Source organism: Sarcophilus harrisii, chromosome 6 (genome assembly GCF_902635505.1).
Source record: "Sarcophilus harrisii chromosome 6, mSarHar1.11, whole genome shotgun sequence".
NCBI classification, from domain to species: Eukaryota; Metazoa; Chordata; class Mammalia; order Dasyuromorphia; family Dasyuridae; genus Sarcophilus; species Sarcophilus harrisii.
This window is the reverse complement of record NC_045431.1, coordinates 75,890,294-76,175,000: the sequence shown is the minus strand read 5'-3', so window position 1 is coordinate 76,175,000 and position 284,707 is coordinate 75,890,294. Positions and strand designations below refer to the sequence as shown.

At 36.1% G+C, this 284,707-nt stretch overlaps 2 protein-coding genes, 1 long non-coding RNA gene, 3 other non-coding genes and 1 pseudogene across 8 annotated transcripts in view; 3 read left to right on the top strand and 4 right to left on the bottom strand.

Moving 5' to 3' along the window:
- Positions 1-50,043: 50,043 nt before the first annotated feature.
- On the top strand, positions 50,044-254,658 carry SH3D19 (SH3 domain containing 19). 3 transcript variants are annotated; one of them, XM_031941646.1, is made up of 22 exons: positions 50,044-50,190; positions 50,895-51,026; positions 130,630-130,669; positions 177,291-177,331; positions 183,595-183,637; positions 185,917-186,052; positions 186,508-186,709; positions 187,707-188,702; positions 206,347-206,454; positions 211,964-212,076; positions 215,551-215,609; positions 217,267-217,531; positions 223,315-223,383; positions 223,558-223,698; positions 228,751-228,823; positions 232,144-232,274; positions 238,775-238,833; positions 241,159-241,370; positions 243,076-243,128; positions 246,119-246,305; positions 246,808-246,914; positions 249,199-254,658. In XM_031941646.1, exons 2-22 carry the CDS (start codon positions 50,915-50,917, stop codon positions 249,313-249,315), a joined length of 3,264 nt encoding a protein of 1,087 aa, XP_031797506.1. In that variant the 5' UTR covers positions 50,044-50,190; positions 50,895-50,914; the 3' UTR covers positions 249,316-254,658. The 3 variants fall into 3 exon arrangements, with proteins under 3 accessions (XP_031797506.1, XP_031797505.1, XP_023361711.1); XM_023505943.2 differs by lacking the exons at positions 50,044-50,190; positions 50,895-51,026 and adding exons at positions 128,088-128,140; positions 182,271-182,311; XM_031941645.1 differs by lacking the exon at positions 50,044-50,190 and having other exon boundaries at positions 50,337-51,026.
- Positions 150,804-153,702, top strand: LOC116419749 (annotated as a pseudogene).
- Positions 254,659-254,667: 9 nt separating the features above from the next.
- On the bottom strand, positions 254,668-259,639 carry RPS3A (ribosomal protein S3A). The gene is made up of 6 exons (XM_031941647.1): positions 259,377-259,639; positions 258,206-258,309; positions 257,582-257,769; positions 255,659-255,867; positions 255,015-255,124; positions 254,668-254,829 (listed from the first exon to the last, which is right to left on the bottom strand). The coding sequence occupies exons 1-6, from the start codon at positions 259,436-259,438 to the stop codon at positions 254,708-254,710; spliced, it is 795 nt and encodes a 264-aa protein (XP_031797507.1). The 5' UTR covers positions 259,439-259,639; the 3' UTR covers positions 254,668-254,707.
- LOC111721342 lies at positions 254,915-254,979 on the bottom strand. Its single transcript, XR_002770596.1, has one exon. It is a non-coding gene; the product is annotated as a small nucleolar RNA SNORD73 (small nucleolar RNA).
- Positions 255,202-255,265, bottom strand: LOC111721341. The gene has a single exon (XR_002770595.1). It is a non-coding gene; the product is annotated as a small nucleolar RNA SNORD73 (small nucleolar RNA).
- LOC111721340 lies at positions 256,779-256,847 on the bottom strand. The gene has a single exon (XR_002770594.1). It is a non-coding gene; the product is annotated as a small nucleolar RNA SNORD73 (small nucleolar RNA).
- Positions 259,640-281,801: 22,162 nt separating the features above from the next.
- Positions 281,802-284,707, top strand: part of LOC116419798 — a 41,831-nt gene continuing 38,925 nt past the window's right edge. The window contains exon 1 of the long non-coding RNA XR_004230101.1: positions 281,802-282,010. This is a non-coding gene — a long non-coding RNA (uncharacterized LOC116419798). The remainder of the gene's footprint in view (positions 282,011-284,707) is intronic.

Sequence of the window (284,707 nt, the reverse complement as noted above, 5' to 3'; positions counted from 1 at the left end):
AAAAAATCCAAACAACAATAACAATAAAAAGATGAAAACACTAAGCTTCAATCCACATTCAGTGTTCATAGTTCTCACTCTAGACGCAGAGGACATTTTTCATCCCAAGTCCATTAGAGCTGCCTTGAATCACCTCATCATTGAAAAGAGCCAAGTTGATCAAAATTGATCATCCTATAATCTTGTTGTTATTATGTACAACGTTCTGCTCCCTTCACTCAGCATCATTTCATGAAAGCCTTTCCAGACTTTTCAGAAATCATCTTGCTCATCATTTCCTACTTTCATACACCATGGCTTATTCAGCAGTTCCCCAACTGAGGGGCATCCACTCAATATCCAGTTCCTTGTCATTACAAAAAAGATTGCTACAAGCATTTTTGCTTGTAATCCTTTCCCTTCTTTTAGGATTTCTTTGGGATACAGAGTTTTATATCCCTTTAGGCATAGTTCCAGATTGCTCTCCAGAATGGTTGGAGCATTTCACAACACTATCAACAATGCATCAGTGTCCCAGTTTTCCCACATCTTCTTAAACATTTATCATTATCTTTTCCTGTCATTTAAGCCAATATGAGAGGTGTATAATGGTACTTCTGAGTTGTCTTAATTTGCATTTCTCTAATCAATAGTGATTTAGAGCATTTTTTCATATGAGTAGAAATGGCTATAATTTCTTCATCTAAAAAGTGTCTGTTCATATCCTTTGACTACCCTTACTAGTTCTAATCTATGAATTTTGAATCTATGAATTGTCTCTCCCACCTGTCATACTGGATTATGGTATCAATAAATACTGTTTACTATGACAAAGATTGGGGACAATGGGAAAGGACAGATATTTGGGTCCATCAGAGTTTTTTTATTGTTATGGAAAAGCAGAATAAAGTTATTTTATTTATATATTGGCAAGAATTATACCCACAGATTGTAATAGAATCTGGCAATATGTAGGTCTGAACAGTCTATGGCAAATCATAAAGAAGGACCGACTAGGATAAGGCATGGTAAAAATAAATTCTAAAGTAAAAGACTAGAGCCTTACATTATAGCTCACATTTACTGGTCCTTTCAGAATCCTGAGATGTGGTTTAATCTAGTTCTGATAAATTGAATCCTCAGTTTTTACCACAAGAAATCAATTTAGGTTTAGAAAATCTTTCCAATCAGTAGAGCAATCTAAAAATGGAATTTGAAATAGTGGCCCCCCCCCATCATTTCATGAAAGAAAATTCTGTATTCTGCTTTAGACACATGCCTGCTTGAAATAATTGATATTTATTTAGATTAAGCTAATTCTATACATCTACTTAAAGAGAGAGATCCAAAAATGTGCAATTTCCCTCATGGTCATTTTGGAGTTACAATTCATAATATTTTCAAATAATAGAATTCCACAGTTGGGATTGAGTGAAGGTTTACAGTTTAGGTAACAGTTCATCATCATGTTTGCTTCATCGAACAGAATAATAGTCACTTAACTTTCAGCACATTTTAGAGAATTCTTTCCCTAAAACTATTCAATCTTCCTTTGACCACTCTAAGCATTCTCCTTTCTAATGGTCAAAAGTAAATTCAAGAAATAGCTCCATTAAGTGAATTAATTGAGGATTTAGTGAATACTTTAGGGACTCATAAAGAAGGAAGGGACTTATTATTATTCAGTTGTTTTCATTTTTCAGTCTTTTCTGACTGTTTGTCACTCAATTTGAGGTTTTCTTGGCAAAGATGCTGGAATGGTTTACCATTCCCTTTTCTAACTCATTTTACAGATGAGGAAACTGAGCCAAACAGGGTTAAGTGACTTCCCAAGGGTCACACAGCTAGTAAGTGTCAGAGGTCAGATTTGAACTCAGGAAGATGAGTCAGCCAGAGTCCAGGTCTACTAGTCCATATACTGTGCAACTAGCTGTTCTTGAGAAAGAGCCTGGGGGTAGGTTAGAAAGTGGATAGGCTTTTGATAAGAAGAATGTAAAAAGATTTCAGGTAAGATTTCAGTAAGACATTTTTTCTTGAATTGCTAGGTAAGAAAAAACCAAAAAAGGTTTTTTTTCCATTCAGATTAATTCAGAGACCTTGAATGAGGGTACTGAGAAACATGTTTTTTTAAAACACTTCTAAAAGAAAGACCAGGGATCCTTAGCTTGCTTCTGCCACTAGAGAGCTTAGGATAAAGTCTGCATGCCCCCTTGTATGGTCCTGTAATCCTATGTGTGGCAAAGGGTCTTGGTCAGGTATGGGTTGGATTAGGTGACTGCAGATGTCTGACTTTGAGGTCCTATGATTCTCTACAAGGTCAGAATACATGTTTAGAGACAGTGAGTAAGCTAGCTTGATTAGCTGAAATGTTTTATTTTTTTAGGAGAAGGAGGTATTAACTCCTTAAAATGAGCCAGAATAGGCAGAGCCTTGAATACTAAGCTAAGAAGGTTATATTCTATTCCAGACAATAAGGACTGCTTAGCTATTGGCAGAAATGGGAAAGCTGTACTTTAGAAAACTCAATTTGGTATTTTTGTGAAGAAAGAAGACAAAAGAGACAGACTACAAACAGAGGAACCAGTTAGAAAACCATCACGTTATCTATACATGATTTTAAAGGGCTTGAAATAATGTAATGAGAATGAGAATGGAAAAATAAGGGCAACTGAAGCATTATTAAGGAAGAATAAACAAAATTGATTTATTTGAGTCAAAGAAAATCAGTGTAGTCAAAGATGAAACTGGACTATGATCTCTCATGTGTCTCATGGTCTCTCACCTGTTTCTTTGAACTCCAACCCACTTTCTCCATAAAGTTTCTCCTGATTCTCTCTGTTGGTAATAATATTATTCTAGGCCCTCACATAGGACTACATTTTGTACCTGTCTATTGCATTTATCTTGTATTGTTTGGACATTATATTTACCTGAATTTGTGTCCTAAACCCCTCTCCATTCCACGAGGACAGGGAATAGATCTTAGTTTCACTTTATTTCCCACATGGATCTGTCAGTAGAAGAAACTCCTTTGTGTAGGGAGTCCCACATGTCTGTGACTTAGTAAAGAAGCCCTTTGTTGCCTGAGATACAGAGAGTTTAAATGATTCATCCAAAGACAAGTTAAGTGACATAGCCTGTGACTGTCAAAGGCAGAATTTGCATCCAGTTTTTTTAAATCCAAGTCAAGAGCATGGTTTCTGGTCCCTAGTAGACCAAGCTTCCTCAAAAGTATATGGGCCAGGTGAAACATTGAATATTTGGCCCATAAATAAATAGAATCCCTATCTTATAGCCTAATTTTAGTGTGGGATAGATAAAAAATGGAGAAGCCCAATGGATTAGGAAAGGAAAAAGGACCCACTCCATTCTTGTTAGGAGTATCTGTGATTTGCAAATTCTTGCCCTGTGACCTTTTATTCTGAGCGAATGCATTTATTTGGATTTAAATAAGCCTTTGCTTCTGAGAGTACAATTTAGAGAGTGCCAGACTCCATTCCATCCTAATTGCAAGCATCCATTTCCCCATTCTGAGGTGTCAGGCTCATGGGCTGCATTAGCTACTTGTTTTCTACTAACAACTTCAAGACATTATACCTCATTTATAAAATGCTCACAGGATGCTGGGAAAGCACCTCTGTCCAATATTCTGGTCAACCTTCACAGCAGTGCTGCACTCCATAACAATTTACAGGTCTCACGGTTTTTCTTGGAAGAGCAAGATCTTTCTCTTCTGAAGAAATCCTGTTAAAATAATTCCTGTGATCAAATTAGGTGAAATTTATCTAAGGCTTTTACCTTTACAAAGTGCTTTACATAGCATTTTGCTTTGCAGAATTACCTGAGAAAGATAATACTCAGATTATTATCATCATTATAGAGATGTAGGAACTGAGGGCTGGGGAAGCTAAGTGACATCCCATGGTTACACAAGGTAAGTAAAAGGCAAAGGCAAGATGGCAGCTTAATGTTATCCCTGTGAGGATAGTAAAGGAGCTGGGGATGTTCGGCTTGTAGAAAAGACTTAGAGGAGATATGATATCCACCTTTAAGTATTTGAAAGATTATTATAGGGTGGAATCTTATGTTGAGTTGGGTTTAGCCTCCCAGAACAGAACTGAGTAAAAGTTGCAAAGAGGCAGGTGTAAGCTTGATGCAAGGAAAAACTATAACAATTAGAACTTTTTAAAGTTGAAATGATCTATGTTGGGAGGTAGATCTCAAGCAAGCCTGGATGATCTCTTGTTGGATATGCCGTAGAGGCGTGGATTGGACCAGATCATTGTCAATATCCTTTTAAATTCGAAAATGTAATTTTTGTGATTCTTGTTGTCTGATTCTTTGACTTCTTAGAAATAGCTGGATTAGAGAGGGATTAGACTTAGCTAGTTGTGTGTGTATAATGGCAATGCAGATTGACTAGAACAAAATACTAGATTGTTTGATATAGAGTAAACTTGTCTAGGGAGACATATGTAGAGACTACATATGTGAACATTTATTAAGCTAATGGATGGGTCTAGGATTTTATTGGTATTAGAAACTCACAGGTGATAAAATGTCCTCTACCAATATGATCTTAGAGAGCTGCCCAGAGCACTAAAAGATCACCAAGCCAGTGTGTATCATCTATGGGACTCAAACCCAAGTAAAGAGGAAGAAAAAAAAATTGGAACTCAAAATCTTATTTAAAAAAATAAATTCTAAAAATTGTCTTGATGTGTAATTAGGAAAAAATAAAATGCTATTTAAAAAACTTTTTAAAAGGATGAGCAATTAATAATCACTGATAATTAATTATTTGTTACATGACATTAAAGTTTTATATTAATGTTGATTTGCTACCTATCCCTCCTTTTAAATATTTCTGGAGAAATTTTATTTTATAATCTGTTTTCTTCATAATTTTTAGAAAGCCCAATAATTTTTCAAACTTTACTCCTTGTTGTGCCCCACATATATCCTGTGTGTATGTGTGCACATATCTCTTCAAGAATATGTCATCTTTTTTAGAAGTCCTAAGAAGGATCTGGACCTGCATAGAATTTGGGATATTTGAGGGGGTTTTTCCATCTCCTGAGACAAGGAATTATGGTGTGGTGTGTTACTAGAATTGGACTAAAAGAAAGCTGTGAAAGGGGGGAAAGAATACAAGGAGCTGTTAAAGATGGTGACCTTTCTAGTTCACACATGGAGCCTTAGAATGACCACAAAGTCCTGGTCTCTCCCTTCTCCCATGCTTTCTCGTGCTTTCTTTTATATTCCCACCCTGTCCCAAACTATGTGACAGTCAGTTCTCCTATAAACTTGTTTTGAAAACTCCCATTTGTTTCAACCCAATTGAATTATTAGGGAATGATTTAAGCATAAAGGGAATTTTGTGTTTTTCTATTTACTTATTCAAAAAGGATAGGAAACAAACCAGAATAAAACGTAAGTGGAAAATATTTAACAAAATAAATAAAAATATGATTAAAGTTAACATTACATTTTAAAACTAAGTCAATATGCAGTCACAGAGATCCTTATGTATATGGATTAGTAGACTCCCATTTCTATATGAGTTTGGTGCCAAATTGCTTCTCATAGAAAACTGTTCCACTTCATGATAACTCACAAGCTACAACCCTTCTAATGTCCATTTCCACAAGCAAACTTCAGTTTTTCTTCAGATAAAGCACTATATTTATGGTATATATTCTGGTGCAGTGGGAGCTGAGGACTGAGGAGGACTGATTCCCCATTTATTCTTTACCCCTTCTCTTTTCTCTTTTCCCTTATCTCCCTTTTTTTTCTTTCCTCTTTTCCTATCTCTCTTCTTCCCCTCTTCTCCTTTCCAATTTCCCCTCTTTCCCACTCTCTGACCTTACACCTCTCTCCATTCTTCTACCATATTGAGGACCCAGAATTGCCTCCCACAGAGGCAAGCCTCTAGCCCACATCAGCTTTACTTTACCTACCCCTGTACCCTGAGGGACTGTGACACAGGCTGAGCAGTAAATAACCTGAGGCTGCAGACATAACCACTATGTATTGTACTATTTATGAAGAGAAGTTCTTAATATGTCAAATGTATAAAACTGTGTTTGTTTTTTATTAGAATCTTATCTTTTTAAAAAAATGTTTCACTGATGAAGTTTTTGAGTGCTGTCCACCAACTTCATTTCCTCCATTTTTCTTTTATGTTTTTATTGTGGGATTTTAAATAGGATAGTGATTTTTAGGGACATAGATATCAAGTTACAGCAGAACTGACTGTAGTTTCCTTAAAAAACTTCCAAATCCCAGAAGTCTATGCAGATCCAGACAATCCTTTTCCCATCCTACCTCCTACAGTGGAGGGGTTATACATAGATAAATTTAAATCTCTTTCTTGCTTCATAGGACTCCACCTCTGTTGATATCTTTCCTCTTTGCCCTGCTTCTTTTCTTAAAGACCACACCACACAATTTAGTACTTCATCTCCTGATTTCATATCTATCTTATATTCTCAACTAAATTGTAAACTCCTAGAACTGCTTAGTGGATAAGGCAACAAGCCTGGAATCATGAAGACTCATTTTCCTCATGACCTCAGACACTTAGTAGTTATGTGAACCTGCCCAAGTACCTTCATTTTGTTTACCTCAGTTTCCTTATCTGTAAAATAAGCTGGAGAAGGAAATGACAAATCATTCCAGTACCTCTGTCAAGAATATTCCAAACGGGGTCATGAAGACTGAAAGAATTCGACAATAGGAACATATCCTAAGCCCTCAGGGAATACTATTTTATTGATTGATTCATACATTGATAGATACAGTATAATTCAGTTTTTCCTTTAGGCTCATGATTCTTTCACATCGTGAGAACATAGATCTGTTGAATATCAGAACTGAGAATCTCATGCTCAGTTGAACAATTCATCATTCCTTCTTACATTGTTAAAGCTATTGACACTTTGTGGCAGATCATATTGGCTGCTGGAACTCCATAATTCTTTGCAGTAACAAAGACTAGTAAATCCTCACCATCAGCCTTTTCCAGGGCTCATTTCATCTAGCTCAGCTTAGGCATCTAGATAGATAGCAGCATCCCTGGAATCAGAGATCCACCTTTAATCTGATATCATATTTATTTGCTGGGTAATCTTGGTCAAGTCATCTATCCTCAGTTTTCCTACTGCAAAATAGTGGTGAAATGCCATTGGTCTTAGAGAACAAAGGAGAAAATGAACAAAAACATCAGCAACAAAATGGTGGTACTAATGGTACGGCTTCAGGCAAGAAACTGGAAATTGAAGGGATGCCCATCAGTTGGATAATGGCTGAATACGTTGTGGAATATAAATGTGATGGGATATTATTGTTCTGTAAGAAATGACCAGCAGGATGATTTCAGAGAGTCTGAATCTGAAATCTGAAAAACAAGGCTATTCAAGGATCAATATTGTTAAATTATCCATGCATATGTTTTGAAAATAAAAAGCATTAAAAAAAAAATAATAGTACTACTTCTCAGGACTGTTGTGAGGATCAAATAAAATGACATTTGTAAAGCACCTGGAACATAGTAAGTGTTTAATAAATGCTTGTCTCCTCTCTTAGGAGACTCCTAAGCCCAGGGTTCCAATGCAGCTGAACCTTCACTTGTTGAAACTGTGTCTGGTCCATTGGGTACCGAGACCACAGATTTAGAGTTGAAATGAACCTTGAAGTTCACCTTTTCCAACACCTTCATTTACATATGAATAAACAAAGAGCAGAGAGAGATACCTGATACGTCCTCGGACACAAGTCACATGCTTTGTCCATCACCTCATACTACCTTATGAACAGTAACTCAAGGGATGCTCCCTTTTCACAAAGAGTACAATCATGTTGGGGGGCAGTCCTCTTCTGCAGAGAGTCCTGCCCCAGCTGCTTTGAAGGCTGGAGGGAAAGCAATTCCTGTGAGAGAGGCCGCTCAGGGACTGGGCCCCCCTCATTTCCAGAGGACCAAAGCAGGAAGGAAGAACCAAGTCTCATCCATTATTAAGCATCATTAAGTAGCCTAGGATAAACCCCATCTGCCCCATGCTACTTGTGGCTACACCCAGCAGGGGGAGTGCCAGGCTAACAATTTTCCACTGGCTGACCGCTATGGGCCAAGCCATCTGATTGATAATGTGCTTTTCTTACAGGGGCAGAAGTCATTCCTTACCCAGTCACAGGCTGCACCAAAAGACATGTGAAAACTCTGACAGTTACTAGATCTATTTTGTTAATCTATTTTTTAACCACAAAGTAATTAGATTAGAGGAGAGAATCAAGTGCAAAATATATGTTTTAAAACTATATATATTGAATAAAAAGCATTAATAATATTCATTCACCATAGCATATTCTGGTCAAGTTCACAAAAGATTTAAAGAACAGATTGAAGGACTAGAATTTAAAGGAGTCTCGTTTTCCCTTTTCTCTTCTTAATCTATTAAATGAGGGTTATTTAGGGGTCCTGTAATTTGTAGCTTGTTTTCTTTTCTCCCTTTTCCTGTCCTTTTCTTTTTTTTCTCCTTACATCAAAAATGGACCAAAAGATCATTTAGCATGGAAGAGTTAAGGTCTCTTCTCAGCACCTCCCTTAATAGCAGAGACCACACAGACTGGGGAGAATCCAGCTCATTGTACTATGTCAGGAAGGGAATCTTATAAATAGAGTCTTTGGGGCTGTATAATCTTGCATGTGTTTGAATAATTAAAACTTATAGCCTCATCCCCCAAGGAGTCCTTTCTTCCTGACACACTGCACAGTTCTGATGATGTGAAGCTAAAGTCCATTCACATACTTTGGGAAACAACCGCCCTGACTGTGAACCTGCCAGCTCCTAACAAGAATGCCAGTGTGCAAAGCTCATCACTCTCGGCTTGGTTCCATAAAGTAATAGGAACACTTTTGTCCCAGGAGACAAGGCTCGCAGATGGGTCACTCTGAGGATGCGAAATTGGGCTATGTTATTGGCGGATGAATTGGAAAATTGGCTTCCTCATTATGAAACCTGAAGCATCCTGATCATCTTCAGGCATTTCAGATCGTATTCTCTTCTGGGACATTGCATATCCCAAATACACTCACATACAGGTAATATTTGTTTAAACAAGCAAACGAATCATTAAGACTTTTTGGGGAGGCCCTTCCTTTTCCTTTTCTCCCCATATAATCCCATTCACACCTCTTACTTTCTTTTTTATATCATCACATCAGACTCCATTTATTATACCCATACCCACTATGTATACATCTTCTAACTGCCCTAATAGAGTTACAGTTCTCAAGAGAAACAAGTATTATCTTCCTATGTGGGGATGTAAACAGTTTAATATTATTGAATAATGTATAGTGTGGTTTTTTTTTTTCTTTCCTTTTCCTGTTTAACTTTTAATCCCTTTGACTCTTGTATTTAAAGATCAAATTTTCTTTTCAGTTCTGGTCATTGAGACTTCTAAAACACTTTTCAACTCTTCAGCTTTCCAAAGTCTTTTTCTGAAATGTACTTTATATTCATATTTCATATACATATATTAGTATTGTTGAGAATGAGGCATTGGACTTAAGTTCTTGATTGGTTGGTTCTAGGTACCAGTTCAATAAAACAAGTACTGTTACTTTCTAGCTGGGAAACTGGACAAGTCCCTTAACCCCGTATGCCTCAGTTGTCTCATCTGTAAAATGAGCTGGGAAAAGGCCCACTCTAGTATATTTGTCAAAGAAACCCCAAATGGGCTCATAAAGAATCAGACACTACTAAAATAAGTGAACAACTACCATCACAACCATTACTTTAAAATGTCAGTTCAGCAAAGACATTTTTAGTGCTTGCTGTATTTGAGAAAGAAGGTGATCTCTGCCCTTGAGAAGCTATATTCTACTGTGGGAAATAGCATTGCATGGAGAAAGAAATATAAAGAAGATAATTAAGAGAAAGAGCAAGAAACAACAGTTAGAAGTTTAAAGAAAAGCTTCCCAGAGACAGTCCCCTAGCGGATCAGGCCTTAAGGAAGCTAAGAATTTTCAGAAACAAAGGTGACAATGGGAAACAGTATATGCAAAGGCACAGAAATGAAGTTATGCTAAGTCTAGATTGGGTAGGTTGCAGTAACAAAGTTAGATTGAGTGGGATGTCGAGTGACTGAAGGAAACAGTATAAATGTTTGTTTAAAAGCTATATTGTAGCCGTCTTTTAGAGCTAGATTGTGATAGGTGCAAATAATAATTTGTGCTTTCTCCTCGAAGCAATTGGGAGCCATTGAAACTTTCTGAGAAGGAGCAACGATTAGACCCGTTTCCTAGGTTAATTGCAAGTAGATTGGCAAAAGGTTAGACTAGAAGCAGAGGGAACATTTATGAGACTATCATAATAGTCCAGATGGCTGGTGATGAAAATATCAACTGAGAGTATGTTGATGGGAATGAAAAGAAAGGGATGGATATGAGAAATGTTGTAGAAATGGCATTAATAAAACTCAATAACTGACCAGAGATATGGATGAGATAAGTGAAAAGGTTTGGATTCTAACGTTCTGAATCTATGTGACTTGTAGTATTCTCAATAGAAATGGAATTTTTTGGAGAAGTAGCTATGGGAGTGCAAGGGGGGGGAATGGTTTCTATTTTGGATGTTTTCATTTTGAGAGGTTAATCAAGAATACATTTCTACTCTATAACTGTTCATGATCTACTTTTTTAAATGAATAAAATGACACAATTACCATAAAAAAGTTAATTTCTAAACAAATTCTAGAAATTAATTGTAATGAGGTTTGATCTTTATGTTTTAAGACTTCAAGACTTCTAAGTCAAATTGACAGGGTAGATAGTTAGGAAATCTCCTAACCCCAAATAAAAACACTCCTCTGTTACAAGTATAATCAAGCAAAACAAATTCTTATAATAGCCGTGTCTGAAAAAGTATGGCTCATCCCATACCTCTAGTCCATCATCTCTGCCAGGAAGCAGGGCCCATCTGGAGTCTTGGTCTTCTAGAGTCATAATTTGTCATTCAATTCTCTTATCTTTTAATTCATAAAGAATATAGTTTTATTCACCAGCAATTGGGCTTTTGCACTGAGATTAAAAAACAAATGTCTCAGAAAAAAAAAAAACAACAACAACAACCAACAATAGTTATTATTGGTGAAAGTATACACTTTTTAAACCAAACAATTTAATGGTTTTAGACCAGGAATAATTATACCATAATTACAGGCTCATTTTAAGCAGGAACAAGAGACAACTCATGCTCAGCAGAGTAGAACCCAATAACAAACCATAAATCAGAAAATGTTCAGAGTTTTAGGCAAGTCAAAATCAGTTGTGCATTTGCATGAAAATTTTTACCTTGGTTTCTGTTCCAGGATTTTGCAAAAACCAATTTTTCTTTTCCACACTTCAATGCAAAAGATCTCCATGGAATTTTTTAAATAGCTTTTTAGGCAGACTCTGTTTTTGGATATGTGCCCTAATGTTTGAGGGAATAGAAACAATTATCCAAGTCTACAGAGATACTATCAAACCCAACTATCTGGAATGGCTAGAGTTTTGCTGATCAAAGCTACCCTAGCAAGTATGACACTTTCAGTATAGACCAAAGACTCTTTCAAAGCCGTAAGAAGATCTGACAAAGAAATTAACAGGTCTTTTTTCTCTTCTAAAATTACTGTCCTAATGTTTTATTTGTAATTTCCCCCTCCCCAACATGAATTATGTCAGTCTTCAGCTCAAACTTTTTCAATGGTTTCTCAATTTGTTTTTTTGTTTTTGTTTTTTTTAATTTAATAGCCTTTTATTTACAGGATATATACATGGGTAATTTTACAGATTAACAATTGCCAAACCTCTTGTTCCAATTTTTCACCTCTTACCCCCACCCCCACCCCTTCCCCTAGATGGCAGGATGACCAGTAGATGTTAAATATATTAAAATATAAATTAGATACACAATAAGTATACCCGACCAAAACGTTATTTTGCTGTAGAAAAAGAATCAGACTCTGAAATATTATACAATTAGCTTGTGAAGGAAATCAAAAATGCAGGTGTGCATAAATATAGGGATTGGGAATTCAATGTAATGGTTTTTAGTCATCTCCCAGAGTTCTTTTTCTGGGCATCTGCTGGTCATTTCTTACAGAACAATAATATTCCATAACATCCATAGACCTTAACTTGGTCAGCTGTTCTTCAATTGATGGGCATCTACTCAGTCTCCAATTTCTTGCCACTACAAAAAGGGCTGCTACAAACATTTTTGCACATGAGGCTCCCTTTCTCTTTTTTAGGATCTCTTTAGGATATAAGCCCAATAAAAACACTGCTGGATCAAAGGGTAGGAACAGTTTGACAACTTTTTGAGCATAGTTCCAAACTGTTCTCCAGAATGGTTGGATCCATTCAACTCCACCAACTCCATCAACAATCAGTGTCCCAACTTTCCCATATGCCCTCCATTTATCCTTGTCTTTTCCTGTCATCTTAGCCAATCTGAAAGATGTGTAGTGGTATCTCAGAGTTATCTTAATTTGCATTTCTCTGATTAATAGTGATTTGGAACGCCTTATCATATGACTACAAATAGTTTCAATTTCTTCATCTGAAAATTGTCTGTTCATAACCTTTAACCATTTATCAATTGGAGAATGGCTTGATAAGAAAAGCAAATTTTGAGCAGAGGCACTCTTTAATTTCTTTATTGTGGCTGTTGAAGTATTGTCTCTGCTGCTCCGACCACTGATCTCCCTTTGAGTCCCAACTAAAATCCCACCTTTTTCAGGAAGTTTTCTCCACCCCTTCTTTATTCTAGTGCCTTCTATCTATTAATAATTTCATATTTAACCTGAAATGATTCTTTGTGTGTATTTATTTGCATATTAATTGTAAGATATTTGAAATCAAGATTGTCTTTTATCTCTTTTTGTATCTCCAGTGTTTTGCAGAAAGCCTGACCAATGTAAGCTCTTAATAAATATTTTATTGATTGAATTATGGGAATGTTATCCCATAATTCAGATTTAATAAACATTTAGAAAATCAGATCTGTCAGTGGATAGAGTAAATAGATCTACATTAAAATCTGATTTCACACACTGACTAACTCTGTGACCCTGGAAAGTCACTTAATCACTGTCTATTTTAGTGTCCTCATCTATAAAGTAGGGGAGAATGAGGATGAAATATCTATAAACCACTTTGAAAACCTTAAGATGCTGTAAAAATGCTAACCATTGATAATATAGAATTATTCATTTAGAAAGCATTAATGATAAATGGACAGAAAATTCTAACTACATTTCCTACTTCTAATAGGCCTTTGTGAAGCTCCAAATTAAATCACCAACATTTGTAATTTTTTTCCTATTTCACCATAGATTCTGATCAAAAGTTTAAAATCTTTTCAGGAAAAAGACCAAGTTTCAGTATCAAGAAAAGTAAATCTATAGAAATAGATATTTCAAGCCCCAAAATGTATCAACATATGTTGTCTCCATTGGCCTGGGTGACTCTCTCCTGTTCTACAAGATGGTGCAAGAGTTCCAACTTGCTATCAAATCTGCCTGGTTTTTCTGCTCCATATGTACGGTTCACCTTCCCAAAAACAGAACAGTAGATTAAGTTTTCAGTTTATTGTCAATAATATACTCTCATTTGCATAAACAAAACTGACTTTTGTTACTCTTTAAAATTGCTTTATATTGTTCCTCTCCTTGGTGGGGTGGTTAAATGCCCCTTGAAGGAACGCTTTCATCTTTATCAAGCTGCTTTTTTTTGACAGATCCTATCTTTGTTTGATTACTGAAATTTTTATTCCATTACCTTCACTTGCTATTATCCATGTTCAAAACTCCAACCCTTTTTAGGAAGAAAAACAACAAATGAGTTAATAGCAGTCAAAAGCAACAGTATTATTTGAAAAGACAAACAAATAGCAAACACACTCACAGACCCCTGTAACTTCTAATTACCACCCTTCCTCACTCGTCCTTCCCTACAGGTTAATAATTAAATATAAAGATCTACTAAGAAACTGAAGTATTCATAAATTTGGAAGGAGTAGTTTCAGTTGTGATGAGTTTGAAAGCCAAAGTATTGAGGTATGAGAGAAGGAAGTAGAGAAAACAACAGGAGATAGCTTTCACCCCAAAACCTACATATTAGATAGGAAAGGAAAGAGATAATCAGGATTGTGTTTTGTCTCTGTTTGTATCTCCAGTGCTTTGCAGAAAATCTGATCTATTGTAAGCTGTTAGTAAATATTTTATTGATTGGATGATTGATTATTATCCCGTAGTTAGGGTTTAATTAACATTTATTGAACATTTAATATTTCAGGTCAATGGAAGTCTTTTTTTTAAAGAATGATGGAGGCTTAGATCTGTTTGTAGGCAGTAGGGAATGAAGCAGCAAATAAGAAGAGGTTGAAGATGGGAAGTACAGTTGAGGAGATGATCTGCCTAAGATATGATAGAACAAAAGCAGGTGTCCTTGGCAAGATGAAGAGTCTCCTCTTTATCAGAGACTGAGGGAAAGAAGAAGACAGTAGAGGATAATATCAAGTGGTTTTGAGATAAAGAGAATGGCTCCAATTGATAAATAGTCAAAAGATATGAACAGACAATTTTCAGATGAAGAAATTGAAACTATTTCTACTCATATGAAAAGGTGCTCTAAATCACTATTGATCAGAGAAATGCAAATTAAGACAACTCTGAGATACCACTACACACCTGTCAGATTAGCTAAGATGACAGGGAAAGACAATGCTGAATGTTGGAGGGGATGTGGGAAAACTGGGACACTGATGCATTGTTGGTCGAATTGTGAAAGGATCCAACCATTCTGGAGAGCAATTTGGAACTATGCTCAAAAAGTTATCAAACTGTGCATACCCTTTGATCCAGCAGTGTTACTACTGGGCTTATATCCCAAAGAGATCTTAAAGAAGGGAAAGGGACCCACATGTGCAAAAATGTTTGTGGCAGCCATCTTTGTAGTGGCTAGAAACTGGAAATTGAATGGATGCCCATCACTTGGAGAATGTTGGGTAAATTGAATAAATTGTGGTATATGAGGTAAAGAGAATGGGAAGAAGTAGGAGCTCATATGGAATAAGTAAACTATTAAGTATCTCAAGAAGAATTTGAATTCGGGTCTTCCTGATTTTTAGTCCATCACTATATAATATCCTATAATGCCTCAGTCCCTCTCATTTAAAGATTCTGAAGAACCTCTACATTTGCTTATATTTCAATATCTTTTCCACACCCCAGATTACTTATGGAACTCCAAACTCTGGGTGACTCCCTCATTTACTCACTTACATGTCAATGGAAATGATGTCAAAGAAGAGACTTTGCTGGTGCACTCAAAGTGACCATGGAACTTTTCCATGACTTTTAGATGAAACCTTCCATATGCCATGTCTCTCCCATTAGAATGCCAACTTCTTGAGAGCAGGGACTGTTTATTCTTCTATTTGTATCTCCAATGCTTTGCACATAGTGACGGCTTCATAAATATTTTATCATTCATTTATTTCCATATAATCTCCCCACTTTGGTTTTTATGATTTCTCTCATCTAATTCTTTTCCCAACTGTCTGATCTCTCCTCAGTTTCTTTTGTTGGATCACCTATATCTGGTCTGCTAATTGTACATATTCCTCCATGGTTCATCCTGGACTCTCTTCTCTTTTGGTGATTTCATCAGCTCCCATGGCTTTAATGATCATCTCTGTGCAGATAATTTGTCTTATCTAAGCATTCAGACCCAGTTTCTTCTATTGAACTTCAGTTAGTCCCCCATCACCAAATCCCTATGATTGACTAGCTGTCAAAGACAGCACCATTCAGTTTGCCAGGTTTATAACTTCAGCATTATCCTCAAAAACTCTATCTGCTTCTATCTCTCCCATATCTCTAACACTTATCCCTTCTCTCCACTTGATTCAGACCTTCACCACCTCTCACATGGATTGTTACAATTGGTTCCCCCCCATTCAAGTTTCTCCTCATTCCTTCCTTCCTACACATATCTGCTAAAGTTATTTTCTATTAGCATAGTTCTGACTATGACATTCCCCTATTCAATAAATTTCAGTAGCTCCCAATATCTCTAAGATAAAATATATAACTCCTCTATTTGGATTTTAAAACCTTTCACAAACCTATCCCCAGTTAAAAAGGCCCTCCTTTTTAACTTTACTATATATTTATTACTCCTCTTCTCATAGTCTTTGGTCTAACCAAACTGGTCTTCTCTTTGTCCTTTGTATAAGACACTATCTCTCATATCTGTGCTCTGGTGCTGGCTTCTCCCCATGACTAGGATCTATCTCTTTCTCACATAGAATAAAATACCTTTCTTGGCTAATGTTTTATTTAAATTTTTTTGTATCAATATTCATTCAGAAAATTGGTCTATAATTTTTTTTCTCTGTTTTGGCTCTTACTGATTTAAAATCATCAGCATATTTGTGTCATAAAAGGAATTTGGTAGGACTCTTTCACCTATTTTTCCAAATGGTTTGAGATTTATTATTTTTTAAAAGTTTGATAGAATTCATTTGTAAATTCATCTGACCTGGAGATTTTTTTTTTTGTAGGGAGTTCTTTGATCAATTGTTCAATCTATTTTTTTTTCTGAAATGAGGTTAAGTATTGTTTTTCACTTCTGTTAATCTGAATAATTCATATTTTTATAAATATTCATCAATTTCAATTAGGTTGTCAGACATAATGACATACAGTTGGGTAAAATAGCTCCTAATTGTTGTTTTAATTTCATCTTTGTTGGTGGTGAATTCACCCTCTTCATTTTTGAAGCTAGTACTTTCTTTTTTCTAATCAAATTAATTAAAGGCTTGTTTATTTTATTAGTTTCTCTCCCATAAAACCAGTTTTGTCCAGTAACAAATCATAGAAACAATAATTTCATCAAAAAGAATGGCAATTATGAGACAACATACCAAAATTTATGTGACGTGGTCGAAAAGCTTCTTAGAGGAAATTTTATATCTCTAAATGCTTACATGAAGAAGACAGAGAAAGAAGAAATTGATAAATTGGTCATGTAACTAAAAAAGCTAAAAAAAAAAAAAAAAAGAACAAATTTAAAATCTCCAATTAAATACTACATTAGAAACTCAGAATATCAAAGGAGAGATTAATCAAATTGAAAGTAAGAACACATTTCTTCCTTTAAATGAAAGCACCATCTTTTATATAACACCTTTCTTGAAATCTCCTCCACAGCTAGTGCCCTCCCTCCTTATCTTGTAATTATTTTGTGTTTATTCTACTTTTATTTATACATGTGCATATTATTTCCCATGGTAGGATGCAAGTCCCTTAAGAAAAGGATTTAGTTCTTTCATTATGTCATTAAATTGGTAGAAATGTTATTAAGGAATAGTCATTACCATCTGCTTTCCAAATTATTTATTGCTAAAGCCTTCCATATGTTTGTCTCCCCATTAGAATGTGAGCTCCTTGAGAGCTTTTTCTCTATGTTTTCTGTGTGTTATTTTTTCTTAGTGTATTGCCAGTTCTTTGTATGGAATAGGCACTTAATGCTTCATCCATTCATTTATTCTTTGTTGCCTAATAAATGCTTGCAGATTGATTGATTAACTAAAACTTGGACAAATTACTAAATCTCTCTGAGCCTCAGTTTCCTTAAAATATCTACATGATAATATTTTCCTCACAAAGTTGTTGGGAGGAGGCAAATATTGGTATATTAAAGGACTAAAAGTGCTTCATAAACCTCAAGGAATTATATTAACGTCAAATAATATCATTGTTACAGCACATGGAATTCTGGGTCCCCACGCCCTCTTATGCAGTAATACAAATTTGAGAGTGATTATAAGAATATATGTATATCTGGTAAATTAATGAAATCTCTATATGGGCAAAATAATTATAGGTAGCAAAATAATTGTTTAAGATTTATAAAGTGCTTTTATATGTTATCTGATCCTCACAAAACTCTTGTGAGGTAGGTATTACTATCATCACTGTTTTATGGATGAGGAAACTAAGGACCAGACAGATTAAATGACCTGTTCCTTATAACTCAGCAAGAAATCTGAGGTAAGATTTGAATTAAGGTCTTCTTTTGATTCCCAATTCAACACTAGCTGTCTAAATAAAAGAGAATGGTTTGGGGGGACAGGTTGATTCAGAGTTTGAATTGGGAATGAGACTGTTGGGACTATCAGAGGATCACAGATTTGGAGCTGAAAGGGACTTTAGAGGTCATTGAATTAAACCATTCCTTGACTTTTACAAACTATAAATTTGAGAAAGAGATAGGAAGTAATTTGTTCACGGTCACATGATAGTAAATATCTGAGGTATGATCTGACTCCATTGAAGATCTCTGTACATATTATACTTGCCAGAGAGTGTTGACCTACAGATCTCTAACACAGAATAAAGGACTAGTGTAGCTAGCTCAGAATAGTACCGTATTTTTAAGAGCCAGGGAATCTAATTAACACAGTGCTTATAGCACAGGACCCAAAATTAGGAAGACTTGAGTTGAAAGTCTCTCTCAACTGTGTGACCCTGAGCTAATCAAGTAATATCAGTTTTCTCATCTATATTATAGTTATAATAATAAGACTTACAAAGTTTTTATGAGGATCAAAAGAATTAATAAATAAAGTCCTTTGTAAACCTTAAAGAACGATATAGTTATTCCTTTCACATCATGACTTTCCCCATTATGGTTTTGATATATCACAAATTGGTAGAAGAAATTAAATGGGAATTTTGATGGAGTTTTGCCGAAGCTGCAAAGAACACAGAGTCCATGACCAAATACTTAATCCAAAATTTACAATAAAGTATAATAAACAACCTAAAAGAAAAAGAAGAAATTCAGACTTCTTTTCTGGTACAAAGGGCTAAAAATTATTATGAAGATTTTCCAGTTATAGGAGGCACTATGTTCTTGATCCCTGTGAAGTAGAAGAGATAACTGTAAAAGATAGCTATTATTATTTTCTGGGGAAGCTAGATGGAACAGTACATAAGACTGCTGGGATTAGAGTCAAGAAGAGTCATCTTTCTCAGTTCAAATCTGGCCTTAGATACTTATTAACTGTGCGACCATGGGCAAGTCACTTAAACCTGCTTGCCTCAGTTTCCTCCTCTGTAAAATGAGTTGGAGAAGAAAATGGCAAACCATTTCAATAACTCTACCAAGAAAACCCCCACTTGGGATCATGAAGAGTTGAAAATAACTGCACAACAACATTATTATTACTATTATCATCATTTTTATCCTAACCCCTTTTACTAGGCACCTTTGTTATTTTCCTCCTAGGATACCTTCCAACTAAGCCATCTTTGTCCAACCCAGGACTCTACCCAGAATTGGGCTATGCAGGGGTTCAATATAATCCTCTGAGAACAGACCATATACAAGAACTTTTCTAACATCAGAGGCAATTTAATTTTCTTGAGATAATGTCCAGTGCCTTCAGTTTCTCTTATTAAAAACAAAAAATTGGTATATGCCAACAGAAGGCCTCAGAATGATCTGTACGTTTTGGACTCTTTCAACTTGGCCAAAATTCTATTTTCTAGAATATTTTTCATCTTTTCTCCTGTACCTAACTTCATAGCAAGTCACCAAATGTGTCATGGTTCAAAGGAAAGAGTTGTTAGATTTGGAATCAGAAAACGTGGGTTCAAAATTTTGGTTCTGCCACTTACTTCCCTGGGTGATTTTATCTAAGTTTTCCAGAAAGGAAAAGTAGCCTCTCTGTAACTTAGTTTCTCAATTCTAGAATTAGAGGTTGGACTAGATGACTTCTAAAGTCTTTCAGAATTACATCTGATCCTACATTGACTTGGTTGGAGGATCAAGCCAAGTTCTTTGTAGAATTTGTTCACATCATGCCCTTGTCAGGCACATAGACTGAAATCATCTTCAAAATAATTTTTTTTTTTTGTTCTCCTGCTAAAGTCACCAGCTGCTAAAAGTCACCAAACAAAAGAAGTCCAATTCCTCCTCAGCACCTCCTTCACCTCTCTCCTTCCCAATGAGTTGAGAGACAAAGACAGAGAAAGAGAGACAGACACAGAGAGACAGAAACAGAGAGAATTGAAGAAAGCAAGGAAGGAAGGAGGAAAGAAAGATGAAGGAAGGAAGAAAGGAAGGAAGGAAAGACAGGAAGGAGAGAGGAAAGGAGGGAGGGAGGAAGTGTTGCAGCCATCTTGATTGAAAGCTCAAAGTATATGAGCCTTTTGATCTCAGAGGTGAGATGAATGAGGCAGGAGATTCATGGAGTGTGAAAAGAGCTCCAGTTTATTATGCCTTACAGTCTTATTGATATACTTTTTTGGCAAGCTTGATCAGCAGTGAACAGCAGGCAATGCCCAATCACCATTCAGAGAAGCAGCTCATGGGCTTTGCCTATGCATGGTATCTGCCAATGGGAGGAGAGCCAGTCCAGCAATTTAGCAACTCGGTCACAGGCAAGAGGCCTTGTTAAGGCATCCATGCTTAGGATGCAACTACACTGTGACCCTCAGACCCAATCCATTCCCATGGTCACACATCATTGCTTCTTGCTCAACAAGAGCATTTTTGCAATGTAGTAGGAAAGTTATTGTGCACAAAGATCGAGGTGGCCTCGGTACTCCCTCTCAGCAGAATCCCATACCCTAGCAGGGAAGGAAGGAAGGAAGGAAGGAAGGAAGGAAGGAAGGAAGGAAGGAAGGAAGGAAGGAAGGAAGGAAGGAAGGAAGGAAGGAAGGAAAGAAAAGCAATTTAACAAAACCAAACAACACATCAAATAAATCTGATAATATATAAACTTTCCACACACATAATGTCCCTACTTTGCAGAAGATTTTCTTGTCTCTATAATGATGGCTTGATCATTATAATTAAAATTTTCCATTTCATTTACAATTTTACTTTTAAATAAGTGTTTTATTCATGCCAGAATTTTAAAAAATATCACTTTCACTTTCTAATGACTTTTCTTCCTAACTTAAAAAAGGAAGCTCAGCCAAGGAAAACTAATCAACACATTCACCATGTCTGACAATGTGTGCCTCATTATGCATCCATAGTCTGCCTCATTCAACATTAGAGTGGGGAAACAGGCTTCGATAACAGGTCACTGAAGTCAGCTGCTACAGAGACTGGTATTGATGTCTGATATATTTCAGAGTTGTTTTCCTTGGCAGTATTGTGAACACTGACAGCTGCCCTTGAAGACTAGCTAGAGAGGAACTTGGGCACACATCTGTAGAGAGAATCCACACTAATGAAATTACAGATCTTCAAGGTTTGGTGTATTTGAGAAGTTATGGATTGCTAGGAGAGTCAATTTATTACTTAGGGGGCCATGAAAAACTAAAGTTCCTCAAAATGTAGGGTTTTTAAACTCCCCTATCTCTAACATCCAACCAGTCACCAACTAGGCAAACTCCAGAATGTGCTGGTCTTGCTAGAACTTCAGTACTTCTTTAGGATTCAGAACATCCCTCACCTGAGAATTAAATGATCTTTGTCACAATCTAGAGCAAGGGTAAGGAAACAGACAATTAAATTTGTAGCCTTGAGGAACTCTTGCTGATCCCACAGAAGCTGGGGCACTGTATAACTCCAGTCTCTATTTAGTGTGTTCTCTGCTCTGGACCCAGGGATGTAGTTAGGATGGGTTTCAATTCTGGTCAAAAAACCCTGCCAAACAACACTTACAATTCAGATATATCTTTTTAAAAACTAGAGGTATCTGGGCTCTGTTTTGTAATGGTAATGGTTTCTTTATAGAATGTTCAGATTAGATAAAATGGGTGATGGTTTCCTTGTCAAAGAAATATTTTAAGGCAATTAGAGGTTTATGTTCCTCACTCAGTTAGTGAAAAAATTAGCACTGGAACCCAGATTCCCAGATTTCCAGACTCCTAACTCAGTGAATTTTTTCCCCCACCATTGAACTCCACTTTTGGCTAGGAAAATGCAACCATGAAAAACAGAGGTCAGGGGCTTGAGAGAATGCATAAATTTTATCTTTGACTCATTAAACTCCCACCTTAGGGTCCAGAGAAAAATTTCCGTGTAGCTTAAGTTATGGGCTTATTTAGGGTTTTTCCAAAAGGACAGATTGAAAAGGTACACAATATAATGCACAATATAAATCAGGTAGGTTTGGGACAAATATTTATTTTCTCCCTACAATAATAAAAATAACAATGTTGAGGGGTGAAGATACCCTAACAGTGATGGGTCACTGTTTTGTGATCCCAAGCCGGCGTCACAGGTTTTGTTTAGCAGCCCTAATTTCCAAGAGAGGTCTTTGGCAGAAATGGGTTTATTACACTGAGAAGGCCCTCAGTGGGCTAGTTCCTGATTAGGAATTAGCAAAGGGTTGAGTACAGGGCTTTGATTTTTATTTAGTCGTCTATGACCTGGGGCTAGGGAGTGATCTCCAGATGAATTGAGGTCCTAATCAATAATAGGTGGTAATTATGCCCCAGGCCAAGATCTCCAAATGCACTGTAGGTGAGGATTATTGTGGGAGTTTCCCCTGGGAATCAAGTGGGAGGGTGGGGATGCTCCAGGAAAATTTAAAGGTTTTTCCAACCCAGGTCTACCCACCCCCCAAAGATCAGGAGGACACAATTATAGCACCCTTAGGTTTATGAAGTTACCTCATTTAATCTTCAAATAACCCTATGAGGCAGATGTTATTATTATTTCCCATTTAACAGAAGAGGAAACTGAGTCACTTAACAGAGGGTAAGTGACTTTCATGTCTGATTTGAAGTGAGATTGAACTCAGGGCTCTGACTCCAACATTCTATTCATTGAATCACTTGACTCATTAGATCATTTGCTCTTCACTGGGCTTGTGCACTGTCCAAACAACTCCTAGTGCTGGGGAATGGTTAGAAGAGACATTATAAGGGCACAACTGGAAACATTGTGGTATATCTGAGGATTACAGTGAAACAATAAAGCAAACACTGATTTGGATTGCAACCTAAGAGAGAGAAAGAGGATCTGGACCTGTGATTTCAGGTGAGGAAGCTCCCTCTACCCATGCAGGTGGGGAACTAGAATTTCCTAGAGCAGCTAGAAGTTAAATGGCTTGCCAAGGGTCACGCAGCCATGTGTGGACTCCCAGCAAACTCCCAATACATCATGCTACTTTTCCTCTCAAGAGAGAAACTGGTTCTTGAAGCAACGGGGTGATTCAGTTCAGATGGCAGATGCAGAGCTTCAGTAGAAGGGTTGATTAACATCAGCACCCTCTCAGTTCAGGTTCAGCACTAGTACAAAATGAGGCACTCATAACTCATTGAACAGTTAACAAAAGGAGGTTTACTTAGCCTTGGAACAGAGATGATGTTCAGTAAAGATACAGTCGCACAGTGACCACATAGAGAACCACATCTAGTTAGCAGAGCTGAATCTGGTACCTTGTGGTCTTGGGATATCTACCAATTCTAAAGATCCTATGTGAGTGGGTCTTTTCATACCCCTGGGGCACCAGGAAGCCATGACTATATAGCCAGAGGCTTCCAGGAAGTTGTTTCAATAAAAAGAGGTGTGGATTTGCTCTGGGATTATCCTGTCCAGGCTTTGTTGTCTCTGGGAAAATTAGCCTCACCCACTTAGGGGAAGGGCAGGAAGCCTGCTAGATCTTCCTCCTATTTCAAATCACAAATAGCCAGAGGCTCTTGCAAATAACTTCTGGCCTCCAACCAAAAGAAAGTCACACGCAAAGAGTGTGGAATGGGTTCTTAGTCATGCAATGACATTTTCAGCAATCATTTTCACCCACAAATGGCACAATTTTTAAATGCCATCTCTGAATACCGAGACCCATAAATATGTCAGATTTAGAGCTGGGAGGAATTTTTGAGGCCATTTAGCTTAATTTGCTGGTTTTACAGATGTTCCAAAGCCAGAAAGTTCCCTTCTAATGCCTTCTCTGCCTATGCTAATTATATGGAGCTCATCTTTGCAATCTCATGTGCACGTGTGAGATTTCTGATTCCTAGAGTACATATGATATAAATTGTGTCCCCTTTAACCTTTGTGGGGGGTCTGGATATAAACTGTGTCCCCTTTGGGGGGATTCTCTAACCCTGGGAAAAACACACCTTTCCCAGACAACACCCTTTAATTAAGTGGTAGCATTCAATTGGAGATCTTGGCCAGGGGCATAATCACCACTCTCTATTGAATTGGAGATTAATCCCTTGAATGGCTCCCAGTTCATGGGCCTGAGAAATCCCCCCAAAGCCTCAGAAGGCTAAATAAAGAATGATTCTAAACCCCAAATTTTTGCAGAAGTCTTAATAGGATCTTGCCCACTGCTGAAGATATTTTCTTCACAGCATTAACCCACTTTTATCAAATTCCTAATCAAGAGTTTTGCCCGCTAAGAAAACTGTCTTCTTAGCGTACTGTTTTCTTAACCCACCTTTGCTATATTCCTAACAGAATCTTGCCCACTAAGAAAGCTGTCTTCCTAGCAAACTGTCTTCTCAGTGTAAATAAATCCCATTCTTTGCCACAAATCTCAGGCCTGTATTCTTTGGGGTTTGCGAATTCTTTTGTAAAGCCTATGATCAGTCAAGGGGATTCCATTGCTGTTAGGGAATCTCTTATCTTCAATTCTCACACCTCATCACATGGATTCCTCATGATGGTAAAAGGTAACGCTATGATGAACAAAAACAGCCTGAGAACTGCCACATTAGCAAAATCACTGATCCCCTTCCATTTGTCTCTAAGTCTGGCCTCCTAAAGTCCTAATTCGATGCCTGATTATTATGCGAAGATGACCCTAAAAATCTATACCAGCATGCCAAAGAATTAGAAATCAAAAGGGTATCTATCAATTAAGGAATGGCTGAATAAGTTAATGACATATGAATGTGATAGAATACTATTGCATTGTAAGAAATAAAGATGATGATTTCAGATATATCTGGAAAAAACTTGTATGAACTGATGCAGAGTAAAGTCAACAGAATCAGTAAAATAATTTATCCACTACAATATTGTAAAAACAGTTAACCTTGAGAGACTTGGTAATTCTGATCAACACAATGATCAGCCATGATTCCAAAGGACTCTTTTTACAAAATAAATTTTAGTTAGCTTATTTAATATTTTATTTTCTCCAGTTACATATAAAAACAATTTGTTTTTAACATTTGTTTTTAAAACTGCAGAAGAACTCTTGATGAAACAAGTTGCCCATCTCCTCATAGACAGGTAATGGACAAATGCAGATCAAAACGTGTATACGTGGGTGTGTGTTTGGACCTCATCAATGCAGAATTTTTTTTTGACTATCCATATTTATAACACACATCTTATTTTTCTTGCTGTCTCAATAAAGGGGAAGTGAAGAGAGAGAGAAGGTAGATCTTCATTTGAAAAGCAATTTTTGAATTAATACCAGCAAAATGTATACTCTAGAAGTCCTCTCAAGCTAGGAATGCTTCAGGCTTTATATCTGTTGATCACAGTCCAGATAAGCTAAGTTTAGAGGGGCCCACCAGTACTCATTTGACTGATGAGTGATAAATTATTTTTCTGCCCAAAGGAATCCATGAAGACTTTGTGTGAAGATTTGAAGTAGTGACATATGGAAGATCCAGCAAGGGAATATTCCTGCCCCTGAAAGTATTAAAATTTTTACAGCAAAGGTTCTAAAAGTATTACAATTTTTAGGAAACTTTAAGAGCTGTAAGAACTGTAACAATGGAACATTTTCTTTGGAATGCACAAATGAGACATGCCTGTATGAGTTATTTCATTGTCTCACAAAGGTCAATGTGGGGGATTTTTTTGCTGAGGGAATTTCTAATGACTGCTATGAATGTCACACTTAAGGAAAGAAGGAATTAAAAATTCATATATTTAGTTTGGACAAATCAATCGCTTCCCAATAAATATCATGTTCCATGCCCCTTCCCCACAAAGTACTTTCCTGGAGAAAAAGAATTTTAAAAAACTTATTGGCAACACATGTAACTTTCCATTTTTGTCAAAGAGGAATTTTTATCAGCCATTGTTTCTTTTTTAATGGTAAAATCAGAAGAAAAGCATTAGTTCAAAATCCTGCGATCACCTTTGCACCTTGATATTTCAAGAGAATACTTTAGGAAATACAGTTTATTTATTTATCTATTTGCTTACTTTTTTATTTTAAAAATATTCTATTGATGCCTCTTGTCCACACCCCACACCCCCAGGCCATGGGGTTAAGTGATTCCCCCAAGGTCACACAGCCAGGAAGTGTTAAGTGTTTGAGGTCAAAATTGAACTCGGGTCCTCCTGATTTCAGGGCTGGTGCTCTATCCACTGTACTACCTAGCAGTCTCTAATGCCTTTTTTTTCTTAAATATCAATACCATTTCTGGACATAATACCTCTCCTCTTATTCTAGCCTCAGAATGAAACTTATTTTTTAAAACAAAAGCAAAAGTAAAACAACAGAAAAGCAAAAATAACTGACACTGTTGCCACATCCAATGGTGATTGTGACTGGCAATGTTCTCTCCATAGTCCCTCACCTTCTGACAGACCAACAGTGAGATGTGTTTCTGTTCTCTCAGACCAAGATTAGCTATAATTACTCAGAGTTTGACTTCCTTTCAGGAATTTTTTCATTATATTATTATAGTCATTGTGCACTTTGTTCTTCTGGTTCTATATATCAGATGAACAACCTGCTCAGCCATTTCCCAACTGATGGGCACCCACTTTGTTTCTAGCTCTTTGCTACCATACAGAGAACAATGCAACTCAATTTTCCTACAGCCATGTGTTCATTGCTGAGTCTGCTTGTCCTCTTTTCTCACATCCTTTGGTCTGAGAGTGTCTCTTAGGAGGGTGCATTTCCTTTTATCATCCTCATGATTTTTTTTTCTCTAATTTTTAGAGTTTGGAAATTAAAATGAAAGAGATGTCTTTTATCTCTGTCCCATTCTCCCAGAGCACCATATGCTGTGAACAGGCCAAATTAGAGACTGCTAGGAATTTGTCTCTGTTGAGAAAGAGAAAAGAAATGTTAACTCTCTCCGCAGTCAATTTTTAAACAACTTATACTTTGGTGTTCGTTTACTAGGACTCTGAGTACCTTAAGACCCAGTTACTTTAAGTTCAGGATTTAGAAAAATATTACTAAGACTAAAAAAAACAAACAAACAAAAAAACAAACCTAACAAGAAAACCTTACTCCAAAACTCATCTTTTTTTGCTTCATAAAAGGAAAAAAGAAATGCTCAAGTATGGAAGAAATCCAAAATTTTAGGCACTTAAGTCAATAACTGGAAGCCACAAATAAGGAAGCTGGTCCTAGGAAAAAAAGAGATTTTCTATTACTACCAACTTCTTAAAGAAAAAAGAAAACTTTATAAAACCCTGTCACATTTTTCTTAGAACTCAATCAGCAGGGTGGCTTGAGCCACTGGCATTCATCATTTATGAAACTGCTTTTGATTCTTCAGAAATTTCCAGGATGTAGTAAGTCTTCAAAACTCTAGGTTAAAGAGAAGCCTGCTTTGGAAATTGGAAGACATTCCTTTTCTTCTCAGTTCTCCAATGGGAAAAAAATTAAAATAGAAAAAAGAAAATGCTTTCTTTCACAAAATTGTTGATACTAACAGCCAACAGAACAAATTGTTTTTCCAGTGTAAAGATCCACCAATCCAGGCTTGCTAAGATTCCATCTCCTAATAAGGGACCTGGCTATGGGCTCAACGTACAAAGTAGATCAGGTAGAGGACAGCTATTTATTTTTCTCCAATACAAAAAATATACTTAAAACACAATTCAATGTTTATAAACAGAATGACGAAGACTTAAAACATTAAATAATAATTTTTGTTTACCTATTACTCCTAGTATACTTTTCCAGGAGTTTGATATCTAATGCATTAAAATATGAAACAGTTTTGGGGACTGTTAAAAAATAAGTTCACTTTTACCTTTGTTTTATATTATCTAAGCAGCTTCTTTAAGAACTATATCTTCTATTAACACAGAGCATTACTTGAACTCATTTTCCTATCAAAACTTATCTTTTTTTTCTAAGAAGAGTTGTAATAGTTGCAGGGATCATCTCTTGCTGATAGTCACCCAAACTTCCTTCTCTCTAGGCCCCAGCAACCCCCTCCTCTTATTGGTAAGTCACTTCTACAACTTTTTAAAAGTTTGAGAGACTAAGTTTCTGGGTAATTAATCATTTTATTAATCACGCTAAACAGATCAGTGATATACTTGAATGCCTAAGACATTGGAACCCCCTCAATGGTTATATGCCCTTGGAAGAAGAATGTTCCTGAGAGTGGCAATCAACTCTAATCGGTTAACTAGCAATGAGAGAATGAACATTAAAATAACAGGCAGTCCTATTCTAATGAGAGGTAGGAGAATGTAATTATGACATTTTCTTTCAAATCACCTCCAGCTTTGAGTAATCTAGACAAAGTACCTATCCCCACCCAAACCTAAGTAGAATAATGGGCTTCCTCACTTGGGTGGGATCTGAACAAGATTGAGGAAAAAATTAATCTAACCTCATTATCAGCAAGTCCTTCAGATGCTGGTTTAGCCTAATAAAGAATGAGGAAGGGAAAAAAACCTGAATGTAACAATCATTTTTCTCATTCCCAGAACCTTCCTTTTGAGGAAGGACCAGACCAATCTTTCATTCTTTGGACTTCGCTACCATGTCCCCTTTATGTCCCACTCCCCACATCAAAACTCCCTTTAACATGCTAATTTCCCCTACAAGGAACAACTCTAAGGTTCTGGGGATACACATTTTTCATCACGGGACCCACTTAAAAGGGCCAGGACAAATGCATTATTAGAAGGCATCTAGTTCCAAGTATACTCCACAGAACCAGAACAGATCAGGGGCTGCTCATTGATTGTTGCAATTATTGTGAAAGATAATGTTTTGTTCTATTTATACTCCTTTCCAATTCTCCAGACAAACAAATGTGCATATTTGAAACTTGTTCTACAAATCTATAGTATACAAAGTCAAACTAAAACTGTCTCTTCCTTCAAAGAGTTTACATTCTAACAGGAGGTGATACAATATGACTTGTATTGTTGTTCAGTTGAGGGTGAGTCTTTATTTGGGGTTTTCTTGACAAAGATACTAGAGTGGTTTCTTTCTCCAACGTATTTTACAGATGAGATAACTAAGGCAAACAGGGTGAAGTGACTTGCCCAGATTCACAATGGCTGGGGTCAGTTTTGAACTCGGAAAGATGTATCTTTCTGATTCCAGGTCCAGCACTCTATCCACTGAGCCCCCCAGCTGTCTTGAAATGAGTTCAAAACATGTACAAAGGAAATGCAAAGTAATTTGCAGGGAGAGAAACCAACAAATAATTGCAGAGTGAATTAAGACAGACCTCTTACAGCAAGAGGTATCTGACCTTGAAAGCTATAGATTCCTAAAGATGGAAGTGAGGAGAGAGTGCATTTCAGGCTATACAAAGACATGTTAGGAGATGGATTACTGTGTGTGGGGAATAAGAAATATGACAGTTTGGCTAAAGCATAGAGTTCATGAGAGAGAATGATGGAAAAATAGTTTAGAAAGAAAGGTTGGAGCCAGATTGTAAAAGGTTTTAAATGCCAAAATTCTGGGGTCACAGATGGATTTAAGGAAGTTGCCTCTAACTTTGGCAATAAGAGATACAAATGGTTTTATACAAGGAGGGAGCGAATGGCACGGCCTCCTTAATACTTTGCTCTGATATGGAAACTGAACAGCCCCAAACTCCAAACAAGACCAGTCTTTTACCCTCATTTTTTGAAATGTGTAAAATGGGGATAATAATTCTTATTCCTTCTTAGTTCCATAGAAAGGGGAGTGAGGAGAAATGTGATAGCATGAAGAAAAATGGCCATATTAAGAAATGCTTTTCTTAAAAGGGAATGAAAACAAATTATATACTTAATAAAGGGGGAGAAAGATGGATTATGTTCATGATTCACATTTATAGGGTACTTTCAGCTTTACAAAGAGCACATACATTTAATAGAAAAAAATATTCTAGGAAATGAAAAGATATTTATTAACCCAAAATATAGAGGAAGAGAGGGAAGAAGACAATGATGATGGGATATGTGATAAGTTATTTAAGATATATATATACACAAATAAATACATGTATACAAATATATGAAGATATATGCATGTATATATTATATATGTATTAGCTTTTACAAGGGACGAGTTACTTCAAACACACAAAAAGAAAAAGCCTTCCACAGAAGGGGGGAATCACCTGCCAGGGAAGGAGGGAGGATTCTGGCCCCTGACATTCTTGAAACAATCATTCCATTATACTCCTTTAAGTTGCTTTGCCTGAGCCTGCCTCCAAAAGAGTGTTCCACTTCCTGCTTACAGCTTTCTTTCCAGATGAGTTCAAACCCTCTTAGGGATGATTATGACCTTCCTTTAATGATAATACATACCCTCTCCATCCCAGTGGTTCTGAATCCCCAGCCTGTCACTATTCAAATCTGTTTTCTATCCCTTATTTGCCATTGCTTTATTCCCATCAATCCCCCTCAACCTAATCCCCAGCATCCCAAAGGTCCTGCTCTAAAGCTTTCTATACTTTCTACTGTTTTCTTTGGAATGTCTTCTCCACAGGGAACAAACTTGCTTTCATCTTAAAACTTTTTCCTCTCTCATTCCATCTTCTTGCACTTTCTGAGACCTGGCCCCCTCCTAATGGCCAGCCTTTTAATCCTTTCCACCACCGGTTGCACTTTCACTCATAAACACTGTACTCCCAATTCACTGGTTGAAGTGTAAGAGTTGAAATACTCCTTGCTCCCCAATTCTACTTTCAGTCTCTACTACCATCATTTCCTCCTTTGAAGTTCATTTATTCCATATTTGCCAAATGAAATTTTGATGACTTTTTTTCAATAAGTTTTAGGACACTTTCCTTTTTTCCTCAATGAGTTCAGTGTCTAACTCATAATCTTTTTTTCCCTTCCTAACTCTTGCTCTCATATCAGGGGACTTCAACACATATATAAATTACTCTTTTAAACACCTTAATTATCCATTTCCTCAACTTTATTGATTTCCCACAATGTACTCCTCCAACACACCTCAGCTATAGACATAGTTATATCCTTGATTATGACATCACCCACAAATCATTTATTTCCATGTCCTTGGATTGTGAAATTCTCTCAATTGATCACAGCTGTTGCTCTTTCACCTCTTTTTCAGACTTGCACCCTTAATCCTGGTCTTCATCTTCCCTGCATCCTCAGTACTTCCAATTCTTGCATTGTCTATCTTTCCTTTCCTCATCTTGATCTTTTCATAAACTAGTTCAATCTTATATCATCTTTTCTCCAGTCCTTTGTCCTTTTATATTTTCACTGATCTTGCCATGCTAAGCCTTAGCCTTCTCACATGCTACTGAATGAACCCAGAGAAAAATCATGAAACCATATTGATTGGGTCCACTAAAAAAAAAAAAGCAATCTCAACTGATTGCTTACCGTGGCAAGATCTTCAATTCACTCTTGTACACACCTCACAATTTTTCCAAAGCTCTTTTTCTTTCCTCAAATCTCTATTAGATTGTGAACCCCAAAGTGAAGTGACTTTTACTTTTCTTTGTATCCCCAAGCACTTAGCACAGTGCCTGGCACAGAATAAAGTCTTAAATGTTGACTTGACTTTATTAGCAAGTTCAGAAGTTGCAAATATTTTACCTTTAGACTTGGAGATAGACTTATATCACCTTTTTTCCCTGGGAAAAGAATGGGCTCAATTGTAATTTCTACATAGAATTCTTCCTAAATGAGGCAGACGATTGTCTTTGGCTTCTGGCAAATTCAGGGAATTGACTCCAACCCTCAAACTTTTTGCTCTTCTGACCTTTAAAAGTTCTCAAGGTTGGAGTCATTGCTAATCTCATTTACCTAAAATAGGGAAATAAATGCAAAGAAGCAAAGAACAGAGAACTGTATCTATGGGCCATATGTCAATCTCTGATGAGAAAAAATCAAAGGCCTCCCTTCATTCAAAGGCTTATATAGCACTGCTCTCTCTCTCTTCAAGTACTACTGGGGAGGAAAATAACCATAGTCATTTTGCAAAAATGGGCAATTTTACAAAAAATGTGACTTATAAGGACTAAGGGAAAAAGGTAATTTTTACCATATTCTCTGCCATAATGAAGTCTTACCTTGTGAAGGAATGTCTTACTGAGCATTTATAACTTGACAGAAGAGGATAATTTCAGAATGTGAGAAGAATGAGTACAGAAAATGATGAAATTGTTGGTGAGCAAATCCTAGATATTCTGGTTAAAAGAATCAAGATAGTTTATTTCAGAGACTGTGGGGGGAGCCTTGCTGGAATTGTTACTAGGTGCTGACCCAATAGAATATGATCTTATGTCATATTCTCAATCCTTTTGAACTCCTCAGAAGAAAGGCATTTCATAAGTTGAAGAAGGGGTCAGAAATGGGCAGGACAGAGCTTAATAACCATGCTGACAGGATATAAGGGATGAAGAAAACAGGTGACTCAAAGGTGGCTCCAAATTTTCGAGCTAGGGTGGTGCCCTACACATTTATTACAGGATTATTTTAGTGATATTATTATTGTAACAATACAGTAAGGGTTAATAAATTCAATAATAAAATATGGAAATTTTCACCTTGGTTTGAAAAAAAACAAAAATGTCCAAGGATTTTCAGACATTGGATTGCCATTTTCCCTTTGACCATATATATCTCTTTGATACTTTGGTAAATCTCATCAATATATTTACTCTTTCCATTGGTGAAGATTTGAACCTTTCTGTGACTTTTCAGTGTATCTAACTCTTTCCATGTTTTTCCATAAATCTCCTGTAGACTGTCTACCAGTGACCTAAAGTCCTTCTACATTTTTTAGATGGACAAAGGGAAGGGAACAAACAAACATTTATTAAGCACCTATTTTCTGCTAAAACTTGTGTTAAGTGCTTTATAAATATTTCCTCATCATAACTTTGGGATGAGGAAACTGAAGCAAATAGGGGTTAAGTGATTTACTTAAGGTCACACAACTACTAAGTGTCTGAGGCTGTATTTGATCTAAGGTCTTCCTGACTGCACTCAATGCTCAATGCAGTATGGTGCCACTTAACTTGCCTAATTATCTCATGGGTATAATGAAGCACTTAGGCAGTCCATCAATTCTCACATTCTTATTACAGGAAAAAACCACTTCTCCAGTTACACTTGAGTTTGGCAAGGTCAAAGTCATAGTTGATAAAAATAATGCTGTGTTCACCATGCTACTTTTCACTACTCTTGGAATTGTTCAAATTTTAATTTTCCTGAGACTGTGGTATATGCATCACTAGGATAATATTGCAGTTAAAGAGATGCGTGCCTTTGGGGAATTAAGCTATGTGTTCTTAAATCTGAGAAAATAGTATAATTTAGTGGAAAGAGGGAACAAACATTTATTAAGTACCTACTGTGTGCCAGGGACTGTGCTAAATGCTTTATAAATATTTCATTTGGTCCTCACAACAATCCTGGGAGGTAGATGCTACTTTGGTCTCTTCTTTATGGTTGAGAAAAGTGAGGCTGAAAGAAATTAAATACCTTGTCAATGGTCACACAATTAGTCAGTTTCTAAGGATGGATTTGAATTCTGGTCTCCCCTGAGTCCAGATTCATCATTCTATGCAACCTAGCTGCCCTGGATTTGGAGTCAGAGGTCTTGGATTCATATTCTATATCTATTATTTGCTATCTGTGTGACATTTAGTAAGTAACTTGATCTCTAGTCTAGGTCATTTTGTGAAATAAAATGTTTCTGTCTCCAAAACTGTGAACCTATGATCTCTATTCCAGATAAACAGATAATATACAAATGCATTTCTATATTATGTATTATTTTGTGTATATGTTATAGATATACAAACATAAAATTTTATATAAATTTACAAATACATTTGTACTATATATATATATATGTATGTATTTCTCACCTTTTCTGATGCCATGTGGGTACCAGTAGAGTCCTCTGGGCACTCACCTGTCATCCCTTGCCCTCACAATGTGATCAGTCTGTTCTTTCATTCTCATATGCAATTTCCAAATGACACAGAATATAAGTAAATACTTATATTGATGTTAAATATAGAATAGCATATTAAATGTTGGGCTGAAAATAAGAAACACTTGGATTCAAATCCTGTTTCTAACACACATTAATTATTGCTACGAATCAGTCACTTATTTATGCCTAAAGGCCTTATGACACAGTGGATATAGCTCAGAAACACCTGAGTTCAACTTTGGGCTCATATATTGGCTATGTGAACCTGTGCAAGTCTTTTAATTTCAGTCTGCCTTAAGTTTCTTCAACAGTAAAATGGAGATAATAATAGTACCTATCTCTCGGAGCTATTATAAGGATTAAATGAGATTATATTTATAAAGCACTTAGTGCCTGAAACATAGTAGGCACTTAATAAACGCTCATTTCTTTCCTTCCTTCCCAGTGCTATCAACAGGACAACTCTCTAATACTACAACTCATGGATGAGCAGCTCTATGGAAGAGTTTTCCTTTAGTTCCTTGTGATTAAAATCATAGATCTCCATCCTTTTCCCTAAAAAATTATATAGAGAGCATAGTGCATGTTCATAAAAAGAAAGCAAAGAATAACAGAAGGTTAGGATTAGGATCAGAAAGACTCCAAGTGCTTCAGACAGCTACTCAGGAGTTCTCTACATTGTCGAGATTACTATACTTTGTATATGTCAGTATAATCTACTACAGAAATTATTGCATCAAAATACAGCCATTTGGCCAGAACAATTCTTTCTTCATTGAATCATGACTGCTGGCCCCTCCAGATTTATGATCTGGTGGTGTTAGTCCTCAGATTCCAAAATATATTGTAAGTTTTCTCAGGGTTTTTAACTGCCAGAGCTTGGAAACTTACACGAATCCTATTTTGTTCAGTGCTCCTGGTCAACAGAAGCAATTTTTTTTCCTATTCCCATACGTCAAAATTCTCAGAAAATGTAAATCAAGTTTTTCTTACTGAAAAGATATAACTTAATTTACATTTTATTCTTGTTTTATGTTTTATTATTTATATTTTGTAAAAGTATTTTATTTACATTTTATAATATCATTTTATTCTTATCAAGTTTTCCAAAGATATGGGCAGCTTGGTGGTGCAGTGGACAAGATGCCAGTCTTGAAGACAGGAAGACTCATCTTCCTGAATTTAAGTCCAACCTCAGACACTTACTAACTATATGTTCCTGGGTAAGTCACTTAACACAGTTTACTTCATCTGCAAAATGAGCTATACAAGGAATTACTATAGTACCTTTGCTAAGAAAACTCCAAATAGGGTCAAATGAGTTGGACATGACTGAACGGCAATCCTAATCCAAAAATATACAAGAGGGGGAAAAAGAGAGTATGAAGAATCTCTGGCACACTTGAAGAGCAACAATGTAACCACTGCTATATCAAATTCTTTCAGTCTTTTAAAAACGAAATTAATTAGCTATTTGATCTTAGAATCAGAGTTAAAAACTAACAAAAAATCTGGCATCGTCTTGAAAGTCTATATATATAGGTCTTCCACCTATCTAAAAATTATTCTACATTTGTCTGATCTCTGATAATAACTATATCTGTCACTAGTATAACATGTTATGAAAACTTTCATATTTATTGTCTCATTTAATCTTCACCTAACTCTTTTAGGTAAACAGACCAAGTATTATTGTTATCCTCATTTTTTTACAGATGAGAAAACTAAGCAGATATCATGTGTGGTAGGTGGGATGGACCAGACTGATGCGGGAAAGATTCCAATCTTTGATTCCCAACCCCCCTAGCTAATGTAAATTACCCTTTGACTCACAAATCCTGGTCCCTTTGAATTCCAATAGAAGGTCTGGACCTATCCCAGCCCCACCCGGATCTGAGCCAACTTTGGGGCTACACCCCAAAGCCCCTCGAGCTAAGTCTCCGACTTAAAAGGACCACACTGGGAACCCCTCTTGGCAGAGATTCCAAACATGGTCGCCATGTGAGGACCCTCTGTCCACTGGACCCTCTGTCCAGTGCCCTCCTTATCTCTACCTTCACCTATCTCCTATTTCTAAACTCAATAATAAACCTCTTTTATTAATCTAGCTCTCTGGGCTAATAAATGCTTTTATTGGGAATCTGCGCCGCTTCTAGACCTCATATACCGCCGTATCCTTGCGCCGAATCTAAGGGGGTTGCAGGGGAACTCTGTTTGACTCCCTGTACCTCAAACCTGCCACTAGACCTAACTAAACCCCAATTTCATTTAGGTATCCCAAATGTAGACCTCAACACATGTGGTCTACACCTCAACATTCGGTTCCTAACCTCAACAAGACCAGCCCCCTGCTTTTCTGATTTCTAGTCCAACATTATTTTCCATTTATAGTGATCTATCCTTTCATGAATTCAATTAATTCATTCATCCTATAAATTTTTTTGAAATTACTGAAACACAATTGTAACAAACTATAAATAGGTACAATTATGGAAATGAAAACAATACTAAAACAGATTAATTGTCAAGATTTGTCTTGTACCCTAAGAAGAGATCATGAAATATATTTCTTACCTCTTCACAGAGCAAAGTTCCCTAACAATTTTTGTGTCATGAATCCTTCCTTTGGCAGACTTGGAAAGCCTATATGTATGTCTCCACAAAATAATATATTTAATGCATAAAACAAAAGACCTAGCATTATGGAAGAAACCAATTATATTGAAATGAAGATATAAATTTTTCAACATTGAAATTCACAAATTCCCTGAAATTTACCCACAAACCCCCAAAGGTTCATCTGTGAATCTCAGCTTAAGAACTTCTGCTAAAAAGGCAAGAGACAACCAGGCAGAGAAATGTACTTCAGCCATAATCATTTTGCTTGTTGGCTTGGCTTGGCTCAACTGTTTTCTGTAACAAAGGAAGGGAGGAGGTTGTATCTCAGGAAATAACTGGCATAAAAAGCAAAAGGCATCAATTAAAAAAAAATGTGCATAGAGCACTTTGCTGGATGCACAAGATACAACTTGAAACCATGGCAAAAGGACTTGCAAGTTTACCCAAAATCTCATCCACGAGACTATAAATGTGAGGCCAAGCTTTATATATGAGCAAATTTAGACAGCCATTTCATAGAAGATATAGAAACACTGACTTCTGATGATTTAGGTTCTACCTTGATTTGTGACAGATTTAAATATCAAAATTTATTTAGTGTTACTAAGCTAAATGGAGGAAGGAAGAATAACAACAGAGCAATGAAGGAGAAGGAAGAAGAAGAAAGAGGAGAAGGAAGAAGAAGAAAGAGGAAATGGAAGGAGAAGGAGGGAAAAAAGAGGAAGAGGAGAAGGAATAAAGAAAAGAGAATGGAAAGAAGAGAGGAAAGGAGAAAGGGAGAAAGGAAGGAAGGAAGGAAGGGAGGGAGAGAGGAAGAGAGGAAGAGAAGAATAGAGGGAAGAAGGAAGGGAGAGAAGGAAGGGAGAGAAAGATAAAGGAAGGAGGGAGAAAAGGGAGGGAGGGAGGTTAGAGAAAGGGAGAGAAGAAATAAAGAAAAATTAAGAGGAATAAAGTAGCAGAGGTCCAAGACCACACAAGTAGCAAGAAAATTGCAGGGCTAAGATCCCTTCTCCATTTAAAAAGCTGACGTCCTGTATATTAAGGGAGGAAATCATGAAACACAATGCTAGGTCTACTATATATTTGTGCTTTTTAACTTCAAGTGAACCTTCACAGCAATCCATTTACTTAGTTCTTAGACCAAACTTCTAATGTAATTGGAAAAGGGCAGTTTAAATCCTGTTTCTTTCTACTATTTACTATTTGTTTGATCTTGAGCAAATCACTTAAATTTCTGGCATGAGCCTTTTTATCTGCAATGATTATGATGACTGACACCTCTTCTCTCTTTGCAAGACAACTTATTTTTCAGATATGACTGAAGCCACCTGATATTAGTTCACCAATTTCTCTTTTTTCATACCTCTAAATCACTGACCTTTAATATCTGTGAGAACTGTGACTGACCATTTTTACTTTTTCCCAGGTTCATGGTGGCTATTTTAAGTAACCATATCTACTAATCATATCCAGCGGTTCTATATAGTACAACACTCTATTAATCCAATGTAAAACATAAAAGTAGCACAAATAATAAGAAATCAAGTGGTAGAATTGTTTTGTCCCTAACTCCCATAGACAAAGGAGTGTGACCCCTTATAAGAGGATAGAAGTCTTCCAAGGGAAAACTTATTTTGGATTGAGAAGTCTGTTCATCATCACATAAAGCAGGAGAGGGAAGGTATTGGGAGTAACAATATGTCATTCATTCTTCCATCTTCTTTCTTCCCTTTATGTTCTCAGGGTAGACAATAATCTGTTAGTAATCTGTTTTTTCTGAATTCTTCTAGTACCTTTGGGTCAAGGATATCATGATAGTGTGGTTCTAACTACAGCCTGAAATTTGCCTGTATGTTAACTGCAACTTAGAAACACACCCAAGATTACCTGGATATTAAACAGTTTTCTATCTATGCTGTTTCCCACCTCATTTTTTTTTTTTTCATATAATGAATACTAATTCCCCTGGCTTCCTACTGTGGACACCTTAATAAAATGCAAAGAAGGACTATACCAAAAGTAACTACTCCTAGTGTATATGTATATATATATAGCCATATACATATATATGAGTAATATTTTATTTTTTTCCAATTACATGTGAAAATAATTTTGAACTTTTTTTTTTAAATTTTGAGCTCCAAATACTCTTCCCCCTCCCTGATATAGAAAGCAAAGTGACATAGTTTATACATGTATATACAAACATATTTTCAAATTAGTCATGTTGTCAAAGACACAGACAACAAAACACACAAAAAAATAAAGAAAATGACAGAGGTATGCTTTGATCAAACTCCATCAGTTCTTTCTCTGGAAGTGAATAATATCTTTAAAGATTCCTTTGGAATTGTCTCAGATCATTCTATTGCTGAAGATACTTATCATTCACAATTGATAATTGCATAATATTGCTGTTACTGTAAACAATGATCTCTTGGTTCTGTTCATTTCATTTTGCATCAGTTTACGAGAGTATCCCACTCATTATTTCTTATAGTATAATAGTATTTCATTACAATCACATACCACAACTTCTTCAGCCATTCTCCCATTGATGAGACCTCCCTTCAATTTCTAATTATTTGCCACCACAAAAAGAGTTGCTATAAATATCTTTGTATCCTCCCTTTAAAAAAAATTTCTTTGGAAAACAAACTTAGATCCAACTATTCTGGAGAGTAATAGTTTGGAACTATACTCAAAAAGTTATCAAACTGTGCATACCCTTTGATCCAGCAGTGTTTCTAGAAGACCTCTATCCCAAAGAGATTTTAAAGGAGGGAAAGGGGCCCACGTGTGCAAAAATGTTTATGGCAGCTCTTTTTGTAGTGGTTAGGAACTGGAAACTGAATGGATGCCCATCAATTGGAGAATGATTGATTAAATTATATGAATGTTATGGAATATTATCATTCTGTAAGAAACAACCAGCAGGATGATTTCAAAGAGGACTGGAGAGACTTACATGAACTGATGCTAAGTAAAATGAGCAGAACCAGGAGATCATTGTACACAGCAACAAGATTATACTATGATCAAGTCTGACAGACTTGGTTCTCTTCAACAATGAAATTGGAAACAAGTTCCAATTGTTTAGTGATGAAGAGAGACATCTGCACCCAAAGAGAGAACTGTGGGAATGGAGTGTGGTTCAAAACATAGCATTTTTTACTCTTTCTGTTGTTGTTTGCTTGCATTTTACTTCCCTTCTCTTTTTTTTTCTGATTACATGTGATTTTTCTTGTGCAGCAAGATAATTGTATAAATATGTAGGCATATACTGTATTTAACATATATTTATACTATGTTTAACATATATTGGACTACTTGCCATCTAGGGGAGGGCATGGGGAGAGGGCATGCATGGAATTGCAAAGGCTAATGTTGAAGAATTGTCCACACATATGTTTTGAAAAATAAAAAGCTTTAATAAAGGGGAAAAAAAGAAAACAAACCTAGTAATGAAGTCGCTGATTTTACAGCCTTTTGGGCATTCCTATTGCATTTTAAACTGTCTTCAGTCATCATTTTCCTTTCCCCAGGTCTCAGACTATGAGATGGACATTTTCCTTCCCAATGCTAACCACTTGCCCGTTTGCCATTGGTCTCATCCATTCTCCTTCATTCATCTTTAATCTCTTCTTCTCTATTGCTTTTTTCTCTCTGACTACAAATGTGTGCAGATTTCGGCCATCTTTCATAAACACACACTCACACAACACATCCTTTGCCTGACGCTGATTTGCTGCATTTTACAACTACAATATTTAGTTTATTCTTGTTTTTTCCTCTTTTAACAAACCACTCCTAGTCCATTTTAAGTTTTTTTCCATCTAAAAGATACAACTTTATTAAGTTTTATTTTCCTGTTTGCAAAAGTAACTTTATTAAAACAACAACAAAAACAAGCAAACCCTTAATCATGCACATATGACCAGATCATTTTGAACGTATTCCTCTTAGTAGAAATACTGTTTTTTACTCTTGGTATGGTCCAAATTTATGGTCACAACTAATTTAAAACTTCTTTTGAGTTCTTATGGCTATGATGGTTTTTTGCTTTTTTTTTTTTTTTTTGACAAAAATTCCTTTTTTTTTTTTTTTAACAGATGAAGAATCAAGGCAAACAGGGGTGGGTGACTTGCCCACGGTTACATAACTAGAAAATGCCTGAGGTCACATTTGAACTCAGGTCTTCCTGACTTCAAGCTCAGCTCTTTATCTATTGTGCTCACATAGTTGTCCAATTCAATATACATTACAGGTTTATATTATCCAATATCACCTAGGTATTCATTTCAATTTATTCCTAATCGCCTCCATAGACTCAATTGTAAATCTTTTCTTTTCTCAAGTCCCTCATACTTCTTACTTCCTCTTTCTCATTTGAAGAACATGCTTCTCTAATGAAATAAAACTCTTAGTCCCAAAGCCCATTGGTAGGGGACTGTTTCCTAACTGGTAAAGAAGAATGTCCTACTCTAGATGAGCAGTGGGGCAGGGTTGGCAAGAACAAGAGAGTTTCCAGCTTCTTCAGTCCCTTTAAGGACCCTTCAAACTCTGCCTCCTCTTTGGGTACCCTTCAAACTTCAAGGTTTTTTTGAACATTGAGTCACTTAGGGCATTTCTGGCTTTCAGTTTTGAGTGGGAAGGTAGGAAGAGGCCAATTTCATTTCAAGTTGCTGAAGAAAAAAACTTGGGACATGGAAGGAACCAGCAGTCTCTACCATGTCCCTATTCCCTACTAGGTACTTTAGAGATTGGGGAGTTTCCCCTTGAGTGAGATCAAGGACTCTCTTGGTTGAACTAATTTATCTAGCTCCCAACAGGAGACCTTCCTCAGTCTATAGTGTCTGGTAAATATTCTCCTATTTATACTTTCTCTGGCTTCTGTTTTTCTATGATTTGTATAAATGTTTATCTTTGCTATTTGCTATGTATATTCATCATGTAATTGATATTTGATGGGATTTGGGTCCTTCTTGCCCCAATTAAAGTGACAAAGTGATTAGAAGTTAGATTGAATCAAAGCACTAAGACTAATAATATTTAAAGTAGCAGACAGATGTAATTTTAGACCTATAGACCATTTCCCTTAGGAGAGTAAAATGGCCTCTGTCCCCAACATCCTGGAAGGAATGAAAGTTCCCCTTGGAGAAAGTTGTTGGGGAAAGAGGCTAGGGATGTCTATTCTACCTCCCTTTGGGTCACACAATAAAAGTCCTCTCTACGGCTTGACCTCTCACACCAGGAGTCCTTTCCCTACAGAAAAAAACAAAAACAAAAAAACAGGATCATTCCTGATCGGTAAAATTAGAGGGTTGGACTATTTCCGTAAAATGAGATGGTCCTTAAAGTGTCTTCTAGAAATCCTCCTCCCATTCTCTTCATCTCAAAATTTCCTGTTCTTCTTCCTGAGTCTTCAACAAAGAAGTAGTATCTCTCTGTGCCAAAACTAATCCCATCTATACATGCACTGGATCCCATCCCTTCCTGTCTTCTCCAGCATATCATCCTCAGCTATCCCCACCTCTCTGAAATCTTCAACTTCTAAGAATCGATTCCTTCCTATATGCTTCCAATATGTCCAAGTTTCCCCAATAAGTAAAAAACCTTCACTAGATGCTACCATTCCCTCAAATTATAATTCCCTCTCTCCTCTTTCTCGATCTACATCCTTGAAAAAGTTTGCCTACACTTTCTCTCCTCAATCTTGTGCAATATGGTTTGTGATCTCATCATTAAAGTAAACTTGCTGCTCTCTAAAGTTCCTAATAATCCTTTAATTTCCAAATATGGTGATCTTTCATTAGTTCTAATCATTTTTGACCTTTCGGCTGTGACACTGTTGACCACCCTTTTCTCCTGGATATTCTCTCCTCTAGCATTTTATGACAATATACTTTCTTGTTTCATGTCCTCAGTCTTCTTTGTTGATTCATCATCCAAGGCTATATTTCCTGAACCCTCTTCTTTTCTTCTTCTATATTCTCTCTTGCTAATTTTATCAGATCACATCAGTTTAAATATCATTTGCATGTAGGTGACTTCCAGATATATATCCAGCCCTAGGCACTCTCCCAAACTTCAGCCCCAGATCACCAACTGCCTATTAGACATTTCAAATATTAGACATTTCAGAACTAACTCATTATCTGTCCTCACTAAATCCTTTTCTTCCCTGAACTTAATTATTTCTTTCAAAAGCATCATCAGCCTTCCAAATTCTCATTTTTATTATGTTAACAATGTCCTGAACTCCTTACTTTTTTTCTCACCCTGCAAATCCAATCAGTAGCCAAATCTACTTCAAAATACATTTCATATCCAACCTTTTCATACCATTTACTTTGCTACCACCCTAATTCAGGTTCTTGTCACTTCTCACCTAGATTTTTGCAATAATCTTTCAAATTGGTCATCTTGTCTCAAGTCTCTCTCCACTCTAATGCATGCTATACATTGCTTCCAAAAGTAATTTTCCTTAAGTGTGAGTTTGAGTATATGACCATCCTAATCAATCAATTCCAGTGGCTTCCTGTTGCATTTAGGATAAAAGATAAATTCTTGTTTAGTTTTTTCTTTTACTTAAAAAAAATTATATCTAAACAAAAATTAAGTTTTTAAAAAATATTAAGTTTTAAATTCTCTTCCTCTCTTAGCTGTACCAGATCTAAAATTATATTATAGAGCAGCAGTTACCAAAACTATTTGGTATTGGCTAAGGAATAGATTAGTTGATCAGTGGAATAGATTAGGTTCAAGGGATAAAATAGTCAACAAATATAGCAACCTAGTCTTTGACAAACCCAAAGATCCCAGCTTTTGGGATAAGAACTTATTGTTTGATAAAAATTGCTGGGAAAATTGGAAACTAATATGGCAGAAACTAGGCATTGATCCATACTTAACGCCGTACACCAAGATAAGGTCAAAATGGGTTCATGACCTAGGCATAAAGAATGAAATTATTAATAAATTAGAGGAACATAGGATAGTTTACCTCTCAGACCTGTGGAAGGGGAAGGTCTTTATGACCAAAGCAGAACTAGAGATCATTACTGATCACAAAATAGAAAATTTCGATTATACCAAACTGAAAAGTTTTTGTACAAACAAAACTAATGCAGACAAGATTAGAAGGGAAGCAATAAACTGGGAAAATATTTTTACAGTCAAAGGTTCTGATAAAGGCCTCATTTCCAAAATATATAGAGAATTAACTCTAATTTATAAAAAATCAAGCCATTCTCCAATTGAAAAATGGTCAAAGGATATGAACAGACAATTCTCAGATGAAGAAATTGAAACTATTTCTAGTCATATGAAAAGATGCTCCAAGTCATTATTAATCAGAGAAATGCAAATTAAGACAACTCTAAGATACCACTACACACCTGTCAGATTGGCTAAGATGACAGGAAAAAATAATGATGATTGTTGGAGGGGATGCGGGAAAACTGGGACATTGATGCATTGTTGGTGGAGTTGTGAACGAATCCAACCATTTTGGAGAGTAGTTTGGAACTATGCTCAAAAAGTTATCAAACTGTGCATACCCTTTGATCCAGCAGTGTTACTACTGGGATTATATCCCAAAGAGATTATAAAGAAGGGAAAGGGACCTGTATGTGCACGAATGTTTGTGGCAGCCCTTTTTGTAGTGGCTAGAAACTGGAAACTGAATGTATGTTCATCAGTTGGAGAATGGCTGAATAAATTGTGGTATATGAAAATTATGGAATATTACTGTTCTGTAAGAAATGACCAACAGGATGATTTCAGAAAGGCCTGGAGAGACTTACACGAACTGATGCTGAGTGAAATGAGCAGGACCAGGAGATCATTATATACTTCAACAACAATACTAGATGATGACCAGTTCTGATGGATCAGGCCATCCTCAGCAACAAGATCAACCAAATCATTTCTAATGGAGCAGTATTGAACTGAACTAGCTATGCCCAGAAAAAGAACTCTGGGAGATGACTAAAAACCATTACATTGAATTCCCAATCCCTATATTTATGCACACATGCATTTTTGATTTCCTTCACAAGTTAATTGTACAATAATTCAGAGTCTGATTCTTTTTGTACAGCAAAATAATGTTTTGGTCATGTATACTTATTGTGTATCTAAGTTATATTTTAATATATTTAACATCTACTGGTCATCCTGCCATCTAGGGGAGGGGGTGGGGGGGGTAAGAGGTGAAAAATTGGAACAAGAGGTTTGGCAATTGTTAATCCTGTAAAGTTACCCATGTATATATCCTGTAAATAAAAGGCTATTAAATAAAAAAAAAATAAAATTCTCTTCCTCTTTCCCTGATATAGATCATAAGTATGCAGTCATGCAAAATATTTCCATATTAGCCATGTTGCAAAAGAAAACACAGATCCAAAAGCAAAATAAAATTTTAAAAAAGAATTTAAAAAGTAAAAAAGTATGCTTCAATCCATATTCAGGCTTCATCAGTTCTTTCTCTGGAAGTGGAAAGCATTTTTTTTTATCGTAAGTCCTTAAGTATTGTCTTGGATGGAAGTATTGCTGAGAATACAAATTAAAGATTTTAAGAGGTGGAAATTTGTTCTATAACTGGAGGACAGACTGTCCTCCTATTATAAAAGCAAGCAGGATAGAGATGGAATAAAGAGGGAGGGAAAGAGAGACACAGAGAGAGAAAAAGGGAGAGAGAAATTTGATCACATCTTCTTCCACAAGGAAAATTAGGCATATCAATTTAGAAAAAAAGATGGAGAGGATAAGGAAAAATCAAATTCCATAGACCCCAAGAATCAATACGACACATAAATGTGAGTTATTAGAATAAATTGCCTTCTCATTCCTTTTCAGAGATAAATGATATACTCAGTTCACATATATCTTTAAATGAGTTGGAGACTGAAGATAGTTTTAATTTTTGCTTTTTTACACCAAAAAAGATGAAAGGAAATTGACTCTTTAGAATCACAGGTTTAGAATTGTAGCTCCGTCTGAGAAAACAGAGTCTTTTGGACAAATAAATAAGAAAGAACTAAGAGACAGATTGACTATAGGACCTCTGACGTCAAATCCTAATGTTCTTTCTATTGCACCATGTAATTTCACAAGTCCTTCAAGTATTACTTTTCTCCATAGCTTGTAAATTTTATTAGTAGCTTTAAAACTATGGAGAAGAGTGGGGCTCTGTTACTAGCATCAGGTAGGTTTTCAAGTTTGTTTGTTTTTACCTTTTCCTTCCTAAGGGTTGACACTTGCTATATCATTAGGGTGGGTAGATAGGGTGTGAATACTGTGTTTGTTTAACTTTGAATTTACCACACCTTGAGTTTTTCATCATAAGATTAAAACTAAACTGCTCTTGCTCACAATCCCTACCAGGTTTTCCTCCTTTATTAGGGTGACTTCATAATGTAATTATATCTCAGTCTGGGGGTAATTTAGGTGAGTTTAAACAGGTAAGGGAAAAGAGAACATAGGCGCTTAACCCTCTGATTACTGAGAGATCCCAGGGAATCACACTCAGACTAAGGCAAAGGAAGATTCAGAAGAGCAAATTGCAACTGGGTGAATGAGGCTGCATAGTTGCCAGAACATTCAACCTTAAATCTCTGACTAAGCTGCTTTGTTGAGGGTGAGATCCACCCTTTGACTGGAATTTATACACTATATCTGAAAGTTGTATATGGAAGATAAATTTTGCTAAGGAATTGGAATCCAACTTTGCCTTTCTCCATCAATTCCATCCCTTTTTTTTCTTGCTAGATTAATTCAAACTTCCCTCATAGCTTTGTTGAATGGTATGGGCTATAATAAGGTTTTAATTTTTGGACATGCCTTCAGTTCTACCAACTCAGAAGAAACTGGGTAAATATGTTCCATGTGGGAGCTCTTCCTTATCTGCTCAAAAGCTCAAAGAGGATTTGCTGTCCTTTTTGAGGGCAGCAATTATCAGAAAGGCCAAGTTTCAAGGATTTAGCAATTTAGGCAATTGAGTTTTTACTGACCCATTTCTCTGTCCAATTCTTTTTTTATCCGACTGAACTTCTCCTGGGTCCTAGAGATGAAGCTCTGCTCACTTTGTCAAGTGCCTCATAAGAATTCCCTCTTCTCAAAGGATAATAGAAATTCTCTCTCCTAGAGGTAGTTAACTTTTTTTTTTTTTTGCATCGTGGACCCCTTGATGAAGCCTAAGAACTTCTACTCAGAATGTTTTTAACTGTAAAAAATAGAATGTATAAATTTACAAAGGAAACCAATATTTGAAAAAAACAATTTTTTTAAAACAATTTCAGGTCAGAAAACCCAGGTTAAGAATACCTGATAGTAGGGGCAGCTAGACAGAGCATCAGTCTGAAGTCGAGTTCAAATTTGGCTTCAGACATTTAACACTTCCTAGCTGTGTGACCCTGGGCAAGTCATTTAACCCCAATTGCCTCAGGGGGGGAAAAAAGGAAAAGAATACTTGATAGTACAATCTCCTTTCCTATTCCGGTTTACCATTGAGGAAACTGAATCCTAATTCAATTTAACTTCAACAATCATTTATCAAATATCTATTATATGTGGGGTACTATGTTAGCCTCTAGGATTAAGATGAAAATGAAAACAGTCCCTGCACTCAAAGACCTTTTGCATTATTGGAATACTCTCCCCCTCCCCCAACAAAACAAAACATTTCCCCAAGTGTCTGAACTAAATTTCAAATGCAAAGCTTCTAATATCAAGTCCCATATTCTTTCCACTATATAGCATAATACAGTAGAATGAGTACTCAGAGTCAGAATACCTGAGTTATTTAAAACCCCAGTTCTGCTCTGACCTGCCTAGATGACTTTAGACAACTCACTGTATCTCTCCAGAGGCTTGTCTGTAAAAATGAGAGGAATTTGGATTAGACAGACCAAAGATTTCTAGAACTAGGTAGTTCGAAGATTTTAAGATGTCTTTCAGCTCTAGGATGATTTGAGGAAAATCAGGAAAGACTCACATGAATTGATACAGAATGAAATGAGCAGAACAGGAGAATGTTGTACATAGTAACAGCAATATTGTTCATGAACAACTGTGACAGACAGCTCAACAATACAATGATCCAAAAGGATTCCAAAGGCCTTAGGAGGAAAAATGTGTTTGAATACAGACTGGAGCATGCTATTTTTCCACTTTCTTCCTTTTTCTTTTTGGTTAGAGATTTCTCCTACAAAATGACTAATATGGTAATTCTTTACATGATAGAACATGTAAACTATATCAGATTGCTTTCTGTCTCAGAGAGGGGTAAGAGGATTTCAAACTTAAAAAACAAAAACAAAAACAAATGTGAAAAATTGTTTTTACATATAATAGGAGCAGTGAGAAGATTTTAAAAGGATTTCTTCTAGCTTTAAATTGATGATCCTTCAGCATCCAATGTCCTTTAATGCTGTTTGTTTTCTTATGGGCTGTAGGAGTCTGTACATATGGAAGAAAGAAAAAAAATAGGTATTAAGCACCCAATATATGCTAGATTCTGTGCTAAGCACTTTACAAATATTACCTCATTTGACTCTAACAGCCATCCTACAAAGTGGGTGTTATTATTATCTATTTTAGAGTAGAGGAAACTGAGGCAAACAGAAATTAGATGACTTTCCCAGTCACATAGCTTGTTAAGTATACCAGGCCAAATTTGAACTCAACTCTTTGGCTATAGGCCCACAGGTCCACCCACTGCACAAATGAACTGCCTTGGCTTTCAAAGGACATGAGCTTTCACTGATGTAAGTGTTAGGTCCATCTTCTACTGTCGAGAAAGAGAAAAAAAATCCATTATCCTGTGGTCCATTATTTCTGAACTTAAGTGGGTCATCTGAGGACAGAGACTCAGTCACCAGCATCTATGTCATAGCATTTCCAAGTTGATAAAATCTGACAGAATTTGGGCTCTCCCTTTTGGAGCTTAGGGACATCTCCACAACAGGAGACCTTAAGTGGATATACATATAATCTATATTTGTATAATTAATATATTTTTATCTTTGTATTCTGAGCATGTAGCATAGTGTAAGGCACATAGTAGTTGTTGAAAATATAATAAATATATAGAATATTTTTCTAGGGTTGGGGGAAGGCAGGGGCAGAGTGGTTCCAGACCTATGATTTAATTGGCAGAAAGAACTCTCAGTAAGACAGTTTACCTATGCAGCTCTGCCCATAGTTCAGCAACTTACTTTTTTTTTTCCTTATTAAAGCTTTTTTTCTTTTTTTGCTGAGACAATTGGGGATAAGTGACTTGCCTAGGGTCACACAGCCAGGAGGTGTTAAGTATTTGAGACCAGATTTGAACTCAGGTCCTCCTGACTTCAGGCCTGGTGCTCTATCCACTACACCAACTAGCTGTCCCCTAAAACTTTTTATTTTCAAATCATATGTATGGCTAATTTTTCAATATTCAACATTGACCCTTGCAAACAAAACCTTGTCTTCCAAATTTTTACCCCTTTCTTCCTCTAGATAGCAAGTAATACAATATGTATTAAACATGTACATTTCTTTTTATACATAATTATCGTGCTGCACAAGAAAAATCATATCAAAAAAGGAAAAAAATGAGAGAAAAAAAAGCAAGCAAACAGCAAAAAGAGTGAAAATGCCGTTGTGATCCACACTCAGTTTCCACAGTCCTCTCTCTGGGTGTAGATGGCTCTTTTCATCACAAGATCATTGCAAGCGACCTCAATTATCTCATTGAGCAACTTACTATCTTAAAAAACTGGCTGAGGTAATTAAGTGGCTAGCCTAAGTGCACACACCTAGTTTGAGTCAAAGGCTGATCCAGAACTAGGGCCTGTAGTGATTCTGAAGTCAATCTTACATTCACTAGGTTATCCCTTCTCATAAACCCGTATGTAGACATTCATTCAACAGGCACTTATTAAGCACCTTCTGTGTGCCAGACACGGGGGATACAATTAAAGGCAAAAAGACTATGGCTGCTCTGAAGGAAGTCATTCTAATGAGAACAAGATATAGACCAGACAGATTGGAGATAATTTTCAAAAGGAAGATCCAAGCATGAAAACACACTTCTTGAGAATGAATTATGCGCTGTGCTTCTCCCCCCCCCTTCCAGCCCCCACCCCTCTACGCCACCCCAAGATAGAGAGCTCTTGATATGCAGCTTTTGTACGAAACTTTGGGCCTGCCGAGGTCCTAAGCCAGCTCAGCCCCCCCCAGCCCGTCCCCAGTCTCCCTCCGTCACTCTCAGTCGGTCTCTCCCTCCCTCCAGGAGTGACCGAGCAGTGATAAGACAAACGAGAAAGATAAGGACGAGAAAAAGGCCCAATAAAAGTTGAGATAAGTTTCCCCGGAAGTTGGGCGGGCTGCTCGAATCCCTCTCATCTTTCGGGCTGGCCCAAGATCTCCCCTCCGCAGCCGCACCCCCGAGCCCGGCTCAGGCTGGCAGGTACTTCTTCTTCTTCCTCCTCCTTCTTTTCCTTTTGTTTGAGTGTCTTGAGTGCGGGTTTCCTGTTGACCCCGGAAAGTTGGGAAAAGGCAGAAAAAGCCAAGGCCAACCCCCTCGTCCTCTGCGCCCCTCCCCCAGCCCCCCGCTCCTCATTTTTGGTTTTGTTTGTCTGTCCCGGCCGGCCGGCGCTCGGCTTCTCCGGGGCTGGTGGCCTTGGGTCCCAAAGCTGGCAGGCGGGGGCAGGCTGGCAGCTGCTAGTCCCTCCCAGAGGAGGGCGAGGCCGGGCGAGACCCGCCTCAGCCGGGGCTCCCAGTTTGGAAAGCGAGGAAGAAGGAAGGGGCTTAGCTAAGGAGTGAGGAGCTAGAAAGGAAAAGGAGCGGAGGTTGTGGCTTTGCGGGGGAGGGCGGAGGAAAGTCGCGGCTCGGCTGCCCTTTTCTGGCCGCTTGGCGCTGCCCCCGCCTCCAGCTCTCTCCCCCACCCCCTGCCCCCCGCTCCGTCCGGGCAGGTGGAGTCTGGCGGAGAAGTTGCGGTTTCTGTTCCGTCTGCTCCGGGCACTGAATTCCCTCGGGCCCGGCCGAGTCGGACACTTGGGAACGAAGCGGGGAAGGGCCGGGCTGGCGGGCGGGGAGACTATTGCTCGTCCGATGGGGGCTCCCGGCTGCTAGAGTTCCCTGGCCCTCTCACTCCCTTCCTCCTGCTCCCAGTGTGTGCCCCAGCTTAGCCGATGGCTGAAGCCCGACGGCTGGAAGAAGAAGAGGAAGAGCTGCGGGAGCGCAGAGAGCTCGGAGCCTCCAGGAGAGTCCGGGGCCGAGCTCACTCTACTCACTCTGCTGCAGGTAAGGGCCGGGAGTGGGCTGGGAGCCGAGACTGGAAGGGAAGGAGGAGGGGGCGGGCAGGCAGCCTCAGCTCGGCCGGGACTCCGGTACCGGTGCGTGCGCGCGCGCTGCCCCGGCTCCGCAGCCCCTCTCTCTCTCCTCCAGCTGGCGAGCGCTCTTGGGCACCCACGCCGGTGCGCCCGGGCTGGGCACTTTGAATTGCCCTCAGAGGGGCTGGAGGTGAGCTAGGGAAGAAGAGACTATCGCCTCCCCATTCTCATTTCAAACATCAACACTTAATGTTTTTTGTTTTTTAATCCATGTTTAGAAGAAATCAGCCACCGTTTTCAGAGACATCAGCATTTAATAAGAAGTGATGATTCTGGAATTGGAAATCTCCAATCCCATTTGCCTCTAACATAGCCAGATTTTTGCTTCGTCTTTTCCCTCACTATTCTCCTGCCCTATTTCTCTTGTCTCTACAGATGGTTATTATCTGTTCTGCTTAATTTTCCTGACCAGATCTGTAAAATGTTGTTACTTTTTCCATGAGTATCAAAAACTTATAAATGGTTTGCCCATTAAAAAAATGGATGAATATACACAGAAAAAGGGCCCAAGTGGTTCAGTGGAAAAACAGCACAAAGTTTGGGGTCAGACGACTTGGCTTTCACTCTGATGTTTACTGTATAAATGAACTTTGGTCATGTCATTTATTACATCTCCGAACTTGAGGACCGTCTACCCTTCCAGGAACTATACGGTGAATTTTCTTGCTTGAGATAAAACTAAATCTATAAATATAGATTTAGACCTGGAATTTGGACCTTTGCGATCCTTTGTTCTAACATCTTCGATTTACTTCTGAGGAAACCAAGGCCCAAAGATTATGTGACTTGTCCAAAATTGAGTATCTCAGTTTTCTCCTGAATAAAAAGTTTGGGATTTGATCTAGAATTCAGTGATGTCCAATTCAAATAAAAGGAGATCCCTGCAGGCCACGTGTTAATTAGAAAAATACAAATTAACATCGATATTGTATTGCATTTTTATTAAACATTTCCCAATTACATTTGAATATTGTTGAAGCTGCACTCTGCAGTTTTGAAGGCCAAACCCAGTTTTGACACCTCTGGCTCTCCATGACCTGAAAGGTCTCTTCCATTTTTAAATCCCACGTGGCAGAGGTAGAATTCAAAGCCTTGTCCTGCTTCTCCAACATCACCATATTGCTACTGTTTTCTTCATCTACAAAATGAGGGATTTTCTCCGAGGAGATTTCTAGTTCTGAGTCATGTGTATTTTATGGACTGAGAATTTTATAAAGTTCAACTTTCAGGTCACATATTTGGAGTACTGCACCAATCAAATACTTAAGCTTATAAGTGGATGAGTGAATAAGTTTAAATTCCCCACTCCTTCCCCCTACTCATAGGACTTTTCTTAATGATGTATAACAGGAAATTCACCAGCTAGTGAATTTCACCAGGTAAGCTGAATTTATATAAAAACCAACCATGACCAACAAAACAAAACAGTCAGGGGAATGTAAGGGAACAAAAAAGGGATAAGGAAGAGGAACCAATTCAATACTACATCAAAGACTCATGTTGTAAGTGAGAAAGCAGAATGTAGTAAACCTTCCATAACCCAGGGAACCAGCTTGGAGTCTTTTCATTCCTTTGGTTGCAGAAAAAAAGGGTTGTGGACCTTTTGTAAGTGCTCAGAAAGTTATAATATGGGTGGGGAGAATTAGGAGGGAAGAATGGGTATAGAAAAATAATGTGGCAAATGAAAGGGAAGATCTTGAAATCAGAGTATGTTCTTCATCTATATAGCTGGATTCTGTTTCCTCTTAGAACTAAAACCTTGTCAAATCTGATCTTTTTAAGAGTTTTACTTATACAGAATTCTACTATATCACACACTTTTCTAACTGCAGTGACTAACTATAGTCGATTATTCACAAGAGTATCTTAATTTAAAAAAAATATTTGGTAGTTTAAGCTTATGTACAGTAAGCAAATGTGTGTAGAGAAGCAAGCAAATAGTTGTTTGCGTGTGTGGGGGGAAATATTTCAGGGAACAATAATACAATAAAAATGCTTGAGACTTCAAGAAAATGTTTCTCATATACATTATAGATCAAAACCATGGCTAATTGAATTTTTACGACTTTCTGTAAAGTGCTTTGTTTCTTTTTCAGAAACTATATGGTGAATATCCTTGTTTAGAATAAAACTAAAAGTGCTTTTACACATATATCTATATATCTAAACACACACAAACATTCACATATATACATATGTGCATATATATATATGTTTTATATGTGCGTGCATACACACAGAGTACATACTCTTGTGTCTCTCTTTTACTAGTTACTAGCAACATGTGTAACTGTTTCAAGGCTGCGGGTAGTGATATTTTTTATCTTATTTCTTCTAACTCCTTTAATTTCTGAAGGTTACTGGATGTTTATCTTGGTTTAGTGAGGTTTTTTTTTTTTTTTGTGGTGGTGGTGGTTTTTTAGAGATATGTTACAATACGTATTCATTATGAATTCAGAAATCTTGCTTTATAAAGTTTAAAAATCTTAATCGTGTTGCACATTATGAAGAAAAGAGGATCTCGACATTGCAGGATAAAAAGAGAAACAAATTGGACATCTTTGATTTTTATTCCCTTTTGAATCACTAATTTTATATTAATTTCGTCTCATTTGTCCTCCCAACAAAAGGTCTTTATCCTCCTTTATGCCATTAATGGCTAATGTGTTGCACAGACATTTTCACATTCCTTATTGAGTTTGGACATTTGTTGGATATGGCTGAATCAGAGTCCATATTCTCACAGAGATAGTGCAAAGGATGTGGTTTGTGCTAAAGTCTTTGCAAGTTAAATTTTGAGCATTCTCACCATTTCTCTCTGTACTCTCCCCAACTATACCAGTTTATACCTTATTTTTTGAGGTTCAGAATATGCATGATTTAGCATTTTATTAGTATAAATTACTCTAATTTTTCTCCAGTAAGATAGGCTTGAAAGGCAGGCTTTCTCTAGGTTTCCTTTATATCTCCTGAATGTCTGAAATAGTGCTGTACAAATGGGGAGGGAGCTAACTAAGTAGATGCTTATAAATTGGGGAATGTATAAACAAGATGTGGTCTGTGTGTGTAATGCATTCTTATTGTGCTGTAAAACAATGAATACAACTTATTGTGTATCTAAGTTATATTTTAATATATTTAACATCTACTGGTCATCCTGCCATCTAGGGGAGGGGGTGGGGGTGGGGGTAAGAGGTGAAAAATTGGAACAAGAGGTTTGGCAATTGTTAATGCTGTAAAGTTACCCATGTATAAATCCTGTAAATAAAAGGCTATTAAATAAAAAAAAAAAAAAAAAAAAAAAAAAACAATGAATACAGAGAAGCTTGGAAAGATTTATATGAACTGATACAAAGTGAAATAAGAACCATGAAAACAATATATTCATTCACTGTAACAATGTGTATTTAAAGAACAAAAGTAGCAAAACAGTTGTATCTGGAATTATAATGACTAAATCCTAAATGACAGATATGAGAAGGTACCTTTCTTTCCTTTGTAAGACCATGGCTATGGAGCGCTAAATGCATTCAATTTATGGCTTAGTTTTACTGAACTCTTTTCTCCCTCATTTTTTGTTCTTTGAGGTTACATTAGGAAATGTAGGTAAAAACAAAAGGCGAGAGTAAAAATTTATTTAAAAAAAAACCATTAATATTTTGGTGGAGATATGGGAAAATCTTGTAATAGATACAACTGAGTTAAACAGTAAATATTAGTTAACATGTATAATGTTTACTTCCCCTTCACTCTCAGTAATTTTCAGAATCCTTTTCTGTCAAATGTATTCATAAGAACATAAGTAAGATTTTAATAATATTAGTATTTGGCTTACTTTAAAAAAAATCTGGATCCAAGTGTTCCCTTGACAACCTCCAGTTTTTCTCTGAAATGTGCTAAAAATCATATAGTGAACAATATACATTTAATAAACACTTATTTTTCAGATGAATTTGCTAGGATTTTGATTAGCTACAAAATGTAGTTAAAAAACATAGAGATAAGGAAAGAACCTTTTAGAATGTCTTGTTTTCTTCAAAATGAAGCTCAGATATCTTTTGTGAAGTCTTTCTTTGTCCTCCCTAGCAGCTAGTACCCACCTGAACTCCAAATTACCGTGTATTTATTTTGTATCTATTTATTTGTGTACATGTTGTCTCCCCCAGTAGAATGTAAGCTTCTGGAAAGTAGGTGTTTTTTCATTTATGTCTTTGCATTATTAGTATGTAATGGATTGCCTTGGTACAGAGCAGACACTTAATAATTGTTGGTTGATTTGTTTCAACTCCTTCATTTTACAGATGAGGAAACTGAGGCCTAGGGAGTTTAAGTGAGTTATCCAAGGTTACACTGGTAGGAAATGGCAAAGCTTAGATATGGGTCTGGGTCCTCTGATTCTAGGTCCAGTGTTCTTGTTCACTGTTCTAAGTTGAACATTGTCTAGAACAGAGGTGTCAAGTCACTGCCTGAACCCTATTAAAATGCAAGTGAGAAATATTTAACAAAATGAGTAAAAATACAATAGGATATAGATGATGTTAATATGTGGTTTTCTAAATTCAATATGAAACCAATACATCGTTATGTATGGTTTAATGGTTCTTGTTCTATTTGAGCTTGACATAAATGGTTTAGAGCTTATAATCTAACAAAAATAAATCAATAGGCCCCAGATTAAGAATAGAAACCTAAAATGATAATTAGAAGATTTTTCTTCTATTTGTGTGAAACTGTAAGTTCATCTGTTTTGAGAATTCCAGACGTAAGAGGTTCTCTCCACTATTGCAGATAAAACTCTGAAATTTACGGTCTGAGTTGCTTTTGGACACTGAAAAAGTTAAATGAAAGGTCTTTCTGATTCCAAGACTGGTTCTCTATCACTATACCAAGTACTATCTCTCCATCTGTAATTCTTCTACAATGTGTGTATGTATGAACATGCACAAGCATGTGTGCTTGTGCATGCATTTAAATCACATCCAGTGGTTTCCTGGTAGTGTTGACCCCGCTGTGCATCCCTTTTGTTTCAGCTTGCTTTTTGACACATTTTAAAAACTGCATTTCACTATAATTGGTTTCTTTTGATGTCCTATATATTTTATTTTCTGCATTTGAGAACATTGTTTTGAGAAGGAGTTGATAACTTTACCTGCCTGCCAAAGGGGTCCATAGGACAAAAAGACTTAACAACTCCTGATTTAGATCTTTCCCTATTTCCTTGTAGGCTTCTATGATTTTTAAAATAAAGCATTCAAAGGTAGTGAGTTATAAGGAACCAGATGCTGTTTACTGAGAACTGACCTTTTACTCAGTGGGAAAAACTTGAGGGCTTAATTTTTAATTTTCTTCATATTAAGATTTGCAAATAACAAATACTCCTTTGAACCTCATGCTGGATTAATAATCTAGAACCAGTAGGATGTACAAGCATGCTGCTATTCTATGGTTTAATTCAAATTTAAATGGGTCACAGGTGTGATAGAGGGCCATGGTTCTCAAGCCTTCTTTCTCAGGGGTCATTTAAACACAGCTGCTATTGTGTGTGAACATAAGAGGAGTAGCCAGCCATTGAAAGGAGTGCTGAGTGAGATGTAGTAGTTAGTGTGAAGAAAATGAAGATTAAACAACTGCTGTCACTGTGCCACTGGAATGAAACCATTTCCTTCTTCTCTCTCCTCTTGTCACAAACATTTAGTAAGCTCCTGCTGTGTGCAATTCATTGGACTAGGTTTTGGAGATATAAAGATGATATAAGATGCAATCTCAAGGAACTTTAAAGTCCAGCAGGGGAGATAATGTGTTAAGGCTTTATGATTTCATTGGTGTGAACATATTCTGCATAAATGCAGGTTACAATCATTCTCATCCCCTCTTCCTCTTCTAATTATTATGTATTATATTCATCTGTTTAAATGCATTTATCCCTCTCCCCATTTTCCCCCATAAAATTTAAGCTCTTCAAGGCAGTGAATATTTTGTGTTGCTTTTGTATCCTCAGTCTTAGAAATCAGAAGGATCAACCATAAGGGAGTGAAGACCCTGATCATGGTTCTAGAGGAGAAAACAGTATTTGTGGTCACTCACAGGACAGAGTACAGGCCACACAACGGTGACCATAGTTCTCTTTAGATTATACTACCTTAGAAGAACTGAATATTTGCTTACAAATAGTGTTATCTCTACCTCACAACTAATGTCTTACTTTAATGTTTCTTTAACATAGGGAATTGATGTTGAATTTTCCAAGTCTATAACAGTATGGTAAAAGTTGCATTAGGTCTTACTAAGCTGTAAAGGTTCTGACTTCTGGGCTTGCGATGGACTTATGTAACATCAATCTGAGAACCAAAATCATAGAAGTAAAGAATTTAAGCTTTGGAAGGGATCTCAGCAGAGTATGGCAGATGGCAGAGTAAAGGCAGAGACTCCCAAACACCTTCCCTCCAAACAACTTCAAAATAATGTTTCAAAATGAATTTTGGAACAGCAAAACCAACAAAAGGATGAGGAGAAACAACATTCCAGCCTAGAGGACTTAGAAGGTTGGCAGGAAAGGTCTGTCTCCCTGGGGTAAAAAGGAGCTCAGTCAGCACATGCCATTTGGGCAAGCTTTTACTACAGATTTGGAAAAATCATCAACTCCATGCAGTAATGAATGAAACATCAAAGTAGAACATTAGTTGAGAGGTAGAAATAACAATATTTGTAAGCAAATATTCAGAATATTAATTGGCATATGATGAGTCGATCCCAAAGCTCCAAACAATGTTCTGAGAAATTTAAAGAGGGAGAGAAATTGCTTCTAGTTAGGGCATTTAGAAAAGAAGATGACACTTGAGTCAATCCCTTCATGGAGAAGGTGATATCAGAATAAATCCTTGTAAAGCAGGATTTGAAAAGGCATAGTTCATAGGACAGCATATATAGGGCTGGAAGGGATCCTAGAGTAGCAATGAAACAACATATCCAATGCTTTGCAAGCCTTAAAATATTAGTTATCATCAGTAAACTCTTTTATACATATATCTACATATTGTTTTGTTGTTCGGTATTTTTAGTTGTGTCTTATTCTCCATGACCCATTTGGGATTTTATTGGCAAATGTTTTTTCTTTTCCTCCTCCAACTCATTTTACAGATCAGGAAACTGAAGCAAACAGGGTTAAGTGACTTGCCCAGGGTCACATAGCCAGTAAGTGTCTGAGGCCAGATTTAAATTCAGGAAGAGGAGTCTTTCTGGTTACAGGCTAGGTATTCTATCCACTTTGCCCCCTAATTGCCTTTATGTGTTCTGTGTGTGTGTGTGTGTGTGTGTGTGTGTGTATGTTTATATATATGAATATGAATATATGCCACTAAGTAGCACTATGGATAGGGTACCTATTTAAATCTGTCTGTATAATCTTGGACATGTCATTCAATCCTATTTGCCTCAGTTTTGAACTGGAGAAGAAAACGATAAACCATTTTTTGTATCTTTGCCAACAGAAAACCAAATGAGGTCATGAAGAGTCCCATACAACTGAAACAACTCTTCAGCTCTGTGTGTGTGTGTTTGTATATACATATACGTGTGTTGGAGTCCAGCACCAATGAATACTGAGAGTGTGAATGAATATCTGAAGCTAGACAGAAGATAAGCTTTGCAGTCTCCATTTATTAATCTGAGCTCCAGGATTTATATACTCTTTAAATTAGTATGACATTAACAATAGCTACCTCCAGGTGACACTATATATCTTCCAGAGTTAATACGTAGACCATACTTTAAAATTTTGATTCACCTTAACTAACAATAACAAGATATCTATCAAAATAGGGTCATCAATAACAAATTATCAATAGCAAAGGTATTTGTCAAAACAGAGTTGTAAATAGCAGAGTTGGGATGCCTTGCTCCTGTCACATGCATTCTCCATCAAGATTATTCTATATTTATCTGGAGGATGTCTTTCGAAAATTGTTAAAGGAGACAGTAAGCCAATGCTTTGAATTGTTCAGCCCTTAAGAGAGAGCAGGTCTCAAGTAATACTTGGACCACACTCTTACTGTAAATGGACTTATTCAATAATGAATACATATATGTGTATGTATACATAGACATTTTAAAACTAGCCACTACCAGTGATTCGAGGTGACAGAGGAGTTTTTAAAAAAAGTACTTTTTTTTTTTTTTTTAAAGAACCTATGGAATAATAGAACTCCTCTGATGAAATTACAAAAAGAAATAAGCTTCCATAAGAATGAACTCCCTTTTATCTCTTTCAGAGCTGCTTTTTCGTTTCATATCTAAAGACCATGAATAAAGGTCTCATCTTCATTAATTTCCTGATCAACCATGGTCTTGTATGGGGCCAGTGAAAGAGAATGATGGGGATGCTCTACTAAAGATGGTAGCTCCCCTTGTGGAATTCTGCAGGAAGGGGCTAAAAATAAGACTGTGAGAGTCTAAAAGGACCCCTTCTCTTCAAATTCCTTGCCTCCTCCACCTACTCCCAGATCTTTCAGGGGGCTGGTGATTGTGGTAATCATATTTTCCAAATAAAAAACTGGGATGTGTATTCTGACAAGAGGTTCCCTACCCCCAATTATTGAATGGGCTGGAATATTTTACATTGGAACTTTCCCCAGAGGAAAAACTTTCCTCCTATGTGGAGGCCAAACCTATGAGAAACTTCATCTTGGACAGTAGCATTAACTAAAATAAAGATACTGTGAGAAGGTAGTGCGTTTTCAGGCGCTGGACCACCGTGGCTCATGTTCCTCTCATTTCCATGCCCTCCTACAGCAGAACAACAAACAAATAACCTACAGGTTATTACTTCTACTATTCTCCTATAGGTTATGACACATCACTTCCTTTCCCTTATTATATTATATATATTATAGATGCTCCCTTGGTGTCAGTCACTGAGTCAGAAGGGGAAAATAGTGCATTAGAAGCAGTTTGACATAATGGATATAGATTGCACCTCAAATCCAAGAAAACGTGTATTCAAGTCCAGCTTCTGAACACATTAACTGTGTGAATCTGGAAAAGTCACTTGACTTCTTATTGATCTCTCTAAGACTAAAGGCTGCAAGAGAAGGTGACCACCTGCATTGGAAAGAAGGCATTTCCTCATCTTGCCTTTACCAATGAAATCACAGGTTCAATCCCTGTCTTTATTCCTGGGACCACACACAGTTGCCAAGTGCTATTTAAGATCTGAGAAGAAAGGTTCTTCTTTATCAGGTTTTTGATAATCAAACATTATAATATATTTAAAGTATTTAACAAATCCCAAAGTGCTATATAAATGTTATCTATTATTGGGAAGCCTTCCCCTGTTGTATAGATGGAAATGTGGTGGGAGTATGCATTGTTGTTTAAGAGAGGGAAAGGTTTGTAATGATCACTGTGGGGAACTTTCCTTTTGAAGTGTCCCTTTAGATCTATTTTTCTGACAGAAAGTGTGGGGTAAATCGTATTAAAAAGCATCAAGGTTATGATTAAAATAGTGGATGGGTCTTTGGGAGGGAAGGGAGAAGAGGGGGTATTGGAAGAAATTTTGATGATATTAGTAAAATGACATTTATTCAATTTTTTTTAAAAAAAGGGAACAATAGTGAAATGTGATGTCAAATACAATATTGCCTTTGTTGTCTAAGCAAAATGCTTCCATCACTAAATAGTCATTTATTTCAAAATCATGAAAGCTCTCTTGTAGCCAAATAACAATAGTCAACCCTGGATGTCACATCCTTTTTTCTGTCTTTTCCATATTTTCAATTCAATTGTGTTTGCCATTCAAATGGAAAGATGCCTAGACCTGGAATCAGGAAACCTGGCCCTTGGCACTAACCAGCTGGTTGACCTTTGAACAAGCACTTCAACCTTTCTGGCTCCCAGTTTCCTCATCTGTAAAATGAACTCAATCTAACACGAATTTCCAGCGTCCCTTGGTGCTCTGCTATCCTGTTTCATATTCAGGTTTTATCCCACTTCCTTTCCTTAGGGCAATTTCACTGAATCTCCTAGGTGTCTGTCTCTGAGTCAGGGAAGGGAAAAATACAAAATCTATTATCAAATGCTACTATTTGTTACCAACTCTTGAAAAGTTTAATGGAAGATAGATAGAGGAAGCTGAAACAAAGAGGTGACTAATTGTGCTTGGGAATTTTCCATACATTTAATTTCCCTGTGCATTCTCTTTTTATCATTCACTTGAATAACTAAAAGTTGATGCTACTGATTGCATTTGGCTTACATTTAAAAAATATTTTATTTTTCCAAATACACGCAAAGGTAGTTTTCGACATTTATCTTGCAAAGTCTTGTGTTCCATATATTTCTCCTTCTTTCCTCCCCACTTCTATCCCCCAGACAATAAGCAGTCCAAAATAGATTAATGTGCAATTCTTCTAAATATATTTTCATATTCGTGATTATGAAATTAGATCAAATTAGATTTAGATCAAGAAAAATTAGATCAAAAGAGGGGAAAAAAACACAAGGGAAAAAAACAAGCAAGCAAACAACAACAACACAACTATGAAAATACTATGTTTTCATCCACAGTCTCCATAGTTCTCTTTCCATTACAAGTCTACTGGAGTTACCTTGAATCACCTCATTGTTGAAAAGATTGGCTTCTATTTTTAATAAATGGTCATTCTGAGAATAAACATACATAGTTGACTTTGAATTTCTTGCACAAAGGACATCTCTTTGAATTCAGATCCTGTAATCTAAATGCTTCTACTGGATATTTGGGACAGAATCTCTGTGATACCGTGGACAGAGCACTGCATTTGTAATCAGAAAGCTGTATTCAAAATCTTCATCTTCTACTTCCTGCTCATCTTTGGGGGAAGCACAACCTCTTTCTGGGTCATTTATAAAATAGGGATTTAGATTAGATCCATCTCCAACACTGCTCTAATTCTAAAAGCTCCAGTCTTTTTGTAATTTTTTTCTTACATTATCTATGTAAAATTATTTAGCACTGTGTTAAAGTTACTGACATTTGTCATTTATTAATGTACTGTTCTGTAATTCATTACAAAAAAGGGTGTGTATAAGAAAATATAAGAAGACTGACTTAATCAATAAGCATTTATTAAGCATCTACTGCATGCTATATTGCTACATATGTGAGATATCGATAGATAGTGTCTATTTGGTCTTCTTTTCATCTTGAAAGAATAATAACTGCTGTTTGTGGTATTTTAAAGTTTTCAAAGCACTTTGACCAAATTATCTCATTTGAAACTTCATACTAACATTGTGGAATAGGTGCTATAGTAAGCTCATTTTACAGATAAAGAAACTAAGATTCCTTGAAGTTAAGATGACTTGATTATGATCACAAACTACTAATCCTGCCCCTAAAATATTTTCTTTTCTTGTCTTAATTGTTCTTTATCTCTCTTAATAATTTAACTACAAAAAGGCAAGAATATCAAAGTACTCAAATAATACTCAATATTCACATCCTAGGTAAAAGAATATTAAGTTGTTTTAATTCCAAAAACTAGAAATTATTCAATTTGAATAGTTTCCTTCTTTCAAATATATGTTGTCTCTGGTGTTGTAGAAAGAGTTGGAAGGTAGAAAGTTGAATAGATCATTCTTATCCTCAACAAACCTTTATTAATCATTTATACAGTAATAATTTGGATGTCTCTACTCAAATTAATCAGTACTTATTCAGTTTATAGTTATTTGATGGATATTAGTAATCATATTGGTGAATTAAGCTGAATAGAATCAAGTTTAAATTGGGTATCATAATCCTGATTGGGGGGGTGTGCATCTTTAAATTTTCAGTTCTTCCTTGGTTCTGTCATCTGAGGAGCGTTTGATCACTGCTCTCTTGGCCTGTGTTTTGGTCTGTAAGTGACCACAAGCACTCTTTTCCATTCTGGAACCATGGGAGGGTCCCCGTTCCACTGTGACCACAAGCTGTACTCCATTCTTACCTCAATAAGACAGACCTTTCCTGCCAATTTTCTAAGTTGTCTTGAGTTGGAAAATTGCTTCACCCCCTCCTATGGTTGGTTCTGTTGTTCCAGGATTTATTTTGAGGAATTATTTTAGAGTAATTTGGAGGGGAATTTTAGAGAGCTCAGAGGAGTCCCTGGTACTCCCTCATCTTGGGGGAGCAACTAATTAATTTAATTAAAAATTAATTAGCTAAAAATGAATAATCTTTGCTAGTGATTAATAGACACTATACTAGCTCTTGTATTATAAAAATAAAAAGGCAAAAACATAAGCCTTTTTCTCAAGAAGCTCACATTCTAATTGGGGAGCTAATATATAAACCACCATATATATACTAATGGGAGGTAATCTCAGAGGGAAAACACTAGTCTTTGGAGGGGGGATTGAGCATCAGGAAAGGCTTCTTTGAAGATGGGCTGACTTGGAAATGGAAGGAAACAGGGAAATCATTGAGTAGAGGTAAGGATGGAGATCATTCTAGGCAATAGGTACAGTCAATGAAAAGGCACAAAAGTTAGAGATGGAGTGTCAAACTTTAGGACCAGCAAGGAAGCCAGTGTTATTGGATCACAGAATTTATGGAGAGGTATAAAGTAAAAGAAGACCAGAAAGGTACGAAGGGGCCATGTTGTGATAGGCTTTAAAAGCTAAACTAAGAATTTTCTATTTGAGGTAGTAGGGAGCTACTGGAGTTTATTGAAGTGGGGAGGATGGTACCATAAGACCACTGCTTTAAAGCTTGAGAGCTGAATGGAAGATGGGGAGAGAAACAATACTGAGAGACTAATTAGAAGGTGATGAGGGCTCATATTAGGCTATGAGTGGAGAAAAGAAATGGGTTGGAAACAGATTGAATGTGTGGGGTGAGGGTGAGGAGGAGCTTACCAGGATTGTGATTCTGGGTGACTGGGAAGATGGCTGAACTTTCAAACTTAATAACACCAATTTAGGGGAAATCCTTTTGCTGAGTAATCACAAAGAAGAGGCCCTTAGGCATTTCAGTTACACAAACAATTCCCTAGGATCTGTCTGTCTATCTACCACATACTTAGCCCAGGGCCATGTACTCTTGAGAGCTCCAGGCTTGTCAAATGGAACATTTCAAGTGATAACCTAAAAAAAAAAAAAAAATAAATAAAGTAAAATTCCAAATGTACAAACTGGAAAGGGAAAAACAAAAAAATGAGTGTTACTGATGAATTGTGAGTCATCAAAGGAAGAAGTTTATCTGATTGTAAGATGAACAGGAGTTCTCAGAGAGATTCAGGGGAATCAGAGGATGGGGGTTCACAAGTCTGCTTTTGGTCTTCCCTGGGTAGTTGAATGGATAAAATGCTGGACATGAGTTAGGAAAACCCGAAATTCTGACCCCAGGTAAATCACTTAATCTTTCAAAGTCTGGTTCCTCATCTATAAAATGGGAATACTAATAGCATATCTGGGCAGCTAAATGGCACAGGATGGAGCACTGCACCTGGAATCAGGAAAACCCAAGATCAGATTCAGCCTCAGACACTTACTAGATTGTATGATCCTGGACAAGTCACTTAATTCTGTTTGCCTCAGTTTCCTCATCTGTAAAATAGCTGGAGAAGGAAACGGCAGACCAGTATTTGCTAAGAAAATCCCAAATGGGGTCCAGAAGAGTCAGAAATGATTGAACAACACTGGGTACTAAGGCAGCTCTTGTTACAGTGGGTATTATTGATTTCTTTCTCCTTCAGCAAAATATACACTAAGGCAGTAAGGCATAATGGATAGGAAACCAGGTTTTGCTTTTGTAGAACGACATTAGGCAAGTTTCTTGGTCTCTTAAAGTTGTAGGCAACTTTCTGAGATTGTAAGGTATGGAGAACGTGCCTACCTATATTGGGAGAGGGGCTTTCATCCTCCAGAAATTTCCCGATATCATAGATCTAGTGCTTATTCCTTCTTCATCTGCAAAAATGAAAAGTTTAGACCAGATATGTCTAAGGGCTTAAAGTCTTTAATTCTTCTATCCTTATAATCTGTATAGTGTGGGCAAGTCACTTACCCTTGGTTTCTTCATCTGTAAAAAACAGAAGAGGGAGGGTGAATATTAGACTCCTAAGGCCCTCTCAACTATAAAAATTTGATTTTTCTATGTTTCAGGCACATGCTAACTATTCTTCTCTGGTTATCATAACAAACTAATGTATTTTTGAATTTCATCATCCTCTTTGCAGCTGTCAGGCCAAAAAGCAAATGAAGCTGTAGCATATTTCTTTGAAAGAGTTATCTCCTGGAAGCTTTTCATTATGGCCCTCTGTACATGAAATTGTACTCATTGATCTACATTGGGGGATAGGAGACTACTCTCAAAATCCAAGCCTTTGCCTTTGAAGATTTTCCAGTGATCTAAATTTTTAAGACCAAAATATTTTTATTATTTAAAATTCATTGACACAAAGTTCCTTTGATCAACCAACTGTAGCCCTTTCTTTTTATCCAGTCTGGTAATCTAGAATTTATAATAAAGCTGGATGAATGCCTTCAACCTCTGAAGCCATGGATGCAGTTATAATTGAATACTGAGCTGCTTCTTAGCCTAAATTCAACTGTTTTCAAAAGTAGTCATTTTTTTTTACAGCAACAAACTCAAGGAATCGCACTGTCTGATTTATTCTTTTGGGGGGTAAACAGTCTCTTTATTGATTTTTTCCCCCCACATTATATTCATGATTGTTTTGCGTTTTATAATTTTATTGTTGCCTTTTCCTACTATACCTCCCTTTCTTGTCTTTTTTCACAACAAAGAAAAATAAACAATCAGAACTGGCTCATTTAGTGGCCAAGTTTGATAGCATCCACTCCATTCTCTCCATTTAATTCATCACCTCTCTGGACATGAAGGGAGTAGTTTTTATCACCCAGGACTAAATATTGCCAAAATGGACCCGAGTTTGACTTCTTTTTAGTATTGCTTTCATTTATATTATCATAAACAATGGATATATTTTTCTTCTATTTCAACTTACTTTATTGCATGTTCATTAATTATAAAAGTGTGACGTTTCTCTGAACTCCAGATATTTGTCACTTCGTATATTGAAATGAGTAACATTCTCCTCCCAGTTCCTTAAGCTCACAACCCAAGAGTCATCCTAGACTCATTATCTCCCATTCCCCTTCTCCAAGCTACAGCCAAGGCCTGCCCATTTCATCTTTGCAACATTTCAAATAGGCCCCCTTGACCTGACTGACTCCCTATTGCTCCTAGGATCTAATAGGAAATGTTCTGTTGGGCGTTCATAGTACTTAATAATCTAATCTTACACCTTATTCCCCATCACTTACTCTTTGCCCCAGTGCCACTGGCTCCTGTTCCACAAACAAGACACTCCATCTTTTGATTCCATATATTTTCCCTGATTGTTTTCTATACTTGGATTGCTCTCTTCCACACTTTAACTACTGACTTCTTTGGCTTCCTTTGAGTCTTAATAAAGTCCCAGCTCCTCCAGGAAGTTTTTCCCAATCCCTCTTAATTCCAGTGTTTTCCCTTCTTAAATTATTTTCTATTTATCCTGAATATAGCTTACTTTGTATATATTTGTTTGTGTGTTTTCTCCCTGTTTAGATCGTAAGCTTCTTGAAGTCAGGGATTCTCTTTTGCCTCTTTTTAAATCCCCAATGGTTAGCACAATGCCTGGTATATAGTAGAAGCTTAATACTTATGAATTGAATGATATTTCATTAAGTTATTATACAAGTTGTTTGGCCATTCCCTTATCATTAGGTACTCAGTTTTCCAGTTGTTTAACACAGAAAAAAAATGCCATTATAAACATTTTGATGTATATGGGACTCTTTGTAATGTTTGCTGATTTCTAAGGTCACAAGGAAAATTGAACAGTTACCCTCTAAAGTCAATTAGAACTTGGTTCAGCACACTCCAGATTGGGGGTATCTTCTCATGTCTTTTCTCTGGGCCAAATTTTGGGGCATTGATTTTTGATTGCTTTTTGGCAGTTGTTTTTTCCAATTATGTTATAGTAGTCATTATGGATATTGTTTTCTTGTCTCCACTTACTTCATTTTGCATTAATTCATATAAGTTTTCCCACTCTTCTCTTCATTCATCATATTTATTGTTTCTTATAGTACAGTGATAATCTATTATATTCATGTATCACAGATTGTTGAGCCGTTCCCCAAATCCAAGTTTTGCCTATCTATTATTTATTTTTTTATTAAAGCTTTTTATTTATAAAACATGTGCATGGGTAATTTTTCAACATTGACCCTTGCAAAACTTTCTGTTCCAAATTTTTCCCTCCTTCCCTTAGATGGCAGGTAGTCCAATACATGTTAAATATGTTAAATCCAATATATGTATACATATTTACACAGTTATCTTGCTGCACAAGAAAAATCAGATCTAGAAAGAAAAAAAAGTAAGAAGGAAAACAAAATGCAAGCAAACATTAACAGAAAGTGTGAAAATGCTATGTTGTGGTCCACACTCAGTTCCCACAGTTCTCTCTCTGAGGGTAGATGGCTCTCTTCATTACTGAACAATAGGAACTGATTTGAATCATTTCATTCTTGAAGAGAGCCACGTCCCTCAGAGTTGATCATTGTATAGTCTTGTTGCCATGTCTTAATGATCTCCTGGTTCTGCTCATTTCACTCAGCATCAGTTCATGTAAGTCTCTCCAAGTCTCCCTGTATTCATCCTGTTGGTCATTTCTTACCGAACAATAATATTCCATAATATTCATATGCCACAATTTATTCAGCCGTTCTCCAATTGATGGCATCCATTCATTTTCCAGCTTCTAGCCACTACAAACAGGGCTGCCACAAACATTCTTGCACATACAGGTCTCTTTCCCTTCTTCAGTATCTCTTTGGGGTATAAGCCCAGTAGAAACATTGCTGGATCAAAGGGTATGCACAGTTTGATAACTTTTTGAGCATAGTTCCAAATCGCTTTCCCACATCTAATATTTATCATTACCTTTTCCTGTCATTCTAGCCAATCTGACAGGTGTGTAGTGATAGCTCAGAGTTGTTTTAATTTGCATTTCTCTGATCAATAATGACTTGGAGCACCTTTTCATATGAGTACAAATAGTTTCAATTTCTTCATCTGAAAATTGTTCATATCCTTTGACCATTTATCAATTGGAGAATTTTGCCTATCTTCTAAAGCCTTTTTCAATGCAACTGTTTTCTTTGATTTTTACTTCTCTCCCATGATGCTTATGTATGTAATGTATGTATTATTGTTATTGTTGTTGAGTTGTTCAGTCATGTCCCATTTTTTATAACTGCACTTTCTTGGCAGAAATAGGAATAAGTTGTCATTTCCTTCTCCAGTGGATTAAGGCAAACAGGTTAAGTAACTTGTCTAGAGTCACATAGCTAGTGAGTATCTGAGGCTGAATTAGAATTCATATCTTCCTGATTTCAAGCCCAGTGCCTCTAGCTACTGAGCCTCTTCACTGACTCTAGTATGTATAATATTCTTGTTTGGATATGTGTTGTATCCTCTATCAGATTAGAAGAAAATTTTTGAAGGTAGGGACTATAGCAAATCTAAGTTGAAATAGCCATCAACTTCTGGCACAAAATTCTGTATACAGCAGGTTTTTAATGAAGATTTCTAGAAAAAAATAAAATAATATTATAGTTATAATTATATTTATATTGTTATTCAGCAAATCTTTTTGTCTGAATGAAATGAATCCTTTATGTTCTGTACTTAAAGGGAATTACATCAATAGTTCTTTAATGACTAAGTTACTAATATGTATACCGGATTGATAGGAATTAAGTATATATAGGAATGATAGGAATTGAGTTGAACCTATAGGAAGCCCAGAACATGCTTTCTGAGTGACTTTTTGAACAAAATTCTTAATATTAGGTCATATGAGGAAACCTGTTGAAAACTTGAAATTTGTTTTATATTAGAGAAAAAAGACCACAGGATACTTATTAATAGGTAGAATTTTTTTAAGCTGCAAAATATGAAGATTTTATTAAACTTTTTATTATAGCTACTAGGAAAGTAAGTAGTATAGCACATACAGTGCTGGAGCCAACAGGACCCAAGTTTGAATCCAGCCTAAGGTAATAGCCATTTAACTTCTATTTGTCTCAGCTGTAAAATAGGGTTAATAACAGTACTTACCTCCCAAAGTGATTGGGAAATCAAATGAGATTTTGGTAAAAGCATTTAGCCCAATGTCCAGCACATAGTGGTCATTATATAAATGCTTATTCTTTGCCTCCTTCTCCCCCTTTAGCCAGTCGTGGTTATTAGCATATTATTATTTTTTTATCTCTGGAATTTAAAATGACAAGTAGAATCTTGGTTTGCTGGAAAGCAATCCAACACTAAGTCAGAGAATCTCAGTTCCAAGGACTCTGAGTTGGAAGGAACCACAGAGATTGTTGGATAGAGTCTGGTTCTGTCCATATCTGAATAGCTTTCCCCTCCACCACATCCCTGGCCTGTTCGTACATATATTGGCTTTTTTTTAAAAAAAAAACTTTCTCTTACAATTATTCTACAAGTAATATCTTCTTTACTAGATTGCAAACTTCTGCAGGGCTGAAGTCCATATGTTTTTGCATTTCAATAGTCCCCACTGAGCCTTTTTTGGAATTGCTCAGTTATTTAGTTAAAGGAGAGGTGAGAAGGGGAAAGAAATAGGTTTGGAATATCAGTAGGTTAGAACTATACCTTCTACCAAATTCTTGAGAAAGAAGGAAGTTGCAATGAACCTCTAGCTAGCTATCAGAAAAACCTCTTTTGGAAAGAGATCAAGACTGAACTGAAACATTCATGTGACCTGATTTTCTTTCTCTCTCTCTCTCTCTCTCTCTCTCTCTCTCTCTCTCTCTCTCTTTTCCCAGTTTCTGTCTTGGAAAAGAAAGGATGAAGTTCAGGGAAAATCAGCTTAATGTTGAGGTTGAACTGGGACACATCATAAAGAGTAGCTCAAGTTAGAAGGGACAAAGGCCAGGGGAAAGAATACTGAAGCTTTGATTTACTGCTTTTTAGGGGCTCACAATTCTGTGGAAAACTCCATTGGAGATAAGATGTTTTGCTGAAGTTTAAAATACAGTTTTCCCCCTTTTGACCCTACAAGTGATCAAATTGGTCTCACCCATCAGTTTGGGGGCCAGCATACCATGGCCAAATCCAGCTTCTTGCCTGCATTTGTAAGGTCTTCAAACTAAGAATGGTTTTTACATTTTAAATGTAATAAAATTTTACTTCAAATTGTAAAAACCTTTCTTGACTCAAAGGTCCTACAAAAACAGTCTGCTGCCCATAGTTTGCCCACTCCTGTGCAGCAGTTCACTAAATTTGGCATGTAACCTCCCAGAGCTTCCCCCAGTCCCTTTCAGTGGATCCTTGGTCAAATCTGTTATCATAATAATAAGTTATTTGTCTACTAAAATATCCTTCCCTTTTCCAATCTCATATCTGTGGGAGGCTGGGTTTTCTTATGTATCTCAACCAAAACAAAATCTCACAAGAGATTGAATGCAGAAACATATATGAAAAACCAGCTGTCTTCTATTAAATCGCACATTAAAGAAATTTTTAAAGATGGACCACTCTCCTCACCAAATTATTTTTGTTTTGGAAAATACAGTTTTTAAAAATAAAAATATTATTATTTATGTTAACATGTATTGCTCTTTTACTTGAATTAATAAACTATAAAATTTTATCGAAATTAGTATCTAATATGGTAAATATCAATAGCCATAACCTGCATAAACAAAAGCTTTTTAGGTTCTGTGATAACTTGCAAGAGTATAAAGGAGTCTAGAGACCAAAAAGTTTGAGAACTATTCTAGATAGTTATTAAAGGAACTTAATCATGACAGATTATCTCCCCTTCTCTACTACTTCTTCCCTCCAACATCCAGAAGTGGGAGATTCATGTCTTCCAGAAGGGTGCTAAGCTGGTTGAGGGGAGCACCTTCAATTTTCTGTAATGGATGGATCATCTGCTGAGGTCCTTCTATATCAGAGACAGAGGTTTGTGGAGATCTGAGATTAGCAGAAAGCAATGAGAGTGAAAGGAAAGATGGAGAAATAGGAGAAGAGGAGAGGAGGAAAAAGGGGAGAGGAAAAGGGAAGGGAGGGCAAGGAAGGGGACAGAAAGATTTATTTATTTTAGATCTGAATTCTTTCCAACTATGTGTGCTAAGTCCATACCATTAAAGAATCTCTAATTGATGCTGGCAAAACAGTACCTGTAAAGCAGCAAGAGGTGCATATTTTCAGGAACTTGAGATGACCGAGATCTGTGAACAAGGCCCTGTGTCACAGCTTAGACTCGTCCCTCTTTTGAAAAACAGAAGGGGGGACGGGGGCCACCAAGATAGAAGGGTCTCTTTAAAGCTCTGCTGCAATTACAGAGATACTGTCAGAGTAAGTTGGCTCTGACTGCTTCTGCTTCATTATCTGATTCCCTGCTTCCAATTTGACCCTCATGTGAATGTCTCCCAGTTATTTATCTTCAATCTTTACATCTCTGTTAAACTCCAGACCCCCATTTCCACCTGCCTGCTAAACATAGGAGCTACAATCCTAGATATAAAGCTGGAAAGGAATTTTAGAAGTTATGTAGTCTCTCATTTGATTGATAAGGGATCAAAAAAGTTATATTAATTAACCAAGATCATACGGAAAATAAAATCCAGAATCAGTTTTTGAACCCAGTTTCAAATCCAGCACATCTTCTACTGAACCACACTATTGCTCTGCCTTCATTTAGATATTATGTTAGAATTCCATTGGAAATTTAAACTCAACGTTCTAAACCTATTCTTTCCCCCCAAATCTGCCTTTCTCTGACCTGTTTCTTTCATTGTTCACTGAATGGATGAAAGATCTGGACTGGAAAGAACTATAACACCAGGTTTTGTTCAGTTATATAACTTACTTATAGTGAATGCTTTTGTGTGCAAAAACATCTCTCTTCCATTCCTACTTTCTACCTCTTGCTTTGTGAACAATACAGGCATATCTTGGAGATATTACAAGTTTGGTTCCAAAATATTGCAATAAAATGAGTCATGTAAATTTTTTATTTTTCTAATGTATTTAAAAGTTATGTTTATACTATACTGTAGTCCATTAAGTGTGCAATAGTATTATGTCTAAAACCAATTTATATATCTTAATTAAAAATTCTTTAGTGCTAATAAATACTAACTGTTATCTGAGCCTTTAAGGAATCGTAATCTTTTTGCTGTAAAAGCTTTACCTCATTGTTCATGGCTGCTGACTCTCAGGATGGTGGTTGCTGAAGGTTGGAGTGGCTGTCCAGTTTCTTAAAGTAAGATAACTATGAAATTTGTTGCACTAATTAACTCTTCCTTTCATTGAATACTTAGAGGTTACTGTAGGGTATTAATTGGGTTAATTTCAATATTATGTCTCACAGAATAAGGAGGCAGGAGGAGGAGGAGAGAGATGGTTAATGACTGTTAATGATTAAGTTCACCATCTTAAATTAAGGGTGTGGTTTGTGGTACCCCAAAATAATCTCTTATCGAAGCGACCAAAAATCACCATTACAGATATAATAATATTGAAACAGTTCGACCAATTGTGAGACAGAGAAATGATGTGTTGTATATATACTATTGGGAAAATAGTAGCAACAGATTTACTTGATGCAGAGTTGCCACAGATCTTCAATTTGTTTTTTTAAAAATGCAATATCTGTGAAGTGTAGTAAAGCAAAACACAATAAAGATGAAGTATGCCTGTAATTGACTTTAATTACCATTCCTGTGACTTTTAAGAACAAATAGCTTCTATCCTAGATAATACTCTCCTCTATGTATTGACTCCTCCATTAGAGTGTAAGCTCCATGAGAACAGGGACTATATTGCTAACACTTAAGGCCAGTGCCTATCATATGTTGTTTTTAAAATTGGCCATTCATTTGGTACTAGTTCACAAAGAGAGAGGCTGATAAATGGAATAAATAAATGCATCATATACAAAAGAAAAGAAGCACTTTGGTTTAGTGTTTGATAAACCCAAAGACTAGTAATAGGGCAAGAATTCACAATTTGACAGAAACTTGGAAATATGAGAATACTAGTCAAAAGTAGGTATGGTCTATACCTACCCACATCCCATACTGTTTGCCAAGATTACCTCCAAATGGGCACATGACTTAGGTAATAATGATAATGAAAGAAGGAAAGAAGATAGGTCCTTCCACTCAATGAGTTATTAAAGGGGAAAACAAGATGTTAAAAAATGTACCTACAACTGTAAATGGAATATAAACTCAAGAGGGAAAACACTAGCAGATTGAGAAAGGATTCTTGCAGAAGGTGGGATTTTAACTCATTCTTGAAGGAGGCCAATAAAATCACTGGGAAAAATTCAGTAGAAAATTTATGATGAAAGACTGGAATCTAGGAGAGATTAGAGCTGAATATATAAATCTGCAAATCATCTGCATATAAATAATAGTTGAATTCATGGCAACTGATAAGATCACTGAGTTTATTTAGAGAGAAGAAAACCCAAAGCTGAGTCATGGAGTATACCCACCCATAGACATGGAACAATCCCAACAAAGGATTATGGGAAGAAGTATCTATTCAGGTAGGAAGAGAACCTGAAAAAAAAAGTATCCAGGCAAAGGGAGTGATCAACATGTCAGATGTGGCAGAAAAGTCCATTAAATTTGTATTAAAAGATCCCTGATAACTTTGGAGAAAGCAGTTTTAGTTGAGTAATAAAGTCAGATATCAGATTACAACAGTTGAGAAGTTAGTGAAAAGATAAAAATGAAGGCAAAGTATGTTAGCCAATTTATTTTTTAGGCTGTTAGCTTTGAAAGTGAAGAGAGCTAATGACAGCTTGAGGAGATAGGATGGCTGAGTTGAGTTGCTATTGGCTTGGAGGATAGGCCAGTTTTTAAGTCTATTAGTACTTGACCACCAAACTTGGTTTAATTCATATACCTACTTCACAGGATTGTTGTGAGGAAAATTCTCTGCAAGCTTTGAGGATCATCTAAATCTGAGTTATCCTTAAACTGAGTGATTTGGATTGAATAATCTTCAAAGTCCTCTCTTTAGCTCCAGAATCCTGCAATTTCCAAGGGTGTGGGATTCACCCTTCCTGGTGAGGAGCATTAGCTGAATAAAATGGCCCCATAAAGCTTATCATCTCAATTTTCCAGGTTTCTAATATGAGAATCATATTAACTTTTGTCTCCTTCACAAATCCAGCCTGGTTATTTGTGCTATTGTTTCTAGCTCCACAGTATAAATAACCTAGTTCAAGTTCATATATCTTTTTCATCTAGACTGTTGAAAAGGCCTTTTTTTTCTTTTTTCTTTTTTTTTGGTGATTTTTTTCCTTCCTTCCTTCCTTCCTTCCTTCCTTCCTTCCTTCCTTCCTTCCTTCCTTCCTTCCTTCTTTCCTTCCTTTTTCTCTTCTTTAGGATTTTATTTTCCCTCAATTATATGTAAAAACAATTTGAAACATTTGTGGTTTTTTGAATTCCAAATATGTTTAGAAGAATTGTACATGTTTAATATATAGGATTACTTGCTATCTTGAGGAAAAAAGGGAGAAAAATTTGGAACACAAGGTTTTATAAAGGTGAATGTTGAGAGCTATCTTTGCATATATTTGGGTATCAACTCCATCAATAATGTATAAGTATCCCAGTTTTCACACATCCCCTCCAACATTTATTGTTATCTTTTCCTGTCATTTCAGCCAATCCAAGAGGTGTAAAGTGGTACTTCAGAGTTGTCATAATTTGTGTTTCCCTATCAATCGTGATTTAGAGCACCTTTTCATATGACTAGAAGTGGTTTTAATTTCTTCATCTGAAAATTGTCTGTTCATATCCTTTGACATTTATCAATTGGACAGTGGCTTGACTTCTTATAAATTTGAGTCACTTCTCTATATATTTTAGAAATGAGGCCTTTACTGTATGTGCACGAATGTTTGTGGCAGCCCTTTTTGTAGTGGCTAGAAACTGGAAACTGAATGGATGTCCATCAGTTGGAGAATGGCTGAATAAATTGTGGTATATAAATATTATGGAATATTACTGTTCTGTAAGAAATGACCAACAGGATGATTTCAGAAAGGCCTGGAGAGACTTACACGAACTGATGCTGAGTGAAATGAGCAGGACCAGGAGATCATTATATACTTCAACAACAATATTATATGATGACCAGTTCTGATGGACCAGGCCATCCTCAGCAACGAGATCAACCAAATCATTTCCAATGGAGCAGTAATGAACTGAACCAGCTACGCCCAGAGAAAGAACTCTGGGAGATGACTAAAAACCATTACATTGAATTCCCAATCCCTATATTTATGCCCACCTGCATTTTTGATTTCCTTCACAAGCTAATTGTACAATATTTCAGAGTCTGATTCTTTTTGTACAGCAAAATAACGTTTTGGTCATGTATACTTATTGTGTATCTAATTTATATTTTAATGTATTTAACATCTACTGGTCATCCTGCCATCTAGGGGAGGGGGTGGGGGGGTAAGAGGTGAAAAATTGGAACAAGAGGTTTGGCAATTGTTAATGCTGTAAAGTTACCCATGCATATAACCTGTAAATAAAAGGCTATTAAATTTTTTTTAAAAATGAGGCCTTTATCACAACTCTTGAATGTAAAAAAATTTTTCCCTTTCCCTTCTAATCTTGTCTGCATTGGTTTTGTTTGTACAAAAGCTTTTTAACTTAAAATAATCAATTATCCATTTTGCATTCAATAATGTACTGGGGTTCTTCTTTGGACACAAATCCCTTCCTTCTCCACAGATCTGAGGGTAAACTATCCTTTGTTTTTTTTCTAATTTGCTTATAATATTACTCTTTATGTCTAAATCATGACATTTCAATCTTATCTTGGGATAGGGTTTTTGATGTGGGTCAATGCCTAGTTTCTGCATACTAGTTTCCAGTTTTCCCAGCAGTTTTAATCAAATAGTAAGTTCTTATCCCAAAAGCTGGAGTCTTTGGGTTTATCAAATACTAGATTATTATGGTAATTGACTATTTTACCTTGTGACCCAATCTATTTCATTGATCCACTTTTCTATTTCTTAGCCAGTACCAAATGGTTTTGATGACCGATACTTTATAGTATAGTTTTAGGTCTGGTATAGCTACGCCACCTTTGTTTGCAGTTTTTTTTTTTTAATTAATTCCCTTGAAATTCTTAATCTTTTGTTTTTCCAGATAGATTCTGTTATTATTTTTTAATAGCTCTATAAAGTAACTTCTTGCCAGTTTGATTGGTATGGCGCTGAATTAGTAGATTAATTTAAGTAGAATTGTAATTTTAAAAATATTAGCTCAGCCTGTCCATGAGTACTTGATATTCTTCCAATTGTTTAGAACTAATTTTATTTACATAAAAAGTATTTTGCAATTGTATTCATATAGTTCCTGGCTTTGTCTTGGCAAGTAAGATCCCGAATATTTTATATTATCTACAGTTATTTTAAATGGGATTTCTCTTTCTACCTCTTTCTGCTGGGCTTTGTTGGTATACATAAAAATGGCAATGATTTATGTGAGTTTATTTTATATCCTATTTTTTATTTTTTATTTTATGTGATATTTATGTGTATTTATTTGATATCCTATATTGCTAAAGTTCTTTGCTAAGATTCTTTAAATATATCGTCATATCATCTGTAGAATGATAGTTTTGTTTCCTCGTTACCTATTCAAATTCCTCCAATTTCTTTTTCTTCTTTTATAGCTAAAATTAACATTTCTAGTACATTCCTGAGTAATAGTGGTGACAATAGACAACCTTGCTTCACCCCTGATCTTACTGGGAATGCTTCTGACTTCTCCCCATTACATATAATGCTTGCTGATAGTTTTAGATAGATGTTACTTATTTTAAGGAAAACTCCATTTATTCCTATGCTCTCCAGTGTTTTTGGTAGGAATGGGTGTTGTATTTTGGAGGATAGAGATTCTTTTTTTTTTTTTTTTTTTTTTTTTTTTTATTTAATAGCCTTTTATTTACAGGATATATACATGGGTAACTTTACAGCATTAACAATTGCCAAACCTCTTGTTCCAATTTTTCACCTCTTACCCCCCCCCACCCCCTCCCCTAAATGGCAGGATGACCAGTAGATGTTAAATATATTAAAATATAACTTAGATACACAATAAGTATACATGACCAAAACATTATTTTGCTGTACAAAAAGAATCAGACTCTGAATTATTGTACAATTAGCTTGTGAAGGAAATCAAAAATGCAGGTGTGCATAAATATAGGGATTGGGAATTCAATGTAATGGTTTTTAGTCATCTCCCAGAGTTCTTTTTCTGGGTATAGCTGGTTCAGTTCATTACTGCTCCATTAGAAATGATTTGGTTGATCTTGTTGCTGAGGATGGCCTGATCCATCAGAACTGGTCATCATCTAGTATTGTTGTTGAAGTATATAATGATCTCCTGGTCCTGCTCATTTCACTCAGCATCAGTTCGTGTAAGTCTCTCCAGGCCTTTCTGAAATCATCCTGTTGGTCATTTCTTACAGAACAGTAATATTCCATAATTTTCATATACCACAATTTATTCAGCCATTCTCCAACTGATGGACATCCATTCAGTTTCCAGTTTCTAGCCACTACAAAAAGGGCTAGGATAGAGATTCTTAACCTGGAGTCTGTGACCTGGCTCTTAAAACTATTTTGATAACTGTATATCAGTGTGATTGCTTTCCTTAGTAATCCTATTTTATGTATCTGAAAATATTATTCTGAAGTTTCACCAGACTGCCAAAGGAGTTCATGATACAAAGCCATATAAATTGTCTTTTCTCCAGGTCCCAAGCCAAGCTTCCTATAGCTCCACTGACTTTATTTAACTATGGCCACCAACATCTTTGGCCCATTGTCTTGGAATAGCATCCTCAGGGCCTTCTGGCTGCCATCCTGGATTTCTCCTACTAGAGCTAGCTTCACAGTTATCACATCCCCAGATCCAGGAGGAATGTGGTATGTGCTTTATATGTCTCTGGACACTATTACCCATTCTCCTCCCTATTGCCTTTCCCCTTGCATTCTATGACTGCCTTAGGCTTCTTCCATAGCCTCTTCCCAACAATAAATCTGAAAAACCCCATTAAATTGTAAGCTCTTTAAATAAATGACTATCTTTTGTCTCCTTTTGTCCCTAGTATAGGAACAATGTCTGGCATATAGTAAGTGCTTAATTAAGGTTTATTAATTGATTAGAAATAGTCCTAATCATCATACATAGATTATTTGCATAGCGAAGATCTCTTATTAGGATTGTCTGGCAAAAAATACAGACAGGAACAGGGACTTTTGTGCCTAGAAGTGGTATCCCTCTGTTTTTACTATCCCATCTCAACCCAGCTTTTCATGGTTTTTATTCCTACTTATTTAAACCAATTTCATCTTGAATCCTTTTCATGAATCAAATGAGAGTTCCAGATGGATGCTTGTGATTGCTGCTAGTTCTGGCCGTTCTTTCCAGATCTGGGGTTTATTCTCCAGCCTGGCACTCTTTTGATGGTTGTAATTAAGTTCTGCCAAACCTTTACCCTGGCCCAGAAGGAAGGTGGCTCTTGGGGACCTTAGAATAGCCAGGAGCAGGAGCAGGATAGGTAGGAAAGATCCAGAAACACTTAGACGGGTAGTTTCTGTGCAAGTCATTTTATAAATCCACTTGGAAGAGAAGCTCGTGTTTGTAAAGATTATTGTCTGGGCAGGTGTAGTGCAGCTTGTTTGCCAGCTCACCATTCCAGTCTGGACCCAGATGTTCCCAAGTTTGCATATGTGGGAATTTCTCTCATTATCCTGTAAGAGGAAAAAAATGGGCAGGGTTGGAGAAAGATGGGTAGAGGAGGAAGGGATAGAATTTGTTCAGAGGGGCAGGATGTCAGCATATTCCTGGATCCAGATTTGAAATGGTTCGGGCTCAGAGGGAAATGCTGGAGCCCCCATTAAATCTTGAGTGTATACAGCGGTTCTTAAACCAAAAAAAAAAAACAAAAGAAAAAGAAGTGGAAGCCTAGAGGTTTGTTTGTTACTATGCAGAAACTCCTTCTGCCAGTAACAGATCTAGCACAGAAAATATCTGGAGAGTAGATACTACTAAACAGTTGGTAGTAGTATTGATAATGGTCAAAAAAGAGCATCTCTACCTGCTGTAAGGTGAAGAGGAAGATGGAGAGCTGCAGAGGCAAGACAGAAAACTTGAGTAAGAACTAGTAAGATAGATTAGGGCTGCCACAAAGGGCAGACTTGGATGTGGGTCTGCAGTGAGTGGAAAAAACAATGAACAGTTTATTTCCAATCATCTGTGCTAGCAAAAGTCTGTAACTGTTCAGAAAATTCCAAATATTGGCTAATCCCAAATTAATTCCTGCTTGGCTTTGAAATGTTGTGCTTATCACATCTAAAAATGGATTACTGAGGAAAGGTATTTTTTTTCCCTCAATAGTATTTTAATTTTCCAATTGCAGGTAAAGATAGTTTTCTTTCTTTTTTTTATTATTAAAGCTTTTTATTTTCAAAACATATACATAGATAATTTTCAACATTTACCCTTGCAAAACCTTGTGTTCCAATTTTTTTTCTCTCCTTTCCCTCCCTTCCCTAGGCAGCAAGTAATACAATATATATTAAGCATGTGTAATTCTTGTATACATATTTCCACAATTATAAAGATAGTTTTCAACATTCAATTTTATAAAATTGAGTTCCAATTTTTTTTCTTCTCTTCCTTCCTTCCCTTTTCCTGAAGACAGCAAGCAGTCTGTTATGGGTTATACATGTACAGTCATTTTAAACAGATTTCAATATTAATCATATTGTGGAAGACAAATCAGAACAAAAAGAGAAAGAAAAAAACAAACAGAAAAGGTAAAAATATATGCTTCAATCTACATTCAGTCTCCATAGTTCTTTCTTTGAATGTAGATGGCATTTTCCATCCCAAGTCTTTTGGACTTGTCTTAGAACATCACATTGCTGAGAAGAGTTAAGTCCATTATAGCTGATCATCACATAATCTTGCTCTTGCTGTGTACAGTGTTCTCCCGGTTCTGCTCACTTTACTCAGTATCAGTTCATATAAATCTTTCCAGATTGGAGAAAACATATTTCTGACAAAATAATGGAGTTCTATTGTAACAACCTACCTCAAACAGTGCTGAAAAACTGTCTCCCTTCCCTTTCTGACTTCTCAGTCCATCCTGGGGATGCAGGGAATTATTTTTCAGACTAATGCAAAGCATCAGCCTGCACAGAGCTTTTCCTTGAAACAGCTCTTTCATATTTATAATTTCCTTTGGGAAGTCAATTTCACCTAAGGATTTTGTAAATAAATAATAATAGTACTAATAGTTAGCTTTTATATAGTGTTTTAGGGTTTGTGAAGGGCTTTACTTTTGCTTCTTGAAAATAACTGATTTTTTTTCTTTTTTTTTTTGGAACAAGGCCAATATAGAAGTATGTCTTGCAGATTTCATGTGTATTATCTATAACAAATTGCTTCCCTTCTCAAGAAGGGGAGAGGAGAAGAAGGGAGAGAATTTGAAACTAAAAATTTTTTAAATTGTTCTTATGAGTAATTGAAAAAAAAAAACACAACAATGACAAATAAACCTATAAGTAGGTGCTATTATTATTTCCATTTTACAGATAGGGAAACTGAGGTATATAGAACTTGGCTTTGTCCATAGTCACACATCTGGTAAGTGTCAGAGACAGAATTTGAACTCAGGTCTTCTTGATTCCAAGTCCTACAGATTTGTAGAATAGAACCAAAAATAAATAGTATTCAAAATGGTGGGAAAAGGAAGAGGATTAAATAAATGAAAATAACATAAAGAAATGAACAAGAAACCAGAAATTGGATTTACTGCAGATGAATGACAAGTTGTGTCATTTGCCCCGAGTTCCCCAGCTGGTAGGTGTCTGAGACTGGATTTGCACTCAGGTCTTCCTGGCTCCAGATCTTGCATTTTTTCATTTTACCTCCTAGCTATCTCTGTGTCATCCTCAATTGCTCACTCTCCCACACCCTACATACTCAGACACTTAGCAAATCTTGCAGATTCTGCAGGTGAGACTTCTCTTGTGTCCTCTTCAATTATGTGACTGTTGTGGCGGCCAACCCTCATCCCCTCACCTGGACTGTCTCCAGTCCTTTCCTTTCCAGTCTGTCTGGAAAGAGTTCATATCCGAACTCTATGTACATGCCTGAGCCTTTCTAATTGGAGCTTTCTTTCTAATTGAAGCTTCCTAAAGCTCAGGAGATGTTCAGGAGCTATTGGGGTTTGGGGGGCTAACAACTGTCTCATCTCCGTTGAGTTCTCATGTCTGCTTTTAATAGTTTTTCTGTCTCCTTCCTTCTTTGCTCCTTCCCCTGACAGTTTTTACCTCTTGCTGCTTTCAGACTTAGGTACTTAACTAGCTGTGTGACCTTAGGCAAGTCATGTTACTGGTTTGCCTCAGTTTCCTTATCTGTAAAAAGGAGATCACAATAGGTTTGATGTGATGATAAATGATACAGTAATTGTTAAGGGCTACCTGCCATAGGTCCCCGCTGCCCTCTGCTGCTCACCCAGAAGTCCTGGCAGAAGGGGCAGCAGGAAGATATAGTTGCTGAATCTCTCAGAGAATTGTTTCCAAACAGGAAAATGGAGAGAGGGAAGATGGAGCCCCATTCCCTAAGCTTTCTCCTGTTCCATGTTCCTTATCTTTTGCAGCACATTAATAGTTAAAGGGATCGGATTTCAGATAGAAACTGGGAGAAATTTGCACCTCTTACTATTTCAGGGGACAGGTATCTTCCTGATCCCTTCCTGAGGCATCTGTGAGAACAGAGGTGAAAATCTTTCAGTTCCCCCCCAAGAAACCGAGTGTGGTCAAAAAGAACAAATGTCCGTTGGATGAGAATAGGAGCCTTGCCCATCAGCCTGAGTGTTTCCGATGATGCACAGAATAGAGAAACAGCTAAAGTATTTATCTGTGCTCCCCCATCTGGCATCTGAGGTGCCTTGTTCCAGATAGCTCCTGATGGATATTAATTCAATACAGTGTTTATGTCAATTTTAAAATCCATCACAATCTTCTCAAATAGCATCTTAAATATTGCCATATCATGGGGTACAGGGGATCAATTATTTCCACTTCTTATGTTCCTAGATGCAAGTATATTTTCCATTATTGTAAGAGAAAGTTATTCATATAATCTTCCCTAGATCCTATCACACTGTATTAGACTTAATCTTTTCTAAAAGAGAGAAAAGGACCCAAACAAATACCAACAGACAGGCTGGAAGCAGTGGAATGAGAAAGAGGAAGAAAGATGGCAGGAAGAAATAGGTATTTGGTTCCCACAAATGCAAGGCAACAGTTTTTGAATGAAAATATTTTGAAAAAAACTGCCAAATGAGAAGCAAACTTTCCAGTCTCTGGAGCTGTTGCTCCTGGGACCTTTTTGCCTCTGGAAAGAAGAGAAAAAAGACAGGAAAGCCCCAAGTGGAAAATGGATCATAGAAGAGCCAAACAATTAGGGGCTGATTGTTTATCTTTACCTTCATCTCTGCATTTCCTTTCCTTCACTCCTTCTCTCCATTGCTTTTTCCCTGGGTAGATACAAAGCACAGGGCAGCAGAATCTTTACTGTATTCCTACTGGCTATAATTATATTGAAAGAAAGCTTGGTATAGCATAGCTGTTCTCAAATTTTCTGGTGTCAGGATCCCTTAATAACCGTAAAAACCATCAAGGACCTCTGGGAGCTTTTATTGTTGTAAATTATATTTATCAATATTTAGTATATTCAAACTTAAAATGTCATAGTATTATTATGAAAATACTTTTGACTTTATGAACCTGAAAGGATCTTCAGGATACATCTGGGATCCCAAGAATATATCTTGCGAACTGCTGCTATAGTGAGAAAAACACTAGACCTGAAGTCAGAAGAGACTTGAATTTAAATTCTATCTTTAACACTAAATATCCCAATATAGATATGGGTATTTCCCTCCCACTGATTCAGTATATGTATATTGTTATTTTTGTTGTTATTCAGTCATTCCTGAATCTTTGTAAAGACCTCATTTGGGATTTTCTTGGCAAAGATACTGTAGTGATTTGCCCTTTCCATTTCCAGTTCACTTTACAGATAAGGAAACTGAGGCAAATAGGACTAAGTGACTCGTCCAGAGCCACACAACCACTAAGTGTCTCAGGCCATATTTGAATTCAAGATAATGAGTCTTCCTGACTCCAGCCCACACTGTATTTACTGTGTCTCCTAACTGCACTGTATATGTATATACTTACATACATATGTGTCTGTGTATATGTATAATTCTGTAAGGTAGGAGTTCTTTTTCTGCAGTATGTGGATAGATTTCAGAGGATATGTAAACATTTAAAAATATTTTGATAGATATATTTCAATATGATTACTTTCCTTGTAATCCTATATATTTTAATTCATGCATTTAAAAAACATTATTTCAAGGAAGGTTTCATCAGCCTGTCAAAGAAGTCTGACACACAGAAAGGCCAAGAATTCCTGTTCTAAAAGATACTCTGGACCAGAGTTTTGCAAAGTCCTGCCAGGAAAAACTTTACCATGTATGGTATAACAATTAATAAATCCAAGTGCCAATTTTAGATTTACACTTAAGCTTTTAAAAATAATAAACTGAATAATTATCCATAAAGTAATCAAATATAGAAAATGAGAGCAGAACTTTATTTTAAAATATAAACAACTTTTAGCTTTAATAAGGTAGTGCCCAGCAAATTAACAAATGAACTTTTGTTCTGTGGACACTGCCTGAAGTTAGTCTGTTTTCTTTCTTCTTTCATAATAAAAATAGCTTGCATTTTAGAGGATTTTAAAGTTTGCAAAGTGCTCTACATTTATTATCCCTTTTGGTTTTCACAACATCCCCAGGAGGGAGTGCAATTATTATACTCAATAGATGAAGACATTGGAACTCAGGGAAATTAAATAATTTGCTCATAGTTGGATAAAAACATCAGAGGTGTGATTCAAACCTACTTTCCCAATTCTAGGTCCAATGCTCATTCTATGACATCATGCTTCCTTTTTATATTATTGTTATCAAATATGTATAAAGTTCTGGTTTTGCTGCTTCTGCTTTTTATTATTTTGCATAGATCTTTATTTCCCTGTATGCTTCATATTTACAGTTTTTATGGCACCATAATATTCAACTATACCTACTAACATAAAAATATGCTTGGCTATTCATTTAACAAACAGAAAACTGCTAAAGATGTAACACTGAATGTACTGACAGTTATAATCACTCCTTTTTGTTGCTTTACTTAACTGTTTGGCGGAATTATATATTGTGGAGGAGTCAAGTGAGAATTCTCTGGGAACTTGTTTGATGTGCTGAGACAAAGTTTATTAATCAGAATTTTTTATAAAAGAAAAAAATAAAGCTTGGTTTATAAATGCTTGTCTGAAGCAGTGATCTCACTTTTACTGGAGACTAGGCCTGAGTAGAACAAGGAAAAGCACTGAAGCATGAAGAGGGAAGAATTCAGGAGACTTTTCAAAGAAAGAAATGACAGGGCTTGATAACAGACTGAGCAGAGAATGAGAGTCAAAGATGGTTATACTCAAAGTATACATGTAATCAAGGAATAGTGCAATATTGTAAATCTCATATTTAGATTATATCAACATGAATTTGTAATCAAGGAATATTTTCATACTCTGAAATAGACGTTTCTGAAAAGTTATTTGTAAAATTAATTCTTAAAAATTCATTTGGTATATATTCCTTTCAATCCGTGATGTCATAAAATCTTTTTTTCCCCATCTCTTGATCATTTTAAAGGTGTGTTTTTGGAGAAATAATTTTGGTCCTAAGAAAGGAAAACATTTTAAAATTATTTTCTGTTCTAAGGTTTATTGAATTCTGACAGGTAGAATAAATCTTGCCTCCTATCAAACTCTGGGAAAGAAAACATCTAGAAAATAGAAGAATAGCAACAATGATAAAAATAGTAACAACAAACACTTATATAGTGCTTTAAAATGTACAGTTGAACGACAGTACAATGGAACTTGGCACACGAACTCCAGACACCTTGTGAAAGGAGACCTTACACATCAGTTAGATAAGAAGTAAGCTTCTAGTATTAACTTCTTTCCTCATATTTAGGTTATATTAATAAGCTTTTTGTGTTGTAGTCAGGTCAGTTTTTCCATTTTTAGCCTTTATCTCAAATCTTTTCATCCCTACCAAATTTAAGGAAATATACGTTTACTTAAAAACTTTGTTATTGAGGGAATGTCCACCAGTTGGGGACTGGCTGAATAAATTAGGCTATGTGAATGTGATGGAATAGAACTGTGCTTTAAGAAATGATGAAGGAAAAGGTTTCAGAAAAATAAACTTATTTACAGTAAAGTAAACAGAACCAACAGAACAATATACATAATAACAGGACTAATGTAAAGCTGTGAAAGACTTATTAGCAATTGTGAAAGACTTATTAACTCTGATCAGTACAATGATTCACCACAGTTCCAAAGGAGTCATGATGAAAAATGCTGTCTACTTCCAGATTGAAAAGTGATGCATATTGAAACATTTTTTCCTCTTATTTTTATTCCTTTTCTTTTTCTTTTTTTTAAAACATGGCAAATTTTGATTAGAACATGGCATTTTGCCTGAATTTATATGTATAATGAATACTACATTTCTTGCCTTCTCAATGAGTAGAGAAGGAGGATGGAGGGAGAGAAGATTCAGAATTAAAATAAAATAAAAACTAAGTAACATCAGATTATTTGTTCTGACAGAATACTTTTCAGTGATAAAAATTAAAATCAAAGTATATGTTATCTGGATCATTAGATAGTTGAGATTTAGAGGGAAAAAAAAAAACCTATTTTTCAAGACATACATGTTAGCCACAATTTATCTTGTATCTTGTGCCCCCTATAGATAGATATTGATTGATTCTGCTTTCTGTTTTCTTCTTCCCTCCCCCTTTCTTTCAGTTAGTAATCTAGTGATCCAGATAGAGGAGAATGAAATTGAGTGAAAAAGTTAACAAAAGACTCAGACATGGCCCCAAACTAGACTGACTTAAATCTATGCAATTCATTTTGAAGCTAGAAAAATCTCATTTCAACTGGAGTTAATCTGCTGCTTCTCCATCCTGCCAAAATGAGCTCCTTTTCCTATGCCCTTTTTCTTATAACATTCTAGAGGACTCTAGGTAATTTTTTTACAATGCATATAAAATGAGGGAATTGGACTAGATGAATCCATTTCAGCTCTAAATCCCATGATCCTGAGAATTTCTCCAATAAAAGATGCCATTCACTTTAGTAAAGCAGTACCGATAGGAGCATCCTGTTTTATCTGATGTGAACCTTAGAGGTGAGTAAGTAAAGGATCATTTATTCAGAGAACACTGAGATTTGGAATCATAAAACCTAAGCTGGAATCCTGTCCCTGTCTATGGGACCCTTGAAAAATCATTTAGTTTCATAGTGGGTGGGGGAAGGATAGGAGGGAGTTAGACAATTCAGAACACACATACACACACCCACAAATTTTAAATGAATGTTAAAAATCATTTTTAAGTGTTTAGCACACACAAAATATGTCATTTAACTTCCTCTAAGGTTTCATTCCACTGCCCAGACTGTGATTCTGCACTAGCAAATTTCATTGCCTTTTTTTTTTTTGTCCCAAAGAGGCTAAGAACCCTTTTAAGAATACTTTGATTGGAAAAGACATATATTTTTCAAATGCGTCAGGTCTTACATTTTCAAATCTAACCTATCTCTGCAATTTCTCTGTCTCAATTCTCTCCTACCCTTTTCCCACTCAAGGCTTTAATTAATTTCTGAATGTTGATCACATCAAATAGCTAATTCTCTCAGTCTTTTGGATACTTTGGGGTCCAGAAAATGTTTTCAAAAGTTTCAAATATAATAGTGAAAAATTGAAGTCCTCTCCTTAAACTCCATTACCAAGGGCAAGCTGAACTTCAGGCTAAGTTTCTGTCTGCATTCCATTCCACCCCCATTTTGGTGACTTGTTTAAATTCCATCTTGAATACCAGGTCTTCTTCACACTGACTGAGATTATACAAGCCACTTTTCAAGACCCCGTTGCCATGTCTATCAAATGAGAGGACTGGATTGTACCAGCTTTTAAGGTCCTTTCTAGCTCTTACATTTATGTTCTGAGTTTTTCTTCCCTTTCCTGTGGTAAGGAACCCCTTTATGTCCATATGTGTTCAGGGAGGTCTAGCATCTCTAGTGTCAAGATTTGCTAAGCGCTTTTCAGGACTGCTCATCTCCCTTTGGTGGTTACCTGGCACTCAAACTCTCACCTGTAATTCTAAGAATATATAGCATGTTCACCTTGATACATGGCATGTATCTTGGCAGATGGGCTAAACCAGGTTAAGAGTAATCTATGGGACCTTCCAATGAGTTGGGGAAGAGGGGTATCTAGCCCAAATAAGTCAAGATTTCCCTTGCTGGAATGGGTGGGTGAGAACAATTTGTTTTAATGGACATGAAAGAGGTAAGATAATGGAGCTTGGTCAGACACAAGATACCAAGGTCGTCCTGAGCCATCACCAGTTGTCTTGCCACTGGACCACAATGGCTTTGGAAGAGAAGGAGATGCCCTGAAGAGTTGCACAACTCTTAAATCCAATTCATGCATGAGTCTAGACACCGTCCTCATGATTCTCTTCAAAAATGAAGGATGAACAACTTGTGACCCACATACCCCCCACAATCCCACACCTAGACTAAAGCAAGTCTCTTACCTAGACTTTCAGTCTGTTTCTCCAAACCTGGGTATACCTGAAAAAGAATTAATTGGGAGTAACGTGGGCCTAAAAAGGCAAAAATCTTAGTTCTTGAGAAGAGGACACTGGGTGTGAAGGTAGAATGACAGTGACAGACTTCAGGTACTTGCTGAAGTTAAAGAGAGAAGCAGATTTAGCTCAACCTAAATCAGTTTCCCGAGTTCCAATCCAGCCTCAGACACTTCTTAGCTGTGTGAGCCTGGGCAAGTCACTTCACCCAATTTACCTCAGTTGTAAAGTGAGCCATAGAAGGAAATGGTGAATCATTCTGGTATCTTTGCCAAGAAAACTCTGAATAAGGTCACAAAGAATCAAACATGAATGAAAGCAACCCAATAACAACAAATACATCGATAATATCTAGATATTTATAAGGATGTATATATCCAGATAAGATTATCTATTTTCCTATATGTGCCTACTTATTTATCTAGTCAATCAAAAAGCATTTATTAAATGTTTGCTATGTGCCATGCATAGTGCTAAATGCTGAGGATACTGAGAAAGGCAAAAGACAGCTTCTAGGAGATAACATTGCATCCCGCACAACGCCTTGCACAGTGCTAAGTCCTGGGTTACAAATAAGAAAAAGGCAGTCCTTGCCCTCAAGGAGCATAAAAATCTAATGGAGGGAAGACAGTTAACAAAAGGTGGCTGAAAAGTAGGGGGAAAGACTGATGAGATGGGAGTATAAGGAAAGTGATGTTGGAGTCAAAACCAAGCAGAGTGACTGTTCGCAAATAAAGAGCATTTTGAGTCTTTGTAAAGGAAGGTTGAGGAGTAGTTTTTTTCTTCCAACTTCTAGTTCTCCAGTTAGAAAGGAAGAAGGAACTAAAGGTATATTACTGAGGTATGAGTTGCTGAGCAATCTCAAGATGATGAGTTTCCTGGTGATGAATTTATCCTGGTGGTGACATGAGGAAGATGCTGTTGGAGTAAAGACCAAGCAGAAAAGGTGGCTGTGAGCAAACACTATGCAAACAGCTGTGTACAGACAAGTTACATATTGGATAAATAGGAAATAATCAACAGAGGGGAGGTATTAAAATTAAGAGGGATTGGGAAAGGCTTCCTAGAGAAGGTGAGATATTTATCTATCTACCTTCAATCTAATAAACATTTATTAACCACTTACAATGTATCAGGTACCATGGTTAAGTGTTGAGGAAACAATCAAATGAAAGGCAGTTTCTGTCTTTGAGGAACTTACAATTTAAAGGGAGAGATTACACACAAAATGAAGCAAGAAAGGAGAAAGAGAGATAAAGTATCAAGGAATACCTAGCTTGGAGATACCTTGTTCTTTGAAGGTGAAACAGGGCAGGACAGTAGATGCAAAGTGGAGTCAGCAGAGAGTCCAGCTTCTGCCCTCCATAAAGGAAGATACTAGTTGGAATTTGGTACTTCACTCTCCAAAGGGGAGAGGAACTTAAGGGATGTAGAGTCAGTCAAGTTAAAAGCATGGCAGTGAGTTTAGAAATGATGAGTTTATGCTATGAGGTGTATATTTTGGGGGGGCTTTTCTCTTCTCCTTCCTTCTTCTCTCTTCCTTTTCTTCCAGTCACGGGGTGTCCCAAAAGTCTTAATGGAGTTTTAAGATTTAACAGCATTAGAGATATAAATGCTACAAATTTAGAGAAAATACACTTAAAAGGTTAATTATTTATACTTTTAAAATGTTGACATGTTTCATACCAAATTCAACAAAATTGCTCTTGTGATTATTGCTGTAGCCAATTTTCAGACTTTGTAAAACCTTTCAACAGTTGTTGTGCAGTGACTAAAAGGATTGCATTTTTAATCCTAGCCTAAAGAGTGTCCAATGAACAAAGTTTTGATTGCATACATGATAATTTTGATAAGAAAAAGCAATGAAATGACTAAGATCTCCAAACAAGAGGTCCTCTAGCTAGAGAAAATATCATCCTATTCACACATAAGGCATAATGGCAGGATGCCCTCATCTTATCAAAATTAAAATGGAAATTTTTTATTCAAAATTTATAAAATTAAAAAAGAATGAAATTTAATTAATCTTTCAAAAAGTTTTTGTAAATGTGTAGCATTTATATTTATGAAATCATTAAAGTTTAAGACTTCACTAAGGCTTTTGGGATACCCTGTTTGTGTCAGATATTTTTATTGTCCTGTTCAGTATTTCTTGTACAAAAGCAGGCATAAATGAGGGGGAGAAGTAAATAGATACAAAGGATAAAAGCAAAAAAAAAAATATTGGGAAATATGCTTTGAGATCAGGAAATGAAAGAGAACAAATATTTGGCAGTCTATTCACTTACTGGCTGTGTGACCTTGGGTAAATCACTTTTCTTTGAGCCTCAGTTTCCTTATATATGAATTTAATGATGACACTAACATCACAGGTTTGTTGTGAAAATCTACTGAGATAATATATGTAAAGCAATTTATAAAACTTAAATATTAATTCTTTTTATTACTTAATATTACTACCTAATGTTATGTATTATTTAAATGTGTTGTTATCATTTATATCTCTGTATCATAAATACTTTCTTCAAAACGAAAATATTAAGGGTGCTAGATATGCCAAGGAACAGAGAGCACAATAAAAAATGGATTTAATTGCATCTTAGATAATAAATAACTTGTTAAAATTGTAACAAGTCATTTACAAATCAGCTTTTTGCATACAGGCAAATCAGCGACTGTTTAGACTAGCAAACATCATAGTAAATACAATTAGAAGAAAGGCTAAACTGAGAAGGCACCACTAACAGTTATAGCAGTTCTAAATGAATGGGTTCAGACAAGCTATTAATTCCCCAAAATGTGACTTGACAGAGCAAAGACATTTTCTCTTTTGCCAATTCTTAGAGAATGTTGACTAATATTTAGGAGTTTTCTATAATGAAGAGGATCAATAGAGACCAAAAGTTTCTTTAGCCTCGCCAGGATGAAAGATATGGCAGTTAAGGAATACTATCTTGTAGAGTAAGTTTGTTTGTTTTTTTCACCCATTTAATAGTATTATTTTTTCAAATTAGATGAAAGATAATTCTTAATATTCACTTTCACAAAATTTTCAGATCCAAATTTTTTCCTTCTTCCTCCCTCTGCCCTCCCCCAGATATTAAACAATCTGAAATAAGTTATACATGAACAATAATATTAAACATATTTCCACTTTAGTCATGTTGTGAAGGAAGAATCAGGACAAAGAAAACAAGCAGGAAAGAAAAAACAGAAAAAAGTGAAAGTAGTATGCTTCCATCTGCATTCAGATTCCATAATTCTTTTTTTGGAAGTGGATAGCACCAACCCTTATGAGTTTTCTGGAATTGTCTTAGAACACTGTCTTGTTGAAAAGGGCTCAGCATACTATAGTTGATCATCACATAATCTTGCTATTACTTTGTTCTATGTGTGCTATTAATGTTCTCCTTACTTTACTTGTGTAAATTTTTTCAGGTTTTTCTGAAATCTTCCTGCTCTTCATTTCTTACAGAAAAATAGTGTTCCAGAGTAAGTATATTTGTAAAACATTATGGGGGCAGCTAGGTCATACATTATATGGATTGCCAGCCCGGGAGTCAGGAGAACCTTAATTCAAATTCAATCTCTGAAACTTAACTCTAGGCAAGTCATGTAACCCCAGTTGCCTCAAAAAATAAAAACAAGCCCAAAACCCATTATGGAAGATGATGAGAAGACTCTCAGTGAAAGAGAGAGGAAAAAAGAGATGGAGAGAGAAAGAAGGAAGGAGAAAAAAGAGGGAGGGAGGAAGATGGGGAAGGGAGAGGGAAAGGTAGGAAGAAGAAAAGGTAGGAGAGGAGAAAGAAAAGGAGAGAGAGAAGAGACAGAGAGAGATGACAGAGATTGAGAGAGAAAAGATGAAAGAGAGAAGGGGAGAGAGAGATGTTTGGGATCTCACAACACTGTAAAGTAGTTCATTACAGGTATGACTGTCATCCCATTTTACAGATGAGGAAACAAACTGAAGCTCAGAGAGATTGAGACACTTGTTCTCAGTGACCCACCAAGTAAATAGGAGAGAGAAGATTTGAATTCAGGCCTTTCTGGCTTCAAGTCTGGCAATCTATCCCCATGATCACACTGCCTCTCAAAAAGAAGAAAATTCTAAAAACTAAAGCCTCAGGATTTGGAGTCCTGGATTTAAATCTTGGCTGAGCCACAGGGAGCAGTGTGTCAGGTCATTTCACGGCTCTGGTCCTCAGTTGCCTCATCTCTAAAATGAAGGGCTTGGTCTTTATAATAATCCCTAAGGTCCTTTCTAGCTCCAAGGCTGTGATCTCAGACAACAGGGCTTCTGCCAAAAGCAGGTGACTGAAAAAGCATCAGCAACCACCAGTCTATGGGTGAGCACCTTTATGCACACATAATTTGTGATCTAATTTAGAGTATCCTTGAGGAAAACAGGAAAAAGGAAAGACAGGTTTTTACAGATAATTTTCCACAGTAGGTCACACAATTCCCAGTAATATAGATAAATTTAAAATTCCACATGAGACATTTTTATTGCATTTATTTAAAAAAATACATTAAACAAAAATTAGGAGGCAGAATTTCAACAAGGTGTTTCCTGTATACATCAAACATGATAACTGTGACTATGGAAATAACTTTGCTAAAAGAATTTCTGAGGCAGCTAGGTGGTTCAATGAATAGAATTCTGGTCCTGGAGAAGGAAAACCTGACAAATTTGACCTCAGACACTATCTGTGTGACTATGAGCAAATCACTTAATGCTGTCTGCCTCTGTTTCCTCATCAGTTAAATGAACTGAAGCAGGAAAATGCAATATTAACTCCTATTTACCTCAATGGATAGAGTGTTGATCCTGAAGTCCAGAAGACTTAGTAGATTGGTGACCATAGGCAAGTCACTTACCCTGTTTGCATTAATTCACTGGAGAAGGCAATGGCAGGCCACTCCAGTACTTTACCAAGAAAACTCCATGGACAGTATGGTTCATAGGGTCACAAAGATTTGGACATGTCTGAACAAAATGGACTTCTGAATATTAGTATCAAGTGGAATGTGGAGTGAGAAAACATACTTCCTTAAGATGTTAAAGTAATTTACCAGTGTGAGAAATCTCCTTGTTCTGTTCCCTCCCCAGTTTCAGAAAAAATAAGGATTCCTTTTCAAATACAGATGACACGTCATACTGTGATGGAGGAGAAACAGTTGGGTGTAGCAGAAAGAGCATTGGATTTAAAACTGGAACAAGAGGATTTAAATTTTGGTTCTGCTACTGACGTGTGTGCTTTTGGGGAAGTTAAAAAATAGCTCCCAGTTTAGATTTTCTATTTATCTGCAAAGTGAGGGATATGGGCTAAAAGATCATAGTTTCTAAGGTTTCTTTACAATCTAAAACCTAGATTCCACTTGGCTCTACAGAATTCATACCATTAAAAAAAAAAAAATCATACTTGCTTTTAGATTTCTAAATAATACAGTTCCCTCTTCTGTTTGTTGAGAGATACTACACCATTTGAAATGTTTAAAATTCAATTTAACATGGCTATGGGGAAGTGCTACAGAGTTTAGGCAATAAAAAGCTAAATTGCTTTGTGGATTCTTAAAACTGTTTTCTAAAAGGAACCCAGTATCTCCTTCTTAAATCTGTAGGGTTCCATTTTTAAATTGTGATAAAGATTTTGTGTTATCATCTGGAATTCAGGGATCTGGTTCTGACTGGCAAATGATTCCACTTGAAAGGTAGAAATGTCAGTTTTAGTTATGTCCATTATGGGTCTTCCCTCCCAGATCTGAACAGTGCCCTAAACCAGAGACCATACCTTGGAGGCTTTAACTTTTTTTACCCTTAAAACATCTGCTTTGGTCTCCCCTCATCTCATTGGTGATTTCCTTTCTTGGTCTTCTTTTGAAGGAAACATTATCTTTGCTTCACTCCCCATTTCCATCCTCCACAGCCTCGCTTTTCATGTCCCATTCTTTCTACTTCTGAATTCATGATCAAATCAATTCCACCGTTGTTCCTGGAAGCCTGTTCCTCACCAGCCCCGCAACTACTGTCCTGGACCACAGGTGTGGCCCCTACCTGGCCACAGTGCTTCTACAGGCATTGTTTTTCTCTCTGTTGTTTAGCTGCTTCTAATCATGTCAGGCTCTTTGTGACCCTGTTTGGAGTTTTCTTGGGAAAGATACGGATGTGGTTTGCCATTTCCTTCTCTAGGTCATTTTACAGAGGAGGAACTGAGGTAAATGATTACATCTTTTCTGGTTTCATATAACAGTATTAAAATGTCAATAGCGCTAAACCAAACACTATTGGGCCCATGAAGTTTTAAAAATTAAACATTCTACTAGAATAGAGTCGATGAGACAGATTGACATACACATGCACACACAGACACACATACACACACAGAGGTGTGAAGGGGGAGAGAGAGAGAATAAGAGAAAGAGACAGACAGACAGACATGCACACACAGAGGTGGGGAGAGAGAGAAAGAATAAGAGAGAGAGAATAAGAGAGAGAGAGAGAGACAGACAGACAGACAAACATACACATGCACACACAAAGGTAGGGAGAGAGAGAGAGAGAGAAAGAGAGAGAGCAAACATTTAATAAGAATTTAGTATATACCAAGCCCTGGAAATACAAAAAGAAACAAACAAAAATCCAATAGGATGGTTCATCCTTCTCAAATAGTTTGTATTCTAATATTCTAATAAGGAAAGATAAGATATAAGGAAGAACTGGAAAAGACATGGAGTGGAAAGTTATCCTTAGGGAATATCCTGAAGGAGTGGGGAGGTAATTTATTCAGAAGCATCTGGAATACTGGCATGGAAGAGTTTGCTGAAAAATTTTTAATAATTGCTATGGCCAACTATAGGCCTTAATGGTGTTTGTTTGGTGGTCAATTTTTTTTTTTAAATTCCTCTTAGTTAGTATTTTTTCACTTGGCTTTATCTCTTCAAGGTCAGATAACTCAGCCTGTCATGTTAGCAAGGTTCTATTTCTTTACTTTAGGAATCTGTTCTTGAAGTTGATTGTTGAAGTAAATGTAGAACCAGATTATAGATTCTTTTCCCACCACATTCATGCGTGCTAGGGGATAGCATTACTCGGGCTCACTATATTTCTAATTGCCATTCCCCTCCCCCCCACTTAATAGTATTTTATTTTTTTCCAATTACAAGTTTTCAACATTCACTTTTGTAAGATTTTAAGTCCCCAATTTTTTTCTTCATTCTTTCCTTATCTCCTCCCCTCCCCAAAACAACAAACAATCTGATACAGATTATATATTTACAATCATTTTAAAAAAAATCTTCTTATACAAGAAAAATTAAAACAAAAAGGAAAAATCAAGAAAAAGAAAGAAAAAAAGTGAGAGTAGTATGTTTAATCCACATTCAGTCTCCATAGTTCTTTCTCTAGATACAGATGGCATTTTCCATTTCAAGTCTTGGAATTGTCTTGGATCACTCTATTGCTGAGAAGATCTAATTCTGTCACAGTTGATCATCACACAATCTCGATGTTACTATATACAATGTTCTCTTGGGTTCTGTTCACTTCACTCAGCATCAGTTCATATAAGTCTTGCCAGGCTTTTTTGAAATCAATCTACTCCTCATGTCTTATAGAACAATAGTATTCTATTACATTAAAATACCACAGCTTATTCAGCCATTCTCCAATTGATGAACATCCACTGAATTTTAATTCCTTGGAACTACAAAAAGATCCAACTACTATTCTTAATGAAAGTGGCAACAACAGTGCTGTCCCTACCACTCTCACTAGGGGTTCATTTCATTTCTTGCCCCAAGTTATATTTTCAGAATTCATTCCCACATTATATATTATTATAATTTATTTTTTTTTAACAATTTTTTTTAAATTTTGAAATTTCCCTAAATTTCCCTCTTCTTCAGTCCTCACCCCCGAAAAGACAACCAATATATCAATTATACGTGTGTAATCATTAGCCATATTTTTTAAAAAGGCAATAAAAATAATGAAAATGAGAACCTTATACTTCATTTTGCACTCAGAGTTCATTATTTCTCTTATTGGAGATGAATAGTATTTTTTCATCAAGTTCTTTGGAATTTTCTTGGATCTCTGTATTGATCAGAGTATCCAAGGCTTTCACAATTGATCATCATTATAGTATTGCTGTCCCAGTGCACAATGACCTCCTAGTTCTTATCACTTCGTTTTGCATCAGTTCAGAGAGATCTTGTTATGTTTTTCTGAAATCCTCCTCCTGGTCATTTCTTTTAGAACTATAATGCTCTACCACAATCACACGCCACATCTTGTTCAGCTCTTATCCAATTAATGAGCATCCCTTCAATTTCTAATTTTTTCCCACCTCAAAAAGTGTTTTCTGTAAATATTTTTTGTACATATAGATCCTTTTCCTTTTTCTCTGATCTCTTTGAGGTATGATGTTATTTCTTGGTTAAGAGTGTGCACAGTTTTAAAGTTCTTTGGCCATAGTTCCAAATTGTTCCCCAGAATTCTTGGAACAGTTCACAACTGTACCAACAGTGCACCAGTATCTCAGTTTTCCCACATCCTCTTCAGCATTTGTCATTTCCAATAGATGTCATCCAATAGATGACAAAAGATGTCATTTTGGGTACCTCAGAATTGCTTTAATTTGCATTTGTCTAATCAGTGGTGAGTTAGCCTTTTTTCTTGTGTTTTTATCAAAAAATATCTTTGATTTTTCCTTCTGAAAATTACTAGGTTATCATTTCTCACCTAATCCCTTCCTGTATCTAGTGATGACTGGACTTGGACAGGTAGGCAGTCATGTGCTTTTGAATGTGTATATCCAGACTTATAGGGCCAGGCATCTAGTCAATACTTAATAAGTGCTTGTTTATTAATTCATTCATTTTATTCCTTGGATGGCTCCCAAAGGAACATGAATAAGAAACATAGCTAGAGACTATACCAATGGAAAGAGTACCTATTGTAATGAAACCATATTTCCTCTCATAAACATCATGACATAATCTTAATAATCTTTGACTTGCAGAGGCAGAGGTTCGTGAAAAGAAGATTGTTTATTGAATCCAGGTTTTTTTTTAAAAATAACAAATATTTATTAACTGCTACTATGTGCTAGACTCTTTATAATTATTATCTCACTTGATCCTCACAACAACTTGTGAGATAGGTGCTATCATTTCCCCATTTTACACATCAGGAAACCAAGGCAAAAATGTTATATGACTTGCTCAGGGTACACAGCTAGTAAGATTTTAAGGTTGGATTCAAAGTCCTCCAAGCCCAGCTCTTTATCTGCTATTTCAAAGAGCCCTTATCACTTTGTCCTTTAGCCTCTGCTGGTCTTAAAATCTTTTTATTTATGAAATAGAGATTTTGGTCTTTTTCCTACCATACAGAATTGGGGTGGGAAGGAAGAATTCCAGTTTTCAACTGGAAGGAATCTGAAGAGAATCTTTAATCCAATCCCCTCCTCCCTCCCAGAATGGACCCCATAGTCCATTCTCTGAATGCAGATGGCTCTCTCCATCACAAGACCGTTGGAATGGCCTGAATCACTTCACTGTTGAAAAGAACCACATGCATCAGAATTGTTATTTGTTTTTGCTTTGTACTATGTTCTCTTGGTTCTACTCACTTTACTTAGCACCAGTTCATATAAGTCTCTCCAGGCCTCTCTGAAATCATCCTGCTGATCATTTCTTATAGAACAATAATATTCCATAACATTCATATACCATAACTTATTCACCCATTCTCCAATTGATGGGTATTCACTCAGTTTCCAGTTCCTTGACACTACAAAAAGGGCTGCCACAGACATTTTTGTACATGTTCCTCTTCTTCTTTTCTGGCATAATTGGTTTCCTTCAAGTCCCAGCTATAATCCACTTGCCTCAGGAAGCCTATCGTAATCCCTCTTACATCTAGTGCCTTCCATCTGTCAATTTTCCCCTATTTATCTCATGGATAGCCTGTCCTAACATAAATTTTGTTGTCTCCCCAAATAGTTTGTAAGCTCCTTGAAGGCATGAGCTCACGTAAGCTTTTCTTTATATCTTTAGGGCTTAATAGCTTACTTATTAATTGACATTCACAGAAATACATTTTACAGATAAGGAACATAGGACTCAGAATGAGAGGTTATGTGACTTGTCAGAGATCATAGAGAGTAGAAAGCAGTAGATCTGGAATTTGAACTCAAGCTCAGCTTCCAAACCCAACACTCTTTCCACTCTATTAAGTTGCTTCTTGACTTATTTGCCTTTTGAAAAGATAACCATATGGTGATATTTTGGGAAGTCTGTCTTTTCTGTTGCATTTTCAAGAAAATGAGGAAATGGTTGAGAATTTTCCCCTGAATACTTGACAGTTCGTTTTCCCTATAGAATTATGATAGTGCCTTTGTGGGTGTTTATACAGAAATAATTACTTGTTTATTTAGCTTTTCTCTACATTTCCCTAGTGTGGGGCATTCATTTTCAGTGATAAACCCACCTATTGTGCTACATCATTCTTATCTAGGAAATTATCCTATATTTAATAACAGTGTCATCTCTTCTGTATTTTTTCAATTCATGAGACAAAATTTCTTATGTAAAAATTAATTTATCTTATCTTCCCATGTCTACCTGCAAGTTGGGAGCTTTATTGCTCTGACTGGGAAACAGCTATTTCCATTATTGAAGCCTTTAAAACAGAGGCTTCATGCCCAGAATATTGTTGTTAATTTTCTTACAGGCTTTCTCCCAAGGGCCTAAAAAAAATCATAGATAGCAATTTAGGTGTTACACTTTTAAATTCATCTTTTCCTTTTGATTCCCTTGTTGTGTTTGTTAAAGCAGAAGTTTGACTTACTAATTAATAGAAACAAGCATTTTCAGTTCCTTTCATTATTTGTACTAAATTACACACCACAAAACAGGAGAGATGTCCACAGGGCCATCCAGAGCAATTATTTCTATTACTTCCCAGTTTGGCATGGATCTAGTGGATGATGCCAAAATGTGAGAATACAGAAAAATCCTCTTTTAATTTAAAGGACCAGAGTTCCCCTTTTCATAATAGTACTCTTTATCTACAATCTGGTAGCATTTCAATGAGTTGCCTTAAGAAATCAGACTAATTTGCTAAATTTACATGTTTTGAGATTTTAGGTTGACCTGAAATTGAGCATTTGGACAAATGAAATAATTCAACCATTTGGAATCTTTCAGCAAGGAAAACTCTTACTCTTTAAATTTGCTTTTATTTATGTAGTTTCCTTGCTACTTCCCACAAATAAGTAGAATCAAGCAAAATAAATGAATATTCTGCTAGTGCCTTAAAGCGTCTGCTTTATTCCATACTCAGAGTCTCACAGACCACCACTTTTCTGTTACAGGAGGAAGGGATGATGTCACCATCAATCTTCTGAAGTCATTATTGGACATTGAATTGATCAGAATTTTGAGGCTATGTATAACTTTTCTATCTTTGACTTCCTTGGGGTATAGGCCTAGTGATAGTTTTAACTGGATCAAAGGAAAATACAGTTTAATTGTTTTTTTAAATGTAATTCAGAATTCTTTTCCAGAGTGATAGCAGTCCATTATGTTCAAGACTAAGACTCCTAACAGCTAATTCCAGTTGAATAGGAAATCCTACTAAATCCAAGGTAAATGATAATGCTTCCAGGCCCTTTGGGCCAGATGAGAAATCAAACCTCTTTACACTTACCCACTCTACTGGCAAAGGGTCATAGCCCATGTGGACTTAGTAACCAATGTGAAGCTTCAGGATGTGGGGAATAACTTGTGCCACAGAATTGTCAGCCCTCTTTTGATGGTCTGTTATCTCAGATTTGTTTCTAGACTTAATTTATGTGACTTGATGACTGACCTATCCTTGACTATTCTCACTCACCCTCAGCCATAATATCCTTCCCCATTTCCTCAAGGTTAAGAGATCTCTAAGCAATTCTGACCTCAAGTCTTAGTGAATTATCCCTTATACTCAGTTGTTATTTGGAATCCATTGAATAGGTCTCTGAGTTCATCATCATCCAGCAAATGAACTGACTTTGGTTCTTGGTTACCCAACCATTGCCTTACTCTGCAATCCATCTTGTAAAGGATTTAGGGACAGTATTCTCTAATCAATATAGTCATATTTGGATTCATATTCCTATTTAAACTAGACTTTGAAGACATATTTAGATATATATTTAGATTCTGTATTTCAGTTCCAAAGGCAGAGATCTCTATCTCAATTATGTTCTACCCTAGAGGTGGAGCTTGAGATGTAGATCTGGTTGAGTGTCCATGATTATCTCATACCAGAGGCTCAAGTCCTCCTGAAATTCCATACCACCAGAATTGCCTTGTTTTGGATTTTTTTATCATACCCACAGAAACTTTATCAACCTACATGATCAAGTCAACCACTCATACCTGATTAGTATACTCTGTCCCTGGGATTTCCATTGAAGGAGAGTCCCTGGGTCTAGGCCAGTCAATTATTCATTTTTCACATGGCTGCACTTCTTGCAACTTCCATGCCCATAGAACTTCAAGATCAAATCAGCCTGGATACTCACATTTCATCAGTATCTTCTACCTATAGGGGGTATCCCTATATCTATCTATCTATCTATCTAGTTTCTCTCAATATTCATATGTTAAGCTTTCAGTATGGGCTAATTACTATGTACAGCAGTTGGTGCAAGTATAACTAAAACAGTCTCCACTCTTGTAGAGCCTAGAGTCCAGTAGAGGGCAATAAGACACACAAAGAAATATATTTTAAGTGGACAATATCTATAATAGTGAATGAAAATGAAAAGAGGGAAATTTTTGAGCAAAGATATGAAAATAGATATGTTTTAGGTCTTGAAGGGTAGACAGGATTTCAGGAAGGAGATTTCAGAAAGGACAGAAAGAGGATATTTCCTTTATAGAAAAAACACAAAAGTGAGAAAGTATTTTGACCTTTGTCTATTCTGTTGTATTCATTCTCTCATTGCAGCCACACTAGATCCAAAAGGTTTAGAGCTAGTAAAGATATTAGAGAGAATCTCATTAGATCATTTTGTTTCACAAATGAGTCAAGTGAAGCCCTGAAATAAAAAGGGAAATGTTTTACTAAATGTCTCACAAGAAGTAAGAAGCAAGGGTAGAATTTGAATTCATCCGCTATCATTTTAAATCCAATAATTTTACCTTCTATACAATGCTTCCTCCAGTGAAGAGCCTGAAGAATAGACAATAAATTATTCCTCCTTCCACACAATAGAGGTAGAGCACTATTAAGGGAAAAATATTGCTTGTATTGTCAGAAATGGTCACTGGTTTGGGCATTTTGATGTAATTATTTTTCTTTGAATCTCCTCTGACTTCAGATTTAGAGTGTTTTGTACTACATCATAGTGCCTACACACGACTGAGCCATTAGACCCCATCCTGATAATCCAACAAATCAAGATTCCCCACATGTGGGTCAACTCCATGTTTTACTAATTATTGTTTTGGAAGCCCCATAAAAACCCAGACTTCCATACATCTGTTCCATAATTCCCTTCTCCTGCCTTATTCTCCTTAAATCCTAGATGCCTAGGAGAAATTTTTTGGTCTAAGAGGCACTTAGGGATGGCTTGGCAGACCTGGAATCAGGAAGATTTTACTTCAACTCTAGCCTTAGATACTCCCTAGCTGTTTGATCTTGGGCGCACTAAAATGTTTATTTGCCTCAGTTTCCTCATCTTGAAGTAGACAATTAGCATTTATTTCCCAAGGTGGTTGTGTGAATCAAATGAAATAATAATTGTAAAGGCACTTAGCACAGTGCCTGGGACATAGTAAGCACAGTATAAATGTTAGCTGTGAGTATTAGTATTATTATTATTTGATTTATAGTAGCAGTATTGGGAATTTGTGGGACTCTTGCTGTGAACTTTTTAGAATCTCCATGCCCTTAAGCTGTTTGTTGTGAGCCTTTCTATGGCAGGACCTACACAAACCCTGCCCACTGTGGTCCCAGAGGATCCTTACGTTTTTTAGGTTTAACCTGTGTAGGTACAATGTTTTTAAAAGCAGACATTGGCTCAAAGATTGTTGAGTGCCCAAAGCCTCTTCAACTCCTCCTGACTTTCTTCTTGTTTACTGAATTTTCATTTGATTAGGTGGAATGATTCCTGATTTGCCGGCCCTCTTGGTCCCACCCCAGATTTCTCTCCTACTTCCCTGTCTGACTCCCTTGATGAGAAGCTCAGCTGCTCTCCAGCCCATAACAGAGCTTCCCTAGCACATGACTGAGGGACTTTAGCAACACCATTTCTATTTTGCAATCTCCTCTTTGATGTAGTTCCCAAGAAAGTCTCTGGGAATAGTCCAAAAACAAGCCTCTTTTTTCTGTATTACTAGAATGATGCTTCTCCTGGCCCATACTGAGGATTTCTCTACACTGGCAAATGCCACTTGACCCTTTAGCCTTATCCAGGTTCTTATTTCAATTGAATAGCTAACAAAAAAAATAACAACAACAACAACAATAATAATATCAATTTATTTAATTTTAATTTTTTATTAAATGCTTTAAAAGTTTTCAAAGTACTTTACATATTATTTCATTTGACCTTCACGATATCTCACAGGTTATAAGATAGATATCATTATCCTCATTTTATAGAAGAGGGAACCAAGATTCAGAGAAGTTAATTGACTTTCCTAGCGTCACACAGTTGGTATCTAAAGCAAGATCTGAACTCGGTCTTCTTGATTTCAAGTTCTATATTTTATCTATTAGGCCCCCTGTCTGCCCTCAGTATCTAAAACATGTTTTTTCCAAGTCATATCAAATGAACATTGAATACTTCTTACTTGGCTATTCTCAAGTACACCTTCCAATCTCCTTTTCTTCTTTTAATTTTCTTTGCTCTTCAGGAAGAAAAAATAAAATTAACCCAAAAGCAAGTGAGAATGTTGGACATCACCATGAGCAAGTCACTTAAATTCTCTGAGTCTCAAATTTCTTCATCTGTAAAATGGGGATAATAAGTTCTCCTCCAATTGTTATGAGGTTCAAATGGAGATTATGTATGTAAAGCACTCTGCATGCCTCAAAGCACTATATGAATGTCAATTATTATTTTTAAACTACTTTCCAAAAGTGAGGAAGCAATATAAATGTCAGCTGTTGTTAAGCAAATGCCACTTGATGTATCTCTGATCAAAGTTCTGGGTAAAACAAAACAAAGCAAAAATGCCTCTTTCTTTGATTTCTGATAATCACAAATGAAGTCTTAAGTCTTCATGGCGGCAGAATCTCAGTCTAACCAAATGGCCACCTTACTGCTGCCCAGTCTAATTTTAAGTTACCACTGGGAAGTGGGGAACAACTTATGTCCTTTAGAGACAATTTATAGAATCTTAGAATTTTGGGACTGGAAAGGACCTTTGGGATCACCTAATTTCATGCCCTTATCTAGAGGTAAAGAATATGAGTTACACTCTGAAGTTAATGTGCAGCAAATCAGAATTTTAACTTCTCAGAGCTTTGAAATGGACTTTTTCACCTCCTTTGCTGACGTTAACTGCTTACTCTATTTCCTCCTTCCTCTGATGCCCTGTCTAACTAGCAGGGCATAATAGCACATACTCAGAGTGTCTGGCTTTGAATTCTCACTGTGACTAGAGTTGTTATCATTCTGGATCTCAGTTTCCTCATCTGAAGAAATGAGAGAGGCTAAAAAAGTCATCTGAATCTCCGAAGTCCTTTATAGCTATAAATCCTTATTTTTTAAATTATTATAAATAATATAATATTAATGCTTTAATTAATATTAATTGATTTATTAACATTATTATTATATTATATATAATATAGGAGCATTTGGGATTAAGTGACTTGCCCAGGTCTGAGGTCAAATTTGAATTCAGTTCTTTACCACTTAACTGCTCCAATCCCTTCATTGTTTAAAGTCTCAAATCATTAATGACCTTATTTTTTCTGTTTTATGTAAAAACAATTTTTAACATTCATTTTAAAATCTGTATCCAAATTCCTTTCTTCTCTCCTTCCTGAGAAGGCAGGCAATTTTGTTATATATTATCATATGCAATCATGCAAAACATTTCCATATTAGTCAGATTTCAAAAGAAAGCATAGACCCACCTCCACCCTCAAAAAAAGACCCAAGTAAGTAAGTGAGACCAGTGTTAGCATGATATAGTGGAAAGAATATGCAATTGGGATTCTGATAATGATCAATTCTAAATCTGGAGGCCGAGTCCTGGGTGCAAATGCTTTTTTTCCTGGTGACCCCTAGCAATGTGCTTTTTTAACCTCTTTGCGGTGCAGAGATCTCAATGTCAATGATGGAGTTGAAAAATTAAATGGGGGATAAAGTGGCTTTCAACCATAATTCCTGTGATCCTGGGTTTAGAACATATGTAAGCCACGTTGAGTGTGGATGGCTCATGGAAATCTTCATAGATGTTGATGACAGTTGGATCTTTTGACATATGAAAGGATACTGAACTGAAATGACATACAGATGGTCTAAGAATCACTTTCTAGCAGCTGGTTATCATCTCATGCAATCTGTCTTCATATACCACTGGCAAGACTTTCTCTTCCCACCCAGCCTCCTGGCCCCCAACCCTTTCACCTCCTCACCCTAAATCCTGTGTAGACTTCAGTGCTATTGTATGATCATCCAGGAAATGCTTTTAGGAGGAGCAGCTAAATAGAATGGCTGTTCTTACTGAAAGGGATTTCAACAGAAGAACTAGACAAGTCAGTGCTGGAAGGAATAGAGACTTTTATTTTGTGTCAACTAAGTGAGGGTGAGAGGGGACAGGACAGCTAAGAAGCACAGTGAATAGTGTTGGACCTTAAAACAGCAGGACCTGAATTCAAATCCAGGCTCAGACTCTTAGAAGCTGGGTAATCCTAAGAAAGTCACTTAATCTCGTCTGCTTTAGTTTCCTCATCTATAAAATGTAGGTAATAATAACATCTATTTTCAGGGTTATTATAAAGGGGAAAATGAGACAATATTTATAAAGCTTTATATTTTTCTAAAAGTTCTGGGTGGGGAGGTCGGTCAACTAATTCTCTTTTTTAATCCCTTTTTCTAAAATTTATTATTTTTTGTTCTGAACTTTAACACCAAAAAAAAAAAAAAATCATTTCAACTTATACAGTGTAATAGAAATAGGAGTAATAGAAAGATGATTTCATATAAAACCGTGAAACTCTTTTATGCCACTTGTTTTTAATAAATATATATTGGAATTGGAATTGGCCTGAATCACCTTATCCACATATTACTTTCAAAACTTACCCCATTTACATTGGACAATGATCGAATATGAATGATTTAGTCATTCTATTATTGTATAGTATTCTGTGAGCAATACTAAGATCCAAGACAATTCTGAAGGACTTATAGTGAAAAATGCTACCTATGTTATGCCACAGTTCTCTTTTATTGTCCTGACTCAATTTCCCTAATTATCCTGTCTTGCCTCAGTTTCCCTAATTGATTTGCCTCAGTTTATAATTGTTCTGCTCAATCCTGCAAAACCACCCTTAATCAGAACATTTCATAAAGATAAAAGATCTTATATTTTAGAATATCAGAATGCCTCTGCCCATCCCAAGCTATTAGAATATCAGATACCATCTTCCCATCTCTGGGGTGCCTCCCCCCATTATGTTATCCCATCTCCAATGGCTCACCCCACCCTGTCAGAGTCCCGTTCCTGCTCTCAGCACCCTCACTCTGCCCCTGCCTTGCTCGACCCCCTGAGTCTGAGCCACATGAATATATGTCATTGAAAATTCACATCGTTTGCTGGATTCTTGGAGACTATAGTTTCATTCAGCCCTGGAACCATGCCATGGATCCATTTGGTCCCAGTAAATCTCTCCCTTTCAAATAAAATATTAAATACTCTCTAATCTCTATCTTGCCTCAGTTTCTCTGGCATTACACCTACATCCAGAGAAAGAACAAATAATCTGTACCAAATTGCTTGCCTTCTCAAGTTGAGGAGAGGAGAGGGAGAAATTTGTAATACAAATTTTAAAATAAATGTTAAAATGAATGTGTTAAAATGTTTTTACAATTGAGAAAAAATAAAATAATTTTTTAAATTGCTTTTTTGTGCTTCCTTCTGAATTTTCTTCTTTGCATTTTCTTCCCTCCTTTCCTCCTTCCCTCCTTCCTTTCCTTTCTTCCTTCCTTTCTTGGAGGCACTGACTTAAATGATCAGCTGGATTTGAGCTCAGGCTTCCAGATTCAAAGGCCAGGGCTCTTTCCACTGCCCTCACCCCTTTGCATTTAAAAAAAATTTTTCAGGGGCTATTTTTATTTTTTTTTACTCTACTGTTTTGCCCCCACACTGATCACTTCCCTCAAGTAAAAATCAGAGAAGAAGGGGGGAAAAAGTGTTTTATAAATAAGCATAGTGAAGGAAAATAAAATTAAGTCACCATCCAAAACACACACACACACACACACACACACACACACACACACACACACACACCCCTCTTACACCTATCGTTTCTCTGTCAAGAGGTACATAAATACCTAATCTTCTGATTATTTAGTTGATTTTTGCTTAGCCAAGCTTAGATCTAAGCAAATCATTGTATATACAATGTAATACAATATACAAATCATTGTATAAATGATTCTGTGGTTGATTCATTGTGTATCATATCATCCTACTTAGAATTCTCTGAAAATCATGTCTTTTTTTGTTTCTATGCTGTAGCACATATACATATATAAAATTTCATATATCTATATCACTTTTTAATCCATTCTTCAATTAATGGACATCTTTGACTATAGGTTCTTTGCATTTTTTGCTCCCATGTAATAGGAATCTTTCCAGTCAGAATCAGAACATTTGTTTTACTTAGAAGTAATCCCTCTCTGATATTAGTTTCCCTCTTAACTCCCCCTCTCTCCCCAGTCTCTACTTGTTTTACTATTAAGTTAGATGTAATTCTGCACCAAATTGTTCAAGTATATATGTATTGTCCAACTGTATCATTCATTGCATATGAGTGCGGAGCATCTCATTCTTGTTTTCCTTCCTCGTCAAATACAGTTCCAGCTAGTTCTGCTTCCTTCTTCCTAGCCTCTTGTTATTTCTTTTGCCCTCTTTTCTCTTTCTGCTCTTAAAACCAATGTACTCCCAGGTCTTCTGTTTTTTCTTATTTTACTTCCTTAATACTCTTTAAAACATTTAGATTTTGAAGAGACACTTGTTTTTTTTTTTTTTTCTCCCTGTTAAAATGTTAGCATTATATCATTATATGGCCATTTCCAATTGCTCATTTGCTTTTCTAGGATTCTCTTGACTTGTGTATAATTCAAAGTTCCTTCTTAGTTATGACCTTTTCATCAGATGCAGTTGAACATCTTCTGTTCCATTAAAATTCCATTTCCCTATTGAATTATAATCAAGTTTGTAAGATAAGTTATTCTTGATTATAGGCTCATGTCTTTTGCCTTCTGGAATAATGTATTCCAAGACGTTTCTTTGTTAGTAGCAGCTCTAAGTGTAGATCCTTGATACTTAAAGTTTATTTTATTTTCAATTTCATGTTCTCTTGCTTCAACTTCCTCCCCATTCATTTAAAAATAATTTTTAATTTAAAACTTAAATAAAAATGGGGGGATAGAAAAAACAGAACATAATAGAGGATTCAAAATATATAACAATAAATTTCCATTTCATGAAAGCTTATATAATAATAGAACACATCGTATTCATGATTATCCATCTTTTCTTTGCTTCCTTGTAGATTTTCTTTTGTTCTCTGCTGTGCACTTTTTACTTTATTCCCCCCTTTCTTCCTTCCCCCCACTTCCCTCAAGGAGACTTCAGTTAACTCATACACACACATACACACACACACACACACATACACACACACGTGTGTGTGTATACAGATACACACACATTATCTCATGTTTCCTATTCTTGCTAACTCTTTTACCATACTTTGACCCTTTAATGTCCCTTGCTATTAGTTAATCACTCCCTCACCCCAAGGAGCCCTCCTGTATCTTCTCCCCCACCCCTTTCCTTCCATTTTTATCCCTTTACCTACTCATTAATCTACTCATCTTATCCCACTCTCTTTAATTTACATACCCTTTGATACCCTGCCTTATCCTATACCCCCCTCCTCATTTCTTTATAGATTTTGGAGGTATTATATAGCCTTCTAGGAGAGAAAGAGAGTGTGTGTGTATTGTTTCTTGATGTGAGGATTTCAGAAACACTAGCCCTCCTCCAATTTTCCCCTTCATTGAGAAGGCAAGAATCATAAAACCCATTACAAATTTTATGTATAAAAATTATGTATAAATTTTATCCAAAAACAAATTCTATATAAGCTATGCTGCAAAAAAAGAAAGAAAAGAAATAGGTTTCAATCTGTGCTCTAAATCCATCAATTCCTTCTATAGGTAGATAGTATGTTTCATCTTGAGTTCTTTGAAATTACAGTTGGTCAGTGTGTTGATCAGGCTTCATAAGCCTTTCAGGGTTAATTATCTTTATAATAATTCTGTTACTGTGTAAATTGTCCTCCTAGTTCAGCTCACTTAATTTTTCATCATCCCTTGAAATTTAAGATTTATTGTTCTGATGATGATTATAGATACTTTTATGAATTCTGACACTAACCTATTTGAAATACACAAATATATATAAATATATATATTATGTACATAATATATTTATATATGTTATATAATATATACTTATGCATAATATATATATATTTCAGAACATGGAGATGATAATACCTAATTTTCTCATCTTCAGTGATTTAAGGCCAATGGGAAATTTAAACTTTTTTCCTTTTTTGCCCCATGTTTCTTTTCACCTTTTAAATACTTTACAGGAACCCTTCATTTATACCTTAATTCAGATTATGCTGTTTTCTTGTAGTTGAAATGCATTTATTTGGAGAAAATCATGCTATTATTATAAACTTTCTTAACAACATGAGAATTGTCATTAATTTCTGTTAGACCTATTATAGTTTCAGGGAATTCAATACTTAAGTAGAGTTTAGTACTTTTTCTTCTAAGCTATTTATTTTCCTCTCATTTTTTTCTTCCAGAGCCTTTGTTTCATTTTTTTTTTTTTTAGGCAGTTGGGGTCAAGTGGTGGTGGTGGGGACCCAAGTTCCCAGGGTCATACAGCTCGGAAGTGTTAAGTGTATGAGATCAGATTTGAATTCAGGTCCTCCTGACTTCTTGGCTAGTGCTCTATCCACTGTGCCATCCAACTGTCTCTTTGTTTCATTTTTTAGTTTCTTGTTTTACTTCTTCAATATTCAAATTTTATTTGTGGAAAATCCTTTTTTCCCTTCATGTCTTGTCAGAGACTTACTTAATGTCATTATTGAATTACTCCTTGGAATTTCTAAATCTACAATAATTTAAAAAAAAAATTGATTGATATCTTTTTTGGTTCACTTATCACTTTATCTTCTAGTTTTTAAACTGGGGCTTGGTTCTAGAATCATACTTTTCTGCACTGCTGTGCTTTTGATGAGATGACAAGTCCTGTTTGTTTCTCCGAGTTCCTGTGCTAACCTCTTCCTCCCAGAGTTAGGATTATCACCTCACCCTAGGATCTTTGACATTTACCATGCTGGGTCTATACTGGACTACAATGGACTACTACTACAATGGAGCCCATTATGGTGAACACTATTAGTAACTTCTGGATGGCTGGGTACCTTGACTATCTCAGTCTGAGGAATCCTCCCTCGGAAGCCTCCCTCCTGAGGCTTCAATGGAAGCCATTCTCGGGTTCCCATCCTAGGGCTCTTTGATCTCTCCTGCTTTTTGTGGTTCTAGACAGGATTTGTCTCTTGCTTGTTATCTATATTTGTCTCTTGGGCTCTGCTAGCACCTTCTTTCCTAAGCTTCTGCCTGATTTTTTGTGTGGTTCTAGAGTGGAAGAAAGCATTTACTGTAGTTTCTCATAGGATTTCTTTTTCATTATTTATCTTATGCAAATCTCAAGTTTTTTCTTGGAGTATAGGGATTTGGGATTTGGGTAACCTGTCTGTGTCTTCAAGAAACATGTTGACTAGAAATAATCAACTGATTCCTTCTTTCCATTGGTACCAAGACTGATACTTTTCAATTAGGGTACCTCATCAATCCTTATACTAGATCTGGAATTAACACATTCTGCCTGAAACTGGGAAAGAGTAAAGACCAGAGTACTTATTTACAAACATATGCATATTTTTGGACCCTTGCAAATTGACACTTGCAAAACTTTCTATTCCAAATTTTCCCCTCCTTCCCCCCATCTCCTCCCCTAGCTGGCAGGTAGTCCAACACATTAAATATGTTAAAATATATGTTAAATCCAATATATGTATACATATTTATACAATTATCTTGCTGTACAACAAAAATCAGATCAAGAAGGAAGAAAAAGAAAAAACTGAGAAAAAAGAAATAAAATGCATGCAAACAAGAAACAGAGAGAGAGAGAGAGAGAGAGAGAGAGAGAGAGAGAGAGAGAGAGAGAGAATATGCTATGTTGTGTTCCAAACTCAGTTCCCATGGTGTAGATGGCTTTCTTCATCACTGAGCAAGTGGAACTGGTTTGAATCATCTCATTGTTGAAGAGAGCCATGTCCATCAGAATTGATCATCGTGTAGTCTTGTTGTTGCCATTACATCAAGGTCTTAATGGGACTTTTGGGTCTATGTTTAAGGCAAGCCTAGACAGTTTACTCAGCTTGGGGATCATAAACAATTGCTCGCCTAGAAAGTCACTGATGTTCAAATGTTTTATTGGAAGGGGGAGGATCCTACCCAAGTGGATTTGATTGGTTTCCTGCCCCTGAAATCATAGATAGGGCAAATTAGCTAGAGAATTAGAAGATTTTAGCTTAAAACAGAAGATAACTATATGGGAGATGGGGGGAAGAGAGTGAAGAAAATCCCAGAGTAGGAGCAGAGCTGCAAATAAGAGGCATCAGGTAGAAGGGGTGATCACTAGGTAATAGCCTGTTGGATAAATGCTAGGTCATGAAAATTGTAGGTTTTTCTGAACCACAATAATTTGTTATATCTTTAAATTTCCTTTCAAAGTGGATTTTTCTGCTTTTGACAAAATAAAGGGTTAGTGGTTGCCTCAGCCCGCGAGGCAGAATGTGTGGACCCTGGAAGAAAAGAGATAAGGGCAAGAGAGAGGGGACACGCAAAATGGAGGCAAGTCAAATCATTCTGATCAAGCCTCATTTTAATGGGTGCAATAGTACAGATATAAATAGCAGTATAAAAGAAGGCAGGGTTGTTCAAACACAGTACAGGGTGGGGGTCCATGACAAAGGGTTGGTATCCCGCCCAAGGATGAACTGCTCAGATGTTTCTGGTGGCAGGAAGCTCTATGATGTGATCAGGGGATGCCTAGATATCTGCCTATTCAAAGTTAGGATGTGATTAGGAGATTCCTATTCAGGAAGTCTTTGGTATAATGTGATTAGGAGATTCAACCTATTCAAGGTTGGCCTTATGTGGCTGTAGATTAGTGCCTGCTCCCAACAAGTGGTCATGCTTGACATAAAACCAGCCAAAGTCAGAATTTTCCTTGTGTTGGTATTTGGATTCTGTCAAATAGAATTATTCTCTTCTTTGTTTTGAAATCCAGCCTTTTAAGCTCTAAGATTTAACTACATTTTTACCATGACTTGCAGGGCAAATCATTAGACTTGGTCGATAATCTGGTAACTCTGAAGTAAATGACACAAACATATGTGCGTATGTGTATGTCCCAGCCATCAGAAATATATAAACACCTGGAAACTCAACTATTTGCTCCAATAATTCACTTTATAGTTGCTGGAAAAAAAATTTTTTGTTACTTTATAGTGTAAATAGTACAAGTGAATTGGTGTGTGTGTGTGTGGGGGGGGGGGGTGTATGTTGTTTTTCTTAAATTAGCAATCAAATTAGTTTTAGAGGTTGTGTGGCAAAAAGAATAGAGTGATCCTGGGCTAAAATTCTATGACTGACACTTCATCTTATTGTATCTCAGTTTCCTTATTTGTCACATGAGATTAATGATGCCCTCAGAACTTACATCAACATAAGAATAAGTTGGGATAGTTGTATAAAGCACTTTGCAAGCTTTAAAGCCTCCTACAAGTGTCAGTTCTTATTTTTATATTCAGATAAAATGTTAAATCACATCCTACAGAAAACCACAAACTTCATATTACTATTGAAAAGTAAGTTGAACAAAGTAGCAACAACAAGGATCCGTTTGTCTGTCTGTTGCCTCTGGGTTCTTTTTCCTTCTGTGTATTTGCTTTTGTTTTGTTGCTGATGTTATTATAATTATTTTAACATAGTTGTCAGTGGACATATAATTTTTCTGACTTTGCTTTCTTTCTGCATCATTTCACATAAGTCTTTGCATATTTCTTTGTAGTTTTCATAGTTATTATTTCCTATGGTGCAAGAGTATTCCATTATGTTGTCATATCAGTCTATTCAGCCACTGTTTTAGTTATTGGACATGTGGGTTGTTGTCAGTTTTTGCTGTTATGAATATAGTGACTATGAATACTATTGTGTAGCTGGTACTCTTTTCCCTCCTTCCCCCTTTTCTTAATATTCTGAGGGTGTAGGCCTTTTAATGGCCCATTAGGTCACAGGATATGGTCACTTTCAAACTTCATTATATTTTGCCATAGGATTTAGTGCCTACTTAAAAATCATATAATTCAACACCTTTATCCTACGACTGAGAAGAATTTAATTAGCTGTACTATCTAAATTAGCTAAATTTAACCAAATTAAATTCCATATAAGTAATATAAAACATAATTATATAATATATAACATGTATTATGTAATATAATATATATAACATATAATAACTAAATTAATTAAAATTAATTAATTAAGTGGTCATAAGATGATTACTTGCTCATGTTGGACAGGAGAGAATGGTCGAGGGATACAAAAATAAGTTGGAGGATTTCCCAAAGAATCAAGTCATTCTCCTCTTGCTGGGTTTGGACATGTCATGGATATTTGAGCAAAACAGCATGGAGATGTCTTTATCAGCATTCTTGTGGTTGTACAAGTGAGCTTTATAACTGGTAAACAAGTAGTGAACATTACATTAAAGTTTGAGGTCCATTATAAGAACCTATCCTATCTAATCCCTGTGATATTCATGCAAAAAATCAAACTGATCAATACTGATTAGAGTAAGAGTAGGGATCCAAATGAATCATTTCTCATGGCATATCTATTTCCAGTATAACTTTCCATAATACCACCCTGATTGTAATACGATCTCTTATATATCGTATCTTCCCTTCAGAAGTCATTGCATTTTGAGAACATAAGGGATCATAGTTTCATTGTTTTCCAAAAAGATTACATCTAGACATCTAGGTATCATAGTGGATAGAGTGATGGATTTTGAATTAGGAGATCATCTGTTAAAATCCTGCCTCATATACTTAACTGGTAGCTAGAATGACTCTGGGAATATCATTTAACCCTTCATAGCTTCAGTTTTCTCATCTCTAAAATAGGGAAGATAATAGTGCCCATCCTACAGAGTGGTTATGAGGATTGAATGAGACAACATAGCAATCTTAAAGTGCTATAAAAATTGTAGCAGTTTTTATTTCCACTAACAAAGTAATAGCAAGCACCTGTCCCTATGTTATTATTTTTAATTGTCTTTATCATTTAATGATTATAAAGAAATACCAGCTTCACAAAAGTTTATATATGGTGGTTTCTCTGGGTTCTCAAAGACTATCCCATTAGGCTTTGGGATACAGAGTTTTAAAAAAAAAGGCATCATAGACCCATTTAGCTAGAATTAGAGAGGGTTACTGTTGATTTGGTCCCAGATATTATAACTCTTGAAAACTATCGAGGAATTAAAGGACATTGATCAGCATTGGAGAATCAAGTTGGAGACCCAGTTGAAATCATAAAACTTTAAAGTACTGAGTGAAGTAACATTATTGAATTATAAAAAGGAATTGGAAGACCTGGGTGGACATCTAATCCAACCCACATCTGAAAAAGAATTTCTTCTATGGGTGATCAAACCACTTTTGCCTGAAGACTTTCAGGAGGGGTGGCAGAAACCCACTATCTCCTGAGGCTACCCATTCCATTTTTGTATAGCTTTGATCATTAGAAAGTTGTTCTGCATCTTGAGGCTAAATAGTTTTGTTTTTAACTGATGATTTATTTAAATTTTTTTGAACAATTTGAAACAGTGTTTTAAATCATCTTATTGATTCCTTTTAAAAATATTACTTATTCTGAATATACTATCTCCTCCATTATAAAAAGCCATTGATAAATTAACCTGATAATACAGGCAGTATTCTTCCCCAGTTGTCCCATATTAGTCTGTTGAAAGGAAGGTGATTTTTTTCACTATCTTTTCCTTGGAACCATTACCAATAATTCCTCTTCCTTCACACAGAACCCTTCAAAGGCTTGAAGACAACTATCTTGTCCCCCTAAGTCTTCTCTGAGAGCAGTTTTAATTTGCATTCCTCTGATCATGAATACTTATTTCTCTGAGTGATTATTAACAATTTGTACTTTTTTCTTTGAGGAGTCCCTCTTTAACTCAAATAAAAATATGTTCCTTTTAGAGTATGAAAAATATCTTAAAGAATAACCCTGGATGCCAAATCAACTTTGAGATAGTGGGCTATTTGTTCTATGATCTGCTTTCTTAGTCATTACTGCTTGTTTTTCTTATTGTTTAGTTCTGTTTTTTTTTTTTTTTTTTTTCCTGGTGTGGGTTTGGGGTATGTGTATGTGTAATTAAAGTCCTTTAGTTTTTCTCAGGCCTTAGAATTCAGGAGTAAAAATGTATGGTAAGAAAAGAGAAGATAACAGGAGGGGAAGTCGACAACAAGAAGTCAACAAGTATTTATTAAGCCTTCGCTAGTCCTTTTCCTTAAAATTAATCTGGAGAATCCAGGAGGAACCAAACAAGTAGAGGAAGAGGCCCCAGAAAATATTCCCAGTGTGAGGTATCCCGGGATAGAATGAATGTCCAGGGGGAAGAGACTTCAGTGACCTGATCAAGAAAGTTCAAAAAACTTGAAGAGGAATGTATTCAACATGTGAGATATCATCTCAAACACGGCATAATATGGACTTGACAATAACAAATATTGTCACATAATGTGGCAAGTTTTCTGTGTGTGTACCACATGGTTAATAGCCTGTTGTCTTAAGACACAACAAATGCTTGATTTTGGGGAAAATTTGTGACTTTGGTTGGTGGATTCTTCATTATTATATTTTCCCTTTTTTTTTCTAGCTTGGTCCACCACCTTAGGGCTCATTAGCATCTGCTATCAGAAACCAGATAGGATCAATGGAGAAGGAATTTGGCAAAGCAGATAGAGACAAAAAGAGGTATCCCTTGAGATAAGAAGTGGCTTCATGCCATGACTCCTGCTCACAGTGCTAACTAACACTGGGCAAGTCTCTCAACTTTTCAGTACCTCAGTCAACTATTTAAAATTATAAATTTCATTTGAGTTGCCAAGCTACATCAGAATCCTAGCCCTACAAAATCACAGATATAAACTCAAAAATAAAGAAAATAAAGAAAAAAAATTTAAATACATATTTTTTGTACATTTCTGCTAAATGGTGCCCTACCAATTGTCAATCAGTAAGCATTTTTTAAGTGTCTAATTATGTACCCCCTTTGTGCAAGTATCAGGGATCCAAAAAAAAAAAAAAAAAAACCAAACAAACCTGCCCTGTCTCTCCCTCCAAAAAAGTGTCCTCAAGGAGCTGACACTGCAATGAAGGAGGCCTCTTTTCAATTAGCTATGTCTTTTTTTTTTTTGGGGGGGGGGGGGAGAGTGTGTATAAAAAGCTATTTTAAGTCCTTTTTTCTTTTTTGAAAAATTTATTGTGTTTCAACACATCTGTAAATTTCCCAATAAATCCTCCTCCTATCCTACCACCAACCACGAGATGTTCCCATTTAAAAAAACCACCTAATAAAGCACATGTTATTAACAGTTTATGTAATGTTTGCCTGTCATGGTTTACCATTTTTTTAATTCTAAAGAAGTTTGTTTTAACCTCCAGCATTTGGATCCACCTGAAATTTTGTTGTTGTTCAGTCACTCAGTCTTGTCCAAATCTTCATGACCCCAAAGATCATAGCACACCAGATCCTTAGTGGCAATAGGTTAATCAAATAATTTAATTCCTTGTCACATGTTATCTATCACATGAATATGGGGATTTGGGGTATCACAGGTATAGATTGGTGAGGTTGAATCTTTGAGTCTAATAAATCTTCCTTTCATTCTCTATCCCCATCCCTATCCTTACAGAAGGAAAGTCACAAGGGCCCTGATCAAATAAATAAGGATTTACAACAGAGTTTGACATAATTGAGAATTGTAAATTAGAGCTAAAGAGTGGGGTGATTAAGGCAGAAATTGATGCTGAAGTGAAGAAAACAGGGACAAAAAAATAATTTTGAGCACTGAAACTAGATCTTCAAAGCATAATTCAGATCCCACCAAATTCATAGAATCTCACAGAGTCTTGTCCAGCTCTTGCTCAGTGGTAGGATCAGGTCTTGCTCCCACTATTCTTCCTTACCACTCTGCCAAGGAAGACATTTTCTCACTCTTCTACTGTCTGTTTTCTAAGATTGTAACATATTTAGTTTAGGCTTTAAAGAGTCATTTATTCATTTAACAGGCATTTATTAAGCAACATTCTGGGGTCCTTTGTTCATCTTTGATGTCTAATGAATATTCTTGAAGTGTGTGGATTGCTCCCTCTTGCTATAAGGCCAGCCACTGTTCTTTTCCAGGCATTTGACTTTCTGATCATACCCTTGATAATGCTTTTCCTTTGCAATTCTTGGTTGGTAATGAGTGGCCATCATATACTTCTTTATTGCTTTTTGATTGACACACTCTTCAAAAATTGTGACATTTTATTACTCATAAAGCACCACTGAAAAAAGTAGGGCAAAAATATGGGCCTTTGTTAGTAGGGAAGAACTTGAAATAGGTTTAAAATGGGGAAACAAAGAATTCTGGGAAATGTCTTTTCACTAAAAGTGATAACAATCCAGTTGGAGAGAAAAGAATTTACAAGACAAAGCATCAGATGCTAGGGGACACATAAATGGTGGAGTTGGTGAAAACTGGGAGAAGGGAGTGATAGGCAAGAACTGGGACAGCTGACAAAGGTTCTGTGGGATTCCATGAATTTGGGAGGATTTGAATTAAGCCTTGAAGGTTCAGTCTCATTTCCCCTGTTGTCCCACTACCAGCTGGATATTTTTACCAACAAAAAGGTGCACTCAGATAATTCCAAACTCACTATTTGAAGGTGTCTCTCATGATGTTATTAACACTTGAGTCAAAAAAGCATTGGCTTTCAAGTCAGAGGATCTGGCTTCAGATTCTGCCTCTTATCCCCTTTGACTTTGGGCAAATATGGATTATATATATACAGAATCACTCAAGCTACCCTAGTTTTCTGTTTTCTCTTTGATAAAGTGAGAGAGTTGTACTAGCTGGTCTCTGAAATCTTCTTGCTCTACCTCAGTAAGCATTTGTAGCCCAATTGAGCTGGAGTTTTCTTGAGTATAGTATGTAGGAATTAGAGTTAGAAAACCTGAATAAAAATCCCGGCTGTAACACTTGCTACCTGGTTGACTTTAGCCAAATCATTTAATACAGTTTACTTATCTGTAGAATGAGAGTTTTGGATGAGATGGTATCTGAAGTCCTGTTGAGCAAATCTATGAGTAAATCAATTCTATGGAATTCTATAATTGAGAAGATATCTCAGAGATCAGCTAGTCTAATCTCCTGCTATCTGCAGGAATCCCTTCATAACATCATTCATCTAACTTCTTGAACATTTTGGGTTGCACCTTCCAAGGCAGCTCTTTCTATATTTGAAAGCTCCAATTTTCAGTTTTACTTTGAATGAAATCTTCCTCCCAACAATTTTTCATTGTCTCCTTAGGGGTTGGGCAGACTAAGTCTTATCTCACTTAGAAGGGATATATCAGAATAGAGAGAATTAGAGCTCTAAGACCTGGATTCTAGTCCTATCCTTGCTCCTAATTGGCCATATGATCTTAAGCAATTTTATTTATTTTTAATAAGTATTTACTTATTTTAAGAGTATTTTATTTTTCCAATTACATATAAAAACTATTTTAACATTCATTTTTTAAACTTTAGTAAATTTCAACATTTATTTTTATAACTTTTTGATTTCCATTAATTTTCTTTCTCCTTTCCCTTCCCTCCCTTTTCTCCAAGATGGCTATCAATTTGATACAAGTTATACATATACAATCACATTAAACATAATTTTACATTTCATAACAATCAGTTTTAAAATAACCTGAATTCTAAATTTTCTCCTTCCCTTTCTCCCCTCTGCCCCTCCCTAAGATGATGAGCAATTAGATGTAAATTATATATGTACATTCATTTAAAACATTTTCATATTAGTCATGTTGAATTCATTTAACTTCTCTGGAGTCTTGTTTCTTCATTTGTAAGTGTCTTCTCTATTGATTTCAGTTCTAAATTCCCATGAACAAACTAGTCCCATGAACTACTTTATAGTTCTTTAATTTATAGCAAGGCCTGACCGGAAAAGTACACGGTTCATTCAGCCTGACCAACAAACTCCTTTTTAATGACTTCTCACAGCTTTGTCATCATTGTGTTTGTCAGACCTGATTTTGATCAATGAAAGCCACATGGGAGGAACTAGAAAACATAGAAAAATGGAGAAAGAATAAGCTTTCTCCTTAAAGAAAAGAAAAACCCAGCCAGGGGCAGGATGACTGACAGTACCTACCACTTACGGATCTAGTATTTCAGCATTGCCCCATTCCATTTCTTTTATGTAATTCTGGAGAGAAACAGGAAAGTTAATGTGAATGACATAGAATTCCAGCTAGATAATTACAGAGCTATCAAATGTCATCAAATCCTCTCATTTTACAGATGAAGAAACTAAGGTCATGAGAGATTAAGTGATTTGACTAAATCTACCCAGCCAGTTAGTAAGTGACAAAGACAAATATATTACTCTTCCATCTCTAAGATCAGGGCTTTTCCCAATATTCCCTGTTGCCTGCATAGTGATAACAATATCTTTACTTAAAAGGGATTTAAAAGACTTATCCTCTTTCCCCCTCCCCAAAGTTAATAAATAGGAGAAAAACTAAGTTCCCTCTATAGTGGTGACAGATAAAACTCATGTCATGTTATCTTCATCAGTTTTCTTCTTTACCTCTTCTTTATCCTCTGCTATAAAATGGAGGTTTTGAAATAGAGAAGTGCTAAGATTTCTTTCAACTCCAAACCTGTGACCTAATGAAGTGTGAAACCTTGAACTCTGCTATGTGAAAAATACTGAGATAGGTACTGGGGATAAAAAAATAAAAATAATACTGCTCCCATACCTCAGGGTATTGTATCCTTTAAAGGAATGTTAATAAATACAATAAATTAATATCAAAATTAAATAAACATTAACTAGATAAATATAATAAATATCAAAGAAAATAAATGTATTAATTGAATTAAAATAAATGAAAATTAAATAAAGAATACAAAAGAACATAATAAATTTAAAGTAATATGGGGATTCATAGAATTCCCAATTTCTCTATTTTTGTCCGCCTGCATTTTTGATTTCCTTCACAGGATAACTGTACACTATTTCAAAGTCCGATTCTTTTTGTACAGCAAAATAACTGTATGGACATGCATACATATATTGTATTTAACTTATACTTTGACATATTTAACATGTATTGATCAGTCTGCCATCTGGAGGAGAGGAAGGAGGGTAAAAGTTGGAACAAAAGGTTTTGCAATTGTCAGTGCTGAAAAATTACCCATGCATATATCTTTTAAGTAAAAAACTATAATAAAAATAAATAAATAAAGTAATAATGTGGGATCCTGTATTAAAATTTTAGTTCATTCTGAGTTTAAATAACTAGTTATGTATTTGGAGCTAATGAAAGGAATGATTTTTGATAGGGCCGAAAGTTTCTACCCTTAGAGAAGTCTGAACAGCAGAGCTGAAAACTTCCCATAATGTGTTTCACCTGGTGTGACTCCCTATAAAGGTGCTAGTCATTCAGTTTCTAGGCTTCTTGAGTAAGCAACTTCACAAAGACAGGCAGGATAGTGGGTATCAGCATCTTGTGACTTATGAAAATCCACATGTCAGTTTGTAGCTGTTATCGTTCATTCATTCAGTCATATCCAACTCTGTGTGACTCAACAGACCTTCTTAGCAAAGATACTGGAATGGTTTATCATTTCCTTCTCCAGCGTATTAAGGCAAATAGGGTTAAGTGGTTTGCCCAGAGTCATACAGCAATATCTGAGAATGAATTTGAGCTCAGGTCCTCCTGACTCCAATCTCAGCAGAGCTGCCTTCTGGGCAAACATGAGGTAAGGGACTTGCCAAGGGTCACACTTTAATAAGTGTCTGAGGTCAGATTTCCACTCATGAAGATGAGTTTTCCTGACTCCTAGATGCTTTTCTAAGTTTGGTCAAAGGATTCTAATTTAAAGAGCAGAGTCCTGTTTCATTTCTTTCACTAGTCTAGTTCTAAGTCTCCAACATAGGCTTTTAAAACACAAGTATCTCATAATTATTTTACCATATTATAACTAATTTTAACTCCCCTCCCTTTTTTTTTTTTTTTTTTTTTTTTTTTTACAAAGAGTGAATTGTAAAGTGACTTGTCCAATGTAAGTAACAAAGTCACAATTTGAACCCAATTCCTTTCCATTCCAATTTTTCTGTTTATTCTGCTTCTCAGGTCAGAAAAAAGCTGATTTGTCTTTGATATTAACAATGTATATTTTTTTGTTCATTCATTCATTCATTCAATTATATATTTCTCTCTCTAAATATCTATTTATCTATTTGTTTAGTTGTAGATTTCTTCTCTCTCCCAAACTGGACAGGCAGTAGTCACTCTTGGCTTGTTCAGTTCTAATTGGCCCAGAAGCTTTAGCCTGCTCCATGTTTCTAACTTGGGAGGATTCTCGTCTCTCTTGGCAGCCGGGCAGCTCCGGGCCCCTGGGAACTTACCATATTGCTACAGAACTTGGTGTAGGCATCTGATCAGCTTTAGCCGCACTGGAGCTCTGAGCTCCTGATTGCAAGCCTTGGCATCCCTTCCTAGCCAGGATTAGGGGCCTGAGCCTCCACACCAGACCCAGAGGCCTCTTAAAAAGATGTTAGAACCAATTTGTCCAGCCCTTGATACTGAGCTAGATGGACAGTGTTTATACAGGGAAATCTCTTTTATCTGCTTTGTGTTTATACAAGAAATCTCTTCTATTTGCTTCCACAACCTGATTTGTCAGGCCAGGATCTGAGACAGTTTTCTGTTATATGATCCAGACATGAGCACTGAACTTCTATGAAAGGCCTGGTGCCCACGCCATGCGACAATCCTAAACCAGATAAATTAGATTTCAGAGGACTAAAAAAAAATTGTACATGTAATTATTGAGCAAACTATAGGTGGGTGAGCTTCCCTATGATTCTGGGGAAATTCTGGAACAGATATTAAACAAGAAACTTACAGATATGTAAAGAGGACACAGGTAATTACTACTAGCTACCATTAAGAATGCCAGATTAATCTCATCTCTTTTTTTTTTTTTTTTGGTCACCTTGTTATAATTCATAACAATTATAATAAATAATAATAATAGTCTATATAGCACTTAAACTTTTTAAAAACACTTTAAATAGATCTTATTGGATCTTCATATATGAGATAGGTGCTATTATTATCCTCATTTTACAGGTAGAGAAACCTTGTCTCAGGGAAGTTAAATGCCTTGTCTCTTTATTCCTATTTTATGTGTCTTAAGTCAGATTCAAGTGTAGGACTTACTGACTGCATTCTGGTCCACAGCTTTTCCACATTGTCTCTCTAGCAAATTTGGATTTTAGCGAAATGTTTCATGAAATTTCTCACCACATCTTCATAGACAGGATGGAGAGTGATGTAGGTACAACTGGGTAAATTTAGAATATGTTGAGTCACTGGACCCAAAGAGTGTTGATCACTACTACCCACCTGGAAGGAGATCTACGCCAATATGCCCAGGGTGTAGAGCCCTGTTCTGTGTGGACATTTTTATCAATGACTTGGATGGTGGTATTAGATGGCTTACTTATCAAATTTATCAATAATTTAATGTTGTTTAATACAGTCAAGATCCAGAAAGCTCTTAGTGGAATTATTAGGCCTTGGGGAATGTTATACCTTAGGGGAAGATTAATAGTTTCCAAATGAGAGTGTAAACCAGAAGGCTGGGCTGGGTAAGAGCCCAGAATTGAAGAATGGCCAAGATTCAAGGGTTCTGAGGTAGAAGCTGGGGACCAGCGCAATGATTTCCAGCCAGAGATGTCTGCTGGGCATCAGGATGGAAGCTACAAGTAGTTTTGGCAAAAACACCTATCTGTTACAGTCTGGCTTCTGGAAGCTTCATCCTTTCACTGGAAGTTGGATATCCTCCTCATTCATTATGCTGATAAACCCTTTCACTGGAAGTTGGATATCCTCCTCATTCATTATGCTGATAAACAGATCCATAATTCCATATCATATATTGCTCTTTGTCCTTTGACATCATTGATATTGTGGGAACTGATACTTGGCAACCTGGAATTATGGTCTGGGGTAAGCAAAAAATCCTACATTTAGATTTTTTTAGAAATAGCTCTGAAAGTACAAGATGAGGAAGATGAAGCTAGGAATTTGTATATATGAAAAAGACGTGGAAATTTTAAGAATTGAGCATAAATCAACCTATAAAATATAATAGCCAAAAGAGATAAATCAAACTTATATTAATAATAATATAATAATAATGTATGTTAATAAAATTGCCTGGATTGCAAGGTATCAATAAAAACAAATTTTTTAAAATACCAATATAATATGTTAATGTTAATAAATAATATTAATTATATTAATATTATACAATATAATATAATAACACTGATTACTATAATTATTAACTTATCCTTTTGTGGTTATTGTTGAGATTTCATTGGAGTAGAGAGTTCTTCATAAGGAATCCTTTTTACCAATAGAGATGGGCAACTGCTCTACAATTTATAGTCTTAGAACATTTCCTTGGACATTAGGACATTAAACTTTGCCCAAGATAGAATAGCCATTATATGTCAAAGCTGGCCATGACACTCCACACTTCTTCAGTGTTAGAGCAGCCCTCTGGCCAATCCCCATAGTGCTTCTAGCTACATATGGAGTCGGAAGACTAGAGTTTAAATGCTGATTTGGACACTTACTAGTTGCGTGACTATGAACAAGTCAAGTTTTCTGAGCCTATTTCCTCAAGTGTATAATAAAGGGATTGAACTATATGAACATCAAGGGGTGGAGTGAAATGAAATAGGGCGTGATAATAATCTTAAAATATTTAATGATTCCCAGAATCAGAGGACTGGAAGAGACTGTAGAGGTCACATAATCCAATCTGTATCTGAACAGGAATTCCCTGTACAACATTTCCCCAAATACTCACCCTGACTCCACTGAAAGAACCTATTAACTTCCTCAACTCATCCTATTTTTGTATAGCTCAATTAAGAATTTTCTCTGACTTGTATTCAGTTGAAGTCAGCCTCTCTGCAATTTCTCTTTTGCTTCTAGTTCTATTCTCTGGGACAAAGAAGAACTAGTCTTATTATTCAAATACTTAAGTAATCATCATGAATAATTATCATAGAGTTGTCAGTTCAACAGACTAAATAAACATCCCACTTCCTTCAGTTGATGAGCCTTGTCAGGTCCAATATTGAGTCCTCTTACCATCCACAAAAATCACAGAATCTTAGAAGGGACCTTAGTCTAAGTCTAAGTGTGGGATCCAACCCACACTTCCTCAAGAATTTGGACTACCAACCAATACTCATTCAGCCTTGGCTTAGAGAACTCTAGTAATGTTTACCATTTCTTTAGATGCTGTAGTTAACTTTCTGACAGAAATGCATGTAATTTTTCAAGATAAATGACCTTAGAGACTTGGAGCCAAGATCCCTTAGTATATCACTTAATGAGCTATCAATAGAATGGGAAAGTATCATGTAAAAGCTATGTTAAACTTATTTTGCTTGACCCTGAAGAGAGACAGAGCAGATGAGCGAAAGTTACAGAAAGATTTTTATTCCCTTTAATTTTTGTTGTTGGTCACTTATTTCTGTTGTGTTCTACTCTTTATGGCCCCATTTTGGGTTTTCTTGCCCAGGAGGAACTGTGCTAAGTTCTAGAGATACAAATAGGAAAAAAGAAATCCCCTGTCCTCAAGGAGCTTACAATTTAATAAGAGGAGTCAACACACAAAAAGAAAACTGAAGAAGAGAGGGAGAGGAAGGTACTCAAGCCTCGGGGAATGAGTCCAAACCCAGTATCCTTTCCACTTTTAGCTCCCTGCTATTTTCCAAAATTAAAATACTTACACTGAGTTTGAGACTGTGGTGGAACATCAAAATGGAGTCATCCCATAGATCAGGGGTCCTCTTTTTGAACTTTTTGAATAGGGGGTCAGTTTACTGTCCCAAAGACGGTTGGAGGGCCAGACTATAGTAAAAACAGAAACTTTGTTTTGTGGGCTTTAAATAAATAGACTTCATAGCCCTGGGTGAGAGGGATAAAGTCCTCAGCTGCCGCATCTGGCCCATGGGCCATAGTTTGAGGACCCTCTAAACTAGATATGTAGGGATGGATTGGGATTGGAAATATAGATTGGAAAGCCATATTCATGGAGACTTTTTTTTAAAAGCTTTTTATTTTGCCAAACATATGCAAAAGATAGTTTTTAGCATTCACCTTTGCAAAATCGTGTTCCACATTTTTCTCCTTTCTTTCCCCTACCCCCACCCATAGACAGCAAGCAATCCAATATAGTTTAAATGTGCAGTTTTTCTAAACGTATTTCCATATTCATCATGCTGTGAAAGAAAAATTATACTAATAGGTGAAAGAAAGAAAAAAACATGAGGAAAACAATGCAAACAACAACAAAATAAGGTTAAAAAATTATGCTTTTAATTCATATTCAATCTTCACAGTTCTATCATGGAGACTTTTATTATCACTGAATATATGAAAATGTGAAATTATTAAGGTAGAGAAGAGAGACATAAGTATGGGCATACCTCCACTTAGGGTATGAAGGAGAGACAAATATTTCAAAGCTAAGAAAAGGAATCAGATTCAGAAGAAAAAGAGTGATCAGGAGTGTCAAGTGCTTTGAAATATGAAAAAGGATGAGGATTGAGCAAAACTACTGGAATTGACAAGAAGTTATTACTGTCTACTCGCAGCATTGTGCAGTGATCAACTATGATGGACAGCTTTTCTCAGCCATATGATGATCCAAAACAATTCCAAAACATCCATGATGGAAAATGCTGACCACATTCAAAGTCTAAATGCAAATCGAAGCATAATATTTTCACCTTTTCAGAGGGGTTTTTTTTTTTCTTTATCGTGGTTTTTCCCTTTCTTCTGACTTTTCTTTCATAACAAGATTAATATGAAAACATGTTTACCATGATTACATCTGTAAACCCTGTATCACCTTGCTTGCTCTCTTAGGGAGGGGGAAGAGAAAGGAGAGGAGAAAAATTTGGAATTCAAAATCTTATAAAAATAAGCATAAAAATATCTTTACATGTAAATGGAAAAAAAGTAAATACTATTAAGTGCAAAAAATAAAAGAGAAGTTAATATTGTCCTTTAAGACAGTAATTTCAAGGGTGCATAAGGCAGTTGATGCAAGATTTGCTTTTAGGGAAGTTGTGGTAGGAAGCTCAGACAGTCTGTGTAATTGATTCTTTCCAGGAGTTTGGCAGTAAAGGTAAAAAGAGACTAAGGTATCCTGAGACCAAGGGAAAGAATTTGTTTTTTTTGTGTGTGTTTTAGAATACTGAAGAGTGGAGTATGGTTATAACGAGACTAAGGGGAAGAAGCCAATGAGAGAAGAGATTGAAGGTGCAATATCAATAATAATACATGAAATTTATGTAATAACAAATATTTCTTAAGCACCTAATTATGTGTCACTATGTTTAGCTTGGGTATACAAAGAAGTGCAAAAGACAACCCTTGCTGTTAAGATGCTGATAGTCTAATGGGAGAAATACCATGTAAGCAACTATGTACAAATAGGATATATACAGGGGGAAAAAATTGCAGATGATTAAGAGAAGGAATTAACATTCAGAGATAGCAAAACAAGGCTATAGAAGGTAGAATCCTAGTGAGACTTGAAGGAATCCAGGGAAGTCAAGTCAGAGGAGATGTGGTGAAGGATTTCAGGTGTGGGACAGCCAGTGAAAATAAAATCAAGAGATGATGAAATATCTTGTACCATGAAGAGTAGGGAGGTTAGTGTTGCTGGACCACAGATGATATGGAGAGGAATAAAGTATAAGAAGACTAGGAAGATGGGAATGGGACAGTTTATGAAGGTATTTGTGTATCTGATTCTGGAGATGATGGGGAGTCAGTCATTGAAGTCTTGAACAGTGGGGAGACATGATGTGATTTGTGTTTTAAGATCAGTCTGAAAGCTGCTGAGTGGATGGTGGACTAAAGTGGGGAGAAACTTAAAATTTGCAAAGTGCCTTTCATACATTGTCATCCAAAATTTCCAACAATCCTGAGAAGTAGGTAACACAGATTAACAAATATCATTCCCATTTACAGACGAGACACTTGAAGCTTAGAGAGATTGTAACCTAAATATGGTTATACAGTTATTAAATGTCAAGCGCTAAGTTTGAACTAAAGTCTCATGGACTCTATCCACTATACCTCATTGCATCTCTCTGTAGAATTGGAATATTAGAGGCAAACTAAAATCACTGCATTTTTCTCATAACCATTTCTTATGCTGCTTTTGTGTGTTTATGGCCAGATTTTTTTTCCTGTCCATGTTGGCAAGAAATCAGTGAAATCTGCCTTCCGTGCTTGGTTTTATTCCCTTTCGGCTCCTGGAATTAATCATGGCGACTCCATGTTTTATCAGAACTAGAGAGTCTTCATACAGCACCCAGCGTGTCTTGGCACCGAGTTCCATCTTTGCTTTTTGCAGTGGGCAAAGGGAAAAATAAAAAGAAAAGGAAATTGTTCCCAAACAGGACTTTCTATAACCTCTTAATACAAGGGAGAAAAGGAAGGACTATGGACATTCAGGAAAATGAAGCCAAAACATGCGTTTCAGTTTTGTTTTCAGTGGTCAGGGCTGGGGCGGATTCTCCACTGTATTGAATTACTGAGCCATTAGACCCAAATTAATAAAACTTCCATGGAATCTGAGTATTATGCGTACAGAGTTTGTGCACATGAATATATGTTTATATACGTAAGAATGTGAGTATATATGAATGGACTTTAAAGAAAATGTGATATTTATAGGTTACAAAATCAACTTCCTGGTTAAAAAAAAAAAAAAACCAACACCACAAAACTAGCTCCACACAAGAATAAAAGCCCCCATATGTTTTGAGTGGAAAGATACAGAGAGTCCAGAGATCCTGTTTTGCCAGAGAGAATGAAAAGGAAAAGTGAACTCCATTACATTAACTTCCCGAATGACAGCATTCCAGTTGTTCGGCTTGGTCATAGCCCATCTGCCAATCAGAAGTGAGCCCTCGAGGGAAGCTCTCTGATGCTGTCTGTTGTTTACATAGACTGTGACTCTGTTTCTCCCCCTCTCACTGGTGCCTTCATGTTCTCCGTGTACCACGAAGAAGATCCTGCCACTGCAGGAAAGTAGGACCCTAACAGCCAGCGACGTCCCTCCCAGAGGAATAGAAACTTCTTACAGGTCATTTTTAGCCACGGGTAAGAGCGCTTGCTTGGATAAATGCTAAGGGTGGATGAGAAAGATTGTTTCTGAATAGAAGGAAGCATCAGGTGTCCTTGTGAGACCTTGCAAGTAAGATAAGGGGGGGGGGGGGGGGAAGGGGGGGGATGGGAAAGTTGATAAAGAACTTAAACTTTTTGGGAGCGGCTGAGATATGGGCTGGACAGATGTTAGTACCTGATGGTAAAAAAGCAAGTTGTGTTTCTTAAAGGGAGGAGTAAAGCTTGCCTTATTTCAAAGAGCTACAGTAATATCAGATTAAATGCAAATGGAAAACAAATTAGAACTAGCAAGTTATTTCCATCTTGTGTTAGGTACAGAAACACGCCGAACCGAGTAGTTTTTTTTTTTTTTTTTTTTTTTTTTTTTTTTAATGAAAATCCCAAATCCTAAACGCATGACTGCCAAATCCTTGACTAAGAAAAGATGTTTGCTTAGGAGTTCCATAGTCAGGTTTGAGGATTGCTATCACACTAAACTGAACTGAATAAACTCTATTCCTTTCTCTCATTTGCATACTTAAGAGTCTTATCCTTACCTTATCTCCAAATGGTTAAAAAAAAAAGAGAGAGAAAAGCTTGCTGGTACAGCTGTTTTATTGCTATGAAATTCGGGTTGTAATACTGGAACACTGGCTTATGATGATTTTCTAGAGTTGTTACTTTTAAAGGAGCTTGGCAGTGGGAAATGTTCTTTTTTATTTTTAAATTTTTTTATTTATTTTACTTTTCCAGATACTTATGGTGGTGGACTAATTTTTAGTAGGGACAAAAAAAAATCGTGGCTTTATATAAAGTTTCATTGAGCAACTTATTCGTTTGCAATAGGATATTTTAGTTATTCTTTTTCTTGATTGCTTGAGCTCATGGGATTTGGAGGTGAAAAGAATTTTAAAAGCCATTTGGTCTAGCCCTTTTGTTTTAAATGCGAGAAAACCTTGGATCACCCAAGTTAAGTGATTTGATCTTTTAAGTGAGTAGGCTGGAGTTGTGAGGATTTGAGCCTAAGGGCTTTTGAGTCCAAATCCAGTCTCTTTTTCCTTTCAGAAATGTTAACCAGGCACTCTTCACCTTCTTTTAAAAACTTTTTCCTCTGGATTTAGCATTGAAATTGAAATTCAAAGACTAAAAATCTCTGGGAGTTGGAGAGTTAATAGAGGCATTCATCCTGCCCCTCTGTTTTTGCAGATGTTAATTTAGCAGACTGCTACATTTTCCCCTCCCTATCCTTTTGGGGACTTGTGCCAGTCTTGATTCATGGAATGATTTTTTGGGGTTGAGTAATCTGTGGTTTTTTGGTTTCCTCACTTTTTCCCCCCCTTAGCTAAAGTCTTTTGTGGTTTTGGCAAGGGAGTTAAAACAGCTAAAGTTGAAAATAAATAAGTCCACTGAATGCTGCTTTTTCTGACCAGATGATTTTTAATAAGTAATAAACTTTATGAGCTATGTCATCATGCCATCCTCATCTCTTCAGCTAGGCAAACCCTCTCAGCTCAGATAATAATTCCTGTGAAGGGCAGAACACAACATTTGTTTTAAATTGCTTTTTTTTTTTTAAATAGAAACTTGAGCAATGTACAATTACAGCTACCAAAACAAATATAGCTCAGACAGGCTTGACCATTCCACTTGACTGCTCAAAAATTTTCAGTAGCTCCCTACTTCCTCTAGGGTAAAATACAAAGCTTAGTCCGATTTTTCTTTCTTTCTTTTTTTTGGACATCTCAATCATTTCAGGCTACACTACCACTACTGCCATCTACTTTGCCAATAAGCCTGCCCTTTTAATAAAGAAAAGTAGATAAACAAAAATCAATGTATGCAGCAAACTCATCTGACAGTTGAAACCTCATCTGACAGTTTATACAACATTCTGTACATAGTTTCCCATCTTGCCATTGGAAAGAAGGAGATTCAAGTTTGGCATTTAAGATCTTCCACAGTCTGGTTCCAAACTATCTTTTTGTTCTTATTTCACATTGTTAATCTTTGAATTCTATATTCTAGTCAAAATGGATTAATTAGCATCTTCAACCTCAGCATCTTCAGTTTCTGTGCATTACTAGAATGATAATTCCTCAAGAGTTGGGATTGTTCCATTCTTTCTGTTTGTGTCCACAATGCCCAGCATAGTGCCACCTACCTAGTAGTATCTTAATAAAGATTTTGTGATTGATTGATTCATCTAACCTATCCTTCCCTTATTTATGTCAGGAGTATTCTCCTTTTTCAGCTCTTATTTCTCAGAATCCTTATCTTCTTTCAAGATTTAATTTACATGGTATATATCCTTTAAGTTGCCTTCCATAAATAATCATCCCAGTTATTAGATCTGTCTTCACACACATGCACACATACCCCTTTTCATTTACTTAAGCATATACATGTTTTTCTTCGCCTGATGAGGTCATCTTCAATCTCCACTATTATCAACATGTCTTGTGCATAGTAGATACTTAAAAATATGAATTGAATTGAATGGAGAAAAAATATTTGAGAAATTAAAGTTTTCCTCTACTGCTAAGGAAAATTTTAACATGTAAATATCTTCTTTCTTTACAGATCGCAGTGAAAGAAATAAACCAGAACACCGTTCTTCAAGGTATGTAATTTTAAGAAATCTGTCTACAGCTATGTTAAAACTTAGGATTTAACCTATCTTTAAAAAATTATTTTGTTGTTTTCATTTTGTCAGAAGTGCTAGATGATAGTAATCTTGGTCATTACTTGGCTTCCAAAATCAGGAAGTGGGACATGGATAGATGGTGATAAAATAGCAGTGGAGGGGATGCAGTGGATAGAGCAATGGGCTTTGGAATCAGGAAGATTTGAGTTCACATCTTCTCTCAGACACTTACATGCTCTGTGTGACCTTGACAAGTCACTTAGTTTGTCTCAGTATTAGTTTCCTCATTTGTAAAAATGAGATGATAGGAAATGGTACCCACTTCCCAGTGTGGTTTACTTGATTATTGATCAAATCTCAAAATAAATATAAGGTGCTTTGCAAACTTTAAAGTACTATATAAATGTTAGCTATTATTGTTTATATTTCAGGATTCCATTAAATGATAATTGACTCTCTAGAAAGAGTCAGGGTACTATACTGGAATTTGGGAAATTTGTCTTCAAGCTTTCTCTTGTTTGCTGTCTTTTTTACAATATATTTTCCCTCTCGGTTCACTGAAAATCTCATTTCAAAAGATTCTCATCTGTTCACTTAAGTCTGGTTAAATGTTTTTAGCCTGAGGTTTTGAAGGTTTATGCTGCTCCTATCATCTTTTCTTCATACATCATTTTTTGTATCCTGTGCATCTTTATTTTTTAAAGTCCTGTCCACCTTTTTGTGACCCCCATTTACGGTTTTCTTGGCAAAGTTATCAGAGTGGTTTGTCATTTCCTTCTCCAGCTCATTTTGTAGATGAGGAAACTGAGGCAAAAGTGCCACCCAGTTATAAGTCTGAGATTGGAGTTGAACTCATAAATTGATTCTAGACTTGCCACTCTATCCACTGTACTATCTACCCACCAACTGTAAGTTAAATCCAGGAAAAATTGCATAACAGAATTCCTGCCACAGCTTTTTTTTTCCCCTTCATCCTATGATTTCATCAGTATAGCAATGAATCCTCACGTTAAATCTATAATTCAGAGAACAGAATTATAGATTTAATTGACTGGATCAATGCTAAGAAAGTAAAATTACATGCTCAGGATAATCCAAGTAGTATATGAGAACCAGTACTTGAACTCATTTCCTTGCAGGTTCTCTGTCCATTATACCTGTTAGCTCTTACCTAGTACATAGGAAGCATTTAACAAATGCTTGTTGAATTGAATTGAATGTTATATTTCATATATATATATGGTGTGTGTGGATTTATTGACATAGTAAGCTAGACCACGAATGCTGTGAAATTTTGACGATCATGGATCCCAGAGAATGCTAATTATCATCAACAAATACATGAAGAACACATGGAATTAAAATCACAGCTTTTTTTGGTATATAAATTTTCTGGTCTACTAAGGTACCCCAGTATAATTCTGGAATTACAGTGTTGTGACAACTTTTCTCTACACTAGCATTTATTATCTCTACACTACTTATTATATGCCAGAACCACTAGCAGGTGCAGTAAATGGAGCACCAGGCCTGGGGTCAGGAAGACTCCGGTTCATGAGTTCAGATCCAGCCTCAGATACTTAGTAGCTGGATGACCCTGGACAAATCACTGTCTCAGTTTCCTCATCTGTAAAATGAGCTGAAGAATGAAATAGCAAACCAATATGTCTGCCAAAAAACCTCAAATAAAGTCACAAAAAAACTAATGAACAAGAGCAAAAACAATAATAACTATATTCCAGTGACTGTGCTAAACCCTTTTACAAATCACTCATTTGGTCCTCACAACAATTCTGTGGAACAGATGCTACAGACCCCCATTTTACTGTAGAAGAGATTTGAAGTTGTGACTTGGCTAGGATTATATAGGTGATCAATGAGGTCACACTTGAAAAGTGGTCTTCCCAATGACAGATCCAATGCTCTCTGTATACTTCCTTATTTAACTGCCTATCCATTGGAGCTGTAACAAAGTAGAATAAGCCTGTGCATTTTGGATTTGTTGAGTTTGAACAGCTATTGGAACATCTCTGTAGAAATATGTTCTCAAGACTCAGGTCTAAAGAAGGGAGATCCATTTGGATTTTTCAGGTCTAAGCCACATATTTAGGCATTATTTGAACAGAGAAAAGTGTTGATACTGTAAGAGTGAGTGAGAGTGTCAAATGAATGAAAAGGGGGGGAAGGAGATGCTGAGGACTTTAGAGAAGCATATCCTTTAACTGGTTACCTGGAGTCAGAGAAGGAGACTGAAAATGAGTGCTTAAAGGGGGATATTAGGAGACTATTTGTGGTGAGTAATCTGTAAGAGTTTATTTGCATAGCTCTGAGGATACAAATACAAATATAAGACATTTCCTGCGTCTGGGAGCTTGCTGTTGAATGGAGGAGCCTGTATTCACTGGGGATGGGGGGGTGGGGGGTAGGGCCTGGGTAGGATATTTTGGTCTGAGAAATCCCTGGAATTTAAAATGGAACAGACATTTGACACTTTCTAGAAGAATCAATGGGATTGATCTGATTGCAGATCTGCAGCAAAAGGTAGGAAAGGAAGGAAGGAAAGGACAGAGGGAGAAAAAAAGGAAGGAAAGATGAAGGGGGAGAAGGAAAGGAAATGCCTGGGATGAACATGGTTACTGGTTGGGAATTCAGAGCTGAGTAGTTTAAGATCCTAGGGTTGAGGTGTGAGAAATGAGGGTGAGAGATCCCTGGGCTGGTGCTGCAGGTTCTTCACAATCCCAAATACAGGCTATGTTTGTGGCAAAAAAAAAAAAAAAAAAAAAAGATTACACTGAGAAACAACTTCCTAGATGTCTAGTTCTAAAGGCAGGTAGGAAAGGTAGGTTTTTAAGCAAAGATGGTTTTACACTAAGAAGAAACAACTTCTCAACAGGCCTAATCCTGTTAGGATCTTTAGCAAAGGTTTGGATTTCAGCTTTTGATTATATTGGATTTTTGTGGCCCAAAGCTAGGGAGTGAATCTCCAGATGAATTTGAAGGACTAATTTTCAACTCAATAAAGGGTGGTGATTATGCTCTAGGCCAAGTTCTCCAATTGAATTGGAGATCCCCATGGGAGTTTCCCTTAGGAACTGGAGGATGGGGCCCCTCCCAGAGGTTGGGAGGGGTTGAGATTTTAGGGTTTCTCTAACTCAGGTTCACTCCCTGCAAGATCAGGGGGACACAGTTTACATCACTAGGATGTCTAAAAAGCCAAGGTGCATATTCTTCCTGTCATTGTGTATCTCCTTGCTGGACTACTGCCCAACTGGTATAATTCAGATTGACCACTCTAGGCCACATCTGGACTACAAGGACATCACAAGACTCCTTACAATGATGATGTAAGTGGAGGAAGACCGGGGCTCCATCACTCACAGTTCTATAGTGGAAGAACAAGGTCTGGAGGCTAAGGAGACAGGATGTGGTCAAGGGTGGTGTGATCCTACCCTTCCTCAATCCACCCCCTTCCCCTGCCACTTTCACACTGCACAGTGAGGTACTGTACTGCCAGGCAAATTTTTGCCTCTGAATACAGGGACAGGCCAAAACTAGTTTGTTGCTGCTGAGCCAATAGAGGAAGAAGAAAAAAAGATAAATGAAAAGATATTTAAATCGTATTTTGTTTCTTTTTCTCAAGCAAGGGTAGAACATGTGTACACAGAGATTGCATTTGTTTTAGGCTAAGTGTCAGCAAATCTCTAGATTCCTTAATGTCTTCCTTTTGAGACTGGTCAAGGACAAAAGAACACAGTTTGGGTCAAATTTTGGAAAAGCTTTTAAAATTAATTTTATTGATTTTTTTTTTTGTTATATTTCCTTGATTTTCTCCCTTATATCTTTCTTTCCTTCAACCTCTCCCAGAGAGCTATCCTTTATAACAAAAGTCTTTTTTTTTAACACAAAAAAGAGGGTGAAAACAAATTTAACAATATCAACCACTACATGGAAAAAAAATAAATCTGACATTATCTGCAGTATCCCATACCTGTGGACTTCTCATACTGATGCAGTGCTAGTGGTAGTGAAGAGATACAAGAATTGAGGTGGGGAATCCCCTCTGGTCCAGGGCAGATTCAATGGGAAAGAATTTGCAAACCCAAAAAGTCTGAGTGGCAGAAAAGAGAAGTTTATTGTTCACTAAGAAGGAGGCTTTCTTAGTGGGCAACATTCCTAATCAGGAATTTGGCAAAGGTGTGTTAACAGACTCCTGGTTATATGGGCAAATGTTGACCTGGAGCTGGGAGCTGTCTGGGCTAATCAATCAAGGACCATCAGACAGATCTCCAATTGAATAAAATCACTTAACTGAGAGTTGGAAGGCTTCTTCTCAAAATCTGGGAATTCCCTGAAGAGGCTCTGGGCCACCCCCAAAAGATCTCAGTTTCAATGGAGTGTGATTTAACTAAGATCTCTGATTGAATGAAACCACTTAATTTGGGAAGGGCTACTCTGGGAAAGGTATACTTTTCCCATGGGAGAGCTTAAAACCTTGAATCTCCCCTCTTTTACAGATTAAAAGGGACACAGTTTCAGGGTTCACCCCCATCAATATCATCTTTAGCGCCAAACTTATTCTTTGTAATTTTGCAACATTCATTTTCCTTTCGTTTTGTGGTGGTTGTTCTTTCCATTTACATTGTGGTAGTTATTTTTTTTTTCTTGACTCTGCTTGCTTTACTTTGTATCTTCAGAAAAGGTTTAGTGTTAAATACATGATTTCTTCCAAAGGTCCAACCTAGAAAACATTCTTTGGAATATTTTTGAGAAGCTTATTGATAGAGGTTTTATGTTGTTATTCCTTTGTATAATTGTTATTGTTACTTTAAAGTATCTTCTTACATGTGGCAGGGGAAAATGGATACTTTAAAGAGTTTCAATATATCCTGACTCATCTTACACACACGTAGCAGGAGGGTCAGGGAAGAAGGTAGGTGGGAACAGGAGAGCTATTCTTGGCTACCTCTACTACCGCTAACTCAAGCCAATCCCCTGATATTTCAGAATATTAGAATGAAAAAAGAAATTCATTGATATTTCAGTATTTAACAAAAGGAAATTTACTTAGCTATGGGAAGCAAAGGATATTGAACAAGGATAGGCATTAAGAACACCAGTTAATTGAGCTGGAACAGAACTTTTTTTTTCTCTTGAATTGCACCATGAAATGCAGCCAATCAATAGAACACAGGTAGAGACCTTAAATTGTTTTGGATTGATAAAACCAGGAAGTGATGTCAATAGATGGATACTTTAGTTCCCTGAGTCATTCCAATTTCAAGAACAGTTTCATTACTTTGTAAGGGAAAATTTATCCCAGTCTGCAGTGGGGAGGTAAGATATTACTCCTAGAATCAGAGGGAAAGACAGAAGCGAGGGAATAGAGAGGAAAAATGAAAATACAGAAAAGCAAGGGAATGTAAAAATAGGAAGAAGAAAGAGAAAATAGAAAGAGGAGAAAATTAAAAAAGAGAGAAAACGGATGAAAGAGAAGAAAAAAAGAGAAAAAAGAATGATAACAGGAAGAGATTAAAGAGGTCTTTATTGGTTGGATTAGATTATTAGTTTCTCTTAAGTTCTCTGGCTATGATTTGCTCTGAGGCAAGGTAATCAGTCTATTAAAAAAACTTTTCCAATAAGATCTGTGCTTTGTGGCTTGCAACTATTTGGTGCTTAATAAATGATTTTTAGATTGGGTTAACAGTTGTCTCAAATTAAACAGAATGGCTAAATTCTTGCAAGAAAGAAGGCTACTTACTGTTGATTGTTGCTGTTGGAGCCTCATATGGCAAAGCATTCTTCATCCCAACCTGCATTCTTTTCCAGAAGCGGGTCATAACCATGCTACAACTCAAATTTTCTCTATTCTGAGGATCTTAGGAGTAACATTGGTGTGTGTTGCAATTGAATTACTTAGTTTAATTACTTAGTTTTACTTAGAATTACTTAGTTGAATTACTAAGCACCCCCCATCAATATGTTTCTCATTTACACAAGATCATGACATGATACTATTAACTTTTTTCCGCCACCAGTTTTAAAAAAGAAATTATTTTTTAAGTAAGGTAAAAATTGCAAGAATAATCTTTCCCCGGCCAATCAGCAGAGCAATATAAGCAAGGTTCCAGCCAAAAAATCAGTTCTCTTAATTCAGAGTCCTCTCTGTCTGCTGTTCCCAACTAGGGTTAAGTTACTAGCCCAGGCTCACACAACTAGTTAAATGTCTGAGGCTGGATTTGAAGTCAGATTCTCCTGACTCCAGGGCCAGTACTTGATCAACTATGCCATCTAGCTACCTTTACCCTTAACTTCTTATGATTCCTCCTGTGTTCACTTCATTCTCTTACTTCTCCAGCTGTCCCATCTTCTAGCTTCTCCTGTTGATTTCCTTCTCCCTCTAATGGTTAGTGATCCCCAGGGATCACTGACTCATCATTCTTTATCATAAGAAGGAGGCAAAATTCAAGATGTCTTTCTTTTTCTGTCACTTGTGAACTCAACAATCCTTTTATAATCTACCCATAGTTCCAATAGTTGTTTCATTTATAATTTTGTCAGTTATAAGCTTCAGAATTCTAAAGTCAATCACGTGCAAATGAGATGATTGACTATAATGAAGCCAATCATTATCTCATTTATTGTTCTTCCCATTAATAGATTCTCTCAGAAAATTTATGTGAGTGGTAATTCTCTCTGGTTCTTGAAATATTGTGTCTCTTCTCAACATTTAATCTAAGAGACTGTTTTTTCACAGGTTGGTTTTTTTAAAATCAATTTCCCTTACACACATGTTATTTTTGTTTTTGGCTCTTTTGGCAAATAAACATATGAAAGAAGTAATACTTTATATTATTTTCAAATGAAGCAATATTTTTAAAAAGTATTTAGTTAGTACCTAGCACACAATAGGCAGTATATAAATGCTTATTCCTTCCTCTCTTCTACTTTTAGAAATTATTTTTCAATTAATCATTTTTTTCCTTTCCTTCCCATATCCTCTCCCATGGGGAAAAAAAAGAAACAAAAACAAATCATTTATTACAAATGTGCATAGTCAAGCACAATATCACCACATTGGCCACATCCAAAAAACTGTTTCTCTTTCTGCAGAGTCCATCCCCTCTGTGTCATGAAGTTGGCAGCATTCCTCATCATTAGTCCTTTGGAATTGTGATTGGTCATTGCATTGCTCAGAATTGTCAAGTGTTTCAGAGGTTATCTTCATAATGTTGTTGTTTCTGTATAAGTTGTTCTCCTGGCTCACTACTTTACACATTTTTCTAAAGAAAATACAGAGGTATGGCACTTGAATAACATGTTATCTTTGTAATTATTAATATATTTATCTCCAGGGTTGTTAGGTAAGCACCATGCTGAGACCCTCCTTCATCCTAGAGAAGGACATAAGAATATTCTCTTTTAGATATACTTGTTGATTCAATGATATTGTATGTACCTATCAGAATATAAACTTCTTAAAGGCAAGGACTGTCCTTAATATATGTTGTTCTCCAGTGATTCATCCATTAATTCCAAGTCCTGATACTTTATAAGTATACTTTCTAAGAATTAATTTTTCTTTCAAAAAAAATATATGTTTTATTAAAAACTTAACATAGAACACGGACTAGCAAACAACCAGACAAATTTACTTGTAACTACTGATGTCTGAATTAATTTTGGCATATAAAATGTCATAACTTTTCTCCTATCATACCTTTAATTACTCTGCAGTTTTTGGTTTTCTTTTTCTCATTGCCTAAATTTATCTCTATATCTCTTCCTCTTGTCTCTTTCAGAGAGTTAATCCCATATAACAAATAATTTGTTTTAAAAAAGGAGAAAGAAAAATCAACAAAACTGGTCAATACATTAAAAAAAAATCTGATCAGATATGCAGTGTTTCATATGAACCCCTTTCCCTTCTATCTTCACTTCTACAAAAGAGTAGGAAGTGTCTTTTCATATATCTCCTTTGAAACCAAACTAGTTCTTTGTGATTTTGCACTGTTCATTTTGTAATGGTTGTTCTTTACATTTCTATTGTTGTGGGTTCATATGTGTTTTTTGTGCTTCTCTGTATCCATCATCTTCCTCATTTCTTGTAGCACAGTAATAGTCTATCACTTTGTTTCCCACAGTTGATTTGAGCCATTTTCCAACCAACAAACATATACTTTGTTTTCTGTTCTTTGCTACCATGAAAAGTGGTGCTATAAATATTTCTAAATACATAGAGGCTTCTCTGTATTCCTCATGCATGAACACACATGTATATGTATGTATATAGGTGTATGTATATATATACATACATTTAGCTATTATATAGGTATATCTACATACACATACATATATCTATGCATGAATATATGTGTGTGTAATATAATATATGTATAACATGTATAAAGTGTGTATATGTATAAAATCTGTTTTCATGTGCCAGATTAGTCTTTGGAGTTTTGAGGAGCCTTCTAGAAATCATGGAGTACAAGAACTTCACAGTTTGTCCTCCCACAAAGTAATGTTCTGAGATGTCTTTTTCATACCATGATACTAATATCTATTCCCACAAAGAGACATGGAAACTTAATGAGCAGGATACATATTAACAGCCAGTTCAGTGTGCCCAGCAGGCAAGCAGTACTCAGTAAATATTTATGCTGATAAAGCTCATGGTTACTCTTGTGACTTTATCTATGTTTCAGTTCCTTTCAAGTGCTACTCTGTTGACCCTAATAAAGATGTTGTAGATTTTTGTTTATAAAATCATACTCCCAATAGCATTCTACTCAAAAGAATGAGCTTGAAGTGAAAAATATAAATTGTTTATGCTTTTCTCTATTTGAAATATGTCTATTAAAATGCCACGCTCTGCTGGGCTTGGTTTACTGTAATTCTGTAGCCTTTCCCCATCCATATGTTTTGAGGCCTCTGCCTCTATAAACTATAGCTGGTATGTAATTACATTTTGGCATTATGTTTTCTGAGCATTAAAAGAAACATTACAGCTGCTTTGGCATCTATAACACTGTAAATGAGGTGAAAAATTAAAATGTATATATAGGCGTTTTCAAAGAATTACCTTGGAATAGGAGGTCTGAAAGGACTATTAACATTTGATGGGCTCCTATGGAGGATATAAGTTACATTGTCATGAAATGGTTTGAAAGAATATGGCTTTATCACCTACCCCTACGTGGCAGGAATATGGAGGAAGCATTGATAGGATGGATCATTTGGGTAATTGAAAAGTTTGGGCTGCCATAGCCTATGATATCACAGCCTTCCCATTTAGGGACTGCTTTGCATTTGTTAATGATGATATCCCCACTCCCAAGCACACCGTTTAATTTGGGGCAGAGATACAAATTATATCTATTCAAAAAACAAAAAAAAAAAAAATAAATTATGTCTATTCCTTCTTCAAGATGGATTAGAAGATCACTCCAAGAAGTACTAGTCCTTGGCCCCTTACCAAGCAGGTGAAACTTGGCTAGAGGGCACTCCAGCCAGTGTAGGTTTTTTTTTTTTTTTCAGTCATCCTGTGCTCCTTCTGAAGGGTGATCTAGTCAACTTAACATTGACAGAGGGAGCCAGTGTTACTATGCTACTCCCAAAGCAATTTGGTTTTTTATTTGTTTTAATTTCATTCATTTTCTCTCCTTGTTTAGAACAATATTTCCTAAACTTGCATATACCAGGATATTGGAATAGCCCTTTCCATAAAATATGGTTGATGTTGGCCATATTTTCCTCTCCATCTTGTAAAATATTAAAGATGAAATTATGTATGAACCATAAATACTTATTTGGTATAGTTGCCTTTCTCAGTATGAAAATAGACTTGAGGCCAGAATTTCTCTAATCTGCCCTCTTCACCCAGCAGGATATCCCATGCTCCCAGGCTATCCTTCCTTGATAAAACAAAATTTATGGGGTTCATCAATCAGTCAGTCAACAAATATTTAATAAATGCCTACCATGTGCCTAGCACTATGCTGGGCACTGGGGTTAGAAGTACAAAGAATGAAATTGTGATGTTCCAAGTGTTCCAGAGTATTATGGGCCAGAACTTGAAACAAGGTGCTAAGTCAGTGGAATTCATAGAGACAATAGTTATCTAATTTAGCATGTTGCTTAACAGTTCTCTAGTGCAGTACATGTATTTAGTATTTACTGTAGTTCTACAAGATTCACACCTTTCATAAAAGACCATATCTAGGCTAGGAGCCCCAGCCAAGATTCAGACAGGGAGATTCAGAAGCCAGAGAAGGCAGGCGGGAGTTCAAGCTCTTGGAACCAAGGCCAGATTGAAGGGCTCTCCAGAAAGCTTCCCAGCCCCAGGAAGGAGATAATAAAGGATCTGGACTATAAGAAAGCTAACCAGGACACAGGAAAGGGGACAAGACTTGGAAAAAGATAATAAAGGATTTGGACTTTAATCGTTGGCTGCACTTGTGGCGATTACTGAACTGAAATGAAGGCTGCTCCCAGAGACCCCAAGTAAATCTCAACAGAGACACAAACATTACATTTTAGAGAGAATATTACACTAGGGCCAAATTCATTTGAGAAATTCTGGCTTAAAGCTTCTGTTTTTTGTTTTTTGTTTTTTCTTTTTAGGGACAACTGTTTTTTGCTTTAGTCAGAGGATATTATTAAGCGTAGTTGTAGGTGTCTAAATCCTGGATTGGTTAGATGCTATTCCATTCAGCATTTAGTCCATACATTGTAAAGACTTACTGCAGATGAGAAGCTATGCCTGGAGAGAGTATAAAATTTTTTTTTTTTAATTACACAGTCCTTGCTTTCAAGAAACTTACATTCTTTTTTTTCCCCTTGGTCATTTACTTCTTTTCTTTGTTTTTAATCGATGCCTTATTTTTGGCATTACCTTAATTTCTGAATACAAACCGAACACTTCTCATATGATAAAACCATCTCATATGATAAAATTATATATAAGGGATTAGCATGCACACATATAAGCTCAAGAACCATTTCCCAACAATTAAATGATCAAAGGCTATGAACAAAGAGTTTTCAAATAAATTAATTGCCAACTATTAGCCACTAGATGAAAGATTGCTTCAAATCATTAAAAATAAGTGAAGTGCAACTGAAAGCCACTCTGAATTTTTAACCTATATCCAACATTTGGCAAAGAGAACTGGAATTGAGAATAGTCATCATTTAAAATATTGCAAGAATACACCCATACCCAGTTGGTACAGCTGTGAATTGAAGTAACTGTTCTAGAAAACAACTTGGAATTATGTTGGAAAAGTGACTAATATATCCCTACCCATACTCAGAGATCCTATTGCAACACATATATACCCAAGGAGATAAGACCGTAGAAAGAAAGAGAAACATGTATTGTAAAAGCAAAAGAACTAGAAACTGGAAATGGAGATTATTATTATTTTTTTTTTTTTATTTAATAGCCTTTTATTTACAGGTTATATGCATGGGTAACTTTACAGCATTAACAATTGCCAAACCTCTTGTTCCAATTTTTCACCTCTTAGCTCCCTACCCCCTCCCCTAGATGGCAGGATAACCAGTAGATGTTAAAATACATTAAAATATAAATTAGATACACAATAAGTATACATGACCAAAACATTATTTTGCTGTACAAAAAGAATCAGACTTTGAAATATTGTACAATTAGCTTGTGAAGGAAATCAAAAATGCAGGTGGGCATAAATATAGGGATTGGGAATTCAATGTAATGGTTTTTAGTCATCTCCCAGAGTTCTTTCTCTGGGCGTAGCTGGTTCAGTTCATTACTGCTCCATTGGAAATGATTTGGTTGATCTCGTTGCTGAAGATGGCCAGGTCCATCAGAACTGGTCATCATATAGTATTGTTGTTGAAGTATATAATGATCTCTTGGTCCTGCTCGGAAATGGAGATTATTTAGAAGGCTATCACAGATTATTAGAGAAAGATTATGAGCTCATGGAGAGAAGGGGAACAAATCATTTGCATGCATCTGTGGTATCTCAAATCATCTTTAGATTATGGACTCATTCTAGCTAAGGCGCATTCTAGGTATCCTATCATAAGATCTCGTGCTGGAAGGGCTGAGAATCCAAGCCCAACTTCTACATTTTACAATGGAACTCAAGTCCAGGGAGTGACTTGCCAGAAGTCATACAGTGGCAAAGCCAAAGTAGGACTTGACTTTTTAACTTAGCTTATAAAACACTTTTTTCAATGATAAGACCCAACATTCTTCAGAAGTGAGTATATTACCTGTGACAAAAGTAGTGACAAGAGTACCTTACAAGTTTTCTGGAAGAATATTAATCTGGACAAAACTTTTTTCCTCTGAAGTAGCTATTCCACAGCTGAGACATCCATGTCATGTTTCAATTGCATCACGAATATGTTACAACCATTTGGCATTACAGCTATAAGACTTGGGCTCCAGAATTTTAGCATCTCAGATTAATCTAGTCTTGTATGGAAACAGACATTAACAGCCTCCCAAACCAGCCTATTCTAAAAGACCTTCTAGGCAGGAGTCCTCAGACTTTTTAAATAGGGGGCCAGTTCACTGTCCCTCAGACTGTTGGAGGGCCGGACTATAATAAAAACAAAAACTTTGTTTTGTGGGCCTTTAAATAAAGAAACTTCATATATAGCCCTGGGTGAGGGGGATAAATGTCCTCAGTGGCTGCCTCTAGCCCGTAGCCATAGTTTGAGATAAGGAACCTATTGACTCTTGATGCAGCAAAGCTCACTTTTGGACAGCTTTGATTGTTAGGACATTTTTCTTTAAATGAAGCCAAGATCTATATGCCTAGAAATCACAAATAGAAAGAGCCTAATCCTTGAAGATAATTCTCTTCTCTCCCTCACACACGCCCTTATATGCCTTCTATTCTTCCAGTTAAATATTCTCAGTTCTTTCTTTTGATCTTCATGTATCATTATCTCCAAATCTGTCCTCCTGCTCACCTTCCTTTGCACATGCTCCATCTTATCAAAATTCTGCCTAAAATATGGTGCCCAGAACTGAATGCAAGGCTCCAGATGTGTTCTCATGAGGGCAGTACAATAGTATGACCACATCCTTCAATCTGAATGCTATGCTTTTCTTGTTGTAATGGAAGATATAATACTTGGTTTCAAATCTAGGTTTTTCTGACCTCTAGACCATTTTGCTTCTTTCCATTTCACCCCACAGCTGTGTAAATTTGCTTGGGATGGATTCTCTCCAGAGAAGAAAGGCCCTATCTAGGGCAATATATTTGTTGTCTCCACAACAGATTTGAAATTCTAGACTGCCTTATACTTGACAGTCAACATGCCTGTTGGCTGTATGTCCCCAAACCTCCATACATATATATGTTCAGTCCATGTCCACTGCCTTTATTTCTTTTGAGCCTAGATACAAATCATCTTGTGTTAATGAGTTACCCTATCATATTATTTTATTCATTTATTTTTTTTCATGGAACCAATTAACAACACTGGACAGTTTCTATCTCAGATGTTCTATCTGCTTTTGGAACTGAATCTCCCTCCATTAAAATCTTTTCCAAAGGTTTATAAAACCAAAAAATTGCTCTAGCCCTCAGACTACAATTTCTGGCTTTCAGACCGACCTTGTTGCTGTCCAGTTAGTGATCTCTCTAGATGAACTAGAAAATCAACTTTGGATGAATGACTCTGATTTTTGAGCTACTTATCACTTCTGATCTAGTTATAGACTTCTACACTGGTTGTAGAGGAGCTGTCTAATGATTCAGTATGGCATTCTACTTATTGACAGAGAGATGGGGATGTACAAGAATGTTTTGTTGCATAAGCTGACACATATGATGGCTTAGTTAATTGTTTTACCTTGATTGTATTTTCTTTTATTATAAATGGAGAATCCAGTGGGATGTATTGAAAAATAATTGATTTTTTTTTTTAATCTTTATTTTTTTTTCATTGGGGAAGACTGGAAACAGACAAAGGAAAAAAAATCATAATTTTGTGTTTAGCAATAAATCCCTAGAATTCCATTAATCTGGTATTAAATATAATCTGAGTGTGTTTTATATTAAATGCATTATATAGTAAATATATTAATAATTTTTAAATATTAAATATAATTTGGTTACATTATGGACTGCATGCAGCCGACTGTTGTTATTTGATACTAGCTCCAAAGGGTCCTCTCCAACTCATAGATTCACCATATCTTGGCCAGAGCTAAATTGCTTCTGGATCAAAACACACACATAATTTCTCTAGCACAGGTCTTATCTGGTCTTTGTCATAACAGTTTGCCTTGACTTTGTTTTTGTTTTTTTAAGCAGAGTAATCCTTATTTAATAACTTTTGATATTTAAAACACAATTTAGTTGTTTATCTATTTGAAAAAAGATAAAATCCTTAATGTTCAAACAATGCTGACTTTTCTAAGGATCAGAGACAGAACCCTTTTTTTGTGTTAATAATTCTAAATAGAACCAGATGAAGTTGTAAACAACAAAGAATTCCCAAGTTGGGTCTTGAGAAAATAGCACTGTCACAAGACAATTCTATCATGATTTGACTTTGATAAACTTATCTACAGTGTAATACTGAGCCCTGATTGGTGACCACCTTGTCTAAACCACTATGTTTTAAAAGCTCCAGGCTGTTTTTCCTTCACATCCTTTCTATATTCCTCCAGTTGTCCTGATCTACATCTGGCCACTGGACCTAGATGGCTCTGGAGGAAAAAGTGAGGCAAGTGACCTTGCATAGCCATCCCTCACTTCAATCCAGTTCACTTACATGTCATGACATCCTCTTTGGGTACAAAGGACAAAAAACAACAACATATTCCTTTACTTTTCTCTAATCTCCTTGAGGGTAGGGAATGTTTTATTTGTTTTAGTTTCCCCTGCACAGTGCCTGGCACATAGTAAGTACCTTATAAGTGCTCCATCTATTAGGGGCATAGTTGTGGGAAATTATTTTTGACTCCTTGTTATAGATGTGGTCCTCTACTGTTAGTCTTCATTGTGGCTTTCTAAACTTATATTGTTTTTCAGCCAAATCTGGACTCCTTAGTGGCTCTTTCTTAAATCCTCACTTTTTTGAAGTTATCCCGTCCCAGGTCCCAAGCCCTAGTTGGCAGGTTCTTGTCTTGTCTCTGTACATTACATATCTCCATGGAGAATGAAGATTCCTCTTAAGGCAATGCCTTTAAGTTGTTTTGAAGCTCAGTTTGATGATCTAGGATTTTGAGCTTTCTGTCAAGGTGAAAAGGAAGAAGGATCACTAAATTGGGAGCTAAGACCTGGGTTCAAATTCTGAAACTGCTGGACCTTGAGTCAACCATTTAACTCCCTTCAGTTTATATCTCTGCAAAATGAAGGGTTTGGAATTCAATCAGGGATTCTAAGCAGGCTTGGTTAACGTACATCAAGGTCAGCAACTCTGGCTCTTGCCCTGACATATATGTTCTCCTAGGCCTCCATCTTTGCTCAATAACTTGATAATGCAGTTCTAATAGTCCCTGCTTCACAAGATAATTTGGGAATGGTTTAAAGGAGTATTAACAATAATCGAATTTAGAAATGGAAATAACTTATGTTCGCATCTCCATTGGCCTTAGGCTCGTCCCCTGTTGTATTCCTGATTCTGAAATATATTTCTAAGTTTGGGTGTCATGAATATATTAAGGAAATAGGACAGTGCAGCATTTAAAGCATTTATGTGCAAACCAAGTCTCTGCTGCAGAATCTATTCTGCAAGAACCAGGATTTATGTCTCCTCTCACGAGGACTGACATTGGGCCACTGCCTTAGTGAGTAATGGAACCCTTTATTGCTTGTCTTCCACCAACAATAAAAGGAGAGAGAGAGAAAGAGAGAAATAGAGAGAGGGAGGGAGGGAGGCAGAAAGAGAGAGACTCCTAAAACAACAAAAATTACAGCCAACTTCATGAATTCCCAAACACTTACACACACTCTCTGACACGCTGTGGTTTATGAATAAATCCTAGAAGTGATAGAACTTAAATCACTGTTCCCTCATGTCCTTCAATCCAATCTCTTTCTTTCCCCCCTCTCTTTGCACCTCATAGTGAATATTCTTCTCATTAGGATCTGGAGTAAAAAGAGACAACTTCTCAGAATCCCTTGGTAATTAATTGCCACTTATTTAAACTGATCATAGATGAGTTTATTTTTATTTCTGCATAAAATTCTAACTAAACAAAGAGTTATTAAGATTTGGATGGAGTAAATGTAACTCATTTTCAAAGTCTGACCTCATTTTTCCCCCGGGAGAGTCATTTTATTTATTTATAAAAAAAAATTCACTGTCAAAATTGGCAACATAAATACAGGATTTTTTTTTTTTTTTTTTGGAAATATGGGATTTTAGAGCTGATAAAGACCTTAGCAATTGCCTAGTGATTATGGGCTAAGCCCATCTTTTTGCAAATGATGAAATTGGCATGCTAGAGCTAGGATTGTTAGTAGCCATGTGGATACTTTTCATTATAATTCTGGTGGACTTTCCTCTTCAGGCTCTTTTTATTTGTGTTCTTTTGCAAGTAAGACTTTCTCCCAATGCTCTGCAAGTGGTCATAATTTCATCTTGACAACAACAATAAACATTCATGGATCGCATTTTAATTCTGATTGTCCTATACTTTGTCTCTTCTCCCCTGACCTCTGCTCAAAACTTTTAGACATTATTGATTCTTTCTTTGCCATCATTCCTACCTTATTCATCCACTATTCATTACTATGGGCCATTTATTGAATCTGTCTTAGAAATGTCTCTCAAACCAGTAATTTCCTCTCCACCTTCAAGATCCTCTGGTGTGATATTGATGGCTGGACTGTATAGCCACTGTAACAGTACATAAATATAGCACTTTACTATTTCGAGGGCATTTTCATAATGCATACCTCCTTTCATTTTTACAGCAATCCTAGAAGGTTTTAACATCTGCCAAGCAGTCTTATTTATTACCAGTTTACATTTAAGGAAACTAAGGCCCAGAGAGGCAAACAGCTTGCTCAGTCACATGGTTAATAATAACTGACAGATCTCAGATTAATAATCATTCTCATGAATATCTACTATGAGGTAGGTACTACAAGTCTTCTTATCCCCATCCTATGGGTGAGGAGATCAAAGAGGTTGTGACTTTGTGATCATCACCTAGCTATCAAGCGTTTGAACTCAAATCTCTTGATTTTTGGTCAGTTATTTAGAACTCAGACCTGATTAAATTGAAGAGATGATTAGAGAGAGAAAACTCAATTATATAACAGTGAGTATTCTAATATGAACTGATGAATGGTGTTGCTATGGAGTGATTGAATGAATGAATGAAAGATTATTATTTAATATATAATGATTAATGATAATAATACTAAATGACTTAATGATAAAGTATTTAATCACTTAAAAGTGCCAGACACTGTATTAAGTGCTGGGATGTGCAAGGGTAAAGTAATAAAACACAGTGCCTGCTCTCGAGGAGCTTACATTCTAATGAGAGTAAGACAACACATAAAGGAAAGCTAGACAGGAGGGAGGGCAGCTATGGGACAAAGTAGATAAAGTACTGGACCTGGAATCAAGAAGACTCACTCATCTTTTCGAATTCACATCCAACCTCAAATATTACTTGCTGTGTGACTCTGGGCAAGTGACAACCCTCATGTGTAAAATGAGCTGGTAAAGGAAATGCCAAGCCACTCCAGTATATTTGTCAAGAAAACCCCAAATGGGGTCAAGAAGAATTGGACATGATTTTAAAATGACTGAATAATCAAAAAAGAGAGGAGGGAGGTATGGGCTAAAAATGACTGTGCATCCTGGTTCCATCCAAGATAAAACAAAAACTCATCTATTGGAACTCACAGTTCCAGAAGCAGGTTCTAGGTGGTTCTGATGGAGGGAGAATAAGGAAAATGGCTGACGTAGAGGTGGTACAGTCTAAAAATAACCATGAAGATAGAGACATGAGAAACTACAATTGAGATAGAAAAGGTGTGTGTGTTAGGGTGGGGTGGAGGGCAGTGGAGGGGATAGTGGAATAAAAAGAATCAGGAGAGAGCAATTTCTGAAGCCACAGGAGAAGTCAGCACCTAATAGAATTGTGTAGTCGAGAGTGTCAGATGCTGCAGAGAGGTCAAGGAAGGTGAATACTGGGGGAAAAAAGACCATTGAATTTGGCTATTAGGAGGTAATTGGTAATCTTTGATAGGGAAGTTTCAGTAGAGTTGTGAAGATAGACTATGAGAATTAAGGATCAAAGGTTATGATAAAGGCAGAATTGATTTAGTGTCAATGTGATAGAGTTTGAGAGTAGAATTTACAAGTTTAGATCTTGGAGTTAAGACAGTTCTAGGAAATGATAATGCAGCTAAGTGAATAGACCAGTAGGTCTGGAATCAGGAAGACTTGGAGAAGGAAATCACTAACCTCACCGCTGTGATGGAAACCACAAAAGGAAACATGAAGAGAACTGTTAAAGTCCAGTGTTGTGTATACCTGATAGAGAGAAGTGTTCTAGTTGAGGTTGAGAAATTATATAGTTGTCATTAAAAAGATTATCAACAAGAATATCGAAGTGACTAAGGATGATATATCATGGAAAAGAGAGGTAGAAGATAAAAGGTGTATAGGTCATTGAGAAAATTTGCCAAGTTACCTGGATATAGGGAGATGACAATAATAAGGATGAACCAGTAGCAGCATAAATGGATCATCTGATCTTCCAAAGAATTGCTATTTTGTTTTGTTTTAGAGACAAAAGTAGAGACGTGGTCTGAAATAGTGAGCTGGAAGAAAACTTAGAGGTCAGTTAGTTCAATTTCCTCATTTGACGGATGAAGAAATGGAGGTCCAGACAAGTCAGCAAGCCTGACTTGTTTCATGCCAGGACTTCTGCTAAGAAAGGTTAAATAATTTATCTGAGGTTACCCAAGTTTTCAGTAGGCAAATAGTGATTCAAAATTAGTCTTTCAATATTGTCTACATGGTACCATATTTTCTTGGTGCTTTTTGCACTCTTGTCACTTGCAAAGACAAAGTAGATATGCTCAGAAACAGCTTAGAGACAAAAAAAAAAATCATATTTGGAGGTTGGGGGGAAGAATTGCAACAATTCCATTAAGTACATGGAACAAATGTTATTCTGCTTCACCAGAAGGAGTTGGAAAAAATAATGTGGACAATGTTATTCCATTGTTATCTTGGAAAGCCCTGGTGGGAAACTAATACCTTTGCTTTTGATTAAAATTCTTTGAAGTTACAAATGTTGATAATTATAACTGCAGGATACTAAGATCAAGACAATTAAACTGGGGTTTTTTGTCTCTCAAAAGTGTAAAATCTTAACCTCTTAATTTTAGCTTTATAAAATGAATGAGGGGCTCATCTGAGTTCTACTACTGCCACAGGAATCCCCATTCAATTCAATTTAATAAGCATTTAGAAGTCACCTAATGTAACCTATAAAGATATTAGGATTGTAAAGACAAAAAATTTAGGCCTACCTTGTCCTTAGATAGTTTATATTCTACTATGCTAATTATTCACTTCTTGTGGGTACTTCACATCCACTCTTTTCTAATATAGTCTCTTGTAATTATCACTTATTTAGAAACCTTCCCTAGATCATTTTTGCCTCACTCAAGCAAAAGCTATGCTTCCTCTACTGTATGAAGATAGATTTTTTTCACTCTAGATTATTTAACTTTTGTTTATATCTGTTTGGTTAACTTCAGCAAACATTTATTAAACGTTTCAAGTTGCATAGAAGCACTAAAATACAATATTTAAAATTTTTATTTTACCGGTTATGTGTAAAACAGTTTTTATATTTGTTTTTAAAATTTTGAGTTCCAGATTCTCCTCCCCCCTCCCCTCCAATTAGGAAGGTACCTGTGAAGTTATGCAAAAATTTTCCATAAAAGTCATGTTGTAAAAGGAAAAAAAAAAGATTCCCCCCCCCAAAAAAAAAACTTTAAGAAAAATAAAGTTTAAAAAAAAAGTCTGCTTCAATCTGTATTCAGACACAATCATTTTTTTTCTCTTGGGTATAGATAGCATTTTTCATCACAAGCCCTTCAGTGAAGTCTAAGATCATTGTATTGTTGAGAACAGCAAAATTATTCACAGTTGATCATCTTGCAACATTGCTATTTATTACTTTGCATACAGCACATTTCACTTTGCTTGAGTTCATGGAGAACTTTACAGGTTTTTCCGAGAGCATCCAAGCACTAAAAATGTGAAAATGAAAAACAAGTTGTTGTCATCAAGGAATTTATATTTTAGTGGGGAAAAGTTGAACTTTTCCTGCTTGGGATGTATTATTCCTTCAGTTTGATTAACTATGGTATTGCTGGCTACATTGATCATTTATTTATCATTCATTCAACAAACATTAATTCTGGCTACTTCAGACGGGCAGTGGCAGGGGGGCGGGGAGGGCAGTGGTTTGAACTCTAAACAAGATACAGATTTTGGCACTCTAGGTCACTTTCCTATTCTGAAGATAGAGGAAAGAACGTTGAATTAGGAGTTAGAGTTCAAATCTCAGCTCTGTTTGACCTTTGTCTACCTTATTTCAACTTTAGGCATATTCCATTTAATAAAATTTAAATTGGAGTGCTGTTCATGAATAGTTGGGGATATATTGAAATGTTTACTGGGTGAATGAAGATTTCTAAGTTTTGAAGAACTGTTTACTCTCTAGTACTTTTTAACAATTACCTTCTCATTTTTGTCCTTCCATAATCCCCTTATATAGCATCTAAGAAATTATTTTAGAACTGCATGTTACAGTTGTAGAGACCTGTAAAGGATCTGTATTTTACTTTATAAAATCCTGTTGGCAAATTTCAAGACAACTCATACTAAGCCCTGATGCCCATTTCTGTGCTTTCCTCTTATTGGTGGGATAAAAATCAGCCTCCTTAAGCTTAATTAGTCTCTTGCCAATCTTCTACAGAAGTTCTTTGAGTTATCTAAACCAGGATACTCATTCTTTCCCACAAATTCCTCATTTATTTTCCACTCTGAGCCTATGTTTGTGTTATCTTCCTCACCCTCCCCTCTCAATATCCAGCCCTTCCAGGCAGACTTCCCTAACCTCCTTCTTTTCTATTCCATAAGCATTTACTGTCTGCATCCCACACTTTGGGTGCTCAGTAAATGGTAGAGACAGTAGATGGCTCTGTGGATAGTGCTGGATTTAGAGTTTGAAAAATACACCATTAAACCTTTCTCTGCCTCAGTTTCCTCATGTACCAATAAGGATAATAAGAGTACCTTCCTCATAGGGTTACTTTAAGGCTAAAATGAGATGATTTTTGGAAAACTCTTTGTCAATTTATAAAATGCTAGCTATTATTATTATTTTGTATTGTTATTCATTATTTTGGTGAGCGTGTCTTATTAGATGCTAAATTCTTCCAGGTAAGGGACCATATCTTTTACCTCTTTAGATCTTTAGCTTCTAACACCGTTTCTTATATACACACATGATAAGTATGCAAGAAATATTGACTGATCATGATATTTTATTTTTCCTAAACATCTATAATCCTTTACAAAAAAGAAATAAAGCTAACATCCTCATGAAAACTGGGAATAATCCATTATTAATCCAGCAAGGGTTTGTTTATATCCTGGGCCTGGCCAAGTAAGGCTTCCAGAGACCTATATCTTTATCCTTATGGCAAAGAGGATTTTCTTTACACTTCACTGTAAATTTTGCTGTCATTTAATCTCTAATGAGGCACCTCCTGACTATCTTGTTTCCCTAGAGTTCAAAACTTTGTCACATACCTTCCTGATTAACTTTCTCCTTTCTTCTTCTGAATCTTACAATGCCTTGCACACAAGAGACACTTAAATAAATATTTAAATTGAATCAAATTAATTCCCAATTCTACTACACACGCCATCTTTCCCTTCAGAGAGGTAGCATGTTATACTGCACAGAGTCAGGGAGACCTGGATTCAGAACTTCCTTTGATATTTAAAGTTATGTTTCATAATCTCTGCGAGTCTCAATTCCCTTATTTATAAGATGGGTTTTAACAATACCTATAATACCTTTCCTAAAAGAATTATTATGAAGCTCAAAAATTAAGTTATGCATTTTAAATGCTTTGCAATCTTTAAATTGTTTTACAGCTGTCTTTATTTTCTCCTTTGCTGCCACATAGTCCAGTGCACCTGTGCAGTTTTTAGGACTTTAGTTATAGGTGGGAAGAAAGACATATTCTTTCTCAGTTTGTGATCAGTAAGGAATCATAAGCAATAAACTGTCTTGTGATATGAAGCAGTGGGAGAGGTCATGTGTGGAATATTGCACAACACAGGAAGTTCTCAGAACCTGAAGCTTTAGTTCAGTCTGAAACTATGATTCCCCCTAAAGATAAATGTTTCTCTGGCTCTATCAGGCTTAAATCCACATCCCATTCGAAATTTTCTCTGTGCGTCCCAAGAGACCAATGGCATTATGATGGGGTCAAGGTGTTAGAGATCCACCTACATAGATAGCAAGGCCCTGAAGAAGTTGGTCAAGAAACTAGCCCAAAAAGTATGGTGCATTTTGGGCCTCTGATTCCTTCATCAAGCAAATCCCTCAAATACTGGGCCCTGATCAGAACAAAGCTGGCAGGTTCCCAACTCTGCTCACCCACCATGAGAATATATATGGTGACAAAAGAAGATGAGGTGAAATCTATTATTCCAGTTTAAGAAGATGCTGTGTCTGTCAGGGTCCATTGGCTTCATGTAGATGAACGAAAGATGAGCTTATCTGTAACATCCACCTGGCTGTCGAGTTCTGTTTTCTCAACTAAAGAAAAACTGACAAAATGTGAGGGCATTGTATAAGAGCGTAATGGTCAAGGACCAGCATCTGTATTGAATCATGGTGTTAATTCATCAATGGCAAAAGCTGCTAAGGAGTTAATAATGCAGAAGATACTAATGAAAAAAAAAAAAAGAGTTGCCTATGGAAATATGGCGAAACAAAAATCTGTATAAAAGAGAACTGCCTGGTTCAAAATATACAAAATAGTATATGAGCTTCCAGATCTTGCTGAGCCTTTGATCCTCAGAGACAGGAGTTCATATTTAAATCAAGATTTCACAGCTAGAGCAAAAAGGGACAGTCCTATTTATTTTAGAGACAAGGAAGCTGAGGCCATAAAAGTAAAGTGATTTAATTGCACTTAAATGCAGGTCTAGGGATTAAGACTCATGTCTAGGGACCCAAGTTCAGTATGCTTTCTCTGTCCCAGAGTGATCCACTCTGGGTGTGCTTGGATCCCAAATGAAGAATGGATTCCTTCCAAACAGTGTTACCTTGAGAACATTTATTAATAGACTACTTGGAAGTTCTGAACTAATTATTCATCTATTTACAATCCCCAAATTATTCTCAGACAATCATAAACCCTTCTGATGTCTCATTAATTTGTATGGCCCTACCCACAATTATTTAACCATAATCACTCTTTTTCTCCCATAATAAGAGAAAGACTTCATGAAAGATATTACTATTACACTCATCACTTAATTAAAAAAATAAAATTATTCAACTAAATAGTTCATAAAAGACACCATTTACTCCAGAGCCTCCCCATGCTTACTCTTTGAAGCTTCTTAGAAAAAAGACAGGCTATAAGTCTGGGTAGCAGTGAAGTTTATAGCAGTAACTATCATCTATGTAGCACTTTAAAGCTGACAAAACACTGTGTGAGTTTCTGTATGTATGTATATAGCTATTATATATAATTGTTTTATATCTGTGTATGTGGTGAGCATATATATATATATTTTTCATATATATATATGTATGTATGTATTTGATCCTTGTAAAATAGATGCTATATTATCTCCTTTTTACAGATGAGAAAACTGAGGTTAGAGAGAATAAGGGATTTGACTCAGTGTATTACCATTTGAGGTGAGCTTTGAACTTGGATCTTCTTGACTTTTGAATCTAACACTCCATCTACACTCCAAGTCACCTATCTGCCTATTCATACTTAATTTCGGCTAGGATTTTATAGGAGTTTTGGAGGAAGAGTGTTTGGTGTTTGTACCCTTGCTGACTTCTATCCATCTTGGTCTTGAGATCTACTAGACATTCAGTTTCCAACTCTCACCTTTCATTGGTCTTCCCACCATTCGTTCTGGCAGTAGTAGTTGCCGGTGGTCCTACTTCACTTATTTCCTCTTTTTCATTGTTTCCTTTAGTGATCTCCACTGATATTCATAGAATTTAGATCTGGAAGAAATATGTGAGAGATCATCTAATTCTGAGGTTCTTAACCTTAAGTGCATAAAGTTGGGCAGGAAAAAAATTTTTATTTAAATTTCATTGACTTCCAGCTGAAATTTAACATTTCTTTTACTTATGAATTAAAAAAAAAATTATGCTGATGAGTTCACAGGCTACTCCAAGTTATTAAAGAGGTCCACAATATAAAAAAAGATTTAAAAATACCTGATGTAGTTTAATCTCATTTTACTGAGGAAACTGAGCCCCAAGTAAATGGAGTGGCTTGCTCAAAGGCATATGAGGTATTAAGTGGCAGAGCAAGGATTTCAAACCAATTCTCTGTCTTCTGCACCAAAACAACCAGTGCTTTTCAGATTGCCCTCCTTATTACTAGGGTGTGGCCAGAGAGAATCTATCACATTTAGTATCAAGAAAAGGTGGGCCAGATCCAGAGCACAGCAACAGCTCACATTTTTGTACCATCATCGTTGACCAATGATGTAGTTCAAAACTTCCCTGAGAAATTATTAGCCTGGGTTTCATGTTGATGTCATTGGGTTGGACAACAGAATGTCTGCCACTGATTGACCAAATTGGGAATGACTGAAATATCCCTCACCTTGCCCTATACATAAGGAGAGGTCATTGTATTAGGATTTTGAGTGAGTCACCTGAAAGCACTGAAAATAATCCTCTTGATGTTCCTGAAATGAAAGGCTGTTCTGTTTATAGCCACTATTTCCACAGATTCTTGAACAGAGGCCCATTTGAGAGTCTCACAATAAGGCCCAGCATTAGCAGAACTCACACATTTTCAGGATGAGAGTCAGTGGCTACAAAAGAAATTAATAGGTCCTGGGTCATAGTACACCCAAGAGTGATAAAGTCCAGCACCCTTAATTAAGACTCAACTGTCATGTTAAGCTAGTTCTAAAAATGCCTCTCTAAGAATATGTAGGACTTTCAGAATGACCTGTTTGATCTCTCCCAGGGCAGTTATTGCAATTTGAATGTGCACAGAATGAGAATTGACATTTAAATTCTTCAGTACTGTTTAAGGAGGATTCTAAATGTTCCATCTGCATATATGTTTTCATTAGGTTACATCTTACAGATTTTGACAATAAGAGCAGTGCACAAGACACATTGTAGCTTCATGGATGAAGGACTAGAGACAGAGTCAGAAGTAATGGGGTTCAGATCTCAGCTCTAACAAATATTTGCTATGTTTAGTTATATACGACTTTTTGTCACCTGATTTGGGGTTTTCTTGATAAAGATACTAGAGTAGTTTGCTGTTTCTTTCTCCAGCCATTTGAGGCTGACAAAGTTAAGTGGCCCAGGGTCATATAGCTTATAAATATTTTAGAATGGATTTGAACTTGGGGAGATGAAATCTTCCTGACTCCAGACCCAGTATTCTGCATTATGGTGCCAGTGAGCAGAGTATCGCTAAACAGAACCTCTCTGTGGCTCAAACCATTCTGTAAATCCTAAGTCATGCTTTGAGGGACTAATGAAATCATAAATCCTTAAGATATTGACATGACAACAACAATTCAGAGAATATTTTCAGTTACATGTTGCTTTTTCACATAACAGTGCCTTCCCTCTATTGATTATTTCCCATTTATTTTGCATATAGCGCTCTCTCTCTCTGTCTCTCTGTCTCTGTCTCTCTGTCTCTCTCTCTCTTTCTCTGTATAAATGTGTGTATGTGTACCTTTTTTTTTGTATCCCTAATGTTTCCCATATCAGCACCTTCCTTCTATTGATTATCTTCAATTTATTTTGCATATAGCACTCTTTCTCATATATGGAATGGAGGGATAGATTGAGGCATATATTTTCAAATGTGACCAATGTCTGATTTGTTTTGTTGTCTTTGTGTGTGTGTGTGTGTGTGTAGAGGACAGTTTAGGAGGGGAGATAGTGATATGGATGCGAAGAAGAAAGTAAAGAAAATGTTGCCAAAGAATATTTAAAATATACAAGAGAGCAATGGGAAGTTTAAAAAGGATAGTAGATAAGCAGGCAGTGTTGGTACTATCATGTTAAGTTTCACATTTGAAGTTTTACTTCAAAAAACAAGCTCTGTGCATTAGAGCTTGGCTGCATATGTAATCCTTTTCTCTCCTTTGTATATTAAATTGGTCATGTTTGGTGGGGTTTTTTTAGGTCATTAATCAGGAAAAAAAAAAAAAACTTTTAAAATTGCATTCTTTTGATTTTTGGATTAGTGTTAGCATCCTAAGAGAGTTTTTTTCCCCCAAACCAAGTGTCTTAGAATGGTTGTTTGGGACATTTTCATTTAGTTACATTCTCTACATGTCTCTAAGGTATGAATTGACATAATTATCATTTCATTCATACCTTGAATTACAGTGTCTTCAAAATTATGTTGGAGTATCCTGATACGCACTTCCAATTGGTCCCTAGAAATCAAAAGGTAACTGTATCCAACCAATATTTTATAGAAAGAACTTTCTGAGAACATCATTTAAAAAAATACTACATTAGTTGCAACTATCAAATATATACCATTATCCAGTTTAAAATCTGACTTTTGCACCATATTAAGGAGGTCTTAAATATGTAGAAGGAGGGTTGGAGCTGCTTATGGTATATTTGAGATATAAAATCATTTTGTGACTATTGAATGTAGGATTTTGTATTACATTTCACAAATCAAAAATAAATCTCAAGAGTAGGAATGTTCCCTCTGAGGGTTATCTAGTAATCCCCTTGCATATGTCTCCAATTAGAGATTATTTTATCTCCCCTGAAAGTCTTCAGTTAGAGACATCATTACCTTCTACAGCAGTTCATTCTACTTTTGGTCAGCTCTATTGGTAGGTTTTTCAACACAGCACAAATCAATCTCGTTTCAATTTCTGTTTAGTGGTCATAGCTTAGTCCTCTGGAGCCAAACAGAATTCCTCTTCCATATGACGGTCTTTTAAGTACTTAAAGATAGCCAGCATGTACTGTCCTATCTCCTCTTCTCCAAGCTAAACATATTCAAGTATGTGGACATAATTTGTCCTATCCTCTGTATTTGAACTCACTGAAATTAGCTAAATATCACCTTACTGTTACTTTACCTATCTTAGAATTATTATATTTGGAAATGGAAAGAACCTTGGAGGTCACCTAGTGTTAATACCAGTGACTACAGATCTCCTTAAGAGTGATAAGGAGTGGCTCAGTTTTATGCTTGTGTCTTCACTACCTAGTGTTAGAAATGGTACTTTAGAAATGTCCATTGATTGACTGAAAATTGAATGAAGACATTGATTTAGACATGAAGACATGTCTAAGGTCACATAGGTAAGGTATGACCATTAGAGATTTAGAACTGAGAAATGCCCTTGGGAGTCTTCTGGTTCAGCCCCTTCATTTTGTACATGATGTAACTAAGGTCCATAAAAGTTAAATGGCTTACTCAAAGTAACATTTAATAAGCATCAGAGGTGGTATTTGAACTCAGGTCTTTGGTCTCTTAGGTCATGCTCTTTCTACAATATCTCATTGTTTAATTATAGTTAATAAATAGCATAGTCAAGATTCTAAGCTGTGTATTTTCAGCAGTATAATGATCCAAGACAATTCTGATGAATTTATGTATTCCAGAGAGAGAACCGATATATGGTGAGTAATTTAACATATTGAATCATGCTTTATTTTAACTTTAGTTTTTTTTTTTTTGGAAGTTTTGGAGTTTTTTGGTCTATGTTTGCTTTCATAACATGGTTATTACAAAAATATTTTACATGACTAGACATGTATAATTTATATGGAATTACATGTTCTCTCAATTGGTGTGGAGGAGGAAAAAGGGAGAGATTTAGAACTCAGAATTTTTAAAAACGAATGTTAATATTTGTTTTTACATGCAATTGGGTAAAAATAAAGTAATAAATAAAAATTTTAAAATAAATACATAAAGAACAAAAACAAAATTTTTTTTAAAGATTCTAAACTATGTTCTTTGACTCCAAAATTCCTCTCTTCGATTTCAGTTCCCTTTTAGTCATTTTTCTCCCTTCTATAATTCTCTTTTCTGAAGTTCATTCTTCTTTGTGGAGGATAGAGGAGAACAAGAGTTTATTAGTTCATCCTTTTCTCTACAGCATCATTGTCCCAAAGACTGTGGTCCAGTTTTAGAGTTTTCTTTTGCCTCTAATGGAACTAAAAATAAAAGAGTCCTTTTGTTATTCTGCATATTCACCTTTGTGAGTTTTAAAGTGCCTGAATTCTTCTTGGAGGACCTCGACACTTTTGCATTCATCCTTCTGTTAACCTGCTTTTTCTTCGGTCTCTGTTAGGAGAAATTCATTGGTAGTCAGATTGTTAGTAGTGTTCCTAGAATAATACTTTGGTTTTTGAAAGAGCTATCTGTTGTCAGTTGATTCTGTAAAGCTCACTGGGTAGGAAGTCTGAAAGCCCTGGACCACCTACTTGTAAAAGGATTCAATTAAATGAGATTATTTAGGGGAAGTATATTCTTTAATATTTCACTGCTTTAAGAAATGCCCTTCAGATAAAAAAGCATAGATTAATTCAGTTTGGGAGTTTTTGTGTGTTTGTTTCTTTGTTGCTAATTTGCTTTATTCCGTTGGCAGGTAGGTGGAATAGTGTAGGGTACTGGACTTAAGAGTTGGAAAGATCTGAGTTTTAATCTTTCCAAAGATACTTACCAGCTCTGTGACCTTGGTCATGTCATTTAGACTCTCTTTGCCTCAGTTTCCTCATCTGTGAAATAAGGATAATAGCACCTACCTACCACATATTATGTGAGAATAATTGATTTAATATATGAAAGAAAATTTTGCAATGTTATAATAAAAACAATGATGTTCAATTGTAATGACCAAGCGTGATACTGAAGAAGAGATGAAAATGAGAATATATCCTTTACCCCTTCTTGGAAAGGTGGGAGAGAGTATAAGTGTAAAATAGCACATATACTGTGAGATGATAGTGATGATGAAGAAGAGGGAAAATATATTAAAAATAAAACAATGTAAAAATCAATTAAAAATTAATTGTAAAGTTTCCTTTTCAAATGTATATTTTATGTGAGTTGTTTTTGCTGAACTGTTTTTCTTTGTAATAAGAGGATTCTATGGGTAGGGAATGATTGGAAATTGACAAATGTGAAAAACAGAAAGTACTAAAAGAAATGCAGGTTTTAGTAATTGTTTAAGAAAGCTAAAAATTACAAAAAATATTTTCAATAAAATTTTTGAAATGTCTTTTTATATATCTAACCACACAAATTTTTCAGCTTGTAAAAATTTTTATAATTAAGCAACATTCAGTTTGGTGGTTTTCTTGGTTCTTGTTCTCTCATTTACATTATTGTAGTCATTCTATATGTCATTTTCCTGATTTGGCTTACTTCACTCTATATCAGCTTATGTATCTTCCCATGCATCTCTAAATTCTTCTTATTCACTGTTTTTTATAACAGTGATATTATGCTGCATTCCTATATTACATTTGGTTTAGCCTTTTCCTAGTGGTTGGATATCTATTTTGTGTACTCCCCCCCTTTTTTTTTCTACCACACACACAAAAAGCTGGTACAAGTAATTTGATGCTCAAAAATAACTTTTTACAAAAATCTGCTTCACTGTTTTAAATCCTACTGTCTTTACAGAACTTTATTCACAAAATAGATCTGACATTTTAATATCATATGTCAATAAAAATATATCTCTTTGCATGCTTATAAATTGCTTCATGCTGTTCTGAGTTGCTTCTATCTGTCAAGAATATCAGTTGCTTGCCGTCTTGATCAATTTCAGATGCATAAAACATAACTAGTTTTGCTTCCTTCCTTTTTTCCTTTCTTTTTTTTGCAATAAAGGAGAGCAATTAAACTATCATCCATCACTTTAGTTTTCTTTCAACTTCATAAAGAATGGAGAAATGTGGAATAATTTCCCCATAATGTCTCTTTCCTTGATGTGTCTTTTGATTTTGACTAAAGAGGGCAACGTCATGCATGATGTTTTTAGGTATAAGAATTTTTATAATATTACACTGATAAATTGAAGTGTATTTGATTTTATTTGGAAGAGATCACATACAGAAGTTAAGGATGCTTTTGCTTCACACACACACACACACACACACACACACACACATACACACACACACACACACATACACACACACACACACACGGCAAACAGTTTTTTAAGTCTTTTGGTGATGGTGCTGTTCAATTGTGTCCAACTCTTCATGATCCTATGTATGTCATAGCACATTAATATTATCCATGGGGTTTTCTTGGCAAGGATCCTGAAGTGGTATGTCATTTCTTTCTCCGACTAATTTTGCAGAGGAGAAAACAGAGGCAAAAAGGGTTAAGTGGCATGCCAGAGGTCACACAGCTAGTATGTGTCTGAGACTGGATTTGAACTCAGATGTTTGTGACTCAAAGTCTGTCACTCTATGGTACATCATAAGTACTGTATAATTATTAAGCTAGTAGTACTAATGATACTAAACTGAATAAGAGAAGGAGGGGATAGACATTAAGTGCCTGTTCTGTGCCAAGCATTGGGCCAGGTGCTGCAAATAAAAATAGAATGAATAAATAAATGCCTACTCAAAAAGAGCTTTTGTTCAATAAGGTAAAGATCTGACTTAAATATAAATAGGTAAGACCAGCCGGGCCAAACTATTTGAATCCATACTGTGTTCTGTTGATATTCTCCCCATTTTCTGTTTAAAAATAAAATAGTTCCTTCTCTAGTCTTGGACCTCAGAAAACCTGTTTGCCAGAAAATGTATATTCCCCAAATAGCTTTTTCTTAGGTTTCTTAGTATCATAGAACAGGTCATTACATGGAATAGTATTTTTTCTATTTGTGCCTTACCTTCTAGGAATTGCACAAGCAAGAGCTCTGTTAGGTCTGGCCAACCCTCAGACCTTGTTTGTGAAATCCCCAAAGAAATAAAATAGAGCCACTTTTTAAAAAAGTATGAGTTTGACCATCTCTGTTTATACACTGCGAAAATAGAGCACCCAAGTGTAATCCTCTTGCTTGTAATAAAGGAGAGGAGGCCAGAATGATTCCAGCCCAAAACTCTACATTTTGTGACTGTGGAGTCTTAATGGTGGGCACTGACCCTCCTGTGAATTAAAGTAGAACACCAGGTGGATAGTAGAATCACTGCCACCTTTATCATTCTCTTCTCAGAGCTATAGAACTTCAAAGGTCATCTACCCTCACCATCTGCTGTCTTCTCTGTTCAAGGTGCCAACCTTTGCTAGAGAACAAAAAATTCCAGACTTGTGCTTTTTGGGATCCATTATATTTTCATGCTATTAAACCTCAGGAGAGCCCTTACTGGGACTTAACAATTCTTTTATTTATTTAAAAAAAATTTATGTTATTCCCATTTTGTTTTTATATTAATTCATTTATGAATGTCTCTTCACTCCACTCTCCAGCAAGCCAATCCTTATAAGAAAGATTTAAAAAAGAAGTTGGGCAAACTAACAAAGACATTGACTACTTCTGATAGTATATGAAATAGTCCATACTCATAGTGGGCACCCCTGCTCCCCTCCCCACACACATATATACAGACACACCTCTTTTAAGGAAGAAGGGAGCAATAATTTTTTCAATTCTTCCCCAGGGTCAGATTTGGTCATTTTAATTACCATGTAGAAACAGGAAAAGTTTTTGGACAATGATTGTAACAATCTAAATTGAAAGAAGAATGCAAAACGAAACACTATAATTATTCATTCATTATTGACTCCCTGTTGCTTTTGTCATAACAACTGTTCTCTTCCAACCCCAACCCCACCCTCACTCTGAGAAGACATTTGTATATCAAAGAGTATGAGCTCCAATGGAATCACACTAAAGTATTGAAGCCAGATGTTGTGCCTAACAGAGTTACATCCAACCAAGAGTACAAGAATACATGCTTTCCCCCTACCAGATGTATGTATCTTGCCAATTGAAAACTAAGAATTTCCTCCTTTATACCTCAAGACCTTTCTACATCCTCTCCTCTTTCCCTCCAAACTCAGAGGAAGAGGTCTCTTGGCTAAGACTAACTTTGATCACACTTCTTTCTTCCTTTGGGGGTCTTTGTTCCATCATTCAGTCATCCTTACTTCTCTTCTGACATTGCCTTTCTCTTGTTCTGGTCTTTCTTATCTTTAAAATAAGACTAAATAGTTTCCTTGATCCTACTAGCCCCTTAAAACTTTGTTTTATTTTCTTTCCCATTGCCAGAAACCTTCTAGATGGGGTGGGGATGTGAGTTTTGGCTCCTATGCAAACTAGAAGTTTTAAAAGTATTTAATAAACACCTGCTTTGTTACAAGCACTGCACTAGTTCCTGGTGATGTAGAGACAAAAACAAAAATAGAATAGTGTCTTCTCTCAAGGAGCTTATATCCTCCGGGGAAGAAATAATATATATACAGATAAGTCAATTTGAAACATATAACAATATTTTAAAATAGGGAGGAAAGCACTAACAATTGAGGAGATCAGAGAAAAACATTAACAAATAATGGGTTTAGGGGGGGCCTTACACTTGAACTAAGCCACAAAGAGAACTAGAGGCAGAGGTATTAAAATATTAAGATAATTCTTAATCCTCTATGTTTATATGGACTCCTTTGGCAGTTTGGTAAAGGCTATCAATCCCTCTCGGAGTAATGTTTTTAAATAATTGAGAAAAATATTAAATTTCAGTTTTAAGTTAATTCCCATTCAAGTTCACAGATCTGTCTTGAAATCTAACCACAGATTCCTTACTCTAGTTTTAATATCCCTGATTTATACTGGCTATCTTTCAGGGTATTGTTTCAAATCAGATGGGACATAAAGGGCATCATAATCATAGAGCCTTGTATAGATATAAACTAACAATGTTAATGATAATTGCTAAAGTCAGTGACCTTTTTTAGACTTTAGTTCTCCTTGACCTCTGTGTTCTATTTGGCAGTAATGAGAAATCCATCTTCCCTAATACTCTATCCTCTTTTGGCTACTATAATACTTTTTTTCCGTTAAAGTAATTTTCCTACCATTTTTTGTTTGTTTATTTGCAAGGTTATCCGGGTTAAATTATTTCCTACCAATTTTGACTCCTCTTCCTCTGTCATCTTCATCTTGTCTGACCCTTTCTCCTTCTGCTCTTTAAACACAGGCACTAAGACTCTGTCCTTGGCTTTATTTGTTCTCTTGATTTCTCCCCATCCTCCTCTCCCTCCCCAGCCTGTTTTGGAGGCAACCAGGGTTAAATAATTTGTTCAAGGTCATTTGAGGCTGGAATTAAACTTGGGTCCTCCTTACTTGAGTCAATGCTCCATCTGCTATGGAGCCAGCAACCTGCCTCTTGATCTCTTTTTTAATGGCTTCATTAATTCTCATAATTTTAACCATCAATTCTAGGTAATGGTATTCAAGTTTTTGTCTTCATCTCCCAGTTCTGTCCCCCATACTTGGGATGCTCTTCCTCCTCCTCTCTGCTTCCTGGGTTCTGTGACTGCCTTCTAGTTCTAGTCCAAATCCCAATTTCTTCAAGATTTTTCTTTTCTGATTCCCCCCTCAATGCTAATACCTTCCCTCTGAGATTTTCTCCAGTTTACCCTTATATATTTGTGTGTGTGTGTGTATTTATGTATTATATAATATATATAGTGTGTATGTATGTGTTTATATATATATATATATAAATATAAATATATATATATATTTGCATATTGTCTCCCCCTTTAGAATTTATGAACTCTTATTTTCCCAAATACATGCAAAGATAGTTTTCAACATTCACCTTTGCAAAATCTTTTGTTCCAAATTTTTCTCCCTTACTCCCTCTCTTTCTATAGACAGCAAGCAATCTGATATAGGTTAAACATGTGCAAAAACACAAAGAAGAAAACCACAAGCAGGACAGCTTGGTGGCACAGTGGATAGAGCACCAGCCCCAAAGTCAGGAGGACCTGAATTCAAATTTGGCCTCAGACATTTAACACTTCCCAGCTGTGTGACCCTGGACAAGTCACTTAACCCCAATTGCCTTAGCAAAAAACAAAAACAAAAACAAAAAAAACCCATCTCCCATTCTTCCAAAGACAAGCAGCAGCAAAAACAACAACAAAAGGTGAAAACACTATGCTTTGATATACATTCAATCTCCATAATTCTCTCTCTGGATGCAGAAGACTCTTTCCATCACAAGTCTATTGGAATTGTCTTGAATCACTTCATTGTTGAAAAGTGCCAAGTCCACCACAGTTGATCATCACATAATCTTGCTGTTGCTGTATATTGTTCTCTTGGTTCTGTTCCCTTCACTTAGCATTAGTTTATTTAAGTCTTTCTAGGTTTTTCCAAAATCAACTGAGGCTTTATTTCTGATTAGTACCTTACATAATGGAATGCTCAATGTGTTTTTAATTCTTAAAATAGGAAAGAGGAGGAACCTCTTTTGTATACTAACAGGCTGCACATAGTAAGAAATTGTTTCTTGTATCTTTCCCATTTTTTCCCCTGAGTCTCTTTTTTCCTTAACAAAGACCTCTTTTCTTTCATTTGTTGTTTCTAGATGCTCCAAAGCTCTCTTTTTCCCAGAGTTTGAAGAGTGACTTAAGACAGCATCTGCTTTCCATTCTTATTAATCACATGAACCTGAGTGGAATCCTCCATGGATTTTCCATGGGACTTCCCATATTCTCGGTTCTTTTGCCAAGCCCTCCTTGCTTCTTACTGAAGCCAAAGTCAGAGCTGATGCTAGATGGGGAGGACAAGATGTTGCTTGGCTCTCATAGGGGAAAAAATGATAACTTGGCCGTTTCATCCAAAGGGATATAATTTTCCTTTTTGAAGAGAAAAGAAAAAATTCTTTGCTTAAGGTTTAAAAACTGCCAGGACAGGTTTTGGGGTAGGGTGTGCCTTTTTATTCCTTTTCATAGGATTTCTGTTTACATTTTGTAAAAATCAGTGTTAAACTAGGGTGTAACTGAGTGAGTCAGCCCTTCCTTGTAAGAATCATTTTTTCAAAGGCTTACATCCAGAAAAAAACAAAAAAAAAAACAAAAACAAAAAAAAACACCATGGAGTCTAAATGTAGATCTAAGCATATTATTTTCTGGTTTTGTTTTTGTTTTGTTTTTTCTTTCTCATTCTTCTTTCACAACATGACTAATGTGAAAATATGTTTAACAAGATTGTACATGTATAACCCCTATCAGATTGCTTATTATCATGAGCGATGGGGAAGGGAGGGAGAGAGGGAGAAGAATTTGTAATTCAGAATCTTATAAAAATGAGTGTTGAAACTCTTGTAATTGGGGAAAATCATTTTCTTATGAGAAGGAAATTCAGAATTATTTTATGAAGTGAACTTATTTAGAAGACTTCCAAATTAAATTTTACTAACACTATAATGATTTCTTCTTTAAAGTTTTATTGATGTCTTTAATTTTTTACATAACGCCCCCCCCATGACTCTTTCCTTTACACACACACACACACACTCACTCACTCACTTTTGATTTGTAAGACACATAAATTTTTGTGGTTCATTTTTAAGAAAAGGAGAAAAACATACCTTGTAATATATGGATTTGGAAGTGAGAGTTTGGCTGAGAGAGAGGAAGAGTTGGTTTTTTGTTTTTTTTTTTTTTTAAAACAAATATAGTCATTACCTGGCTAAAAAAGAGAAGAAGCTGAACAATAAGATTCTAAATGCTGTGAGCAGGCAATTATATGCATATCAACTTTTTGGACTGAAATTTTCATTTAAGTTTAATAAATTTTTGATGGAAAATTCATAGGATTTTAGAATCATAGATGTCACAACAAACAACAAAAGTGAACAACTTTCAGTTGTGTCTGACTCTTTGTGAACCCATTTGGGATTTTCTTGGCAAAGATTTTAGAGTGTTTGCTATTTTCTTCACCAGGTCATTTTACAGATGAGGAAACTGAGGCAAACAGGGTAAGTGACTTACCATGGGTGCCACAGCTGGTAAATGTCTGAGGCTGAATTTGAATTCAGATCTTTCTGAATCCAGGCCCAGCACTTTGTCCACTATACGGCCTACCTGCCCCTAGATGACAGTCCAACCTTTATCTGAATAGGAATCCCTTCTACAGATCCCCCCAAAATGATCTTCTAGCCTTTGAAGACATCCAGGGTTCAAGAACTCATTCCCTATTGAGGTATTGACAGGTCTTATTAAGCATTTTTCCTTATATCAGACCTAATTTGTTCCATTGTAACTATAGTTTCAGTGCTCTTAGTATAGGCTTCTAGCAACAAATAGAAAAAACTATTCATCACAGCCCTTCAAATGCCTGAAGAAAACTGTCATAGCTTCATTTCTTCAGGCTAAATCCAGCACCAGTTCCTTCAGTTAATCATCATATTTTATGATTTTTGAGGTCTGTCACTATCCCGGCTATAATTAATTCTTAAACACAAAGTCTAAACCCACAAGGTTTGTTGTACACTGGCTAGAGGAAGATCAAAGGATCATAATGCATGATGATGTGAAATGTCTGAAAAGGGTAGGCTGGATCCATTTTAAAGACGTTTGTCAAGTTAGGATTTCTATATGAATCATAGCCCTTTTTTATCATTAATTTCTTTGTGTAGGGGAATTGGTGGGAAATTATCATTTCCCTACCAAAGCTCTCCATGCCTTTTCATCCTATGTAATAACCCTTGTTTAAATTAGAGAAGAATTAACTCCAGCCATTTGCTCCACAAAGTATTTATGAGCATAGATGTTCACGTGGTATTGTAAGGAGGGATATTCTGTAAAAAGAGATTAAAAAAGAGCTTTGAAAGAGTTCCTTCCCTGGATCAGCATAATTAATATAATTAGTGTGTTAATTAGCATAATTGGAAGGCAATGCATACATTCAAAAGATTGGAAATAATACATTACCATTATCAATGGACTGTTGTGATTAATCCTACTTTTCAAATCCTTGCATTATAGAGGTGATCCTAGTATTGTTATTGTTCTTATTGTTGTGTGTCCTTCATTCTTGAAGAGGACCATGACATGCAAGGAGGGTTTGCCGTGACATGCAAGTGAACTAGATTTTAAGTGAGGGAGGGCTGGGCAAGGTCACCTGCCTTACTTTCCCCTCCAGAGCCATCTGAGTCCAGTGAGCAGATATAGGGCAGGACAACTGGAGATGGGTCTGGATGCAGTGGGAGACCTTGGCCCTTTTTGAGCTAAGTTACTTAGCAAGCCTCAGTTTGACTGGGGTCCCACCCACTCAGTAATGAAGGTTAGGTAGCAATTGAGGCCAGGAATGGCCTCTTTCACTTATATCCCCAAAAAAAACAAAACCAAAAAAACTAAGAACAAAAAATAACTAAATAAATAAATCTGGGAGGAGATGATCCTCAGGGTATCTGGCCCAAACAGAAATGATTACTATTGACATTCACTCTTTGAATTTATCAGGACCAATTGGGGCTGCCCCAGTGGGGACTCAGCTGGAACTGATCAAGTAAGAAACTTACTTCCTCCCTCCCTTCCTCCCTCCCTCCCTTCTTCCCTTCCTCCTTCCTTCTCTCCCTTCTTCCTTTCCTTCCTTTCTTCCCTCCCTCCCTCCTTTCCTTCCTCCCTTCCTCCTTTCCTCTCTTCCTCCCTTCCTCTCTTCCTCCCTCCCTCCCTCCCTTCCTCCCTTCCTCCCTTCCCCCCTTCCTTCCTTCCTTTCTTCTTTCCTTCCTTTCTTCCTTTCTCCTTCCCTCCCTCCCTTCCTTTGTCTTTACCTTTCTTCCTTTTTTCCTCTCTCATCTCCTTTCCTCCTTCCCTTACCTATAGATGCTCTTAAAAACTTTTTTTTTGTATTGCTGAAGCTTCCCAAGATTTCTTAGGGTTTATTGGCTAAATTTCTTTCTTAAGGACTTCTTAATTAAACCAAAATCACTCTGACTCTCATTGATTGGCCAAAGATAGGTCCCGGGCTGAACCCCACTTGGTCTTTATTTGGGTTCTAAATGACTCAAAGTGAATGTAAATAGCAATCCTGGCATTAATAAGATTTTATTTTAATGTTAGAAGAACTGATTAGATTTTGCATGTATGCTCAAGCACAGACTTGGACACCATCTGTATGTCTATTATCCAAGGATAAGTAAGCCCAAGTAAGTTCAAGAGATCTCATCATTAGAAGCTTGGCCATCAAGTGATGAATATTTTTTGGCTATAGTAACTTATGAAAATTTTCTACTAAGAAAGGAAACGGTCACATCTATGATAAGTGAGAAAGTGCCCACACTGGTGCAATCACAAATCTTTTGAAGTAATAAAATAATCGATGTTGAAAGCATTGTTGTGGAATAGTAATATGTAAATATATTATTAATTATAATAGTTATATGTAACAAATAATGTAAACTTCCTGGTAAAATGAAGGATCTGGGTACGTTTTGTTAATTTCTTACCACTTCTTTTGCTTCTTTTTCCTATTCATCAAGTGAAACCTGGAAATATAAGTAATTGTCACTTTCTTTTTTTTTTTTCTTTTTTTTATTTAATAGCCTTTTATTTACAGGATATATGCATGGGTAACTTTACAGCATTAACAATTGCCAAACCTCTTGTTCCAATTTTTCACCTCTTACCCCCTCATCCCCTCCCCTAGATGGCAGGATGACCAGTAGATGTTAAATATATTAAAATATAAATTAGATACACAATAAGTATACATGACCAAAACGTTATTTTGCTGTACAAAAAGAATCAGACTCTGAAATATTGTACAATTAGCTTGTGAAGGAAATCAAAAATGCAGGTGGGCATAAATATAGGGATTGGGAATTCAATGTAATGGTTTTTAGTCATCTCCCAGAGTTCTTTTTCTGGGTGTAGCTGGTTCAGTTCATTACTACTCCACTGGAAATGATTTGGTTGATCTCGTTGCTGAGGATGGCCAGGTCCATCAGAACTGGTCATCATATAGTATTGTTGTTGAAGTATATAATGATCTCCTGGTCCTGCTCATTTCACTCAGCATCAGTTCATGTAAGTCTCTCCAGGTCTTTCTGAAATCATCCTGTTGGTCATTTCTTACAGAACAGTAATATTCCATAATATTCATATACCACAATTTATTCAGCCATTCTCCAACTGATGGAATTGTCACTTTCTTGAAGGATGGCCATGAATTCTCCTTACAAGCACCCAAGCCAATGTCTTCAGAAATAAAAATGCGTTTTATCTACAAAATAAAGGACATAAAAATGACTCACATCTGAATCCATAGGCAGTTAACAAACATTCCTTTCACAGGGACACATTTAGTGATAATATTGATATATAGTTAAATATATATAGTACTACCCTTGTCATAGGAAAGAGTTAAGTAGTGCTATCCTCTGGTTAATCTCTACATACAGTGCTCTTAACTCACAATACATAGCTGGAGAGGGCTTCTCCTACAAGGGCACAGAACTTATCATTAATTAGAAAGTCACGCAGCCCCCTTCTTGAAGTCCTCTACCTCCAGGTTTACAATGCTACACTGTGTGCTTTTCCTGTTCCTCATAGAGGAAGGAATTTGTCATAGGTAGAGTCAATAAATCATCTTCCAGTATCCCTACTTTCCTCAAAGAGATCTACAGTCCATATGACTTAAAGTTCTTTCTTGCATGGGATTCTAGAGAAGGTATGTGCTAGCCTACTGAGCTTCCGTGCTGAGCCCTCTGCTTCTTAGTTGGCATCTCTCTTGACTGCTACTACATGACTATCCTTTCATCAGTGTTCCATCTCTCTATTTTCATTTCAACTGGAGTCTTCCTGCTCCAGCTCTGGCAAAATGTTATTCAATAGCTTGTTCTTGCTTCTTTTTATGATATAATGTTTTACTGAAGTCTAGCACTTAATATGGGTGATAAGAATTTTTGTTTCATAGACTTATAAGATAAAAAGCAAGGATATTTGCTTTATTCCAACACATTTTATTACTTTCTGTCACCTATTTCAGGAAATAAGACAGAATTAGCCCCAAGATGTGGTTAATAACAATAAATTTAATGATATTTCTTAGAAGGTAATAAATCTAGGGTTTGGGTTTTATGTGAAATAACTCTGTATGAGAATAATCAATGCCATCAAGAAGAAAGTCAGTCCCAACTTAGGAATATTTGTTTTATGAACTTTTCTTGAGGAAAACTGGCCATCCAACTGTATAGACTCAACTTCCCAACTGATTCATCCACACAAATGCCCTTTCACTCCCTGTAGTCACTATGCTTCTACACCCTGTTGTTGGGTGCTGTAGTTTTATTACATATCAGCTACATTTTGGGTTCGTTAGATTTCTGTGGGCTAGTTTTGCAGCTTACCCGTCATTAATAATATTTACTCCAAATAAATGTTTAGCTCAGGTAGTTAACATAAACATTAAAAAATAGGCTAAGTATACTAATAAAAACCATTTAAGCAATGACATCCCCCAAACTCATAACAACTTTACTCCATAATGTGTAGGAGAAAAAAATCCACACACAACAGATCTTAGTTCCCAAACATCTAAATTTGAAATGAAATTTTGAAACACAAACTCTTAATAGATTGACTTCCCTCTATTTAGGCTCCTCCCACTGCCTATAGGTACCAGAAATGACAGCATGGGAGGGAGGGGGGATTATATCTGAGATAAAAATTAAAAAGCATTTCAGCATATTGGAAAAGATGTAATGCTTTTTCACTTAAAATGAAATTTTAAAAAATCTTTATTGTTTGATCAAAATACTCTTTTACACCAGTTTAGTTTCTGTTTAGTTGCTCTTAGAATTATATGTCCTTATTGTTCTTAGAAAGTAAACTTCATTAAAGGCAGAAAGTTCAACTTCTCAGGTGATTCTGCATACAATTGCCAGTATATACAGCTTGACAACACAATAAATGTACAAGGATAAGGTTGCACATTGTGCCCATTGTGTGTTGTGGACAAAAGTGGCCCGAATTGGTAATGAAAATAAATGGACTTTATTTACTAGTTTGCTAAAGAAATCCTGTTTTTATTTGAAAGGGACAAAGTGGGGATGTTTGTTCCCTTTCCTTTTATTCCATGATACTTTGAAAATTGTATAAATATTGAAAAAAGCTAGTTTTGTTCATATCAACAAAGCATGACCCACTCCCAATCCTAACTAGATAAGTTTGCCTTGTTTGGGATAGATTCAAGGTTACTCATTTTTGTTTACTAAAAATAAGTCACACCCAGCAACTTTCTAGTCCTTATTATTCTTATTTTCAAAGCAGCTGGCAGAAAATGTAGCCATAAAGCTTTTGATAAAGCTATCACTACTGGCCTTGAGGTTTTGGTCTGGTTGAAGGAGATCCTTGCTGTCCCCCTCTGCAGAGGATCACTTAGGAAGGCCCTTTTGCCCCAAAATATCCCTGCTGAAATTGTAACCATGAACAGTTCATTGCTTTTACTCTTTTAATTCTGGGAAGGTAAAGTGAACAGAACCAGGAGAATACTGTACACAGTAACAATATTGTTTGATGAAGAACGGTGGGTAACTTAGCTATTCTCAGCAATACTGTGATCCAAGAAAATCCCAAAGAACTAATGATGAAGCAACAATCTGCCTCCAGAGAAAGATTTGATATTGATTGAATGCAGACAGAAGCAGGCTATTTTTCACTTTGTTTCTCTCATTCTTTCCTTCCCCCTTTTTGAGTCTTCTTGTACAAAGTTGCTAATATGGAAATGTTTACATAATTGCACATTGTGTGTGTGTGTGTGTATATATATATATATATATAATATATTTATTTATTTATTTATGCATTGTATATGTATGTATGTATATAAAGAGATTATAATCTATATCTGATTGTTTGCTGTTTAAGGGAGGGAAGAAGAGAGAGAGAGAATTTAGAATTCATGACTTTGCATAAAATTTTTAGAAAATATTGGGGGGGGGTTAAACTTTGTATAATTTGATATAAACGCTTAATTGGTTTAGATACTTTTATAGTCAGCAGAGATAAAGCCTGGAGAAAAGCTGTAGGCTCCTTTTAAGACTCCCAGGGCAGAGAAAAGAAGCCTAGCTCTTCACTGTACCCAATTGGGAACAGTAAAACTGGGGACTAGAAGGAGATTAATTATTAACTGGAACCCTGAAGGCAACACTTGTGAGCCAAGCTGTGGGCATTCTAGGGGCCAAAAGGGTGACCTCATGTGAGGCTGCAGAACCACTGAAACCAGCTCTGATAATTGGTAGAGACATCCAGCAGAAATAACCTCTGATCCCAATTTAGGACTGCAATCTCAGAAACTAACACACTTTGGGAAATGGAACCCCATCATTTATTCAATAGATATTTTTCATTTTGATCCTTGTTTCCTCCTCATGAAAAACAGTACATTGAACTTGCCTAACAAATATTTGTTAACCTGAACTGGATTAAGTTGGACTGGGTCACTTTACCCAGTAGGTAAACCTGAAAAGAATCCACAAATATCTAGGTATTCTCATCTATTGCTTCTGAGGGTAGTTTCTTTATCCAACAAGGATCTCAAGTGAAGAGATTTTTCTTTCTTTTGCAATATGAACATGCAGGAAATTATTGTTGTCTATTGAGGTATGCTTGGTTATTTATCTCTTTTGTGTATTTAAGAAAAAAAGTTTTGTGCCTTTTTTTCCCTCAAAAAGTATCAGTCACTGCATACAAAGGGTTCTCCAAGGAATCTTTTTTTTTTTAAACAATACGATTGAAAACAGTTATGACTTTGGATTAAGGTTTTTGCTTCCGATATCTGAGACTTCCTGCTGCCTAAATCTCCTACAGATTTAGAATGTTTAGTTGGAGAAATTACCCAGCCTTAAAATGAATGTTGTTGGATGATGTATTCCCGAGTTTTTCACCTAAGAAGCAGCAGGCAGGATTTGTGCAGATTAACCAAAACATAAGCCAATAAAAATTCAGTCTTCTGAAGATGCTGATGAACTGGCAGATAATGAGTTCTGTTTGTCATTATGCATGTCAACAAATTTTCAGGATTGTATCTTTTGCTATTAAAAAAAAATAATTGCTGAAAACTATCCATACATTGAGCTGATTTGGGAAAAAACAAGATTAAAAAACTACATAAACTAGGAATTTTTTAAAAACTTCCAAGCAAGTTAGATCAGGCTCAGGAAGAAGGGGGAAAGAAGAATGATGTTTTTAAACATAAATTTGAGAAAGTAATGCTTGGAATTCTTTAGCTATAGGATCATAGGTTTAGAGTGGGAAGGGACCTCAGTCTATCTCATCCAACTCCCTTATTTTACAAATTAAATTAAATTTAAAATAAAATAAATTTTTTAATGAGGAAACTGAGGCCTAGAATAATTAAGTGACTTGTTTAAATTAGTCACACAAATCATAAGTATCATTAAAAGTAGGATATGAAGCCTGATTCACTGAACTTCTAATGAGGTCTTTTCCATTATATCATATTCAGATCAACTCTTGAGTTGATTTATATTTTGAGGATAGACATCTGAATGCCAAATATAAAATCATTAGAGTGGTAATAAAGAGCCCTTAAAAATGTATTATCTGTGCCTGATTTTTCATATTTTCCTGACTCACTGAGAGCAGCCACTATTCATTCATAAGCATATTAAACCCCTACTGTATATATGTGTTGGATGCTGAGGATACAAAGGCACAAGAGACTTATTGGCAATGTAGACAGTTTTAAGGCCAAATTTAGCAAGACCGAAGATGTCTTTCTACCGTGCTTTCTAATTTCCACAGAGCTTTTTGGACTCCAAATTCAGTCTTTTACATTTCCTTTCTGTTTTAAGACAGGTCAAGGAGCATGGCTAAAGGCATCTTAAAATGAGAGAATTTTGAAATTGCAAAGCCTTTTAGTAGTCATCTAGTTCTCTCTAATTGAAATCTCCATCTTCATAATTTCCACCTAATTGTCCTAATTGTGCCCTCATAGGCCATCCAGCATAAATTTACTCCCTCTGCTATGTGAAAACCCTTAAAATATTTAAGGACTATGGTCACGTACCCCTTCTCTAGCTTTCTAGGCTTGCAGTTCCTTTTTGCTTTTCATATTACATGATTTCTAATTCTTCACATCCTAGTTGCCAATGGAGATGTTAAAGTTTGTTGATGCCCTTCATAAGCTATGGTGTCCAATATAATTTGGGGCAATTGAAATGAATCAAATAGAAGCATACAATCTATGCATTAGGCATATTCCACTTCATATCTCATTGGCGTTCCATTAACCACAAATTTATGGTTTCAGAGGCAACAGGATTTGTCTCTATAAGGAGAACAGCTGTGAATTTTGACAAAAGCTATGTTACAGTAGTCCATAATGTCATGTAAATAGATCAGTGAATGAAAACTAGGGAAGAAAGAAGTATCTTCGTTTGATGCAATGGCAAGCGCGCTCTCTCTCTCTCTCTCTCTCTCTCTCTCTCCATTTATTTTTCTCTCTGACTCTCTCTCTCTCTCTCTCTCTCTCTCTCTCTATTTCTCTCTCTGACACACACACTGTCTCTCTCTTTCTCTCTCCTCTCTCTCTATTTCTCTCTCTGACTCTATCTGTCTCTCTCTCTCTCTCTCTCTCTCTCTCTCTCTCTCTCTCTGTAGCTAAGAGACATAAGTAAATATCCCACCTCTGACAACTATTACCTTTGTGACAATGGGCAAGTCATTTATCTGCCTGTACCTCAGTTAATTTGTCTATAAGATGAAAGGATTGGATCAGGTGGCCTTTGAGGTCAATTCCAGCTCTAGATTTCTAATCTTTTAAAGAATAAAAACTCTAGGAGCAAAAAAAGTGATAAGCCAATTAGGAATTGATGTAACTGAAGGATACTTTTCCCTGGTACTAGAAGATGTTATAATCAAACCTCTCCAGACTATAGTACCAAAAGGTTTAGTCAGCCCCTTGGTTTTATCCTGATGGTGGCCTAAAGATTTTAATTTTTATTCTTTAGGGTTTTTAGTTTCCCATCGCACCTGTTTGTCTGCGAATTCATTGTTGCTGAAATACCTTGGGCTCTCTGGCTTCTCTGAAAAATGAATTAATCTGTGATCTATTAGATGTGGATTACAATCTTGTGAAGCAGATTACAGCCTATTCTGTGTGTCTCTTGTCACCTGAATTTCCATAAGCTTGTCACAGCGCTCCATCCAATCAGTTCTAGAGCCTCACTCATTTTTTTGGTGACATCACGAGAATATTAATGAACAAATAGGCTCCATTGGTTGGCCATTATTTATTTTATGATACATCTACCATCTTTTTTGATCATATGACAAATTCGTTGACTATTTGTTAAAATTATTAAGAGTACTGAAACAAAAATGAAATGGTACCCAACTTTCAGAAGCTTATTTTCTTTAAGAGGAGAGGACATAAACACACATAAATATACACAGAATAAGTATATACAACATAAATACAGGATTATTTTGGAGGAAAACACTAGTAGATGAGGGGACCAGGCAAGACCTCATGTAGGAGATAGTGTTTGAGCTGAGCTTTGAAGGATACTATCCTAGAGACAGAGGTAATGAGGGGAGAGTACATTCTAGGCATAGAATAATGGTTTTTGCCAGTTATAAAGGCAGCAGATACGATTTCATGGTGAGAATCAGTAAACCAATATGCTGAGACTAAAGAAAGCATGAAGGAAAGCAATATATAATACTGGCTAGAAAGAGGGGCTAATGTCAACTTGTGGGACTTGTAAGACAAACCTAAAGAATTTGTATTTGAGCCTGGAAGCAATAGGAAGACTTTGGGTTTTATGGAATGGAAGAATGGTGTGGTCAGACCTTGCCTTAGAAATGTTACTTTGGCAGTTAAATGAAGGAAGAATTGGAAATGATTTTGAGGGCATCTTTTGTTCTAAGTTATTTCTGTGGTTTCTTATTTGTTATGTAATGCAGCCTTCTTATATCCACCATGTTCCTTTCCAGTGCCTCCTTTGTGATATTCCCTTCTAATCCTTTATAGAAAGTGGTTTCCTATGATCTGGGACCATCTACTAACACTAGTAGAATATAAGTATTAAAAAGATGAGTGATTGGTTGTTACCTGAGATAGATATGAATTGCTGCTATCATTATTAGATAAATGTAAATTATCATTATTATGACTGCTATCATCATCATTATCATTATCCGCAGCTAACTTATCCAATGTGTCCGTGGTAATGTTGAATACTGCCGATGGATTTGATAGAATAAAATGAATTGGTTTTTGTCAAAAGATTTTCTAATATGCTTACCCAATATTTCCTTTTTTTTTTTTCCAGTCAAGGACCCTTGTCATCCATTCGAGCTGTAATCAAGAGAAGTAAGTTTGTTTTATTTTCCCCTCTGTTTTGTATTGTTCTAATTTCAAATGACAACTTAGATTTTCAACAAGCATTTCTGTTTTATAAGTGGTCTAAGTGACCCAATTGAGAAACATAAAGAATAATAAACCAGCAGACAATAATAGTGATGATTTTTCGTCTTTATTTGAGACTTTCTCTTCCTTAGGAATCAGTTCTTTGAAACAAAAATGTTCTCTTACCTGAACCTACAGCACTAAGCTAGGCTCATTTTTTTGATGGTTAGATTCTAGGGTATCTATCTACCAGATGGAACAGCAGGTACAAAGCTGACTAGGAAGTGAAGGATCAAGGTTCAAATGCTTGCTCTGACTTTTGTGGGTCTTAAGTTTCCTTATCTATAAAATGAGGTGGTGCGACTAGATGGATTCCAAGGTCTCTTCTAACTCTAAATTCTTGATCCTACTAATTCACTAATTAATAATAAAACTAACACCAAATACTATTTACACTGTGTCAGGTTTCGCAAACATTATCTCATTTGATCCTTGTAATAATCCTGAGAAGGTAGATGTTATTATTACCTCCATTTTATAGATGAGGAAACTGAGGGGAAAAGAAGTGACTTTCCCAGGGTCATATAGCTAGAACATATCTGAGCCTGGATTCTGAACTCAGGTCTTTCTGTCTTTAGATCTGGTACTCTCTGCTGTACCACTTTGGCAGCCTCAGAAGTATGTGTGTATGTATATCATTTCTCTCTGCTTCTATCCTATAATGTTATTCTATAGATGGAAGAAATCCATACTAATTATATTTTAATGATCATGTTTAAAGTGTCCCACCCTATCTAGATGTATTCTTCTTTGGGAGTTCTCATGCAGTGGAAATGCCATAGAACATGGATTTAGGAGACTGGGTTTGAATCCCAACTTTGCCAATTACTACCCCAGTATCATCTTGGGCAAATCAGTTGCTTTCCACATAGGATCCTTCAGATCCTCTTGTCCAAAATGAGAAAGTCGTAGCACATGAATTCCAATGTCTCTTCAATGTAAAGCCATGTAAACGATGCTACATTTACTACTGCACACACATACATACTTTTGCAATGACACTGTAAAAGAGGGCAATATAGTGGGATTGAAGGAAAAATAGATTTAGAATCGCAATAGCTGGGTTTATTTAGAATCAGAACAGCTTTTCTATTTGTTAAATCTGTGACATCAGGTGAAACTTTACCGGTGGGTGAATGGGATAGTGAGGGCATAGGGTGTTAAACTTGAAGTCAGGAAGTCATGAATTCAAATCCTGTCTCAGATACTAGCTATATAACCTTGGGCAATTCCCTTAGTTTTTCTCTGCCTCAGTTTCCTCATCTGTAAAAAAGATATCACAATAGTACTTATTTCCAGGTTTGTTGTGAGGATCAAATAGGTCACATGTAAAGGCACTTTGCAGTCCTTAAAGAATTATACAAATGTTTGTTAATATAAAGTCACTTGCCTGGATCTAATTTTCCTTGTCTATAAATTGAAGAGGATCAATTATATGTCTTTGAAAGCCCCTTTTAGCTTTAAATCTTTGATCCTGTGATCCTGTAATTACATTTGACAAGAGTGAAGAGTTTTGTGTAGTATTTTGAAGCCTTAAAGGTGGTAGAAATTCATAATTTCAATGAGAAAGAAAAAAATTCATATTTGGAGGTATTCTTAAAAATACTGAAAACAGGGGCTTTTAATTCAGCAAAACAACAAATATTTATTAAGTAGTTACCATGTACAAGATATTGGACTGGGACCTAGAGACAAGAAAAGAAAGACCTAACAATTTAAGAATGAAAGGAACTTTTGATATGGGAACTACCTCTTTTAAAATGTAATTTTCAAACTTATGACTTAATAGATAAATCTTAGAGAGTTACTTGCTATACAGAGAGACATTAACTTGACTGCCCAGAATCACACAAGTAAGTGTCTGAGACTGAATTTGAACTCAGATCTTCCCAAGTTCAGTGCTCTAAATAGCACAGTAGGACCAGGGGAAAGAGCAATGCATAAAAAGACCTGACATCAGAAACATTCCCTCCTGCTTCCTTCCTGTGTTACCTTTCACCAAGTCTGTTTATTCCTCTGGTTCCTACTTTCCTCATCTGTAAGATCTTTCCCACCTCCTATGAGAATGTGCGTTCCATTGGGGATGTTTTATTCTGCAGCCAACCTATATGTCATTTTTAGGGCAGAGGATAAAGACAGGAAAGAGACTGATGGAATACACTTAATATTTATTCCATTTAAACTGGACTGCTAGCTTTTCCCAAGCCTTAACATTCTATCTCATTTATTTGCATAAGTCACAAACTGTCCCTCCCACCTGGAGGGAATGCGTTATTGCTTCATCTCTGTCTCTTAGAATTCTTATCTCTCTTCAAGCCTCCCTCAGCTGAGCCTTTACCTCTTCCTGGCAGATTTTCTTTCTCATGAACCATTTGGTAGTTAGGGGTTTCCTTCTTTTTCATATCACCCTGTATTTATTTTTCTTATATCGGACCCCTCTCCATCCTAATGTAGCCTTCTTTAAATCAGGGACTGTTTTGTATTCCTGGTACCCAGCCCAATGCTAGCTCACAGCAGTCACAGTAAATGTTGGTCAAGTTGAGTGGAATTCCGTCTCATTAGCCTTTGCCTTCATCTTAGCCAGTTGAGATCTTTCACTTTTCTCAAAGGGTTATAAAGACAATGCTTCCTAAACTCAGAGTTTTCCAGGAACATGAAGTATTACTATTGTTATGATTATCATTTTTTTTAATTTTCAAAACATATGCATAGTTTTCATCAATCACCCTTGCAAAACCTTGTGTTCCAATTTTTTTTTTCCCCTCCCTTCTCCCCACATCCTACCCTAGATGGCAGGTAATCCAATATATGTTAAACATGTATGGTTCTTACATATGTATTTCCACAATTATCATGCTGCACAAGAAAAATATTTACCATTTTAACCAAAGGGTTGTGATAAGCTTCTGTATGCAAACATAGAGCTACTGAATACATCCAGATCTGCTATTAGAAGGGTAGCTAAGTGGTGCAGTGCTAGAACTAGAGTTGAGAAGATTCATCTTCCTGAGTTCAAACCCAGCTAATGTGATCCTGGGCAAGTTACTTTACCTTATTTGCCTCAGTTTCTTCATTTGTAAAACGAATAGAAGGAAATGACAATCTGCTTCATTTCCTTGCCAAGAAAACTCCATATGGGGTCATGAAGAGTTGGACATAACTGAAAAATTTCTAAGCTGACTGAGATACCGAGAAAGGGAGATAATAGATGTCACAGAAGTGACTGAATATGTGAAAAAAGCCAGAATAGACTGAAGTGAACATAACAAACAGCAAGATATATTGAAGAAATCATTAGAATAGTGACTCAGGGGAACTGAGTTCAAATCCTGCTTTGTTACTTAGCGTCTTTGTGACTTTGTCACACATATCCCTTGACCTCCCTGTGCCCTGTTTCCCTGTGCCTCTGAAAAAGGAAGGGATTAAACCAGATACCTCTGAAATTTCCTTTCAGCTCTCACTTTATCACTGTGTATCTTCTCTCAGAATTTACCTGGATGTCCCATTGCAGGAAACCTATGTTTCCATGTCCTTCAGGCTTTTTAACTCTTCTCACTGCTTCTTACCACTAAGGAAGTGTTTGGCTTTAGAGTTATTAGTGGAAATGTGATGTGGTTTGGAGAGAACAGCAGATAAGAATGAAAAGGTCTGTCCAATTTATTTTATTTGTAAAGTAAGGAGACTGGACCAGATCATCTGTGAGGTCCTTTTCACGTTCAGCTTCTATAGTTCCCACCCAGAGTCTTGCAGAAAAAAACTAGAGGATCAGACCTATACCCTGTGGGTGTCACACACCTAGAATCTCACATTTCAGCCACTTTATTTCAAGAGATGTAGAAATAAGAACATAGAGGAAAAAAACAATATCTTGCTGTCATTTAACTTTATAGCCTCAAATGCATTTGATTCTTGTCACTTTGCCAAAATAATCTATCCAAAGCAAATTGATATTAAGTAGAAAACTTTAATTAAAAAAAGTAAAGGAATTTGGTTATTTTTCATGTATATATTATATATCATATATATAGGTATATAACAGATTTTGAAATTTGAAGTATATAACAATTCTATAATATATTATATATATGTCACATATATTATGTATAATATATTGAAGTATAATAACAAAATTTGAAATTCAGAAGCAAGATAGTAAACTAACTTCTCCTAATCATTTCTAGTTAAAACTAATCTGGTATAATTCACTGGGGTTACAAAGTAAATCAAGTGGTAGGGTTGAAATCAGGAAGACCTGAGTTCAGATACAACTCAGATACTTACAAGCTGTATGACCCTGACCAAGTCACTTCACCCTGTTTGACTCAGTTTCCTCATCTGTCAAATGGGCTAGAGAAGATCACTCCAGCATCTTTGCCAAGAAAACCCCAAATGGAGTTGCAAAGAATTGGTGACAGCTGAAACAGTGGAAAAACAACATATTTCAGTGGATATTTTTCTGTTGAAACATAGAATTTAAAGGTGAAGTTTAAAAGGGGTGTCAGAGACCATCTAGTTCAACCTCCTTCATTTTTTAGGGGAGGAAACAGAAGCCCAGGGAGTTTAAATGACTTGTTAAGGTCACCCAGGTAGTAAGTATCAAAGACAGGATTTGAAACCAGGATCTCTTACTCTAAAGCCAGTTTAGATATATTTCTAAGATTCTTCCTATGATAATTCAACACACTCTTGGAGATTTAGTTGATTTTTCTTCTCTTTGTGGGAACAAACATTGGTTAAAAAATCACAGATGTGCTTGGTGCTAGTTCTTTCCAGAGCATAGGCAGCCTGGTTCCCTCTATTTTCTCTCTTTCCTCTTCTATAACCCCTTCTTTTTTTCCCTTAGCACTCATGAATAGTGCACAGAAAAAATGCCCCGTGGAAGAGGTATGTCTACAATGATAACTTGATGTCTTTTTAAAGTGTTATTTGTACCTGGTGCCTGTGGAGAGATGATTGTGACACGCTTGGGGTGAGCTTTTCTATTAACAGAATTTCATTGTGAATCAGGTTTGCTATTGAAAGAGTCAGCCTCACTCTGCGCTTTTAAAAAATATAACCAAATGAACCCTGAAACTGGTCTAGCTCTTCAGCAGTGGGAAACAATCAAACCAATTCAAATTCTGACTCTGGGAGAGCCTCTGGATTGGAGGATTCAGAATCGGCATTTTAAAATATTTGCAGTATGTCCTCCCAACTTGCTAGGAATTCAGCTCACCGCCTCCTGTTCCCTGGGCTGATTCCTCTAACTGCCTTTACTGCCATCCTACCTGTCCCAGGGCATACTCTCCTTACTTAGTGGGGGATTTGTTGGAGACAATCAGAAGCTACTAAGTGGTTTTTTAAATGGGAAAAAGTAAATCCTCAATCAGGTTCTTTCTGAGTAGTATAGGAAGAATTGAAAAAGCGAGTACTTTGGAGAGAAATGTGGACAGCTCTTAGAAGGATTCCCAATTGGGTACAATTTCTTCTTTGTTCATAAGTTTTTATTATTGAAATGGTACATACAGTATTGGTGGGTTTTTCCTACCTATGAAAACCTATAGAATATATCCCCCAGTCAAGCTGAACTTCATGTGATAAATTAAAAATATTCTCATTAATAATATGTTTGATTTACCCACACCCCAATAAAGTGAACAGTTAGGCCATGTTATCATTTTTTTGAGTTTGAGATTTGTTGAAAGGTTGGGTGGGTGAGGGAAAATGTAAATAGCTAAAAGTTTACATTAAGGAGTATTGAGTGAATATGTAAAAACGTCTTAATTATACAGATAGCAAACTGATTTGGTTCATTTTAAGTTTAGTCATTTATCTTTAAATTATCTCATTTTTAAATAATAATAATTTTAAGGCTATGAAATTTCAGAGTGAGTAAATAACAACTCATTAGTTTATCATACTTATTCTGTTTATAATAAAGTTGCAGAGAAATTACTGAAGTTTCTTTTTTGGTATTCAACCCCCAAAATGAGAAAAATTACCTTTTATCTGATCATCATAAAAATTACTTTGCTTTATTTTTGTATCTAAAAATTATATACTTTTTTTAACATCAGGAGCAAACTAATCATTATTCTTTCAGTGATTCACTCATGATGACACAAAGATTTACAGAATATAATTTTGTGACTATATTATAAATTGTGTCTTTTTTTCCCTCTCCATAGCTTCTAGGACTTCTGTTCATGGTGAGCCACATCGAGACAGGAGGTACATACATATTCTATGTTCTATTTAATTTTTAAAATTATATATCCTTTGAAAAGGAAGCATTGTAATTATTATATAGTTTTTAAAAGTAAACAATGTGAAATGGAAATTCATGTTTTCATATTAAATCTTTCTTTTGTGTTGTGCTATGCACATGGAAGTTTTTAAAATCTTTCATATCGAAGTTTAAAATAAAAGAAAAAGTTTAATTATATATTGTGTTAGTTGAAATTCAAAATTGTATTTAATTAGCATTAGCATGTTTCACAAGGAAGATTGTGTTAATTCATTCATTCCACATTGAGTGCCTATTTTGTACAAGGCTCTTCAGTAGGCACTATGATAAATACATGGTCCTTACCCTTATGGAGTTTACAATCTAGAAAGCAACCTAATCTATACATTCTCTACTTATCTATGATGATAATTAGAGGTTATAGTATCCTGGATTTATATTTAGAGGGGAAATCAAGGCATTGAGTCCAACCCTATGTTTTTCACGTAAGACAGTGGTCCTCAAACTTTTGTTCTCAATATCTTTATCCTATTAAAAATGATTGAGGATCTGTCCAAAGAGTTTTTGTTTATGTGATTTATAGTTATAGCTATTGATCACATTAAAAATAAAAACTAATTATGAATTTGTAGACTCTCTGAAAGAATTTCGGAGATTCTCAGGATGCTCTGGACCAGACTTTGAGAACCACTGAAAGGAAACTGACTTGCTTGGTATTATACAACTAATAAGTGGCTAAGGGAGGACCTAATTTAGTACAGCTAGATGGTACCATAGTGTGTCAAGCACCTGGCCTGGATTCAAGAAGAATCATGTAGTCCTGAGCATATTGCAGAACCTCATTTGTTTTCTCTTCTGTAAAATGAGCTAGGGAAGAAAATGGCAAACCATTCCAATTTCTCTGCCAAGAAAACCCCAAATGGGGTTGCAAAGAGTCAACTAAATAGCAACACATTTCAAAGGACCACCCCAGCAGTCCCTAAGAAAGTACTTTTGCACATAGATGTGCTCAGTAAATATTTGGTGAATTATTCTTTTGGCTCACAAACTCGGTGATGCTTTAATTTTGCAAGTACTTTGGAATTCATCTGGTCCAGCTCTGTCTCTAAATAGTTAAGGAAGAATAAATGACTTACTCAAAGACGCGTAACTAGTTAACATTAAAACAAAGATTCAGACACATTTTTAAGTTGAATTAAATTACTGTTATCCAGATAACTTTTATTTTCTCAAAAGAATACCTGGAGTGAATGTGCTTATGAATTACTAAGTTAAGGTAACCCATTATTAAATGTCAGGAGGAACACGATCAATATTCTTAAAATTAAAATCCCAATTTGATAAAAGGTCAGAGTCTTGTTAAAAATATTATAGAGCCCACAAGTTTTGTGTGCATATATGTATGCGTGTGTGCGTACGGACACACACTAGTTTGAAAAATATTCTTTAGTTAATTTGATTGAATCTAATTCCACAAACATTTTTCACTTAATAGTATTTTATTTCTTCAGTTACATTAACTTTTGTAAACATTTTGTATTCCAGTTTTTTTCTCCCTCTCTTCCCTCCTCAAGAGAGAAAGCAACATGATATAGGTTATATATGTACAATAATTTTAAACATTTCCACATTAGTCATGTTCCCACAGACATTTATCAAATTGGTAATATTTGCTAAAGTTAGTCAGTGGAACCTCAACATTCTGGAAAGATTCCTTGCTTTTCCAGAACCTTTCCAGAAAACCAGTCCTTCCAACAGTCTGAGTGCTCTGTCTGGCCAGTTATGGCCACTGGGAGATAAATTCTTTGCCTATGGGAACAAGGGAAGCAAAGAAAAATTTAATACGGCAGTTAGACCAGCATATTCCCTCCCACTTCTGTAGTGAGAGTGGAAGAGTGTTGGAAAGTGGGTAAAGGATAAAATGAAACACTTTTAGATAGCATGTAAACGTTAAAGTCCAGCTCCAAGGACAATTGCAATTAAAATCCCACTTCTTAGATAGATGGCTAAAGATCATAAGGAAACTGTGTTATTGGAACCTCAACTGGAGCCTGCCAATCAACTCTTTTTGGGGAAAAGCTAACTTGGGGATTCTGAGGGATATCTGGCTGATATTGGTCCTGTAACAAAATGATAAGGATACCAACCCATCCGTTCCTACAGCTATCTCTCTATTCCTTGAATGTAAAAGGCTTGATGATGGAGACAGAGATTATCTTTGCTTTTAAACCTGCAAAATCCTAACAAGGCTTTTGTCTGCTAGGCGCCCTGAGATCACTATTGTGGCTGCTGAGCCCCTCAGACCAGCTTCTTGGTTCCCAGGGGCTCCACCAGCACTAGGATTTCCACCTTCTCCTGCTGCAACTCCATGGAGAACAAGTGAGCTTATTCCTTCTGAGGTCAGTTTGCAGTTTTTTTTTTTCCCTTATAAAACTGAATTCTGTGACCAAACTGAAAGTCCAACTCTGTCCTCAGAGAAAAGATGAGAAAAATACAACCTCTCCCTCTCTTCTTTGTAGAGGTGGGGGACTATGAACATGGAACACTGCATACACTATCAGAATTAATAGTAAATATCTTGGATAATTTCTTCTGAACTGCTTTTTAATTTTCTTTTTTATTCATTGTTATAAGGGGATGGGTTGCTAGTATGGGAAGGAGGGATATATTTGAAGATTAAGATGCTATAAAAACAGATTATCAATAAAAATTTTTTGTTTTAAAGCTTTTTAAAAGTAAACTTAAAGATAAAGAAAAGAATCAGAGTACTTAGCTCTTTTGAGTTAAGGTTTACCTGTAAGTGTACAGATATAAAGGAATTAAACTATTTTGAGCTGAATTCTTCATTTCACAGCTTCCACCATCCTATGAGCAAGTGATAAAAGAAATCAACCAAGTCCAAGTCAGTACCGGGAGTAATAGTAATGCTCCCACGACACCAAGGAGAACCATCACATCTGCAACTCAGACAGACTTCCCAGAGGAGATAGGCAACTCCCTGTCTGGAAGTAATGCAAATAAGCCACCTGCCCCTGGAAAATCCAATCCAGCCCTAGGTAAGTAGCTGGGATTTTTTTTTGAGAGTGAGAGAGGGAATCTAGAGCTGTGGCTTTATCAGTGTAGAAGACTCCCTTATAGAAATTCCCTCCACTAATGCAGATCACAAGCTTCTCTCTAACTTATAAACTGAGAAGTTTGCTTGGGATATGAGAGGTTAAGACTTCCTTCAGGTCTTATAGGCTATATATGTATGTGACAAGATTTGAACCCTATTCTTTCTTACTGAAAAGTGTGTGATCTATCCCCAAGGCTTGAGAAAAATCTACATTCGAGCTGATTTCATTGAGTCTTCCTTCCCAACCAGCATAATCCTAGCTTGCATCCTTTATTTGGCCATGCATTAATTGCATTCATAAGTCATTCTCTCTAAAGATGTGACAGTTCTATCTTACTTGGCTGCTCACATATTACCTGTTAGGACCAAGATAGCCTTAGTTTAAATAATGGCATTATTGCTTTCTACCCTAATTTCCCCTTGAAACTATCACATTTTAGCCACTGAATGGAATTCTGATCAATTCAATGGTGGAAAATATAATCTTTATCCTGAATTTCTTTAAAAAAAAAAAAATCAAACCCCAAAAACCAAATACTTCATTAGCATAGCAGAGGAGATTGGTATTTACCCTGAAAAGTAAAAGAAAAATAGCATCATGGCATTTCAGAACCTAGAATGGTGCTCACACAAAACAGAAATGTTGGAGGTGCATCACCTGCAGGGAAATGATTTATGTGATAAGTTTAGATAGAGGGAGGGGACTTAATGATTTTTTAAATGTAAATAGCTTTCTCTTTCTAATCAGGAAGTTGAACATGAATGTTGTGGATTTTTGCCAGTGATCCTAAAATTACCTTTTGCTAATTAAGGAAATTAAAACCTGATGGGATTCCACATCTATTCAACAAAAAACTGCTTCTCTTCTCTTAAAAGCCAGTATGTGTTTTGAAATGCTAATGATACAACCCCCTTTTGCTTTGGTATCTTTTTTTTAGCGGTTCAGCCTCCTCCCAAGCCTTTACAGTCATCTTCATTGTCCTCGACCAGTAATCTTTTGAAAGATGTGCCTCCTTTAATTGTCTTTGATGTTGAGGAACAGACTTGCCAAGACAACCTCAATGTTGGGACATGTCCTGTGCCCAGACCAAGATCCAAAATCAATCTCAAACCTATAGTCAGAGATACTCCAAGCAACCTAAGAGACCATCAGGAATCTAGTCAGCCAGCGGTTCCCAGGGAAGCATCCCCCACTCAGTCCCTGTTCTTGTTAGATGGGAGCAGCTTAGAAAGTCAAGCCGCGATAAACAGTATGAGCACAGAAAGGAACCAAGCTAGTATTGTGTCACGGATCAAAGCTTTTGAATCCCAACCAAATGCCGAAAACTCAGGATTATCTAAGAAACCAGAAATTGCTCCTCGGACATTCCCCCCGAGGCCTGCAGGAAAACCTACTGTGGCTCCAAAGCCATCCATTAATAGAGCTTCTGGAGAGTGGGACTCATGGACCGAAAACAAACTCAAGGTTGCTTCCAAGGAAGGGCCCTCTCCTCCTCTGCACCCTCAAGAAGGGGGAGGCATCCCAGGAACCAAACCCGAAGTGCCAAAGAAACCAAAGGCTGGCCTTGTACAGAGTATTACTAATGGCCCACTGGACATCCTAGGAAGCAGGTTATCCATGGAGATCCCCGAAAAGGAAAAGAGAATTCCAACTCCAGCACCCCGGCCTCTACCACCGAAGAAATTGCCCTCCCTAGAAGACCCTGCCTTTCCTGCCCCGCCACTGAAACCAGTCACTGCTTCTCCGAGGCTTTCTGTAGCAACCCAGGCCAGAGCCTTCAGGTCCCTGGGAGAAGGGCCGACGGGCCCAGCTGCCCCTTCCCCTCAGTGCCCACCGGTGGTGGAAGCCGATCTCATCAGTTTCGATGATGACGTCCTGCCGGCTCCGTTGGCGAAGCCAGCTGAAGAACACCTGAGTTCGGACATGGGCCTGGGTAAGTGGGGGAGGAAGGCCATCACATGGCATGTTTTCATGGGATTCTGCACTGTAGGTTTAATTTTTTTTCCTTTATTTTTAATTGGGGATTGATTCTATTTAAATGCAACAACAACTGGTCTTGAAATGCCAGAAATAAAATGATCAACAGCTAGCAACTCTATCAAGCAGTTTTCTAATGGTCCTCTGGAGCCAAGGGGTGTTGACTGGAGAAACATCTTCATTCATTTTACTTTGACCCAGCCCCTAAGTATCCCATTGATGGTTAGTATCTCCAAATACTGAATCACTGTTGGAGCATCCATTCACACACACACACACACACACACACACACACACATACATACACACACACAAAATGTGTTTGTTCTCAAATCCTGTCTTCAGGATCACATGTGATACCCTGGTTTTAAAAGCCCTTCATGACTCGGCCATTCCTACCCTCCTACCCTTCTTACTCCTTACTCACTACAATGTACTTTGGGACCAAGGGCTACTGCCTCCTTGGCTGCTTCTAACAGGAGACACTCAATCTCCTGAGGCCGTGCATATTCACTGACTGCCCCATTCCTGAAACTCTCCCTATCTTCATATCCATTTCCTGCCTTCCCTGTATTCCACAAAGTTCTAAATAAAGTTTTACCTCAGGCAGGGAGATTTTCCAGTGTCCCTTAAGGCTGGTGCCTTCACTTTTTGTTTCTCTCCAATTTATCCTATGTTTAGTTTCTTTGTACATAATACTTTTTATGTTGTCTTCCCCCATTGGATTGTCCTTGAAAGCAAGGACTCTTTCTATATCCATTCCCTTCTCTCTCTCTCTGTCTCTCTTTCTCTGTCTCTCTCTCTCTGTCTCTCTCTCTCTCTGTCTCTCTCTCTCTCTGTCTCTCTCTCTCTGTCTCCATCTCTCTCTGTCTCTGTCTTTTACTCTCTTTTACTTTGAATCCCTAATACTTATATGTTCATAACATATGGTAGGCATTTTTAATAAATGCTTGCCGACTCAATTTGACAATTTTTTAAATAGTCAATAACTGTGTTAAATTAATGTGTTGACTGATAATTAGCAATAGATAGTGCTAGTATTTCTCAGACCAACTCATTTCATAAAAACTAATCATATTTTGCAACCTGAAATTGAATTATATGGAAGGGAAATCATTTTCAGACATAGGAGAGAATATAACCCAAAGAATTGAAATTGGAAAGAACTAAAAACATCAGGAAATGGGGTGAAGAAAGGTGAAGATTTAGTGGACCACAGAAATCCTTCTGTTGTCTCTCCTGGGCATGCATTTTAGATTTTGAGAATTTTGAGTCATCACAGAAGGAGAGGGAGAGGGATGGGAAGGGAAGGAGAGAGAGGGAAAAAAAGAATTGATTGATGAAACAAAATAGAGACATGGCAGGAGAAGGTAGTTGAAGGGAGGGGTGAAGATAGCAAGAGGAAGGTGGTAAATTCTATTTTAGACATGTTGAGACTGAAATGATGGAAAGAAATGATGAAAGAGGTGCATTTCAAGTGAATTGAATTAATTTGGCAGCATGGACTGGACTTAATAAATTTAAATTCAAATTGCCAAAATTATATCTGTATGTATATGGGAGGTTATTTGGTTGGGTCTTTGGGGGAGAAGGGGTAAATCTGAGTCTATAATTTCATCAATATAAGAAATGTCTGTTGTGGAATTTCCTATTCCCCCAATTCCCTACAACAATTGCTCTGCAACTTTTAGTCTTAGTTTAGTCCACTTAGACATTTATATGCCCTTCTGGCATAGGTACATTTTGTGTGTGTGTGTGTGTCTGTGTGTCTGTACACATAGTTAATATGTGTTAGAGGCACCAGCCTTGGAATCAGGAAAACCTGGATTCAAGTCCTCTCTCATACCCCTGACAACTATATGATCATGGAAGGTCACTTAATTTCACAGTGCCCCAGCCAGTTTTTTCAGAGGAACTGCTGATTATTTTGGTGAATGAAGCTTCCATGTTGGAAATTCCCTATCCAAGTTAAATCACAGGTAGAGATTTTTTCAAAATTGTAGAAAAAGATAAAAAAAAATCAGATTCTTATGCATCTCTGTTTGCCCATGAGGAAGTTTGCCTTTTTATTGTACACTGTTCAGGTTGTACACGGTATCATGTTAGACAGACCAATGCATTCATCTGTTCTCCTGCACACATAGACTGTAAGGTTTGTTCACGTTCAGTTCCATTAAGCTCATCATGTATTGAGAGCTAGGGAGACAAGGCAAAGGAAGCCTTTCTTTAACTGTGGCTTGCCTTTTACTAGAAGAAATGGTTTGGGCACAGATGATTAAACAGTGGTAATAATGATAATGATGAACTGGCATGTATGAAGTGCTTTAACATTTGAAAAATAGTTGATATAAATTCATTCAATTGTTTCTCCTAATGGCTCTGTGAAATAGATTCTCAGGCTTTGAGAAATTAAGCTGTCTCTGTCTGTGGCAGTATTAAAAACAAAGTCTTTGTTGTCATTTAGTTGTTTTAAGTTGTGTGTGACTCCATTTTAGGAATTTTGCTAAGGATGCTAGAGTGGTTTGCCATTTCCTTTTCCAGCTCACTTTACACATAAGGAAACTGAGGCAAACAGGCTGAAGTGACTTGCTTGGAGCCACACAGCTAGAAAGTGCCTGAGTTAAGGCACTCATGAAGATAAGTCTTCCTGATTCCAAGCCCAGCGCTTTGCTGTGCCATTTGCTATCCCAGAAACAAGGTCTTCCTGAATTCAGATTCATTATTCTGTCCATTTATGCCACATGCCGCCATATGGATAGTTTATGAGTGTAGATATGTGTTTGCCTATTATCTATTTATATTTTATCTACATATTCATAAATTTCCATATTAATAAACAGATTCAATATAAAGCAAATTCATTGGGAGGAAAGTGTTACCAGCTGAAGGGATTTGGAAAATCCTCATATAGACAGTGGCACCTGAGCTATGCAGCAATTTCCCTGCTTTGAATAATTATTTTTATACTGATAATTTTTTCTTTTTTTTTCTCCGAGGCAATTGGAATTAAGTGACTTGGCCAGGGTCACACAGCTAGCAAATGTTAAGTATCTGAGGTCAAATTTGAACTCTGGTCTTCCTGACTTCAGGGCTCTTGCTCTATCCACTTCACCACCTAGTTGCCCCATACTGATAATTTTCAAACCTATTTGTCTAGCTCATACTCCTGTCCTGAACATCCAGTTTATGAGACATCTCAGTATATATCCAGCAGATGTTCAAACTCTATTGCCTTTCCTCTTCCAGATTTCCCTGTTCCTGTCCAGGGTACCAGCATTCTCCCAGTTTCACCACCTATATGTCATCCTAAACTCTTCACTCTCTCTCACTCCCTTTCTCCAAACTGATTTTTATTTTCATACCCATCTTTCTCACGATGCTTCCTTCTCTGCTCCGACCCCCACCTCATCATCTCACGCCTGGACTACTACAATAATCCGATTGATCTCTCTAATCAAGTCTCACCCCGTTGCAATGGCGGTCACTCTATGACATGATACTGGTCTCTCTACTGTTCCCCATTCTGTCTCCATTCTGACTTCCTTATACTTGGAACACTCTTTTCTCATCTTCACCTCCTGGCCAGACTTCCTTCAAGTTCCTGCTAAAATCCTGTCTTCTTCAGGAAGCCTTTCGGGCTCTCTTTATATTAATGGCTTCATCCTATTGATTTTCTATAATTTATCATGTATATGTCTTGCTCATACGGAGCTGTTTCCATGTTTTCTTCAGCATTAAACTGTGAAGAGCAAAAACTATTCCTTTTTCTTTATCCCACTAGTACCAAGCCCAATACCTGATACATGGTAAACATTAATAAATGTTTATTGGTTGATTGAAGGGGAACAGCTTGTGCAAAGTCATACGCACAAACTTTGGGTGGGTTAAATAACAGGCTTAATCTTTTTTAAAATGTTGTATTGATGATTGTTGTTATCATGACACGTGCATCCAAACAAAACAAATCAAGGAATTGGTCATGTCTTAAAATGTATGTCTCATCTGAGCCTCGTTCTCCCTTCTCTCTGCCAGGAGATTAATTGTCACCAATAATCTTCCATGAAGAGTCTAAAGATTGTTTTTAAGAAAAAGTAGACAATATAGATTTTGAGCAGAGAGAAAGAATAATCATATCACACAGAAGCAGAGGATGTCATACTTTATGCATGATAAGGAGGAAGTTGTGACAGTCTAGGATGTTTTAATCATGTTTATCACGTAATTTATTTAACAAAGTTCTGCTATGCTGAGCTTTGATAAAGCTTCCTTTTCCTATTGTTTATATGTTGACTTCTTTGAAGGAAGTTTCCAAAGGGTGTTATTTTGAGACTGTAAGTCTAATAGTATACTCAAAGAGCTGTTGTCAGTCTTTTATAAATAACATTTATCCAACCAAGAAAGCATAGGCTTCCTGATTTCACAAACACATTCTCCATATTACAGTTGTTCATTATTCTTGTAGCAGCCCCCAAATATTTATTAAATCTCCATTGTACACATGACATTTTAACTAATTACATTAGAATATAAAAAGACACAATCCTTGGCCAGAAAGAATAGATAACTCGGCACTAAGGACAACATCAACAAAACAAATGTCTCCGTGGATACACAGAACTGAAAAAAATATGTTGTGATAGTTTATTTTCTTTAGAATTCTTTTTGGATGGTTCAAGTTCTGGCTGGAGGAGGAGGACAGAGTGGGAACAGATAGTCTGAATCCCAGTATTTTAGAGATAAAATCTAATCCTGTGCCTAGTGATACAGGCCAGGTCATATAATTCACAGTCTTTGAAGCAGCCCAGGGAAGAGAATGTTCCTTTTGTGGGGAGCCTGCTGATTCAGTGGGGGGTAAAGAAGAGGAATCAAGAACTTATGTAATTTGGGGAGCTTTTTTTTTTTGTCATCATGGTTGCTGTTCAGTCAATTGTGTCTGACTCTTTTGATTCCACTTCCTTCTCTAGCTCATTTTTATAGATAAGGAAACCGAGGCAGGCAAGGTTAAGTGACTTGCCCAGAGTCACACAGATAGTGTGAATGTCTGAGACAGGTTTGAACTCAGGTAGATAAGTTTTCCTGGCACTGTATCCATTGTTCCCCCTAGCTGCTTCAATAGCCTAACCAACCCTCTTAAGACTTTTACATTTCAGAATAGCTGCTAATCTCCATAACTGGAAGGATATTCTTAAATTGATGAAATTCCTGATCTGGCCCAAGATTAAATAAAAAGTAAACTTTCCACAGAAAATTAAATAGTGGCTTTTGGTGATGCAAAGACTTGAGAGGGTAACCTACAACCCATTCTTATCTGTAGGACCTGTCCTCACCATTTGACCATAGTAATTTCTTCCATTCCTAGGAACACACTGACTCCACACTTGCTCCTCCAAGAAGTATCAATCCATCTTTCATCCAAATATTTACCATATTTAATAGAAGAAGGTGCAGTCATCACCATCTCCTCATAATATATTGTAGCCAGCTTATTCTTTAACTTCAAAGTTTGTGTTGTATGAAAGGTATCTGTAAAAAGGAATTCTGTAAAATGAATTACTCAGAACATAGAAAGAGATGTACCTGCATTTATCTATCCTTGAATTATCAATCAATGCAATAGGTGTTAGTATAGCTTGAAATCCAACTTTGGTGAAGTGGAAAGATTGAATGCTGAACTTAAAATCAAAAAACCTTGAGTTTGAATCTGGACACAGCTACTTTTTCCCTATGTGATCTTGGTCTCAATTCTTTCATCTGAATAGCAAGAGGGTCAGACTGTATAACCTCCAAGATCCTGTCTAGTTCTAATTGATGATCTTGTGATTAATTTTTACATCTTTGCAGCTAGAGTCTGTGGCAATGCAGTACTTTAAAAAAAAATGATCTGGAGAGGGGGAAAAAAGATTTCCAATAAATAGAAAAGAGATTTGGAGACTACATTGTTTTTCATTGAAATTTCTTTCTGAGGAAAAAAAAATGGTGATAGATTCTTCTTTGAAAATGGCTGAAATTAATCCAAGAGATAATTGGAGATAAATTTCCTTGAGAAAATATATTTCATTGAATCCACCCGCCACTATACACTGAAAGGACTCTGAAAAGACAAAATGGAATCTAATATATATTGAAGGCTGTGGTTGGCTTTAATTATGATTTTTTAAAAGTCTTTTCTCTTTTCTTCATTCACCCACTGCCTTTCAGTAGGAATAGTGTACATTATACCAATCTTTGAATTTTTTGTTTTCTGTCTGAGTCAGGACCCTTTGGGGCTGCCTCCATTTTGTGTCTCTCCTGATGATTATTTCCTGTTTACCTAATTAGGATTATGTTATCTGCTTCTGTATTTGTAGTACATCTACAAATATGCATGCCTTTACTTATAATTGTTGTTGTAGCTATTCACAAGTTAGCTGTGTCCAACTCTTTGTGACCTTATTTGGGGTTTTCTTGGCAAAGATGCTGAAGTGGTTTACCATTTCCTTCTCCAACTTAATTTTAAAATGAGGAAACTGAAGCAGAGTTAAGTGACTTGCTCAGGGTCATACAACTAGTAAGTATCTGAGTCTAGATGTGAACTCATGAAGATGGCTGAATGGGATATGAAGCTGACTTGTAGGACCAGTGTGTAGATATAAAGGATTAAACAGGTTAGTTCATGCATTGACCAATCTACTGAACTGGGCCCTTGACCAAGTGGATTAGAAGAAAGAGTAAAAGTAGGAATATTTATTAGGCAGCTATCTTTAATAATAAACTTAAAAACCAAAGTAATGGGGACAGTTCTAGGAGAGTAGCAGCAAGGATAGAGAAGATGGGATGAATGTGGTAAACGTTGCAGAATTAAAATCAACAAGACTTGATAGCTGATTGAGGTAAGAGGTGAAGGAAAGGGGAGAGTGAAGATTTCAAACTGAGGGTGAATGATTCTCTTGACAGAAATAGGAAAGTAGAAAGAGAAACAAGTTTATGGAGAAACATGATCATCTCTATTTGAGACAAGTTGCTTGAAGAGTTAATAAACCATCCAGGGAGAAATATCCAGTAGACATTTTGATACATGCCCAAAGAGAGTATGTTGGTTAAAGGCAGAGAAGAGAATGAGGGATGCATTTTGGAGAAAATGTATATAAGAACCAGGGACATATCTTAGCTTCATGGATTTTTAAAAGGTTCTTGGAGATTATCTAATCAAGTCTAAAAGCATTTATTAGGCACTTGCTGTGTTCCTGTCCAACCCTTTCCTTTGACAGATCAGGAAACTGAGGCCCAAAAAGATTAAGGGACTTGAGAGCGTGACACAGCCAGCATCTGAACCCAAGTCTTCTGGGTCCCCATCCAGTCCCCTTCATACTCCACCACACGACTTCACATCCTTCTTTTACTTGAATTAGATTTTTATGTCAGAGCTGCTAAGTGGATATTTTATTGTATCATTAGACTCTGAATAAGTACCTAATTAGGAAGATGAGAGAAAATGCGATGAGCTCTCAAAGCAATGAGCTCAATGATTCTGTGTCCATATGTTGCTTATAGAACATGTCCTTTTATTTTATAGTCACAGCTGTATAAGATAAGATTCAGGTTAGTCCAGAAATCTGTGACTTGGTCACCTTGGAGAATTCCTGGTATGGGAACTCCAAGCAAATAAGTCAGTTACTTACTACATAAATCCTAGGGAATTGCCTGTACTAAAATCACACAGTTAGTGTGCATCAGAGGAAAAATTTGAACCCAAGCCCAGACATTATTCTGTATTCAGTTTTCACAAAGAAAACCTAGACTATACCACTAACCCCAGTGGGCTGTGTCGCTATAGATGCCACTGGTCCCAGAGGAATCCTAGTATGTTAGATCTTAAGCTGAGAGGGATTGTGAGGTCACTCAGTTGAAAATATAGATGAATAAGAGCACATATATCATCTGTAAAAGAAATAACACCTATTATTTTTCAATTGAATTAAAAATGTTAATTTTTTTTATTTTAAAAATGATTATAATTTTTAAATTAAATTTTAATTGTATTTTGTGTGTGTACTTATATATACACACACAAGGACCATTTTTCTTAGCATGAAGTATGTAAACTTTACTAGTCATCCATGCTTTCAATAAGCACCTAGAGTATGTATGATGTACTTGCCAAGTAATATACATATAAAGAGAAAACAAATGTCTTTTGTCCTTAAAGAGCTTACCATGTACTATCACCAAAGATTCAAGGGACTAATCTCAAAAGTATCCTTCCTTCCTTCCTTTTCTCCTTTATCCTAAATAGAGTAGAGTTAATGAGTTACTCCTAAAGTGATACGGCCTTATTATTCTCAGAAGAAGAGACATTGGGAAAAATTAAAGCTATGAAAACATAGCCAAGATTAGAATATTATTAAAGGAAACCTCATAAAACAGACAATTTGGTATTGGATTCATTTTTTGTCTGTGGAATGCCTTCCAGGTTAATGTAATGAAGTTGAGAAATATTAGCAGTTCCTTTCACACCTTTACGAGTCATACAAAGTTGTCAAAACATAAGAATGCATCTTCTGTCATCCACGTTACACAAACCAGCATAATGGGTTAGCAGCCAATTTCTGCTGTTAAATAGATGGAGAGGGAGAGAGGTGACACAAACAAAATTAGGCAGGGTAGAACTAATTATGAGATGACAAGAATATCATTCAAGACAGATAACGGGTGGAAAACGAGCTTTATCTGCAGTATTTTTCTTAACTCAGTAACGATGAACAGTTTGGATCCAGGGACAATTTTATTTTATCCAGGAAAATAAGCCTGGCTTTCACATTGCAGCTGATGTGTTGGTGTGAAAAGAACAGGATGAGGCAGTTAATTAATCTGATAAGCAGTAATTAAGCACCTACTATGTCAAGTGACACATGAAGTGCTTAATAAATGCTTGTTGCTGAGTTGGTGGGGATACAAGGAAAAGAAAAAACACAATCATAATTCTCACATTCTAATGGCAGAGAAAACATCGGAAGCACTGTGTACATAGAAGATAAATATAGGGTAGATGAAATGTGATTTCAGAGAGAAGGCACAAAGAGAATAAACTTTTAAAATAGATGTGGTAAGAAAAGCCTGGGGCTCTCTCAAGGCTCAGATCTGAGAATCTCCTGGAGACCTTTATAAGTTTTTTACTGGAAGGAAGGAAGGATCAGACAATCAGTGTTAAAAAAACAACTGTAGGAGAGCTCTATGTATGAATATTAGTAGCATATTCGTGGATTTTGTCCCTTATACATATTATTTTTTAAATGTTTTATTTTTGAATTTTATTTTTACATCAGTTATTTCTAGATTCAATTTTCAATTAATGATCCTTTCCTTGTAAAATGGTCTAACAGTATAAGTAACCTATTGCACCAATAAGCTCTCTTCTCTCTTTTTTTTTTTCCTTAAGGGAACTTAAGGCAATTAGGGATGAGTGACTTGCCCAGCATCACACAGGTAGGAAGTGCTAAGTGTTTGAGGCCAGAATTGAATTCAGGTCCTCTTGACTTCGGGGCTGGTGCTAGATCCACTGCCCTATCTAGCTGCCCCAAGCTCTCATCTCTTTCTTTATCTGTTCTCAGAGGGTTAGAAGGAATCCTTTTTGTGTTCAGTATTCTTTTTGCTTGTATTATTATAGTCATTGTTGCTTCTGCTTCAACCTGTATCAATTCATACAAGTCTCATGTTTCTTCAAATGCCTCATTTTTCTTATAGAGCAGTAATAATGCGATATTTGTTCCCCCATTCCCAGCTGATGAACCTTCATTTTGTTTCTTGATTTTTCTGCTGCCACAAAAAGTCTTGCTATGAATATTTTGGCAATATGAGGCTTTTCTTTCTGTTCTGAACCTCCTTAGAATATATGCCTACTAGGGACATTCCTGGATCAAAGGCAATGAATGACTTCTCAAATAATTCCAAATTGTTTTCCACATCTACTCTAACAGTGTAGTAGGGGGCCTGTCTTCCATGTAATCTCTAACATTTACAATTTTTACCTTACCTTGTCATCTTTACTAAGATATTAGTTGAACCTCAGAGGTGTCTAAATGTGCATTTTTCTTATTAGTGATTTGGACCAATTTTTCATATAGTTATTGATAATATATTTTGTTTTACTTTTTTTTAATATCAGCTACCTATCACCTAGGGGTATTCTAAAGATCAAATGAGATAACATGCAAAGTTCTTTGAAAACCTTTAAATATTATTAAGTAAATTGCTAGCTATCATCCTCCTCCTTGTCGTCATTATCATCGTTAGCTATGATTATCCTTTTCAGATGATTCCGATGTCTTTCATAGGATTAGGTATAGATCTGGAAAGAACTCTTTAGAGTCATCTATTTCAACTCCATCATTTTACAAGTGAGATTATATAGTGATCAGCCTATGGTGATATGGGTTGTAATTAGCAGAGTTGAGAGTCATACCCAGTCATTCTTTTCCAGTATACTATGCTAGTTTTTCTCTCTCTTAACTTGATGGCATGTATCTAGGCTAAACACACTATTGTGATGCTTTTTTAAATTAAAGCTTTTTATTTTCAAAACATGCATTTTCAACATTCACCTTTGCAAAATCTTGTGTTCCAAATTTTTCCTCTCTTCCCCTAGATGGCAAGTAATTCAGTATCTTAAACATGTTAAAAATATATGTTAAATCCAATATATGTATACATATTTAAATAATTGTCTTGTTGCACAAGAAAAATCGAATCAAAAAGGGAAAATTGAGAAAAAAAACAGAAGACAACAAACAACAAAGAAAGAGTGAAAATGCTATGTTGTGATCTACATTCTGTTCCCACAGTCCTCTCTGGGTGTAGATCTCCATCACAAAATCACTGGAACTGGCCTCAGTCATGATGACTAATTTTTTAAAAAGAGTAATAATGAAGTAAAGCATGTCTCCCCTGACAACTGACCCAGCAGCTATCTCTAACTGGAGCTCAACATAAAGTTTTCTCTTTCCTCTCATTAGCTCTACACAAGCTTCCTCTGCTTTCATGGAGCCTTTGTATATATCCATTCCCTAGACAGGAAGTGTGATCACCACAAACTCTGCTGGGAAATCTCCAATCAGCATGGTTCCATTACTTCTTCAGCCAGCCATTCCACTTTGAGACAGCTCACTAGTTAGGAACATTTTTTCTTACATCAAGCCTAAATCTGCATTTCTATACCTGGTTCTGCCCTATGGGTCCAAGCAGGATTAATGTCTGATACCTTTTTCACATGACAAACTTTCAAATAAAGTTACCTATGTCCTGTCCCCACTTCCCACCTTGCTCTCACTTCGCACCTTGCTCTTCTCTTTTTTCAGCTAATAGACATTCTTTTGTTTATTTGTTTGTGTGTGTGTCTGTGTGTGTATAAAATATTATATTTTTCCAGTTACCTGTAAAAACAATTTTTTTCACATTTGCTTTTAAAAGTTTGAATAACAGATTCTCTCTCTTTTTCTTCCCTGTCTCCCCATTGAGAAGATACATTTGAAGTTATGCAAAACATTTCCATAAAACTCATGTTGCATTTTAACTTATATTGGATTGCTTGCTGTCTTGAGGAGGGAGAAAGAGAGGGAGAAAAATTTGGAACACAAGGTTTTGCAAAGGTAAATATTAAAAACTACCTTTGTATGTATTTGGAAAAAGAAAATACTATAGAAAAAAATTTTAAATCATGTTGCAAAAGAAACCATAAATATCTATACCCCTCCCCCCCAAAAAAAACTTTAAGAACATTTTTTAAAGGATGCTTCAATCTGTAGCTAATAAACATTCAAATGGAAGATTAAATGTCCGTATAATTAGATACATACAGAGTATAGGGAAAGAGGAAGCATAAGGAGAAGAAATATTTTCAACAAATGTGAAAAGAATGAAATTCAACTCAGTTTAATTGAATAGGTATTTATTAAATACCTGCTGTGTTCTAAGCACTGTACTAAATATGAAAGATACAAAAACAAAATTTAACAATCTCTTTCCTCAAAAAACTTACATTCTGCATGATGAAGGGAACTAAATGTTCATAGATAAGTATTCTATATGTACAATTAATCCTGGGAATGAGAAGAAAGATCAAAAAAAGGCTTCCTGTAAACTGAGCTTCTTTAACTTTTTCCACTCCCAAACCCAGTTCACCTGAGAAATTTTTACATGATCTCTAATATATAGATATATAAACTAGGTATACAAATCAAACATTTACTGATCACAAATCATACTTTCACAACCCCCTATGGGATCAAAAATCACAGACCAATTTCTAAAGTCGGGTTTAGAAAAGCAGTAGAATGTGGCATTCCAAGAGGCAAAGCAGGGCCAAGGATTTGGATACCTTCCCTTCTTATTCATTAGTTCTTATATGAAAAAAAAATCCTGTCTCATGTGAAGAGTTTTGAGATGAATTTTATACAGAGCAGTCAGAGCAGGATCTGTGTATCATAAGCATCATAAAAAAATACTTGAGGTACATAGCCCTCCCTATCAAATGAGTATTATTTTCTCCTCCCAGTAATTCTGAGTTTCTGGCCTTGATTGCAGGCTGAGGGGTACCATGCAGACAGGGAAACAGATGTAGCAATCACTTTGCTCAGTGAGCACAGCTGGGGTAGATAATTAAACAGGCCCACTCCTGCCAGGAGGCCCACAGTGGTGCAACACTGAGACTCATTTGCCTGGCTGGACTTAGATGGGAAATTCATATTAAACACGCTCATTCCTAAAAGATATGTCACATAATAACTGTGCATGGCCTCAGTGCAAATTATTGGAGACCAGCTAAGGATCCACATGGTAATAAGGTAGGTAACTAAAAACTAACAGGTTTTTAGTTATAAAATCAAGATATTTCTGCCACTAGACTATACAGTTAGAGCCTTCCAATTTGGGAAAAGCAATTGCAAAATCTGCTTCTTCACATAATTTCTGAAAGTTGTACCAGACTTAGACACATGGAATTGAAATCACACTTAACCTGTATGTATATGGGGACCCGTATAGCAATCCCCATTGTCTTATCATGGTGGCCTAAATTCCTATATTATTCCTTTGGGTCAATCCTCTGGTTTAATGATATTGAGGGCAGCTGTTAAAATGCAAATACTTTCCCAAAGGCAAACTACATGGAGCCATTATCAGTCTTAACATCTTAGCTTGAATTAGTTGCTCCATTCCCAGCTGAGAACATGGCCCTGAAGGAATGGGATGCAAGATGGGTAAGAGCTGAGGGAGGTAGTAGAAGAGGAAAGAGATAATGAAAATGGGAGCTCCATGTCCTGGTAGGCTCTGTCCCAGAGACTCTAGGGCAATAAGACTTGATGTAAAAATGGGAAGGTAGACAGCGATGAAGGAGGAGTATTTAGTTTGCAAGGGTGAATATTGGAAACTATCTTTGCATGTATTTTGAAAAATAAGCTATTAGTATGTTTTAAAAAGTGAGCTCCTGGAGGGTAGGAATTATTTTTGCTTTTTTTTCCCATATCCCCAGTGCTTAGCACAGTGCCTGGCCCATAAGAAGTGCTTCATAAATGCTTCTTGACTGACTGACAACCTTCATAATGTCAAAATAATCTTTTTTTTTAAATTTCTGTTTACTTATATAATGTTCTAGGGTTCAGACACTAAACAGATTCCTCTGTTTATAATAAAGTAAATTATAATCATCTCTTAAAAAAGAAAAAATGGGTAGTCAAAGAGAGCTGAAAACAAATTGCATCTATTTTACAATAATGTATAAGATGAAATCTGTTAAGGAGGAAAGATACCTCTCTTTTCTAAAAAAGAAGGGAATAATCATTTACATAGTGCTTAATATGTGCCAATTAAACATCTCTTTTGCTCTTTTTGAGCTTCTTTTGGCTGTGGAAAGTAGTTGCTGTTATTATTCCTATTTTATAGATGAAGAAACTGAGGCAAACATTAAATGACTTACCTAATATCACACAATTATTATCTGTGGAATTGAACTTGGATCTTCCTAACTCCAGGCCTAATATTCTGTGCTCTATGCTGCCACCTAGCTCTCCAAGACACCAAGCTCTTTGAGAAGCTACCATATTGTTGTAGTCTATTCAATCATGGCTGACTTTGTGAGCCCATTTTGGGGGTGGAGGGGAAGGGTTGTGACAAAGATAGTGACATTATTAGCAAATGCAAAAGAACAGCTCAGAATATAAATGTAAAATGATCTCTGACCTCTAAATCTAAAAAATAAAACAACAAAGTGATTAGTAGATTAGGTTGGATTCAGGTCTTCCAGAAATAAATAATAGAAACAACAATAAATCACATTTTAATTGCATTTTAAAGTTTACTTTTCTCCTTATATGGGGCATCTTACAAGTGTTATAGCTGTGTTAAAGAGGAGGAATTTGAGACTTGGAATCACAAAGTGATGTAATTTGTAATTGTTAAAAACCAGCATTTGAACCTTTTCCCTCAGACTTAAAATCCAGGACTTTTTCCACTATATCCCATCATCTTTCAATTTTGCATAGCCAAAGGTAAGCCAGAGGTTTTATGGGGTAATAACACACAAAAAGTAAATAAGCTTTTGGTTAATTTGACTAGAAAAAAGAAGGAAGAAAACTAAATTACCACTATCAAAAATAAAAAAGGGTGAATTTACCACCAGTGAAGGAGAAATTAAAGCATTAATTAGGAGTATTTTGCCCAATAGTATGACAGCTTAAGTGAAACAGATAAATATTTACAAAATTTAAATTACCTAAATTAAGAGAAGAGGAAATAAAATGATTAAATAAGCTCATTTCATAAAAAGAAATTGAATAAGCCATCAAGTGCCTAAGAAAAAAATATCTAGGGTCAGATAAATTTTCCAGTGAATTCTACTAAATCTTTAACCAAGAATTATTGATAATAATATGTAAATCATTTGGAAAAATAAACAAATAAGCAGACCTATCAAATTTTTTTTTTATATCACAAATATGGTATTGATACTTAAACCAGGAAGAGCCAAAACAGAGAACGAAAATTATAGACCAATTTTTGTATTGAATATTGATGGAAACATTTTCAATAAAATATTAGCAAAGAGATTACAGCAATATATCATCAGGATAATTGCTATGATCAGATAGAATTTATATCAGGAATGCAGGGCTGGTTTAATGTTATGAAAACTTAGTGTAATTGGCTACATCAATAACAAAACTAACAGAAATGATTATTTTAATAGAAGCAGAAAAGGCTTTTGACAAAATGCAACATCCATTCCTATTAAACCACTAAAATAAGTGGTTAATAAAACCATAAGAATAAATGGAATTTTCCTTAAAATGATAAGCAGTAGCTATTTAAAACCATCAGCAAATACCCAGAAAAAGAACTCTGGGAGATGACTAAAAACCATTACATTGAATTCCCAATCCCTATATTTATGCACACCTGCATTTTTGATTTCCTTCACAAGCTAATTGTACAATAATTCAGAGTCTGATTCTTTTTGTACAGCAAAATAATGTTTTGGTCATGTATACTTATTATGTATCTAAGTTATATTTTAATATATTTAACATCTACTGGTCATCCTGCCATTTAGGGGAGGGGGTGGGGGGGGTAAGAGGTGAAAAATTGGAACAAGAGGTTTGGCAATTGTTAATGCTGTAAAGTTACCCATGTATATATCCTGTAAATAAAAGGCTATTAAAAAAAAAAAAAAAAAAAAAAAAACCATCAGCAAGCATTTATGTTATAGGGATAAGCTAGAAATATTCCCAGTAACATCAGGGGTGAAACAAGGATGCTCATTATCTCTAAATGAAGCCCTCATCTTTTCACATCTGCACTATTGCAAAATTATCCTTATTGAACTTCCTGTCTCCCTACAAAACAGAGGCTAAAATAATATTCTAAAAAGCAGAAGGCTAACCAGAAAGTTCCAATGGATTCTTGTGTTATTGTGAAAAATACAAAAGCTTCTGTTTGGCATTTAAAATTTATTATGAGATGTCTACAATGTACTTTTTGAGGCTTTTTAACCTATTCCAGCCACACTGGCCTGCTTCCCATTCTACATATGTGATATTTTATCTCCTCTCTATACCTTTGGACAAACTGTATCCCATGTCTGGAATGTTCTCCCTCTTCATGGAATCTTTTTTTTTTTTTTTTTTTGAGAACTTAACTCAGGTATCATCTCCTACATGAGAGCTTTTCTAAATCTCTCCCCATGCTTTCTGGGTCTCTTCCAATTTACTTTGTATTTACTTTGAATATAAAGGATGCACCAAAGTCTTGGTGCAGTTAAGCACAAGTGCCTGACATATAGTCAGCATTTTAAAAACATTTATTGATTGATTAGTCCTAGAACTGTTTTTTCCACCATCACCAAAGTTAGATTGGTTCTAGTACTGGATGCCAAACCTTAAGTAAGTCACTTAATATTTTGAGACTAAATTTTCTCATCTGCAAAATGAAGGATTGTGTATTATTAGATAAACTTCAGGATCACTTTCTAGTTCTGGCATTCTCTGATGCTTAAATGTTCACTGAAGATATGTCATTAGACTGTCTGTATGGCTCAATCCTGGAAGAGTTCTTAAAGACTACCTAGATTGCACATAACTTATATTAGATTGCTTGAAGTCTTGGGGAGAGGGAGGTAAGGACAAGAGACAAAAAATTTGGAATAAAAAGTCTTACAAAAATGAATGTTAAACTATTTTTACATGTATTTGGAAAAATAAAATCCTATTGAGGGGAGGAAATTTATCATCTTGTATAGATATAGATAAGGAAACCCAGAGAGGTTTTATGATATGATATAGGTGATATAGGTTGTACTTAACCCACTTAGGATTCAAACTTAGATCCCCTGACTCTAAATCCTATACGATATTGTACAATACTGCCTTTCCTTCTCTTTTCATCTCGTTAATTAACGTGTTTGCATTCATTTCCATAGACATCTAGGGATCTGATTTATACTTTTTAAAAAATCTTTTTCTTCAATCAGTTCTTAAGAATCTCCCTAAGACCCCCTAAACAAAAAGTAAACTTAAATAATTAACAAATTATTTGAGATAAAAATATTAGACTAGAGTGAAAGAGGAGAATGAGTGGAGAGGGGGATGCTAAAAAAGTTATTGAATCTACCAAGTATGACTATTTGAAATATCTCTTTTCTTAACCTTATTCTATACTGGAAAATCTTTCCATTCTCTTTCACTAAGATTCTAAGAATTCCTGAGTCTTGTTACTGAGTGAGAGTATCTACTTGGAGTACAGAGTAGAGTCATTTACCACTGTGTTCCAGAAAGGCACTTGCTAATTGACTGAATGGCCCTGGAAGGCATCTGGTACATGATTCAAGCTTTCACAGTCCTGAATCTTTCCTCTCATCATGGAGGCAAAAAAAAATTATATGAATTATTTACAGTGCACTGAGTTATTTCCTTTCATGAGCTCCAACTTTGTTTTTTGTCCATGCAAACTGAGATTGTGTTTATCCATGAATAGCTTTCCCTGGGGCATGAAAAATATAACTCTTTAATTATGAATGAGTTTTTTGTTTGAGGCCTGTGTTAACTAAAACATGCAAAATAAATTGTGTTTTTCATTAGATCCCTTTCAGCTCCCTACAAAAGCTGAACCACCAAAGGAACGAGTTGTCCAATCAGCGCCCACACGAAAGCCCACTGTGATCCGGATTCCAGCCAAACCAGGGAAATGTAAGCACTCCTCCATCTTCTTTTGCTTTCCTCCTCTCCCATTCTTAAGGGAGATTTGCAGCAAGCATCAGTCTGTTATTATCACCTGCCACCCATTTTACAAGCAGTGAAAATATAAAATAATTCTTCACCTCCTTTTAAAAAAATTATGAAGTGTCTTAGGTAGGGGTGTGGACTAGATTACTTTTTCATTTTTTTTTTAATTAAATAACTTTTTATTGACAGAACCTATGCCAGGGTAATTTTTTACAACATTATCCCTTGCACTCACTTCTGTTCCGATTTTTTCCTCTCCCCAAAGATGGCAAGCAGTCCTATACATGTTAAATAGATTACAGTAGATCTTGGACACAATATATGTGTGCAGAACCAAACAGTTTTCTTGTTGCTCAGGGAGAATTGGATTTAGAAGGTATAAATAACCTGGGAAGAAGAACAAAAATGCAAGCAGTTTACATTCATTTCCTAGTGTTCTTTCTTTGGGTGTAGCTGCTTCTGTCCATCCTTGATCAATTGAAACTAAGTTAGATCTTTGGACTAGATTACTTTTGAGAGGCTGCAGTGGTCACAGTTTCTTCACTTATCAAATATAGGATTTGGATTAGATGCCTCAAAGAATTCTTCTACTTCTTATTCCTGTAATATTTCTATGAGGTCTCTTCCAATGCTATTTTTTTTCATAGCTTTATTTTTTTTCCCGAAAAACTGTTATAGAAGCATCGTAAATATATACTCAATTTTAAAAAAATCAGGACCTGTGAGTTAATCAGTGTAGGCAACTACTGGTATGGAAATTCCCTTCTTTGAACAGGCAACTTGACTGCAATTGTTAGTTCTAGCTCCTTGAGGTCCTGAGAAATTAAGTGGTATTCCCAGGGTCCCACAGTCATTATATGTCTGAACCACGAATTAAACCCAGGTAAAGTTTTTAACCCCAGGGCCAGCCTTCTGACCACTATTCTAACTGCCTCATGTGCAATGTCAACTCAATGAATTAAAAAATATTTCACAGTTAATTATATATTTTATTGATAGAAAAAAGGTCATAGCTCTTTCTTTCTTTTCCCAGTGTTTTGACCATTTTATTTCTTGATAAATCCAACCTACACTGAAGCATTTGGAAAAGAGAGAAGGGTTGTAAAAAGAAAAATATTCTTATTGTTGCTTTTCTGGTATGATAAAGATCTAAGAAAAAGGGAGATACATTGAAATTCATAAATGAAAAAGTTCATAGCCAAGATCTGGCTGTAGATAACATAAGGAATAATAGAATTAGAAACTTTAAAGTACATTAATATAAAAGCCTGCATTTTAATGGAGCTCTGTGGCACTTCTTTTCTTTCCTTGATTTTTTTTGTTATCATAACTAATAAATCTCCTGTGAGCTCTGATAAGTTTTAATAAGAGCAAAAGAGATATTTTGACACATTTCCCTATCTTAATCAAACAAAATACATGATTAGGTTTTTAAAATATGTAAACAATCAAGTCTACATCCTGATCCTTTTATCACTTGTGAACTTCTCTTTAAATAGGTCAATCAAGAAATAGTAGATTAGTTCCAAAATATTGAAAGAAAGTTTAGCAATAGTTCCGTGAAGTGACTGATTTGTTGTTCAGTCATATTTCAGTCACGTCTGATTCTTCATGGCCTCATGTGGGATTTTCTTGGCAAAGATGCTGGAGGGTTTGGTTATTTCCTTCTCCAACTCATTTTCTAGATGAAGAAACTGAAGCAGACAGGATTAAGTGATTTGCCCAAATTCACACAGCTAGGAACTGTCTGATGTCAGATTTGAACTCATGAAGTTGAGCCTTCCTGATTTTAAACCTTGTGGATAGACTGCTGTGCCTGGAATGCTTATGCCCAAGGAAGGATGATAATGTTTGTGTCCAGTGATATAGTTTAGATGTCCTTGAAATAGTGATGACCCCCACCCATCTCCACCATCTCTAGTCTCTACTTAAAGCAATAACATCTGTATCTCTTTCTTTAGGATCTTATTAGTCAGTCCATACCTACCATCTCCTCTTTGTATCCCTGGTAACTGTACCTTTTAAGCCTTCCTGAATTCTCTATTACCTACTTAAGAGCTTTGGCTTACTTAATGTTCTCATGACTTGTCCCCAGAGTTAACATTGGCAGGCTTTCTTCTCACTCTTTCAAATTGCCCCTTTAATTTAATTGTTTTGATTTTTTTCAAGAAAAGCACTATTCAGAATGAAGGTGTGAATTACAGTCTGTTGATATTTTGCTATTAAAAGTTAGGGACCAGGAAAAGAGGAAGATTTAGAGAATTAACCAGAGAAATTGCTTGGGGAACCACATGTTTGAATGCTCTTGTGATGTATTTAGAGCTCTTAATCACACCCAGGCTGACAGGGCAGAAGAAATACAACCTCAAGTGTCTCACATAGGAAGTTCTCATTGTCACAATCTCTTACACATACTAGCAGATTACCTTCTTCCTCCTTGTTAATGGGAAAATACTAACCATAGGTATAACCCACAACACACCTGGGAGAGAAGATGCACATAGATTTCTTGGCCACCTTCCCAAAGGTTGTTTTACTAGAAAACATATAGAGAGTCCTATGTCAAGGACAAATCCCAAGGCTTCCAAACACCTTAGCCATATCTTTTCCCAACCCTGGAGATTTCCTGGAGTCTGACTCGCTCTTCACAAGCAACTGAAACTACCTTGAGGCTTCACTGTAGCAGCCCATCTGTTGGTACCAGCAGTAGGATGAATCCTTCCAGCTCCTTAGACCTCCCTATTATATGCCTTCCTGTCACACCTAGAGAGATGCCATAAAACAACCAGTGTCTTAATGCTCTGCTTTGTGGTCATGCAGAACCAATTCTTTGTTCTATTTAAACCACTCTCTCTAGCTTGGTGCTGATATTTATAGTTGGGGTATAGTGGGATGTAGCCCAGAAGAGCCATTTGTATTTTTTTGTAATAGGGAGTTTGAGCTTTTGTTGTTTTACCTTGATACTAGTATTCTAAATATTTGCAGATAAAATATGATTTAGTTCATGACATATGATATAATCTTCAAACATGGGACAACAGGGAGGTACATGAATAGATTGTCAATCAAGAATTGGGTAAAAAAGCATCCTATTGCAGGAACAGAAGAGAAGGTGAGCCAGTCATGTGTCAAGAATGAGCAGTAATGGATGGAGAGTGATATGTTGCCATCTGTGCAATGACAAAATATCTAGGAAAATACTTTTAGCATGTTGGAAAAAACCCTGAGGAAGATTTATGAGAGAATGTGGCCAAGAGTTTTATGGATGGGTTACAAATCTACTTCCTTGGACCACATTGTTGAGGTCACAGCTCAATTGAAATATCAAAGTAGAAAAACACCATAGAGCATGTCTGCCTAGGGGGCTTAAATAAAGTTGCTTTTGGATCCTGAATTTTCCCTCACGTAAAATGGTAGTAAAGGCCCTGAATAATTTTAAGGAACATTCTATGGATGTACTACTAAATAATAATAACAATAATAAAGAGCAACAACAATAATAGAAAGCACCTGAGCCCTCGTGACCAAGTACACTCTGTAATGCAGGTTAGAATAAAAGAGAGAACCTGAATCTCCCCTTTCCCTCCTCCTCCCAACTTTCAGACTGTTCTTTCTAGTCATATAAACAATTAGTCCCTAACACTTCTTGTTGCTATGGTTATAGAGCTCATCTCCTAGCATCTCTGGACTCCGGAGAGAAGAAGGAATGAAGTTCTCAAGTGATACAAGTAGTTGGAGCTTGGCAGGGCCAAGGAGAGAAAAGGAAAAGCTTTATGATGCTTTCAGGCCAGTGATGGGAACAGGCACAATTATCTGGAAGACAGAAACAAATATTGCCAGCCAGCAAGCTGTCACCTCTGTAATGTTACATTGTGCTCTCTGGATTTTTTATGGTTCCTTATAACAGTACTACAGTCTAGATGTCTGCCATCCTTTCTTGTTAAGAATTATGGTACAGGAGAAAGAGTGGTTGATTTGGAATCTCAGGGCTTGAGTTCAAATCTCAGGTCACTTAGTTAATACGCAGCTGACTGAGGGCAAATGATTTTGCTTTACAACATTTCCTCATTTATTAAATAAGGTGATTAGACTAGATAAACTTTCCACCTCTAAATCTGTCATCCTGTAATTCCAAGGTGAAGAGTGATTTCATTTTGGCATAAGAACAGCTATAATGATAGGGAGTGGTCTAGCTAGTCTAGAATTACTATGATTTAATTTACTAAGCAGTGCTATTTCTCAGCCTAGGAAGCCCCTGGCTTTCTTTGAAGCATTTTCTTCAGTCACTGACCTTGATATTATCTTCCTTTGGGGGAGTGGAAGGAGAATTGCCTTCCTGTCTAAGAATCAGACAGGAAGCATCCAGTAAATTGTCCTCCTGTTTTAGATTTTTTTTTTTTTCCCATGTCAAGTAGAAGCAAGGACTTATCTCTTAAAGAAAAGAATCTTTTCAGCCATCCTGTAATTCTTATCTGTGTCTGTGTATATTCTCTTCAAGGCATGGTAATGGGCTTGGCTTCTGAAATAGTCATGCTAATGGAGCATGAACTCTGACAAGTCCTACTATGCTGTATGGACTTCCAATATGAGCTTTGTGGCACTCCGTGGGGCTTCTTTAAAATTCAGCCTGACTACATTTGAAAACTTGGCCAAGTTGGCAGCAGTAACATGTTGAAGAATTATGGGGTCATATACTTAGAACTGAATGTTAGAAGCCACCTGAGCTGTTGTGCACATGGTATTGTTTCTTGTTATTGTTTTTTCCCTTATTTTGTGTTTAAATTCAAAATTACTTAATTTTTTTTTGGAAAGCCACCTGATTTAACCCTCTAATTTATAGATGAGGAAGTTGCCCAAAGTCACAAGTAGAAGAGGTAGGATTTGAATTCCAATTCTTTGGCCCCAAATATCTGATTTTTCCCACTATACCACATCCCACTTTATCTGCCAAATCACAAAGGAATTGTAATGTGCCTCATGAAGTTGGGTGTTGATGTTACTGTTTGTTAGTGCAGTGATGTGGATAATTAGTCCTGGAGGCCACAAGGTGTCATATTATTTCCCCAACTCCGGGAAGGGTGTCAAATACATGTTCAACCTAGTTTTCTTGAATGTTAATTGTCATATATACTTTTAAATATATTTTATGTTTAATTATCTTTGTACACGTTACCTCCCACCCCCATTGTCATTAAAATATAAGCTTCTTAAGAGGAGGGACTGTTTGAGTTTTGAACACTGCACCCTTAGGCCCTAGAATAATGATTTCAGTATAGCAGGTGTGCTTAATATATATATATTGAATTGCATTTGACATGCTTTACCCACCCATCTACCCGAGCCTAGACTGTGTATATTTTCTCAGGATTACCATTTCCTCAGGCAAAAGCCCTGTAAGGGTATTCACATATTCTTTGAATCTTACAAAGACCTAAAATCATTTTAATGAAATGAAATATTGATGTTTTTCCAGTGTTGCAAGATGATCTGCAGACCCCCCCACCTCTACCAGCTGAAAAGCCTATTGGGAACGCTTCTGGCACAACTTCTGGAAAACCCAGTAATGCTGGCAGAACCAGATGCTTAGTAAGTAGTCTTTGTGGTTATCTTAATCTGAATGCTAAGATATGACAATTCTGAATGCTTAGTTTATTGTTAGATTTGCACCTTGATTATTTTAGCATTAGCACAAACAACACTATCCTGAAGTAACAGAAGGATAAAATATCTGAAGGATATAACAAGTCAAATTATGTTATAATAAATAAAATTACAATGAAAATTTCATAGCTTTAAAATAAAATTTTATTACTGTCTTTGTTTATATCACCAAAATTTCAGTATCTCTCTCCCTAGTCTCATTTTTAAAGGAAAATTTTAAAATGTTTAATTTTCCCCAAAAAAGGTTAAAAATATATGCAGTATCTCATACCCTTGGCCCTTCCACCTCCACAGAATGGTAGAGATGGAGATATCTTCTCATATATTTTCTTTGAAGCATGCTCGTTCTATTTATTTTTCCTTCTTCAAAAAAAGAACAACAATATTTTATTTCACTTAAGTCACTTAACATTCAACACGTATGGCACAACAGATTTTGACTTGCTTGTTGACATCCATTATAACAAGGTTTGGCCTGTGCAGACCTAATAAAAGTGACTTTTCAATACTACTGCTGTTACACATGACCATCCGGAGGCTTTTGACATTTAAGTTGTCTAATTCATTGACTTGAAATTTGGGGGGAATGAATATGATTCGTGTAGCATTTTTTTTACTCAATTTTTTAAAAAGATAGTTATTTTTAGATGCTATTAACACTCTTAAGGATAAGGACAGTCAAATTGAGAGAGGTTAAATGACTTTCACATTGGATTTAAACCTAATCTTAGTATTAGTTAGGTTAGTATTATTTCTCTTGTACCTTGTAGCTTAAATAGAAGTTAATCCAAACTCACCAATCTGGAATGTTACTGATTCATTGCATTGGTTGTAGCTAACCTAAATCAATTGGAAGAATCTGTTTCAGAATTGTACTGAGCCCACCCCTCAGTTTTTAGAAAAGCAATGAGAGTTTCCACACATCCCTGTTAGGTCATTGATATTCTTTGAGTGGCCAGATTTTTAAATGAGATTTCAAATCTCACAGCAGTATTTATCAGAGGGCAGAAATGGTCAGAAGAGTGTTCACAAGGCATGGATTATTTCTGGGACATCAAAGAGTTTATGAGCTGCTGGTTTGCTTCACTACATTAACCGAGGCCATTAGTGAAGCCAAGTTTTAAGACAGGCTTAATTCACTTTTTAAAAACGAAATTTTTAAAAATTGAAACATGCTTATATGATTGAAGCTAATAGGAATTTACTATTTGATATTTAAAGAAAGATGTAAATATTCAGTAGGAACTATAAAACACAGAAGTGAATTTTGCTTTGTTTTTAAGTTGATAAAATGGAAATAATCCTAGAGTTTGGTAACACAGATTATATTGGGACCATCTTTGGTTTTCCTTATGATGGCTAGAATTTTATTTACTTCAAGATCGCAATGGTTGCTTTCTGACCTATCTGTCTGTATTGGTGATGATTGTCCCCCAAAAAACTGAATGTGAGATGAGAAATGAAATGGAATTCAATAAATCAGAAAAAGTAAAATGTATCCTTAACTTTTAGTAGTTTTCAGAAGTTTCTCTATATTCATATTACATGGAAGTAGTTGGGGAATCCAAAAAGTGATCCCTATGTTTGACTTCCTCGTGTGCAGAACTAAAGCTTATCCAGATGCTCATTTTACCCCCTTTTGGCCTACATCCCAAAGTAAGGAAAATATGAACAAAAGCTACAAAGGGCTAGCTTTGAGATTCTGTAGGAGTCCATTTGATAAAAGACTTGAAAACCTTTTCCATGTAATGCAGTTATGATAATGGATGTCTTCTATGTCTGTTAAAAGTCTGTTAATTTAATAAATTAATATCCCTTAGTCTAACAAATCTTTGTGGGTTTTTTTTTCCTTTGGAAAAGGTTTCTTATTGCATTCTATATTTCCTGTTTCTTTCTACTTCAGTTTGCTCAAAAACCATACCAGCCACATTTTTCTCTTTCTATGGGAAGTCTATCCTTCTTCCTATTACTCCTCCCCTCCATCTCCATTACTTTCAGCTCACTTTCAGCTTTCCTTTCATTCTCTTTGTTCCTTTAATTTTATTTTCCATTCACACACCTTCTTTCATTTTTTTCTCTTCTTCCTGGAATAGGAACCTAACCCATGTCTTTCTTTCTTATGGTCAAAGAAGCCTAATTTGGTACAAGCTGTTAATGGATACCAACAACCATCTTTCATGATCATTTGAACATCTTAAATGTTCAAATGTAATATATTGTTGTTGTTTTTTTTTTTAAAGATCCACAGGGTTCATAATAATGTGTTGGGTTTTGTACTCTAAAGATATATAATGACATCATGGTTTCTGTCTCAAGGAACTTTCAATTTAGCTTGTAAATATTTAGGGCTGGTGTGGATTTAAGGTACAAATCAATTAGCAAACATTTAGGAAGCTCCTACTAAAAGTCACATATTATGCCTTAAGGATAAAAAGACAAAAGTGTAATATTTTCGGCCGTCAGAGTACTTAAATTCTAATGAAGGAAACAGATATATGCATATGTAAACAGAAGCAGAATGTATGAAAAATGACTTCCAGGAAGGTTGAGGAAGAAGGGTACCAGCAGCCAGATCAGGAAAGGCTTTCAGTGGCTGATTGGTGTCAGTTCCCAGAATGCCCATGCTGTATTTTAGACATCTTCTTATAATGTCAACATTTCTCTTTCCTTTGCATCTTTTCCTCAGAATTTCAACCTCTTGCTTTGCAAACAATAATCAAGTTAATGCCATCATTCTTGGAACTCCATTTAACCTTCTTTGATTTCCCAGCCCAGAATACTCTTCCCTAGCAACACTCTCATGTGTTACCTTCCCTATTTTAGAATGTAAGATATTTGAGAGCAGATTCTGTCTTGATTTTTGTACGGCTAGGTCCCAATTAATGTGAATAATGAATCCCCTAAGTAGTCACATTATGTGAATTTGCACTGCTTATTTCTATTGAGACAGAATCACTTTAGGGGAGTCATTATTTGAACTAATTGGAAGCTAGTTGTGTTTTGTATCCCCAGAATTTAGCACGTTGTCTTGCACATAATAAGTTCTTAATGAATACTGAATGCTTTTGCATTTATTCATACAGAGAACGTAGCACTTGAGTTGAGTTTAAGATTAAATCAGAGGTTCCAAAAGGTAGAGAGATGAGGAGGGAAAGCATTTCTAGTCATGGAGCACAACCAGTGTGTGGTACAAATGATTTAAATGGAAATAGGTCAAGTGAGTAATGATTTTAACTCTTCTACATTGTTAAAGACTTTAAAACCTCAATTGTGTTTACTTTTATAGATTAACCCTAAAGGTTTTAAGCAAAAATTGCCTGTTCATGGAAGTTAACATTTTAAATTAAAAAATTCCTAACAGTGATAACATACCTAAAAGGTATTCTCTAATACTTGTAGGATTCTGAGTCTTCACTTCAAGCAGGAAATTCTTCTAAAGGACCTGTGCTGCCTCCAAGGTAGGTTTTGGAATGCAGTGGTTACTTGCCCATAGATTACTTCTTTTTTAAAATAAAATTTACTTTTTTATTATGAACTTAGTAATCATCAACAAAAATAATTCAGAGTGTAAAGGAGAAACAAAAATATTGCATATGAAACCAGGAACTCTTGTTATATTCAGTTAGTTATTCAAGTCTATTAAATTCAACAAGATAGCAACAAAATTTGCCCCAGTTCAGGACCTTTCTGAATATCTTTTTGCTTTCTTCTACTTTAATGACTTATTCATTTTTTTTTCCATCTCTCCAACTACTGACCTAAATCTTCTCTGCTCTAACCAAGTTCTTCCAGAGCAAATAAACAGTCAAGCAAAATAGACAAATACATTAGCCATGTCAAAAAATATGTCTCACTGTAAGCCGCCAGTTCACCATCTCTTTGCTAAGAGGCAAAGAAAGCATGTTTCATCATCATTCTTCTGACATTAATTTGATAAGAGCTCGTAACTCTTTCATACTTGTTTTCCTTTATATCATTGTATTCATCATACTTCTTTTTCTCCTGATTCTGTTCATTTTTGTCTGTCAGTTCATCCCAAGTTTCTATGAGTCTTCCTTACTTCTTATTTTTAATGGCATAATATTATTCCATATAGCACACAATTTGTTTAGACACAGCAAAGAGCATTTCTGACAATATTCTTGTACATATGGACTGTTTCACTGTTATCTTTGACTTCTTTGGGATATATGATTAGTAGCTTTAGTACTGGTAGGTTAAAGGAGGTTTAGTGACTTTGGGAGTATAGTTCCAAATTATTTGCCAAAATGGTTGGATCATCAAAGGCTGATTCAGCTCAGAAGTTGAGAAAGGTCTTCTTATCTATGAGCTTTATTATAGAGTTATTTGGAAACTCATTTCTTTCTACAATTTGAGCCTTGGAATTTCTTCTCTGAAATAAAAGACAAACTTGAGCTCTTAAGTAATTATGATAGGAGACCTTCTCACTGATCATCTTTCCAACAATGTCTGAGGGGGTTTGAATGGAAGATAAGCATATTAAAAATAATCTGTGGCATCAAAAATGTTTAAATAGTTAATGCCACAATAATAAAAAAGTGATTATGCAAGATCTCATTTCTATTAAAAGAGTCAAGCCTTTCATACTAATAGGATTATCCATGTTCAGTTTCTAGAACCATCTTGTTTTTAATTAATCTAAATTAGGGATTTAATGACAACTCTTATAATGTAAAGAAACAAAATACTTATTCTAAACTCTGGCACAGATGCCTTATATCTTCTTATAGATTTTCCATCTTGGACTTTGGGAGAAAATGCTTAGTTTCCTGAAATAGTCTCAGTGTGTTTTAAGAGCAAATGAGGCCTTAGAGAGCTCATGATAGTAAATGCTAGTTTGTCTTGAACTAATGAATCTCTAGTGCCAGATAAGAGGAAGCTGGAACGTCGTGGCATTTTTCTAATGCTATAATGTTTAATGCTGTCTTCGTTTGCACAAAAGTTGCATATCCTGCATGTTTCAGAATGCCTCAAGTGCACTGACTTTGTGGATATGTATGAGTGCATATGTATGTAGTTTATAGGGGGGTGAGGGGGTTTCAAAATGTAATAGATGACAAAAAACTGATTGTAAATCTTGACATTGATGTACAGACCTTTAAATGGAAAAGTCATCCCAGCTCGACCTCCTCCGCCAAAAGGGGCCCCTGGGAGGCCACCTCCACCCAAGCTCTCTGGACCCAAGGGATCTTCTCAGAAACAAGTTTTTGGTCGCTCTTCATCAGATGTAGATCTCCAGAATAAACAAAGTGCCTTAACAATGGGAATCACAAGGGCCAAAAGCCAAATCTTACGGAAACAAGAACCAGTGTTGCCTCCTCGACCCAAACCAGGACATCCTCTCTACAAGAAATACATGGTAAATTATTCTATTCTCTTATTTTAGATCAGAAATTATTTAACTAAAGAGTTTCTTAGAAACAAATGGAGGACACAGTATTTCTTAGGAAAATAGACTGGGTAATTATAGAATTGCTCATGTGCTGCCTTAAGTGAAGCACAACTATTATTTAAATCAGGATTTAGCTCTTATTAGAAATATAGTGGAGAGAGGGACCAAAAACTGCCATTGCTCATGATCAGACAGAGACAATGAAATCTGACCTGGTAAATCATGGAAGCATCCTGCCTCCATCACATATTTGACCTTGCATAAGTCATATAAATTCTTTGAGCATGAGATTCATCATCTATAAAGTGAGAACACTGAATCAAAAGGTAGGAGGTCTCTAAAGTCTCTTTCTACTTCTTTATCTATGATCTTACCATAGTAATAAAGGATTATTGTTGACTGTTATCATTTGTGACCCCTAAGTAAATTGTGAGGTAAAGTTGACAACTTTTTAAAAAAGAAATTAAACAATTCAATTGAAAGTATTTTCTGATTAAGAAGAAAGGAATGATTTTTGCACTCCTTTTTTCCCATAGCACCAAAAGTCTAACATTAATGGTCTATTTAATTTTGGTGTTTTCATCATTTAACACATTTTAGAGTCTGAGTTTTTGTTCCTCTTAACAAACTTAAAATTTTGTCTCAGTTTCTCTGTCAGTCAAGCACTTACTTTGTGCGATACATAAAATAAGCCCTGGGGATAGGAAGAAAAGCAAAAATAATCCTTGCCCTCAAGAGGCTTACATTCAGAAAGGGAAACAAACATGAAAATAACTGCATACATAAAAGATATCAATCAATAAATTAGCCTATTATTTATTGTGTCTAGTATTAAGAATTGAAACAATTCCTACTCACAAGAAATATAATTTCTAATGGGAAAGCCAAAAAAGCAAATATATAAAATATACAGTATAAATAAAAAATGAATAAAGACAAATCAATTCAAACTAGTTGAATACAAAATAGTTTGGTAAGAAGGACACTAGTACTTGGGTAAGTCGGGAAAGATGTCATACAGAAGACTGTGATTGAGTTGCATTGAGTCTTGAAGAAAGGAGATTCCATAAAGTAAAGATTAGAGGAGAGTGCTTTCATGTCTAAGGAGTATAGAAATAGAGGTGGAAGCCAAGTTGTGAAGGGCTTTAAAAGCTAAAGAGGGGAGAGTTTCTGAAAGGAAGGCATTGGCAGCTGGGAAGTCTGGAAAAGACCTTCTGCATCATGACATATTAGCTGAGTATTGAAGAAGGCCAGGAAAACAAAGAGAGGAAGGGGAGGAGGGAGTATTTTTCAAGCATGGATGACATTGAGTGCCAAGGGATGCATGAAATGATATTTGTGTGAGGAAACAAGTATAGTTACCCCTTCCTCAGTGTAACACCACTGGGATCTGTAATATCCATGGAAAACCGGGTGTCATTTGCTGGTTTTTATGTTCTTTCTATAAACTTCAACTTTTTACTTAATTTAATTAAAAAAAAAAAGAAATTGCATATTTTGGGTATTAAAAGATAAAACATATTGATAGTATACGAGACTATACATATATTTTATACATTTCTGAGTTTCTAAACTTTTTCTGTGTTGGTCTTTGTGTGTCACCTGTGGCTTCCACAAAACTTCCTCAAAGTTCCCATTTAATTTCTTATTCCAACCTGCAGTATATCAAAACTGTGATGGAAAGGGGATAATTGTAGTCTAGTAGTAGAGTGGGATACTAGAATGAGTAAAGAGAAGATGCATTTGTTTTTAGCCCATCAATTCTGGAACTTTTTACTTTCTTGAATACACCATTGAAACTTTTGTTGCTACTCTTATTTTATTACAAATTAAAAATAGATACTTTAAGATATATTAGTTCGCTTTAATATAATGATAATAAACTCATTACACTAACAATTTCACGAAAAAATACTTTATTTTCCCTAGAAAAGACTTTAATGAGAACAACATTGTTTTATATATTTTTACAAATTTAAAAAAATTTTTAACTTAATAGAAGAAAGCTGAACTCTCATCTCCTTCTCTGTTCAGTCTGTTGAAATTTATGAAGCTTTTGGTTCAAGTATGTGAAGAAAATCCAACTTCACATAGATATGTGGTTGGAAAAGGCAGGAGTATTTTAATCAAATAACAGCTTACTATTATTATGAAAACAGTTTTGACCCCAAGAGGTCTTCTGAAAGCATTTCAGGGATGCCCACGGGTCCAAAGACTACACTTGGGGAAACACTATTCTAGACTGTATCTCTTCCCTGTTCAGACTGGGTTGTACTGGATTGGGCTGGGATAGACGTAGACCATTGCTTTCACTTCTGTAGTAGCTATGTGATCATTGATAAAAGCATTAATAGATAACTGTGGTTTCAGTTATAAATCTTTAACATTAAATTTGGCAATTGTCATTTCCATCCTCTTGGTGGGGATTTTTTCCTCTAGTAAAGTGAACAAAAATTTAATTTTGAAGACTGGTGATATTGATGATGGTATATTTACATGTCACTATAAAATTTAAAACTTTTTTTTCTTTTTTTTGTTATTATATCTTTTTATTTACAATTTATATTGCATGGGTAATTTTTCAAGACTGACAATTGCAAAACCTTTTGTTCCAACTTTTCCCCTCCTTCTCCCCACCCCCTTCCCCAGATGGCAGGTTGACCAGTACATGTTAAATATGTTAAAGTATAAGTTAAATACAATATATGTATACATGTCCATATAGTAAAACCTTTTTTCTTACAACACTTATAAGATCAGTATTTCCCAATATTTTTAAGTGCAACTGTTCCTCAGGGTTGGCACTCCCTTACTTCCTTGCTAGACAATTTTCATAGGCTGTTGTTGTTTTTGTTGTCAAACATTGTTGAACAATAATGTTCAGTCTTTTCTGTCATTCCTAATTCTTCATGACCCCATTTGGGTTTTCTTAGCAGAGATACTGAAGTGGCTTTCCATTTTCTTCAGCTGATTTTACTGATGGGGAAACTGAGACAAACAGGGTTAAATAACTTGCCCAGGGTCACATAGTAAGTGTCTGAGCCAGGATTTGAACTCGGAAAGATGAGTTCCTGCTTCAGACTCAGCATTGTATTGAGTGGTGATTTCTGCGTCAGTACTAGTACAGTACTAACTGCGCCACCTAGCTGCCGATGTGTTATTAAAGGTCAGAAAATTAAATCAATAGTAGTTCTCTCTAAAATTAGGGAGGCTGGTGTTGTAACCACAGACATGCAACTCATTCTGGGTTTTTCAGCTTGGAGAGCTATGCTGCTGAGGATATGTACCTCTGGCATAGGTTCAAGACCTGAAGTCACTTTTACACTTCAAGGAGGACTTAAATAGCATGTAGGAAAAATATATACATATATATATATATATATATATATATATTTTTTTTTTTTTTTTTCCCCCTGTGGCAATTGGGTTTTAAGTGACTTGCCTAAGGTCACATAGCTAGGAATTATTAAATGTGTGAGGCTAGATTTGAACTCGGGTCCTCCTGACTTCAGGGCTGGTGTTGTATCTTTTTAATAATGAGGAAAGTTAGGTTCAGTGAGATTAAGTAATTTGTCCAAGGTAATTCAGGCAAAAATCTGTCCTTGAAAGGAGATCTTTCAATTTAAAGACTAGCTTTCTTTCCATTCTATAATACTGTCAAAACTAGTATTATATTTAATTGTTGCTCTTAATAGTGCATAAGTAGGTTTTTTTAACTGAAAAAATGTTTCTTATTTGTCACAAGATTTTTACTTTTTCTAGCCTTTATCACCTAATCTAAGCTGAAAGAATCCTTTTTTTTTTTTTTTTTTTTTTTTATCTAAAAGAACCATCATTACCAGACATGGGCCATAAATAAAGTCACCATATTTTCAAAATCAAAAATTGGAGTATTATCTGACAAAGGAGATTGCTTTTGCAATGGTTTGACAAAAGAACACTTTATTTTCTTGAAATCAGGGCAATCCCAGGAAAATACAGATTGTTATGATTATTAGACCCATAATCCATTTAGGAAACTAGAAAAAAGTTTCATTTATAATGTTAATTCTGTATTTTGGACAATTAAAAGAAATTTATGAGTACAAAATGGTGCTATCTTTTCAGTAGTATGTTCATTATTCTATTCACTGGCAATTATTAATGCTCTCCCTGGTGTAATAGATGGAAGACTAGCTCTGGGTCAAGAAGACCTATGTTCAAGCCTGATACAGACTAACTGTGTACAAGTCACTTAATTCCTCAGGGTACCAAGTCTCTCTCAAATTAAAAGCTCAAGACTTGCTGATATATATCAATGGAGGCAATTTTTTTCTGCTGGTAAAAACAGGCCCCAGTTTTTTTTTTTAAATCTTACTAAATTATATATTTTTTCCTACTTGTTCCTATCCTATTGTTATTATCAACCATTAAAACTAGAATTGTGGGGATATTTTACTGAGGACCCCGAGTAGAAATCCAGGACAAATGAGGGGAATCCTGGTGATAGAAAACTGACCCAGTTTTTCCACTTATAAAGAAAATAACAATGTGTTTAGATATCACTTCACTAGAGCCAGAATTAGGACAATGACACACCCATGTCTTCTGTATTCATTGTGCTAATTTCCTGAGTTTCTTTCTGGGTTTCCTTTAGTTTAAAATTAGTTTGTCTCTTCCTGAGATTCGAACAAGTAACATATGAGGTTCTCTGATTTATTATTGCTGCCACATAATTTAAACATGTTATTAGGAAGCAAACCAAGAAACGGCACCATTCAGTCAAATCATAGCCAGAGCAAGGAATTGGCAAAGGAAGCATTTTAAAACCAGGGTGGGCACAGATCAGGGGAGGTGGGGAACATGAATCCCAACAGATGTTTGGCATCAGGAAGAATCAGAATCAAGAGAACATGGTTTAAGGCAGTAGGAAAGCAGAGAAGGTTCATTGTATCAGAGAGGGCTTCATGTAGAAGCAGTTCAGAACCTTGGACAGGTCTAGGGGTAGGGAGAATCGTTCTGAAAGTATGAGTTTAGAGTGAACTCTTTTATTCTCAGAATTCTCAGTGTGCTTAGTTTCACTTTATATGTGAAATTCTCCAATTCCTGTCAATTCATTTCAGTAAACATTTATTTAATAATAATAATAATAAGCATGATATTTACTATGTACCAAAGACATTTTGCTAGGATTAGAAATGCAAAATTAAAACTATTCCCTCCATTTAGGGAGTTTGTATTTGACTGATTATTGAAGACTTCTTACCATTTATACAGATTCAGTCTTTATAGAATCTGGAAATCATTTTCATACTTTTGAAAACTTTCTATGTTACTTCCATATACATAGCAAAAAAAAAAAATTTATATATATATATGAATGAACCAGGGAATGAGAAAACCACATCATCTGGCTTGTTAGAGGGTTCCATTGCTGTCATCATATCCATGATAATTCCATCAGGATACTCAGATGGACATTTGTCCTGCTATTCATTCAAGGACTTATTCTATGGGACATCTTGATTGTTCTGTGCTAGGAGAAGAGGCTCAACTCTAGACAGAAGATCTTATATTTGTAGAGTGATAAATTACCCCATGTGAATCATAATCAAAAAGCCAAATATTCACTGTTTATAAGGAATTTTATAAGAGGGAATTCATCTAGAGCCAGCTATATTTTGAGTATACACAATGAATCCCAAAAGATTTTGCAGTTTATATGGAGCTTATTTGATCGTGAATAATACTTTTATTGGCTTCTATTTAAGCTGCCTGTGTCTCATGGAGTTGCCAGTGAAGACACTGTCTCTCAAAACCCTGGAGAGCTCTCTTGTAAGGTACAGTTATGTTCTTAGCTTTTACCAGTTAGTTTAAAAAATTCACTGACTCCTATCACTGTTCTTACATGCTATTAAGTGCTTTGGGCTCTGAAGATTAAAATTTGGGGTAGAGGGGAGTAATAATGTTTTATTCACTAATAATTGCTTCTGAGAGTGTGGTATACCTTATAGCATGGAGAAGTGCTGGTGCTGCTGAATCAAACTGAAGATAGTTATTTGCAATGCCAAAAGGGAGAGGAAATGGGCAGAGCTCACCTGTCACAGATGAAGATTATCACCCCACTTGATGAGCATTTTAAAAGCAGATCAAAAGTAAGAAATTAATTTGGTACAACATTGTATGCTACATGTGACAATAACATTTGACAGAACTATTAATTACATCTTTGCTTCCATTTTTATTACCACATTTTATATAACAGAAGAGTATTATAGTAGTATTTTATACCATTTTAAGAATAAATCCCTTATAGGAGGCCTGCAATAGCCATCCCCATCAGCTTGGTTGCATAGACTGACTGTGGTTTATACTAGACACATTTCATATAGTAGTTTCTTACTGCTACCCCAAAATTGAGTCATTAAGTTTTCAATTGTAAAAATTGCCTTTTTGAAATAATGCAAATATACTTAGCAGAATGACAGCAATTTTGATAGCAATCAAAACAGGTAATGATGAAAAGAGCCAAATTTACCTTCTTCCCTTCAGAGATTAAAACTTAGAATGGCCATAATCTTGGTAATTTTAGCTCTTGAAATAATGTAACTGAGTCCCACCCCCAAAGCAGCCAATCCTAGTTGGTACCTGACAAATCAAGGAACCCCAGAGAGGAACATCATGGTAATGAAGGCTATTTGTAAGCAGCACAATTGTCCTTGAGATGTCTGCTAAATGTCTAGTTAAGAAGCTGTTTCATAAGCTTGCTAATTAAATAAATATTTGTTCCAACTGAGAGGGAGGATCCAAACAAATCTAAACTAAGTGTTTCAATTACAAGGGACATGGTTAGTGACAAAGTATTCTCATCTGAAATCAGTAATGTTTAATTTCTTTTTGCTCCGGAAACAATTCTAAGATATGGCAACATGTATTATTTCACTGAGGTTTAAATGCCGAGTCTCCTTGTAATATAGGAAGCATTCAAAAGAAACTGAAAAGCAGCTCTTTGTCTCTTTAATGCTGGCTGGTTTATCTTCCTTATCATAGAAGATACTTGAGGGCAGGAACTAGGTCAGGTTTATCTTTTTTCCCAGTACCGAGCACAGGTATCTTACTTATAGACATTTTCCCAAAAAATGTCTTTTGGGAGTCACTAGGGAGTCAGGAGGACTTGAGTTCAAATTCAGCCTCAGACACTTCCTAGTTGTGTGACCCTGGCCAAGTCATTTAATCCTGATTGCCTCCGTTTCCTCAATAGTAAAATGAGCTGGGGGAGGAAATGGCAAATGACTGTATCTACAAGCAGTCACAAAGACTCAGACATAGCCAAAAACAACTCAGTAACAAGAGGTTGGACTCAGACAACCTCTGAGATTCCTTATTGCCCTAGATCCATGATCCTATGATCATAAATTACAAAGACGTCTCTAATCTGAGCTGGTGGAGGGAATTTCCACACCAGGAGCTCTTACACCAAGGCTATAACACAGCTAGACCCTCGCTCAAGAAGAGAGGGGGAAAAAATCACATCTTTTAAAAAAAAAAAAAAGTCATAGCAGCCACAATAAGCAAAATCCAGGCAAAATCCATTGTCTTTCATTCCGGTTTTATGATCTTCTTGGTTAATATCATTCTAGTGCACATAGTTAGATGCTTAATAAACGCTTATTGGATAGATTTCTTCAGAGGAATGAATTTTGAAAACAAAATGTAGTTTTGAAACAAAATACTATTAGAAGATCAAATGCTCTGGAATTCATTGAAAATAGAGGAAATTTATCTTTGATCCTGACACTTCTGTGTTTTGACATACAATCATTTGGTCATAACATCTGTTGTTCTGCTCTCAGAGCACAAATGAGTATAACAGGGGAAATGAGGCTGCCAAAAGCTGTATTTTATGAGAAAAAAAAATGAGCTAGAAATATCAAAAAAAGAAATGGAGGATTTTTTTAAAGCCTTCCAAATTTTATCTAACTTCAATTTTGCCTGACTTGTCTTTCACTATAGACACAATTATTTCTCAAGCTATGGCAGTATCCAGAGATTATCATAAAAGGTGTGGTGCTGGGACTCAGTAATACCACTCACTCAGCATCCTAGGACAATTCCATCTTCTGCAATAAAGGATTTTCTAAGTGATGAAGGCTCTTGTGACTTAAGTACCTATACTAATGGGGAGTTTTTGTACAACTGTTTGCCCCAGACTTCAGGACTCTGTTTTTCTATTGTCTCATTGATTTAGAGCTACAAGAGACCTTAGAAAACATGTAATTTAATCACCTTATTTTACAGATGAGGACAATGAGGTCCAGGGATGAGACTTAATTTGCTAAGGGTCATACAGATAGCAAATGGCACAGTGAAGACTGCCACCCAGTAATCTAGGGAGTCTTTCCATTGTGTCTCACATTCTTTCTCTCAATAGCCTTCTATTTCCTTCTTCCCTTAGATGTATGGGAGCATCTACTAGCTTCACTCCCAAATTTTTTATCTATTGCTTTCTTATAACACAAGAATAATTAAAGATTATTCAATATCTTTACACATAATTCCAAGTCACTTAAACTCTAGGTGTGGGTCTTAGAAGTGCTCATAGTCTTCTGTTCTTAACTATATTCTAGATAAGTCATTCTCAAAGTATGGTCTAGAGAATTCTGGGGATTCTGAAACCCTTTTAGAGGGTCTACAAATTCAAAAATAGTTTTTATTTCCAATATGGTAAATGTCTATAAATATAATCCAGATAAAAACTCTTTGGAGTTACAGATACAGCTCTTTTAGAAAGATTCTTTTTTCAGTGTTTTGGCTTCCTTTTTTTGAGTGCTAAACGTGCCCTGAAGACTTGTGGTGACTTGTTCTGATCCCTCGAGGAAATATCACTCCCTATCTACAACACTGTCCTGCTCTTCTCTATTAAAGACAGAGCTGGCCAGCATTAGAGTGTCAGCCTTGTATGTAGGCAGAGAAGGACCTTTCTATGATATGATTTTAAGAACATTAAAAGACCTCCATGCCCTAAAATACTCATATTGTACCTTGATGCCTTAAATTCTCATACATTTCTCCCTTTAATTAGCCACTGAAAGTTTCTACAAAAATGCAAATATTAATCACTAGAATGGTACCTTATAAAGTCAGTGATAGTCATAGTATCCCAAGTTCACTAACCATTTTCCCAGCAAAACCCTGGCTAAGACTTGAGGAAAATTCTTTTTTCTTTTTTAATAACCAATTATTAAATTTGGATTAAGGCTTTTTCTTTTTATTTCCTCATTCAGGGACTAGTCCTTGTAGATCAAGGACAAGTAGAATAAGGAAAACCAAAACCCTTACTGCTTATCAGCAGAGGGGGATAAAAGTGTACTTGAAAATAAAAAAAAATTTTTTTCTTTAGACTAATGATGTTTGTCTATTATCATAATCACCAAAAATTTATTAAAGTCTAATGCCAAACAGTGGTTAAGGACAAGATTGATAGTTGAGATTGCCTAAATCCTCCAGGAACATGCTCCTCCATTTTGGGTGGGACTTTACCCAATTAGGGACTTTACTTCTAGAATTAAAAGTTTAGGATGACCCAGCTCACGAGAGTAGTCTGGATAGAAATGGGATTCTGTGTCCAGGTTGCTGAACATGGCTGAATCTCATGTTCTCAGCAGGAGGAGTTGAAGGCTTTTATTCCACCTCATCCTCTCATTAATTATTCACCAATTAGAGTTGATTTCCTGTCAGGGGTATTCCCTTTCAAAAACACATTTAAGGCATTCAGTGTCACCATTAGGTGTCTTTGATTATATATTGAGAGAAACCACTTAACATCAATTTATTGAATATTAGCTAGCCTAATAAACTAATTAATTACTCAAACTCCCTCAGAATTTCCTTTGTCATGGACACAAGATATGTAGATTGCATTTTCTTGGGAAGTAAAAGAGAAAAAAACATTTTGAATGTGAGGCATTACCTAGAATGGCAGCTCTAAGTTAGCCTGCTTCATCATGAATAAGCCCATGAAGCTATAAATTTCACCATTGGCAAGCAGAAGGAGGATAGGCTACCCTGGAAATAGGAAGCAGGGCATAGGAAGGGTGGAATATTGTCAAATATTTCTTCCATTCTAAATACTTGGATTCAGTGGCATTTAATTCATGGTTTTGCCATTATTTTCACTCTTGACAGAAGACTTTAATAAATTTTGGTGATGATGATAATAGGCAGTCATCATTAATCTAAAGAAAAATATATATATTTTTAAATTTCCAAGTCTACCTTTTTTTTCCCCTCTGGTGATAAGCAGTAGTAAGAGTTTTGATTTTCCTCAATTTACTTGTTTTAAATCAACTAATTAGTTCCTGAAAGTACTTTGGGTAGCCTGTTTCCTATTTTCATATAAGCTTTGGCATTGACTTACCCATTCCAATTATGTAGGAAAGCCCAAGCCAGACAGCTGGGGCACAACATTTGCTCCTAATCAGAAACAGTATTGAATTAACCCATAGCAAATTAACTAGAATTGACGGTTATGCTTGTTATGAGTTTGTGGCAAATCATGGACTTCTTTACTCTTCATGAAAGGCAAGAGTAGAATTCTCAGGGATTCTCACTATTCCTACCAAATCAAAGTACCAGATCTGAAGCCTGCAACATCATTGCCTATCTAAGTCATGGTTATAAGCTTGAACTAGAAAAATTTCCAGATGCACCATTGTGAAAAGGAATAGAGATATTGCAAAAAATAAGATTAAATGATCTTTCTCCTTCTTCCTCTCCCTTCCCCCTCCCATTTCCTCTTCTTCTTCCTTCTCTCTCTCTCTCTCTCTCTCTCTCTCTCTTTCTCTCTCTCTCTCTCTCTCTCTCTTTCTCTGTCTCTCGGAATCCCTCCATCTCCTCTCTTTCTCTCATTCTCTCTCTTCTTCCTTCTCTTATTCTCTTGTCTTTCTGATATTTCTTACTCTCCCCATCTCATCATCTCTTTCTCAAATAAAATTCTCAAAAGTGAATTGCTAATCAGTGAAAGTTTATCCTTCCTTTGGCAAAGACATTCCTTCCTAATCTGATAATGCTTCCCTTGTTTAATTCAGCTTATATCATGTATATGGTTTATATTATATATTGATAATATATGTGTCAGTAGAATTAACAAGAAAAAAAAAATAAGTGGTAACTTTATTTATCATTCCATTTTTTTTTTTCCTTACAAGGATACAACCAATGTACAGAAATCTGTTGAGGGTAATGTCCCTCATGCACTTGTGCTACATGATTTTCCAGCAGGTAAGGACAAAAGTCAGATGCACTGTGGTTTACTGGATAGAGTGCTTAGTTTGGAGTCAGGAAGATGGTTAAATCTTGCTTCTGACACTTACTTGCTATGTGATCCAGAACCTGTCCCTTAATCTCTCTCTGCTTCACTAAGACTTAATAGTTGAGTCATAGATGGGTTGCAATCTGCCTGGGGGAAGAGAATTCTCATACTTGCAATTATTTCCACTAACAATATCACAAATCCTTCAGGTAGTGAAACTATGATTTAAAAAACTGTTCCAGATGATATATTTTTAAACTACTGATCTCTTGGTTATAGATAAAGGAAGATTCATTTTAAACTACTTTCTCTGAATATATAGCATTCTGGATCGGGAAGGGACCCTAAGAGATCACCTAGTCTGTCCCCCTTTCTTCCAAACAAAATTACATTCAAATTGTTCCCCAAAATAAACACAACTTTTTGTTGAACTTCTTAAAATGTGATTCCATGAATTATTTATAAAAAATCTGCCAGTGTGATGCCAATTATTAATTGTAATCAAATTATACTCAAAAGTATTGTTTTGAACAAATTTTGCTTCATAAAACTTAACTAGCTATATGACCATGGCTAAGTGATTTAATTTTATTCCATAGTATCAGTCCTTTGCTACGCTCTATATGGTCTATGTTCTCCCCCATGAACGTTTCCTATCCTTTTTCTCCATGCCTTTGCCAGACTGACCCTCATTCAAAGATTGTCCTTCCTCCTCTCATCTCTGCCTCTTAGACTTTCAGCTTCCTTCATGGCCTCTCTTGGCTTCCTGCTAGTCCCCCACCCTTAGCCTCCAATACAATAATACTGCACATGTACTTGTTAGTACTTTGGGTTTATTTCATCTCACAAAAGGTAAGAGACTTGTCCACTTTGGTTTTTGTATCACCACCCACAAGCACAGTACCTGCTACAAATGCTTGATTGACTGAATGATTGATTGATTGATTGACCTCTGTAAAGATGCAAGATCTGTTCTCCGCTGATTATGGGAATTACAGGGTGGCAGCCCCTCCTAGAGAAAACTGAGATATTGAAGCAATGCAGGAGCATGGGTTATAGATGTAGATTTATTAGGGTTTCTTAGATTCATTGGGGGAGGGGGAGGTTATTGGAAAGACAGTCCTGGGCAGCATCGGGGCAACATGGCAGATCCCTGTAACCCACCTTTAGGCCAGGTCAAATATTATATAGAAATAGCATAAAAAAGGCAGAGTACCAGGGATGGCCTAGAGTCATAGGCAAATTTTCATGTAAGATAATTGGAGCTTCTTTTGCTATTTAACATTTACTCAAGTTGCGCAAGCTAGCTCAGAGGTCATGTTCTCACATTCTGGCTACCATTGTACCCCTCTCCAAACCTGTCCCTTCAGTTGCAAAAGGAATAATTTAGTATTTGTGGTACCCATCACATAGGATTATTGTAAGGCTTAAATCAAGGGGAGTGGAAAGCAAACCTTAAAGGACTATATCAATCTCAAGGGTTGTTGGTACTATTATGAGAGGAAGTGTGACATAATGGCTAGGGAACCAACCTGAAAGGAAAAGATTCAAGCCTACCTCTGGCAGAGAATAATTGTCTGTGACCTTCGACAAGACATTTAACCTCTCGATGAGCCAGACAACTGAGTAAAACTAAAAACGTTGCAAAACAGTTACTAATCCACACTTTTGGAAGGAGTTTCTTGTGAAAACTAAATCGAAGATCCAAAGCCTTGCAAAATTATGCTTTCTAATTTAGTAAATGAAATCCTGCAGGCTAAGAAAGTTGAGCCTTTTTGCATAGATATATCCCTTCAAATTCTTCTGTAAGATCAAAGTCCAAAGGATTTTAAAGGAGATTTTTGGAAATTTTTTTCAGTGCTTTAAAAATCTCATGCTGCCACATTATAATTTACAAATACAATAAGCTCCTGATTATCTATACCCCAATTATCTTCTTTAGAGAAACTAGACTTTGTTTTACTGTGGCTTAAATCTGCTTGTTGAAAAGCTGTATTAATCTGGTTTCTTCAATTATTTCAGATTAATATTTACCAATTAAGTGCTTTAAAAATAAACAGATGATTGACAATAGTGATGTTACCATTTTATCACTGTGTAAACTGCTTTTAAATGTTCATTAGTACTATTTGTCTGGAGTAAGGGAGAACTGAGTTCAAATCCAGCCTCAGACAATTGCTAGCAAGCCACTTAACCTCTATTTGCCTCAGTCCTTATCTATAAAATAACACCTTCTGGGCCAACTAGATGTTAAAATGGATAGTATATTGACCCTGAAATCAGGAGGACCTAAATTTAAATCTGATTTCAGACACTTAACACTTATTAGCTATGTGACTCTGGGCAAGTCACTAAAATCTAATTGTCTCTCAAAATAACAAAATAAAAATAAATAAAATAGCATCTTCCAACCAGAATTGTTGTGAAAATCAAATGAGACATGATTTTAAAGCATTTAGCATAGTCTCTAGTACATAATAAGTAACTAAATGTTAGCTATTGTATTTACTATTTTTACATTAGAAATATATGATCAAGGGAAAAAAAATAGGGAACTAGGGAAAGAGAAATAACCAATTGTCCTATACATATCCATAAAATTTGAGGAGAATTCAAGGAAGACTTTTGTACGTTAGGTGGTGGGTTTTTGGGAAGAAATGGATAAGAGTAAGCACAAGACAACTAGATATGAATGGGTTACAATTTGTAGGAAGTTCTTCCATCAAGGAGGCCATAGACCCATTGGAGGGTTCCAGAGTCAGTGACTAGAGGAAGCCCAGATCACTTGGGTTCAAAAGCCACTCCTGACACTTTTTAGATACGTTACTCTAGACATGACTCTACGTGACCACTGTGTACCTTGGGCAACTTCCTGGGGAATAAATTCATCTATGAAAATAGATTATTAGACAATTTGTTCTCCACAATCGGTAGGTGATTTCATTCACTGGACCTCTTCCACAATGAAATTATCATTCTATATTTCAGTACTATGGGTGGAAAGTACAAGCAAAGAATGATAAATAGACCTGGATATGGTATTTTAACTTATCCCAGAAATCTGTGTATTATGAACCCATATGAATTTATCTTGGAATATACTGAAACAGTAGTGAATTTTCTTTAGGGTTTTATTTTTTGAAAAAGACAACTTAATTAGTTGTGAAGTTAAATCAACACAAGATACAATCCAAATGGACAAAATGTTGCTCTGTAGTAGTTGCCTTTTTATTAATTGCATTTGCAGTTAGGATAATTTATTGCACATAATTATAATTTTCTCTTACAGAGCAAGCTGATGACTTGAACCTCACTTCTGGAGAGACTGTTTATCTTCTGGAAAAAATAGACAGTGATTGGTACCGAGGAAAATGTAGAAATCAGACTGGCATATTTCCTGCTAACTATGTCAAAGTAATTGTAAGTGGTCCATTTCCATTTTAATTGGAATAATGTTCAGCTTAGGGAGAATGTGGATGCTACTTGACTGGCAAATTTAATTCAAAAGCTAAAACAAAGACTACAAGGCTTTAAGGTTCTAGTTTCATTCCTTCTATTGACTTATTTGGGATCTTTCAGTAATATATTATTTCTTTCAACTCATTCAGTTAGAGAGAGAATGATTACTGCCCAATGCAGCATAATGTCTAAAATCTTCAGAAGAGTAATTAAAAAAAACTGTTCCAGCCTAAATGATGAACAACTTTTATTGACTAGTGATTAGCTGGATTATTTTAATTGTGGTAAACCTTGGATTCACTCTCCCTCCCATTTCACTAAGTCCCCTCCTCAGGATTCTAGGGTACCCTTGAGAGGTCTTTTCTCTAAAGCTATTGGCTCAAACCTTCATTCCACTATGGTCACTGTTAATTGCCCATGACAAAGTCCCTGATTCCACATAACCAATAAGTACCAATTAGTTTTTATCAAGGGAAATTTACTTGAAAGACAGCAAGAACTGAACTGAAAACATTTTCTACCCAATGCCAGGATGAAAGGATGGAGGCAGCACACAGTCTCCTATACTAACTTTTCCCCCTGGAAAACTAGGCTCATGCTACCCAATTTTTACATAATAATGGACCCACCAGGTCCTGATCTAAATGCAGCATAGTCTCTGGATGAATTAAAGTTTCAACAAATGCTGCACTGGATCTCAGAAGTTGATGCTCACAGCACTGAAGTCTGATTTTTCAAAATCCCCAATATCATTGCTATCTGTGATCTCCTTAACTTAAAACAGGAAAAATATCCACAAAGATGCAAAAGCAGAGAGCCACATTTCTGGGGATACCTCTTCCCTTCTAGATTTATGTCTTTTCTCTCACCAGAACTCATGCAGGCAAGAAAGAGTTAGATCAAAAAGGCAGGCTTGGGCCGACTAGTGCTAGTTCCAGTGTTCACAAAGGCTCCTCTTTACTATACGGTTATCAAATTGAAATCCATTATAGAAAGTCTAACATTAGCCGAGCTTTCTGTGTGTGCTTATAAGGGCTAGGCTTATTATCCATTTCTCTCACTAAATTATTATGACTATTGCTTCTTCATTTCTCTTTCCCTTTATAAGAAAGAAATATAACAAAACAAAGCAAACCAAAATATTGGCCATATTGGACAGATTATACCTCTCCAGTTCATTTTCTCCCTGCTGAGAGAAAAAAAAAAAACATGTTGGACTGTCACTCCTCATTGTTGATCAGTTTCAGATGTGCCTATTATTTCTTTAGTATATTGAATCAAATGATGATCAGTTATCCAGAAAGAATATTTTTCAGAAGGTTTTTCTTTCCCCAAATTCCTTTCTTTTGCACTTCTTATTATGGTTATTTTTGTATTCTTTAGTCACTCCCTCTCTCCCCCCAAAGAAGTAAATGAATAAGTAAATTTCCTCAGGTGGGTGAGATCACTGTTGACTTGTTCAGCGCCTGCTGTGAGATTCTCACACAATAATTGCAAAATGGATAAAGCAAGATTATATTTAGCCACTGTAATTTTATTAAATACCACAGCCTGCCTTGTGAAGGAAGGCAAAATAGGGGAACTATTAGGCAACTGTTAGTGATAAGCTCAGGAATATTGTGATTTCTGGGATAAAGCCAGAGTACTTTTATTTATTTTCTCCTTTTCCATCCTTATGCTTTCTTTTTTAAAAATTGACACATTTTATTTTGATACAATAAGAACCACTTTCCCACAAATATGCAAATATCTTCCCCTCACACAATTTCTCTCCCCTCTCCCTCCCCTCTCCCTCCTTTCTTCCTCCCCTCTCCCTCCCCTCTCCCTCTCCTCTCTGTGTCTTTCTCTCTCTCCTCTCTGTGTGTCTCTCTCTCTTCTCTGTGTGTGTGTCTCTCTCTCTCTCCTCTGTGTGTGTGTGTGTCTCTCTCTCTCCTCTCTGTGTGTGTGTCTCTCTCTCTCCTCTCTGTGTGTGTGTCTCTCTCTCTCCTCTCTGTGTGTGTCTCTCTCTCTCTCCTCTCTGTGTGTGTGTGTCTCTCTCTCTCCTCTCTCTCTCCTGTCTCATACACACATTTGTACAAAGTAGTCTCTAAAAACAGCAATTAAAAGCTTCCTACTGGCATAATTATGACTGCTGGTACATGTCAAGCAGCCTTTAGGATCTCTGATAACAAGAGCGTCATTTATTCCTGGATACAACTTACTGATATTGGAAAATGCCAATAAAAACATATAATAAACAGTTTTGATTATTAACAGTCTATCTGGGAAGATGAAAGAGCATTTGCTATTACTTATGCATGTCAGAGGGAGATGGGGAATAGAGACTCAATTTTTCAAATATAACATTTTTAATTCTTGGATAATTGAAAATATGTTTATTGTAAATTGAACATTCTCCATTGGAGAATCTAGCTATATCCTTTGAATAAATATTAATAGTAAAACTATCCAAAAAGCTTGGGACATTGGCTTCCAAGATGTTCAGGCTTTACACATGGTAGTTATCTAATAAATTTTTATTGCATATTTGAATTGAATTATTAAAGCTGTATAGTTTAACCCTCATTTTATAGACAAACCCCAAGCAAAATAAATAACTTATTTGAATTCAGTTATCATCTATTCAGTTATTATTGTCCATCATAGGAATACTCTGAAGAATATCCTTACCATACTGAAATCAATTAAATTGAACAATCAATACCATACATGTTTATAGGACCTTTAGGCAGGAAAGATGGAGATAATCATTTATTAAGTAGCTACTGCATGCCAGATACTCTCCTAAGTGCTTTATAAATATTACCTCATTTGATACTCACAATAACCCTGGGAATTAGTTGCTACTATTATCCCCATTTTGCAGATGAGAAAATTGAGATAAACAGGTTAAGTGACTTGCCGGAGATCACATAGCCAGTAAGTGTCTGGATTTGAATGCACCTTCCTGATTCTAGGCCCAGCATCATATCTACTACATCATTTGGCTGCCCAAGTGTTATTTTAAAAATAGTTTCCTCAAAACTACTCTGTGGGAAAAAAAAAAAAAAAACATTATACTTATTTTTATCCCCATTATATGAATGAAAAAACTGAAGTGAGGTGACTTAGCCAAACACATAGTGAGTAAAGTACAGAACTACAATATGAGCTCGCGACTGCTGGGACCAAGTCCTCTGTTCCACATAGCTTCTACTAGTGACATAATGAATGGTAACACATGACACTTCACAACATTCCTGTGAGGTATCTGTTCTGAATATTACTATCTCTGTGTCAGATATAGACATTGATATTCAGAAAAGTTAAGGGACTTTCCTAAAGTTAAATAAAGAAATTAGACCCAAGTCTCTTTTGAGTCTGGTACCGTATAAACTGCATCATGCTAATCCCAGGTTTTCAAGTAAAATTTTCTAAAAGATTCATTTGTTCATTATTAGCTATAATTCTTTGATAAAAAGACAGCCCCTTTTTAAGGTCACCTTACAAAATGGGACAGTAACTGTATAGTGCATTCTGGGCAACTCTCATTTAAAATTCATATATTTTACACACTTTTAGAATTCTGTAATTAATCATCTTAGGCTCAAACCCTAAAACTTATTTAGGTGGTGGTGCATTTTGCCAACCACTTGGCCAAGTGTAATTTTGCGTCTTAACTCTAGTACCATTTTGTTGTCCACTTGTTTCAGTCATGTTGACTATTCACAAGGCCATTTGGAGTTTTCTTGGCAAAAATATTGCTGTGGTTTACTGGCTGATTTTAAAGATAAGGAAACTGAGACAAGACAGCTAATAAGTGTCTCAGGCTGGATTTGAACTTGGGAAGATGAGTTTTCCTGAATTCAGGACAGGCTCTCTATTCACTATACCAACCTAGCAATCTCAGTACTCAGTATTTTAAATAACCTCAAAATTAAGAAGAGAAAAAAATCTTCCAGACTCATAGATGTGGAGTAAGAGAATTCCTCAAGTGTGGGGAGTGGGCTTGGAAGACCAACAACTAGCTAATGGAAATAGAAGAGTCCTAAATTCAGATCCCTATTTTGATATGTCTCAGTTATGGAAGTACAGGTTGATCATTCCTCTCTTTCTATAAGATAAGAACACTCCTCCTTTTCTGTTTCAGAAGGTAATTGTGTGAAAAGTGCTTTTGTAACCAAAAGCACAGTTGAAATGTGAAATGTTATAAAATGCTACAAATTATCTTTGTAGACAGCATTATTACCCCATTGCAGCATCCAGAATCCCCTGCAGCTGGTGACCCTTCCTCCCCAATTTTTTAACTAAAACTTTTGTTCATATTCTAATATATCTCTAATTACATAATGATTATGAGAGGAAAATGGGATTATATTGTGGAAAATTACTTTTTGGCAAATTTTAATTGATGCTTTTGTTGCATTGAGCAAGTAAAATTTGTATTTTAAAAATAAAACGGCAGGATATCCACATGATTTTTTTTGTTTTTTGTTTTTTTGGTCACATAAGCACTAAGACACTTGAGAAGTCTTTGTAAATTGCATGGTCCAAAAGCTTCTGAAGAGAACGATCAAGAAAGATACCCAGAAATCACAGTAGACCCACCACAGGTCACCGTTTATAATGTGTCTCCAGAACCCTCTAACTTTCTGTAACTGGAACATTACTCAATTATAGCGCTTCCACTATTACCTTAGTTTTAATAACTTTTAAGGAAATTGAAGATACAATAACTAAGAAGCAGTCTTTAAGCTTCCTGAAGACTAATCATACTTATAACTATACAATTCAATTGATTTTGTTTTGGAGAAGCAATTCGGGTTAAGGGACTTGTCCAGAGTCACACAACTAGTAAGTTTGTTCAAGACATTTGAACTCTGGTCCTTCTGAGTCCAGGGGTGGTATTCTACCCATTGTGCTACGTAGCTGCCCCTTTTCAATTAAAATTCAATACCTATTTCAGGCAACCACTATATCCTGCGCCAGGTCTACAAAGACAAAAGGAAAATAGTCTGTCCTCAGGGAGCTCACAGTCTTTTGGAAAGTATATGAAGAACAATAGAAAATGATATAGCAAAACTAATAAAGAAAACTTTACTGGTTCCTTTTCCTATACCCTTCTATATAAACAGTACCCAAAGGTCCCTGTGTTGAACGTCAGTTTGACAACCCCAAATTTTTAGCTGGACCATTGATGCATCAACATCAGTCCATCTATAAATTGGAACTGATTTCAAAATCTCAGAAAGAAAAATGTCATAGACAGAATTTTTATTTTTCCCTTTTTGTGATAGGATAATCACTTGGGAATTATGTATCATTCTTTGTGTTAAGTGATACCTAGGGAAGAAAGTAGCAGTAAACGTTGGACATCCCAGAAATGAGATGGTCTTACTTTAGTTTTACATGTTCTTAAATCATTAAATGAATAAATCCCTGACTGATTATTCTTTTAGCCCCTGTGTCATAAGCCAAGAAAACTTTTCAAACTTTATAGAATCCTGAAGGAACCTCATATACAGTTAGGAATCTCTCCTATAGTATCCCTCTTATCAAGCCCCTCCCTCTAACCTTCTGGGGAGGAGAAAGTCACTACTGTCTAAAGCCCGTTCCTTTTCTGGCACTAGCTCTAATTGTTTGACTTTTCAACCCTAAATCTGCTTCTGTTTTAGTTCCTAGATATTTTTCCTAATTGTACTCTCTGCGGCTTAAAATCCACACACTCTTACAAATGACAGCCTTTTAAATAATTCAAAACAGCTATACTATCACCTCCCATCTTCCAAATTTCACTACAGGGAGCATCTTTATTTCATTTAGTCAGCCCTTAGCTAGCATGATCTAGCACCATCTTAGTTAGTCTACTCTGACTAGTCTCACAGTATCTTTTCTAAACTTTGGCACCTGTAAGTGAAATACATCATTCTAAATATGGTGTGAGCAGATGTGTCTGCTGTAGCACTTAGCAAAAGTATCACTTGATTTTACTTTCAGGACAAAAGGGAAAGCTTTAAAACAACTAGGTGGAAAGGAGAATATTGTCTAGTCTGGTCAAATATTTCTTATTGGACAAAGATAACTAGAGATCTGAAACATCACATAGTTCTCTAGGGCAATACATGTGACCATTCTCAATAAAACTAAACTTTGCAACAAAAAATTGTTGGCATGGGGTGGGGAGGCTGTGGTGGTTGGTCATTTTCCCCATTAGAAGTTATCATTTAGTAAAAAGCCAGAAGAAATATCTATGGATTTTATTTGAACATAATAAACCTATAAATACCAATTACGTATTCCCATCCTCCTCTAAAAAAATAATCTTTATAACAACAGTACAGGCAATTCTTATGTAAAATAAAATTGAAAATACAGAATCTGCTGGAAAAGAATTTTCTGAGTTCTTTGCTTCAGCATATAGACATTTCCATGGAGAAAACCTGAAGATGTGTGACTTATTCTGTTGCCTTTGTCTTTGTCAGATTGATGTGCCCGAAGGAGGTAAAGGGGAAAAAGGATCCATTTCATCCCACTGTGCTATGTGAGTTATGTAATTGCTTGTTAGAAAAGGTGAAAGCTTGGAGAGGACATCAAATTATTAAGTGTGGGCATCTTTAAATAATCATTTGAATAGTCAATGTTAATCTTAATTATGAAGGAAACTTGCTTAAATATCTTCAATATTAAAATTTTAACAGGGATAACAAATGTGGATGAATTCTGATATTTGTTCCATAAGTATAAAGATAGAACAGGTCCACTTGGTCATTCAGGGCCGAGTCTCAAAGCAATGATTTGGATGGATCTGTATGATTTCATTTATTATCTTGATTTTGATGTGTTAGAATAATTGAGTTTTAAATTTGGGAGACTGAAAAAAGGGCATCGTGGAGATCATTATATTCCATCTTCCAACTTCAGTCCAAATTTTGGTGATTTGGCCAAGCTAGATCGTAGAATGATACGTGTATAGAAACTGGAAGAGTTCCTATTTTGAAAACTTACTGACTCTTTTTTTAAACATGAGATTAATTTCCCAGTATGTTTTCCATCCCTGTCACCAAACCCTTCTCTTTTAAGAAAGGAAAAAAAAACTCATCAATATGGGAAAATTCTTTAATTTTAGAGATGATTTTCTTTCTTGATGTCATTGGGCCTTTTTTGTGAATTTCTTTTTCCTCTCTTATATTGTATTCTACTAAAATGAACAAATAAGTGAAATTCAGTGTCTGCTGAAAAAGAAAAAAATTTGAATAGGTCAGGCCAAAGGAGATGTTTCCTGAGGGTATAAGTAAATAAATACAGAGGTTGCCATAAATAACAAACCTTCTGATACAAAATACTTGGTTGAGATTTCAAATTTGTTTGGGCTTTGGATGGAGAGAAGGTTGTAAGCAGCATTTACTGTGCATACAGGTTGAACTTAAAGCTGTGTTCTCTGGCAGTTGACTCATGACCTAACTAAATAAGGATTTGATTGGAGCATGTCCAACTGCTTTCTCTTGCTTCAGGCAATTCCTTTGCCTGGACCTTGTTATAATTGAAACTTCTTTCTAAAGTCAGTGTTGTGTAAGCATAGGCCTTGGATATTAAGCTATACTGACTCTAAGAAAAATGAAGACTTTTTTTGTCTCCATTCTGTTTCTCTTTTGAGTTGATCTACCTCATTTAGACATAAATAAACCTCATTCCACTTCTTGGAATGCAAACATTTGAAAAGGACAAAACCGATTGTTCCACTATAGGACTTAGGGAGTCAAGGTGTTGGGTCAGATTCTAGCATGTCTTCATGATTGAATCTCATTTTACCTCTCATACCCCGCCACTGACACTAGATTAGTCCTTGTATTCTCCACTATTAGTAGAACCTATATTTGGTGCCTTTAGAGTGACTGGGGCCTTGCCTTTCTCTGCCCTTTGTCCCAAGGATACCCAGGAGGCATAATAGTGGTGCATTATTATAAACATTAGATTTGGGACCAAAGAATTTGAGTTTAAATCCCTATTCTGCTAGTTAGGCTTTGTAGAACCCGTTAAATAAAGTTGGATTTGATGACCTCAAAGTTCTCTTCCAGGCATAAATCTTGATTCCTAGTGGACTATGCCATCTAAGAGATTATTTAGTGACTGGCAGCTATGTCCAGGGGTATAATTAAATGAATTAATTGTCTCCATATCTATCATTTATTCTAATGAGTGAATGTGAACTGAAATGACATCCACCCTCAGAAGAGGTGACTTATCTTCAGGTATTTTTATAGGTTCTGTTTCTTGTTGAAAAGGAAGCAGATTAGAGTAGTTAGAAGGGCCAGTCTTGGAGTAAAGGAGACATGGCATCAAGCCTATCTTTTCACCAGTAATGGTTTAGTCACTTAACCTCAAAGGGCCCCAGACCATTCTCTACAAGTTACTGATGAAAAAGATGGAGAATTAATGTGAGCTAGTGAAGAAAAAATAGAAAAGAGGTATACACCATAGCTCAAGCAACAAACTCCTTGAAAATTACAATAAAGACCCCACATGAGACAACAAGAAATATTGAAACTAAGTTAAAAGACTAGAAGAAGAATAGAAGAAAATGTAAGCTGTCCCATAGCAAAAACCAACCTGGAAGAAAGATTGAAGAGAAGTTTCTGATTTCATTGGAGGGAATTTCCTACACCAGTGCAATAACACGCCTGGAAAAATGTATTATATTGTATTTACATATTATTTTATTACATTTTAAAATTATGTTTTACCTACCATAGTCCCTTAAGTGTAGCAGGCCCTGAATGAATCCATGCAAATAAATAAATGGCTTTATTGAAGCAATTTGAATCCGATTCAATTTAGATTTATACTTAGACTTTTTTACTTTGTTCAGAGGTCCCAGATGTGTGGCTCGGTTTGAATACATAGGAGACCAAAAGGATGAGTTGAGTTTCTCAGAAGGAGAAATGATTCTCCTTAAAGAGTATATCAATGATGAATGGGCCCGAGGAGAACGGAATGGCAAGACGGGGATTTTCCCACTTAATTTTGTTGAAATCATTGAAGATCTCTCTGATCAGATCACCAACATGGCTGCAACTTCAAGTGAGTATCAAAAATATTTTAGTTTTGATTTGTTTTGAGTACGTCACATGCAAATGCTTGCAAAGGACAAAATATGACAAATCAGAAATGAGGATATTTCCCAAGCTTGCACGAAGAAGAAATAGAAAAATGAGGTGAATAAAAGAAAAATTTTAAGTTTATATTTATATGATATTAAACATGTTACAAAAGAAAGTCTGTCATCAAAGAAATGTGTGAATGAACAAAGAAGGGCTGATACAGTGGTAAAAATAAGGAATAACCCATGAAGAACCCATTCCTTCATTTGGTATCTTTGCAATCATGAAAAATCAGGAAAGGGTCACAATACTTTAGGTGGTGAACTTAGAAGAGGTCATGGACAAGAGTTGTACAGAATGAAAAAGTCATGGATGCATTTCAATGTATAATGTATAAATGTTATAGAATGCTGCCTTTAACATATGTGTGTGTGTGTAACACACATATGTTAAAGGCAGCATTCTATAATGGATCAAGGAGCAACCTTCAAATCCTTTCCCCAGTACCTATTGTCAAGGTGATTTGGGACAAGTGACTTAGCCTTTCGGTCTCCCCACGTATCTCTCTTAAGAGTAAGTTACAAGGGAGTTCCTGATCTGATCATTGAAGAGCTCTTCCTACACTGATGAAATTACCAGTCCATTCTCCCAATATCTACTCTACCTAAAAAAAGCAGAGAACTGAACCTGAAGTATAGAGACCCTGGGTTCAGATCTGGGCTTGGACACTTATTATAAGTCATGTGACTTCAGATAGAAAACTCACCTTCTCTAACCATTTCTTAATCTTTATATTATTATTTTGTGGACTATAAAGAACTATATAACATTCAGAGAATATTATCATATATCTTTAGAAATCGTACCAAAAACAAACAAAAGAAAATATCTAAAGGGCTGTAAAACTGTGCATATCCTTTGATCCAGCAATACCACTGCTAGGTCTATATCCCAAGACATTCCTCCCCCAAAAAAAGTGGGGGCAGAGGAAGGACCTATTTGTTCAAAAAGTTTATAGCTGCTCTTTTTGTGGTGGCTAATAATCGGAAATCCTTAGGGAATAGCTAAATAAACTGTAGTATATGATTGTGATGGAATATTATTGTGCGATAAGAAATCGCAAGCAGGATGATTTCAGAAAAATCTGTAAAAATTTACATGAATTGATGCAAAGTAAAATGAACAGAGCCAGAAGAACATTATATGCATATTGTTTGATGAATTTTGAATGGCTTAGCTATTCTCAGCAGTACAATGATTCATGACAATCCCAAAGGACTCACAATGAAGCATACTATCTACCTCCAGAGAAAGAACTGATCTTATTTGAATACACACTGAAGCATACTATTTTTCACTTTTTTTTTATTCTGTTTCTTTTATTTAAGTCTTTTACAAAATGATTAATATGAAAATGTTTTACATGATTGCATATGTATAATCTATATCTGATTGCTTTCTGTCTCAGGGAACAGGGAGGGGGAGGAAGGAGGAAGGGATAGAATTTGGAATTCAAAACAAAAATAAAAAGCAAAAAAAGTTTTTAAAAATTGTTTTAACATGAAATTGGAGAAGTAAAATTATATACACATATTTTTTAAAAAGAAATTTTGCCAGAAGATAAATGCCAAACTAAATAATTCCTTAAATTTATATGGAATTTATTTTTTTTTGTTTTAATATAGGTAAAAGAACTCCACAGAATACAAGGAGTAATGCTTCTGGTTCACATTTACAGGTAGGCTTCCTAGGCTAGATAAATATAAAGTCTTAGATTTATGGATATTCATTATAATGAAATGAAAAAAATTGACTACATGTATTACACAGAAAAATGAAATAGTTTATCCTTAACCATTGTACTTCGGGAATTAAATTAATTAACATGGTAGAATGAAATTTTTTTAAATGGGCACAGCTTACTACCTTGACTTTTAGATATGTTTGAACTAAACAGTAAAAATGAATGGCTTATTGTTTTGTTTGACATATTATGGAAAGCTTGGTGTGACAGAACTATTATGTTTGTCAATTTTTCGCTGGCAATTAGGCAGGGCCCTCTATTGCTTTCATTCCTGTCTTTTGAAATGATGTTGACTTTTTCTGTCAATCTCATCCTGTTCATGGGGCATGGAAGCCACAGGTCCTTCTTAATAATTACATGCTATTCTTTGGAGCAAGAGAGATGGGTATTGCATGAAAGAGAGACCACAGCTGTTCCTAGTGGAGATGAATTCCTTTTTCAGTCATCAACTCTAGTTAGGAGGGAGATCAGGGGCCCTACAGTCCAACCCAAGACTGGAACAAGAATGGCCTCTTCAACATTGCTTCACAAATAGTCATTCAGTGTTCTGCTTGAACACTTCCAGTAAGGGAGAACCCACTCCCTTCCAAATCAGACCATTTGTCTTTGAGAAGGTTAGGACATTTTTCCTTAGAGCAGACCAGAATTTGCTACTTCCCCAACTGCTTCTATTTCTGCTATCTAGGGCAAGGTCTTTTTTAAACAAAATTCATTTCCAACACTATTGATCCCAATCACATATTTGGGACAAAAAGATTGATGTTAGAAACAAGTATTCTCCATGTCCTATTACTTTCCCTATTGCTTGATCATCCTCACAAAATCACTTACATTCTAATTCAACAAATATTTATCAAGTATCTACTATGTGATAACCCTATGCGAGGCTGTGGGAGAAATAGAGAGTTTAGATAACTGCCCAATATCTTTTAGAGGTTGAGAACAATGTGGTACCTACCCACTTTAAGGAAATTTACAGGCGATTGTGGTGAGGTCTTATGTTACAGGCCATACACAAGACTGTGCTTTCCACATATTTTTTAGACATTATCCATACAGGAATTTATTTTGCTGCATGATAATCACAATAACTAATGTTTATATAGGATTTACTCTACATCAGGCAATATCTTAAGTGCTTTATAATTATATCCCATTTGATACAGTCGTGGAAGGGAGATGCTACTTTTGCATACTTTTGAATAAATAGAGGGGAAATTTGAAAGTTTCTGGGGCACAATTTAAACTCGGGTCTTTCTGGTAACAGGTGTGGCACCCAGCCAATTCATTGTTGCAAGGGTTCGGGTGATTGGGAGAGAAAGTGGATTTTGATTAAAAGAAAAAAATAAAATTTAATATAAAAATAAAAATAAGTTATAAACCATGTTTCTACCTATAGAAAATGGAATATAACAAATGGGAGGAGGGGAGAACATGTCATAGAACTCGGACTTTCATTATTCTCCTTGTATCAAAATCTCTATGCTAGTATGAGACCATTCCTGGTCTCAGCCTCCTTTGGAATATTTAAGACTAGGGTTGGTCCTTCTTCCAATCAAAGCTTTCATCTTTGACTTTCTAGCTCATTATCATCTCTTGGTGGTGGGTGACTTGGGCTTTTTAGGTGATACTTTGCTTTATCTATTCCTTCCTACATAGGAACCTATGTACGGCCTTCCTTGCTCCCTAAATCAGAAAGGCTTTCTTGTGCATTGTGGAACATTTCCAACCCAAGCCCCAAAATACAATTGATATCATCTCTGCCCTCATTAACTTACAGTCTAGTAGAGATAATAGGATACATAGATAAGTAACTGTAATACTAAGTGCATGTGATCTCTCAAAGTGAGGAAAAATCCTTTCCAACAGGAAACATTTCCTATAAGAAGTAGCATTTGAGTTGAGTTTGAAGGGCAGATATGAGGAATTCAATAGATACCGAGATTTAGAAGTAGGGTCGGAAAATAGAAGGGATAATAAGAAAAAGCAGGCAGGAAAGGCATGCTGTCTAGAAGTAAGTAATTCAGTGTGGCTGGAAGTCAGAATATGAAATATATTCAATGAAGATTACAGACGTTCTGATGAGAAATAAATAAATAAATTTTAAAATAAAGGGAAAAAAAAGTTCTGATGGTTTGTCTGGAGTACTGATAGGTATGAGGAACATTAGAGAAACAAAAGTAGTTTGGAGTGAGAAAAGAACAAAGGCAGGAAGATCTATTGGGAAACTATTGTGGTTGTCCATACTGATTGTAATGAGGGCTTATGTGCTAGAAGAGAAGGGACCAGTAGGAGAGATGTTAGGAGTGAGGATGCAGAACTGGCAAGATTTGCTAATTAATTGGCTATAGCAGGAGATTGTGGGGGAAAGGGAGAGGTAAAAAAAAAAAAAACATAAAGATTGTGAACATGAGAGAAAAGTGAATGATAAAGCCACTAGTAGAAATAGTTAAGTCAGAATGAAAAGCAGTTTTAGAGAAAAAGATAATCCCTAAAATGGGGATACTTATAGCATTTACTTTACAGAAGTCATATGAGAATAAAGAAATAATATACCAAAAGCATTTTCAAACCTTACAGCAGTGTACAACTGTTAGTTCTATTAAAAACACATATAAACTCTTGTCATTGTTATTTGAAAACAATCTTTTTTTTTTTTTTTAAGATTTTTGAAATTTCATGTCCCTTCACTTTCCTTCCACTTTGTCAGCCAAATTCCCCCAATGAAGGTAGAGATTATTTCATTTTTGACTGTATATCATTAGTATTAAGTATAATGGCTGGCAAAATTAGGTATTTTAATTAAAGTTACCAAATTTGATTCTAATGGATTTTTTTTTTTTCTTTTTAGCTTTGTAGAAGTCAACTTAATATTAGATTTTACATTTTCTACCACCTGACTTTTTTTTTTTTTTTTTTGACAGAAGGATCATTGTTCTGGTGATTGGTGTGAAGCCCTCCATGATTTTACAGCAGAAACTAATGAAGACTTGCCCTTTAAAAAGGGAGATCGTATCTTAATCATTGAGCATCTGGACTCTGATTGGTATAGGGGCAGATTGAACAACACTGAAGGAATCTTCCCAGCAGTCTTTGTTCAGCCCTGTCTTGGTATGATGCTTCCCTGAGAGAGATAGAGATTTTAGTCTCTTGTAATTTTCATGTCTACTTTTAACATCAATGAAAGGATGCTTTACTGAAAAGAGAGGCGGAGGACTTCAAAAAAACTCCAAGCAAGTCCTTTTCTTATTACTACCCTGAACTCTTAAAAAGTTATTTCTCTACTTATCTTTTTTAAAATAATAAAATAAGCTTTGTGTATTTTGTGTTTAAACCGATTTAAATGGGTTGGCTTTTTTTTTTTTTTTTTTTTTTTTGAGTAGAGGCATCATGTTTAAAACTCCTATCTTTCTAAGTGGTTTATTCTTTCTACTGATTTAGATTTTGCATAAGTTTTCCACTATTAGGAAAAAACTCTTTCCTCTATCCCCTTTGAAAGTGGAAGAACTTTATGGTTACTTAGAAATAATAAATCCTATAAGGATGGAGTATTTTTTTTAATAGAACTACATTTTTGTCCAATATCTCCTAAATCTGTGTATTTATTGGTCAGGTTCCATAGCTGAGTCAAAATTGATACCTGCTTCAGGACAGAAGAAAGAAAAGGCCAAGGCTTTATATGATTTCCATGGAGAGAACGAAGATGAGCTTTCCTTCAAGGTCAGCTTTCTACAATTCTTCCAAAGCTATAAAATGTAAAATGTCTTTTTAGCCTTGAAGAATGTATTGGGGATCATAAACCAAGAATGGGCACAAGATCACAAATCTTGGTCTCTAAATTTCTAGAAGCAATTATATTCATAGTTAAAAATGTAGAGGATGGTAATAATTTGCAAAAGCACTTAAAACAATTGATTTTGGCTTATCATCCTGGTGATCCAAATATTCAGACCTTGGCCTTGTAATTTTTGCCTCTGGAGAATACCCAGATATTTGTAATTAGAACTAGTAAAGGATAACCCTTCCACATCCATAATAGAGGAGCTTCTATTAACATGCTATTGAAAAACAATACATGTGTCCAGGTCATATAGGTTCTGTTAAATCTTACATGCAGTAAACTTTTTTTTTTGACAATTTTCTTTAAAAATTCACTCTATATATCAATTGTTAAGCTAACTATTTAAGGTTAGTATGTCAATCCATTTTAATAAGGGTAACTTAATACATTCTTTTTTATATATATTTCCATGTGAATCAAGTGGGGAGAGAACAATACAGGATAATTTGGTGGAGAGAAGTCACAGCAGTTGAAAGGATCAGGAAAGTTTTCATGTAAGAGAAAGGAAGCATTTGAACTGAAGTTTAAAAGATGCTGGTCAAGTTGAATGTTTATGGTATGGCAAAAAAATAAAATAGACAATATGGCATTTATGAGAGATCATTGCCAATATCATCTTTAACCCATCATAACTGTGATTCTCAATTTTTGAAACATAGTCCCAATAATCAATGCTCAGGATACTAAAGTCTTTTTTCAAAAATTATCTTCATCCTTCTTTATAAGATAGAGCTTGAAACTTCTCTCAGAAAAACAGTTCTCTTCATCCTCCTTTTCTCTGTACCTCACTCAAGACTCCCCATAGAATAAGTGATAATTATAGAATGAGTGATGGTTACATTGTTTCTTTAGCAGAATGTAATTTTTATAGGAGAATCTGTTAAAGCTGGTTTTAGTTATAATCCATGGAACTGGAGAAGCTTCACTCTTTATATCTTGAATTATTTCATAATTACTTTGCCTAGTTGGACCTCTATATATTTGAAACGGGCACTAAGAGTTAATGACAGTTGACAGCCAGCAGTTTTTCTGCCAATAAAAGTTGTAGAAAACAAAGGAAAACCCAGAGTTCTAACCTGTACAGTTTTTTTCCAAGAAGCACCCTCAGAATCATAAATAAAACCACTTATCCTGATTCTTTTCAAAGATTTTTTTTTGAAATCAGATAGTCATATCAGTATCAAAAGCACCTAAATATTCTATTGCTTTAAAGTTAGAATCCAGGAAATGGTTAGAAACTATAGGGCAGGAACCAAAGCATATTATGTAATGTCATTAACTCTCTGTAAGATTTTGGGTAAGTCACATAATCTCTTTAGGGCTTCCTTATCTATTAAGTTGAGAAGTTGAACTAAATGGTTTCTAAGATGTGCAATTCCTCTGATTCTAACTTCAAAAATTATCCCTTTTGTCTTTTGAAGGCTTAAGTAAAAGAGAATTAGAATAGACAGAAAAATAATGAACATAGAGCCAATATCTGTAATAGATGGAAATTGCCAAGAAAAAGATCTAGACTTTATGTAAGGAAAAACCTCTTCACTCTAGTGTAGCTTCTCTGTCACTGGAATTTTACAAGCAGAAACTGAATGCCATATTATTTTAGATGGGATTCTGTTCGGGTACAGTTAAAGTAGGTGATTTCTAAGAGCCTTGTAAATTTGGAATTTTTGGTAGTGTTGATCTAGGAACAAATATTTTAGTGTCTTGTGTGTGAGATGATTTAGAACTTAGAAGAATAAAAACAAGACAATTAGGATCTATGGGGGCAAATGAAGGGAGGGAGTCTATGGGACCAGTGGGAGTGAATTGAAGATTGAAATTATTTCTTCTCCTCCTCCTTCCACAACAAGAGCCCTTTGAAGGCAATACTGCTTTTGAGAGGATTTTTATCGGTAGGGAGGGAAATACAAGTGGGGTAAAAACTGAACATGAGAAGTTAATAAATGCAAGAATTTAAGAAAAAGGAACATCAAAACAAATGACATCATTAGATGCATTTCACTATTGTGTTTTGTTTTGTTCACTGCTTTTCTAAGTAACTAAGATTATTGTTTGACATAGAGAAAGGGGAGCTGAATCATAGGATCTCTCCAGATAGTCCTGCTATCAATGCTTTCACTCAAGAGAAGCTATTCACCATTTAAAAACCATCTCTTCCTGCAGGCTGGTGATATAATAACAGAGCTGGAATCTGTAGATGAAGACTGGATGAGTGGAGAACGAGCAGGAAAATCTGGAATATTTCCCAAAAACTACATTCAGGTTCTACAAGCATCCTAAGAATGACCGGTGTTTGTGCAATGGGAAGAAGCATGTGACTCAGCCAGTACAAAAATGTCCCTTGCCTTTTGGTATCACTTGAACTATTACTTTGACTATCAAATACATGTTTTTGCACTATTTTTTTTTTTTTTTTTACTGTAAGCAAAGTGTGTAACATGGTACCCTAGAATTTCCTGAAAGTGGAAAAGCTCTAGGTTTTGTTTTACATTTTCATTCATGATAGAAGCATGTACAAGTTAAACACATACACTGTGGATAATCTAAAAGAACCCAGGCAGAATTAGCAGGGTCATTTCTTTTTCAGCAGGGAAAATTGATGGAGTGGGAGGGTCTTTCAAGCAGACCATTGCTTGTGTGTATTTGGGGTGTTAAAAGTACAAGTGAATTAACCTTGCTTATTAATTTTTTTCCTTTAAAATGACATTTATGCTTTCTATATATCTTAACTACCATGATATGATTGGTAACAAACTACATTTTTTTGATATTCAAATGTAATTATAACAGCTTGGGTACATATCCTTTATTTTAAGGCAATTCTCTGCTTTGTATTGGGTAGGCTCCTGAAAAATCTTCCCAGCACAGGATGTAATAATGCCCTGTAATGGCCACATTCAAAGACTGCAGTCGCTAACAGGGATTGGGAGGGAAGAAGGAAAGAATAGTACATTTTAATCCTTGTAACTTTCTTGCCTTGTAAAACCTCCAAAACACCCTTGAAATACGCCTCACTAAAGCTCCTAATACTCACCTGCCAGCCATAGTTCTTTCTTCTTCCTCAACATATGCTTTACTTTATTAGGGCTATCACCTAGCACAGCTCTGCATCTGAGAACACTCCTGTGACAATTACTGGTATCCAGAGAAAAATTCATTTTCTTTGAATTACCTCAGTAATACATAAGCTGTGGCTGCTTCTATTGCTGCAATATGAATCATATGCAAAAGTCTCAGACTGCAGAGCAACTGTCAAAACAGCAAGCAGATACCCAGAGCAAATTTCTTCATAGGTGACGTAAGTCAGCCCTGTAGACAATTTCACCGGGTACTTTTTTGTTTATCTTTTCTCTGCTTATCCTTGCATGGAGATTAAAATAAGTAAAGCCACTGTCCTGCTGGCAGTCATGATGGATTCCAGCCCCTGGTCAAAGCAGTTGATTTATACGACCAAATCAATTATAATTTATGAGCCTGAACTAAGGAAGTTAAAGACAATCTTCCAAACACATTGGCAGAAGAGAAATATGTTTAAAAATATAAAATTTTCCGAATTATGTTTGAAAGCTTGAATTTGGGTGAAAAAAAATTGTATATAAACCTCATGCCCTGTGCCAAATAACTCTCAGTCAGTAGTCTATTATGTGCCCAATATTGTATGTACGATAATCCTTAACTTAGTAATAGTTTAGAAATCCATTTGTTGTTTTATCTTGTGTTGGCTCTCTCCAACAGGGTGAATTATTAAGAGTGGGAATGGGAGCACAAGTGAAGATTTAAGAGACCCAGAGTTAAGCAGCTATAGGGACTGGATCTGCTGGTTTTATTTACCACTTTGCATGTTTTTGCCAACAAAACCATTTTTGCCTTGAATTTTTCTTTCTTCTTATTTTGAAATTCAGATCCTCTGTAATTTGATTGAAAGCCCAACTTTTGGAGTTGAATCCCTTTTAAAATGAGTTTTTAGAAGGGAATAAACAAGAAAATTTAATAACTGTAAACTTAATTGCCATTTATTAACCTTAGCTGAAAAAGCTTTCTGAAAGTCTCTTTGCTCAGATAACAATTTTTTTTTCTTTAATCCATGAATACTTTGAATTTATAACTTTCATGTTAGTTCACAAAGTGCCCTGGGAAACATTGAAGCTGCCCATATTATCAGATTCTAGATTCAGGGATAGAGCTGCCATACATTGTCATCCATTATAACCATGGGAAGCCAAAATGTGCCTTAATGGATTTTCACATGTACTACCACCATGGAAAGTGGCCTTTTAATTTAAGGCAAAATTCATCTAGGTTCAATGTGATTGCTGTAGGATGGAACCAGTAATGTTTGCAGGCTTCCTCTCCATGCTAAAACTGCAGATCTTCTCAAGCAATTGAAAGATTTGGGAGAAAATTTAGAAGAAAGCCTACTTCATGATACATTATGTTGCCAATCCCTTCAAAATTTCTATTCTTTAATGGATAAGAAACAGTATAATCAAGAAATGTCTTTAGGTTACCAAATATGATATCGTTTATAGAGTTGAATGTGAAGATAAAAAGACTTCTACACACTGCTTGGCATATTAAGTCTTATTGTATTAAAGGGGAGTTTAAGAGATATTAAGGTTACTTTGTACAGTAGAACTTATTTACTCTTTTAACTCCACGATATACTTTCCCTTCTAAGAATTAAAGGCCACTATAAAAGATGTCCCATTTTACATGAGCCAGTGGGACAAGGTTATGATTATTGTTCCCTTATCATTACTTTTGAAAAAGTCTTTCACTTGTGGAGGAAAAGGAAATGAATCTGAAAAATCAGTAGTCGGTACATTTGCCAAAAGTTTTGGCTAGAACAGGATATTTGAGAATAGTGAAGAAAAACAAAACTCCCAAAAGGCACTAAAAGCCAGAGACAGCAGTGCTGTTAGTCATGATGGGCTTTATTGACTTAAAATTCTTTCTCAAGGTAAGATGAACCAATTTTATGCAAATGTTGCTGAATAGATCAAATTTTGAATATGTTCACTTTGGTAAATATTAACACACTTGTGTCTTTTGTCAAATCAACAGGTCCTACATGAATTACATTGCAACACCATTCTAAATAAACACTAGTATTCCAGCTAAGTATGTCAAAACTTCTAATGGGAAGTCAGAGATCCTAAAGTCCTATATTTCCACTTGTATTTGGAAAAATGGGAAAGCCACCAGTTTAGTGCAATATTGCCATCTAGAGACCACTGGGGAGATTGCATCATCATCAAGGCCTTTAAAGCATCCTGAAATTCTCCTTGATGCCAAATAACAAGTAGAATTGATTTATTTTATTGGGTTATTAAGATTGACATTTTCTTTGCAACATTTGTAATCGACCAGAGTTTCAGAGGACTCTTCACAGACCTTGAATTATCTCATTGAAGAAAGAAGACAAGTTCCAACTCAGGTTCTCAATCCTATTCCAGACCATTTATATTAGTGTTTGCAGCTACCTAGAAATCCAAATGTCTAATCTAAATCTAATGCATTTATTATAACATGGATAGCTTTCCCTTAAGGGATTAGGTTATTTAGGTATCTCGAAAATTATAGACATCTGAAGAATCCTCACATAACCACAAAGCATCACGTAGAACTTATCTCCACACAAAAGATAAATGTTAATTTTTTGCAAATTCATTGATTAACTTGGGCATTGTGGTATCTGTGGAAGCTAAATACGCATTTAGCCAATCATCTGTCTGGATCATACATTCTGGATTTTTTAAAGAATCCTACTTGGGGAGAAAACATTTCTTATACCTTTATTTTCAAGTACTGCCCCTTAGGGAATAATCCTACCCCCATACTATTGGAAACTTCATGTTTTGGAGCAACATTCCAGTTAAATTGAATTTTAATAAAGACATTAGGCAGGATTTCCATTCTTTCCCTTTTGAGAAGCTTATGAGCTCTATTTCCTTTTGGCAATAAAACAACAAACCTACAAAAACAGCATAACAAGCCCTTTCTTTACTTTGGCTCCATTAATAAACCAAAACTACTGATACCAATAGCTTTCTAATTTGCTATTTTAATTGAGCTATAATTTGATATTTATAAAATCACCCACATAGTTGAGATTTGTCCATTCACCATCCCACTTGTAGCTTTGTCAGTCCTGTGAAAAACCTCAAGCCATCTTTGCCTTTGGTTCTAAAATAAAATGTCCAGTGGTCAGGGATTTTAAGTGCAACATTCAACTTGTTTCTGTCAAAGTAAAATAATCCTCTCACTATCTTTGCTTCTTGTTAGGATTAATGAATTTTAATTCTATCAAGGGGGGGTAATTTTCTTTGGGGAGAAATGGTGACCGTTTTTTGGCAAGATTTATTGTCTTTAAATACATCATAGATTTAGAGGACCCTCAATAGATTCAGTGACTTAACCAGATATAGACAAATTGTGTTCTTTGTAACATTACCTACCATGTTTTAGTGAAAGATAGTAGCATGTAAATTGACGATAACCCAACAGTTAAATTGAGAAACTGCAGAAATAGAACTGGGAGAACATTTCCTTCCACTTTCTCCCATAGCTTTAAATTCTTGAACAGTACTTTTATCATAATTGCTTTACGAGAAAACTTTTCTCACACAAAAAAGATTTTCCCATTGTTAATTTTGTCAGTTTAGCCTGCCCATTTCCAACCAATACATGTTTTCCTTCTTGGCTTAAAGGATTCATGCCCTTTTCATGTTTTCTAATATCAGGCTGGTTTCTTCTTCCAGAAATTTGTTTGGCCTTATAATCAACAAGTACTAAGAATCCTACACAGGGGATTGTGTTAATTCTATTATCCTTTGATCTTTTTTAAGTTTTCCTCCAGTCCAGAATTACTAACAACCCCAAATTCTGATTGGCCTTCGACAATAGCATTGTCAAACTCAAATAGAAATAGATCCTTGTTCCATTTTGCTTTAGAAATGCACAGCATTATCAAGCATTTCTCAATTACAATTTAATCTGGATTGGTGCCAGGCCTGTAAATATGTATACTTCTCCCCGAGTACAATCCATGGGGTCATTTGGACTTCAAGCAAGTCACTTATTCTGGTTTGCCTTCGTTTCTTTGCTAAGAAAAGCACAAAAAAGCATCACTAAACCTAGCCAAATGAAAAATGTTAAAATTTTAAGGTTTTTCTGGAGACCATTATTTGCCTCTTCTGCTGCAAGATAAAATGTTGAAACCCTTAAAAAGCTGACAAAAAAGGCAAGGAAAGACTGAGGCACCAATGGACTGTAATCATTTAACTGACACCTACACAAAACTTTTTGTCATTAAAGTTGTGAGGATTAAAAGGATTTAGAAATACTTTGTAAACAATTTGAGAATACCAAAGCTGGGAATTTAGTTTCTGCTCGAACCCAGCCAATTTGCCTTATGAAGAAATCTTTTATAAGGTATACCTTTATTCCATTGTTGACAAACCCAAGGTCATATCTTGTGTTGACAATCCTCATGGTTTTATTACAAATTTATTTACAGAGCAATTATACAATTTCATTAAGGCAATTATATTTTCCAAGCACCAAATAGTACTGTCACTATTTATAAAACCTTAAAAAAAAAAAAAAAAAAAAAAAAAAAAACCAGAACCATCACAATGATAAATTTTTATTTTTCAACCTTTAAAAGTTCTTAGACAGATTCTTGAACTGGTGGTTCATAGCCATCAGCCCTTTCAACTTTTGTGCCCGTTTCATCTCCTGAAGGTTTTCCAGAGCCACCACCTTCACCATGAAGTTCCATTAGTTTTCCCACTAAAAAAAGAAAAAAGCACATTAACCATTATAGGAATAGAGGACTTTCCAAATACCAATGAACAATTTTGGATTTAGATTTGGGAATGTCAGTAAATGAGTATAAGCATGAAACATCATTTGGGACCAAAACTGTGGTCATCATTCATTCCCATTTAGAAACTTATTCTACCAGTTCTACTTACATTCAAATTTGGGCTTCTTGAGCATCTTGACTTTTCGAACAAATACATCATGGAGAGGGTAAATGGATTGGCAAGCCTTTTCTATGTCTTTCCCAATGCTGTCTGGAATTCTAAAAAAGAAATACTAACATTAAAGTCCAGTAATGATTTAGAAACAATTATTTTTAAAATCTCCATGCTTCATGAGAATATCAGAATAGTGTGTTATCATTAGATATCAATTGGGACCGAAACGTTTTTCATCATTTATTCCCATGAGATGCAGCATTTACTTCAGACTTATCTTTTTTCATAAAGACAGACAAGAACAACATAAGCCCAAGAAGGCTAGATTGTGGTCTTGTTTCATTAGAGGAAATAGATACATGTTTCTACAAAACATCAAAAGGACGAAAAGAAACAGAAGTATTTTCTTTTAGACAGTACAATTGGTTTAGAACATTATGGAAGACACTTCCTTGCCCCACAATGAATGTGTAATGAGGTTAAAAATCCATTTAAGAGCAAAAGAAACCACTTGGATTGTAATTGTTTAGAAAGTATCTAGAGAACAGACCTTGAATCAAAGTAATTAGGCTTAACTCCAGTGATTACCAGACACAAGATTTAACTATTTCTGTGAAGGCAGAAACCTGTGCACTTACAGTTTATTGACAACTTCTTTCAAGTCATTTGTCTGCACCTCTCGGGTCATGATTTCCATCATTTTCTTACGAATCTGACGGACCTGTTGGTGCTGGGCGTAAGAGGTCTTACGGATCTGGTTGTTGCGCTTTTTGGTAAAACCAACACAAAAGAGGCGGAGCAAGTAGCCATCGGTGGTTTTGACATCAACATGGGCTTCAATCATAGTCTAGAAAATAAGATACTATCTTTTCAGCTTCAGAAATGATTAATCACTTCTAACTCCAACATCAAAAAAAAAGCACAAGTTTAAATTTAATTGTAAATCAATTTCATATGAATTTTTAAAATGAGAATCATTTCTATTCAAGTTGACACATGAATAATGTCCTTTCAAGTACTCCAAACTTAATTTTAAAAACAAATCTGAATTATCCAAACAAAGCCCTCTAGGACAGAAATTTCTGGTAATCAATTTTCTTGAACAACTTTTTTGAATGGCAATCTGCCCATTTCATTTCCCAATCTTCTCTAACAGCAGAATGAACTGAACTTTTATTGATAATGCTAGGTCACAATAAACATTATAAATCATAATAAAGACTTCAGAAACTAGGAATCTGTAGAATTTGCATTGGGCTGATTTTTGCACACTTGCTAGAACTAAATAAAATTAAGAGTAAAACTATTTGAATCTGCACAAAATAAGCAAAGAAAAAGATGCATCAATCAACCTAAGACCACATGTATACAGATTTTATGGCTTCTTTTGATTGCCCTGGTCTCTTTAAAAAGATCTTACTGTCCATTACACTAAAAACTCCATATCCTCTCCAATTCAAATATCTACTAAAAATTGGAACATGTTAAATAAAAGCAATAAAATGTAAAAAAAAAAATCTTTCTGTTCCAATTAAAATTCTGACAATCTAAAAGACTTAGCAGTGAGAGAAATTCTGGAAAACAATTATTAAGTATCAAGTTATTTTAAAACAATATACTGAAATGGAAATTAGTTATGCTGAAAATTAAGGTAAAAAGGGGATTTATTTGGATGGAGACAAAATTCTCCACCAAACATGCAATCATTAAATGAAAGAACCTTGAAACTTCCCAGAAATCTTACCTATTTCATAGGGGAATGTCAGAAAAAATGCAACGGTTTAATCATTATATATCATTTGGGCCTGAAACATTTTGTCATTCATTCCCATAACCATCAATTAAAATCTTTAAATGCTACTGCTTCTTCCTGGCATATTAGGTAAAAAACTAAAAGATGGTCCAAACTACCAGAATTCTATCTCATTTTCCTGTCTTTGCAGTTTCAAATCTTATCAGATACAAGTAGGATTATTATTCCCACTTGTTAAAAAGTAAAGTCTCAGATTTTGCTATCAGTCCCAAAGAAGCAGAGAACTAAGATGAAGCCTTAAATCTTTTGCCTTTCAGTGCCATATTAGCCTGGGTTTCTTCTCTGATACTAGTATCTTCTCTACTCTTATATACATTACTTATATATACTTATATCTTCTCTACTCTTATTTATATTACTCTGATACTAATATCTTCTCTACTTAACTTCTCTACTCTGATACTAATAAAGCATGTCAATTTTTAAGTGCCAGTTAGAAAAATATTTTATCCTTAAAATCCCTGTTATGAAAACACTAGTTCTACAGAATATCCTCCATTTAAAATATTCTAAACAAGTTTCTATTAATGCTTCCTCAGCCACACTATGGCCAACTCACATGTAAAAAAGTTGGTCCAGAAGCCAGCTCTAGATATTTTATATAACTGCCTACATATTTAATTGGGGGGAGGGGAGAAGAACCTAAGAACCATAAGGAACCTGCCCCTGTAACTTTTATTGTAAAATACAAACTAAAGTGCTTCAAGGATTGCTATAACTATCTAATCATGTAGTATTTGATGCTTACCTGCCACTTTTTGACCATGGAGCACATTTTGTCCCTGGTAAGATCCATTCCATGGAAATTGGTCAAACAATTTTTACCCTGAACATCTTCAGTAATTAATTTGAATTTCCGAAAAGCAACCTCATCATTCTGCAAATCAGCAAGGCTTACTTCAAAGACTCGACCCTTGAGACCATCAGAGGCAATTTCTAGAAAACAAAATCATTTTTCTTATCACCAACAAAACTACAACCCTAACACCAAACCTACTTCATAAGAATTCATAAAAATAGATCATTTAGGTAAGATAAAAACAATTTGAAAAACTAAGAGAAAGCATGTGGGACCAAATCCACCTCAGTTATTGTGAAGAAAGCATTTTATAAACCTCAAAAGGGCTTATGATTATTACACCAAAGGGTTTTTATTATTGTTTTAAACTGTACTCAACTTCATTAAAATCTTTTAATATTCTTTACCAAAAGATTTGATTATTGTGTCTTAAGCTGTATTAAAACCTTTTGCTATTTTTACTCATCACAGCTATCAATTATTTCTATTTCTGCTATCACCAGCTTCCAGTAGAAAAGGTGGTTTGCAATAGGAACTATTCCAAGCCATACACAAATCCTAAGAAATATTTACTTGTTCCTTGAGTCCTCGTCACCAGTGTCTTGCCAATATTGCGAATGTTGAACATAGCTGGTGCTTTTACATCATACCAATCCTTCTTGGAAAATGGATCAACCCTTTATGAATGAGAGAAAAAAACCCACCATTAATGGATCAACCAACCCTTTATGAATGAGAGAAAAAAACCCACCATAAATGGATCAACCCTTTATGAATGAGAGAAAAAAACTCACCATAAATGGATCAACCCTTTATGAATGAGAGAAAAAACCCCACCATAAGTTAGCTGCTTGTTATTTTACAAGTCGCCATCTAGCACGGTGTACCAGAGAGAAAGCTGGTCTCGGGCTCACTAAGATCCTAATCCAAACACCCACCACCCGAGGCCACAGAAAGTCGCTCTACCTTCCAAGGTCCCTGGACACTGAGAGTAAGTTGCATCAGTAGCCAAGTTCTCACGTGGAGCACTAACTACTGAGGAGACCCGAGGAGAAGGCCCTGCGTCCCGTTCAAGGAACGGCCTGCAAACATTTCTTCTCCAACAGCTGCCCAGCACGGATCAAAGAGCGGGCCCTTAAGGGAGGGTTAGTTTCACTTAAGCCGCACAGGAGCCACCCTCCCGCGGTTGTAGGGCTTTGCTCATTTTAAAGAGCCGGAGAAAGGCTTTCTGTGGCCGAGTATCCGACTAGAGGCCTCAGGCTGACAGCACCCCTTTCCCCAGGGCTGCCGGGGGTTGGGCAGTTTCGCTCAGCGCGTCCCCGCCGGAGCTCGGCTTCAGTGCACAAGTTCCTCCGCTTTCCCAGGGCACGGAGAAGGAAACGTCCAGTTCTAACAGACGCCCCACCACCCCCCGCTCCTCGGCGGGTTCCGGGGGATCCGTCAGCCGAGAGGCGGCTCCTCGTGGGGTCGGGCCTGGGCGCGACACTACAGCCACAAAGCTCCGGAGACCGGCAGGCGGGCTCCGAGCTCCCCGCCCCGTGCGCTCCGGCGCCGGTCACTTTCTCCCGCCGCTCCTGGGTTCGCGGCTGCGGCCCCTACCGGCCCCGGCCCCGGCGCTTGTCGGCCTGGGCCGAACCTAATCCGCCCGCCATCCCCGCCATCCCGCCCGGCCCGCGGCTGGAGACCCATCCGCCCAACTCGGAGGACCCCCACTCAAGTACCCCCAGCCCCAGTCAACACTTACACTTTCTTCTTGGCTCCTTTTTTGCCGCCTTTGGTGAGGCGCTTATTCTTGCCCACCGCCATGATCCCCCTCTGAAAGCCAAAAGGCCGGAGAAGCAGCTCGCGCGAGACTTTAGGAAGTTGGGGCGTGGCTCGGTCCTGGCGTTTCCTCCGGCGTGCGTGCCACGCGATTTTTGCCCGACCCAAATCGTCGCGAGATCTGCGAGAGACTAGACGGATGCGTAGGAGCGGCTTCAGCGCCCCCTGGCGCTCGGAGGTTGTACGGGCTTACCGGAAAGAGCCGCGGAAGCGGAAGTGATTGTAGCGGGCGCGATGACGCGGATCGGAACGCGATGGCCGGAGTGCAGGCTAGGGAACTATGGCGTTGTGTTGTTCAGACCTATCCTTACAAATGAGTTTACAGAGAGGCGGAGAGGTTTTACCCAAGTCATGCTAGTCGTTATCGGAGCCGGAAATCGCGTTCCGTTTTGACTTTGCGGACTTGCTTCTCCCAACGCCTCAGCACGTCTCGCGTTCCCCCCGATTCTCCCGCCTACAAACACATGCCGAGTGAAAATGGCCCCAAACCCGCCTCTTACTTCCCAACCCCCCCCCTCCCCCTCCCCTCCCCTCCTCCCTCCCCCTCTCCCCCGGGCCTTCTGTGGCCTCTCCCGGGGCTCTGAGCGCGGACTCCCATCACCGCGCTTTTCATATATATTCTTCAAACGGCTCTTTGAGCGAAACGCTTCCGCTGCGATCCCGCGGGACGTATTTGTACACTTAGAAATATGACGAAGATTAAGAAGCCCTATTCCCCCCCCCCCAACCCACCGATTCGGGGGACTAGCTAGCCTACATTTTCTACTTGCGTAAAGAAAATTCGGGGGTCTCTGCCCTTATAGTATTAACACTCCCCTTTACTTGGAGTTCTAATGATTCAGAATCTTGTACATCCGTCCGTCCATTTGATCATTGCAACAATTCTACCTCTGATAGATTCCATCATCTACGTTTTATATATCAAGAAACGGGCCAGAACTCTGGGAGATGACTAAAAGCCATTACATTGAATTCCCAATCCCTATATTTATGCACACCTGCATTTTTGATTTCCTTCATAAGCTAATTGTACAATAATTCAGAGTCTGATTCTTTTTGTACAGCAAAATAACGTTTTGGTCATGTATACTTATTGTGTATCTAAGTTATATTTTAATATATTTAACATCTACTGGTCATCCTGCCATCTGGGGGAGGGGGGGGGGAGTAAGAGGTGAAAAATTGGAACAAGAGGTTTGGCAATTGTTAATGCTGTAAAGTTACCCATGCATATATCCTGTAAATAAAAGGCTATTAAATAAAAAAAAAAAAAAAAAAAAAAAAAAGAAACGGGCCAAATTTCCTCAAATTACGTCCAGAACGGGGGAAATAAATTTGGCTTGTTTTTAAATTATATATTAAATTTTGTAATTGCTTCAAAGGGGGAAGGGACTTAAAAAGCCATCTGGTGTTTTCTTAAGTTAAGGTGACATGGCAATCCCCAGAAGCAAAATTTGAACTCGGGATCTGTGATCCATTGCAGTAAGAATTGGGAGCAGGAGAGGGAAGGTGACAAATAACGACGGAAGGATATAACATTATCGTGGTCTCCTGTTGCCAATTCTTACTGCCCGGCTTCTCCAATTACTCTGTAATCGCGCCGTGTCTACTTTACATACTTCTCTGGGTCTATGTTGTTTCCCTCTAGCAGAGTTTGTTTCTTTAAGGCCAGAGCTATTTCATTTTTTTCACTGTATACCCATCACAGTGTTGTTAGGTGCTGGAAGAAACAAAGATGTTGAAAAGAGAGGGGAAAAGAATTAGAATGGGAGAATAAAACAGAAATGCCGAAGGAAAAGTCACCTATTTCACTACTGGCCAAGCACAAAGCCTGAATAGAATATTAGCGTCACCTTTCTCAGGTAGCACTTGCATTTTAATGAGCACCCTCTGACTGCAGTGAAATGCCTCCAAGTTCTAGAATTTCAGACATCAGTGAGAGCTAATGAGGGATCTATTTTTAGACCTAGGGGAGGATTGGCTCTAGGAACTTGTTTTGCTTAAGTATAGAGAAACTCTGGATGAAAATGATTCCGTTTATACAATTCTAATGGTAAGCAATTTCAGAACACACTTGAAGGCTATGCCCACTTTTTTTTCAAATTAAAAAAAGTTAATGGTAGAAAGCATTGTGGGTTTCAGACCATTTTAGTTTAATGGTAGTAAACACTATGAGTTTCAGATTCATTTTCCCATTTAAAATTGAAGCAGTTATTTTTCTTTTTTTTTTAAATTTTATTTATTTTTCTTTTCTTTTTTTTTCTTATTTTTCTTTTATTTCTTTTATTTTTTTTTCTTTTCTTTTTAATAACTTTTTATTGACAGAACCCATGCCTGGGTAATTTTTACAACATTATCCCTTGCACTCACTTCTGTTCTGATTTTTCCCCTCCCTCCCTTCATCTCCCCTCCCCCAGATGGCAAGCAGTCCTATACATGTTAAATATGTCACAGTATATCCTAGATACAATATATGTGTGCAGAACCGAACAGTTATCTTGTTGCACGGATTGCATTGGATTCAGAAGGTGAAAATAACCCGGAAAGAACAAAAATGCAAACAGTTTACATTCATTTCCCAGTGTTCTTTCTCTGGGTGTAGCTGCTTCTGTCCATCATTGATCAATTGAAACTGAATTAGGTCTCTTTGTCAAATAAATCCACTTCCATCAGAATACATCCTCATACAGTATCATTGTTGATGTATATAATGATCACCTGGTCCTGCTCATTTCACTCAGCATCAGTTCATGTAAGTCTCTCCAGGCCTTTCTGTATTCATCCTGCTGGTCATTTCTTACAGAACAATAATATTCCATAACATTCATAAACCACAATTTATTCAGCCATTCTCCAATTGAGCATCCACTCAGTTTCCAGTTTCTAGTCACTACAGACAGGGCTGCCACAAATATTTTGGCACATACAGGGCCCTTTCCTTTCTTTATGATCTCTTTGGGATATAAGCCCAGGAGAAACACTGCTGGATCAAAGGGTATGCACAGTTTGATAACTTTTTGGGCATAGTTCCAAATTGCTCTCCAGAATGGCTGGATGTATTCACAATTCCACCAACAATGTATCAGTGTCCCTGTTTTCCCACATCCCCTCCAACATTCCGGGTTATCTTTCCCAGCAGTTATTTTTCTAGCAGTAATGCCGAATTGAATTGTCAACCACATTTTCTTGATAGTAAGGATAACAGACATTTCTGAAATAAATTCTGAAATAAATTACAGTTTGCAATAAAGAAATGTTATCAAATCTTTAGGGAAATCGCCTTCATTAGTCTTATATGGTAATCAACTAAGGTATCTAGCCCATATAATAATATAATATCATAGTTTTCATGTGTATGTTGTTTTCCAGTTTAATCTTCAAGTACTTATAGGCTGATCTGACTTAATTGTTAATGTTAATCATGTTAATCTTTCTACAAACTGATTATTCTCTTCATGCTTCTCCCTGTTTTATAAAGCAATACTCTTCATAATCTACCATACTCACTCACCTTTTTTAAATGGCAAGAGAGGAACAAGTGTCTGATAGCCAAATGGTTTCTGGCCTTTTTTGTTCTTTTAGTAATTGCTTTATTTTCTGTAGGACAAGACAGTTAGTCCCTGCTGTCTCTTCCTTGATTCATTTTCCACTTTTCAGCAACAGTAGTTTTTTTTAATTTTGTCTGGCTGGATCTATTTTAATTCACATGATATTGTTTTATCTTTATCCTTCTGACAAAATGTTGATTTGACTTTTCAGGTATGCAAGTAAATCTACTGATATTAAGTTAGAGTACATGAAGAAACAGCAAAATTATATTGATAAGAATGCTGGAATTCAGATTGAGCATTCCTGGTTTCTGCCACTTTATTACTCAGAAGTGAAAACAGAGGCTAGAGAGGTAGGAACTTATTCATTCTTAGTCAATAAGTGACTTGAGACAGGAATTCGACCCAGGTCTTCTGACCCTTGTTCTTTTCACTGCCTAGACCTTTTTTCTCTTCAATAATAATTCTTGTTCTGTTTACCTCACAGAGCTATTGTGAAAAGCAAATGACATGTGCAGGTAACACATTTAAAATGTAAAATTAAAATGTTATCCCAATGTAAGATGTTATATTCTTTTGTGATGTTTGCTTGTTTAATGAGGGAACAACTGTATTATATATTCCTTGTAAATTTATTAAAGCATAAAACCTTCTTAATTTACTTCTTAATCTACCTAAGTAGAATCATAGAACATTAGAACTGGAAAGAACCTTGGAGATCATCTATTCATAGATAAGATTCTAGAGTCTAGCTCTGGAAGGAACCTCAGAGATCATTCAAGTCCCTCATTTTATAGATAAGGAAATTAGGTCCAAAAAGTTTAAATCTTAAATGACTTAGACAATATCACATCTCTGGTAGGTGAAAAAAGTAGGACAAGAACTCAGTTAGCTACTGTGTGGTACCATGGTCTCTTTAACCATAATAAATAAACATAATTTACCATTTTATATAATACTATTACCTATTTGTTTAAGTGACTGTTCATAGTAAGAAATTTCACCAATTTAAAAAATTAACCAACTTTGGCAGACCAAGTCCCTTGTACACTTTATCCAATGCAATCTAATTCAACAAGGACTTATTAAGTGCTTACTAAGGGCACTATGCTAGATAGTAGGAATACAAAAATCAAAGTGAAGTATCTCAGGGAGATGTAAACAGATAAGTTGAGGAATAGAGATGAAGCAGTAGCAGACTAATGGTTCAGAAACGGTACATTCCAAAGCCTGAGAAAAAATCAGTTTGTTGCTTCAAAATTACATGCCTTCTTTCATCAGCATTTTCATTCATCATCATCCTAACTCTTAAAATAATTTATCATCCTAAAAGGATAATGTTTCAAACTTAGAATATCATAACCCTGATATTAGCAAAGACTGCCACGTTCTTTGTCTAATTCCTCTTTTTCCCCATGAGTGAAAGAGCCACAGGGGAACATTTAATGAGGCCAGGTGCATCTAGTTTACTCATTAAGATACTCAGGCACCTAAGGGATTTGTCAAGGACCATTATTCCCATCCTGCCTTTGTTTTGTACTAAAAGTTTCCTTATGAGGTTTAGATTTAGATCTGTGTTTGCTCAGGTAGTTTTTTTCCATTTCAATACCTGTTTTATTATTGCTTATTTTAAAATAATACAAGTATCAGTTTTCTAATTATACAGGGTTGTTATCAAGTTTTGTCTAAGTTTAGATGTTTACCAGTAGATTGTCTCTTTATTAGCATCAGATTTTCTTACATAAAATTTACAATTTTGAGAAAATAATACATTTTGAAATATCAATTTGAAGTGTATATTCATGGATTTTGACTTATAGGGCAAGCAAATAGTAGTAAGAAGTAAGAAAGCAAATGAATTTAAGATTCTTGAATACAAAAAAAAAAAAAAAAACCCTACAAACACAATCTACCTAGCTTTGTGATTTTCTCTTTGAGTACTTAGCCTCTGTCTTTTAACTTCACATTTATAAAGTGAGAGAGGTAATAGAGCAATGTGAGTGTTCAGAGTTCTTCAAGATTAAATTACTGTAATATATTCTACTATCCTAGATCACCTTTAAACCCCAGCTTCTGCAGAATTCTGCCCTTAAGCCCTCCATACATTAAAAGGATGGAAAATTTCATGATCCTCCAAGATAATATTGTAGTTTGAGATTCAAGACAAATAATGTATATAGCAAATTTGATATGAAATTACTTTGAAAAGGATGAAGGACTATACCAATGTCAGAAACTGTTTTTATTACTTTTTCCTACTTAGCCATTCAGTCTCTTCTGTTGCCTTAGAACAGCTTCTTCTGTTCCTTATATCTTGCTGTTAAAACTCCTGAAGGTGTGCCTGCCAATCCATGCATGTTGTCTACCTCAGACTCCTGGGGTTAGTGTGACTAAGCAGAAAGCAGGACTGGTTTTGGAGTTGGGCCAAACAAGGAAGTTGACAAATTAGGCTGGTACTGGCAATAGTAGTATAACGAGCATAAGCTAAATGATAGATTCATACCAACCAAGTTCATTTTAGAAAGGGCTTCACAGGGACAAGGTGAGGAAATGCTAGGATCCCTCTCCTAACCCAGAAGCCTGTTATTTTTATATTGAAAAGCTCCTGTTCTTTGGTTTCTTTATTTCTACATATTCAAATCAAACTCTGGGGTTTTTTTTGTTTGTTTGTTTGTTTGTTTTTTTTGAGCTACAACCTCTTAGAGATTATCTGATTTAGTCTTTTCATTTTAGTGATGTAGATACTAAAACTCAAAAAATTCAACCGATTTGTCCAAAGTTGCACAACTAGTTAATTGCAGAGCTGAGAATTAGACTGTGTTCAACTATAAATTTCTAATAGTTCATAATAATAACATATTTATTTACATTAAATGTCCTTTTGTTTTAAACTAGCTAGTTAGAAACTTTATGCATCTTTTAATCTACTGAGTTGCAGAATTGTGAAGAAATAGGAAGTTTTTTGAGGGAAAGAGAAGAAATGAGGATTGTGCAGAATCTAAAGTGTTCAGATTAAGGATGTTTTAGATGCAGTTTAGGCAGGTCATCTGAGTGCTCAGAATAAACAAACAGCTAAGAAATTTTTGTGGGCAGAGTCCATTTACAAAACGTAATGTTCCTAGTACCCAAAGGTAAAGAGCCCCCATTCCAGAAATCTAATGAACTGAAAAAATCTAACCTGAGCCTAAAGACTGATTTAGGATCCAAAGGATCTAAACAAAGATCTCTGACCATAGAAGAGAAGCAATCGTATGAAACAAAGAGAACTTTAAGAAAGGTATATTAATATTTCAGACTTGGACTACTTTAAATAATGTACTCTATGCTTTTCTAACAGCACGTAATTTTTTCCATGTTGTATTATAAGCATTTATGTATAAGTATTGCCTTCTTACTGTATACTGTAAGCTAGAGGGAAAGAACCATGTCTTAATCATTTCCATATCATCAACAGCAACTTGTAAAGGCCTCCCACATAATAGTCCTTACATCCTTACTAGTTGTGTGACCCTGGGCATTTACCCTTACTCAGCCTTAGTTTTCTCACCTGTAAAGTGGGGGGAAAACAGCACTTATCTCACAGGCTTATTATGAAGATTAAATGACAACTTTTAAGTCAATCACAACAGGAAAGCTCAGCTCACTTCTTCTAAGCCTATAGTACAATATGCAATACTCTTTTGTCTTTGTTGTTGAAAAGAAAGTACAAGTACTACAGAATCATTTGTTGAATAGAATTCATTTTAACTAAGTGAACACTGATGGCCATTCACCACAGCTTTGTTATATGGAACCTTTGTAAAAAATTTTCCTATACACATTTAATACTGGTGCATTTATTCAGCAAGTATTTGTTGAACTGCTGTTATTTGTATGAGACCTTAAGAGCCCTTGTCTGCCTTCTCTAAGTGTGTGCTTTTTAAGTAAACCAAGTCTCCAAGTAGTTTTTCATCAAAAGTCCCAGTTTATTTGATAACTTTAAAATATAGCACAGATTAAGTTCTTTCTCTCTGTGGTGAGATAAAAACCTATTGTTTGCTATTCTTATCTCAAGCTCTTCCTGATTCCCTTCCCAGCCACTAATAAAATGAGAAGTGGTTTAGATCTCTAATCATGCTAAGTGTATAAGCAGGGCTGAGTTTTATTTTCCAGGTAGAAGCTTTTATTCTGTACTTGAATGTTGGCAGATCTGGACTTTATCCAACCCTGGCCTTTTTTTTTTAAGGGCTATTGACTATCTTTGTACAAAAGATATCGGTACAAATACATATGGCTTTTAGAAGGACAAAACAGAGTTTCTAGTTCTATTTTGTTTCTATTTTTCTTCCTAATAACATCCAGGATTTTGTTGGCTTTTTTGACTGAAGTCGTAACATATCAATGTCTTCATAGAACAACCTGCTGTGGTTTTCAGAACCCTGCCTTTTGATATGCTGGCAATGCAATATAGAGAAAAGATTGGATTTAGAGTCAAAAGATCCAAGTTCAAATTCTAGTTCTGTTATTTGCATGGCTGAGCAAATCTTTTCTTCTCTCATTTTCCTCATCTCTAATGTGAGGAAAAGATCTCTAAGATCTTTCAATCTCTAGATATCTAGTCCTATAATAATTAATTTAACAAACTAAGCAAAATTGTGGGAAATCTAAATATACATGGGACATGAAATATGAGGTCTAATAGAAGAGTTAAAATAAATAAATATATACTCATTTGGAGAAATAAAAGGTCCAACATTCCAAGGTAAAAAATAGTAATAGGAATGAAGAAGAATAGTACTACGAATCTTAAAATACACATTGGAATAATTGTCAGATTTTTGGTGCCATTTTAAAAATTGGAAGGTAAATCTGTGTACTAGATTATATATCAGAATATATATTATATTATCATACATATATTATATATACATTTTGTGTGTGTCTAAGCCTAAGAGCACATTTTGCTTTTAGAAGGATTCCTTATTTGATAAGACTGGTGGGAAAATTAAATTATCCTGGCAGAAAATGAGGCTTTAGTGGCAATTTACACCATATACTACAGTAAATTCCCAATGGGTATGTAACAAATATAAATGGATACATCATTTTATTTATTTATTTATAGCTTTTTATTGACAGAACATATGCATGGGTAATTTTTCAACATTGTCTCTTACACTCACTTCTGTTCCAACTTTTCCCTTTCCTCCCTCTCCCCTCTCCCCTAGATGGCAGCCAGTCTCATACATGTTAAAGATGTTAAAGTTTTCTTGTTGCACAAGAAAAATTGGATTCAGAAGGCAAAAATAAACTGGGAAGAAAAACAAAAATGCAAATAGTCCACATTCATTTCCCAGGGTTCTTTCTCTGGGTGTAGCTGATTCTGTCCATCATTGATCAATTGGAACTGAATTGGATCTTCTCATTGTCAAAAATATCCATTTCCATTGGAATATTGGATACATCATTTAAAAAAAAATAAGGGAATATAGAATTGGATACATTTCCTTAGTTTGGGATAAGCTGAGCATTCTTAAGCAAACAAGAAATAGATTCAATAATTAGACAATTTTGCCCATACAAAATTTAAAATTTTAAAAGTTGGCCTAAACAAAATCAATGCAGCTCAAATTTTAAAAAAAAATCTAAAAAAAAAAGATACTTCAAAATATTGGATAAAATTATAACAGTTTTCCCCAGATGGTACCAGGTTTCTTTTCCCTTGAAGCTGCAGTTCCTTAGAACATAAATTCATTGTGAGAAAAAAATTTTTCCATAAGTATAATTGTTCCATTTTTTGTGGCCACAAAATGATATAACCAGTACTAATAGATGTAAATTACAGATAAACTGTAAGGACAAATTTTTTGGTCAAGTCAACAAGCATTTTTTCAGACTTATTATATATCAGGCATTATACCAAGTACTTGAGATAGAAAGAAATAGGGGGAAAAAAAAGGTCTCTTCTTCCAAGGAGCTCATAGTCTTATGAGATCATGGAAAGGACAGAAAACAAAAAACTGAGCAAGTTATACACAGGCTAAACTAGAGGTAATCTTGAGAAAAAAAGATGGGGGAGGGGGGAAGGGAAGGGAAGGCTGGAAGAGGCTTCCTGGAAAAAAAGTGAGGATTTTAATTGAGACTTGAAGGAAGCCAGAAGATGGCAGTAAAGAGGGTTACATTATGGACATGAGGGACAGCCAGTGAAAATGCAGTCAGAAGTGTCTTCTGCAAAATGGCAAGGAGGATAGAATAGATCATAGGATAAATGGAACAAAGTAAGCTATAAGAAGACTAGAAAGCTAGGAAGGGACCAGGTTTTGATGGGCTTTAAAGGTCAAACAGAAGATTTTACATTTCATCCTTGAAGCAATTGGGAACCACTGGACTTTATTGACTTGAGGAGTAACACAGTCTGATATGAATTTTAGGAAGATTACTCTGATCGTTGAGTGGAGGATGGATTGAATCAGGAAAAAATTTGAAACAAATAAGTCAACCAGAATGTTATTTTCTCCTACTTTATAAATATTATTTTATTTTTTTCCAATTATATGTAAAGATGGCTTTCAGCATTCATCTCTCTGAGATTTTGAATTCCAATTTTTTTCTCCCTCCTTTCCCCTCCAAGATGACAAGCAATCTGTTATACATGTACAATCACATTAAGCATTTCTGCATTAGTCAAAACAACATGGAAAAAGTACAAGAAAGGAAAAAAAGTGAAAAAAGAATGCTTCAATCTGCATTCAGACTCCATAGTACTTTCTCTGGGCATTTTGGAATTGTCTTAGAACATTGTATTGCATGAACTGATGCTAAGTGAAATGAGCAGAACCAGGAGATCATTCTATACCTCAACAACAATACTGTATGAGGATGTATTCTGATGGAAGTGGATTTCTTCGACAAAGAGACCTAACTCAGTTTCAATTAATCAAGGATGGACAGAAGCAGCTACACCCAAAGAAAGAACACTGGGAAATGAATGTAAACTGTTTGCATTTTAGTTTTTCTTCCCGGGTTATTTCTACCTTCTGAATCCAATTCTCCCTGTGCAACAAGAGAACTGTTTGGTTCTGCACACATATATTGTATCTAGGATATACTGTAACCTATTTATCATGTATAGGACTGCTTGCCATCTGGAGGAGGGAGTGGAAGGAGGGAGGAGAAAAATCGGAACAGAAGTGAGTGCAAGGGATAATGTAAAAAATTACCCTGGCATGGGTTCTGGCAATAAAAAGTTATTAAAAAAAAAAAAAAAAGAAAAGAAAAGAACATTGTATTGCTGAGAAAATCTGAGTCTGTTAAAGTTGATGACTGAACAGTGTTCCTGTTACTGTGTACAGTATTCTCCTAATTCTGCTCACTTCACTCAGGATTAGTTCATGCTAGTCTAGGCTTTTCTGAAATCTGCCCATTTATCATTTCTCATAGCATAATAGTATTCCATTACATTCATATACTACAATTTGTTCAGCCATCCCAATTAATGGGCATTCTTTCAATTTGCAATTCTTTGGCCATCACAAAAAAAATTGCTATAAATATTTTTGTACATATGGATCCTTTCCCCTTTTTTGTGATTTCCTTGGGATAAAAAGACATTTAAAAAGTCTATTCTCTTGCATGCAAACACTACTAAACTGGCATTTCCTTAATGTAAAGATTTGCTGGGGGTTAGAAAAGCATTTTCACAAATAGATTCACTCAGGTATGAATGGCTTACAGCTTCCTTTAATCCCTAGAAGGATATTGGCATTTTACTTAGAGCACCCTCAATCCAAAAAAGCTTTTACCCTATCCCTTGTCCTTAATATTCCTGAACTATCTTCCTGTATCTGGGCATCAGTGGTGAATTTGGCCTCATAGCTCTACTTTCAAATGTTATTCCTCAATTTTAAAGCACAGAGTATCATTTTAGGACTTAATCCAAAAAGCTGTGTGTTTGGCCCAGGTCCTACCAACTAGGGAATTTGAGTCTTTTTGAGCTATGAGGAATCACAGAATCTGGGATGTACATTTCAGCTAAGCCTTTTTCAAACCATTGGCAAAATGCTGTTCCCATATTTTTGGTCTACAGTAGTAAATAATTACTAGCACATAGTAGGCACTTAGTAAATGCTTACTATCAACTAGATAGATTCAAAGATAAACCATTTATTAAGAACTTAATGCATATAAGCACTGTCCTAAAAACTGAGAATGTAAATAGGCTGGTATAGCAGGATATTTTCATTGTTCCATTGTTTTCCAACTCTTCACGACCTCAATTGGGATTTTCTTGGCAAAGATACTGGAGAGGTTTGTCCCTTCCTTCTCCAGTTCATTTTCCAAATAAGGAAATTGAGGCAAAAAGAGGGAAATGACTTGCCCAGAGTTACATAGTTAGAGTCTAAGGCTGCTAATAGGACATATGTTCTTCTAAAAGGCAGCATGGTTGCATAGTAGATAGAATACTTGACCTGGAGTCAGGAAGATAGGATCTTAAATCTAGCCTCAGACTCTAGCTATGTGATCCTGAGCAAGTCATTTAACCTGTCTTCTCAACTATAAAATGGGAATAATATCACTTACTTAACTTACAGAGTTTTTTGAGGATCAAATGAGATAATATTTGTAAAGTGCTTAGCACCATGCTAGGCACATAGTAGACACTTAATAAATGGTATTTCTCTTCTTTACTAAAAATCAGCAGACTACAAAATTATACAATAAAAACCATAGGACTTATGGAGAAAAAGAAGCTAGGAACCTAATAAAATAATAACACAGTTACATGTCAAATGATTAAGAAATACGTAAAAACTATAATTAGTAATGACAGCATTTTGGTTTCCACAGGGTCCAAGCCAGCAAAGTTGACAAATAACTACAGGTGAGAGGTCAGCCTAGGTGGATCACTGCTCTGGGAAAAATCTAGAGCTGAACCATGAGAAAAGGTAGGGATAGAAAGTCAGTGCATAGGTTTAGACTAGTCCTATTGGCCCATAGCACCCATTGTACTAGAAAACAATAAAATAGATATTTCTAAATCTTGAAGAAAATCTGAAATTTGCTTTTGGAAATTTGATCTTTGCTTGTGACTTATTGTGAAGTACTAGGAGGAAGATTATGTGAAATCTAAAGGAGATCTGATGACCCCAGATGTGAATGGGTATGGCTTATTTCCCTCTTGTCCTCTTTTCTGCAACTTTCTATATTCTTGCCATTTCTCATGGATGAAATTCTGCATGACCAAATCAAAATTAATGTTATGCTTGAATTGTCCCCTAATAATATCAATTGAGTTAGAATACATTCAAGTGTTTTATGACTTTATAAAATTCACTGTACAAACAAACAAACAAAAAAACTAGAAAGGGGAGGGGAAGAGAGTTGGAGAGGCGACCAATCTAGGAAAAGTGAAGTCCTAAAAATCTGGATGGAAGGCATAAACATGGCTAGTTCAGAAATTTCTTTAAATGAAGATGCTGAAGAGGAAGCCACCAATCTAAGAAAGAGGCTATGAAAATTGGAGGTATCTTCCAAGGTGAGAAGGCTACTAGAGGATGGAGAAGTCTGGAAAGTTAGGAGAGGAGCCAGAAGAGAAGTGAAAAAGTGACAACATTGTTCATGTAGAAGGTTTGTCTGCTCAAGATCACAAAAACCTTGCAATTGGCTACCATTAGGTAACTTTTTCCATTAATGATATGTTAAGTTCAGTAAATACATGGCTCGGGCTGAATTTCTAGAAAATACCACCACTGAGATCTTTTGTTCTCACGTGTTTAAATTGATTTTATTTTGTTCAGTCAGCAAAAATACACACACACACACACACACACACACACACACACACACATCCCTGAATTAAGAGCAAAAGGATGTCATCTTTCCTGGCTCCTGAATAAACACCAGTCCTGAGTATAAATTACAGAGACATGCCACAGGAGTTCCCACTTCTTTCAGGAGAAGTACAGCCACAATACCAAGAAGAATGGGAGGGGAAAACCCAAGCTGCCACAGCAGCTTTCTGAGAACCCTTTTTACCATCCTACTCTGTCTCCTAAATGCCACTATGGCACTTAGAGATAGATGGGCTAGTCAGACCAGAGTATACAAATGCTGATGGAAATTGACCCATTGTTTAGCCACGTCTGCCTCTTCATCACCACATTTGGGGTTTTCTTGCCATTTCATACTCATTTTCCAGATGAGAAACTGAGTTGAACAAGGTTAAGTGATTTGCCCAGAGTCACACAACTAATACGTATCTGAGGCCAGATTTCAACCCATGAAGATGAGTCTTTCTGATTCTAAGCCCAGTGCTCCATCCACTGTGCCACCTAGCTGCTCCCAAGTAGGTATTAGAAAGCCCTAGTGTTCACCTCAACTATGTTGCCCCAGCTTTCTGCCTCTTTCCTCACACATTTTAAGTCTCCCTTCATTGATCAATCAGTATAATATATTTAATGTTACATGTCATTATATAATTATATAGTGTATTACAAGATAATTGAGGGAGAAAAGGAGGAGGAAGGTAGCAGTAGCTGGGGGGGAAATCAGGAAAGGCTTCATGGTGGTTCTCTGAGCTTTCAAAGAGACAAGGAATTCTAAGAGGTTCCTATCTCAAAAGTCATCTGTAATTTAGGCTAAGGACCCCAAGGAATGAGAGGCACAAGCTCTGTAGAGATTTTGCTTTGTGCAAGAAAGAATGAAAAAGAAAGGGGTAATTTTGGCAGCTATTAAGGGGAAGGACAGGGTGGTTGAGGATGCTGCATTCACCACTGTGGACTCCTTGAATTTTTTCCCCCTGCTGAGGCAATTGGGGTTAAGTGACTTGCCCTGGGGGGGTCACACATCCAGGAAGTATGAAATGTCTGAGGTCAATTTTGAACTCAGGTCCTCCTGACTTCAGGGCTGGTGCTCTATCCACTGCCCCCACCTAAGTTGCCCCTCCCTGAACTTTTAAAAAAATGTCAATCCATTTTTTCTATACTCAGGGTTTGGTGTAACATTTTTGCAAGAGAAATTAGATCAGTTACTGAATGAACATAGTAAAATCTGGGTATGTTGGTAAAAAGTGGAATAATCAATTAACACAATTAAGCTTGAACTGATCCCCATCAGTGCTTTTTCACTGCTTGCCTCAGGGAGTAATCAGTTTTTCTGGCTTTCTCTGACAACCCCACTTAGTTACCCAGGACCTCATCAGTCTTACCTGTGGTAAGATGGAATATGAAATTTTGGACAGTTTTGGAAACAGTTGTTTCCTGACCCAATTAGAGACTGAATAATACTGGGCATGACTCTGGGTCTTAGCATTCTTACATGAAGTTTTCCAGATGGGGAATGATAATAGGTACTCAGTCTTCTAATATATATAAAATCTGTGTTTTAAAACTTGCCTTTAAAATTTCCTTGTACCATTTAGGTATTAAATACACAAGGGTAAAAACATGCAGAGAGCCTGGAGATTAATTATCTACAGTTGTAAAATAAGAAAATTGTGAAAAGATGATGTCATGCTGAGAGGGACTTTTATAAAACAGACATATGCCTACTTTACAGTAATTTCTGCAGACAAATGTTAGAGACCTTATACTGGGTAATCAAAATGGGTTCATGATTTATACATAAAGGGTGATACTATATATCAAATATATATATATATGTGTGTGTGTATATATATATATATATATATATATATATATACATAAATATAATATTTAACAAGTTAGGAGAACAAAGAATGGTCTATTTACCTCTCACATCTGATGAGAAGGGAGGGATTTATGGCTAGAGAAGAACTAGAGAACATTAGAAAATGTAAAATGGATAATTTTGATTATATTAAATTTAAAAAGTTTTGTACAAACAAAGCCACAAAAAAAAAAATTTACATCAGTTGTTTCTGATAAAGGCTTCATTTCTAAAATGTGTGGCATATTGACTCAAATTTATAATACAAGCCATTTTCCAGTTGATAAATGGTCAAAGGATATGAATAGACAATTTTCAGATGAAAAATTAAGCCATATATAATTGTGTGAAAAAATGCTCTAAATTGCTGTTGGTTAGAGAAATGCAAATTAAGACAATTCCGAGGTACCACTATACACCTCTCAGATTGCTTAAGATGATAGGAAAAGATAATCATAAATGTCGGAGGGGATGTAGGAACACCAAGACACATACTTTGTTGATGGAATTGTGAACTAATCCAACTATTCTGGAGAACAATTTGGAACTATGCCTGAAGGGCTATAAAACTGTGCATATCCTTTCATCCAGCAGTCTCTACTGGATCTGGATCCCAAAGAGAACATAAAAAAGGAAAAAGGATCCACATGTACAAAAATGTCTACAGTAGTCCTTTTTGTGGTGGCAAGGAACTAAATACTGAGTGGATGCACATCAGTTGGAGAATGACTGATAAGTTTTGGTATATGGATGTAATAGAATGTTATTATTCTATAAAAAACAATCAGCAGGATGATTTCAGAAAAGCCTAGAAAGACTTAGCTGAACTGATGCTAAATGAAGTGAACAGAACTAAGAGAACATTGTACAGAGCAACAAAAAGACTAAGTGATGATCAACTGTCATGGAGTTGGCTCTTCCACAATGAGGTGATTCAAAGCAATTCCAAGGATGTGATGGAAAGTGTCATTCAAATCCAGAGAGAGAACTATGGAGATTGAATATGGATAAAAACATAGAGTTTTCACCTTTTTTGTTGTTATTGTTTATTTGCTTGTTTTTTTTCCCTTTTTGATCTGATTTTTCTTGAGCAGGAAGACAAATGTAGAAATATGTTTAGAAGAATAGCATATATTTAACCTATATTGGATTACTTGCTGTCTAGGGGAGGTGAGAGAAGATTGGTAGGGAGAGAAATTTGGAACACAAGGTTTTGCAAGGATAAATGTTGAAAATTATCTTTGCATATATTTTGAAAAATTAAAAAAAAACTATTATTTAAAAAAAAAATAACAAATGTTCGAGAGGAATGCAGAATGAACAGTGAGCCTTTCTGAGGATACTAGGTGGAGGTCATTCTGCCTATGAAATAGGGAAACCCTCTCTAAACATTTCTAGGTTGGATACAGCAGTTTTTGAGCAGCTAGTGAGATGAGGAAAACTGAGACCTGCGAAAGATCTTAGCTTAAAAAGGTCAAAGTTTCCCATTGCGTCCAGGGTCATCTGTAGTTCTCCTAATCTGTCATCTTGCTACCACATGCAGACGGTTCTAGAGAAGAAAGCACAGAACTATTTCACTTAAATCCAATTCACTTATGTGTCAGGGCATCACCTCCTTGATGTCTAGATCCTCTTGGAGAATGAAGAATAAATAATAACCTCTGTGAAATTTCTTTCCCATCTCCTCTTCCCCTTTCTTTCCCCTTCTCTTCTCTTCTCTTCTCTTTTCCTTTCCCTTTCCCTTCCTCTCCCCTTCCTATACCTTCTTACTCCCTTCTCTTCTCTCTCCTTTTTCTTTCCCTTCTTTTCTTTCTTTCTTTCCCTTCCTTCTGTCCACATATGGCATCATACCCCAACCTATGGATGTTCTGCCAAAAGGAATGTAATTTTTTGGAACAAGAGGTTTGGCAATTGTTAATGCTGTAAAGTTACCCATGTATATATATCCTGTAAATTAAAGGCTATTAAATAAAAAAAAAAAAATAATAATAATAATAATAAATAAAATAAAACAAAAAAAAAACAAAAAAAAAAAAAAAAAAGGAATGTAATTTTTTTTCATGCTAAAACCTCCCAAGATATTTTGGAGTTTACTGACTAGATTTCTTTTTTAAGAACTCAAATTACTCTGGCTCTCATTGATTGGCCAACTATCTGACTCAGGCCAAGCCCCAATTGGTTATTTTTTGGTTCCTGAATGTAATTGGGAATTGTTTTGGTTTTGGCAAGACAATTACCTATATTTAATCACTGAATGGATATTGCCTCAGTTTGAGATCTAGGGAAAACCTTAGCTTAAAAAGGGCCAATTCTCCATTGCCAACATCTCCATCTCCAGACATCCTGATCTGTATCTTGCCACTAGACTAGACTGCAAAAGCAGAAGGCAAAGAGTTTGTACAATGTGCTAAATAGGTATTCCAGTTTGAATAAGAGGTGTATGGCAGTGTATAGCCCTACATTTGGAATTGTTTAGCGTTGAAACCCCATGGCTTTGTTTGGAGCAAGATAGCCTGAATTATAATAAATAAATCTGGAAAGGTAACTACTCCCTGAGGCAAGCTTGGAGGAGCTCAGATTGGATCAGCTGGGCCTTAAGTGGGCCTTTGATTCATAAGTAGATCTTTTGTCCCTTGTCAAATACCTCACATTGACAAAAATCTTTATGACCCTATATCCAATCAGAAAGTCAAGTTAGGATATCAATCTGTGTCCCTTCCCCTTTCAGGTAATTTCTCCTATAAAAGAATGTACCTATACCTCACTAACTTGCTAATTAGGCCCATTAGGACCCTAACTCCTTTTTTAGGGTTAGCCTAGCCAGTCAACGGCACAATTCCCCATTTGTTTTAATGGCATCTTCCCCCTGGTTAATTGTGAGTTCCTAGGGAATTTAGCCATTTTTCACTTGTTAATTGTTAAAAAAAACAAAAAAAAACCCAAAACCCTTTCCTTGATAAAAATCCTTATGGATTTAGCCAGCATAATAAAATCTTTGCTTCTTGATTTGGAATTCTAAGGCTACAAATTCTTTTGAAACATCTCGTGACACTGGCCTGTAGCCCCAGTATACTTTTGGGGTATCACCCATACCCCATCATTTGGTGGGAAACCCCATTTGGTGGCCTCTATGGGAGTCTTGAAACTCTATTATATTTGGGGGGTTTGCATCCCATCATTGGCTGCTATACCCCAACATTTGGTGGCCAAACCTCATCAGAATCAGGAAGACTCATCTTTGAGATCAAATCTAACCTCAAACACTTACTAGTTGTTACAAGTCACTTAATCCTGTTTGCCTCAGTTTCCTTATCTGGAAAAATGAGCTGGAAAAGAAAATGGCACATTCTAGCATCTTTGCCAAGAAAACCTTCCAAAATGGGGTCACAAAGAATTGTTCACAAAAGAACAGTGACAAGTAGTGACTACCCATGATAGAAGAACAAAATGGCTCCTGATCTTGAATCCCTTTTTAATAAGACAGCAAAAACAAATAGAAGCCTCCTTGGGAAATATTAGATATTTCTCTAGTCTAAAAATCCAGAATTTTCTCTATTGGAAAGTGAGTAGAAAAAACCCTTACCCAATTACAATCTTTCTCAGGGAAATAAATTAAGGTTGATCACCAAATTTAAGTCATTGAAAAAGGATCTTTGCCTATCTCCACTCATTTGAATTTATTAGTGTCCTGACCCACCAATTCAATGTGTTTTTTCAATTTCAAAGTTCTGAAATTGCTCATAAGGAGTAAACTTTTGATCATTGTTTGGATTCTGATGGCTGAGAGTGTAAATAGCAAATGCTTCTGTTTTGGCCAGAGAAGCCCTGATACTTCTCCTTCCAGAGTGATTTTCTTTCTTTTTTTATTCCTTCCTCCCTCCTTTTTTTTCTTTCTCCCCTTTTCTTTCTTCCTTTTTTTGACTAGATAAAAGAGGCCATTCTTTTCCTCATTTTTACTTAGCCTTGATCATTGATGAATAGATTGTTGCCTCAGTTACACTGGGACTTTAGCTTAAAAAGGTTCTGTCTCATTGCATCCCAGGCCATCTTCAAGTTCTGGAGGAGAGAGTGAGACTGATGACTTTGCATAATCCTCTCTCACTTAAACTTAGTTCACTTCAAAGTCAAAATGGCTCCTTCCTGATGTCCTCTTAGAGAATGAAGGATGAACAATCTCCTATTGATCATAGGGAGAAAACCCATTTTACTTGTAGAAGAGAATAGACCTAGATGGAGGTGAGGCCTTCTCAAAAAATTGACCCCTGCCATAGTTTAGGGCCACAGCTCCAGGAAAATCTCTCTTGCTTATATCCTTGCTTTATTTTGCACAAACCACTTTATAATTTTTAGTCTCCCTATTCTTGAACTCTGAAGGTAGAGAGGGTTCCTAATGAGCCCTGATATTAAGTCAGGGACATTTGGAGCTCAAGATGGGGTAAAAATTGTTTCAGAATATAAAAACCCATGCTCTGTTGCCTGTTCTTTGCCTCCCCTCATTAGATTATACTAGTGAAGGTAACATCCCTTTCCTGCAAGAATTGAATAAACTGGTTCTGCTCTGGCTCTGAGAAACATTTATTTGAATTATTTGGGGTTAGTGGTTACTGTCCCATATAAAAGGAACTGAGCAGCAACTAGTCTAGAATATTAACCTCAAATTGTATTTTAATATAAGATCTTTCCCTTGTTTATGATTCCTATAAATGCTACCTCAGATCATGTTGAAGTCGAAGGATGTCCAAGTCTCCATGGTGGAGAATTATTCCCATTTGGACATTTCTCTCAGTAGGAGAGAAACGCATGATTTTAGAATAATATTGAATTAAGTAAAAATTGTTTCTAGAGGATTTGTGCTAAAATGCAGAATACAATATTAATACATTTTTCTTTGACAAGCAAAAATATTGTAATTGTTGATGATTCTTTCCCTTTCATCATGAATTATGCTCCTGGGAAACTAAGCTCTGATCAATAGGGCCTTTGCTTTCTTCTCCAGAGGCAAGCTTCATGCAGTTCTAGTCTCTGCTACCCATTATTTGTCTTTTCTTCTCTTCCCTCTCGCACTCTATATGCTATCTTCTCTTATTAGAATATAAACTCAATGAGGTCAGGGTCTCTCTTATCTACTTGCATTTATATCCATATTGATGGGGGTGTGAAACTGTGTTCCCTTTTGATCTGTAAAATTAAGACTGAAATTCTGTCTCATTTGATTCCTGGCCTTCCAGGCCCATGGAGTCTGTGAGACTTCTCAGGCTGGGCTATTTCTAAGGTAAATCACCTCCATTGATAGCTGTATCTCCATTCAAATTCAGGCTGAAAAAGCCTTCAAAGTAATTTCAATTGGGAGACCCTGGTTTGATCAATTCAAACTGCCCCCCGGCAGCCGCTCCCCCCTCCTGCAAAATCTACTCATAAAATAGGTTTTTGCTCTCTAATTTCTTTGCAGAAGTCTGGTGTAGGACGCAGCTGTCTACCAGCACCCCTGTCTGCTGAGAAGACAATCTCTTCTCAGTGCCAGCCTCCATTTCCCTACTAGGTCTTTGCCACTGAAAAAGTCAGTTTTTTCCAGCAAAGCTGACTTCTCATCCAACAAATAAACCTCCATTTTTGCCACTTAAAACTCTTCAGATTCATGAATTCTTTCACAAAGGACCTACGCTGACCAAAAGGGAATTTCCACAACTCTCTGACTGCCACTAGAACCCCATCAATATCACTTAGGACACTGTCTAGTGCATGTGTAACTTTTATTAATAAATGCTTCTTCATTCATTCTTTCAAAGGGTTTCTCTAAAAGGTCACTTGGGCATATCTGGAAACATTTGGCTGAAGCTTGAGAGGAATGAAATTGAAATTTCACACTTCTATTTGAGCAGTTGTAATTTAGAATTTTAATTTATTTTGCACATACAGAAGCTGTATCTTTTTATTTCTTAATCCATTTAGTAAAAACATTTTAAACTATAATGTATTTTTTTCTTTGAATCGTATAAATCTAAGAATGTTAATAAAACAGGGTCAATTGAACCAATCTAGTTAAATTTATGCTAGTATTATTGAATGAGCTCTAAATGGCAGTATAGTCCTCGCTACAGGGTAGGCTGAGGATGGTGAATTGCTTGAGTTGGGAAGTTCTAAGTTGCAGGAGAACTAAAGTTGATTGGGGTGCCTGTACTAAGTTTAGTACCAATATGCCCTGAGGAATATAGTGGAAAGGTTTGGGTGCCACAAAGCTGGTTAAGAAAGGCAAAGTGACTTATGTAAAAAATATACCAAGTCAAAATTTCCAGGCCGTTCAGTAGTAGAATTGGCCAATGAATGGCCACTGCACTTCTAGACTAGTCAAGATAAGGAGACAAGAAAGAAGAAGAAACAGAGAAAGGAGGAAAGTGAACCCAAGCAAAGGCTAAGAGGCTGGGAACATCATCCAGTGTATGTGCAGAGATCCAAAAAGATGGTCTAAGTGTATGTGGGTAGAATGCTATTGTGAAATGCTTCAAATCAGACATCCTAAGAGAGTAATTCCTCCTACCTTTGACTGGCAATCTATAAACCAAATGGTAAGGCAAGGTTTGAAAATAAAAGATTTTAATTAGTATCAGCTGATAGGCAGTTGCCAGATGGCTAGCTTAGGGAGACTATTTATGCAAAGGTTCTTATCAGGTGATAGCCACTTTCCTTACTGGAGAGATGGAGTAATAAATAGGTACAGAATGTTAGGTGATTCAGGGGAGAAGTGTTAACTGTGGGAGTCCTAGGAGTTGTCAGAGAGGCTCAGTGGGATGTTTTCTCTTTTAATATTTTTTATTTCTCTTATCAAATATCCTAGTGAGACAGGATATCTCTAAGATGGTAAAGGACTCTTTAAACTTCAATCTCATTGCTGGTATGGAAGAGAATAGAATACAATCTCGGAGTCAGTGTCCATTTAACAACCCTGCAATCTGTACCCTTGGTCTCAGAAGCCACTTTTCTGGAGAGCAGAAATTTACTTCCAAACTCGCAGGACACAACTTGTCCATTTTTGCAGTGCCTGGGCTTTTACAAACTCAAGCTCAGTCTGTGGTCACCTGATGCTTTATAAAGAGATTGCAATCATTAACTAGTACATTTCCACCCAAGGGAGACCAGTGGACATGGTCTGTTTGCCTTTCTACCCTCCAGTGGCCAAATAAAAGCAAGTGGTTCTACCTAAAAGAAAACTCCCTGTACCTATCTATTTACAGACTTATTAACTGAAATAGGCATTTCCTGAGTCCCTTTACTTTACCTTCTCTGAGAAAAAAAGATAGCTTCAAAGAGACTTAATGGGTGAACTTGAGACCAGGAACTTCAAAGGGTGAGTGGATATTATTTTTTTTTCCCTTGTAACAGTCCAATCAGCTAGCAAGTCCTATCTATTCCAAATCTACAATATCACATTCTTTATTCTAGACTGACCAGGGCCAGAGTGGATATTGGAAAAAAAAAGGAGGCAATTGTAGGTCATTTAACAGTTAACCAAAGGAGATTTGATTAGTCTTGGTGAAAGGTTAAAAAAGAATAGGCTTGGAGAACTCCTTAAACTGATTTAAATTCATCAAGATTCATACTGTGATTCACTAGATAGGCATCTGATAGACCCCTCAACCTGTTGGGCTGGTTATATGGTACTCAGATTATGAGGAAGTGATAGAGTTCTTAGTCCCCCGAGCCAACCAGATCTTGAGGAATGGCTCAATTCCTTTTAAGAAAAAACTAAGGGGAAGAATTAAGATAAATCTCCTAGAACAATCCTCTTCTTTCTCTTCACGGCAGTTACTATCTTGGTTCAGGCCCTCACCACTTATACTGACACCCTTTTCTTTCTTCAAGGTTTAGCTGAGTTGCTATCTTCTCTATGAAGCTTTTTTTCCAATTCTCTCCCCCAAATCTCAAATATTCTTTCTTTCCTCAGATTTCACTTCAGGAACTCTGTCTCTCTCTCTTGTTTAATACATTTCTTGTAATATAAATTATCCTAAAAATGTACTGCAGCTTAAGCTATCCATCTTCCAGTAGAATACAAGTTCCTTGAGGGTAGCGACTGTTTTGTCCTTGTCTTTGCCTTTATGTGTCCAGCATCTAACACAGTACCTTGTAAAATATAGATACATAATAAGTCAGATTTTCAAATTGAATTGATTTAAGTTTCTTGATGGTAAAGACTGAATGATTTTTCATTTGTGTGTTCCCAGAATGTAGCACAGTGTCTTTCACATAATAAAATCCTAATAAATGCTGAATTAAATAATTGAACTAAATAAACTGAATGAAATTGAATTTCACAGTAGAGTGAGTTAAATTTTTTTAAATTGTAGAATCTCAGTGCTGCTCATCTGTGACAGTTGTACATTTATCCTTTTTTCCCCCTTTAGAAGAAAACAATGTGAAAGGAAAGCCTCTTTTTTTCCCCAACATGTATAAGCATAGAGATTGTAGTCTTAATTTCATTGGTGTAAATAAGGATAAGAAGGATAAGGACAATATCTCTATAAATACAGACCAGCCTCTTCTCTGCCCCTTGTAGGCTTACAGAGATGCCCAGGGCACTGAGAGCTTGGCCTGAATTACTCACACTGTATCAGAAGCTAAGCTAGCAAGTTTAATTAAGAGTTTGTTCTCTTTGAGAGCAATCAGAGGAGGAGATTTCATTTCAAACCCTCATATCCTCATGACTAATATCCCCATGGCAATAATCTGAATTGTACCATTGCAGAGAATAGGAGATGGGCCATGACTGTAGCATCAGCACACTTGGGGGCGAAAGGGGGGGGGGAGGGGAATAAGAGTGGCAGGCAGGTCTAACACTACAGACAAGCTCTCCTATCTCCAAGAGGGATTTGGGAGTAGAATATTGTAATGTCGGGACTAGTTTTCTGGAGGATCTCTGGATGAGCCTTGGTCTTAGGAGAAGGAGTGATGAAGGCAGGAGAGCCACCATGAGGATCTCCATTTCTGTCTCTCTTTTGTTTCTCCTCGGTGTCCGAGTCTGAATCCAAGTCTGAATTTCCAGTCCTCTCAGCCCTTAAATGTCTCAGTATGATTACATCATTACATCACACTAAGTATATGCCAACTAGAGTGATTACATAATTATATCACACTAAGTATATGTGAACTAGAGAATCATTATCTCATCAATCACACTGAGTAAGTGCTAACTATAAGCACCCTGCTGTAAGTATCTTTGCTTGAAGTAGAACACCGAATGGTCATGCCCTGTTGGAATCTTTACTAAAGTATTAAGACATTTCTTTACAAAGTGTTAAAGACATTGGAGTTAATTTAATCTTAGAGTTATTTTGGGCCAGAACTTGAAACAAGATACTAAGTGGAACTGATTGAACAATGCTTGTGTTCATACCTTTAGAGAGCTCAAGTATCTAAGTACTCAATGGAGTTCACACGAGAATTCAGAGCTGGCTTAGTCTGAATTCACACCTTCCTTAGGACCAGAGAGCACTCTGGGAGATAACCCATAATCCCTGCCTCAAGAAGGAGGAGTTAACCTTTGGGAGATGATATATATGGAGGAAGCTCTTGGAGCGAAAGAGAATTTCTTCGTAACATCAACAGGGCTCTGAGACAGAACACTCTGGAAGAAAAAACTACTCGCCACAGACTGGAGATTGAGAAGCCACGAGTCGGAGCTTACTGGAGGCTGAAGAAAGCAGAGGCAGAAGCCAAGGACAAAGCGGCAAGATCTCTTGGAGCCAGGCAGAGAGCTAGGCCTCAACTAACTGGGCAAATTTGTAAGGAGCAATAAACGTTTGCATTTTTAGCAGCTGGCTGCGATTTCGAAGTAATTATTTATTGCAACTGAGACTAAAGCTGCCTCCAAAGAAAACCCCTCAACAATGCCCTTCCTGACTTCTCAAGAAGGGAGGTGAAAAATTCCAAAGGGAAAAATGGGGAGCCAAACCAGATATTTTTAGCAGGTTTCCTCTGGGCTGAAGGGGCCTATACGTCACTCAGAATTCCCCCACTATCTGTGGCCCTCTACAGAATATTATAT

Coding starts and splice junctions, on each gene's coding strand:
- SH3D19 (XM_031941646.1), top strand. CDS start 50,915: ATGGCTGAAGCCCGACGGCTGGAAGAAGAAGAGGAAGAGCTGCGGGAG. Junction 215,610..217,266: donor GGACCTGTGCTGCCTCCAAG/GTAGGTTTTGGA, acceptor ATTGATGTACAG/ACCTTTAAATGGAAAAGTCA. Junction 232,275..238,774: donor CTAACTATGTCAAAGTAATT/GTAAGTGGTCCA, acceptor TGTCTTTGTCAG/ATTGATGTGCCCGAAGGAGG.
- RPS3A (XM_031941647.1), bottom strand. CDS start 259,438: ATGGCGGTGGGCAAGAATAAGCGCCTCACCAAAGGCGGCAAAAAAGGA. Junction 257,770..258,205: donor GACGAGGACTCAAGGAACAA/GTAAATATTTCT, acceptor TTTGTTTTCTAG/AAATTGCCTCTGATGGTCTC. Junction 255,868..257,581: donor CCATGGTCAAAAAGTGGCAG/GTAAGCATCAAA, acceptor CTTATTTTCTAG/ACTATGATTGAAGCCCATGT.